At 42.1% G+C, this 288,358-nt stretch overlaps 8 protein-coding genes and 2 long non-coding RNA genes across 14 annotated transcripts in view; 4 read left to right on the top strand and 6 right to left on the bottom strand.

The window, feature by feature from the left end:
• Positions 1 to 14,137, bottom strand: part of LOC135510880 (rho-related GTP-binding protein RhoQ-like) — a 19,110-nt gene extending 4,973 nt beyond the window's left edge. Inside the window, exons 1-3 of the mRNA XM_064932188.1 lie at positions 13,586 to 14,137; positions 13,161 to 13,219; positions 3,965 to 4,129 (exon numbers count right to left, since the gene is read on the bottom strand). Of these exons, the coding sequence (XP_064788260.1) occupies positions 3,965 to 4,129; positions 13,161 to 13,219; positions 13,586 to 13,727 (366 nt within the window). The 5' untranslated portion in view covers positions 13,728 to 14,137. The remainder of the gene's footprint in view (positions 1 to 3,964; positions 4,130 to 13,160; positions 13,220 to 13,585) is intronic.
• Positions 14,138 to 19,034: 4,897 nt separating this feature from the next.
• LOC135510107 (homeobox protein OTX1 B-like) lies at positions 19,035 to 21,394 on the bottom strand. Its single transcript, XM_064930894.1, has 3 exons — positions 21,373 to 21,394; positions 20,601 to 20,785; positions 19,035 to 20,079 (listed from the first exon to the last, which is right to left on the bottom strand). Exons 1-3 carry the CDS (start codon positions 21,392 to 21,394, stop codon positions 19,291 to 19,293), a joined length of 996 nt encoding a protein of 331 aa, XP_064786966.1. The 3' UTR covers positions 19,035 to 19,290.
• Positions 21,395 to 29,318: 7,924 nt separating this feature from the next.
• LOC135509988 (uncharacterized) lies at positions 29,319 to 32,397 on the bottom strand. Its single transcript, XR_010451035.1, has 3 exons — positions 32,285 to 32,397; positions 31,668 to 31,793; positions 29,319 to 31,400 (listed from the first exon to the last, which is right to left on the bottom strand). It is a non-coding gene; the product is annotated as an uncharacterized LOC135509988 (long non-coding RNA).
• An 8,528-nt stretch (positions 32,398 to 40,925) lies between these two features.
• Positions 40,926 to 81,325, top strand: LOC135509986 (uncharacterized). The gene is made up of 3 exons (XR_010451034.1): positions 40,926 to 41,063; positions 46,285 to 46,515; positions 81,271 to 81,325. It is a non-coding gene; the product is annotated as an uncharacterized LOC135509986 (long non-coding RNA).
• LOC135509985 (L-threonine ammonia-lyase-like) lies at positions 59,430 to 77,153 on the bottom strand. The gene is made up of 11 exons (XM_064930801.1): positions 77,053 to 77,153; positions 70,584 to 70,944; positions 70,175 to 70,291; positions 69,585 to 69,826; positions 69,229 to 69,394; positions 69,001 to 69,103; positions 68,783 to 68,858; positions 65,926 to 66,051; positions 65,546 to 65,713; positions 64,969 to 65,026; positions 59,430 to 59,582 (listed from the first exon to the last, which is right to left on the bottom strand). Exons 1-11 carry the CDS (start codon positions 77,151 to 77,153, stop codon positions 59,484 to 59,486), a joined length of 1,617 nt encoding a protein of 538 aa, XP_064786873.1. The 3' UTR covers positions 59,430 to 59,483.
• A 9,814-nt stretch (positions 81,326 to 91,139) lies between the features above and the next one.
• On the top strand, positions 91,140 to 97,533 carry LOC135510879 (placenta-specific protein 9-like). The gene is made up of 4 exons (XM_064932187.1): positions 91,140 to 91,216; positions 91,311 to 91,402; positions 94,969 to 95,060; positions 96,285 to 97,533. The coding sequence occupies exons 2-4, from the start codon at positions 91,339 to 91,341 to the stop codon at positions 96,438 to 96,440; spliced, it is 312 nt and encodes a 103-aa protein (XP_064788259.1). The 5' UTR covers positions 91,140 to 91,216; positions 91,311 to 91,338; the 3' UTR covers positions 96,441 to 97,533.
• A 4,179-nt stretch (positions 97,534 to 101,712) lies between these two features.
• LOC135510878 (serine/threonine-protein kinase 32C-like) lies at positions 101,713 to 242,426 on the bottom strand. Its single transcript, XM_064932186.1, has 12 exons — positions 241,761 to 242,426; positions 187,547 to 187,602; positions 146,501 to 146,652; positions 131,565 to 131,738; positions 119,606 to 119,643; positions 118,636 to 118,725; positions 118,296 to 118,399; positions 117,943 to 118,059; positions 114,866 to 114,991; positions 113,641 to 113,769; positions 112,651 to 112,718; positions 101,713 to 104,881 (listed from the first exon to the last, which is right to left on the bottom strand). The coding sequence occupies exons 1-12, from the start codon at positions 241,840 to 241,842 to the stop codon at positions 104,686 to 104,688; spliced, it is 1,332 nt and encodes a 443-aa protein (XP_064788258.1). The 5' UTR covers positions 241,843 to 242,426; the 3' UTR covers positions 101,713 to 104,685.
• A 365-nt stretch (positions 242,427 to 242,791) lies between these two features.
• On the top strand, positions 242,792 to 250,170 carry LOC135510877 (leucine-rich repeat-containing protein 27-like). Of its 3 annotated transcripts, none has more exons than XM_064932182.1 (12): positions 242,792 to 242,904; positions 243,432 to 243,737; positions 243,837 to 243,967; positions 244,062 to 244,120; positions 244,372 to 244,524; positions 245,259 to 245,487; positions 245,925 to 246,065; positions 246,297 to 246,398; positions 246,547 to 246,652; positions 247,818 to 247,957; positions 248,837 to 248,963; positions 249,100 to 250,170. In XM_064932182.1, the coding sequence occupies exons 2-12, from the start codon at positions 243,531 to 243,533 to the stop codon at positions 249,205 to 249,207; spliced, it is 1,503 nt and encodes a 500-aa protein (XP_064788254.1). In that variant the 5' UTR covers positions 242,792 to 242,904; positions 243,432 to 243,530; the 3' UTR covers positions 249,208 to 250,170. The 3 variants fall into 3 exon arrangements, with proteins under 3 accessions (XP_064788254.1, XP_064788255.1, XP_064788257.1); XM_064932183.1 differs by having other exon boundaries at positions 249,057 to 250,170; XM_064932185.1 differs by lacking the exon at positions 246,297 to 246,398.
• A 2-nt stretch (positions 250,171 to 250,172) lies between these two features.
• LOC135510876 (PWWP domain-containing protein 2B-like) lies at positions 250,173 to 259,314 on the top strand. 2 transcript variants are annotated; one of them, XM_064932180.1, is made up of 3 exons: positions 250,173 to 250,539; positions 252,774 to 254,501; positions 256,621 to 259,314. In XM_064932180.1, the coding sequence occupies exons 1-3, from the start codon at positions 250,400 to 250,402 to the stop codon at positions 256,625 to 256,627; spliced, it is 1,875 nt and encodes a 624-aa protein (XP_064788252.1). In that variant the 5' UTR covers positions 250,173 to 250,399; the 3' UTR covers positions 256,628 to 259,314. The 2 variants fall into 2 exon arrangements, with proteins under 2 accessions (XP_064788252.1, XP_064788253.1); XM_064932181.1 differs by having other exon boundaries at positions 252,774 to 254,505.
• Positions 259,315 to 265,998: 6,684 nt separating this feature from the next.
• Positions 265,999 to 276,229, bottom strand: LOC135510875 (cysteine sulfinic acid decarboxylase-like). Of its 2 annotated transcripts, none has more exons than XM_064932178.1 (14): positions 276,015 to 276,222; positions 275,651 to 275,805; positions 275,230 to 275,356; positions 274,934 to 275,024; positions 274,442 to 274,664; positions 274,277 to 274,356; positions 274,110 to 274,164; positions 273,705 to 273,821; positions 273,396 to 273,460; positions 273,089 to 273,170; positions 268,523 to 268,722; positions 267,577 to 267,628; positions 267,400 to 267,489; positions 265,999 to 267,257 (listed from the first exon to the last, which is right to left on the bottom strand). In XM_064932178.1, exons 1-14 carry the CDS (start codon positions 276,094 to 276,096, stop codon positions 267,084 to 267,086), a joined length of 1,593 nt encoding a protein of 530 aa, XP_064788250.1. In that variant the 5' UTR covers positions 276,097 to 276,222; the 3' UTR covers positions 265,999 to 267,083. The 2 variants fall into 2 exon arrangements, with proteins under 2 accessions (XP_064788250.1, XP_064788251.1); XM_064932179.1 differs by having other exon boundaries at positions 267,134 to 267,257; positions 267,396 to 267,489; positions 276,015 to 276,229.
• Between the last annotated feature and the right edge of the window lie 12,129 nt (positions 276,230 to 288,358).

The following is a 288,358-nucleotide window of genomic DNA, read 5'->3' as shown; positions in this document are numbered from 1 at the left end:
TTCTTTAGGTTGTCATACCACTTTCCACTACATTTTAACCACTTTAAAATGGACATTCATCAACAATTTCAAAGCTCACTATATTAAATTACAGATTTTAAAAAGCCCATTTCATAGAGAATGTTACAAACTGGACTATATTTGGTAACTTACTTTCAAGAGATGATATTTGGTAGTCTGAATTCAGGGTACTTGTCCTTAACTCCCATTTCCCGAAAGTCAGACTTTTCCGACATGCCAACTAATTTCTTAGCTTCAGAAGCATCTGCATTCAGCAACTTGTGTGGTTATCTTTAGATATATTCTCCAGACTTGCCAAGAGATCATTTTTTGTTATGTTGTAAATAATATACTACCGTTCAAAAGTTTTGGGTCACTTAGAAATTTCCTTGCTTGGGAAAGAAAAGCCATTTTTTTGCCCATTTTAAAATATCAAATTGGTCAGAAATAGAGTGTAGACATAGTCATTTACAACATTAACAATCATAGCTGAGAACAGTAGATTTTTGATGGTATATCTACATGGCCGTACAGAGATCCATTATCAGCAACCATCACTCCGGTGTCCCAAAGGCACATTGTTAGCTAATCCAAGTTTATTATTTTAAAAGGCTAATTGATCATTAGAAAACCCTTTTGCAGTTATGTTAACACAGCTGAAAACTGTTGTCCTCATTTAAAGAAGCAATAAAACTGGCCTTCTTTAGACTAGTTGAGTATCTGGAGCATCAGCATTTGTGGGTTTGACTACAGGCTCAAAATGGCCAGAAACAAAGAACTTTCGTCTGAAACCAGTCAGTCTATTCTTGTTCTGAGAAATGAAGGCTATTCCATGCGAGAAATTGCCAAGAAACTGAAGATCTCATACAATGCTGTGTACTACTCCCTTCACAGAACATCGCAAACTGGCTCTCACCAGAATAGAAAGAGTGGGAGCCCCGGTGCACAACTGAGCAAGAGGACAAGTACATCAGAGTGACTCGTTTGAGAAACAGACGCCTCACAAGTCCTCAACTGGCAGCTTCATTAAATAGTAACCGTAAAACACCAGTCTCAACGTCAACAATGTAGTGGCGACTCCAGGATGCTGGCCTTCTAGGCAGAGTTCCCTCTGTCCAGTGTCTGTTCTTTTGCCCATCTTAATCTTTTCTTTTTTATTGGCCAGTCTGAGATATGGCTCTCTTTGCAACTCTGCCTAGAAGGCCAGCATCACGGAGTTGCCTCTTCACTGTAGAAAGAGTGTTTTTTGGCTGTCATGTGCCTTTTACTGAGGAGTGGTTTCCGTCTGGCCACTCTACCATAAAGGCCTGATTGGTGGAGTGCTGCAGAGAGTTGTACTTTTGAAAAGTTCTCCAATCACCACAGAGGAACTCTGGAGCTCTGTCAGAGTGACCAAGTTTTTGATCACCTCCCTGACCAAGGCCCTTCTCCCCCGATTGCTCAGTTTGTCCGGGCGGCCAGCTCTAGGAAGAGTTTTGGGATTCCAAACTTCTTCCATTAAAGAATAATGGAGGCCACTGTGTTCTTGTGGACCTTCAATGCTGCAGGAATTTTTTGGCACACTTCCCCAGATCCATGCCTTGACACAATCCTGCCTCTGAGCTCTACGTACAATTTCTTCGACCTTATGGCTTTATTTTTGGACATGCACTGTCAACTGTGGGACCTTATATAGACAGGTGTGTGCCTTTCCAAATCAAGTCCAATCTGAATTTACCGTAGGTGGACTCCAATCAAATTGTAGAAACATCAAGGATGATCAATGTAAACAGGATGCACCTGAGCTCAAATACGAGTCTCATAGCAAAGGGTCTGAATTCCTATGTAAATAAGGCATCTGTTTCTTATTTTTTATCAATTTGAAAACATTGAAACTAAAAATCTGATTTACCTAGCTCAGTGGAGACCCTACGAACCTTAAGGGTTAACCAATCCTATGAACAGGTAAGGCAACTCCGCTGTCTATACTTAGCACAGTTAGATTTACTTAGCACACTTAGCACAGTTAGATAAGATGGAAGTTTATGAAGTAGGGCCAAATGTAGTGATGTAATGTAGAGATCTACAGGTTTTTAGCAAAGTCCAGCCAACCTTTTGATACAGGATTCAGGGACGTGAATCAAAACTGTCACCTGTAACAAAACAAATGGCACTATGGTAGATGGCATCCAAACTTTTAAGAGTAGCAGCAGCTGCACTTTGATAAATAATCAAGAACATATGAAAAGGTTGACTGAATAATCTGATTCCTACTGCTTAGAGAAAGGCACGATCTGTTTCTGTAGAAAAAGACAACTTTAAATCTTAGCTTCTTAATTAACCAGCTCATCTATATGTTTTTAAAAAGTCAAATCCACATCAATCCAAATGCCTAAGCATTTATTTGCGGGACACGTTTGATTAGAGAACCATCTAATGAGTGAACATGTAGTTCATCTGAAACATTTGTGCGAGAGTTTAAAAACATGTATTTTGTTTTGCTCATATTAAGCACAAGTTTTACAAATCGGAGTTCTGTCACTAAGATAACCGTGAAACCAAGAACAGGCATCATAGCTCAGGCCTCAGACCACTTATTCAAGAAAATAGCATGATCAACAGTATCAAAAGCATTTAATATGAAATGTGCTGCTTTGTTTGATAAGATCATCAACAACTAAAGTGGTATCTGTCTTATTGATTTACAAAAAACACATTTCTCAAATAAAAAGTGCGAAGTTGTACATTTACCAAGGATTCAAGAATCTTAGCTAGATGCGAAAGCCTTAAAATGGGGCGATAATTGTTAAGATCTCTACTTTCTCCACCCTTATGGAGTGGCAGCACAAGAGCGGATTTCCATATTTTTGGAATATTTCCAGATAACAATGTTAAATAAAACTAAAACATTTGGGTTATTGAGCCAACAACGATGGGCAATGCACACTTAAGCAGACCAGGATCCAATTGGCCGGCCCCTGTAGATTTCTTGTCTATTGCTAGCAAAGCATCTAGGGCTTATTTTTCTGTAAATAGCCTAAAATAAAAGCTTGAACTCAAAGTTTCCCCTATCAGTACCCAGCTCAATATCGTTGTGAATCGTCTTAGAATTGCTTTCAAAGAGAGAGCCCGCTGAAATAAAAAATGGTGATTAAAACGCATTTAATGAAATATTGCCTCATTTGCACATTTTAATAAATTATTTCAGAAAAATGGTTATACAAAAGTCTTGTCTAAATTCAACTGGTAAAAGTTAATTGTTATATGATTAAGGGGGGGGGGACACTACTTTACCACACATGCCCAACTGATACGTTGTAACAAACTCTTTATTGAGACAAACATTCATTAACACTTCTGTGGTAGTGTTTGATTTGTGGCTCTGGTCATCTGTGAATGGATTGGGTCCACATCAGTATGTGAATTGATTGGGTCCACATCAGTATGTGAATTGATTGGGCCCACATCAGTATGCAGTGTGAGAAGGTGAGTTACGGTGGGACTGACAAGAGAAGTAAATATCAGCTGAAAGAACGATAAATCACAGGCCCACTCCACTAAACTCACCACCACCAATACGGACATTTTATATTTCTGGTGGCCAGGGAATTGCTGGCGGAGGGACACCCATAAGTGTGGTTTGATCTTTTGGAAAGTATTTGAAAGTTAGTTAAATTTACTCTTACTATTAAGTTCCATCTACTTTTTAATGATTTGGAACTATACACCTATATTTCTTTATGCATGTTCGTGAATGGTCTTAAGAATTAAATAAACCACTGTATAGTACATTTAAGTGGAGGCTCAGTTTTATAACCCACCTCCCCTGTCAATGGGAAGTAGGGCGTGAGAATGAGTAGGGTGGATGAGGATAGCACATGCCAGGTGAATACAATACACTCTGTGAAACTCAGCATGTGAAATGGCCAGAGATTAGAGTATAGAGATAAGAGTATAGAGATAAGCTATGGGTGGGGTGGCTCACCTGAGTGCCTATGAGGAGGTAGGGGACACTTGGGGCATACTCCTGCAGCTCGGTGACCCACTCCTCCCTCACATTCTGGAAACTAGCCGGGTTGACCACAGAAAAGCAGATGAGGAAGACATCGGTCATGGGGTACGACAAAGGCCTCAAGCGGTCATAATCCTCCTGGAGAAATGTAAGGGTGGGTAATGAGAGACACAGGAGAGGGAGAAGTTAGGGGAGGGGAACAAAGACACTGGGGAGAAAGAGAGCAACAGCCTTCCTTACATAATATCCACCAAAAGACTACCACATCCTCAGAGTTAATACTCATTAATTATTCAACCGTATGAAAAATGAGCTCCAAATGCAGCTATCTTTTTACTCCTCCTCGCTGAGGCAGAGGAGAGCAAACTTATTCTGTGCTTATCTACCAGACTTCACCATGCACAACACACTGCCAAGCTGCCAGGCAGTTTTATGAGAACAATGAACACTTTTATATGAAGGGAGTGAAACATTTAGCCGTTAGAATTTAGTTTTGAAATGGAGGGATGTGCCGATTTCTACAGATGACCTTCATCAGATAGCAGCTTTTCTATCCGTCTCTCTCTGACTGTGGCTATTGGGCATTATTTCCCATTAGCAGTACTTTACAGGAAGCAGTGCGGAAGGCATCAGACAAACTTGCCATCTCCGATAGGCCTCAGTTTATTGTGTGGCGGCAATAGCTAATTCACATATACAACATGGTCCGGTCTGTGTAAATGAGATCAAGCATTTCCTCATTGCTCCCTGATACCCAATTCTGAAAGGATGTCCTTCTACATCACCGGCACACTCTGAATGACCCGAGTTTATACATGCAGAGTGCACACATGAAGACTGGTGATGGACAAGGTGGCAAGCTTGGAGGAAGTAAATCATCGTTAATATGACTGTCTGACTAGCTCAACAAACTAACTTAACATTGATCAGGTAAAAAACAGAAAAATCTAAGTGAATTCAATTCTGTGCACTGGATAATTAAGAAGTCTTGGGCGACCTAGTGGCGATGCCATGATAGCATCTGTTACTACCACTTGGGGGCGGTAAGTAACTTAGTGGTTAGAGTAACCGAAAGGTTGCTGGATCGAATCCCCGAGCTGACAAGATAAAATCTGTCGTTCTGCCCCTGAACAAGGCAGTTGGCCTACCATGGAACAGTGGGTTGTGATTGTCAATAAGAATTTGTTCTTAAATGATTTGCCTAGTTAAATAAATAAAATGTTGTGAGAGCAGTGGTTTCAAGAACTGATGGAAATAGAAAAAGCCTTCATGAAGCTTAGCTGATGTCTTACAGAAAATATGCTGATACTTCTGCTTTCTCGTCCATTTCAAACGCATGTAAAAATCAAATTGCATTTGTCACATGCTTCGTAAACAACAGGTGTAGACTAACAGTGAAATGCTTACTTAGAGGCCCCTCCCAACAATGCAGAGAGAAAGAAAAGAGAAAGAAAACTATTAACATGTAATAATAAATACACAATGAGAAATGAAACTCAAAGTATTCAGACCCCTTGACCTTTTCCACATTTTGTTACGTTACAGCCACCCCCCTCAATCTACACACAATGTCCCATAATGACAAAGCAAAAACAGGTTGACATTTTTACACATTTTGAATTGAAAAAAAATTGATATTTACATAAGTGTTCAGGCCCTTTACTCAGTATTTTGTTGAAGCACCTTTGGCAGCGATTACAGCCTCGGGTCTTCTTGGGTATGACGCTACAAGCTTGGCACACCTGTATTTGCGGAGTTTCTCCCATTCTTCTCTGCAGATCCTCAAGCTCTGTCAGGTTGGATGGGGAGCGTCGCTGCACAGCTATTTTCAGGTCTCTCCAGAGATGTTCGATCTGGTTCAAGTCCGGGGTTCTGGTTGGGCCACTCAAGAACATTCAGAGACCTGTCCCGAAGCCACTCCTGCGTTGTTTTGGCTGTGTGCTTAAGGTTGTTATCCTGTTGGAAGGTGAACCTTCACCCCAATCTGAGGTCCGGAGAGCTCTGGAGCATGTTTTCATCAAGGAGCTCTTTGTACTTGCCCCGTTTAGCTTTCCCTCGAATCCTGTATGATGCTGCAATCACCACGCTTCACCGTAGCGATGGTGCCAGGTTTCCTCCAGGCGTGACGCTTAGCATTCAGGTCAAAGAATTCAATCTTGGTTTCATCAGACCAGAGAATCTTGTTTGTTTCTCATGGTCTGAGTGCCCTTTGGGCAACTACCAAGCAGGCTGGCATGTGCCTTACTGAGGAGTGGCTTCCGTCTGGACACTCTACCATAAAGGCCTGATTACTGGAGTGCTGCAGAGATGGTTGTCCTTTTGGAAGGTTCTCACATCTCCACAGAGGAACTCTGGAGCTCAGTCAGAGTGACCATAGGGTTCTTGGTCACCTCCCTGACCAAGGCCCTTCTCCACCGATTGGTCAGTTTGGCCAGGCTGCCAGCACTAGGAAGGGTCTTGGTGGTTCCAAACTTCTTCCACTTCTACGCAGTACCCCATGTATCACCTTGCGGTTGGATGCTAAGCAGTTGCCATACCAAGATATGATGCAGCCAGTCAAGTTGCTCTTAAATGGTGGAGCTGTAGAACTTTGAGGATCCGGAGTCCAGTGCCAAATCGTTTCAGACTCCTGAGAGGGAAAACACTTTGTTGTGCCCTCTTCACAACTGTGTTGGTCTGTGTGGACCATGATAGACCCTCCAATATTTGAGCTGAAGCAAGAGAAAATATTAAAATCACATCTCATATGTTGCCTGACTACAATATTGTATCTTGAAAACGTTAATTACATTCGGTGTACATTTTGGTATGTTTACCTGCATCAATACCCACAGTGTGTAGATTGCAAGCCCTTAGTAAGTCAAATGAGTGAACTGGCTAACTACTACTGTTGGTTAGCCAACCAGCTAGCCGGCCAGCTAGCCACCCAGCTAGCCAGCCAGCTAGCCACCCAGCTAGCCAGCCAGCTAGCAACGAAGAAGTTGGTAGCTAGGTACCCATGAAGAATTGACCATACATGCTTGTCTTCTGAAGGGGGAGCGATCTCTAGTTCCTCCATTCTTTTATCCCCATCGCATTTCATAAATGTTTCCACAATGTACAGTAAATAGTATGAAGGAGGGAGAAGGAAGCATAAAAATACAAAGGGGGCCACCAAAGGGGTAGACAGAAGAGGTTTTCTAGTAAAGAGTCTAAGCTCTGTCTATGCCTGGGGAGGGGGGGGTGTTTTAAGGTGGTTAAACCAATGATTGTTTAGCTATTTGATTTTGAATTAAGACCCTTTAAGGTATAAAATGTAAACAAATTGTTGGATGAAACACAGAATGGCATTACTGCTATTAGCCAATATAAATGTATTGAACAAAATATTCACTACATGGAACAGGGAAATCATAATGACATTTGTTTGAAGTGTCCTATATCTGAGAGACGAAAGAAAGATCATGTATTTATCCCCTTATTTTAGGCACGAAACTATCTCCATTTGATTTTATAAAACTGGTACCAGGGACCTTCAGATGATTCTTGTGAGTATCCTAGAGAAACATGGAGAACATCATGTTTGTGATGGTATCTCGTCTTTCAATTGAGGGGTCACAACAGTTTGTAGGCCAAAACGTTTGGATGCTACAGATGTTTTCTTGAGGAGGCTGATTCTTTGGGATGTCTCATGATCTGATAAGCACAGCTCTTGCTCTGCCACCTTTCACCGCATATGCGGAAGGATGCGGTGGATTGAGATGCAGTTCGGGTTGCAAAGGGTCGGACACTTTCCAGTAAATTTCTGGAATTTTTCAGGAAAGTAAGCCCTGGAATTTGAGAAATTTTTCTTAAATTCATAAAAAATAAAATAAAAAATAAAAACTTAGCTTATAACAGTGAACCTTTTTTTGAGGGATACACATGAAGCAATTCTAGGTCTTGTGGCATATTTTGGTTAAACTATCCCCAATTCAATGGAATTGCAACCCTTTGCATTCACACTGCATTCTTCCATCACATGTACAGCTGATTCTCAAGATCTTGCACACTAATGAGATGCTATTGAGCCCACACTACTACACTGTCTGAGCCAAGGACTGGGGTGAATATATTTTATGACATACATGATTTTTTGTTAATTAGTAAATAGTAGCCTACAGCAAAGTGTGTTTAAATAATTTCTAACTTGTTAACAATTCCTGCAACTTAGTTGTTGATACCATGTGAGTTTTAGCTTGCTTGAGCCTGATAACCGAGGAGTGTTAATTCACCTGTTTCCATACATGTTTCATTTTAAAACATTTCTCTCAAAGGAGTTGTTTAATCTAACTGTTTATCTGTACATGGAATTGTAATAATTTTTAAAACAAATTTTTATTCTAAACTTTACAGGAAATGCCAAGGGCACTATCTGATATGTGGAGACATTTCACTGCAGCTAATGAAGAACGAAAAGCTGTGTACATATATTTGGCAAATATTGTGCCAAATCATAAGTGAAGAATGCAACAAAGATGCAGAATCATCTGGCCAAGTGCATAAAGTTCCCTCAGCACTCACAACAAGCAACCTCTGACAAAAGTAAATCAGACACCTTATGGATAGCAACAGCTCATGGTCCTCCTGGAATCAAAGTTTTTTTTTGACTCAATGGAGGAATGTAGTCAGAGAAATGCTGATGAATGTCTTTGCTCAAGCTGTGTATGCAACTGGTTCACCTCTGATGCACACAGGCAATGTGTATTGGAAGGGATTTCTGAATGTGCTTTGCCCAGCATGCACCCCACCAACCAGACATGCTTTACCTACTCATTTGCTGGGTGCAGAGTTCAACAAAGTTCAAGTGAAGGTCAAGCAAATCATAGAGAAAGTAGACTGTATTGTAGTCATCTCTGATGGGTGGTCGATTGTTTGTGGGCAAGGAATAATTAACTACATCATCTCCACCCCTCAACCAGTATTCTACAAGAGCACAGACACAAGGGACAACAGACACACCGGCCTCTACATTGCAGATGAGCTGAAGGCAGTCATCAATGACCTTGGACCACAGAAGGTATTTGCACCGGTGACAGACAATGCTGAGAACATGAAGGCTACTTGGTCTAAAGTGGAAGAGTCCTACACTCACATCACACCCATTGGCAGTGCTGCTCATGCATTGAATCTGCTCCTCAAGGACATCACATGGCTCTAACAACAATGGATACACTCTACAAGAGAGCCATGGTTAGGTATGTGAAGGGTCATCAAGTTATAGCAGCAATCTACCTCTCCAAGCACAGTGAGAAGAATAGGAGCACCCCATCGAAGCTGCCCAGCCACACCCATTGGGGTGGTGTTATCATGTTTCGCCAAGAAATGGCCATATCACAGTCTGCCGATATGGACAGCCCCATCAAGAGGATCCACCTGGATAACTTATTTTGGGAGAGAGTGGTAAGGAGCCTGAAACCTATAGCAGTAGCCATTGCACAGATTGAGTGAGACAATGCCATCCTGTCTGATGTTCAGACTCTGCTTGCAGATGTAAGAGAATAAATCCGTACTGCCCTGCCCACTTCATTGTTGCTCCAAGCAGAGGAAACTGCAGTTCTGAAATACATCAAAAAGCATGAAGACTTCTGTCTGAAGCCCATACACACCCCACCATACATGTTGGACCCCAAGTATGCTGGCAAGAGCATCCTGTCTGGTGCCGAGATGAACAAGGCCTATGGTGTCATCACTACCGTGTCTCACCACCTTGGCCTGGATGAGGGCAAGGTTCTTGGCAGTCTGGCGAAGTACACTTCCAAGCAAAGGCTTTGGGATAGAGATACAATATGGCAGACGTGCCAACATATCTCATCAGCCACATGGTGCAAGGGACTATGTGGATCTGAGGCACTTTCCCCTGTTGCCTTCAACATACAAGGGTTGAAAAATGGGTGGTCATCTGGGAAATTTGAGGCTTTTTGAGCCTGACAACGAGCCATCCTCAACAAGGTTGGAAAGTGACAGTGAAGATGAGGCCTCAGAGTCTGATGTTCAAGAGGTGGACATTGAGGAGGTCCAGGGAGATTACATGGATGCCTGAGAGGAAGACAACCAAAGCTTTAGTTTCTAGGTTATCATTTTACAGATTTATGTTGAAAATGTTTTTGGGAGATGCGATGGATCATTGGGGATCATTCAATATTCCCTTTTGTTCAGTGAAATCATCCCATGTGAAGAGTCAACTCATTTAATTAAAGTTCAATTCGTAACAAATTATTTTATTATTTTTCTATTGGAAGGATGTAATAATTTGCAATTATGTCTACTTAAAATAAGGAAAAAAGGAAAAGTCTCCATATGATATGATAATATCCCATGCAAAAAAATATTACATTTAAATGGTATTAATATAAATTTGCATATATTTCCGTTAATTCCTATATACCTGTTAATTCCCATATCTGAATATTCCCCAAAATGTGCAACCCTAGACGCAGTCCATGCAAACAAACAGATCTCTAGTTAAAACCAACAGATTTTTCTGGATATTTTTTTATTATGTTAATTCGATTTCCATAGGGGAGCAGAAATTGTAGGCTAAGGGTTAAGAAACTAATAAAGGTACTCATGGCAGGGCATATTCCAACCGCTCTCCCCATACGGGTTCTTACATTTCGATCAGGGCGAGGCTTTCTGTGGCATTTCTACTTGGCTGGGTATGTGATCTCAGCTGTGAGTGTGTCGAGTCACTGACATGACAGTCTATGTTATCAGCGAGTCCCTCCTCCTCGTGTCTGGCGGCTGTGTCAGAGACGCCTGTTCCAACATAGCCACAAGGAGAATAACAAGCGCAGGCACTACGCTTCATGGCCCATCCTCAAAACTGTCTGAACACTGCACTGTAAAAGGGTTACTGTGAATTGTACAGTAACTTACTGGTAGTTGATTGCCAGCTAGTAACTGCATTTCATATTACATATTACAGTACTTCACAGTTCATCCCCAAAACTGTCTGAGCATTTACCAACATGGGGACTAAAGTGATAGTTCAGACTGAGGTATCCCATTCAAGGTGATTACATCACATGCCAAATAAGGGAGCTTTAGACCTATGGTGGTCAATGGTGAAACAGTTTAAAACATCCATCAGCAACCTCCATCTAGCTGTCGTGTTCAAATGTGCTGCCATTGGTGTTCAGCTGAGTGGAGAGGAACAAGGCCCCGTGGCAGCAGCAGAGCAGAGCCCACTTTACTCTACCCCCTGCTGGGATGTCTAGGGGTCACATCTCAGGGAGGGCACAAAACCTAATGAGGCACTATACAAAACAAAAGGGGGGGTGGGGGTGGGGGCATCACAGAACAGTGACAGAGACATGTGCAACTGAGTGTGAGGAGTGCAGGAGGGAGTGAGCAAATGAGAAACTGAGCAGCAGAAAAAGGGAACGAGTGAAGAGTGAGTAGAGAGCCCAGTGTTGCCATGGGTACAACAGCACTTAACATCCACTTCCTGCTTCCCCCTCCTATCCACAGCAGCAATGCTAGCTTTCTATGATTAGTGCATCAGCCAGAGAGAGGATGAATGAACAAATCAATAAAGTATATTCCATTCTGTTCCTGGCCCACATTGTTCAAGAGCTAAGAAATGTGACTGAACATGTTACGTATAGATGTATGAAACACACGGGTGGTGGAAGAAGTGTTACACAGACGAAATGAGAGACTCATTTCTCTTCTCTTTGAGCAAATGGTTAATCATCTTCCCCTATGAAACAGCTGACGATTCCAGGAGCTTCAGCTCTGCCAGGGTCATAAGTATTAAAAGGTCTTTGGAGCCAATAAAACATGTCCGATGCAGAGCAGAAGGTGGGGACTGTAGCAGGAGTGTGTGAATTAGCGGGTGGGTGGCTGGGTTGGATGAGGTTCCTCAACAGAGAGGGGGTATAGTATTTAGCATTGCATTCTTCCACACCCCCGGCCCGAGTCTCCTATAGGGCTGTATTACAGGGTTCCAGAGCAGATTTGCAGTTTTTCGCTCCCCACTCACTCTGTTTTTTCCCCTGTCTCAGCCAGCCCCTCGGTCTCTATTCCCTCCCTCTAGCACTCCCTTCTTTGATCAGATGCTGAAGTTATAAACATTACCAGCTGGCCTTGTGCTCAAAAGCATAAAGAGATCAGCCGAGCTGGAGGAGTGGAGGGGCTGTGTTTGAAGAGAAGTAACTACTCTCTGTGGCCTCTGCGCCCACAGTCGACATCTGGGAAACTTCTCAATTTCACAGACGGTCTGAATTAGAAAACAAAAAAGGCTCCAGATATGGAATTGCAATCAAACACCAAAGAGCAACGAAAAGCTGTGTGAAACACTACTGAAATGTAGTTTTAAGATCATATAGTTTCTCTAAAGAATTAGTTATGGTAGCCAAGGATTCGAGTGGGAATAATTATTTGGGCTGGTCGGAGACAATAGCTAAACTATTCATGTACTTATATTTGATTAATGAACAAACAAATGGGCCTTATAGTATTATTTCTCAACCTCAAAACCTATTTACCAGACAAATAATGTTTCAGTTCAGGACCTATTTGGACTTTACACAGTTCAAAAAAATTGGGTTCGGGGGAAGAGTGTTAGCAATTCGCCGCTGCATGTGACATGCCTTAACTTTCAGACCCAGCTTGGAAAAACAGAGCTAAAGGTCTTAGAGGAGAACGTGAGTGTGTGTTTACACGAGAGCTTGCTGACAGGGAGTGAAAATGTTATGGCTGTGCACATTTGACTGCGTGCTGCTGTGTACAGTGAGAGTTGAGTGATACACTTGCAGATTTGAATGCTACATTGTAAAGAACCAACCCATAAACAAGACAGTGACAACCTCCCTACTGGACATAGGACCCCTGTTCTCTACATAATAGACCTATTGAAATGCTTAACGAGGCCTACAACCACGGTCTATCACACACAAGACTGACTGGAAACTAGAGCAATGTGGAGAAAACCGTCACCTGTTGCAGTTTAGAGTGATCAGAATTTCAAGCTTGTGGGTGTGTCTAGAGCACCATTGGTTAACAGTGTGTGGGGGTGGGGGGGTGCACATCGGGAGAAGGGGGGGTGCACATCGGGAGAAGGGGGGGGGGGTCACATCGGGAGAGGTTGTGTCCTTGGACGTGGCATGCTTGGCAACCAGCCAGAGTAAAAATAAACTCACTGTACCTGACCAGCTGTGTCATACAGTCCCAATAGGTACTGCTTTCCGCCAACATTGACACTCACTGCAAAGCAACGAAAAAGGCTTGTTTAGAAAGAGACAGAGGGATCTCTTATCCCAAGTGGTTTTGCTTATAGAAACATATGTATTCCTATGCAATCTGAGACAAAGAACGTAGAAAAGGTAAGCATTGCACTACATTCAAACACACGCTTCACTTTCCCCTGAACATTGGAATGTAGGGACTATTCAAACAAATTGGCATAGAGATTAAACTCATGCAACAGTAACTAGATTACCAGTGTCAGATTTTATTAGGAAGGATCAGGTAACTGGAAATTATTAAATTCAAGATCTCTCCCTGTCTCTCTCTCACACACACAGCCTAAATGTTCATGTAAGATCATGACATGTTCCAAAATCATTTTACCTGCATAATGGTCAAACACAGTGGGCACATACTCCTCTGGAAAGGCGTCGTTGGCATAGCTCATCAACAGACACGTTTTGCCCACAGCACCGTCTCCAACCACAACGCATTTCAACATAAGAGTACCAGTTCCGTTTGCCATGATGATCCTATCATTACCACCATCCTCCGACGCCCTGTTTTCCTGAGCTGCACGGAGATCCCCACACCACTGGCATTACCAGAGACCAAATGCGCGACTCACCGAAACCAATGGAAACTCCATTTCTCCTTCCTCCTGTCCAGTTCGCAAATGTAGCCTTAAATGATTTTTATTTCCACACTGCATACACAGAAAGCACAGGCACTGTGCAGAGTGGCTATTTTAATGGTTCAGCAAAGTCTAGAAAGTCTCAGCAGTCGAAACGGGTTCGCCCTAGTCCCCAGTCCCCCGCCCTATCGTTGATGTATTTGCGAGACGCGCTTGGAAGCCCGCTGCTTAGCCTGTTCCCCAGTTCGCCCCTTGACTCTCGGTCTCTCGCCTAGTTTGCATTGGCACTATAGAAAAGGTGAGTTCGCTTGTTGTAGAGGCGGGGCTATATCTGAGACCAATGGGTTTTGGTAAAAATCCATAGATTGTGGATAGTTTATTGATATTAGGCTAACTTCTTTGCTATATTGTTGAAGTGTCTCCAAATAGCATTTGTTTCATCGTTATTACACTTGATTTGCATCTTCAAACACAACATTTTAGTCATAGCCTATACCCTAAGTATAATGGTGTTAAATCCAGATACTTTCTCTAGGGTTTTAGTCCTAATGAATCCCAAATGATGGCATAATTGCCCAGAATCATTAGCCAAAACAAAAGTATGACAATAATGTCATGATGACATGAAGAGGGAGTGGAGAGAGTAGCGTGATCATCTTGCAGATGGAGACACCACAGGGAGTAGATGCTGTGCAAATACAGTATACAGGAAGAGAAGACTTGGCCTCTGTGTTGCACTTGGACAGGTGTGGGTTGTCTCTTTGAATTAGCGCACCCAGACCCATTATCTTCAAGGAGGAAGAACAAGCAAACAAACACACTTGCACGCAAGCGCAAATATGCACACACACGCACACATCTGTTTGATAGTGGTGGGAACAGCTGTATTGTTACACATGTTTGTCCCAGAAAACATATGATGTCCTGGACTTCTCTCTCCTACCCTACTTCCATTTGATAGCATATGCCACATGTGCACAAATGCATACATTCTCCCACACAACATCCCTATACGTCATATCCACTTTGTTGATAGTCCCTAGCCAGATTGTACAACTGTACAATCAGCATCAAGGGGCGTGGCTCCCCTGAGCTACGAAGCTGGAGCTTTCAACCTCCGCTGTAGCGCTACCATATCGTTTGACAAGGGGCCTGTTCGTTTTGGATGGCCCGGTGCCCCGGGTGAATGGAGATTTTTATCAAAACCAATGGAATGGTATGTGTAAACTCCGTCCACCCGGGGCACCAGCCTATGCAAAAGGAACCCAGCCAGTTGCTGCAGCTTTCACGTGATCAAACAATTACCTCATACTTGCTGTTCAAAACATGTAGCATAGTAGGTGTTATGAACCAATCAGAGAAGATAAGTAACAATATTTAGTCATATTCCAAATGAGACTATCTGCATTGTTTTTATGTAGTCTAATGAATACACATATAATGCATATATTAATTTGCTATATATGTATATATGTATATAAAACCTTGCTTCATTTTACAGAGCATGACTAGTAGGCCTAAGCTAGGCTACTGGTGTAAGTTTGATGTTGGTATGCTACATGAGTTCATTAGTGAGCTGCTGACCTTATTTCCCAGTGGATGACTTCAATATGAACTGTCTCTTTGTAACCGGACTAGGTTTAAAGGTCAAGGTATCTATAAAAGACAGGGCTGCTGTCCCAGTAGCCCCTCTTTGACAGTCAAAGTTTGATTGTTTCGATTGACCAGTCTTGTTGAAAAAACTGGAATGAAATGAAAAGTCCATGCAAATAAATCTAAACCCAGTGTCTCAGTATCTTCGGTAACAGATAAGTCTGCAGCACTTTCTTGGCGGATTGATCATTGGATTGGTTTGCTCTTCATATTTCTAGATAAGACCTTTTTCATGTGACATGTGCACACAGACACACACATGCTAGCACGCACATACATATGTATGTACACACACTTGCACACACACAAACATACAATGCATTCAGAAAAATATTCAGACCCTTTGACTTTTTCAGCATTTTGCTACATTATAGCCTTATTCTAAAATGTATTAAATTGTTTTTTTCCCCACTCATCGATCTACAAACAATATCCCATAATGACAAAGCAAAAACAGGTTTTGGGCATTTATTTAAAAAATTGAACCGAAATATAGCATTTTACTTAAGTATTCAGACCCTTTACTCAGTACTTTGTTGAAGCTGAGGTTACAGCCATGAGTCTTCTTGTGTATGACATGGAACATCTGTATTCTTCTCTGCAGATCCTCTCAATCTCTGTCAGGTTTGATGGTGAGTGTTGCTGCACAGCTATTTTCAGGTCTCTCCAGAGATGTTTGAACGGGTTCAAATCCGGGCTCTGGCTGGGCATTCAGAGACTTGTCCCGAAGCTACTCCTGCATTGTCTTGGCTGTGTGCTTAGGGTTGTTGTCTCACCATGCTTCACCGTAGGGATGGTGCCAGGTTTCCCCCAGACGTGACGCTTGGCATTCCGGCCAAAGAGTTTAATCTTGGTTTCATCCTACCAGAGAATCTTGTTTCTCATGGTCTGAGAGTTTTTAGGTGCCTTTTGGCAAACTCCAAGCTGGCTGTCATGTGCCTTTTACTAATGAGTGGCTTCCGTCTGGCCACTCTACCATTAAGGCCTGATTGGTGAAGTGCTGCAGAGATGGTTGTCCTTCTGTAAGGTTCTCCTATCTCCACGGAGGAACACTAGAGCTCTGTCAGTGTGACCATTGGGTTCATGGTCACCTCCCTGACCAAGGCCCTTTTCCCCCGATTGCTCAGTTTGGCCGGAAGGCCAGCTACAAGAAGAGTCTTGGTGGTTCCAAACGTCTTCCATTTAAGAATGATGGAGGCCACTGTGTTCTTGGGGTCTCAGAGCTCTACGGACAATTCCTTCAATCTCATGCCTTGTTTTTTCTAGAAACATCTCAAGGATGATCAATGGAAACAGGATGCATCTGAGCTCAATTTCAAATCTCTGAATACTTATGTAAATGTTATATTTCAGTTCACAAACATTTCTGAAAACTTGTTTTTGCTTTGTCATTATGGGGTATTGTTTGTAGATTGATGAGGGAATAAAACAATTTAATAAATTTTAGAACAGGGCTGTAACGTACAACATGTGGAAAAAGTCAAGGGGTTTGAAAACTTCCTGAATGCACTGTATGCAAACATGTACACACACACACACACACACACACACACACACACACACACACACACACACACACACACACACACACACACACACACACACACACACACACACAGAGAGTTCTAGGGTATGAGCCCAGGCTTCACTAAAGAATAATGCTTGTAATTTCACCAAACCCTCAGTGTGGTCCTGCACTACAAGTTCTTATTTACATAAGATCTCATCTCACGGCTTTGGGATATCTCTCCTGTCTTTTTGCACATCTTCACTTCCATTGATTGATGCAGATCGTAAGGGGATAGGAAAACAGTGTGTGCGTGTGTGTGGGCACGCATGTGTCCATACGTACATGCATTTCTGTCTCCTCTTGAGGTCTCTGAGGTATCAAGGCTCATTACCTACACTACTACAAAAGATCACTATACGTGAGTAATCCTTTTGTTATGTTCACCTTTGCACACAAAACATTTTCCTCCATGTTCCTCCATGACCTGTGTAATGAGGGACGTTACTGTGAATGAATGGTGTTGCTGTGTGAGAGAGCGTCTCTCTTTCGATTGTGTCTCACAGCTCATTTTCCCTTGTGGGTTATAGGTGTGACTACAGAGGTAGCAGCCACAGGAAAATGTTGGGTCCTAGCAACAGAAATATGTATCTCCCTACTCTGCTGATCTGGTAGATGCCACTGTATTATGGGAGGTGTAGTGAGATCATGGGTTGACCGGTGGGATCTTCAATGGTGTCTATAGAAATCATACAGTATCTTAAGACATATCCAGGAGCGACAGAACCATGGATGGCATAGACTGTCCTATTTATATATTTTTTTAATTATGATTTTAGCAAAATCATTTCTAATATACATTCTTTCCAAAGTATTCATATTTTATTTTAGTAGGAAGAAAGTCTCTTGAGGGTTGAATTTTTGCAAGCGAGCGACCTGAGAAAATTTCAGCATAGGAAAGCAATAGAAGTGTACATGGTCCAAGAAATAAAATAAATACCAAACAAAATAGAGAAAATACATAATATTGAATCAGAATCAAGTTTCTAAAATCTATAAAATGTACCCTATGATTTATAATCATTTCAATTGGTCATTTATGGTCATCTAGCATGTCCTTGAGCTCATACAGTGATACTTTCCCTGTGTCTCAAGTTGCTAGTTGTAAAATGTACCAAGACCTTAATGTAGTAGACCTATAGATAAAGTAGATCTCTGAATACATCTGGACGAGTTTAGAGGTAACCATGAAATTCAAAATGAACGGTTCTCTAATGACCTCAAGTGGTATAATTGCATAACTGCTGTAAAAATACGGTACGATCAGTATCATTGACCACCAGTGACTCTTTTTAAAAATGTAACTTGGCAAGTCAGTGAAGAACAAATTCTTATTTACAATAACGGCCTACCCCGGCCAAACCCGGACGACGCTGGGCCAATTGTGTGTTGCCCTATGGGACTCCCAATCACAGCCGGATGCAGCCTGGATTCGAACGAGGTACTGGAGTGACACCTCTTGCGCTGAGATGCAGTGACTTAGACCACTGTGCCACTCGGGACACTTGACACAAGAACAATGTGGCACTTCACAAAGTGGCTTGTATGGACAACTTAAGAGTTATGGTCAGAAACAGCATTATAACTGATACAGTAAGCCTACAATGACCAGCTACTCGGATTCACATACTATGAATCTGTGACTCACAACCACCATCTTAGTGGATGTGTTACTTTACGCTGTGCATGAGTGACAACTGATCACATGCATGACAACTGATCACATGCATGACAAATGCAAATGACTGTAAAGAAATGTAAATTCAAGGATTACTCATAACATCTTGAAGCCCTGCTTAGGCTCTTTGACCTGTTTGAAATACCCTTCATTATGGCATAATACTTTATAAATCAGCAATATATTATATTACTTCCTCTGAAATCAAAGGTGTCAGTTCAGTTCTCCACTGATCAAAGCTGTTGTAACGCAATGAGTTCTTCAGAAAAAGTTCTTCAGAATAAAACAAACAAATGTAAACTCTGTTTTAATAAAAATTTATTTAGAATTTAAGTACAGAGAACAAAATATGAATAAATAGATATATAGATAGATAATGTAAAATGAAGTGGGATGAAGTTCATGAGGTAGAATGAATATGATTGTTGTAGAATTCCTAAAGATGATCCCCTCTCTCTCTCTCTGAGAACATTTCTGTCAACATGTAGTCCATAGTTGACATTCCAGCAACACAGGATATACAGTAAAACCCTCTTGTTTTTCCACTAAAAAAGTTTTCAACAGTTAACCAGATTATCCTCATTGGGGTAGCTGTTCAGGCTATTTCCCTCCCAGCACTCTTCGTCCAGCTCCCTCAGGATATCCTGCAGGGACAGGACAGGGAGCTCTGGGTATTCTGGGGTAGACATATCCATGCTCCAGGAGCCATACAACTGGGAACCTTGGCCTTTCATCGTAGGGGTGTTCTCTTGTCCAACCTCCCAGCAGCCGGAATCCGGGGTGACTGGGGCCTGGGTAATGGGGCCTCCATAGGTCTCCTGGGGGTTGCTGTAGAGGGGCTGCTGCTCAGCTGAGCTATGGTAAAGGAAGGCCTGGCTGGAGCCTGCGCTGCATTTCCTTACCTCCAGAGGAAAGGGGCTCCACGTGGACTGCACTGGGGACATCTGATCACCCGCCTGGGGCCAGGCTCCTGGAACCATCTGGTGCCTGGGGCTATTCAGTGGTGGGCTGGCACTGTATCCCAGCACCCTGGCTTGCTTCAGTTCGAACAGGGAGTTGTAGTGGCCAGTCTCCTCCACTCCAGTGTAGGGTGAAGGGCAGCATCCATAGAAAAAGTCATCCAACTCCTCCTTCAACTGGATGGGGTGGGCAGGGGGCAGGCAGGGGGAGGTGGACAGAGGGGCCAGGTCAGGCTGGGTAGCCGCTGTCCCCATGTTGCAGTGCTGGGAAACTGTGTCCTGGACAGGGGTGAACCCACCAGGGGAGTGGAAGCCAGAGTCAGACTGCCACACGGCCTTAGCTCCCTTATACTTCATAGTCCGAGCCCTCCTGTTCTGGAACCACACCTGGAGAGAGATGACAAAACAATTGTGTTATTACATGGCAGTTAGAATGTACATCCGTTGCAAACAGATACTGTGTTGCAGTTAGTTGACTCTAATGACTAAGATTATTATTATCTGCTTTGTGCCCATGCTAATAATTTCCTAAGCCCACCAACAAACACCTGTAGAATATTATGAGAGTGTTGGGGCTTATCTTGCTGTTGTCTGCTCTGTTTACAATAAGTGTAGTACAGTCTATCAGTCAGACCAAACAATACCACAGATAAAAACCGCTTACATCATCTTAGTGATTTAAAAGATAAACAGAAACCCTGATACTAGTATCAGCAGCACCTATGCTGGCCATATTTGAACACAGAAACCCTGTAATGTAAACAACCCCCATTACACTTGTGTGTATGTAAATGCTGCAAAGAGTGCATTCAGGAAGTATCCAAACCCCTTGACGTTCTCAACATTTTGTTACGTTACAGCCTTATTCTACAGCCTTGTGTGTGTGTGTGTGTGTTTTAGCTGCTTACCTGAATGCGGGATTCAGGTAGGCCTGTGTTCTGAGACAGGCTCTCTCTCAGGCTGATGCCAGGGTAAGGGTCTGTCTCAAATGTGACACGGAGAAGTGCCACGTGCTCTTTGGTGAAGCTGGTCCTCTTTCTGCGGTTGGTACTCCGGGACAAGGCTCCGGTGACTGCCACCTGTCTAGGGTCATCTGAGGGGAAAACAGGTCAGATATGAGGGAGACAGGAGCCATGGCAGGACAGAGATGGTAGGGGGGGGGGGGTCTTATCATGTAGTGAGGTTGTCTCCAGCAAAGAGAGCCACATACTGTACACATTATTGCCTATCACTTTGCAGCATTACAAGTGGCAAACAAACCCCATACACTCTAAGTTCTAAAATTGTTCTTTGGCTGTCCCCATAGGAGAACCCTTTTTGGTTCCATGTAGAACCCTCTATAGAAAGGGTTCTATGTGGAACCAAAACCATTCTACCTGGAGGGTTCTTTAAAGGGATTTCCTATGGGACAGCCTCAGAACCCTTTTAGGTTCTAGATACACTTAGAAAAAAAACGTGTTAAGACAAAAATCTGTAAAGTTCCTTAGATTTTTCACCCACAAAAATCCAAAGTTTTACAAAAGCAAATGTTCAGCTTTAAAGACTAAAAATGAAGCCACTTGGTTCCATTTCCCCCCCAAAATGACAACAATTATCATCTATGATTCACCTGGCTTGCTAAAAAAAATACAGATCTGATATCCAACCGATATTCTGTGCCATCCAGTGACCTCTCCTTACCAGTGCTGGTGTTCTTCCACATACTTTTTGGCTGACGCTTTTTGTGTAAGAATCTGTCGTTGTCTGTAAGAGCTCTGTCTCCCAAATGTACTGACCGCCCATTTTATACAGATCACAAGACTCTAGTACCCTCCGCCTCAAATAAAGTGCTGATGATGTAGTGTGATTTTTCTGGTGACAGTTTGAGGTGATGTAAATTTGTGTTGGGGGGGGGGGGGGGATCTTTGATTTGCTGAGGTTAAGATCATCTGAATGGACTTTGGACTAATGGCCCTCTCCCATCCACCCCTAGCGACATCATCCACATCACATGCAAGATCATTGGCACACAAGAATCAGACATAAAATATATTACTGAATGAAATCGGACATTTATGACGAGTTGAACGTTTTGTCTCAAGGTGCCGTATAACTGTAACAGATGCTTACTTGTGTGTAGCAAATGTGTAGTTGATTTACTGCATTTTCAAGGTGCCTTATGAATGTTAGTGTTTGGCATTGTGTCAACAAACTACTATAAATGCTTTATTTTTTTGCAGTGCAAATTCATGGTTTGTTTGCATGCATTAACATTTGTTTTTCCAGCAATTCAATAACTTGTGTTTTGGTATGTGTTTATCAACCAGTGGTTTGTGTGCAAGGAGAAGGGAATTTGTATGAGCTTAGTGCATTTTTTTTGTTGCACTACCACAAATCAATATGTGAACAGGAATAGATAGATGTGCAGGTATATCCATTATTAAGCGTCATATATAACAGAAGGGCTTATAAAAACAAGACAACAATTTTGGATTATTTCAATAATTTACATTATTTCAACAGCGCATCTTGAAAATGATTACGGGGAGTCGCTGAAAGTCCTTTGCTAATGGCTATGTCAACAACCACAATGGAACATTTTAATTACCCAACCATTTACAAAATTAGCATAAAGAAATATTAATTCACATGGCTTCTTTGTGAAATGCACAATGCCATTCATGAATGGCACCTTTTTCACAACTGCTGTTTTCTTTTCAAATACAACACAGATACAAGCTATCAAAATAAGAAAAACATGGGTGTTTAATTGTTTGGTACTTAATAGGACCATTATCAACATGCTGCCTCATCTATCATTGATGTATAGGCCCATTACAGGGAAAGGCCAGGGATTGTACCCACTAATAGTAGGTAACAAGCTCATCACTGAGTTTGACTTGTCCAGACTTGCTGATTTCTTCATAGCCTATGGGAAAGACCGAGCCATAGGACAGTTTCACCTCAATGGCACCCATTGCCCCTGAAAGAAATTTAGGGACACCCCACACAGTAGTTGACACACAAGTAGTAAAAAAAAAAAAAAAGTATTCAGTAAATTGTATTACAATATACTGTAATATATTTTGGCATTTTATCTCTTACCGGTACATATTAATAATAAGTAATTAGATGCAATAAACAACAATTATCTCACTTTTCATATTGGCCAGTGAGATTCAGTGTCTTTTCATTCCTTATCTGGACAATCAGGATCGGCGTCTCCATGTTTTGGGACGGCTCACAAGAGTTCCAATTCTTTCGGCCAATGTACAGTACCTGACAGCAATTCATTCTGGGGGTCATCCTAATCCTATCACATATTATGCATGGCTTTTTTTTCTTCAAGCCCCTTGCAAAATCAGCATTGTCCACCTCAATACATATATAGTCATATATCATTTGCATTTTCACATAACAGAATATCATATGATGTTCAATGCAGAGCACATACATATACATAGTTTCTATTGCATAATAGCCTCATGCATAACGTTTGTTTGTTGTCAGGATTTAAATACTTCTGACACATACCATGCAATGATCAGAGAGTAAATGAGTAATGATAAACAGTTTGACCAAATGGGCCATTTGACTAATGGTGAAATGACCTCATTGTTTCATTATTTTCATTCAGATGGTGAGACATTAACAAGATTGTAAACACTTAATGGTCCCATGACCGACTTACTGTAGCCATTAGCTTAGATCTTGGCTACGTCAATAAACAAGTTGGATAATCTCCCACTTTGACTTAACTTTAATCTTATAACTTTGAATAGAATAGAAAAAACCCCACAAAGCATCAGCAAAATAAATATATGGCCTATATATTATAAATGTAAAAAAATAAATAATAATGCATGCACACATTGAAAGCAATTCCTATCATTCCTTGAATGATATCATATGACTGAAAGAAAGATTTACCCCACAACAGCCTAACCCTATTCAGACAGGGTCCATGCTATACCCCATTGAAGTTAACTATTTAAACTGTTAAGGTTAGGTAAACGGTTATGGTTAGGGTTTAGAATCCCGAATAGCACTGAACATCAAAACAGACAGCAGTCTACTACGTTTTTGTTATTATTTTTTGTTGTTTGTTCTATTTTAAAATGTTCATTTCATTTTTATTAACGACAAATCAATACAAAAAGTACATGGGGAACACAAGAATATACAAAAGGACATTTGGGCTCGGGGGTACAATATCACATTACATAAGGACCTTAAGAGGCATACACACAGTTATAATAAACGAACAGCTTTTTTTTGGCAGAGTATTTGTCTTAAAATATAGTATAATTTAAGGTAATAAAATGTGGTGTTTTGTTTGTAAATGTACATTTGTGAATATGGAATTTGGCCAAAAGAATAATTAAATGAATTACATAGAAATAAGTTGAAACAATTTTATCGTAAATTAAGAATCCAGGCAGCACATCTCCATAATAGTGTACAATCTTCATAAATGTGTTCAATAATAAATCTACTGATGTCTGCCTGATTCCTTACATGAAAACAATGCCAAACATATGCAACACTGTTTCTGGGTGGTCTTTACAAAAAGGTACAATTTTAATTTGTTTTTTAAAAACGTCTTCATATAGTGGTTGGCAGGATAATATTTATGAATATTTTTTTAATAAGAAACTTCCTTAATAATAAGTAAGTATGTGTGGGGCCAGTCTACTACGTTACACAAGCATTTCCACGGTTATTGTTGCAAGTACTGATTTGACATAGGGACAAGTTGAAAGCCACCATGGCCGCGATTACTTCAGGAGAAGCAGTCTTTTTTGGATAACTCGTGAGACTTTCGATGGGACTCTTCACATAAGTGAGTGCCACAAAACGTGAATGGTTTTTAAGAAATACCACAGCATTTATAAAGCAAACTTAAATTCACTCTGTGCCACTGCCACCGTATCGTAGACATAGCCACGGTGTTACCACGAATGGACTCCGGATGGATCTCTAATTCAGACGATTTTCGGTCATTTATTCAGACATTTATTTTTGTTGTTTATTATTCAATTTCCGTGAAGTCCATGGCGTAGTAGCACGCTATTTAGCTTTTGAAGTTAATCTAGATGTTGCGCTTTCAATGAACTTTTATCCAGGTCATCAAACTTGCAAGTTAAATATTAATTATCTGAAAATGTACCTTAATTTGAATATTTAAAAAAAAAAGTAAAACATTTCACATTTTATAAATGGCATTGTAATTACCGACTAATCATATATCTATTATTGCAACCACTAGCTAGGTTTCAATCCAATTGGAATGCGAATATTGTAAAATCATAAATTAATATGTATCCTAATAAACTGCATGTTTACCCGACTCGTAGGACCGACCACACAACACATCACATCATCGCGTGGCTCCAAGTTTACTTCGATATGGTATAGAAATATTTGGGCCTAATACCATTACCACCGGCATTTCTCACGTAATTGATTTTACCGACACAAAAATATCCCACCTTGATTAGAGTATCTTGTTTTGTCGACATTTGGAAAGTTTACCGATAAATGTTCCGTTTCCATCAGGCCGGGCGTGACATTTTTTTTTAACCGACATGTACTTTACTTGCATAAAATGGTTGGACAACTGGAAAACTGTTTAGGCCTACTGAGTGTAGAGTGTATCGAGCTGGTCTCAGAGCATTTCGTATTATTCTATACTTAAATCCGATACACTCCATTTAGTATGGTATGTTACGTTTCATATGGGATGTATTAAATTTGTGGATCTCCCATTTTCTATTTTAGGCAGCAGTTCACCACCCTATATCCCACTGCTAGCTTGCCTCTGCAGCAAAGCAGGGTTGGTCCTTGGATGGGAGACCAGATGCTGCGGGAAGTGGTGGAGGGTCAGCAGTATGGACTCTTTACTCTGGTCTAAAAAAATATAGATACAGTGCATTCGGAAAGTATTCAGATCACTTTACTTTTTCCACATTTTGTTATGTTACAGCCTTATTCTAAAATTCATCAATCTACACACAATACCCCATAATGACAAAGCAGAAGCAGGTTTTTAGAAATGTTTGCAAATGTAAAAAAATAAACCTTATTTACATAAGTATTCAGACCCTTTGCTATGAGACTTGAAATTGAGCTCGGTGCATCCGGTTTCCATTGATCATCCTTGAGATGTTTCTACAACTTGGGAGTCCACCTGTGGTAAATTCAATTGATTGGACATGATTTGGAACGGCACACACCTGTCTATATAAAAGTCCCAGAGTTGACACTGCACTTTAGAGCAAAAACCAAGCCACGATGTCGATGGAATTGTCCATAGAGCTCCGAGACAGGGTTGTGTCGAGGCATAGATCTGGGAAAGGGTACCATTTTTCTCTAGCATTGAAGGTCCCCAATAACACAGTGGCCTCCATCATTCTTAAATGGAAGAGTTTGGAACCATCAAGACTCTTCCTAGAGCTGGCCGCCCAGCCAAACGGAGCAATTGGGGTAGAAGGGCCTTGGTCAGGGAGGTGACCAAGAACCCGATGGTCTGTTTGTCTGTGGAGATGGGAGACCCTTTCAGAAGAACAACCATCTCTGCAGCACTCCACCAATCAGGAATATATGGTAGAGTGGCCAGACAGAAGCCACTCCTCAGTAAGGCACATCACAGCCCGCTTGGAGTTTGCAAAAAGGCACCTAAAGGACTCTTAGTCCATAAGAAACAAGATTCTCTGGTCTGATGAAACCAAGATTGAACTCTTTGGCCTGAATGCCAAGCATCACGTCTGGAGGAACCTGGCACCATCCCTACGGTGAAGCATGGTGGTGGCAGCATCATCCTGTGGGGATGTCTTTCAGTGGCAGGGAATGAGAGATTAGTCAGTATTGAGGGAAAGATGAACGGAGCAAAGTACAGAGAGATCCTTGGTGAAAACCTGCTTCAGAGAGCTCAGGACCTCAGACTGTGACTACGGTTCACCTTCCAACAGGACAACGACCCTAAGCACACATACAAGACAATGCATAAGTTGCTTCAGGACAAGTCTCTGAATATCATTGAGTGGCTCAGCCAGAGCCAGGTCTTGAACCCGATCGAACATCTCTGGAGAGACCTGAAAATAGCTGTGCAGCGACGCTCCCCCATCCAACCTGACAGAGATTGAGAGGATCTGCAGAGATGAATGGGAGAAACTCCCCAAATACAGGTGTTCCAAGCTTGTAGCGTCATACCCAAGAAGATTGGAGGCTGTAATCGCTGCCAACAAAGTACTGAGTAAAGGGTCTGAATACTTATGTAAAGGTGATATTTGCTTTGTCATGATTGGGTATTGTGCTTCGATTGATGAGGGAAAACACAATTTAATACATTTTAGAATAAGGCTGTAACTTAACAAAATGTGGGAAAAGTCAAGGGGTCTGAATACTTTCTGAATTCACTGTACATCCAATGCCCCAGGGCAGTCATTGTGGACATTGCCCGGTGTAGGGTACCGTCTTTTGGATGGGACATTAAAAGCGTGTCCTGACTCTCTGTGGTCACTAAAGATCCTATGGCACTTATCGTAAGAGTAGGAGTGTCAACCTCGGTGTCCTGGCTAAATCCCTAATCTGGTCCTCATACAATTATGGCCACCTAATCATCCCCAGCTTCCAATTGGCTCATTCATCCCCCTGTAACTATTCCCCAGGTTGTTGCTGTAAATGAGTGTGTTCTCAGTCAACGTATCTGGTAAAATAAAGGTAAAATAAATTAATAAAATAAACATTTCGTATGATCTTACGATTTGTATAATATGGTACGAATTTCCAAATGTACAATAGGTTATGAATTTGCTAAATGTATATTACGTTACAAATGATCAAAACGTATTATATGTTATGAATTCTAGCTAGCTTAATAACGTTAGCTAGGCTAGGGGTTAAGTTTAGGAGTTAGGTTTAAAAGGGTTAGGGGAAGGGTTAGCTAACATGCAAAGTAGCAAGTAGTTGAAAAGTTGCTAAAGTTGTCTGTGATGAGATTTGAATTTGCAACCCCCATCCACCCCGACTAACCACCTACTTTCATTTTTGCCTTAATTAACCATCTGTCTTATGTAACCATATCAAATGTAACATACTAAATGGAGGGTCTCGGATTTACTTACAGAATAATACAAAATGCTCTGAGTCCAGGTTGAGTGGGTAACTAGAGTTCTGCTGCATAGTGGAAAGGTAATGATATTCTTGTAGCCATTGACATTTCTCTTACTAGGCCTATTAATCAGCCAAAGATATACTGCATTATCTATAGGGCTCTTGTTCAAAGTCCATTTCAAAAATCTGTGGAACGGGTGACTTGTTTGCAATATGGATGTTGGTAGCCTGGTTATCTAGTGTAGGTTTTATCTTTTAATATCCACACCACATCTACACTGAACAAAAATATAAATGCAACATGCAACAAGTTCAAAGATTTTACTGAGTTGAAGTTCATAAGGAAATCAATCAATTAAAAAATTATAAGTAGGCCCTAATTATGGATTTCACATGACTGGGAATACAGATATGCATCTGTTGGTCACAGATACCTTTTAAAAACAATGTAGAGGGTTGAATTTCAGGAACCCGGTTACCAAGATTTACCACCCAAAACCACTCCCCTTTCCCAGGATAAATAACTGTGAGAAACCGGTACATTATAATAAATTATTTTTATGAACAGCATGATGTGAAATTGAACTGTTAAATTATTTGCGAAGTCTAAATCTGGATTCTCTACGGCCATCTTTCTGGTCACTGCATGATGAAGCATCAACGCCCAGGGTGGGGACCAACAGCCCATCGCAGTATGTAGACCCATCATCTCATCATGGTAACTTTTTTTTATTGTGACAGACCTACATTTGCTGCAACATAGCCTATGCTACAGTAAGAGATTGAATGCATGTCTAATATAGACATCTCCATCAGGCTTTTGGGGATCACCTTGTTTTTTTTTTATTGTAAAGATTTATTTGATTTTATTACAGCTGCAGAGTTTCAAAACACTATTGTTGCTTTAAATCAGTGCACAAGTGACCACTGTCTTCCTCTCCATCAATTCCATTCAAATTGCATCCAATATAGATCATCCTGTTCAAGATTGATATATAGGCCTACAGTGCCTTTGAAAAGTATTCAGACCCATTGACTTTTCACATTTTGTAACATTACAGCCTTATTCTAAAATTGATTTTTTTTTAAGAATCCTCAATCTACACACAATACCACATAATGATAAAGTAAAAACAGGTTTTTAGAAATATTTGCAAATGTATACAACATTTTAAAAACTATTACATTTACATAAGTATTCAGACCCTTTACTCAGTACCTTGTTGATGCACTTTTGGCAGGAATTACAGCCTCAAGTCTAATTGGGTATGATGCTACAAGCTTTACACAACTGTATTTGGGGAGTTTCTCCCATTCTTTTCTGCAGATCCTCTCAAGCTCTGTCAGCTTGGATGGGGTGTGATACTACACAGCTATTTTCAGGTCTCTCCAAAAATGATCAATGGAAACTGAGAATTGCCCCGAAACCACTCCTGCATTGTCTTGACAGTGTGTGTTTAGGGTCGTTGTCCTGTTGGAATGTGAACCTTAGTCCCAGTCTGAGGTCCTGAGCAGGTTTTCATCAAGGATCTCTCTGTACTTTGCTCCTTTCATCTTTCCCTCAATTCTGACTAGTCTTCCAGTCCCTGCCTCTAAAAAACATTCCCACAGCATGATGCTGCCACCACCATGCTTCACCGTAGGGATGGTGCCAGATTGCCTCCAGACAGTGATGCTTGGCATTCAGGTCAAAGAGTTCAATCTTAGTTTCATCAGACCAGAGAATCTTGTTTCTCAAGGTCTGAGAGTCTTTTAGGTGCCTTTTGGCAAACTCCAAATTGTGTTAGTCTTATGTTTATTTATTTTTAATTGTGTATATTCTCAATGGATTTATTAAAATAGATGCCCACCACTACTACCACTCGTCCACGGCATCCCTGCATGTGCACGGGAGGTATAAAAGGTGGATGTAGATGAGAATGTGGTAAAAATGGGTCAGTTTGTAAGGGGGTAATATAAACATTGCCAAAACAAATGTACAGGCTAAATACCGTAACTCCTATGAAAAGGAAAGCAGTAATAGAGATACTGTTGATTTTACCAAATGCAATAGTATTGTGATTCTTCTAGTGCACCACCCCTCATGTTTTGTTTTGTCCAGAAGGGGGCACTGTATAACTGCAAGTCTAGTTACATTTAAGATCTTACAGGCTTCTGTCACCTCTCTTTATATTTGCCAATTTGGACTCAACTCAATAACTTAAAGGCCATTATGCTGTAGTCATTGACACTGAAGACTGAACTGCCTTGTGTGTGTGTCTTCACAGTGACAAAGGGGGTGGACAGCACAAGGACTAGTTTGCCTCTATTTTGTTCAGACAGTGCTGTTTGGCTTTGCCTCTCAGCCTGCTTCCCAAATACAAACCTGACCACAGGCCCACACAACATAGAACAGGAAGACCCTGCTGCAGAACAGAGTCTATAGTCTTCATAGACTACACCACCACTTCCTCAGCAAATAATGAGTGTCCATGGCATGCTGTGAACTTTTATCTGCTAACTGTTTTATATGTTTGGGATCAAGATGGTTATTAGTGATTCCAGCTTGCTTACAGCGCTCAGAGAGGACCATAGACAAAAAAAAAAAACATTCAAGCCGTCAAAACTCTTCATTAAACATAACTATTGTTAAGATTCCCACCACACACCTAACATTCCTCAGAAAATAAATTCTTCTTTGACCCAGAACATATTTTAGGACAAAATGCAATGCACTGTTTAAACAGAGATTATCACAACGTTCAAAATGACAAAATATTTTCTTGTTTTATATCATGATGGAAAAGCATGAAGTTTTCCTACAAAATGTTTTCTAATCATAACGCTAGAGCATTCTCCAATTTTTATTTCAGAACGCCCATTTTAATCACTGTTTACATTACGCTTGTTTTATGAAAAAAGACTAGATGTTTCATACAGATGTTTCTTAACTTGCCTTATATTACATTAGATTAACACATTTGTCTTTAAGCATGGACAAGCTAGGGATTTATCCACAAATCGAGTCTATTAATATAGATAAGGGATAAGATGAGAGTTGAAGAGTGAAGTTCTCGTTTATAACACGTGACAAATAAAAAAGTGATTGATGAACATACTTGGCTCTTTGCAGCTACTTAGTTTTTTCCCCACCTCGGTCTGTTACGCTGTCTTTGCGTGTGCTTGGACAGCTCTGACGAGGACATAACATCATCATGGCCCATGATTGGTGACTCTGCTTTAGCATTATGACTATGTTCAGAATTGTATGTGTTGATCAGACATGTATTTGATCATTTAAAAATAGGCCAACATAGTCAAAATATTGAGAAATAACAGGGAAACATGACATAAAAAATATATATTAGAGCAGTAAGCCTAATATAGGCACCTGGCCCGGCCTACACTGTGCAGGACTCCATTGATTCATACAATTTGTCAAACTAATTTCCCATCCAAATGCAAACATATATATATATAAAAATGGGATATCACATGAATTACTTAAGCTTTAGGAAATGCAACCAGCTACAGAGATTAATGGGGAGGGGAGTGGGAGAGGAGGGGGACCCATAAACCCCGCTTCAATCAAGCAGGCTTCAGTCACCCACTTTTGCTTCAGTCATCCCCATTGCCTGTAATGTTTTTGAAAAGGGAAATGTGTGTTAAATGGGTAGTGAATATCATTTCCTTTTATTTACTGTTCTGAGTTATGATGTTATCAATTTGTTGATGTAGGGATCTACTCATTCTACGCAAAGTTTTCAGCTATTTTTGAAGTACTCAATTTGAAATATGCAATATTTGGTTGTGCACTTTTTTGTGAAAATTGTCATTGTTTGTATTTGGAAGTTGTGTGCCTGAAATGCTCAATTGATTTTAAATGAACAACTACGACTTACAGTATGTTGTGTCTGTCTTCACAGCAAATCCCCCTTTGGTCTGTCTTCACAGGCTTCACAGCATATCCCCAAGGGAAAGCTGATTTTGTATCACAGCATTTCTGCTGCCGGTGGTTGCCTGGGAAACTGTGCAGACAGAGTAGATGTTACATTTTCTAAATTGTCTATCGAAACAGCTTGATGATAGTGGGAAGACAAAATGAATCATCGTGGTTCCCCAAAATCATCATGATTAGCCCCAATGACACAAGCTAAATAAATCAACTGTAAGACAACCCACACAATGGCAGAATATGATTGTCAGGGGTAAATTACAAGTACAATACACACCGCACCTCCTTTTGCGGACGACATTACTTTGTGTCAGCTGTGTGCATGCAGTTCGACATAGGATGCTTCAAGCCAACTTATGGTTGATTCTAAAATGTGGTGGAAGGCTTTGTATGGAGGGTGTGACGCAATTGCGGATCCTCCAGAAGCATGCAAAGGCAGAATTCTGCCGCATCGCTGTGCGCCTCCCAAATGTTGTAACAATGCGGAGGGCTCCGTATAGCTCCGCATTGACATGATTGGTTGACAATAGGTGGGGGTGGGAGGTCCTGTACAAACAAACTCACTTCCTTGACAACTCCTCTGCGCTGCTCCACGAAGAGCAAAAACTATGAATGCCGTGACTTCTGCAGTGTCCATATCAAGATAAATACTGCATGTCAAGCTGACGTCTGCATTGGCCCACGCAGTCCTTTAGGGATGGATGAACAAAAAACATAATGACTATCAGGTGTGTTACAGAAAATATAGTGTTCAGAAGTGAAAACAGCCACAGTGTCAGACTCATCAAACTGATACTTATTATGATCAACGCTTGCAAGATCCACTTTTTTAGTTTAGTTTAATAATTCAACCATTTACAAAACAACAAGCACACAAAACTTGAAAAAGCCATACATGCACATGAATAAAATCATCGAGGATAACACACAATAAAGTCTGGGACTTATTTCCATTGAGACAAGATGGCTAGACAAGATTGAACACAGTATGGCAGTGAAATAATAAAACAAAAACAGAAGAACATCTCTCTCATCATTCCAGTTACATCATAGGGGTTATTCATATGGGTACAGAAGACAAACATATTTTTACTTTATTTTTAAAGCTGCCCAGAGAGGAACATTGTTTTTATGGGCAGAGGCAACTCATTCCATTCTGAGGCTCCAGTATACAAGAAAGTGCCTTTCTCTGCATTACTCCTGAACCTGTATAAGCACACATCAGCAACACCTGATCTTAAATCAAATTTTATTTGTCACATACACATGGATAGCAGATGTTAATGCGAGTGTAGCGAAATGCTTGTGCTTCTAGTTCCGACAATGCAGTAATAACCAACGAGTAATCTAACCTAACAATTCCACAACTACTACCGTATACACACACACACAAGTGTAAAGGGATAAAGAATATGTACATAAAGATATGAATGAGTGATGGTACAGAACGGCATAGGCAAGATGCAGTAGATGGTATCGAGTACAGTATATACATATGAGATGAGTAATGTAGGGTATGTAAATACACTTCTCAAAAAAATAAAGGGAACACAAAACAACACAATGTAATGTAAGTCAATCACACTTCTGTGAAATCAAACTGTCCACTTAGAAAGCAACACTGATTGACAATAAATTTAACATGATTTTGTGCAAATGGAATAGACAACAGGTGGAAATTATAGGCAATTAGCAAGACACCCCCAATAAAGAAGTGGTTCTGCAGGTGGTGACCACAGACCACTTCTCAGTTCCTATGCTTCCTGGCTGATGTTTTGGTCACTTTTGAATGCTGGCGGTGCTTTCACTCTAGTGGTAGCATGAGACAGAGTCTACAACCCACACAAGTGGCTCAGGCAGTGCAGCTCATCCAGGATGATACATCAATGCGAGCTGTGGCAAGAAGGTTTGCTGTGTCTGTCAGTGTAGTGTCCAGAGCATGGAGGCGCTACCAGGAGACAGGCCAGTACATCAGGAGACGTGGAGGACGCCGTAGGAGGGCAACCCAGCAGCAGGACCGCTACCTCCGCCTTTGTGCAAGGAGGAGCAGGAGGAGCACTGCCAGAGCCCTGCAAAATGACATCCAGCAGGCCACAAATGTGCATGTGTCTGCTCAAACGGTCAGAAACAGACTCCATGAGGGTGGTATGAGGGTCCGACGTCCACAGGTGGGGGTTGTGCTTACAGCCCAACACCATGCAGGACGTTTGGCATTTGCCAGAGAACACCAAGATTGGCAAATTCGCCACTGGCGCCCTGTGCTCTTCACAGATGAAAGCAGGTTCACACTGAGCACGTGACAGACGTGACAGAGTCTGGAGACGCCGTGGAGAACGTTCTGCTGCCTGCAACATCCTCCAGCATGACCGGTTTGGCGGTGGGTCAGTCATGGTATGGCATTTCTTTGGGGGGCCACACAGCCCTCCATGTGTCCGCCAGAGGTAGCCTGACTGCCATTAGGTACCGAGATGAGATCCTCAGACCCCTTGTGAGACCATATGCTGGTGCGGTTGGCCCTGGGTTCATCCTAATGCAAGACAATGCTAGACCTCATGTGGCTGGAGTGTGTCAGCAGTTCCTGCAAGAGGAAGGCATTGATGCTATGCACTGGCGCACCCGTTCCCCAGACCTGAATCCAATTGAGCACATCTGGGACATCATGTCTCGCTCCATCCACCAACGCCACGTTGCACCACAGACTGTCCAGGAGTTGGCGGATGCTTTAGTCCAGGTCTGGGAGGAGATTCCTCAGGAGACCATCCGCCACCTCATCAGGAGCATGCCCAGGCATTGTAGGGAGGTCATACAGGCACGTGGAGGCCACACACTACTGAGCCTCATTTTGACTTGTTTTAAGGACATTACATCAAAGTTGGATCAGCCTGTAGTGTGGTTTTCCACTTTAATTTTGAGTGTGACTCCAAATCCAGACCTCCATGGGTTGATAAATTTGATTTCCATTGATAATTTGTGTGATTTTTTTGTCAGCACATTCAACTATGTAATGAAAAAAGTATTTAATAAGAATATTTCATTCATTCAGATCTAGGATGTGTTATTTTAGTGTTCCCTTTATTTTTTTGAGCAGTGTATAAAAGTAGCATAGTTTAAAGTGGCTAAGTGATACATGTATTACATAAAGATTGCAAGATGCAGTAGATGATATAGAGTACAGTATATACATATACATGCGAGATGAGTAATGTAGGGTATGTAAACATTATATTAAGTGGCATTGTTTGATCTGATCTGGTGCAGTGATTGTGTGCATCCCTAACACGGGGATCACTTAGAAATCTGGGCGCAGGACCATAAATACTCCTGTAAACCAAACCTAGTCTAATCTGGGACATCCTAGCCTCAACAGGCAGCCAATTTAGTTCCTGGAAGCAGCTCCTGCCTATACGAGTATATGGACTCACCTTCAATACTACCATGTTCAGCTTATTCTGGGCTATCTGGAGCTTCCCCTTCATACGTTTAGATAAGCCCCCAAACCAGGAAGTACCTAGTATAGTCAAATGGCATTGAATGGGGCAGTAGCTATCACTTTCATGGAGTCCTCATGGAGTCCTTATCAAGCAGCTTGGACTTTCTAGCCAAAAACTTAGTCCTGGTATTAAATTATCTAGGGTAGGTGGCAGCATTGAGAATTTTGGATGAAAAGCGTGCCCAAATTAAACTGCCTGCTACTCTGCTATAAATAGAATAAGCATATAATTAGTAGATTTGGATAGAGAACACTGAAGTTTCTAAAACTGTTTGAATGATGTCTGAGTATAACAGAACTCATAAGGCAGGCAAAAACCTGAGAAAAAATCCAACCAGGAAGTGGGAAATCTGAGGTTTGTCGTTTTTCGACTCTTGCCCTATCGAAAACAGTGTCTATGGGGTCATGTTGCACTTCCTAAGGCTTCCACTAGATGGCTTTAGAACCTTGTTTGTTCACGTGAGAGCGACCTGCATTCCATTGCATTTCTGAAGACAAAGGAATTCTCCGGTTGGAACATTATTGAAGATAATATATCTTATATATTATTATTATTAGATATACATCGTTTGACATGGCTCTGACCTAACAATCGTTCGGTTTGCTTTCGTCATAAAGCCTTTTTGAAATCGGACACTGTGGCTGGATTTACAACAAATGTATCTTTAAAATGGTGTAAAATACATGAGGAATTTTAATTATGGGTTTTCTGTTGTTTTGAATTTGGCGCCCTGCAGTTTCACTGGCTGTTGACAGGTGGGGCGCTACCGTCCCACATACCCTAGAGAGGTTAACCTTCCCTAGCACCTTATTGGCCATGCTCACACCTCCCAAGCTTCCATCAGGGATACATCCCAAGTAGTTAACAGAGGTTTTAGTAGTCACCCCCCCTAACTCCACTTTGATTTCAGACAAACTACACAATTTAGGTCTGGATCCCAAAATAATTGCTTCAGTTTTCTATAAGTGCAGAGACAGCTTATTATCTCCAAGCCATTTGCTAATGGTAGTAAGCTCTGTGCTAAGTATGCTCTCCAAAATAGTTTTACTTTTGTGAGACACCAGAAGTGTAGAGTCTGCCACATAAAGTAAAATATGGCATGAACAAGCATCTTTCATATCATTAATATACAATAAAAACAGCAAAGGCCCAAGCATGCTCCCCCCTGGAACACCACAACTCATTGGTTTTGCCTGAGACAGTGAACCATTACCTCTATTACTTGCTCCCTTCCTGATAAATAGGACTTTACCCACCCTGGAGGGATAATGCTTAACCCCAGTGCCTCCAGTTTGGAGATTAGGAGACAGTGGTTAACTGTATCAAATGCCTGCTGTAGGTCATGCAGTACCATTCCACAGATTTCCATCATCAATCTCTTTCCTGCTGAAGTCAGTCACGTAAAGTAGACAATCAGTGGAGTATGTTTTTCTAAACCCCGACTGAAAATCATACATTAGACCCTGTTTGTTAACATATTCATACATTTGCTCATGTACAACTCTCTCCTGGATCTTTGATGTTACAGAGGATAGATACAGGCCTATAATTCTAAGGGTCAGACTTTATCCCCTACTTATACAGAGGTATAACTTTAGCTTGTTTCATGTCCCTGGGAAAGGTGCCTTGTTCAAGAGAGGATAACGATATACAGTGCCTTGCGAAAATATTCGGCCCCCTTGAACTTTGCGACCTTTTGCCACAATTCAGGCTTCAAACATAAAGATATAAAACTATTTTTTGTGTGAAGAATCAACAACAAGTGGGACACAATCATGAAGTGGAACGACATGTATTGGATATTTCAAACTTTTTTAACAAATCAAAAACTGAACAATTGGGCGTGCAAAATTATTCAGCCCCCTTTAAGTTAATACTTTTTAGCGCCACCTTTTGCTGCGATTACAGCTGTAAGTCGCTTGGGGTATGTCCATCAGTTTTGCACATCAAGAGACTGAAATATTTTCCCATTCCTCCTTGCAAAACAGCTCGAGCTCAGTGAGGTTGGATGGAGAGCATTTGTGAACAGCAGTTTTCAGTTCTTTCCACAGATTTTCGATTGGATTCAGGTCTGGACTTTGACTTGGCCATTCTAGCACCTGGATATGTTTATTTTTGAACCATTCCATTGTAGATTTTGCTTTATGTTTTGGATCATTGTCTTGTTGGAAGACAAATCTCCGTCCCAGTCTCAGGTCTTTTGCAGACTCCATCAGGTTTTCTTCCAGAATGGTCCTGTATTTGGCTCCATCCATCTTCCCATCAATTTTAATCATCTTCCCTGACCCTGCTGAAGAAAAGCAGGCCCAAACCATGATGCTGCCACCACCATGTTTGACAGTGGGTATGTTGTGTTCAGGGTGATGAGCTGTGTTGCTTTTACGCCAAACATAATGTTTTGCATTGTTGCCAAAAAGTTCAATTTTGGTTTAATCTGACTAGAGCACCTTCTTCCACATGTTTGGTGTGTCTCCCAGGTGGCTTGTGGCAAACTTTAAACGACACTTTTTATGGATATCTTTAAGAAATGGCTTTTCATCCAGAGTGATCTGGGCCTCTTGGCCACTCTTCCATAAAGGCCAGATTTGTGCAACATTCCATTTCGACTGATTGTTGTCCTATGGACAGAGTCTGCATTTATACGGAGACTTGATAACACACAGGTGGATTGTATTTATCATCATTAGTCATTTAGGTCAACATTGGATCATTCAGAGATCCTCACTGAACTTCTGGAGAGAGTTTGCTGCACTGAAAGTAAAGGGGCTGAATAATTTTGCACGCCCAATTTTTCAGTTTTTGATTTGTTAAAAAAGTTTGAAATATCCAATAAATGTCGTTCCACTTCATGATTGTGTCCCACTTGTTGTTGATTCTTCACAAAAAAATACAGTTTTATATCTTTATGTTTGAAGCCTGAAATGTGGAAAAAGGTCGCAAAGTTCAAGGGGGCCGAATACTTTCGCAAGGCACTGTACGTAATATGAGTGCCAATTTGCTCAGCAGAATCTATAAGAAACCTTGCAGCAATATTATCCAGGCCTGTGGCTTGGGAGCATTTAAGCTCTGCCAGCATACGGACTATTTTGGCTGTTGCTACCTTTACAAAAGAAAAAGTGTTTGGCTGAACCCTTAACTTTACATAATACTTCTTCACTTGGTTGCTTCCATACAAACCAGAACTTGTGGGCAGCTTGCTAATCAGCTTGCTGGCAACAGAAGTAATTTAAAAAAAATAGAAGAGTTTCATTGGCAACCTCTGCTTTTTCATATACCACCTCCCCCTTGACGTTCAATCCAATGCTGTTTAGTGTGTTCTTGGTAGTACTACTACAGCATAGTTCATTAAATGATTTCCAAAGCTTTTTAGGGTAATTTTTTTGCTGTCAATTATTTTCTCAGCAAAGAAACCACCCTTAGCTTCATCCATCCTGCTCCGTGCTTCATTTCTGTGACGTTTATATAGGACAAAATCATGTTGCTCTTGAGAGTTCTTACATTTTTTAAAGGCCTTATTCCTTGCTTGGATAGATTTTAGAATCTCATGATTAAACCAAGGGCGAGATCTCTGCTTTATCCTGACCCATCTAATAGAAGCCGTCACATTCACCACATCAAGGAATCTACATTTAAAAGACTTCTCAGGCACTGTCTACTGCTACACTATCTAGCACAGGTGACCAGTCAATTTTACCCTCTTCCTCCCTAAACTTTTCAACACAGTATTTGTTGAGTCCTCTGATTCTAACGGGTTTGTGACACTTAAATATATATTTAAAAATCCTTGTGCAAAATGTAATAAAATGATCACTGATTCCATATACTATTACTACAATCTGCGATATTTTAGATTTATCAGACACCAATATTAAGTCAATCGTACTTTGCACTTTTTCACATATCCTGGTGGGAAGTGTTAATGATGGTACTGCAGCCGTCTTCAGGATTAGCTTCCTGGCAAGACCCATCGGATGTTCCCATCGGAATTTCGCTCGAAATGCGCACAGTACTCACATACATAATCCTAATTTTCGGTGTAGCCTGTCCACTCGAAGAGAAAAAACAGCCACTGATGTCGGATGTGTTCATTCTTCTAAAATAGTGTACCGTTAAATTAACACTATGGCATCCAGTCAAAACACAGTGTGCTTTTTCGCGCATGTTGGTAAGTAAATGAGCCTGCTAGCTGAAAGTCACAACACGAATGAAAAGGCTGAAAGATGCTGGTAACTATCATCTTTTTATAACCCCTTCATCCAATTGGTAGTTACAGTCCACAACCGCGCTGCCTCTTCTTGACACGATGCCCACTTAACCCGGAAGCCAGCCGGAGGAGGAAACAGCGTACCCTGGAACGTGTCAGCGTGCACTGCGCCCAATCCGCAACAGGAGTCGCTAGTGCGCGATGGGACAAGGATATCCCTCCCGGCTATGCCCTCCACTAACCCGGACAAAGCTGTGCCAATTGTGCGCCGCTGCGACAGTAAGGACTCGAACCCAAAATCTCTAGTGGCACAGCAATGCAGTGCCTTGCGCCACTCGTGCTATTTTATTGGTTGTTAATAAAACCGTATGACGCGCACATGTGATGATGGTTTTAATGCTTTCCAGAATTATATTAATTACGATTATATGATGCTACCATTGGTTTATAACATTTCCGGCGTTTGAAATGGGGGAGGGGACTAGTAAATTTATGATCAACTTTCTCAATATACCAGCTGCAGTCATTTTTCATACTTGGGTCAACATCGTATTCTATAGTGAGTGGCGCTGCGGTCTAATGCACTGCATCTCAGTGTTAGAGGCGTCACCACAGAACATGGTTATATTCCAGGCTGTATCACAACCGGTCGTGATTGGGAGTCCCATAGGGCGGTGCACAATTGGCCCAGCGGCGTCCGGGTTAGTGTTTGGCCGGGGTAGGCCGTCATTGTAAATAAGAATTTGTTCTTAACTGACTTGCCTAGTTAAATAAATACATATTATGAACTGGTTTCCTCTAAATATCATCCAATTTGATGAAAAACACGATTTTTACTGTAAGCGAAGGTCAATGCATTTAAATTGCATGCCCTATAACAGGTGTCAAACTCAATCAGCGCAAGGGCCAGACATAGCTTATTATGTTTGTTTAAAATAAAAACACGCATACAACTGCAACCCAAACTGGCCATTGTTTTATTATAAAAAAATATGCACTTTATAATGTCCACTTAAAAACATAGGATGCTGTATATAGCATTTTTTACATATTAAAACAAAAGAAGAGAGAAATGATATTTGTCCAGCCTTTGCCGCTGTGCTTGCAGATGTGCATAATAAGCTGTGACCCAAATCAACAAGTATTTAATAACTCCAAATAACAAAAATGTAGCTAGGCTGTTGTAACATTTATCCTACACTTAAAACATTTTTTTTTTTTTGCATTACATAGGTAACCTGTGCGGTTGAATGCAGCTTCGCTGTATAAAATATCTTGTAGGCCTAGGTGAGTAGCCAGCCTAGGCTACTGCTCAATTGTTGCTGTAATAGACCTACATGTTTCTCCTTTGCGTGGTGTTTTGTTTTATGGTTATTCATTGTCAAATTTTAAAAACGAAACCCACATTGCAACATTTTAGTAGCCCAGCTAGAACTGTGGCATGTGTCAACACTTTCCCTCTGGCAGAGTGGACGCATCATTATACCCATAAAACCTAGCGGTCAAACACAGAAATGGTTCCAGTCGTTTTTTCACCATTCATTTTTCACATCGTGAATTTTATAAACACTTCAAACTAAGTATTTGTTTGGTGTTGGCTTACCTAGGCCTGATGTTTTTGACAAACCGTGTAATTCTCTCTGACAAGGTGAGTTTTATCAATATGTACTCAAAAAATGTTTAAATGCTAATTAGCAACAGAGAAGACCTTAGCAAGACTACAAATTCCTGCAGGAAGCTCCTGCACATCATCTCTATCCGACACTTTCAGCTACTGTTCAACAGCGTGATCAAAGACCTGTACCCAATCCATGATGAATCCATATGCTGTATTGAAATTAATTGAATAGTGTTGAACTTCCGTCCCATCTCGGTCTTAGCTAGCCACTGACTACACCTTAGCTAGCTAGTTAGAGCAGTAGATCAACAAATCATTAGCATAGATAATTGTTTGTACAGCATGTCGGCTTTTGTGTCTTTCAGACCTTATGTCATTTTTCAAGGATGAGCATAAGCATTAAAAGGGGGCGAAGACCACTATAAGTCTGGCCATGATGAGTAGTGCAGCAATAGTGAGGGGCAACTTACTGATTTGGTCAGTATAAGGGATAAAGTTTATCCTGTGTCGGTGAGTGGAGCTATTAAGTTAAGTTTGAGCATCTTAGCAATACAATATGTTCTATACGGCTGTCAACATTCTACAAAGAAAGAGCCACTTAATCAATTATATAATCATTAACCAGATTACCCCGGATACCAGACTTAGATGAGTGATAACTCAGTTCTAGAATGTTGTCATTGATGAGAATGAATCTAAAAATCTATTGATCTTAAGAATTGACTTTGTTTAGACACCCAGCCTGTACTGTAGTTTCATGACCAGAGGCGGATCTTCAAAGGCACAGTATTTATTTGGAGTGCTACATGCATTCACACAATTCTGATTTGTAGTATCCTTCTCACTATATGATTGATACTGTCACCACTGGTACATCCACTATAATTGAGAATAACCTGCCCCCCCCCCCCCCTCCTGCCGAAATTGTTGCCACCGAATCTCTTCTCTGTATACATCAATGATGTCGCGCTTGCTGCTGGTGAGTCTCTGATCCACCTCTATGCAGACAACACCATTCTGTATACTTCTTGCCCTTCTTTGGACACTGTGTTAACAACCCTCCAGGCAAGCTTCAATGCCATACAACTGTGGCCTCCAATTGCTCTTAAATACAAGTAAAACTAAATGCATGCTCTTCAACCGATCGCTGCCTGCACCTGCCCGCCTGTCCCAACATCACTATTCTGGACGGCTCTGACATAGAATACATGGACAACTACAAATACCTAGGTGTCTGGTTAGACTGTAAACTCTCCTTCCAGACCCACATCAAACATCTCCAATCCAAAGTTAAATCTAGAATTGGCTTCCTATTTCGCAACAAAGCATCCTTCACTCATGCTGCCAAACATACCCTTGTAAAACTGACCATCCTACCAATCCCCGACTTCGGCAATATCATTTACAAAATAGCCTCCAATACCCTACTCAACAAATTGGATGCAGTCTATCACAGTGCCATCCGTTTTGTCACCAAAGCCCCATATACTAACCACCATTGCGACCTGTACGCTCTCGTTGGCTGGCCCTCGCTTCATACTCGTCGCCAAACCCACTGGCTCCATGTCATCTACAAGACCCTGCTAGGTAAAGTCCCCCCTTATCTCAGCTCGCTGGTCACCATAGCATCACCCACCTGTAGCATGCGCTCCAGCAGGTATATCTCTCTGGTCACCCCCAAAACCAATTATTTCTTTGGCCGCCTCTCCTTCCAGTTCTCTGCTGCCAATGACTGGAACGAACTACAAAAATCTCTGAAACTGGAAACACTTATCTCCCTCACTAGCTTTAAGCACCAGCTGTCAGAGCAGCTCACAGATTACTGCACCTGTACATAGCCCACCTATAATTTATCCCAAACAACTACCTATTTCCCTACTGTATTTATTTTATTTATTTACTTATTTTGCTCCTTTGCACCCCATTATTTGTATTTCTACTTTGCACATTCTTCCACTGCAAATCTACCACTCTAGTGTTTTTTTTCACCTTTATTTAACCAGGTAGGCTAGTTGAGAACAAGTTCTCATTTGCAACTGCGACCTGGCCAAGATAAAGCATAGCAGTGTGAACAGACAACACAGAGTTACACATGGAGTAAACAATAAACAATTCAATAACACAGTAGAGAAAAAAAGAGTCTATATACATTGTGTGCAAAAGGCATGAGGAGGTAGGCAAATAATTACAATTTTGCAGATTAACACTGGAGTGATAACTGATCAGATGGTCATGTACAGGTAGAGAGTTTTACTTGCTATATTGTATTTACTTTGCCACCATGGCCTTTTTTGCCTTTACCTCCCTTATCTCACCTAATTTTCTCACATTGTATATAGACTTATTTATAATAATATATTTATTAGCTGTATGTTTGTTTTACTCCATGTGTAACTGTGTTGTTGTATGTGTCGAACTGCTTTGCTGTATCTTGGCCAGGTCGCAATTGTAAATGAGAACTTGTTCTCAACTTGCCTACCTGGTTAAATAAAGGTGAAATAAAAATAAATAAAATAAAAATGTCAAGTGATAAAATCCCAAGTTATCAAACTTGTCCTCATGTGAAAAGTTTATAAAATATTATATTTTTGTTATATTTTTTTAATCCCAGGCCCAGTCCCCACAAGATGCCCTTTGTTAGGCCCACATTGTAAATAATAATTTGTTCTTAACTGACTTGAATAGTTAAATAAAGATTAAATAAATAAAATAAAAGGGACGTTTGCGTTCAGATCACACTTGCACAGGATGTCCATTTCCATCCACCTTGGACAATGTGACAAGTGGTCGCTCAACTCCCAATCCTCATGGCTCATAATTTGTTCTTGTTTCCCAATCAACAGTCTGGATCTTCTTCTTCTGCCATGGTGGATGAGATAGATAGCTTTTCTTGTAAATACAGGTCAATTTCTCTTTCCCACCGGAAAATGGTAGCTGCAGAGCCGAAAGTTGTCACTGGTTTTCCAGTCTGCCCATCTGAAATAATTTTTTTTTACATTTTACTAGCAAGTTAAATTGATTACTAAAATGGTAAAATGTATATTTAAAATACCATAACCCATAGTTAAATAAAGGTTAAATATGAATTAATATACTTGACTGTATTAATGGTAAAATAGACTGGGCTTTGGTCTATCTACACATCCAAAATCCTACTATGTGGATGGAACATTTTGGCAGGGATGGAGGAATTATCTGGAATGCTCAACTAGATGATTAGGATAGTCTAGGATACTATTTGCAAGAAGAGGATGTATTGCGATTAGCTATACTACTGGACTTCTGATTTTAATTCTCAAGAGGAAAGTTAAAACCCTCAGCCATGAGTTCACTGAGAAGGTCCGACAGTGATAAGGGGGTTAAACAAACCTGTTTTTGCTTTGCCATTATGGGGTATTATGTGTAGATTGATGAGGGGAAAAAACGATTTAATCAATTTTAGAATAAGTTTGTAATGTAACAAAATGGAAAAAGTCTGAATTCTTTCCGAATGCACTTTATAACTGACTTCACAGGTCATCTGATTAGTCATGTACAGATGCACTTGTGGAACAAAACCATTTGTTTTTTCTATGGGAAAACATTGAGCCCACAAGTCCTAAGCTAGCTAGCCAGCTAGTTAATGTTACCTCACTGTTTGTGTAGTCACTTTTCCACGTGGTGACATGCTTGCTAATGTTAGCCCACCAGGGCATGGATATTTAGCTAACGCTTAGCTAGCTAGGTACGTTAGCTCATCATTCGTGTAGTCAGACTTTTACCCAGACACCACGGGATGTGACATGCTAGCTAGGGGATATTTAACATTAGCTAGTTAGTGCTAATCGCTAACAACAGTGTGAGATTCTGTGTTATACACTATAGCCCGTTACCATATCATATGTCATCTTTTGTTCAATAACAGGAGCCAGGTGTGCGATAACTGTATCGAGCATGGGCGCATAGATATTCTACACAACTACAACGACTGACCGCTGAAGCACCTAGGGGGCTGGGACCAGCTCTGGCGCCAACAATCAACGATAGGCTTAGTGAGTTTAAACCACGCCCAGTCTCTACTCTGTGACAGACCGGCTCGGAAGCAGGAACTACTTCTGTCAGAGTATATTATAATACATTTGTCAGGAACAAGTCAGTTCTCTGTTCTACCCTGCGTGGTTTTACAGCGAACCCGTATATACGAAAATTGCATTTACCACTTCTTGCTTAGCTAATGAAAAGTACATAGTATACAATCGGTGACTCAATGTCATATTTATTCTGATACCAGATTCGATTGACGCAACCCTTAACAACAGGCACATTCTCACATTAGGCCTTTCGGGAAAGTCAGACTACACCACGGTGAGATACTATGCAATGTTAGCTAATGTAGCCAACCAATGTGCCTAACTAGCTAGCCCACCAGGCAATATTTAACTAGCTTAATCCCTGCCCTGGTGGGCTAATGTAAGTTAGCATGTCACCATGTGAGAAAGTATGACTACACAAACCGTGAGCTAATGTTAACTAGATGGCTTGTTCACAAAGGGCTTGTCAAAATGAAAAGGTCACAGCAGTCATAATGATAGCCTATGCTGGTTCTTTTTACTGCTGTCAGGCTAGTTTGTCACATTGTCTACTAGCCCAGTCTGAAAAGTACTAGGCTCGGGCTAGCTTAATTTCTATCCCTGCTGACATGTATAACTGACTTCACAAGTAATTTGATTAGTCATGTACAACAGATGCACTGTGCATTGTGTGGGGAAAACATTGAGCCCACAAGTCCTTTGTGAGATGGCTAGCCAACTTGAGCTAATGTAGTTAACTAGCCAACCAAGGTGCTTAACTAGTTAGCCCACCAGGCAGTATTTAGCTAGTTAACAATAGCTCACCGTTCGTGTAGTCAGAATTTGTGTGTGGTAACATGCTATCTAACAACTATCCTTGCCATGGTGCCGGTCTAACGTTAGCTAGCAAGTCTGTGCACAAAAGGTGAGTTAACGTTAACTAGCTAATATTTACAAAATATCCCTTCCCTGGTGGGCCAACACTATCTAGCATGCCACCACGTGAAAAAGTATGACTACACAAACCGGGAGCTAATGTTACCTAGCTGGCTACCTCACTAAAGACTTGTCAATAAAAAGGTCCCAACAGTCATTATGCTGTCCTATGCTGCTTTTCTTTTTACTTGTAAGGAAGGTAATGGGTTGTACTGGAGGCTGAAGAAATTTGGCTTGTCACCAAAAACACTCTCAATCTTTTACAGATGCACAATCGAGAGCATCCTGTATCACTGCCTGGTACGACTACTGACCCGCCCACAATCGTAAGGCTCTCCGGAGGGTAGTGAGGTCTGCACAACGCATCACCGGGGGAAAACTACCTGCCCTCCAGGACACCTACACCACCCGATATCACAGGAAGGCCAAAAAGATCATCAAGGACAACAACCACCCGAGCCACTGCCTCTTCACCCTGCTATCATCCAGAAGTCAAGGTCAGTACAGGTGCATCAAAGCGGGTCAGAGATGTGAAAAACAGCTTCTATCTCAATGGCCATCAGACTGTTAAACAGCCATCACTAACATTGAGTGGCTGCTGCCAACATACTGACTTCAACTGGTAGCCACTTTAATAATGGAAAAATTGATGTAATCAATTTATCACTAGCCACTTTATAAAATGTTTACATACCCTACATTACTCATCTCATATGTATATACTGTACTCTATACCATCTACTGCTCCTGTATGCTGCTTTTCTTTTTACTTGTAAGGAAGGTATCTTGCCATCTTGATGTAATTAAATGTATCACTAGCCACTTTAAACAATGCCACTTTATATAATGTTTTCATACCCTACATTACTCATCTCATATGGATATACTGTACTCTATACCATCAACTGCATCTTGCCTATACCGTTCGGGCATCACTTATTCATATATTTTTTATGTACATATTCATATTCATTCCTTTACACTTGTGTGTGTATAAGGTAGTTGTTGTGAAATTGTTAGGTTATATTACTTGTTAGATATTACTGCATGATCGGAACTAGAGGCACAAGCATTTCGCTACACTCGCATTAACATCTGCTAACCATGTGTATGTGACAAATAAATTTGATTTGATAAGTACCTAGCTACCCACAGATATTTGACCTAACCATAATAGCTTTTTAGCAGCTAGTAAACAGGGCTTACCATATCACACAGCTTCAGCAACACCTCTCGATTACAGAGGTCCCAAAACAATAACATGCACTTGTGTGCTTATCGGAGTAGTGGTTACAATCCGGTACATAGCACAGAACCATCCTTGCTTGTGATCGGAGATACCTAAGGTTAGCTAGTTCGCTACAAAGGCCAGAGGGTAATTAAAACAATTATAGTAATAAAAAAATGCCAAGGTAGCTAGCTAGGTAATTTGAAAAATGCTAAATATGAATACACATGAGAAGTACACTATATAAATTATTTACACGAGAAACTAAAAAGGCTAAAAGGCTATAATATTTTGTTTGTTGCACCTTTCTAGGTAAACCCTGGACACTGTCGTGTGTGAAAAACTGTTTCTTAGTACTGACCAGGCCAAAGTTTCTTAGTACTGACCTGGCCAAAGTAGTACGGTGGGGTCAGAATGTCCTCTGCTAACGAATGTAGGAATTAGCCTGTCTTAATCGTCCCATCTCTCCTCTGACGCTGTCTCCAATCATTAAATAAACGAGATGTCATCTTCTAAACTATGAGGTAACTTTTAATTTCAAGATCTCTCTCGCCATCCTCTCTCTCAACAGGGAGTGAGAGTAAGAGGATCAGGTCTGATTCTATACAAGGAACCGTTGGCCGACTTTCTTTAGTTCCCACAATGATGGGTAGATGGTAAGCAGATGCTCTAACACAGCTATGAATAACGTGTTGTGCAGTTGATCCTATTGGCTGACCTTACCTGATCCTATCTCATCTTTACTGGATATAAAAATTACGAAGACAAATTGTTGAATACATCATTATCATCATCTTTTATTTCCAGAACATATTTGTGATGATTGACACTGACCCTGTTGTTATGTAGATATGTACAACAATTCAAAAACAATGTGTATTGAAAATACTATATACTTAATGTGTTATTATTTCTCTCAATGGAACAGTAGTGGTTTGTAAGGAGAAACCACATTAAAATTCTAGCTCCTAACTAGGGGGTAACCATGAGTAGACTGTAGGACAGTAGCTTATGCACTGGCGTGACCCACTGGAATGTCAATGTTAATCATTATCACACTCAAAGGGCCTGTTTGAGGCACAGATTAAGCCTAGTTCCAGACTAAAAAGTATGCTCAATGGAGAATCTCCATTGAAATAGATTTTTAGTCCAGGACTAGCTGAGCTTAATCTGTGTCTGTGATACTGGCCTAAAAGTACCACATGAGCTCCCTAATAACAGAACTGTTGGGTGAAAGTATTGTTTTCTCATCAGAGCAGAATATGCAGTAAATGCCATGTATTCCCATATTTAATTTTATCTCCTCTATGCAACAAAGATTTCAATGCATGTATTATGTGTCAAAGTTTCTGTTTCAGTGTGGGTGTGACGTGCATGTGCGTACATACAGTACCAGTCAAAAGTTTGGACACACCTATTCATTCAAGGGTTTTTCTTTATTTTTACTATTTTCTACATTGTAGAATAATAGTGAAGACATCAAAACTATGAAATTACACTTATGGAATCATGTTGTAACCAAAAAAGTGTTTGCAAAATCTAAAATGTATTTTGATTTATTTAAGTAAACACCCTTTGCCTTGACAGCTTTGCACACTCTTGGCATTCAACACAACACTTTTTGGTTACTACATGATTCCATGTGTTATTTCATAGTTTTGACGTATTCCCTATTATTCTACAATGTAGAAAATAGTACAAATAAATAAAAACCCTTGAATGAGTAGGTGTGTCAACGTTTGACTGGTACTGTACGTGTGTGTGTGTGTGTGTGTGTGTGTGTGTGTGTGTGTGGATGGTCAGATTGTGAGCCATGACGTGTGTTGATCACCCGTCCAGCCAGTGTAGTGTGGGGTAGCGCTCAGACAGTATCCTGCGGAGCTGAGTGCTCTGTGTCTTATCCCTGGTCTCCACTACACACTCCACCTGTGGGCACACAACACATATTTAATCCTAATAATCTTTCACTGATAGTGCTACATACACAGACTCTCCGTCAACTGTATACAAACAATGGAGTGTCTAAACTAATTATACATTGACCCACTCATACATGTTTAGAAGTACCATTGCTATGTGGTTGTAGCATCTGTCCTGCCAACAGCAGATTGACATAATATGTAGTCAATTTATTTCTAAGGGCAGAAATATCTTATTGGTTTTTAAAAGGTCAATGGGTTAGTGTCACACCCTGATCTGGTTCACCTTTCCTTGTGATTGTTTCTACCCCCTCCAGGTGTCGCTTGTTATATATCCCTGTTTCCTGAACTCTCACGAGTTCGTCTTGTTTGCCAAGTCAACCAGCGTTTTCCTTGCTCCTATTTTTCCCCAGTCTGTTTGTTTCTCGTCCTCCTGGTTTTGACCTTTGCCTGTCCTGACTCTGAACCCACCTGCCTGACCTGGTATATCTCGCCTGTCCCCCACCTGCCTTTGCCTACTCCCTTTGTTATAATAAATATTGAAGCTCTACCATCTGCCTCCTGTGTCTGCATTTGGGTCTCGCCTTGTGCCCGTATAGCGTAGGTTAGAACTCAGAATCTTGAAAATGAAAATTTAATTTACATGTAACATTTTGAAATCATTATTGTATTACAGTAGTCAGACAAATGTGACAATATCTATAAAATGCAACTTGCCTCCTGACTTGAGGCAAATACTAAAATGTAGCAAGATAGCAGCAACATGCTAAACTAATCAGAGCACGCTTGCTAGCTAACCTTTTTAACTACTCATGCTGATTTAAATAGATAGTGCTAGCTAATATATATAGTAAGTCAGCTAACATTTGCTTTATTGAATAAGCTATATAACCTTTAAACAGGGATGGACAGGTATGCTGCCCCGGGGCAGCCGAGTAGATATATCTAAAGCTAAACAGTGCTAGTTGGCTAGCTATCTCTTATTAATGTTGAGTCATATAATATAACTAGCTAGGTCTCAAATATACTAGTTAATCAGATCACACTTTATCAAAATATTTAATTGAATAAGCCATTTAAACTGAAAAATGTGAATGGGCGTTTATGCTTCCCTGGGGGCAGAAACGTAAAATGCTAAGCTATCTCCTACTAATGTTGAATCATAAAATAGAAATAGCTAGCAAGTTACAGTTTATGCTGCCATTGGGGCAGAAATGTTAGTTTGGGTCAAACTACTTATAGGCCATAAGGACAGATTTCAAGCACAAAAGGTAATTTTAAAAAGTCTGAACTGCCCCGAGGGCAGCCATTTGAATGCACTGTTTAAATGCTTACCCAGGGCATTAATGTTAGTTTGGGTCAAGATCACTTGGTGCCCTAAGGGCAGACTTGAAGTGCTAAAGATACTTTTTTAAAATTATTTACTGCCCTCATTGAAGCCATTGGAATGAACTGTTTAAATGCTATCCTAGGGGCAGTAAGGTTAGTTTGGGCTAAGATCACTTTGGTGTCCTAAGGGCAGACTTCAAGCACAAAAAGTAGTATTTACTGCCCTAGAGGCAGCCATGACTTATCTGAATTATATCCTATAGTTATCTTCACCCAAACTAATATTACTGCCCCAGGAGCAGCATTTAAACAGGGTATTCCAATTTCTAATTTATTAGGCTTAATATTACCAATTATTTTTGCTCCATATAATTGTCTAATTTACTGGCATATTTGAGACCCAGCTAGCTAACTCTAACCCGCTAGTTCAGTTTAGCGTAGCATTTTACATTTCTTCCTCCAGGGAAGCATAACAGTTCATTCCAATTTTTAAGTTGATATAATTCACTTACTCAAGTAAATATTTTAAGTGGGAGTTGACTTACTGGTATATTTGAGACCTAGCAATCTAGCTCTATTCTATGACTCAACGTTAGTAAGAGATGGCTATCTGCTAGCCAACAAGTTCCATTTAGCTTAGAATTTTACGTTGCTGCAGCTTCACTGTCCATCCACATTTTTGTTCATATAGCTTCTTCAATGTAAAGATGTCCGATGCAGAAATCACTCCGCGATTTCCTGGTTGCAAAGATATAATTAGTTTGCCTAATTTAGTTCGCCTAAAACAAGCAAGTATGGTGTAGAGAATCATTGTAAACCACTGTGAAATATCTTTTCCATAAATGGAAATAGTATTTTCCCCTGTTTGAAGCTAGGGTACAAAACCAAAAGTAAAAGACGCAAAAACTAAACTTAAGAACAGGAATCATAGGAATAGTGCACATAGAACAGAGCTACCGCTTCTTGGACTTGCTTTCAATGAGAATGACAGATCTATAACTCACATTTCTTTGTGAATTTGGTCGGATTGCCAAAAAAGTTACATATTGCACCTTTAACATTTCAATGAAGCAAATGCTAGCTGACTTTCTTATATATTAGCTCTATTTATTAAGTCAACATGAATAGCTAAGAGGTTTCTAAATGCTTAGCTAGCCAGCTTGCTTTGATTAGCTTAGCATGCTGTTACTAGTTTGCTACATTTTATTGTTTGCTTCAAGTCAGGAGATCAGTTTCTACTTTTAAACTCGGACAAAACAGAGATGCTTGTTCTTGGTCCCAAGAAAAAAGAGATCTTCTGTTGAATCTGACAATTAATCTTAATGGTTGTACAGTCGTCTCAAATAAAACTGTGAAAGACCTCGGCGTTACTCTGGACCCTGATCTCTCTTTTAACGAACATATCAAGACTGTTTCAAGGACAGCTTTTTTCCATCTAAGTAACTTTCTGTCCAAAAATGATGCAGAAAAATTAATCCATGCTTTTGTTACTTCTAGGTTAGACTACTGCAATGCTCTACTTTCCGGCTACCCGGATAAAGCACTAAATAAACTTCAGTTAGTGCTAAATACGGCTGCTAGAATCCTGACTAGGACCCCAAAATTTGATCATATTACTCCAGTGCTAGCCTCCCTACACTGGCTTCCTGTCAAGGCAAGGGCTGATTTCAAGGTTTTACTGCTAACCTACAAAGCATTACATGGGCTTGCTCCTACCTATCTCTCTGATTTGGTCCTGCCGTACATACCTACACGTACGCTACGGTCACAAGACGCAGGCCTCCTAATTGCCTCTAGGATTTCTAAGCAAACAGCTGGAGGCAGGGCTTTCTCCTATAGAGCTCCATTTTTATGGAATGGTCTGCCTACCCATGTGAGAGACGCAAACTCGGTCTCAACCTTTAAGTCTTTACTGAAGACTCATCTCTTCAGTGGGTCATATGATTGAGTGTAGTCTGGCCCAGGAGTGTGAAGGTGAACAGAAAGGCTCTGGAGCAACGAACCGCCCTTGCTGTCTCTGTCTGGCCGGTTCCCCTCTTTCCACTGCGATTCTCTGCCTCTAACCCTATTACAGAGGCTGAGTCACTGGCTTACTGGTGCTCTTTCATGCCGTCCCTAGAAGGGGTGTGTCACTTGTGTGGGTTGAGTCACTGATGTGATCTTCCTGTCTGGGTTGGCGCCCCCCTTGGGTTGTGCCATGGCGGAGATCTTTGTGGGCTATACTCAGCCTTGTCTCAGGATGGTAAGTTGGTGGTTGAAGATATCCCTCTAGTGGTGTGGGGGCTGTGCTTTGGCAAAGTGGGTGGGGTTATATCCTTCCTGTTTGGCCCTGTCCGGGGTTATCATCGGATGGGGCACAGTGTCTCCTGACCACTCCTGTCTCAGCCTCCAGTATTTATGCTGCAGTAGTGTATGTGTCGGGGGGCTAGGGTCAGCTTGTTATATCTGGAGTAGTTCTCCTGTCCTATCTGGTGTCCTGTGAATTTAAGTATGCTCTCTAATTCACTCTTTCTCTCTCGGAGGACCTGAGCCCTAGGACCATGCCTCAGGACTACCTGGCATGATGACTCCTTGCTGTCCCCAGTCCACCTGGCCGTGCTGCTGCTCCAGTTTCAACTTGTCTGCCTATGATTATTATTATTTGACCATGCTGGTCATTTATGAACATTTGAACATCTTGGCCATGTTCTGTTATAAGCTCCACCCGGCACAGCCAGGAGAGGACTGGCCACCCCACATAGCCTGGTTCCTCTCTAGGTTTCTTCCTAGGATTTGGCCTTTCTAGGGAGTTTTTCCTAGCCACCGTGCTTCTACACCTGCATTGCTTGCTGTTTGGGGTTTTAGGCTGGGTTTCTGTACAGCACTTTGAGATATCAGCTGATGTACGAAGGGCTATAAAAATAAATTTGATTTGATTTGTACCGTAGAGATATTGTCACATTTGTCTGACTACTGTAGCACAATAATGATTTCAAAACAATTCAACATGTAAATGAACGTTTTATTTACAAGATTCTGAGTTCTAACCTGCGCCCTGTTTTCAAAAGTTGTGCATCTGTTAAACTCCACCCATATCCTTAGTGTTAGGTCAACCTTTAGAATTTCGAATGTTGTTTTACTTCTAGACATTAGGTTACATAGCATTGTTTAAAAATTCCCCATCAAATGTTATTCTTTCCCCATCAAAGAACCCACCAGCTTGTAGTCCTAAAAAAATGAAATTAGTTACTTCTGGTTCTTTCAACCATTCCTACAGGGAAAATAAATGGGGAAAGAATATTTTTTTGGGGATAAATGCCAAAAATAAGGTCTGAGGTAACAGGTGTAGGAGATCTTATAAATTCTATGAGATAATATCAGTCAGTTAACATGACCTTTATAAATTATGAAGGTTATGCTTTTTTTGATGACATAAATCAAATCAATTTTTATTTGTCACATGCGCCGAATAAAACAGGGGAAGACCTTACCGTGAAATGCTCATTTCCAAGCCCTTAACCAACAATGCAGTTCAAGAAATAGATTTGTGCTGCCCTAAACCTATCAGATTCTTTCTGCCCTAAGAACAAAGTTGACTGGACTTTATGTTAACCTGCAACCCAACACGCTCCCAACACACTCAACACACCTGAAATCCCAATTGACTCCAGTCTGTCTGAATTCTATGACTATCCTTAATTTGCTACATTGTGGTAACATAGTATTCTACCTTTACCTTTACATAAATTATTTTACATATACCAACTTTACAGTCAGTTGACATCACACATCTAGAACTTTAAATTAGGCATGACATTAGTAGGCAACGGCTCAATCAGAAATTCTGAGTCATAAACCACTTCCAAATCAATCACATATTGACACATTGTCTAGCAGCACTGTACCCGGAATCCACCACTTATCTCACACCACCCTGGACTGCCAACACAGCGGCAACGAGCCAGGGTTTCATTTGCAACGGCAGTGTGAGAAGCGCTTCATGTGTACAGTCATTGGAGAAGCAGTTGAGTGGATGTCGGGGGGAAGAGGTGAGGGAGGTGGGATGAAGGCTAATGCTGTCGTACCTGGGCCTTGAAGAGATCGCCTTTGTCACTGTGTCTCCGGTGGCAAATATCCAACAGCCTGAGAGCGAGAGAAAAAGAGAGATAGTGAGATGGAGGATGAAAAGAACAAGAGAAAGAAACAGTGGATGAGAAGGAAGAGAGGAGCAGACTAAATTCACATTGTTCTTTGTGTTAGAGGATTTGTATGTCCAGACTGATCATCCTGCCAGTTAAAGCCTACCCCTGTCCTGTGGCTTATTCTGACGTGATTGGATGTGGGGGAACAGGGTCACATGGACAGATTGGTCACAGGGGCATTACTGTCACTAAGAGAGAGTTGTCTAAATATGTGCACCGTAATCTAACTATACACACTCATCTCCATCCATATGTAGCACAGATATCAGGAATTTGTTGATCAATAAGCTCTGGCAGTACTGGGTTATTGTCAGTCTGTATGACCACACACTGAAATGTGTGACGTGTGTGTGTGTTTCAGATAAATAGAGAGTAATCAACCTCTTATACAATAGGATATTTATATTCAAATGTACAGTATAGGTCATAACTATCTGTTATTTTGTTAGTGTTTAGCTCACTTGATGTCCTCTCTTGCCAGCATGTCCAGTAGCTTGGCCATGTCCCCCGGAAAGTCCCCCAGCTGCACTGTAAACTTGCTGACGCGGTCATCCAGAACCAGGGCGCGGTCAACACACTGTCTGATCAGGTCCAACTCCATGTTAGCACTGCTAACCACCACAGCTACCCTGCAGCGGGCAGACAAGGAGATAGATGCAGAATCAGTTCATCGGAATATCAACAGGTTACATTTTGGACACTATGGTGTGAATTCTAGTTTCCACTTAAGTCTAATTTTCATTAAGTCATGCATTTACAGTATGTCAATGGGAGGCAAAGTCTTAGGATTCACTCCTATGTTTTAGTACAGTAAAAACACCCTGACAGTGTGTAAACCCACCTTTTGCCCTTTAGCTCTGGTAGTTGCCCAGCCAAGATAGCTGCTAGTCCCATGGCTCCCTCTGTGTCCACTGTGGAGCGTTCAAACTCCTGAAACCTCAGCATGGCTACCAGAGAGTCCTCTTCTCTGAGGAGAATAGATAGAGGTCAGGGAGTCTCAGAGAGAGAGAACAACAACAGTGCTAAAGGACAATAATATTGTCAAAAGACTCTACTGCACTCTGGGCTCTAATTTGAGACCATCTTGCTCCCATATGCTCCTAAATATTTAGCTGTATGAGCTGGAAGTGGGTCTGGAAACATATTTACCCAGATAATACATTGAATGGCAAATTATATTTGTGTTGTTAGGCGCAACAAGTTAAGTTAGGCCGTCATTGTAAATAAGAATTTGTTCTTAACTGACTTGCCTAGGTTAAATATATGTATATTTGTGTTTCTTGTCCACTACGCTCTGGCTGTTGTTACATTTGTATCATATTGCAGCGAGCAAAGTCAATAGATTGTTTTATTTCACCTCATCTGTGAGTGAGAGGAAATTCAGCTACTCTTAAGTGCTTGTTTATTACTAGAAGTTTAACCAACATCGGCCCTTATATTTTTTCTAGGTCTTACAGACAAAAATAAAGGAGACTTTTAAATATTTAAAAATGACCGGCTATTGGTTGGATTATTGCAACTAATCACATTTTTGGAGTTTTATTCCCATTGAGATTAGTCCCTGAACCCATTAGAGACCATGTAGAAATATACAAAAGCTTCCTTCTTTTCTATCTGTAAAAGGCTAAGGCAGAGACACATTTTTGCTTTTCAACGCCTCAGTTCAAGCACCTTGATTGTAGAGCGAGGTAGCGGCAGTGTTCACTTCCTTTTGCACCCCACCTGTGAGAACCTTTGCAATGCATAGAACTGCTCGTCTCTGGCCCAAACCGTTCAAAATGTATAACTCATATGACAGGAGCTACATTTTTTCCCTGTCTACTGCAGATTCTCAGGTCACATTTGATAATTTCATAAACCCTGTCAAGCGGGCCGCTAACCCATGTTACCTAGCTGGCTAACAACCTGGTAACTTGCCCAGTAAGATGGCCCTGAAAGAAAGGAAAGGGGATCTTAGATAGCTCCTCCAAGATAGGATTCATATGGGCCTAATCACTTTTCTGGTGTTCCCAAATACTTTGGTGCTTCTAACCTTTTTAAAGTTGGGCGCATTAGTGCTACCAATTTAGAGTCCTGGGAACACTCAGGGCCCTGGGGAACTGAGGGACGTCTATGTCCATATACAGTGCCTTGCGAAAGTATTCGGCCCCCTTGAACTTTGCGACCTTTTGCCACATTTCAGGCTTCAAACATAAAGATATAAAACTATATTTCTTTGTGAAGAATCAACAACAAGTGGGACACAATCATGAAATGGAACGACATTTATTGGATATTTCAAACTTTTTTAACAAATAAAAAACTGAAAAATTGGGCGTGCAAAATTATTCAGCCCCTTTACTTTCAGTGCAGCAAACTCTCTCCAGAAGTACAGTGAGGATCTCTGAATGATCCAATGTTGACCTAAATGACTAATGATGATAAATACAATCCACCTGTGTGTAATCAAGTCTCCGTATAAATGCAACTGCACTGTGGTAGTCTCAGAGGTCTGTTAAAAGCGCAGAGAGCATCATGAAGAACAAGGAACACACCAGGCAGGTCCGAGATACTGTTGTGAAGAAGTTTAAAGCCGGATTTGGATACAAAAAGATTTCCCAAGCTTTAAACATCCCAAGGAGCACTGTGCAAACGATAATATTGAAATGGAAGGAGTATCAGACCACTGCAAATCTACCAAGACCTGGCCGTCCCTCTAAACTTTCAGCTCATACAAGGAGAAGACTGATCAGAGATGCAGCCAAGAGGCCCATGATCACTCTGGATGAACTGCAGAGATCTACAGCTGAGGTGGGAGACTCTGTCCATAGGACAACAATCAGTCGTATATTGCACAAATCTGGCCTTTATGGAAGAGTGGCAAGAAGAACCATGTGTATGTGACAAATAAATTTGATTTGATAAGTACCTAGCTACCCACAGATATTTGACCTAACCATAATAGCTTTTTAGCAGCTAGTAAACAGGGCTTACCATATCACACAGCTTCAGCAACACCTCTCGATTACAGAGGTCGGAAAACAATAACATGCACTTGTGTGCTTATCGGAGTAGTGGTTACAATCCGGTACATAGCACAGAACCATCCTTGCTTGTGATCGGAGATACCTAAGGTTAGCTAGTTCGCTACAAAGGCCAGAGGGTAATTAAAACAATTATAGTAATAAAAAAATGCCAAGGTAGCTAGCTAGGTAATTTGAAAAATGCTAAATAGGAATACACATGAGAAGTACACTATATAAATTATTTACACGAGAAACTAAAAAGGCTAAAAGGCTATAATATTTTGTTTGTTGCACCTTTCTAGGTAAACCCTGGACACTGTCGTGTGTGAAAAACTGTTTCTTAGTACTGACCAGACCAAAGTTTCTTAGTACTGACCAGGCCAAAGTAGTACGGTGGGGTCAGAATGTCCTCTGCTAAAGAATGTAGGAATTAGCCTGTCTTAATCGTCCCATCTCTCCTCTGACGCTGTCTCCAATCATTAAATCAACGAGATGTCATCTTCTAAACTATGAGGTAACTTTTAATTTCAAGATCTCTCTCGCCATCCTCTCTCTCAACAGGGAGTGAGAGTAAGAGGATCAGGTCTGATTCTATACAAGGAACCGTTGGCCGACTTTCTTTAGTTCCCACAATGATGGGTAGATGGTAAGCAGATGCTCTAACACAGCTATGAATAACGTGTTGTGCAGTTGATCCTATTGGCTGACCTTACCTGATCCTATCTCATCTTTACTGGATATAAAAATTACGAAGACAAATTGTTGAATACATCATTATCATCATCTTTTATTTCCAGAACATATTTGTGATGATTGACACTGACCCTGTTGTTATGTAGATATGTACAACAATTCAAAAACAATGTGTATTGAAAATACTATATACTTAATGTGTTATTATTTCTCTCAATGGAACAGTAGTGGTTTGTAAGGAGAAACCACATTAAAACGCTAGGGGGTAACCATGAGTAGACTGTAGGACAGTAGCTTATGCACTGGCGTGACCCACTGGAATGTCAATGTTAATCATTATCACACTCAACGGGCCTGTTTGAGGCACAGAATAAGCCTAGTTCCAGACTAAAAAGTATGCTCAATGGAGAATCTCCATTGAAATAGATTTTTAGTCCAGGACTAGCTGAGCTTAATCTGTGTCTGTGATACTGGCCTAAAAGTACCACATGAGCTCCCTAATAACAGAACTGTTGGGTGAAAGTATTGTTTTCTCATCAGAGCAGAATATGCAGTAAATGCCATGTATTCCCATATTTAATTTTATCTCCTCTATGCAACAAAGATTTCAATGCATGTATTATGTGTCAAAGTTTCTGTTTCAGTGTGGGTGTGACGTGCATGTGCGTACATACAGTACCAGTCAAAAGTTTGGACACACCTATTCATTCAAGGGTTTTTCTTTATTTTTACTATTTTCTACATTGTAGAATAATAGTGAAGACATCAAAACTATGAAATAACACTTATGGAATCATGTTGTAACCAAAAAAGTGTTTGCAAAATCTAAAATGTATTTTGATTTATTTAAGTAAACACCCTTTGCCTTGACAGCTTTGCACACTCTTGGCATTCAACACAACACTTTTTTGGTTACTACATGATTCCATGTGTTATTTCATAGTTTTGACGTATTCCCTATTATTCTACAATGTAGAAAATAGTACAAATAAATAAAAACCCTTGAATGAGTAGGTGTGTCAACGTTTGACTGGTACTGTACGTGTGTGTGTGTGTGTGTGTGTGTGTGTGTGTGTGGATGGTCAGATTGTGAGCCATGACGTGTGTTGATCACCCGTCCAGCCAGTGTAGTGTGGGGTAGCGCTCAGACAGTATCCTGCGGAGCTGAGTGCTCTGTGTCTTATCCCTGGTCTCCACTACACACTCCACCTGTGGGCACACAACACATATTTAATCCTAATAATCTTTCACTGATAGTGCTACATACACAGACTCTCCGTCAACTGTATACAAACAATGGAGTGTCTAAACTAATTATACATTGACCCACTCATACATGTTTAGAAGTACCATTGCTATGTGGTTGTAGCATCTGTCCTGCCAACAGCAGATTGACATAATATGTAGTCAATTTATTTCTAAGGGCAGAAATATCTTATTGGTTTTTAAAAGGTCAATGGGTTAGTGTCACACCCTGATCTGGTTCACCTTTCCTTGTGATTGTTTCTACCCCCTCCAGGTGTCGCTTGTTATATATCCCTGTTTCCTGAACTCTCACGAGTTCGTCTTGTTTGCCAAGTCAACCAGCGTTTTTCCTTGCTCCTATTTTTCCCCAGTCTGTTTGTTTCTCGTCCTCCTGGTTTCGACCTTTGCCTGTCCTGACTCTGAACCCACCTGCCTGACCTGGTATATCTCGCCTGTCCCCCACCTGCCTTTGCCTACTCCCTTTGTTATAATAAATATTGAAGCTCTACCATCTGCCTCCTGTGTCTGCATTTGGGTCTCGCCTTGTGCCCGTATAGCGTAGGTTAGAACTCAGAATCTTGAAAATGAAAATTTAATTTACATGTAACATTTTGAAATCATTATTGTATTACAGTAGTCAGACAAATGTGACAATATCTATAAAATGCAACTTGCCTCCTGACTTGAGGCAAATACTAAAATGTAGCAAGATAGCAGCAACATGCTAAACTAATCAGAGCACGCTTGCTAGCTAACCTTTTTAACTACTCATGCTGATTTAAATAGATAGTGCTAGCTAATATATATAGTAAGTCAGCTAACATTTGCTTTATTGAATAAGCTATATAACCTTTAAACAGGGATGGACAGGTATGCTGCCCCGGGGGCAGCCGAGTAGATATATCTAAAGCTAAACAGTGCTAGTTGGCTAGCTATCTCTTATTAATGTTGAGTCATATAATATAACTAGCTAGGTCTCAAATATACTAGTTAATCAGATCACACTTTATCAAAATATTTAATTGAATAAGCCATTTAAACTGAAAAATGTGAATGGGCGTTTATGCTTCCCTGGGGGCAGAAACGTAAAATGCTAAGCTATCTCCTACTAATGTGTGAATCATAAAATAGAAATAGCTAGCAAGTTACAGTTTATGCTGCCATTGGGGCAGAAATGTTAGTTTGGGTCAAACTACTTATAGGCCATAAGGACAGATTTCAAGCACAAAAGGTAATTTTAAAAAGTCTGAACTGCCCCGAGGGCAGCCATTTGAATGCACTGTTTAAATGCTTACCCAGGGCATTAATGTTAGTTTGGGTCAAGATCACTTGGTGCCCTAAGGGCAGACTTGAAGTGCTAAAGATACTTTTTAAAAATTATTTACTGCCCTCATTGAAGCCATTGGAATGAACTGTTTAAATGCTATCCTAGGGGCAGTAAGGTTAGTTTGGGCTAAGATCACTTTGGTGTCCTAAGGGCAGACTTCAAGCACAAAAAGTAGTATTTACTGCCCTAGAGGCAGCCATGACCTATCTGAATTATATCCTATAGTTATCTTCACCCAAACTAATATTACTGCCCCAGGAGCAGCATTTAAACAGGGTATTCCAATTTCTAATTTATTAGGCTTAATATTACCAATTATTTTTGCTCCATATAATTGTCTAATTTACTGGCATATTTGAGACCCAGCTAGCTAACTCTAACCCGCTAGTTCAGTTTAGCGTAGCATTTTACATTTCTTCCTCCAGGGAAGCATAACAGTTCATTCCAATTTTTAAGTTGATATAATTCACTTACTCAAGTAAATATTTTAAGTGGGAGTTGACTTACTGGTATATTTGAGACCTAGCAATCTAGCTCTATTCTATGACTCAACGTTAGTAAGAGATGGCTATCTGCTAGCCAACAAGTTCCATTTAGCTTAGAATTTTACGTTGCTGCAGCTTCACTGTCCATCCACATTTTTGTTCATATAGCTTCTTCAATGTAAAGATGTCCGATGCAGAAATCACTCCGCGATTTCCTGGTTGCAAAGATATAATTAGTTCGCCTAATTTAGTTCGCCTAAAACAAGCAAGTATGGTGTAGAGAATCATTGTAAACCACTGTGAAATATCTTTTCCATAAATGGAAATAGTATTTTCCCCTGTTTGAAGCTAGGGTACAAAACCAAAAGTAAAAGACGCAAAAACTAAACTTAAGAACAGGAATCATAGGAATAGTGCACATAGAACAGAGCTACCGCTTCTTGGACTTGCTTTCAATGAGTGACAGATCTATAACTCACATTTCTTTGTGAATTTGGTCGGATTGCCAAAAAAGTTACATATTGCACCTTTAACATTTCAATGAAGCAAATGCTAGCTGACTTTCTTATATATTAGCTCTATTTATTAAGTCAACATGAATAGCTAAGAGGTTTCTAAATGCTTAGCTAGCCAGCTTGCTTTGATTAGCTTAGCATGTTGTTACTAGTTTGCTACATTTTATTGTTTGCTTCAAGTCAGGAGATCAGTTTCTACTTTTAAACTCGGACAAAACAGAGATGCTTGTTCTTGGTCCCAAGAAAAAAAGAGATCTTCTGTTGAATCTGACAATTAATCTTAATGGTTGTACAGTCGTCTCAAATAAAACTGTGAAAGACCTCGGCGTTACTCTGGACCCTGATCTCTCTTTTAACGAACATATCAAGACTGTTTCAAGGACAGCTTTTTTCCATCTAAGTAACTTTCTGTCCAAAAATGATGCAGAAAAATTAATCCATGCTTTTGTTACTTCTAGGTTAGACTACTGCAATGCTCTACTTTCCGGCTACCCGGATAAAGCACTAAATAAACTTCAGTTAGTGCTAAATACGGCTGCTAGAATCCTGACTAGGACCCCAAAATTTGATCATATTACTCCAGTGCTAGCCTCCCTACACTGGCTTCCTGTCAAGGCAAGGGCTGATTTCAAGGTTTTACTGCTAACCTACAAAGCATTACATGGGCTTGCTCCTACCTATCTCTCTGATTTGGTCCTGCCGTACATACCTACACGTACGCTACGGTCACAAGACGCAGGCCTCCTAATTGCCTCTAGGATTTCTAAGCAAACAGCTGGAGGCAGGGCTTTCTCCTATAGAGCTCCATTTTTATGGAATGGTCTGCCTACCCATGTGAGAGACGCAAACTCGGTCTCAACCTTTAAGTCTTTACTGAAGACTCATCTCTTCAGTGGGTCATATGATTGAGTGTAGTCTGGCCCAGGAGTGTGAAGGTGAACAGAAAGGCTCTGGAGCAACGAACCGCCCTTGCTGTCTCTGTCTGGCCGGTTCCCCTCTTTCCACTGCGATTCTCTGCCTCTAACCCTATTACAGAGGCTGAGTCACTGGCTTACTGGTGCTCTTTCATGCCGTCCCTAGAAGGGGTGTGTCACTTGTGTGGGTTGAGTCACTGATGTGATCTTCCTGTCTGGGTTGGCGCCCCCCTTGGGTTGTGCCATGGCGGAGATCTTTGTGGGCTATACTCAGCCTTGTCTCAGGATGGTAAGTTGGTGGTTGAAGATATCCCTCTAGTGGTGTGGGGGCTGTGCTTTGGCAAAGTGGGTGGGGTTATATCCTTCCTGTTTGGCCCTGTCCGGGGTTATCATCGGATGGGGCACAGTGTCTCCTGACCACTCCTGTCTCAGCCTCCAGTATTTATGCTGCAGTAGTGTATGTGTCGGGGGGCTAGGGTCAGTTTGTTATATCTGGAGTAGTTCTCCTGTCCTATCTGGTGTCCTGTGTGAATTTAAGTATGCTCTCTAATTCACTCTTTCTCTCTCGGAGGACCTGAGCCCTAGGACCATGCCTCAGGACTACCTGGCATGATGACTCCTTGCTGTCCCCAGTCCACCTGGCCGTGCTGCTGCTCCAGTTTCAACTTGTCTGCCTATGATTATTATTATTTGACCATGCTGGTCATTTATGAACATTTGAACATCTTGGCCATGTTCTGTTATAAGCTCCACCCGGCACAGCCAGGAGAGGACTGGCCACCCCACATAGCCTGGTTCCTCTCTAGGTTTCTTCCTAGGATTTGGCCTTTCTAGGGAGTTTTTCCTAGCCACCGTGCTTCTACACCTGCATTGCTTGCTGTTTGGGGTTTTAGGCTGGGTTTCTGTACAGCACTTTGAGATATCAGCTGATGTACGAAGGGCTATAAAAATAAATTTGATTTGATTTGTACCGTAGAGATATTGTCACATTTGTCTGACTACTGTAGCACAATAATGATTTCAAAACAATTCAACATGTAAATGAACGTTTTATTTACAAGATTCTGAGTTCTAACCTGCGCCCTGTTTTCAAAAGTTGTGCATCTGTTAAACTCCACCCATATCCTTAGTGTTAGGTCAACCTTTAGAATTTCGAATGTTGTTTTACTTCTAGACATTAGGTTACATAGCATTGTTTAAAATTCCCCATCAAATGTTATTCTTTCCCCATCAAAGAACCCACCAGCTTGTAGTCCTAAAAAATGAAATTAGTTACTTCTGGTTCTTTCAACCATTCCTACAGGGAAAATAAATGGGGAAAGAATATTTTTTGGGATAAATGCCAAAAATAAGGTCTGAGGTAACAGGTGTAGGAGATCTTATAAATTCTATGAGATAATATCAGTCAGTTAACATGACCTTTATAAATTATGAAGGTTATGCTTTTTTTGATGACATAAATCAAATCAATTTTTATTTGTCACATGCGCCGAATAAAACAGGGGAAGACCTTACCGTGAAATGCTCATTTCCAAGCCCTTAACCAACAATGCAGTTCAAGAAATAGATTTGTGCTGCCCTAAACCTATCAGATTCTTTCTGCCCTAAGAACAAAGTTGACTGGACTTTATGTTAACCTGCAACCCAACACGCTCCCAACACACTCAACACACCTGAAATCCCAATTGACTCCAGTCTGTCTGAATTCTATGACTATCCTTAATTTGCTACATTGTGGTAACATAGTATTCTACCTTTACCTTTACATAAATTATTTTACATATACCAACTTTACAGTCAGTTGACATCACACATCTAGAACTTTAAATTAGGCATGACATTAGTAGGCAACGGCTCAATCAGAAATTCTGAGTCATAAACCACTTCCAAATCAATCACATATTGACACATTGTCTAGCAGCACTGTACCCGGAATCCACCACTTATCTCACACCACCCTGGACTGCCAACACAGCGGCAACGAGCCAGGGTTTCATTTGCAACGGCAGTGTGAGAAGCGCTTCATGTGTACAGTCATTGGAGAAGCAGTTGAGTGGATGTCGGGGGGAAGAGGTGAGGGAGGTGGGATGAAGGCTAATGCTGTCGTACCTGGGCCTTGAAGAGATCGCCTTTGTCACTGTGTCTCCGGTGGCAAATATCCAACAGCCTGAGAGCGAGAGAAAAGAGAGATAGTGAGATGGAGGATGAAAAGAACAAGAGAAAGAAACAGTGGATGAGAAGGAAGAGAGGAGCAGACTAAATTCACATTGTTCTTTGTGTTAGAGGATTTGTATGTCCAGACTGATCATCCTGCCAGTTAAAGCCTACCCCTGTCCTGTGGCTTATTCTGACGTGATTGGATGTGGGGGAACAGGGTCACATGGACAGATTGGTCACAGGGGCATTACTGTCACTAAGAGAGAGTTGTCTAAATATGTGCACCGTAATCTAACTATACACACTCATCTCCATCCATATGTAGCACAGATATCAGGAATTTGTTGATCAATAAGCTCTGGCAGTACTGGGTTATTGTCAGTCTGTATGACCACACACTGAAATGTGTGACGTGTGTGTGTGTTTCAGATAAATAGAGAGTAATCAACCTCTTATACAATAGGATATTTATATTCAAATGTACAGTGTAGGTCATAACTATCTGTTATTTTGTTAGTGTTTAGCTCACTTGATGTCCTCTCTTGCCAGCATGTCCAGTAGCTTGGCCATGTCCCCCGGAAAGTCCCCCAGCTGCACTGTAAACTTGCTGACGCGGTCATCCAGAACCAGGGCGCGGTCAACACACTGTCTGATCAGGTCCAACTCCATGTTAGCACTGCTAACCACCACAGCTACCCTGCAGCGGGCAGACAAGGAGATAGATGCAGAATCAGTTCATCGGAATATCAACAGTTTACATTTTGGACACTATGGTGTGAATTCTAGTTTCCACTTAAGTCCAATTTTCATTAAGTCATGCATTTACAGTATGTCAATGGGAGACAAAGTCTTAGGATTCACTCCTATGTTTTAGTACAGTAAAAACACCCTGACAGTGTGTAAACCCACCTTTTGCCCTTTAGCTCTGGTAGTTGCCCAGCCAAGATGGCCGCTAGTCCCATGGCTCCCTCTGTGTCCACTGTGGAGCGTTCAAACTCCTGAAACCTCAGCATGGCTACCAGAGAGTCCTCTTCTCTGAGGAGAATAGATAGAGGTCAGGGAGTCTCAGAGAGAGAGAACAACAACAGTGCTAAAGGACAATAATATTGTCAAAAGACTCTACTGCACTCTGGGCTCTAATTTGAGACCATCGTGCTCCCATATGCTCCTAAATATTTAGCTGTATGAGCTGGAAGTGGGTCTGGAAACATATTTACCCAGATAATACATTGAATGGCAAATTATATTTGTGTTGTTAGGCGCAACAAGTTAAGTTAGGCCGTCATTGTAAATAAGAATTTGTTCTTAACTGACTTGCCTAGGTTAAATATATGTATATTTGTGTTTCTTGTCCACTACGCTCTGGCTGTTGTTACATTTGTATCATATTGCAGCGAACAGACAAAAATAAAGTAGACTTTTAAATATTTAAAAATGACCGGCTATTGGTTGGATTATTGCAACTAATCACATTTTTGGAGTTTTATTCCCATTGAGATTAGTCCCTGAACCCATTAGAGACCATGTAGAAATATACAAAAGCTTCCTTCTTTTCTATCTGTAAAAGGCTAAGGCAGAGACACATTTTTGCTTTTCAACGCCTCAGTTCAAGCACCTTGATTGGAGAGCGAGGTAGCGGCAGTGTTCACTTCCTTTTGCACCCCACCTGTGAGAACCTTTGCAACGCATAGAACTGCTCGTCTCTGGCCCAAACCGTTCAAAATGTATAACTCATATGACAGGAGCTACATTTTTTCCCTGTCTACTGCAGATTCTCAGGTCACATTTGATAATTTCATAAACCCTGTCAAGCGGGCCGCTAACCCATGTTACCTAGCTGGCTAACAACCTGGTAACTTGCCCAGTAAGATGGCCCTTAAAGAAAGGAAAGGGGATCTTAGATAGCTCCTCCAAGATAGGATTCATATGGGCCTAATCACTTTTCTGGTGTTCCCAAATACTTTGGTGCTTCTAACCTTTTTAAAGTTGGGCGCATTAGTGCTACCAATTTAGAGTCCTGGAAACACTCAGGGCCCTGGGGAACTGAGGGACGTCTATGTCCATATACAGTGCCTTGCGAAAGTATTCGGCCCCCTTGAACTTTGCGACCTTTTGCCACATTTCAGGCTTCAAACATAAAGATATAAAACTGTATTTCTTTGTGAAGAATCAACAACAAGTGGGACACAATCATGAAGTGGAACGACATTTATTGGATATTTCAAACCTTTCTAACAAATCAAAAACTGAAAAATTGGGCGTGCAAAATTATTCAGCCCCTTTACTTTCAGTGCAGCAAACTCTCTCCAGAAGTTCAGTGAGGATCTCTGAATGATCCAATGTTGACCTAAATGACTAATGATGATAAATACAATCCACCTGTGTGTAATCAAGTCTCCGTATAAATGCACCTGCACTGTGATAGTCTCAGAGGTCCGTTAAAAGCGCAGAGAGCATAATGAAGAACAAGGAACACACCAGGCAAGTCCGAGATACTGTTGTGAAGAAGTTTAAAGCCGGATTTGGATACAAAAAGATTTCCCAAGCTTTAAACATCCCAAGGAGCACTGTGCAAGCGATAATATTGAAATGGAAGGAGTATCAGACCACTGCAAATCTACCAAGACCTGGCCGTCCCTCTAAACTTTCAGCTCATACAAGGAGAAGACTGATCAGAGATGCAGCCAAGAGGCCCATGATCACTCTGGATGAACTGCAGAGATCTACAGCTGAGGTGGGAGACTCTGTCCATAGGACAACAATCAGTCGTGTATTGCACAAATCTGGCCTTTATGGAAGAGTGGCAAGAAGAAAGCCATTTCTTAAAGATATCCATAAAAAGTGTTGTTTAAAGTTTGCCACAAGCCACCTGGGAGACACACCAAACATGTGGAAGAAGGTGCTCTGGTCAGGTGAAACCAAAATGGAACTTTTTGGCAACAATGCAAAACGTTATGTTTGGCGTAAAAGCAACACAGCTCATCACCCTGACCACACCATCCCCACTGTCAAACATGGTGGTGGCAGCATCATGGTTTGGGCCTGCTTTTCTTCAGCAGGGACAGGGAAGATGGTTAAAATTGATGGGAAGATGGATGGAGCCAAATACAGGACCATTCTGGAAGAAAACCTGATAGAGTCTACAAAAGACCTGAGACTGGGACGGAGATTTGTCTTCCAACAAGACAATGATCCAAAACATAAAGCAAAATCTACAATTGAATAGTTCAAAAATAAACATATCCAGGTGTTAGAATGGCCAAGTCAAAGTCCAGACCTGAATCCAAACGAGAATCTGTGGAAAGAACTGAAAACTGCAGTTCACAAATGCTCTCCATCCAACCTCACTGAGCTCGAGCTGTTTTGCAAGGAGGAATGGGAAAAAATTTCAGTCTCTCGATGTGCAAAACTGATAGAGACATACCCCAAGCGACTTACAGCTGTAATCGCAGCAAAAGGTGGCGCTACAAAGTATTAACTTAAGGGGGCTGAATAATTGTGCACGCCCAATTTTTCAGTTTTTGATTTGTTAAAAAGTTTGAAATATCCAATAAATGTCGTTCCACTTCATGATTGTGTCCCACTTGTTGTTGATTCTTCACAAAAAAATACAGTTTTATATCTTTATGTTTGAAGCCTGAAATGTGGCAAAAGGTCGCAAAGTTCAAGGGGGCCGAATACTTTCGCAAGGCACTGTATGTAGAAAACTATGACTATAGCAAATGTGTGGCGAGACATACCCGCCCCTTCCATAGAGATGTAGTACCTGACAGTAACGACTTTGTCCACATATTTCTTAGCCAGCTGGAAGGTGTGGGTCCCCAGTGAGTGCTCAAATAGATCTGGGGATAGAGAGCAGGATATAGGCGTTAGGTTCAGAAAGTTGTGCCATGACAATTGAGATCTATTTAAGAAAAAGAAAGACCATATCACAGGGTGTAGGTTTGGGTTCAGATAGCCTACAGGGGTACAAGGACACAGTACCTCCATAAAGCTTCCTGTTGGGGACGTTGTAAAGTTCACTAGCCACTGGGCTGCCTGTTTTGAGGGACTGTAGTAGCAGCGGGAATCCTTCTGGTTCAACTCCCTGTCAAAGAGAACATGGTCCATGAATCCCAATATTCTTTTGGGAGATTTTGGAGAGCATGGCTACATCTTACCCACTGTAACAATAGTACACTAAACAAATATTGAGAGTAAGGAAACACTTACTATGACAGTGATGCGAGAGTTGAGGTGTTTGATGGCTGCTGCTGTGCTAACCAGTAGACTACACTGCCCACCTGTGGGCACAATGACTGCATCTAGTTTGGGCACCTGCTCATAAATCTCCATGCCTACTGTGCCCAGCCCTGCTAAGTACACAGCACTATCATCCCTGAGAGAGATAGAAGTGGAAGAGAGAAAATAGAAAGACAGAGAGAGATACAATATAACCATGTGTCCATGTACCAGGGCCACATTGTCCCCACTGTACAGTACATGTTTTGAGACAAAGGCGAGCTATGGGACTGACACCCATCTATGTGGGGTAACCACCAAAGCAGTCTATCTCCAAGGTGACGTACTCTTCCAGGCAGAGGTATCCGTTCTCCTTGGCCAGGTGGCGGGCGTGGTTCAGGGAGTCCCTGGCGGTACTACCATAGGAGATGACCATGGCGCCGTAGTCTCGGTACACCCTGAGGTGGGGCTGGGCACAGCTGGCTGGCATGATGACAAACACTGGGATCCTCAACTCCACCGCATGGTGAGCCACGGCCATGGAGAAGCTACAGTCTTTAGCTACGATCACCCCCTTCTTCTGCTGCTCCTGTGGAGAGGGATAGGAGTTAGCTAACTGATCAAGTGATTATTATTTATTTTGCTTGTTAGCTTCTTGTTGGCTTCTTGTTAGCAGGGTTGCAGAATTCCTGGAACCTTAAATAAATTCCCCGGTTTTTCAGAAATTGGAAGTTGGAAAATTCCGGATTTCCTGCTTATTCCCTCCCAATTCTGGGACTCGTCCAACTGGGATTTTGAGAAAAACAGGTAATTTATTGAAAGTTCCAGGAATTTTGCAACCCTATGTGTTAGCTACTTGTTGGCTTGTTGGTTACTTGTTTTGATAAATGAGCTGTTCCCAGCTGGGATGATTTGGGAAATGCATTGGGATTCATACCTGGTTGAGGGAGGTGAGTAGGTATAAAACGCCTCTCTCCTTTACGGAGCCTGTGTAGTGGAGGAGCTCCTTCTTTAGGAAGATCTCCATGCCAAACTGTTTGGACAGTCTGGAGTACTGGAAACACAAAGAAGCAGAATGTGAATAAGCTTCTGCATGAAGCAGGAGCCATCATCTAAAGTATCTACTTTTAGAAAACAAACTACTACCTAGAAATAAAAAGGTTCTTTGACCTTCCCCCCACAAAATAACAATTTTTAGGAACCCTTTGGTAAAAAGGTTTTACCTGGATACAAAATGGTTCTCCTAGATTCCTACAGGCTGGAGACTTCCAAAGAACCCTTTATGGTTATAGGTAGTACCTTATTTCCAAGGGTGTACAGAAGGCTCTGAACTGGAGTTGGCATACCGTACAAGGGGTCTTCTGCATCGCTGGCTGGATTTTGAAGGCTGCAGCACTGATGTCCTCGAAGCGGAGGTACTCAGGCTTGGGTGGTGGGACTGCTTTGCGCTCGCTGCTTCTCTTCTTGTCAGTCTTGGGTGGGTCCATTAGCTGGATCTCAGGGGCGCCCACCACCTTGGTCTCAAACGTTTTGACTTCCCCATTGAGGCACTCCTCCTCCTCAATACCAAAGTCCTTCAGGCGCTCTGGGTGGATGAGGGTGGGCCGACAGCCCGCAACCCCGTTACAGACGGGGGCGTCCTTGTTGCAGGTACTCTTGGAGGAGGTGGAGCAGCCCTGTTTAGTTGGCCCAAGACGCTGCTCCTCGCTGGTGGAGAGAGGGAGAGAAACAGGGCTTGAAGAGTAGTGGTTGGGTTTCTGTAGTGTTGGATAAAGCTCTTACCGTTATACACATGCATTTCAGGTCAACACTCTTAGCAATGGTCTGCAATCTCTCAGAAGAAAAAGGGTTCAAATCAAATCAAATTTATTTGTCACATACACATGGTTAGCAGATGTTAATGCGAGTGTAGCGAAATGCTTGTGCTTCTAGTTCCGACAATGCAGTAATAACCAACAAGTAATCTAACTAACAATTCCTAAACTACTGTCTTATACACAGTGTAAGGGGATAAAGAATATGTACATAAGGATATATGAATGAGTGATGGTACAGAGCAGCATAGGCAAGATACAGTAGATGGTATCGAGTACAGTATATACATATGAGATGAGTATGTAAACAAAGTGGATGCAGTCGATGATATAGAGTACAGTATATACGTATGCATATGAGATGAATAATGTAGGGTAAGTAACATTATATAAGGTAGCATTGTTTAAAGTGGCTAGTGATATATTTACATCATTTCCCATCAATTCCCATTATTAAAGTGGCTGGAGTTGAGTCAGTGTTAGTGTGTTGGCAGCAGCCACTCAATGTTAGTGGTGGCTGTTTAACAGTCTGATGGCCTTGAGATAGAAGCTGTTTTTCAGTCTCTCGGTCCCAGCTTTGATGCACCTGTACTGACCTCGCCTTCTGGATGATAGCGGGGTGAACAGGCAGTGGCTCGGGTGGTTGATGTCCTTGATGATCTTTATGGCCTTCCTGTAACATTGGGTGGTGTAGGTGTCCTGGAGGGCAGGTAGTTTGCCCCCGATGATGCGTTGTGCAGACCTCACTACCCTCTGGAGAGCCTTAAGGGCGGAGCAGTTGCCGTACCAGGCGGTGATACAGCCCGCCAGGATGCTCTCGGTGCATCTGTAGAAGTTTGTGAGTGCTTTTGGTGACAAGCCGAATTTCTTCAGCCTCCTGAGGTTGAAGAGGCGCTGCTGCGCCTTCTTCAGGATGCTGTCTGTGTGAGTGGACCAATTCAGTTTGTCTGTGATGTGTATGCCGAGGAACTTAAAACTTGCTACTCTCTCCACTACTGTTCCATCGATGTGGATAGGGGGTGTTCCCTCTGCTGTTTCCTGAAGTCCACAATCATCTCCTTAGTTTTGTTGACGTTGAGTGTGAGGTTATTTTCCTGACACCACACTCCGAGGGCCCTCACCTCCTCCCTGTAGGCCGTCTCGTCGTTGTTGGTAATCAAGCCTACCACTGTTGTGTCGTCCGCAAACTTGATGATTGAGTTGGAGGCGTGCGTGGCCACGCAGTCGTGGGTGAACAGGGAGTACAGGAGAGGGCTCAGAACGCCTTGTGGGGCCCCAGTGTTGAGGATCAGCGGGGAGGAGATGTTGTTACCTACCCTCAACCTGGGGGCGGCCCGTCAGGAAGTCCAGTACCCAGTTGCACAGGGCGGGGTCGAGACCCAGGGTCTCGGTGGAGCTTGGAGGGTACTATGGTGTTGAATGCCGAGCTGTAGTCGATGAACAGCATTCTCACATAGGTATTCCTCTTGTCCAGATGGGTTAGGGCAGTGTGCAGTGTGGTTTGCATCGTCTGTGGACCGATTTGAGCGGTAAGCAAATTGGAGTGGGTCTAGGGTGTCAGGTAGGGTGGAGGTGATATGGTCCTTGACTAGTCTCTGAAAGCACTTCATGATGACGGAAGTGAGTGCTACGGGGCGGTAGTCGTTTAGCTCAGTTACCTTAGCTTTCTTGGGAACAGGAACGATGGTGGCCCTCTTGAAGCATGTGGGAACAGCAGACTGGTATAGGGATTGATTGAATATGTCCGTAAACACACCAGCCAGCTGGTCTGCGCATGCTCTGAGGGCGCGGCTGGGGATGCCGTCTGGACCTGCAGCCTAGGGTTAACACGTTTAAATGTTTTACTCACCTCGGCTGCAGTGAAGGAGAGACCGCATTTTTCCGTTGCAGGCAGTGTCAGTGGCACTGTATTGTCCTCAAAGCGGGCAAAACATTTATTTAGTCTGCCTGGGAGCAAGACATCCTGGTCCGTGACTGGGCTGGATTTCTTCCTGTAGTCCGTGATTGACTGTAGACCCTGCCACATGCCTCTTGTGTCTGAGCCGTTGAGTTGGGATTCTACTTTGTCTCTGTACTGACGCTTAGCTTGTTTGATAGCCTTACGGAGGGAATAGCTGCATTGTTTGTATTCAGTCATGTTACCAGACACCTTGCCCTGATTGAAAGCAGTGGTTCGCGCTTTCAGTTTCACGCGAATGCTGCCTTCAATCCAAGGTTTCTGGTTAGGAATGTTTTAATCGTTGCTATGGGAACGACATCTTCAACGCACGTTCTAATGAACTACTCAGCGTATTCGTCAATGTTGTTATTTGACGCAATCAGTCCCAGTCCACGTGATGGAAGCAGTCTTGGAGTGTGGAGTCAGCTTGGTCGGACCAGCGTTGGACAGACCTCAGCGTGGGAGCTTTTTTTTAGCTTTTGTCTGTAGGCAGGTATCAGCAAAATGGAGTCGTGGTCAGCTTTTCCGAAAGGGGGCGGGGCAGGGCCTTATATGCGTCGCGGAAGTTAGAGTAACAGTGATCCAAGGTTTTTCCGCCCCTGGTTGCGCAATCGATATGCTGATAAAATTTAGGAGTCTTGTTTTCAGATTAGCCTTGTTAAAATCCCCAACAACGATGAATGCAGCCTCCAGATAAATGGTTTCCAGTTTGCAAAGAGTTAAATAGAGTTCGTTCAGAGCCATCGATGTGTCTACTTGGGGGGGGGGGGGGGGTATATATACGGCTGTGATTATAATCTAAGAGAATTCTCTTGGTAGATAATGCGGTCTACATTTGATTGTGAGGAATTCTAAATCAGGTGAACAGAAGGATTTGAGTTCCTGTATGCTTCTTTCAATCGCACCATGCCTCGTTAGCCATAAGGCATACACCCCCACCCCTCTTCTTACCAGAAAGGTGTTTGTTTCTGTCGGCGCGATGCGTGGAGAAACCCGTGGCTGCACCGCTCGGATAGCGTCTCTCCAGTGAGCCATGTTTCCGTGAAGCACAGAACGTTACAGTCTCTGATGTCCCTCTGGAATGCTACCCTTGCTCGGATTTCTTCAACCTTGTTGTCAAGAGACTGGACATTGGCAAGAAGAATGCTAGGAAGTGGGGCACGATGTGCCCGTCTCCGTAGTCTGACCAGAAGACCGCTACGTTTCCCTCTTTTTCGGAGTCGTTTTTGGGGTCGCTGCATGCGATCCATTCCGTTGTCCTGTTTGTAAGGCAGAACACAGGATCCGCTTCGCGAAAAACATATTCTTGGTCGTACTGATGGTGAGTTGACGCTGATCTTATATACAGTAGTTCTTCTCTGCTGTATGTAATGAAACCTAAGATGACCTGGGGTACTAATGTAAGAAATAACACGTAAAAAACCAAAAAACTGCATAGTTTCCTAGGAACGCGAAGCGAGGCGGCCATCTCTGTCGGCGCCGGAAGTAAATAAAAGTAAATATAAATAAAAGAATCCAAAAGGATTCTTCGGCTATCCCCGTAGGATAACCCTTTTTGGTTCCAGGTATGACAATTTTTAGGGTCCACCTAGAACCCTCTGTGGAAAAGGTCCCAGATGGAAGCCACAAGGGTTCCACCTGGAACCAAAATGGGTTCTTCTACTATGGGGTCAGCCAAAGAACCCTTTTAGGTTCTAGATAGCACCTTTTTTTCTAATAGTGTAGAGTGACGAGAGTGAGCAGGTGGAGAATTCCAAATTGAGCCCTTATCATTTCTGTTTCTGAAAGAATTTAATAGGAAATAATATGGTAATCGGTTCACCTTGCCTTCTGATAGACTGGGTGGAGGTTTTGGGAGTAAGGTTTGTATGTGTGTGTGAGAACACATGGGAATAAGCCACTGCTTTACATTATCTGGGAGGGATGGCAGTGACCTTGTTCTTTGTACACTAGAAGATCATCTACACAGATCCTTCCATGTCCAGGTACACCAGGGTGTCCCTTATGATTACCAGAGTTTTGGCCTATTAACCACACACATTCACACACACACACACACACACACACACACACACACACACACACACACACACACACACACACACACACACACACACACACACACACACACACACACTTTATGACACTGTCAAGATTTCCATCGTAATCATATAAGCCAGATAGGCCAATCACGTACAAAGATGGTGTCTTGTCCTGCTCCTGAAATCTTATCCTGCATTCATTCCAGTCATCATCAACAGAGCATTAGGGTAGGTGCATGTCTGACATTAACGTGTGCACAATTAAAATGTTAATTTAATATGGTCAATAAAATAAAAGAATAAAGATATATATATATATATATATATATATATATATATCACACACACACACATAACAAACATACTGTTGACATGTACTTTAGGCTATGCTGTTTCGGAACGTTTTGCCTTGTAGTCGGTTTTGTAGTCGGTTTTGTGGGTTTTTACACTCTTATGTAGGTGTCATAACCAGCCATAAAATAACTATGGTGGTAGATAGATGTCACAACAGGTCTAAATATATGGGTCATGACAGTGTTATCACCAGGTTATGACAACTAATGTCAGCTGTTGTGACATAATGTTATGGTTATGACCGTGTTGTAACGCTGGGTGTCTTGTAAAGTGTTATCAAAATATAGCATGTGATGAGAAATGTAGAATCAGACAGACGCTTATTGTTGATTTAATTGGACTGTTATTAATACCAATACTTAACATAATAGTAATAAAGTAATGTAATTAATTTTTCTTCATGTCAAAACATTATCGAATTGTTCGGATGGTTGACAATTAGATCGATAATATATTTCAAACTTCACATTTATTGATGAAGCCCTCCTGAAATCAGCACATGTGACAAAGCGCATATACAGAAACCCAGCCTAAACCCCCAAAGAGAACCAATCTAACCATGTTTTTGTGTTTATGACAGATAGTTACAGGATATTATCCGCTATACACTGAGTATACAAAACATCAAGAACACCTGCTCTTTCCATGACATAGACTGACCAGGTGACACCAGGTGAAAGCTATGATGCCTTATTGATGTCACTTTGTTCAATCCACTTCAGTCAGTGTAGATGAAGGGGAAGAGACGGGTTAAAGAAGGATTTTTAAACCTTGAGACAATTGAGACGTATTGTGTATGTGTGCCATTTAGAGGGTGAATGGGCAAGACAAAAGATTTAAGTGCCTTTGAACGGGATGTGGTAGTAGCTGCCAGGTGCACCGGTTTGTGTCAAGAACTGCAATGCTGCTGCGTTTTTTCACACTCATACGTTTCCTGTGTGTTTCAAGAATGATCCACCACCCAAAGGACATCACGCCAACTTGACACAACTGTAGGAATAAGTTTTAACACCTAATGCATGCAGTCATAGAAAATTGACAGTATAATTTACTTTATAATGTTGAGGAGAGACTGACATTAACCATTAGGTAATAGACCACTTTGTATCCCTCAACAGGCTCCTACATTTTGCTCACAATATTCACTGCTGAAATGGATAGACTGCATGGTATGATTCAAACCAGCTGGTAGAATTTAACTACACTTTAAGTTTCCATTGTGGTGCCAGGTACTGTGGACCAGGGGAGAGCAGGAGCAGGGGAGTCTCGATGAGGTGGAGGGGCTGGTTCAGGTAGAGAAGGATGGGGATCAGAGAGGACTTTAGAGGCTTTAGATTTGGGGACAGGAGATGCTGGATGATGAGGCAGTGATTTACTGGTGGATGTAGAGGACTTGGTAGATTTGTTTTGGCACAGGAAGGAGAAGGAAGATGGTGGAGGGTTAAGGTTGTTTGGTTGACCTTGGGTAGAGAGAAGAGGCGGTGCAGGGGAAGAATGAAGGGGAATGAGGCGCTACAGGAGTCACAGCAGGAATCACTACAGGAGTCACTACAGCTGGAGGCTTTGGGGGCTCCTCGGGGTGAGGGGGGGGGGGGTGCTGAGGTAGGGAATTCCCTCTGTGTCTAGTATGGTAAACTGGGTGGGGGATGAATCTGTAGTGTCCCACCTCTGCCAGAAGGGGTCATTCTCACTGTCGTTGAATCCCACTCTCCTGGGCGATCCATCACCGGCGTAGTTGGCGTAGATGAACTGGGCGGCAAAGTTCATCTTGGACCAAAGACTTTTCAGCTATAGTCCAAGGATCCACTCTAGATAAGTTCCGAAAAGTCCTCTCCCTGCTCCTCCTGTGTGTGTGGCACGTCCAGGAGTGTGTTGGACAGTGTGCCAGCTCAGAGTGCTCCCATGGTGTTAACTGTGCTGCCCTAGATCCCTAACCTGGGGCTATTTAAGGCGGATTAGCCTGGAGTACATTCCTGGTGGTACTCAGCCTTCAAATCCAACCTGCCTCCAGCCCTGGCCCCTCCCCCCTATTGGCTCTATTCTAGTCCAAGATCTGAATTAAACCTCCAGGTCTGTGACGTGCTACTAATCAGACACTCTAAGGGGATAGATTTAGACTTACAGTTTATCTAGGGAACAATGATCTGGGGGCTTGGGCAGTCAGTCAATAAAGACACTAGGGGGATCAGAGATGAGACTGGCCGGTCAGGCCTGGATAGAGATGGGAAAATGTGTGTGTGTGTGTTTCAGAGCAAGAGAGCACTGGCTTTCTAAACAGGCAGATCCTAGTTGGCCGGGATAAGAAGGTAGAAGGTTCCTCCACCACTGATTTCTAAACTAGTATGAAGATGTCCCCTACAACGTCCCCCACAGTCAATGGAGGATCAACACATTCTTTGACTTACTTCCGATAGTATAGCTGTATAGCTCACTCATTTGCATATTTCTGTACTATTGTCATAAAAACCTGACTACACCACCTGGTGGAGGTTTGGAGCACCAGGACGCTTAACAGTAGAAGGTTTGAGTTCTTGTGACAAGTTTGGAATCACAGTAACACAAGGAGTCAAGATTTCTTTAGTAAGTAGATTGGAATTGTATCAAAAATGATGTAGGCCACCCATTAAAGGGGTTAGGCTGGAAAAGACTCCACAAAAGGAAAGAAAATGTTTTAAGGGATGGGGGAACTCTGGTAGCTTGCCTGATCCTCTCATCGCCGCTCCTCGTGTTACTCAAGTTCTGTCCGCTCATCTGAATGAGCCTCTTAACAGTAACAGTCCAGTCTTCAAATCAATAGATACAGTAATGTTTAAATCTTCAACTTCAATCGCCAGTACTTTAAAAGCAGTGAGCCCTCAATAGCAGGTACAGCTGAAGTCGGGAAGTTTACATACACTTAGGTTGGAGTCATTAAAACTCATTTTTCAACCACTCCACAAACTGGTCCTGGTCTCCATCCCGAACCATTCTGGCACACATTGCTTCCATGGCCTTTTAACACACACCTCAATCTGGTCAAATGCCAATGGAAATGTACATTGAATTATTGATACCTGCATTCTCATGAGGGGTTGAGAATTTGGCGAAGTGGTGTCCTCCCGTATTCCCTCCATCGTAACACTCCAATGTTGACAGCGATGCTCCTATGAGTAAAACCGTGAAACTCCAAACAAGGGTAAGTGAAATGCTTAAAAATACACTGGTGCAAAAAAGGTGTGAGCAAGCCACCTCATGGCATCTCATGTACAACAATAAGACCTTGTTATCATTTTATCTTCGTCTTTTCATGACACTATTACACCCGGTGTGATTAAGTCGGCAACATACTATCTAGTAAATACTGTAATATTTGACGTTCTCAATATGTGAATCTGGGAATCAGTGGGAAAGGGGGAGGAACAGTGAGGGAAGAGATAAAAAACAGGGTCAAAGATCATCCATTGATTTATGGGCACAGTAGATCTTTGTATCTCTCACAGACAGTATACCCACTCCCATCTACACAAATAAACACACACAAGTTTGATTTACTATCCTTGTGGGGACCTAACAATTGATTCCCAATCAAAATCTTATTTTCCTTAACCTAACCTTAACCTCTAACCCTAACATTAGGTTTATTAACTCTTAACCTAACCAAAACCATAACTTTGACCCCTTACCTTAATTGCTACCCAAAATATAACCCCTAAGCCTAAAATAGCTAAATGTCCCCACTTGTCAGAATTGTCCTTATTTCAATCTCCTTGTGAGTAAACCAAAACACACACACACACAGATTTAACCCAAATCCCTTTGTTAGTGAAAAGGAGGCATGTCTCTGCCAAATAGTTAACCGGTATCCAGAGCTGGCCTAATCTTTTGGCAAGACAATTGGGGTTTTCTAGGGTCTGCAGAGTGCTTTTAACTAGGAGACTGGGCATGAACTAAAACACTGAGCATGGGCAAGCTGTCCCTCTTCCCCCACAGCCAACCACTACCCTGGAGCTTTGTGATTTAGATGGCTGGGAGACTCTGTTCCATTCAGCACAGCTCCCTGTCTATCTGATGATGGCGCTCTTGGCAGGCCAACCACTGTTGTTCCTGGAAAGACTATTGGGGAACCTGGTTGTGCTTCCCACGCAACTCTCCTTCCGAGAGAAACAAAGAGAAAGAGAGAGAGATATGCATCCACCCTCACCCTCTCTTTCTCTCTGTCGATTTTCCTTTCATTTTCCCCCACGTTGGCCAGCCCCCTAGCAATTCGAGGTCAGCCAATGAGCTTCAGTCAGTCGCCATATGAGTGACAGCTGGCAAGATGCAACCACAGCAGAGAGAGAGAGAGAGACCTTTTCTCTTGTGAAAGCTACTTTCAAAACTACTGGCTAAAAAGTATACAAAAGTACCCTAGAAAAGCTTTAAGTCTAAAAAGAAAAGGTATTTATGTTAAATAATTTCACCCTTTAAATCCTTTCGGAATATTGTTTCAAACATTTTCTCAAATGCCATTACATAAAGGATTATTTGTCTTATACTGTTCAAATGTATTATGAAGTTATGAGCAATGTAAAAAAAAACACACAAAAAACCATCATATTCTGTGGTACTAGTTCCATGAATTTCAATGTTGCGTTTGCCCCCACTGTTGGACACGGACAAACAGTACACCAAACGATGCCTATTGACTCTCCTCAGATAGTATAGCTGTGTAAATGCTCATTGGCATATTTGTGTGCTATTACACTCACTTGACTAATACTGTATTTTCTTATTGTGATTTAGATAGTGTATGTTGCTATCTCGTAAAGAATGCAATATTTTATGTTTTATGTTTTCAATATGTGAATTTGGGAATCAGTGGGACTGACTAGACTCTGTCAGCAGGAAGGTGGAGGAACAGTGAGAGGAGAGATAAAACAGAGGCAAAGGTCACCATTGATTTGTGTTTATGAGGACAGTAGACTCCCATCTTCTCGGTACACACGACCTCGCTCGCTCGCACATTACAAATACTTTATTTGAATCCACCAATCAAATGTACATTCAAAAAGATCCAAACATTTCAAAGATCCCTGTATGCATGAACACTGAAGGATACTGGTATTTTAGAAGTTTTGTCGGCAAAGGCCTGCTCCATGTAGCCGTCAAAGTGAGCAGCCCACATTCAAAATGAGAACCTCCCTCTCGCTTCCCTCCACAACAACAACATCTGGCGTATTTGGCACACAGGAAAACACATCATCATCAACATCAAACCGGCTTCCTCTTACACAATAATGTTTATGGATGCGTGCTGTTGGTGAGACGACCTGTCTCACCTCGCTGGCTATCAGATCGACAAGGTGGTAATGTCTTGCAATGTATAAATCCTTGCAGAGTGCTTTTAGCTAGGATCCTCGGTATAAACTAAGTGACTGCTGGCTCTCTTCCCTCACCAAAGGTCCTTGCTGATGGGCTGTGTACCACTCGGCCACCCACTAGCCTGGAGCATTGGGGCTTAGATGGTGGGAGGCTCTGTTCCTCTCAGTATAGCTCCCAGTCTGAAATTATTTAGACATTTACAAATTACATTTTTATTTTGGTTGAGACAAGTATGTTAATAATGTTGTTCTTAGTCTATTAAATTTGACTAGCCACAGATCAGATAAACAGTTAAAACAATTTCACTCATGGTTAGAACTAATCCTCTTACTGTTTCTGTTTGGCCCTGTCTGGGGGTATTATCGGATGGGGCCACAGTGTCTCCTGACCCCTCCTGTCTCAGCCTCCAGTATTTATGCTGCAGTAGTTTATGTGTCAGGGGGCTAGGGTCAGTTTGTTATATCTGGTGTACTTCTCCTGTCTTATCTGGTGTCCTGTGTGAATTTAAGTATGCTCTCTCGAATTCTCTCTTTCTCTCTCTCAGAGGACCTGAGCCCTAGGACCATGCCTCAGGACTACCTGGCATGATGACTCCTTGCTGTCCCCAGTCCACCTGGCCGTGCTGCTGCTCCAGTTTCAACTGTTCTGCCTGTGATTATTATTATTTGACCATGCTGGTCATTTATGAACATTTGAACATCTTGGCCATGTTCTGTTATAATCTCCACCCGGCACAGCCAGAAGAGGACTGGCCACCCCTCATAGCATGGTTCCTCTCTAGGTTTCTTCCTAGGTTTTGTCCTTTCTAGGGCGTTTTTCCTAGCCACCGTCCTTCTACACCTGCATTGCTTGCTGTTTGGGGTTTTCGGCTGTGTTTCTGTACAACACTTTGAGATATCAGCTGATGTACGAAGGGCTATATAAATACATTTGATTTTGATTTGATATTTGATTTGGTTAATGAATCATTCTTCAGCCGCTGAAATAAATGTTTTAGTTGTAAAGGTACACTGGGTAATACACTGGGTAATAATGAGACACATAGCCAACACTGTAGTTTACATTGCGGGTCTTTGCAAACTTAACTCTGTGTGCTCAACCCAGCTAGTTGTTGCAAAGTCATTGTTTTTCAAATTCAACTCAACATTCATTCAACTCAACAATTTCCCAATTTGAAGTCTAGCCAACTTGGATCTAGCCAACTTGAAAATGTAGCATTGGTAGTAGTCATAAACATAATATAGCCCCAACATGTACAAAAAAGTGTAAGTAGGATAACTTAAAACACGAAGTCAGTATTTTCCAAAACAAGAATGTTGGAGATATAAGGAATCGATTGCATTTCATATTTGAGGGTTGGATTTTCATTTCAAGTAATGCCCACTAACACATGGGTGTTTGTCTCGGAATGCACACTGACTGTGGTCAATTTAGTTTGATGATTGATATCTCTATGGGGCCAACGTCTAACTAACTTTGAGGAGATGACAAAGATGAGAGAACACCTCATTCAATTTTATAAAGCCCTTTTTACATCAGAGAGGGAGAGAGAGAGAGAGAGAGAGAGAGAGAGAGACTGGATCAGCAGCACAACAACAGAGGGGACAGTCTGGAGTCCAGCCAAGTAGTCCTGAGGCATGGTCCTATTTTCAAGTTTTGATAAATGGTTCATTACTCTGAGCTTTATTATAGGTTCACAATGCACTTTAGTGGCATCTGCTGGTCGTTTTTTAAATCGTTTTCATCACAACTGTGGCGCAGCGGTTAGCCGTTGGCTTCAGTATCCCACAATCAGCTTGTGATTTTGTCGATTCCTCCGATTCCTCCGAAGCTCCGGTATCAAACTACAGAATGAGATAGCAAAAGCTCAGGTTGCCAAACCTTGCGATACAATCTTCGGCAAAATCATTTGCAAGGAGATTCCTGCAAAAATATTATTTGAAGATAACTTGGCTATATACACGGGTTACCAGTACCGAGTCGATGTGCAGGGGTATGAGGTAATTGAGGTAGATACTGTATGTACATATAACTAGGACTAAAATGACTAGGCAACAAGATAGATAATAAATAGTAGCAGCAAAGTATGTGATGAGTCAAAACAGTTTGTGCTAAAAGGGTCAATGCAGTCCGGCTAGCTATTTGGTTAATTATTTAACTAACAATTTAGCAGTCTTATGGCTTGGTGGTAGAAGCTGTTCAGGGTCTTGTTGGTTCCAGACTTGGTGCATAGGTACCACTTGCTGTGCAGTAGCAGAGAGAACCATCTAGGACTTCGGTGGCTGGAGTCTTTGACAATTTTTAGGGCCTTCCTCTGATGCCGCATGGAATAGAGGTCCTGGATGGCAGGAAGCACAAACTTTTACCCTCACAAACTTTTACAGATGCACAACTGAGAGCATCCTGTCGGGCTGTATCACCGCCTGGTAAGGCAATTGAACTGCCCACAACCGCAGGGCTCTTCAGGGTGGTGCGGTCTGCACAACGCATGACCGGGGGCAAACTACCTGCCCTCCATGAAACCTACAGCACACAATGTCACAGGAAGGCCAACAAGATAATCTAGGAGAACAACCACCTGAGCCACTGTCTGTTCACCCCGCTACCATCCAGAAGGCGAGGTCAGTACAGGTACATCAAAGCTGGGACAAAGAGACTGAAAAACAGCTTCTATCTCAAGGCCATCAGATTGTTAAACAGCCATCACTAGCACATAAAGACTGCTGTCTACAAACAGACAAACAAACAAGTTTCCCACTTAAAAAGATGAGAGAGGCCTGTAATTTTCATCATAGGTACACTTCAACTATGACAGACAAAATGAGAGAAAAAATGGTGGAAAATAAGTATTTGGTCACCTACAAACAAGCAAGATTTCTGGCTCTCACAGACCTGTAACTTCTTCTTTAAGAGGCTCCTCTGTCCTCCACTCGTTACCTGTAGTAATGGCACCTGGCAGTCGTCCTGAAAATTACAGGCCTCTCTCATCTTTTTAAGTGGGAGAACTTGCACAATTGGTGGCTGACTAAATACTTTTTTGCCCCACTGTATATACTGTATTCTATACTATCTATTGCATCTTAGCCTATGCCGCTCTGACATTGCTCATGAATATATTTATATATTCTTATTACATTCCTTTACTTAGATTTGTGTGTATTAGGTATTTGTTGTGGAATTGTTAGATATTACTTGTTAGATATTGCTGCACTGTTGGAACTAGAAGCACAAGTATTTCACCACACTCGCAATAACATCTATGTGTGTGACCAATAAAATGTGATTTGATTTAGATTTAGTATTATATGTCATGTCTGGTATGGTTACATAAGACAGATGGTTACTTAAGGCAAAAACGAATAACGCGAACGTCTAGCAACCCAAAGATCGCGTGTTCGAATCTCATCTCGAACTATTAGCAACTTTGCAACTACTTACTACTTTTTAGGTACTTTGCAACTACTTAGCATGTTAGCTAACCCTTACCCTATCCCTAATTTTAACCATTTAACCTAAACCCTAACCTTAACCTTAACACTAACCTCTTACCTAGTTAATGTTAATCACCCAGCAAGCGTAAGCCACAACAAATTGGAATTCGTAAAATATCATACATTTTGCAAATTCGTAATATATTGTACGAATTGCAATCTGTAATATATCATACAAAATGGATGATGGACATCCACAAGTTACTACCGACTGCCTCGATTTGGTCTTATGTAGCAAATTTGGAAATTGTGTTTTTTACATTGGATAAAAGTAGAGACTCAGAGCTAGAAATAGGTATATCATTCATTGCAGTTGAGGAACAATGGGAAAGTAATTCTGCTTTGAAAGTTGATCAACTTGTAACACCACTTTTGAGAAAATGTCCCTTGAATATTTTGGTACACCTACTGGAGAGCTCTTCTTCGTCTACACCCATTCAGCATTGTTCTCACCCTCTTAAGCCTTAGTCCCAGCCTTCTCTTTAAGGATTCCCATGTGAGGCCATGTGGTAAACACACTATATCAAATCAAATGTAAGTTTATTTGTCACATGCACAGAATACAGAAGGTGTACACGGTACAGGGAAGTGTTTACTTGCATAGTAGCAATATCAAAAACAGAAAGTGTCCAGATAAAAATATTTTATCAATATTTTATCATTATTAGATGCACTTGTCTAAATTGATGGGTCATGTGAAGGAAATGCTATAATGCTAATCTTGTTTCCATTGATCATCCTTGAGATGTTTCTACAACTTTATTGGAGTCCACCTGTGGTCAATTCAATTGATTGGACATGATTTGGAAAGGCGCACACCTGTCTATATAAGGTCTCACAGTTGACAGGCCATGTCAGAGAAAAAAACAAGTCATGAGATCGAAGGAATTGTCCATAGAGCGCCGAGACAGGATTGTGTCGAGGCACAGATCTGGGGGAAGGTTACCAAAAACTTTCTGCAGCATTGAAGGTCCCCAAGAAAACAGTGGCCTCCATCATTCTTAAATGGAAGAAGTTTAGAACCACCAAGACTCTTCCTAGAGCTGGCCGCCCGGCCAAACTGAGTAATTAGGGGAGAAGGGCCTTGGTCAGGGAGGTGACCAAGACCCCAATGTTCACTCTGACAGAGCTCCAGAGTTCCTCTGTCGAGATGGGAGAAACTTCCAGAATGACAACCATCTCTGCAGCACTCCACCTATCAGGCCTTTATGGTAGAGTGGCCAGACGGAAACCACTCCTCAGTAAAAGGCACATGACAGCCCTTTTGAAATTTGCCAAAAGGCACCTAAAGGTCACTCAGACCATGACAAAGAAGATTCTTTAGATTGAATAAACCAATATTGAACTCTTTGGCCTGAATGCAGGCCATCCCTGCGGTGAAGCACGGTGGTGGCAGTATCATGCTGGGGGGGGGTGTGTTTCAGCAGCAGGGACTGGGAGACTAGTAAGGATCGAGGGAAAGATGAATGTAGCAAAGTACAGAGAGATCCTCGATGATTACCTGCTCCAGAGCGCTCAGGACCTCAGATTGGCGCAAAGGTTCACCATCCAACAGAACAGCGACCTAAGCACATAGGCAAAACATAGCAGGAGTGGCTTCGGAACACATCTCTAAATATCCTTGAGTGGCCCAGCCAGAGCCCGGACTTGAACCTTTTCAAACATCTCTGGAGAGATCTGAAAATAGATGTGCAGCGACGCTCCCCATCCAACCTGACAGAGCTTGAGAGGATCTGCAGAGAATAATGGGAGAAACTTCCCAAATACAGGTGTGCCAAGCTTGTAGCGTCATACCCGAGAAAACTCGAGGCTGTAATTGCTGCCAAAGGTGCATCCACAAAGTACTGAGTAAAGGGTCTGAATAATTATGTAAATGTGAAATTTCAGTTATTTAATCTAAAAAAGTGTTTTTGCTTTGTAATTATGGGACATTGTGTGTAGATTGATGAGGATAAAAAACAAACAATTTTAGAATAAGGCTGTAACAAAATGTGGAAAAAGTCAATGGGTCGGAATACTTTCCGAATGCACTGTATAATGACAAAAGAGAAGCTGCATGTATGCAATTATAGACAAGTTGACTAATAGCCGACCAAAATGTTGGTAATTATAAGCAGAAACATATCTAAATTATGCATATCTACATCAGACATCACATATAGTCAACAGTTGTGGACGTGGGGGGATTCTATAAACTAATACATGGAATTTTTTAAAGATATCATGGATTATTTAGATATTTGATTTACTTATATATATATATATATATATATAATACTAGGCTTAATACTAGGATAATACTAATATAATAGTCTGCACAGCGCAATATCAACCCTGAGCATATCGGACTGGTTTTCTCCACTACAACACCGGTTTCCTGCCGTAAGCTCTGGACCATCCGGATCATTGCAGCTAGCTAGCTGCTACTGAGTGGCCCAGCCCGAAGCTAGCCTTGAGCCAGGCCCATCTCCTGGCCTGCTCAGTAAACACAATGATCACTCGGCTACACAGCTGATGGCTCCCGGACTCTTCACTAACACGACTAGAAGCCACTACATCACAGGATTCCTGCCGTAGGCTCTGGACCTTTGCATCGGATCATCGCAGCCAGCTAGCTGCTACCGAGTGGCTATAGTGGCTAACGTCCTTGTCCCGAAGCTAGCACCAGTTAGCCTCGAGCCAGGCGCATCTCCCGGCTAGCAAACAAAATTACTCCAGCTACAATACCTCTTTTACCAATTGGCCTAGACCCTTTGTCGACACGGAGCCTCGCCGACCCCTCACTACTCGTCCGCCGACGTAATTCCGTTCGATGTGCCCTCAACCGGCCTGTGCCGGATGTCGGTGAAGACGCTTCTGCTAGCCCCAGCCTGCTAACTTTATGAACGCTGTGTCTCTCGCTTGCTAGCGTAGTAACTACTACCTAACGGCTTCCCTGTTTCATACATTGCTGTTCACTGGACCCTATGATCACTTGACAACATAGCTGGTGCCTGCTGGACTGTTCATTAATCACGGTACTCCATTTTGTTTATTTGTCGGTCCTAACTTCGCACTCAGGCCCTGTGTGTAGTTAACTGATCCTCTCTGCCCATTCATCGCCATTTTACCTGTTGTTGTCTTAGCTGAATTATCTGTTGTTGTCTTAGCTAGCCCTCCCAATCAACTCTTGTGTTTGCTTTATGCCTCGCTTTATGTCTCTGTCTAAAGTCAATATGCCTTGTATACTGTTGTTTAGGGGAGTTATCATTGTTTTATTTTACTGCGGAGCCCCTAGTCCCACTCAACATGCCTCAGATACCTCTTTTGTCCCACCTCCCACACATGCGGTGACCTCACCTAGCATAACTAGTGCCTCCAGAGATGCAACCTCTCTTATCGTCACTCAATGCCTAGGTTTACCTACACTGTACCCGCACCCTACCATGTCCCTGTCTGTACATTATGCCGTGAATCAATCCTACCACGCCCAGAAATCTCCAACACACTTGACGACCTGTTTTGATAGCTTTTAGCCGTACCCTCATCCTACTGCTACTCTGTTCCTCGGGTGATGTAGAGGCTAACCCAGGCCCTGTGTGCCCCCAGGTGCTCTCATTTGTTGACTTCTGTAACTGTAAAAGCCTTGGTTTCATGCATGTTAACATCAGAAACCTCCTCCCTAAGTTTGTTTTACTCACTGTTTTAGCACACTCCACCAACCCTGATGTCCTTACCGTGTCTGAATCCTGGCTTAGGAAGGCCACCAAAAATTCTGAGATTTCCATCCCCAACTACAACATTTTTCGTCACGATAGAACTGCCAAAAGGGGAGGAGTTGCAATCTACTGCAGAGATTCCTGCAAAGTTCTGTCATACTTTTCAGGTCTATGCCCAAACAGTTCGAGCTTCTCATTTAAAAAATGAATCACTCTAGAAATAAGTCTCTCACTGTTGCCGCCTGTTATAGACCCCCTTCAGCTCCCAGCTGTGCCCTGGACACCATATGTGAATTGATTGCCCCCCATCTATCCTCAGAGTTTGTTCTGTTAGATGACCTAACCTGGGATATGCTTAACACCCCGGCTGTCCTACAATCTAAGATATATGCCCTCAATCTCACATAAATTATCAAGGAACCAATCAGGTACAACCCCAAATCTGTAAACATGGGCACCCTCATAGATATTATCCTGACCAACTTGCCCTTCAAATACTCCTCTGCTCTTTTCAATCAGGATTTCAGCGATCACTGCCTCATTGCCTGCATCCGTTATGGGTCTGCGGTCAAACGACCCCCACTCATCACTGTCAAACGCTCCCTGAAACACTTCTGCGAGCAGGCTTTTCTTATCAACCTGGCCCGGGTATCCTGGAAGGATATTGACCTCATCCCGTCAGTAGGGGATGCCTGATTGTTCTTTAAAAGAAAATTCCTCACCATTTTAAATAAGCATGACCCTTTCAAAAAATGTAGACCTCAGAACAGATATAGCCCTTGGTTCACTCCAGTCCTGACTGCCCTCGACCAGCATAAAAACACCCCTGTGGTATACTGCACTAGCATCAAATAGTCCCCGCGATATGCAACTTTTCAGGGAAGTCAGGAACCAATACACACAGTCAGTTAACTCCCCCAAAAATTGGGACACTGTGAAGTCCATGTAGAAAAAGAGACCACCTGCCAGCTGCCCACTGCACTGAGGCTAGGAAACCCTGCCACCAACAGCTCCGCACCCCCCACAACTACTTGCCCAAGCCTCTCCAGCTTCTCCTTCACCAAAATCCAGATAGCAGATGTTCTGAAAGAGCTGCAAAACCTGGACCCGTACAAATCAGCTGGGCTAGACAATCTGGACCCTCACTTTCTAAAATTATCCGCTGCCATTGTTGCAACCCCTATTAATAGTCTGTTCAACCTCTCTTTCATATTGTCCAAGATTCCTAAATATTGGAAACCTGCCGCGGTCATCCCCTCTTCAAAGGGGGTGACACTCTAGACCCAAACTTTTACAGACCAATATCCATCCTGCCCTGCCTTTCTAAAGTCTTCGAAAGCCAAGTTAACAAACAGATCACTGACCATTTCGAATCCTACCATACCTTCTCTGCTGTGCAATCCGGTTTCCAAGCTGGTCACGGGTGCACCTCAGCCACGCTCAAGGTAGTAAACGATATCATAACCGCCATCGATAAAAAGACAGTACTGCAGCCGTTTTCATCGACCTGGCCAAGGCTTTCGACTCTGTCAATCACCATATTCTTATCGGCAGACTCAACAGCCTTGGTTTCTCAAATAACTGCCTCGCCTGGTTCACCAACTACTTCTCAGATAGAGTTCAGTGTGTCAAATCGGAGGGCCTGTTGTCCGGACCTCTGGCAGTCTGTATGGGGGTGCCTCTGTATACGTATATCAATGATGTTTCTCTTGCTGCCTGTGATTCCTTGATCCACCTCTACGCAGACGGCACCATTCTGTATACATCTGACCCTTCTTTGGACACTGTGTTAACAAACCTCCAAACGAGCTTCAATGCCATACAACACTCCTTCCGTGGCCTCCAACTGCTCTTAACCGCTAGTAAAACTAAATGTATGCTCTTCAACCAATCGCTGCCCGCACCCGCCCGTCCGACTAGCATCACTGCTCTGGACAGTTCTGACTTAGAATATGTGGACAACTACAAATACCTAGGTGTCTGGCTAGACTGTAAACTCTCCTTCCAGACTCATATTAATCATCTCCAATCCAAAATTAAATCTAGTATCGGGTTCCTATTTCTTAACAAAGCAACCTTCACTCATGCTGCCAAACATGCCCTCATAAAACTGACTATCCTACCGATCCTCGGCTTCGGCGATGTAATTTACAAAATAGGCTCCAACACTCTAATCAGTAAACTGGATGCAGTCTATAACAGTGCCATCTGTTTTGTCACCAAAGTCCCATATACCACCCACCACCGCGACCTGTATGCTCTCGTCGGCTGGCCCTCGCTACATATTCGTTGCCAGACCCACTGGCTCCAGGTCATCTATAAGTCTTTGCTAGGTAAAGCTCCGCCTTATCTCAGCTCACTGTTCACCATATCAACACCCAACTGTAGCACGCGCTCCAGCAGGTATATCTCACTGGTCATCCCCAAAGCCAACAGCTCCTTTGGCTGCCTTTCCTGCCAGTTCTCTGCTGCCAATGACTGGAACGAATTGCAAAAATTTCTGAAGTTGGAGACATATCTCCCTCACTAATTTTAAGCATCAGCTATCTGAGCAGCTTACCGATCGTTGCAGCTATACCCAGCCCATCTCTAAATAGCCCATCCAACTACCTACCTCATCCCCATATTGTTTTTATTTACTTTTTTTTGCTCTTTTGTACACCAGTATTTCTACTTGCACATCATCATCTGCATATCTATCACTCCAGTGTTAATTTGCTAAATTGTAATTACTTCGCTACTATGGCCTATTTATTGTCTTACCTCCTTACTCCATTTGCACACATTGTATATAGATTTTTCTATTGTGTTATTGACTGTACGTTTGTTTATCCCATGTGTAACTCTGTGTTGTTCATTGTCGCGCTGCTTTGCTTTATCTTGGCCTGGTCGCAGTCGTAAATGAGAACTTGTTCTCAACTGGCCTACCTGGTTAAATAAAGGTGAAATATATATATATATTTTAAATAGACTCTTAAGGATTATTTTTTTCTGCACTCTGAATTCACCCAGTGTGTCATTACATATCATATTGTTCCACAATGATTACAACCCCACCTTCAAAATGTTATCCTGCTAAATGTTATCCGTGTTGGAGTATGCTTCAGTGCAGGCTCCAGCTAGGCTGAGGAGTTCCACCCTAGAAACAACCCCCCACCCCTCCCCTCCCATAGCCCCCTCCTCAGATAAAGGGCTTTTGTTCTGCATCTAATGTTTTCATTAGGAAACTGGGTGCAGCCGAGGGAAGAGGAGAGACAGAGAGAGAGACTTTCAATACGTTTTTGGGCACTGAATACACTGAGTATTTCTTTCTCTCTTTATACCTCTTTCTTTTCTACTTCCTCCATATTTCTCTCATTGCGTGAGACAGTTAAGACTCTACTTTTACCCTCCAGCTGTACTCCAGGTTTCCTCTCCTACGCCATGACCCGCCCCTACACCATCTCACTTGGACTCCTGCTCCTCCTCATTGGCTACACAGCGGCAGGTAAGAGACATGATTGCGTGTTGCTGGGGTTAGAGGTCATAGGGGAAAGGGCAGGGAGCACAGGAGATGTGTAAACAAACCATCAATAGGTGTGTTGTTTACTCTGTCAGATTCTGTTTTATCTGGAACCAAAAATGATTTTCCTATGGGGACAGCCGAAGAACACTTTTGGTTCCCTGTTTTCTAAGAGTGTAGCACTGCAGAGTACTCACCATGCAATGGAGTTGAAGAGTTATTTGTGCTTAGTGAATCGCTGGAAATCATTTTTTAAATCAATCAATCAAATGTTTTTATAAAGCCCTTCTTACATCAGCCGATGTCACCAAGTGCTGTACAGAAACCCAGCCTAAAACCCCAAACAGGAAGCCATGCAGATGGAGAAGCGTAATGTGATGTTGAAGCTTACATGAATTGGGGATCTTTCCACTGTGAAATGGACCTGCTCTTTAAGGAAAAATTTAAGGAATTTAATGATTCATTAAATGCGCAAATGCGTTGACCATTCTTTAATTTTGGTGCAGCGAGTCAATTTATCTGATTATCAGCTGTTGTCGAACACGTGAGTTGGAAAATAATTGAATTAAAATGCCAAAATGGGTATACAGTTTATGTAGTACGCTAGTCTGGGTATTCAGACATGGCTATAGAAGAGAGAGGCAGAGAGAGAGGCAGAGAGTTGGAAAATAATTGAATTAAAATGCCAAAATGGGTATACAGTTTATGTAGTACGCTAGTCTGGGTATTCAGACATGGCTATAGAAGAGAGAGAGACAGAGGCAGAGACAGAGGCAGAGAGAGAGGCAGAGAGAGAGACACAGACAGAGAGAGAGAGAGAGAGAGAGAGAGAGAGAGAGAGAGAGAGAGAGAGAGAGAGAGAGAGAGAGAGAGAGAGAGAGAGAGAGAGAGAGAGAGAGAGAAAAGGGACTCATGGGGTTAGAGCATCTGTTTCTTATTTTTAAAGCGTCATCGACCATTCTCCATGTAGTACTTCATCAGTACAGTATTTGACTACAAACATCTTCAATCATATCCATATGTCCCGTGTCTGTCTCCAAACCTATCATTCCAACCTTGTTCATTGCTCAAACTGACTTCCAGAGAAAATCACAAACACTTCGGTCACTCCTCCATATCCTACTCAATATAGGCTTGAGTGTGACTTCATACACCAGGAATGGCCAACTGTGGCAACAACACATAGAACCACACATTTCTCGCTCACTCTGCCAACACACTATCGATCCAGGAAATACCCTGGAGATCTGACTAACAACTTGTTAGTCTTATTTTCATTGGCGGGCCTGTATTAGGCAATAGCTGGTTTGTGGGACCACTGGTGTTGTGTACTAACTGATCTAATGCTCTGACTCAGACTGTGTTCTTCATTATTCACTCCACCGCAAACACGCACGCCATCTTCTCGAACCCTGTCTCCCAGGGCAGAGTGTTTTAGATCAGGCTCCTGTGGGCTGCTGTTTTTCCCTTTCCTATAGCCGGTTTCCTCTGAGTGTGTGGGTCAGTATTTCTCAACCTCCTGGTGCAACTATGATAGAATACACAAAGGAGTGTGCACTTCATCATCTGCCTCATTTGCCTTTGTCCAACACACGCTCCCCCCAGACAAGCTTTAGCTGCAGACTTAGGGCCTTTTGGTGTCCCAACATGTTGATAGCCAAACCAGAGAAGCACAGGCTGTTGTAACTACCAGAGCAGGGAATTCTGGCATTCAACAGCAAACCACTATGCTCCGATTACATACGCTGGATAGCTATAGAACCGAGACGGCATCCTGCCTGCATCGGTGTGCCTGTGTGTTTGTTTGTTATCACGTGCTAAACTTCAATTCAAAGACAATGCCCTCCATGCATCTTTCACAGATTGTGATCAATTGACATGTCACACGTCTTCCTCAGGGAAAAAGCCTTGAAGTTTGCCGACCGGCTAATATGTCCAGATGGATTTCACATACGGGAAGTTATGGGACCGTCTGTAGTACTGACGCAGAGACATGTGGTGCGTTTTTCTATTGAGAGAAATCCAAAGAGGAGCTCCATCTCACATTCATCCTTTGGGATTCCTTGGCTTTTCTCCTGGGTCCACTTGGCATGCTCTGTGGTGGTGTAATGGAGCTTATAAAATTGTACCGTGGGATAGCGCCATAAAAACAGCACAACTGGTAATTCATGACTGCTGTTCACAGGGCACTGGAGGACAGTCATGATGTTGGAAAAGTAAATGCTCCTTATGTTGTGTTACTTTTATGACCGGCAGGGAACAGACTACTATACATGTGAGAGAGGCCAAATGCAACCCTCAAAAGACTGCTATATATATATGTTGTATGTAACGGTCTGTGTTTGTAATGCCTTTTAGTGTGCATATCTACATTAAAAAACTTTCCTAAGGTCCTAGGACAATAAACAGTAAGAAAGACATTTCCAGCTTGAATGGTTTATGTTAAAACATTCTGTGATGTCATGGAAACCAGGTGCAACAGGAAGTGTGAATGAAGAGAATAGACAGGGCTCCATGCCATAGATTCTACTGTACATGTTCTATGCGTCATTAAGAAGACAGCTGTCTTCACAGACAAAACGGACCACACATCCCAGCCACATTCCTCACTGCCATAGCCACCAGCGACCAGCGCTTCAGCTCACAGAGAAAAATAAGGGCTCTTAAAAAGGGGTAGGTGGTTAATTGGAACCATAAAATCTGCATGGCAAATGGGAAAAAGTGGTCAAACAATGTATGGATGTTTTTCCATGTTTCTCCACCACACCCAACCCATAAAGGTTCAAGGTTGATTCCAACTGAGAGCACCACACAGTTCACTGCCAGACAAAGTGTTGAGTTGTGTATCAAAGCTAAGCCAAAAGGTGTAGTCTATTTGGCCTAAGGTTATGCAAGTATGCAATGCTGCACTAACTCTGTCCCATACTGCACTGACTCTGGATCATCGGCATCTCTTCTGATTAAACTGGGTCACGGCCTGGTGAAAGTGAGCTTGTACTGATCCTGGTTGAGTTTGCTGGAGCGCCATGTCAGCAGAATGGCATGTGGCTAGGGGTTTGTGGTGAACTGATTGGCTGGGCAGCAGGCTGCCTGCAGAACGGAGATGTAGAGGTAATAGAAAACACGTTGAACGGTCTGTGAACCAGACAGACGGGAGAGGGAGGGAGAACAAGGGAGAGGAGACAAGGAAGACTTGTTTTGGTGACCTTTACAGATTAGTTGGATTCATAATGGAACAGAACTGAGTTTTTTTTCCATTTCTGCTGAGAAGAAATTAAGCTGTGGATAGAGATAGTATAGAAAAAGAAATACACTGGGTTTTCTCAGGGAGGTTTTGAGATTTCTGCTCTGGTGTGTATTGAAGTTTATAAGTATGTCCTCTAGTCTAGCCTGTTTGAAGGATGTACAGTAAGACTAAGCTATTGAAATGATAAAAGAACAGGTGTTGGTTAAGTCAGAAATAAAGTGAGAAAACATGATCTGTTCTTCAAGATAACACATATTTGTCTTGTAATCAAAAATGATCCCCGCTGGCCTGTGTTTTCCATCAGGACCCGAGTCTGCGCTCCAACCCAGAGATGTCCGGTCGAGTGCCTGTCAGGACCACAGTACTCTTCATGACAGACTGGATGTAGTGGAGAAGGTGGAGTAGTAATCAAAGCTTTTCCCGGTCGTTTGGTCACACGTTAAACAAAACACATCTAATAAAGCCTTTATAAACACTTTATAAGACATATGTTTCTACTTCACAAACCACTCATAACCAAACATCATAGCATAATAGAAGGTGATATAACAGGTCCTTACATGTGCTGCTTTAAAAAAAATGTGGTGTGACCTTTATGCCACTCTTTAGTATGACATAGTAATATTCATCTAAGTGATTTATGTAGTAGGACTTAAAGGGTTCAATCAGACACTCGATCTTTGAAGGAATTTGGAAGATTTCCCAGTGGTCTGTAACATTAATACTGTATATCAACTTGTTTTTTGTTTGATCGACGGCCAAACTATCTGCACCATTTCCTTTTAAGGATCCGATTTTTTTTTTAGCTAAAGCGCCCATCCAAACGACTCAGCAGTGCAATTCACTCAGTTACTAACATTTCTTCTTTAAATTCACGCCACCCAGAGAGTATTGATGTTGAGTGAGTATTGAGTGCATTTGAGGAGAACCTATCACGGGTCTGACAGGGAAAATATGTTAGGAAGTAAGCTGATAACTGGAGGGTTGCTGGTATCAAATCCTAGATACTGTTGTGCCCTTGAGCAAGGCACTTAAACCCTCAAAACTGTGGTGGGTATAGGATAGTTAAAAACAATGGTAATAGCTTCAGCTTGTAAATTGATATGCTATATGGAAACTTTGCCATATCTTACTTACTATCCAATTCTTTAAAGAGATTCTCTGGTACTTTTTAGTCATTAGTTCTGAAAGTAGGCTCACAACCCAAAAGTGATCCCCGAAAATTGCTTACTACGTCACATATGTGCAGATATGTCCACCGTGTCATTTCTCTCTCAATCGTTCTGTGTGCATCTTGCTAGCTGTCAAATTGCTTGGAGGCTGGCCCATGTGGGGGAAACTGTAGGGAAAATGGTACTACACAGCTCCAGAAAACAATTGTTTTCATACTAGGGATTTCGTGGGTAATTAAGGTAAAACAGTAAATCTGCTCATAGATTATGTATGTATGAACCACACATGGACACATCCAGCCCAAAGCGGGAGTTTAAAAAGACTTACTAGTCGCTAAAGTTCCCGGAGCAAGTCTTTAAGATCGACACTCAGGTCTAGGTTAAAGGGACAGGGTCTAAGAATCCATGTGAGTTGGGCTGATAGATGGTCCCTGTCTGTCTCCTGCAGCATGTAGAGGACACAGTACAAAAGCTGGAGGCTGAGCTGGCCATGCTGCTGGATGCCATAGAAGCCCCTGAGTGGAGTCCCCTGCTGGAAACTGTTGGAAAACCTGTGGTGGACATCCTGGACGGCCAGGGACTGGGAGAGAATGGCGACTCCTGAGAGAGGAAGAGGAGAAGATCTCTGTTGAGCAGCTACTAATTCTACTTCACTTTAGCTTTAGGAAGTGATGAGGGTGCACCTGGCTAGGTCAAACAATGAAAGACTAATGTACAGTCTCTGCTGTTTTGCTGAAGTTGTATTTTGTAAGTGGACAAACACGGTATAAAACAAGCCTTCTAAAGTGTAAACACAGGCTTAGTATATATTCTGTGGTACAGTCACTAGATCACAACACTAAAGCTTATTTGTCCCCGTAATACACTGCTCTGTTCCTCGGGCACTCATCCTTTCTCTCGTCTTTGGCTGAACTTGAATCCCTACACCCAGGGGTAACTGTGTCCCCAGCCTCTCCGGATGTTTACATCAAAGTCGTAAACCATTGATTGTTTTCTCTGGTAATGTCTTCTGTTTTGGGTGGGATTGACCCTTTTCTGTCCCATGCCTCTCTTCCGCCCCCTGGTGTCAGTCAAGAGTGACACATGCAGCACCGAGTCACAAGGTAGACCTTGCCCTTTATCACAGATCAAGAATCAGGTTACCCTAACCCCCAATCCTATACCAAACCATTAGGGGGCTGTAAATAATACCTGACCCTGTATCTGTGGTTAGGGACCACTAATCGTCTCAATGTGGATGAATGACAAAAACAAAATCATTACAGAGACTACTAGAAGGAATGTATTTATTTATCAAAGCAGTTAAAGCAGTATGTTTCAATACACAGAGCAGTTTGAATAGGTACAGTACAAGGCTTCCACTGAGACCCAGGCGAGTTGCAAGTGTATTTATTTAGTCACCATAAAAATCTTACAGAACATGTTCAAAATCGGATCACAAAAAGGAGTGAGGTCATAGATCATCAAACCAGTTTTTTTTTGTTCTTAAAAATAATGTACACTATTTTACTAAATGTTTCTACAAAGATCAGACATTAATGTTAGATGTGAGAGCGTTGATCCTTATCCAGTTGATGGTAAAGGTGCTGTGGTAGTTGGTCACTCGCTCTGTAACAATGCTGTTTGAAACACACAGGTAAATATACTTACAGCAATGTTATCCGATAAACTAGAATGTAAACACATTGGTAAGAACATAGTTTCATTTTTTTTGCGAGTTAGGCAAGCAACATCCGATCAGGAATGGAGAAGAATTTTAGATACCAAGGGAATGATATAAGGCTACAATATTGTTGAAAAACGCTATCCAGGGTTCTATTAAATTCCATGACTATTCATTGCAAATACTGAACATAATTACATGGCCATTTCTAGCAGTGGAGACTGAGCATCCAATCAACTTTTTAATCTAATCGTCATTAGAGAGGACAATGTAAAAACATGTCGAAGAGCTGTATATATACTGTATATAATAAACCTGTGGTTTGAATTGAAGAAAGCGGTCCAGAAGCGTAGAAGAGGATATCAAGGATCTGGATTCTGTATGGAGGAATGGTCTAAAATCCCTCCCAAGGTTCTCCAATCCATAAAACATTTTTTTATTTTATTTTTTAAATGTCTCAGTACTGTTATCCTCGTGAGGTATTGAAAAGTATTGAAAAAAGGGGGTCAATAATTTTGACTCCTACCTTTTGAAAAAAGTCATAATATCATAGTATATGCCATTTAGCAGACGCTTTTATGCAAATATGAAAGTATTACTTGTTAAACAAAATATCTTTCTCTGAGCAGTTGTATTAGTATAAAATAATATAATTTCCCAAACATTTTTAGCATACAATATAGCTCAGTATTTGAATTATTTATATGGTCATTTTTGCTAATTATTTTCAAGGGTATGATTTATTTCAGACCCCACTGCAATGTGTGTGTACATACATACATACATACACAAATACACACATACATACACACACAGTGCAATCGTACAGTATTCAGACCCATTGACTAAGTTTATGATTCGTTACAGCCTTATTCTAAAATGGATTCAATTGTTTTTTCCACCCATCAATCTACTCACAATACCCCATAATGACAAAGCAAAAACAGGTTTTTAGACATTTACTTAAAAAATGTAAACTGAAATATCACATTTACAAAAGTATTCAGACCCTTTACTCAATACTTTGTTGAAGCACCTTTGAGAGTCCTTTAGTTGCCGAGACTTCTTGTGTATGACGCTACAAGCTTAGAACACATGTATTTAGGGAGTTTCTCCCATTCTTCTCTGCAGATCCTCTCAAGCTCTGTCAGGTTGGATGGGGAGCTTCGCTGCACAGCTATTTTCAGGTCTCTCCAGTGATGTTTGTTTGGGTTCAAGTCCGGTTTCTGGCTGGGCCACTCAAGGACATTCAGAGAAGCCACTCCTGCATTGTCTTGGCTATGTGCTTAGGGCCGTTGTCCTGTTGGAAGGTGAACCTTCGCCCCAGTCTGAGGTCCTGAGCTCTCTGGAGCAGGTTCCTTTCAAGGATCTCTCTTTCCCTCAATCCTGACTAGACTCGCAGACCCTGCCGCTGAAAAACATCATGATGCTGTCACCACCATGCTTCACCATAGGGATGGTGCCAATTTCCTCCATACGTGACACTTGGCATTCAGGCCAAAGAGTTCAATCCTGGTTTCATCAGACCAGAGAATCTTGTTTCTCATGGTCTGAGAGTCCTTTAGGTGCCTTTAAGCAAACTCCAAGCGGACTCTCATGTGCCTTTTACTGAGGAGTGGCTTCCATCTGGCCACTCTACCATAAAGGCCTGATTGGTGGAGTGCTGCAGAGAAAGTTGTTCTTCTGGAAGGGTCTCCCATCTCCACAGAGGAACTCTGGAGCTCTGTCAGTGTGACCATCAGGATCTTGGTCACCTTCCTGACCAAGGCCCTTCTCCACCGATTGTGCAGTTTGGCCAGGCAGACAGCTCTAGGAAGTGTTTTGGTGGTTCCAAACTTCTTCCATTTAAGAATGATAGAGGCCACTGTGTTCTTGGGGACCTTCAATGCTGCAGAAATGTTTTGGTAGCCTTCTCCAGATCTGTGCCTCAACACAATCCTGTCTCTGAGCTCTAAGGACAATTCCTTCGACCTCATGTCTTGGTTTTTCTCTGACATCCACTATCAAATCTTATATAGACAGGTGTGTGGTTTTCCAAATCATGTCCAATCACATTGTAGAAACATCTCAAGGATGATCAATGGAAACAGGATGCACCGGAGCTCAATTTCAAGTCTCATAGCAAATGGTCTGAATACTTATGTAAATAAAGGTATGTTTTTTATTTTTAATACATTTGCAAAAATGTCTAAAAAGCTGTTTTCGCTTTGTCGTCATGGGGTATTGTGTGTCGATTAAATAGTTGTTTTTCCTCATCAATTGATTTTAGAATAAGGCTGTAACTTTACAAAATGTGGAACAAGTCAATGGGTCTGAATACTTTCCAAATACACTGTGTGTGTGTGTGTGTGTGTGTGTGTGTGTGTACACACACTACTGGTCAAAAGTTTTAGAATACCTCCTCAGTCGGGTTTTTCTTTATTTGTACTATTTTCTGCATTGTAGAATAATAGTGAAGACATCAAAACTGCGAAATAACACATATGGAACTGTAGTCACCAAAAAAAGTGTTAAACAAATCAAAATATATTTTATATTTGAGATTATTCAAATAGCCACCCTTTGCCTTGATGATAGCTTGGCACACTCTCTCTTAACCAACTTCATGAGGGTGTCACCTGGAATGCATTTTAATTAAGAGGCGTGCATTCTTCAAAGTTAATTTGTGGAATTTCTTTCCTTCTTAATGAGTTTGAGCCAATCAGTTGTGTTGTGACAACGTATGGGGGTAATATAGAAGATATCCCTATTTGGTAAAAGACCATGTCCATATTATGGCAAGAACAGTTCAAATAAGCAAAGAGAAATGACAGCCTTCATTTTCGATAAGACATGAAGGTCAGTGAATCCGGAAAATGTCGCAAAAACCATCAAACGCTATGATGAAATTGGCTCTCATGAGGACCGCCACAGGAATGTAAGACCCAGAGTTACCTCTGCTGCAGAGGATAGTTTCATTAAAGTTATCAACCTCAGAAGTTGCAGTCCAAATAAATGCTTCACACAGTTCAAGTAACAGACAAATCTCAGCATCAACTGTTCAGAGGGGACTGTGAATCAGGCCTTCATTGTCAAATTGCTGCAAAGAAACGACTACTAAAGGACACCAATAATAAGAAGAGACTTGCTTGGGCTAAGAAACATGAGCAATGGACATTAGACTGATGGACATTTTTCCTTTGGTCTGGAGATATTTTGTTCCAACCGCCATGTCTTTGTGAGACAAGGTGTGAGTGAACGGATGATCTCTGCATATATGGTTCCCACAGTAAAGCATGGTGGAGGAGGTGTGATGGTGTGGGTGTGCTTTGCTGGTGACACTGTGATTTATTCAGATTTCAAGGCACACTTAACCAGCATGGCTACCACAGCATTCTGCAGCGATACGCCATCCCATCTGGTTTGGGCTTAGTCCCACTATCATTTGTTTTCAACAGGACATCTAGTCTTGAAGGAGTTCCCACATATGCTGAGCACTTGCTGCCTGCTTTTCTTCACTCTGTGGTCCAACTGATCCCTAACCATCTCAATTGAGTTCTGGTTGGGTGATTATGGAGGCCAGGTAATCTGATGCAGCACTCCATCACACTCCTTGGTCAAATAGCCCTTACACCACCTGGAGGTGTGTTGGGTCATTGTCCTGTTGAAAAACAAATGATAGTCCCACTAAGCGCAAACCAGATGGGATGGCGTATCGCTGCAGAATGCTGTGGTATCTATGCTGGTTAAGTGTGCTTTGAATTCTAAAATTCTAAACTAGTAAAGCACCCACACACCGTCACACCACCTCCTCCATGCTTCACTGTGGGAACCACACATGCAGAGATCATCTGTTCACCTACTCTGTTTCTCACAAAAACACGCCGGTTGGAACACAAAATCTCAAATTTTAACTCATCAGACCAAAGGACAGATTTCCACTGGTCTAAAGTCCATCGCTCATGTTTCTTGGCCCAAGTAAGTCTGTTCTTATTGTTGGTGTCCTTAAGTAGTGGTTTCTTTGCAGCAATTCAACCAGGCCTGAAGGCCTGATTCACGCAGTCTCCTCTGAACAGTTGATGTTGATGTGTCTGTTGAAGCACTTATTTAGGCTGTAATCTGAGGTGCAGTTAACTCTAATGTTAACTCTAATGAACTTATCCTCTTCAGCAGAGGTAACTCTCGGTCCTCCTTTCCTCTGCGGTCCTCATGACAGCCAGTTTCATCATAGTGCTTGATGGTTTTTCTGACTACACTATCCACTATTATTATTATCACTATTATATTACTTCACTATTATTCTACCATAAAGAAAATAGTAAAATAAGGAAAACCACTGGAATGAGTAGGTATGTCCAAATATTTTGACTGGTACTGTATATGTATGTATGTTATTTAGCAGCAATTTAAGACTTTTCACATAGCCAAGACCATCTAAGGGCATACTTAAACACTGCCCCAAACCTTTGGGCTTATACCTTTTCCATATACACAACTAAGCACATAAAACTCTAACTTACCCACATTGGAGCATAATTACTGACTTATTAAAACATCCATTTAAGGAAGGAAAAGCCTGTGCACTTGAACATATTCTTAAGACAAACTACGGGATGTCAGAAGTTACCGCATACAATCTAAAATATTATACCATCCATATAACACTGGGAATAAATTATTTGTACAGTTGTAGGAGGTTGTAAATCTTGTTTTTAGTAAATCTAGACATCACATCGACAGGCAAACAGGGCAGGGCTACACTGATTGGACGAGGCGAAAGTCAAGGTATGCTACTGCCATAGACTTAGTTAGACGACTCATCTTGGTATCTATCCCATTATAGCGTCTGAGAGCATGGGCATCGCCATTGAAGTGGTCAAATTTCTTCTTCTTTTGTGTTTGAAAAATGCAAACAGCTTATATTGGTGATTTACCACCACCTGCAGTGCAGGAGTTCTGAACAAAATCTTGTGTGTAATGTATTTTTTGTGGCCACTAATGGCATTGACACAGTTTAATTAAAGCCATTTACCAACCAGGTAATCCAATTTGAAGTAGAAGCATATGCTCTGATTATTAACTTATTGCTCCCAAGCATAGGAATCCCCACCCAGTTGACTACTTTAAAATTGAGGAAGCCCTCAATAGCAATGTCCATGAAAAAAACGATTATTGCCAAGTAAAGATCTCTATCCATCTCTATGGCCGAAGCTTGCATGTGCACATACTGTAAGCCATGCAAACCCTAGCATTTGGCTCACCTACAAAATGAGAATAAAACCTTGAATTGAGGTACATGCAGGGTTCGAGACACTATCGTTGTAGTTAATGCGCTTATTTTTATAGGAAAACTGCATTTTTCCCACCTCACCTTTAAGAGGCATCTTGATTTTTTATTATATAATTAAATACTATTTAATTCCTCCCAAAAAATATTCATTTATCTATAATCACAATAAAATGGTTGTATACAAATGATAGTATTTTCACTTGCTGAAGGAACAGTGGTTCTAGTGGTTCTATGCACAACAGAGAGGAAACATACATTCACACAGTTCCTAAGAAATGGCTATGCAAATGGTAGAAAAGCTTTGGCATATGTGCCTACAAGTTGTGCCTGCACACTTGGAAATAAGATCAGTACAACAATGTATGAAGATTTGGCTTCATACAACTCTTAATTTAGTAACATTTACGTTAATTTAGTATGAAGTCCCACATAAAACTGTGGAGAGTTAGGCTAGTCTATTTACACGTGTTACTTTGTTAGGCCTTAGGGTTTTAAGGCGGACTATGCTACATGTTCCCAGATGCCCATGCTGAGAGTAAATGGCACCACCTTAAATGTACCACTCTCTCTACTAGGTTAAAGTTTCAACTACACAACTCAAAACACTGCCCAATGATAACTTTCTATATGAAATGATCAAGACAATCATATGAGACAATTGTCAAATTCCACTAGGTTATAGCTATTGTTGTCTATTAAAGGATAATGTAGCTATTCAAAAGAAGTTGATCATTTCTGATCCATAGAAATAGAATGACTAGAACGACTGATCCCCTGTTAGTGACAAGGTTTGTGTTTAACAGGTAAAAACTAAAGAAGTACGAGCATGTAGCCCACAATGGAACAGTGTGAGAAGAACAGCATCTTGGCAACAGTCACAGAGATCGATGGTGAGGGAAACCTTCCATTTACACCGCAGTTGTACTTAGGGCCTTTGGAAATCGAACACCGTAGGGGAATATGTTTTGGTGGAGGAGCGTAATCGCTGTAGGAAAATCAAACTGGCATGCTGATGCATAATGTAGATATAATTACGTGTGATGAATGGCTATTGATTAACAATCAAGACCATTTAAAGTGGTTTTACAGTATTGAACTAGTGATTTATTTACACTTGCAAAACCTCCTTATACTTAATGGCCCATACAGTATTATATGCTAATAAGGCTCACTCTCTGCGACTGGAAACAGTATTAATTAACCTCTTAAAGTCTCTATCCACTGCACTACCTTAGAAATAGAATCACATAGAACATAGTAATATAATAGTAATCCTATTTCTATGTGCACTACACTGTATATTGGCATTGTGATACAATTATATATTATCATTGAAATGAAAGGCATTTGGGGAAGGTAACCCAACAGTACTATTGTAGTTCCGAATAGGGTGCACAGAGAGAATGAGAGGGATTGAAAGAGCTACACAGGCAAAGAAAACAAAGAGTGCCTAACTCTATTTGAATAATTCAGCATGTGAGCTTGCAGTGGGAGCTACATCTAGTCGAGGTTGAAAGAGCAGGGAGACTCTGCTAAAAAAATATCTTACACTCTTAAACCTGGCTCCTATTGCTCTGTATGTCATCAGGCTCATATACTGTGTCTGCGGCTACTGCTGCTTGTTATCCCCTCTCGTAATGATACCTTACCTTCATGCTATACTGTACGTTGCATAGAAGAGAGTTAGCGCTTACTCTAGGGGCGCGGAGGGCAGGACCGCTCTGGAACCTGCAGTCCCATTCATGCCTTAACGATGGATGCTACAGAAGACGAAATAGGGGAGCCATTTTGTGTCCTGCTGTGCGTCCCTGTTCCCACAGTCATCATGGCTACATAGGAGAGGTTAAAGTATCTATAGGCATGGTTACACACACACACACACACAGGCCTGTGAGACCACCAGGTGGCGGTGCGGTGCTAGGAGCTTCCAGGAGAGGAGCAGACCGAGCCGCACATGCTCAGTTTGGAGGAGGACTCAGGTTCGGGTTCGGGATCCTCATCCTCTGTGCCTCCCTCAGCCTCTTCGGATCCGTCTCCATCACCATCATCACCCCCCTCGGCAGCTCCTTCACACTCCCCTCCCTCTGCACCCTCCTCCTGACTCTTTTTCAACCTGAGAGAGAGATGCAGACACACGCATCAACGCACACACACACACACACACACACACACGGAATAGAGAGAAAAGCCCATTTGTGATTAAAATACATAGTGGGAGTCTAAAGACTATGATATACTCTCTGTTCAGAAATGATGCCCAAGTAGTAAAAATAGAACTCAAGCTCCATTAATTACAGCAATAAAGAAACTCCATTTGCCATGCAGGAAGAATTCCAAATTATGCTGAAATCTCAGACACTGGTAAATAATGAATGGGGTATTAATTTAGATCAGGGCTGAACCAATATTCTCTCCCTCATGATCACAGAGCAGTCCCACATAGGGCTGTGGCGGTTACAAAATTTCATCAGCCGGTGATTGTCAAGCAAATAACTGTCGGTCTCAAGGTAATTGACCATTAATTAACATAAACACATTTAGCATCTCCTGGCTTCCACACATAGCCCACAAGCCATTTTAAAAAGTCTAATAAATCCATGTAACATACAGTACCAGTCAAAAGTTTGGACACACCTACTTATTCCAGGGTTTTCATTTATTTTTACTATTTACATTATAGAATAATAGTGAAGACATCAAAATGGTGAAATAACACATATGGAATCATGTAGTAACCAAAAATGTGTTAAACAAATCAAAATATATTTTGATGACCACTTTGCAGAATACTTGGTGGTTTTTGAGGTCAGTTTGGTTTTGGTTTAATTATTTAAAAAATAATAACTTTATTTTTTTTATTTTTATAATGACACAATGATTTTAGCTTTTATTTATTGATTTATCTTTTGCTTTTGAATGGAAATTAGTTAACATTCAATTGCCAAAACATTGAAAATATTCCATTCTCTGTCAAATCCACATTAAGTAGACATAAATAGGAAATTACTATGAAATAATAATATATTTTAGTTATTTATACTGTACTGCTTGGCATTCCTTAAAGTCATCATCTCATCTCAGCTCAGGCAGTAGAAGGCAGACCATCTAATGTTCTCTGTGCTCCCCATACTGTACTGTCTTTAGTCATCCTATTTAGCTTGGCTAGTCCGACTGAGTATGCTGCAGAGCTTTCTCGCTAAATCCTTTTACTAGTTCTTCAAAATAGATAAGGCATACTTTCACAAATTGTCTCTATCCCTCATCATTGTGTTGTGTACTGTACATTCCTCTCTAATGCGGTCTATGTGGATCTAACCTGAAGTAGCAGGCATAAAAGTGTATCTGTCTGAGACAGAAAGAACAGGTGCAATGGATTATGTTAATTGTAGTCAATTACCACGTTTCTGCGCTGAACTAGGTTGAATATTTGCTTAATGAAAACCAAATTGCTCTTCAGCCCAGCGTCCCACAGTTCTTGACTTGATTTCTCTCATTAATTATTTGATTTCTCTCTAGAGAAAAAAAATAACAATGGAATTGAACCAACGTCGGTGAATTAATTGTTTAGTAAGAAAGTTTAAATAAAAAATGGGTTAATCGCTCAGCACTAATAGAGGAATGTCAGTGTCACTGGAAGCTACATGGTCAGGAAGGATGCAGTATATAAACAGTTATTCATCATAAAACTTAAAAATGGCAGAAACAGAACACTAATATGAGGCTAATTCATTCTACCACGCTTTAACCCTTGATATGATGACGACATATTGCATCACTGTTCTATAAGGAATAGATACCATTGCAAATAATGGTCATAGCTCTATGATAAGATTATATAAGTTAACAATGATTTTAATGTTAATAAGCTTTTCATTAGACCCTGGGGTTCTCTTTCAGTTGTTAGTTTAAATATCTCACAAGTGGGATTCACCAGAATCTCTAAGGAGCTTGAAGAACCAAATGTACACGTCTGTCAGAGATAGACATGTCGAGTGGCGAATGAGGGAGCCGCTCCCCTCATACTAAAGAGCCACTCGCCCGCCCCAATCATTCTCACCTCTCTTATTCTCAGAAGAGTTATATCCATCTCTCCTCAGCACGACTTGACCTGTTTTCCTATTTAACTATTCACATGTGTGCCGTCAAGGTTATGATGCCGAGCGCAGGGTTGTCAGCTCTCGTATTTTGTGTTGGGTAAATTTACTGAAAGGATTTTTACTTAGGGTAAGAATTAGCTTCACTGCTTTTCTTCCCTCATCTCCTGTTGTAGCTAACATCACAAGGCTAGATGCTGAGCCTTAGCTAGCTCACCTGCAAGGCTGAGCTAACCAGGCTTGCTCGCTGTAAGGCTACCTATCCTACCGATTGTTTTTCTACCTGGAAGCTCGCTCTCTCATTTAGTTCAACTCACTCCGATGCCACGTTGACTAAACCAACCGTCCTAGCTTTTCTGCTTATCGGTCAAGAGACATGCTTTTGTTCTTCGTAAGACCAACAAGGTGCTAGCTTCCTTTAGCTAACTTTGTGCTTACTAGTTAGGCTACTAGCCCAAATGGCAAACACTAGGTACATTGACATTGGTAAAATATTAGCTTCTCCTGCTATCACTGTGTTAACTAGCTAGGCTACTTGCCCAAGTGGCCGAACACTAGTTACTTTTCACTTTGTTCTTGGATTAGCTGTTTTTGTAGCCATGGAGCCTGCAAGCTCAGCCCAAGGGGTACCGAGCAAGGCCCCGGCCCCGGCCCCTGCTTCAGCATCGGCACACCCTTGCCTATGTGGAGCAACCATATGCTGGGTAACTATATCCATAGGTCATATATAAGTCTTTGCTAGGTAAAGCCCCACCTTATCTCAGCTCACTGGCCACCATAGCAGCACCCACCCGTAGCACATGCTCCAGCAGGTATATTTCACTGGTCACCCCAAAAGCCAATTCCTCCTTTGGTTGCCTTTCCTTCCAGTTCTCTGCTGCCAATGACTGGAACGAACTGCAAAAATCACTGAAGCTGGAGACTCATATCTCCTTTACTAAACTTTAAGCACCAGCTGTCAGAGCAACTCATAGATCACTGCACCTGTACTAAGCCCATCTGTAAATAGCCCATCCAACTACCTCATCCCCATATTGTAATTTATTTATTTTGCTCCTTTGCACCCCAATATCTCTACCTTCACATTCATCTTCTGCACATCTATCACTCCAGTGTTTAATTGCTATATTGTAATTATTTTGCCACTATGGCCTATTTATTGCCTTACCTCCCTTATCCTACCTCATTTGCACACACTGTATATAGACTTTAGAGAAGTGGTTTGACCAAAAATAGACAATTCCTTACCAATACTCTGTATCCAAGGTTTTATGCTTTCTGCTGGACCTTTTAGACAGAGGGGAAGCTTTTTTTTCACTGTTAAGGTCTACCTAGCCGCTATCCTGGCCTGTCATATAACCTTCAACAAGAACATGGTGGGAAAACACCCCACGGTATGTTGTTTTATGAAGGGGGTGCCTTGCATACGACCAGTTACCAAGCTTTTACTCCTGGCAAGGGAATCTCTTGTGCTTGAGGCTTTCATAGCCTTTTGTGCCGCAGGAAAGTGTATTGTTGAAATTCAGTTGAAGTCAGAAGTTTACATACATTTAAACTCAGTTTTTCACAATTCCTGACATTTAATCCTAGTAAAAATTCCTTGTCTTAGGATCACCACTTTATTTTAAGAATGTGAAATGTCAGAATAATAGTAGAGAGAATGATTTATTTCAGCTTCCATTTCTTTCATCGCATTTCCAGTGGGTCAGAAGTTTACATACACTCAATTAGTATTTGGTAGCATTGCCTTTAAATTGTTTAACTTGGGTCAAACGTTTGGGTGAATTTTGGCCCATTCCTCCTGGCAGAGCTGGTGTAACCGTGTCAGGTTTGTAGGCCTCCTTGCTCGCACACCCTTTTTCAGTTCTGCCCACAAATGTTCGATACGATTGAGGTCAAGGCTTTGTGATGGCCACTCCAATACCTTGACTGTTGTCCTTAAGACATTTTGCCACAACTTTGGAAGTATGCTTGGTGTCATTGTGCTTTTGGAAGACCCATTTGCGACCAAACTTTAACTTCCTGACTGATGTCTTGAGATGTTGCTTTAATATATCCACATAATTTCCTCCCTCAGGATGCCATCTATTTTATGAAGTGCACCAGTCCCTCCTGCAGCAAAGCACCTCCACAACATGATGCTGCCACCCCCGTGCTTCACGGTTGGGATGGTGTTCTTCGACTTGTAAGCCTCCCCCTTTTACCTCTAAACATAACAATGGTCAGTATGGCCAAACAGTTCTATTTTTGTTCCATCAGACCAGAGGACAAAAGTACGATTTTCATCCCCATGTGCAGTTGCAAACCTTATTCTGGCTTTTTTTATGGTGGTAATGGAGCAGTGGCTTCTTCCTTGCTGAGCAGCCTTTCAGGTTATGTTGATATAGGACTCGTTTTACTGTGGATATAGATACTTTTGTACCCGTTTCTTCCAGCATCTTCACAAGGTCCTTTGCTGTTGTTCTGGGATCGATTTGCACTTTTCACACCAAAGTACATTACATTTAACATTACATTTAAGTCATTTAGCAGAGGCTCTTATCCAGAGCGACTTACAAATTGGACATTCATCTCTCGGAGACAGAACGCGTCTCCTTCCTGAGCAGTATGACAGCTGCATGGTCCCATGGTGTTTATATCCTTGCATACTAACTTCAGGAGTTTGGGCATTACTCCCAAGGATGAACCAGACTTGTGGAGATCTGCAATTGTTTTCTGAGGTCTTGGCTGATTTCTTTTGATTTTCCCATGACGTCAAGCAAAGAGACACTGAGTTTGAAGGTAGACCTTGAAATACATCTACAGGTACATCTCCAATTGACTCAAATGATGTCAATTAGCCAATCAGAATCTTCTAAAGCCATGGCATCATTTTCTGGGATTTTCCAATCTGTTTAAAGGCACAGTCAACTTAGTGTCTGTAAACTTCTGACCCACTGGAATTGTGATAGTGAATTTTAAGTGAAATAATCTTTATGTAAACAATTGTAGGAAAAATGACTTGTGTCATGCACAAAGTACATGTCCTAACCGACTTGACTAGTTTGTTAACAAGAAATGTGTGGAGTGGTTGAAAAACGAGTTTTAATGACTCCATCCTAAGTGCATGTAAACTTCCGACTTCAACTGTATGTCTCTTCTTTACGACCCCTTTACTGGTCTCCCTTACATCCGCAAAGTGAGTGGGTGAGCTATACGTGCCTACAGTTTCCCTAGGGCTTTTCCCCCCTAGGTTACCTTGTTGCCCAACCCCGCTAAGGTTAGTGGCAACTACAATTGTCCCCCCTTGGAGCTTGTGGCTTTCCACCCGCCGCCTTTCCCATCAGAAATGCAGTGTAGACATTGTAAATGTTGTAAATTACTTATGTAGCTGGAAACAGCTGATATTTTATGGAATATCTACATAGTCGTACAGAGGCCCATTATCAGCAACCATCACTCCTGTGTTCCAATAGCACGTTGTGTTAGCTGATCCAAGTTTATCATTTTAAAAGGCTAAGGGATCATTAGAAAACCCTTTGGCAATTATGTTAGCACAGCAGAAAACTGTTGTGCTGAATAAAGAAGCAATAAAACTGGCCTTCTTTAGACTAGTTTAGTAGCTGGAGCATCAGCATTTGTGGGTTCGATTACAGGCTCAAAACGACCAGAAACAAAGCACTTTGAAACTTGTCAGTCTATTCTTGTTCTGAGAAATGAAGGCTATTCCATGTGAGAAATTGCCAAGAAAAGGAAGATCTTGTACAACGCTGTGTACTACTCTCTTCACATAACAGTGCAAACTGGCCCTAACCAGAATATAAAGAGGAGTGGGAGGCCTCATATACAGTGCCTTCAGAAAGTATTCATACTTTCTTGATTCATTACAAATTTTGATGTGTTACAGACTGAGTTAAAACATTTATTGCATAGATTTTCTTTCTCACCCATCGACACACATTACCATTCACACCCGAGTCAATACTTTGTAGGAGTCTTTTTGGGTATGTCTAAGAGCTTTGCACACCTGGATTGTACAATATTTCCCCATTATTCTTTATAAAATTCTTCAAGCTGTGTCAAGTTGATTGTTGATCATTGCTATTCAATGTTGTTTTGGTAAGCAACTTCAGTGTAGATTGGACTTTGTGTTTTAAGTTAGTGTCCTACTGAAAGGTGGATTTGTCTCTCAGTTGCTGTTGAAAAGCAGACTGGTTTACCAGGTTTTCCTCTAGGATTATCCTAATAAAAACTCCCTAGTACAGGGCCTCCCGGGTGGCGCAGTGGTTAAGGGCGCTGTACTGCAGTGCCAGCTGTGCAACCAGAGACCCTGGGTTCGCGCACCAGCGACTCCTGTGGCGGGCCGGGCGCAGTGCACGCTAACCAAGGTTGCCAGGTGCACGGAGTTTCCTCCGACACATTGGTGCGGCTGGCTTCCGGGCTGGATGTGCGCTGTGTTAAGAAGAAGCAGTGCGGCTTGGTTGGGTTGTGTATCGGAGGCCGCATGACTTTCAACCTTCGTCTCTCCCGAGCCCGTACGGGAGTTGTAACAATGAGACAAGATAGTAGCTACTAAACAATTGGATATAACGAAATTGGGGAGAAAAAAGGGGTACAAAAATAAAATTAATAAAAATTTAAAAAACTCCCTAGTACTTGCTGATGACAACACGATGCAGCCACCACCATACTTGAAAATATGAAGTGTGGTACTCAGTAACGTGTTGTTGGATTTGCCCCAAACATAACACTTTGTATTCAGGAAAAAAAAGTGCATTTCTTTGCCAATTTATTTTGAAGGATTACTTAAGTACCTTGTTGCAAACAGGCTTCCTTATTTTCACTCTGTCATTTAAGTTAGTATTGCGGAGTAACTACAATGTTGTTGATCCCATCCTCAGTTCTCATATCACAACAATTAAACCCTGTAACTGTTTTAAAATCACCATTGACCTTATAGTGAAGGAGCAGTTTCCTTCCTCTTCGGCACCTGTATCTTTGTAGTGACTGGGTGTAAGCTGAATTAATACTTAACCATGCTCAAATGGATATTCAGCATCTGTTTTTTTTTTTCTTTTTTTTACAAATTTACAAAATCGGTGTCCTTCTTTGAGGCATTGAAATAGCTCCCTGGTCTTTGCAGTTGAATCTGTGCTTGAAATGCAATACTCAATTGAGGGACCTTACAGATAATTGTATGTTAACCACTATAACTGAACCACTATAATTGAACACAGAATGAGTCCATGAAACTTACTATGTGATTTGTTAAGCACATTTTTACTCCTGAACTTAAGGCTTGCCACAAAAAAAAAGAGGTTGAATACTTATTGACATTTCAGCTTCACATTTGTTATTAATTTGAAAAATGTTCTTCAAACAACATTCCACTTCGACATTATGGGGGTATTGCGTGTAGATCAGTGACACAAAATCTACATTTGATCAATTTTATATTAAGGCTGTAACAACAACATGTGGAAAAAGTAAAGCAGTGTGAATCATTTCTGGCACGACAGAGCTAAGAATGATGTAATATTAATATGTTTTGTATTCGTCTCCCAGGTTCAGTAATTGGTTCTGCGTTTATATAATCTTAGTATATTATTATAGAGCTAACAATGCTTGGGTCAGGTGAAACAAACATTTATAAATATCTATTCACGTGTGTGTCAGGTGTGATATAGTCCTTATGTAGGTGGTATCTCAGCCTCATGCATACCACTTTTTAAAAAAAGCATTCCACAAAGGTTTAACATTAATATGTTTTGATTTGTCTCCAGGCGAAGGGTTTGGTTTGTGGTCTTACTTCTCGCGGTTGAAGATCATGAACTCTGACTGCACGACTTCAAGGCACTCCTGTAGGTAGTCGTTCTCCTGAGGGCAGTGACGGGAAAGAGAATAGCCATTATCATCATCACCCACACAGGTCGACAATGATGAAGTACGAGATCAACCTCACCTCAATCAATCACCAGTGAGACCTGAAAGATTACAAACACCCCCTTCTTCCCTCCTTTAAATCACACCCAGTGATATGTTTGTGTGCTTTCCCTCAAATTGGTTGTTTGGCACAGGACAAAAATAGAAGCTCATATTTCCGAAAGCACTTGGAGGCATGACATCACCACTGATGGCTTCATAATTTAATCATCTAGGTAATAACTGAGCCCCCTCGCACACAAGAAGACTGCTCAGGCCCGGAGTAAGATGGGGGCCTATTGTTAGAAGATACAAGCTTCACTGCTTTTACAGCGCCCAGAGATCACTCTTGATAACACCGAACGTCGACTTTAATAACGTGGTGCTCGTAATGAGGGGCTTGGCCAATGAAAACCTGGCACAGCTCATACATATGGATTGTCTAAAATCCATGTTAAATAATGGCCGCAATCACAGATAAGGTGGATTTCTTATAATACTGTAATCATGTAAAAAATAACCGGCCTTGATATGATATTCATGAAATGAAGGGAGAAAATTAACAACTGGGGAAGAGGAGGCTACAGACTGCCCTCCCTGCCCTCTGTGTAAACCAGATCTGCCACACTGTCCTAGCACTATTTAACATTTTTTGGGGCAACATAGAACATTTCTAATTGGACAAATTCAGGTAGTCTCACCATGTTTCCTTCCATTTGGTTGACTTGTCTGTATTCTGTTTGTACATTGTCTATTGCTGGCAGCACCTATTCCCTAAGTCAAATTCTGGGTATGTGTTAAATGTACTTGGCGAATAAAGTGATTCTGATTAACATGACCCAGGTAGTCAGTAGTGACTGGTTGATGTGACACTCACAGATTGGGAATCCTTGCTGGCTTCCCGTGACCTGTTTTTGGCCAGCCTCTTCTTCTTCTTGTGGAGGGGACGAGATTCTAGTATCATCTCCTCCAGCTCAAAGGTGGGGTCGCAATGCAGACGGCCCTTCTGTGGAACCAAGACACACACAGTACACTAATGAATAACTATATACCTAAATCCAGACACACACACAAACATATTACAGACTCCACAGCATGAATAAAATGGACTAGCATAGTTTATTGGCTACAATAGACTTATTATAGTTATTTATTTCAGTACAGTGAAATGCTTAACTTGCAAGCCCTAGCCAACAGTGCAGTATTCAATATAAAAAAGTAACAGTAATAAGAGCGGAAGCTATTTATGGGTTGCACAACTGTCCTTCGGTCGTGTCGGTTGCCTTTGTTATCAACGTTCTACAGACACCACAGCAGTATTGATGCTCAAAAGTAGAACCAGGGCTAATGACTGTTTAGTCTAAATTACACTATAGGGGCTTGGGAATACGATGCCATTGCTAAAGTAGACACATATTTAGTAGGAAACAACTTTGCCATCATCATCATGTTGTCAATATACTTTAGATGGCTGGCAATGTTGTCATTAGCGAGCAAAGTTAATAAAAAATAGCTAGCAATGCTAATGTTAACGAGCTAAAATCTGGAGGTCTACCCTCAATCTTAGCTAGCTAGCTAACGTTATAATGCATCTAAAGTCCATCTAAAGTCCACCATTTAAATGATGACAAAAGGTTGTCCTACTAATTATTTGCCTTCTTTTGAAATGTAATGTGTTTTCAAGCCACAGTAATGCACTTTAGACCAAATCTTCATCAGTGCCCAATGAGGATGCATTGAGTAGAATGCTCAGTTGAACATCCGTCCTAAACTGAACGTTCAAAACAATATTGTGACGCAAATTGCAACCCATGAATATCCGAGGTCAGTGCCAGTACCACATGTATAATGTGCAGGGATACTGGAAATAATAACAGCGAAGCAAATACTGGACATTTCACAGAATGTAACAAGTGTGAGAGACTGGGTTATGTATAAGACTACATGTGTACGTTTAGGTGTCTGAATAAATGAAAGAGATGAGAATGTAGTTAATCTTATATACTGTATGTGGGAATCAGTGTTTACAGTCCATAAAAAGGTAAAAACACAGCACACTGCATTCTATGCTCCCATGTGATAGATTTACGGTCCATACTTACGTTAGGGACAAAGCCAGCCTCTATCTTCTTCTCGTACACAGCGTCCCAGTTGATGTCAGAGAGGTAGGGAGCCGTCTGCATGTGAGACAGGCTGGAGAAACGATGCTCTGGGTTCACCGTCAGCAGCTGGAAGACACACACACACAGATTATACTATACATCATTTAGTTCCATTAAAGTCTCAAACACTATCACCTCTACAGTATCCACTACATTGCGTTCTAATTTCTCCGCAGGGATTAATGAAGTCGTATTGAATTGAAAAACCTTATGGCTTGTGACTAAACAGGTTGAATGTTAAAATCAGATCCAATAATCTAGGTAGTATCGACCTTAGGGGGCACTCTTAAATCAGCCACAGTCTTACAGTACAGGGATCAGGTGCCTTATCAATCCAAAATAAAGACGCCACCCCGATTAGCATACATTTAATTAGATAAGGATTGAGATCATTGTCAGGGATACAATACTATTGATATAAGTTTATTGTATCTACAATGAAGGAAAATCTAGGGTATTTACGAAACTTAAATTTGTGCCTTTTTCCAATGCTGAATTGAATGTCATTGAGAAAACAGAAAGGTGTCATAATGTATCTTGAATCTAAAAGTATCCCAGAAATAATCATCTAGTTTTTCAAAAGTATATGTAATCTGAATACAATATTTTTGCCTGTAACATAACTGATTACAAGAAAACGGTACCTGTAATCAGTTACTCTTCAACCCCCACTGCAAACCCTTGCTATTATAAGGCAATACAATAGAGACTGAAGTTGTTTGTGGTGACGTCAAAATGAGCGGTGTTGTACAAAACAAAGTAATCAGCGATTTAGTCATCTCTAACCAATCAGAGTAATAAAGCCAATGACGAATTTTCAGTCATCTTCTTCCATGATAATAGGCTAACGTTTGGCCGGTGAGATGGGTTAAAAGGGAAGTCATGTCGCATACCGCTTTTTCCTGTGTTGGGGCTGCTTCCACACACTTGCTGAACGTTTGTGGAGCTAGTGCTAGCCCGAAGGGGACAGCGAGGTATTCGCAGGCTGTGTCTTGAAAGGCAAACCTGAGAAACGTCCCGTGAGCGTGCAGAATACTTATGTGAAAATAAGCATTGAGTAACATCGCCTCCACGAATAGAGCGAGACAGCACTTTGAGCGTAAGAATACGAAACGTGTACTTTCTCAGATAGCTGTTGAAGTAGGTCCAGAATGGGGTGAATGATCATGTCTTTTTGCCTCAGGTGTTTGTGAATGCGCTGAGGGAGAGCTGTGGCACGGTGGACACTTGGGGACAGGCCAGAACATGTAGTGACCTGTTTGCTGCCCCTCTCTACTGCTGGGAACGCACCCCTAGGTCAGGTGACCCTTCTTCCCAGGGGAATCAGGTGGATGGGACCTGGATGCGGTAGCAGCGAAAGACCACATCCCCCACTGTCGGCCTCTGTAGGGAGAACTAAATGGTGGGTTCGCAGCCTGCTGTGTCGGCTGGGGGTTTTGCATTGCGAAAAAACCCTGGTGCCAGTGTGATGCCCTCTACCTGCCACGAAAAAACCCTGGTGCCAGTGTGATGCCCTCTACCTGCCACAAAAAAAACCTGGTGCCAGTGTGATGTCCTCTACCTGCCACGAAAAAAACCCTGGTGCCAGTGTGATGCCCTCTACCTGCCACGAAAAAAACCCTGGTGCCAGTGTGTTGCCCTCTACCTGCCACGAAAAAACACTGGTGCCAGTGTATTGCCCTCTACCTGCCACGAAAAAACCCTGGTGCCAGTGTGATGCCCTCTACCTGCCATGAAAAAACGCTGGTGCCAGTGTGATGACCTTTACTTGCCACTCTGGTGCCAGTGTGATGCCCTCTCCCTGCCACGAAAAAACTCTGGTGCCAGTGTGATGCCCTCTCCCTGCCACGAAAAAACCCTGGTGCCAGTGTGTTGCCCTCGCTACATCCATCAATGGCTCCTCTAATGAATGTGCAGCAGACACGCAAAACATCTGGAAATGCGCTCTGTCTTCCCAGGAGGAGAAATGTCGGTCTGTGACGCAGCACCGGGCTTGAGGTCGTTGACCAGTGACGGCTCAACTACCTGGGGCTTGCTTGTGACGCTAGCTACCACCGGAGACTGAGGAGTAGAAAACTATTTATACTCTAAGCAAAACTTTCCTCTCGGTCAGTACTCAACACTATCGACAGGAGCTGAGGTCCTATGTTCTGCAGCTTTAACCTCACGGTTTCGCCTGAGCACAGTTCAGTAGGAGACAGTGATCTAGTCGCACTGAGGAGAGCTTCTCCAACAGCCGCTGTGATTGGTTCTTCAGTTAGTGAATCTTCTGGAGTGAATCCCCATTTGGGAGACATTGAAAGAATTATTTGAAATAGAACAGCTGTTAAGTTTCGCCGTGGGATAGCTTAACATAAACCTAGGAGAAATGATTTTGGGATGGAGTTCGGTTGCCATGTCAACCATCTCTCTCCAAACTCTCCCACTCTGAAAATTCAGACGAGTCATTACTCCCAGAGGGCTGGTTAGGTCCGTCTAGGTGGGGTTCAGACATGGTAATCGATCCGCAGCCAAGCGGAAGATACAGATGCCATCGCCCTGGAGCCTCGTTGACTCTGACTGGAGCAGACACGCACAGATTAGAGAGTAGTCCCTCACTACTCTGACTCCCTGCCACTACATTTGTCTTTCCTCGTCCTTATATCTCTAAATCTCTCCCTCTGGTCCCCTCGGCCTCAGGAAACTCTCCCCCCATTCACTTTCACCTCAACTACTTTTGTGAGCCCCCCCCCAATGTCTTCTGACCACTGACTCGACTCTCCAGTCCACTGTAGACTTTCCACTGTAGACTTTCCCATGACAACTCTCCCCTCTACAGCAGCCCATCTATCCACTCCTGCCCCTCATCTCCTCTCCTCACTTTTACTCTCCTTTCCTCTGCTCGCCGCTCTTCTTGGACTCCAGTAAGACTAGCTGTTGCTATTGGCATCGACTAATGGGGATTGTAATAAATCGAAAGTCGAAATCCCCTCCGCTCATCTTTCTCCTTCCCCTTTCCACTTCCCCTTCCCACTTACCTTCCTCATGAGATGGACCAGATCCTTGGGCCAGGTGGAGTTGTACTGCACACTGACTGTACTGAAGAGCTGCATTAAAGACTCCACTGAGTTACTGGCATGGATCTCATAGGGCCTCTGACAGAGGGAGAGAGCGAGAGAGAGAGCGAGGGAAGGGGGAGAGAGAAAGAGAGAGTAAGAAAGAGAGGAAGAGAGAGTAAGAGAGGTGGGGGGAGAGAGAGAGAGATGGGGAGAGAGAGAGGGAAGAAAGCATAGACAGACTGAGAAATGGAAAGATAGTATTAACCACATACAGTAAGCTTCAGTTTTCGTTACTCAAGAACAGCTCCACTTCCCATAATGCCTTTCCTTACCCATCCACGCAGCACCTCAAAAACCGTGACGCCGAGTGACCACCAATCCACCTCAAAGGCATAACCCACCCCCCCGCTCACAAAGGACTGGAAGATCTCTGGGGCTGGAGGAGATACAACACAGACAGAGTCAGTCAGCTAGGCTACACCTACACGAGACCATCAAACATGAATGGATATTTACACAGTATGTTAGTGATACGGTTCCAGATCGGTCTCGTCATAGTCGTGACTAGGACCATAGGAGTTGGCAAGACAGTACAAACAGATCTGGGTCCAGGCTAGTGACAAAGGTTTCCAAGGGCTGAAGGAATAACAGGTATAAAAAAAAAAGTCTTACCCATGTAGGGCTTGGTTCCAGCTAAGGCCGTGGCCCTCTCTCCATCCTTGATTATTGTAGCAACGTTGAAGTCTGTCAGGTGGGCGTGGCCTGGGAAGACAGCGCTCCTTAGAACCAAACTCAAATATACTGTAACACCACATCCATAAAACTCCCAAAAACATGTTTCTTTCCTTAAGCAAAATGATCCAAAAGAAACTTAAAGCTACGGTCTCTATTTTTGTCTGAACTTGAGTAGGCTTTCTATCTTTATTGCCTGATGTAACCGAAACCAAATTTGTTGTCTCTGACTAACTAACTGACAAACAAAAACAAAACACAAATAGCTTAGTAAAAACATGATTCAGTGTGTCAACGAGACATTTGTTTGCCGGAGTCTGGTCTACCCGCTGGCGACAGGGTTATGAATCCTGCCTCGGCCCCTACTCCCAGTCTCCCTCTGTATCTGTCTCCGTCTCTACCTTCTGCCTGTCACTGTCCTTAAAACAATAAAACACATTACAAATATATTTAAAAAAGACTTGAAGCAGAGTCTGCCTGAGCATTTTACTGTAAGAGCTGATGTCTATAGACCGCAGTAGTGAAGAGGACTAGTGTGTCCTTGTGCTTCTTTCTGCATGTCTTCAAAGCATGGTGGGGTGTGAGACACACATTCTGGCTATTCTGCATGAGTGCTGACCCCATTACTGTGGTGATACCTACAGTAACATCCTGCAGAGTCATGACTGTGTGTCCTACCTGTCACCTTGGACAATTTTCCTTCTCAGAAGCTCGCTTTACTGTACATAGGGACATTTTTCTCTCTCACTCTCTCCCCTTCTCTACCACACATAGTGTACACATGCACATGGTCACTCATATGGCCTACACGTGCCTTCATAAAGCATGTGACAAAGGTAAAACACACACACACGTCGTAAACATTTAATGAGTACAGGATAAAGTCATCTCTAAGAAGAGGCATTCTCACCTTGCTCATCTAACAAGATGTTGTCTGGTTTGATATCCCTGTGAGATAGAAACAGAGAAAAACACAGAAATCATTGTCTAAGAATATGGAACTGCATGTGTGTGGAACAGAATGGGTTGCTGTAAGTGTTACAAGTGTGTGGAACAGAATGGGTAGCTGTAAGTGTTACACGTGTGTGGAACAGAATGGGTAGCTGTAAGTGTTACACATGTGTGGAACAGAATGGGTAGCTGTAAGTGTTACACGTGTGTGGAACAGAATGGGTAGCTTTAAGTGTTACACGTGTGTGGAACAGAATGGGTAGCTGTAAGTGTTACACGTGTGTGGAACAGAATGGGTAGCTTTAAGTGTTACACGTGTGTGGAACAGAATGGGTAGCTGTAAGTGTTACATGTGTGTGCAAGTGTATCTGTACATTGAGGCTTGTAAGTATTGCCTCGGTCGTTCAACAAAGAGAGACCCTTTTGGGGGCGTGTAATGCTGTTCAGAAAAAAGAGCATGTTCCACTTAATATTTAAAAAAAAACATTTTCACCCATAAAAAAAGAGGTGAAATGAAGAAAAATGTTACAAGGTTTACCATTAATTTCATTTTAAATCAGCCATAGCTCCCCATGTGACAGGGGGAAAAACATTTTTTTTTAAAGGAATTGTTTCACCATATTCAAATTATAGTTCAGTCCATGTGACAGGGTTGACCTTAAAATGAGGGACAAATAACTATCTTCAGTAATGACTTTGTCAAAGCAACAAAATAACTTGGGCTTTACAATGATGGTGAAAACGTTAAATGGGGTTAAATGTTCCTAGAAAAAGTGACGTGGGACATTTCCTTATTCATAAAAAAAATCATATTCATTACATTTTCCATGTTGTTTATCTTAAAGCTAGGGCACTGCATTTAATATAACAAGCTTTTAAATTAAACATTGGAATGACCAACCTGTGTGTGTATTACGTATGTGACAGTGTGCCGATGTGTGGAAGTATGCCCATGTACAGATCCCTACACCACTATATTCGACATGGATGAATGGGAACATTGGGAACATGGCAATTTCCAATCCCAACGCCAGGGAGGCACTCCCAGGTTTTCTCCACGCATGCTTTTTATGCAGGGCACCAATGCAGTGGAGACCAACATAAACAACAACACCTTGGTGTTAACCCACATGCACAGCCCCCTCCAAGCCCACAGCCAATTAACAGAGCCAACCCTGCTTATTTAATTATGCAGCCTGTCACGAAAGTGTGAATAATACATTTAGTCCACATAGAGAGTCTCATCCGCTACACTAACATGATATCAGGCTACAGTAAGTCTTTTTTAACTGGTGTTTTCCTTAAGAGCTTTAATGGAAATGTGATCCCAAACCCAAGCCATTTAGTCCACAGAGTCTGCGTCTCAAACACTACACTGACATAAAAAGTAATGTATGCACAAAGGCTATGCTATACCAAGAAGTAAGTCTCTATGTTAACTGGTGTATTTCTCAAGAGATTTCAATGGAAATGTAAGGGAGGAACTCAAATATGAAAGTCTCTACACCGCCACAGTGGTTATTTGATCAGCTCATACACTTCACTAAAGTAACATTCCTGTTAGCACTGACCCACTGGGAACACACTGGTAGAATCCATGTTGCTTCCAGGTCATTTCAATGAAAAAAAAAATGAAATTACGTTGAACCAACGTGGAATAAACGTTGACCTGACGTCTTTGCCCAATGGGGAGGCTATACTGTACCATAAAAGTACATCTCTATGTTAACTGGTGTATTTCTCAAGAGGTTTAAGGGAAATATATTCAATTCACGTGCTCTATGGCCATGGGAGAAATTCCAATATGAAACCCTCTGCCATCCCGCCACCATGGTTATTTGACGTAAAACCATGCAGAGCATCGCTCATTTAACACACTTCTTCTTTGCCGTGACTATCAATGCAGTCAAACGGGTTTCCTAAGTATGGAATGGAAACTCCAGCAGCAGACGACTAACACGTTGGAAGTCGAATTCCAACTCTAAGGCCTTCACTATAGAAGAGGGAAGAGAAATCAATGTTCACTTTTTAGTTTTTCTTCAGTGCAGAAGAAGTAAAGAGAGGGGGGCCATTCTTGTGTTCTTTGGGGACTTTTTTTGTTTCTTAGACTAATTCCACCTTCCTCAGGCATCATGGCAGCAGCAGACTGTTGCTAGGAGACACTTCTTCCCCCATTTAGTGCAACAAAATAATAGTATTCTCCTGTCGCAAACCCACAGCGTGGAACCAAATTGCAGAGCAGGAGATACAGATAACCAGGGATTGGATTAGGCCTCCTACAGCAGAAACAAATGTGTCAGAGTCGGAAGTGTTGATGCCAGGATGAGAAAAAGAACACAGAGACTTGGGCAAACTCCCTGAATCTTCTACCAATTAACTTAATTGGTGTTTAAATAACTGCAAAGCACATTTATCAAGTTGACAGGGTGAATTACTGTTTTAACTTGAGTTGAGAACAAGTGTGTGTTCATTCTAGTTGGAACTACAGTGCCATCAGAAAGTGTTCCCACCCTTTTACACATTTTGTTGTGTCACAAAGTAGGATTAAATAGGATTAATTGTTTTTTTGTTGTCAACGATCTACACAAAATACTCTAATGTCAAAGTGGAAGAAAAATGTGAACATTTGTTTTAAAAAATGTGAACAATAAAGCACTAATATATCTTCATTAGATACGTATTCAACCCCCTGAGATATTACATGTCACCCCTGGCAGTGATTACAGCTGTGAGTCTTTCTGGGTAAGTCTCTAAGAGCTTTGCACACCTGGAATGTTGAATATTTGCACATTATTATTTTAAAAATTCTTCAAGCTCTGTCAAGTTGGTTGTTGATCATTGCTAGACAGCCATTTTCAAGTCTTGCCATAGGTTTTCAAGGCAAATGAGTCAAAACTGGAACTGGGCCACTTTCAATGTCGTCATGATGTATATTTGGCCTTATGTTTTAGGTTATTGTTCTGCTGAAAGGTGAAATTGTCTCCCAGTGTCTGTTGGAAATCAGACTGAGCCAGATTTTCCCCTAGGATTTTGCCTGTGCTTAGCTAAATTCCATTTATTTTTATAATTTAAAAAACTCCCTAGTCCTTGCCAATGACAAGTGTAACCTGTGTGAAATGGCTAGCGGGGTGTGTGCTAATAGCATTTCAAATCGGTGATGTCACTCACTCTGAGACCTTGAAGTAGTTGTTCCCCTTGCTCTGCAAGGGCCGCGGCTTTTGTGGAGCGATAGGTAACGATGCTTTGTGGGTGTCAGTTGTTGATGTGTGCAGAGGATCCCTGGTTCAAGCCCAGGTAGGAGCGAGGAAAGGGATGGAAGCAATCCTGTTACACTGACGCTGTTTACCCGGTTGCTGGTTGCTGCGGATAGGTGGTGGTCAAAAGGGGGAGGAGTGTAACCGGTGTGAAATGGCTAGCTAGTTAGCGGGGTGCGCACTAATAGTGCTTCAAATTGGTGACGGCACTTGCTCTGAGACCTTGAAGTAGTTGTTCCCCTTGCTCTGCAAGGGCCGCGGCTTTTGTGGAGCGATAGGTAACGATGCTTTGTGGGTGTCAATTGTTGATGTGTGCAGCGGGTCCCTGGTTCGAGCCCAGGTCGCGGCAGGAGAGGGCCGGAAGCAATACTATTACACAAGCATACCCATAACATGATGCAACCACCATCATGCTTGAAAATATGAAGCATCCCTCTCCTGCCCCTACCCAGTGATGTGCTGGACTTGCCCCAAACATGAACACAAAGCATTAAGACATTAAGTTAATTTATTTTCCACATTCAGTTTTACTTTTTGCAGTTTTACTTTATTGCATTATCACAAACAGGATGCATGTTTTGGAATATTTGTATTATGTACAGGCTTCCTTCTTTTCACTCTGTCAATAAGGTTAGTATTGTGGAGTAACCAGGACAGCGGAGTCAATCACCACCTTCCGGAGACACCTGAAACCCCACCTCTTCAAGGAATACCTAGGATAGGATAAGTAATCCTTCTCACCCCCCCCCCCCCTTAAATGATTTAGATGCACTATTGTAAAGTGGCTGTTCCACTGGATGTCAGAAGGTGAATTCACCAATTTGTAAGTCGCTCTGGATAAGAGCGTCTGCTAAATTACTTAAATGTAAATGTAATGTAAATGTTGATCCATCCTCACTGTTCCACTATCACAGCCATTAAACTCTTACTGTTTTAAAGTCACCATTGGCCTCATGGGGAAATCCCTGAGCGGTTTCCTTACTCTCTGGCAACTGAGTTAGGAAGGACGCCTGTATCTTTGCAGTAACTGGGTGTATTGATACACCATTCAAAGTGTTATTAATAACTTCACCATCCTCAAAGTGATAGTCAATGTCTGCTTGATGAGGTAGTCGTTCAAAAATGATGTTAAACACTATTATTAGTGAGTACATGCAACTTCAATTAGGTAACGTCATAAGCACATGTTTATTTTGCCATGACAAAGGGGTTGAAGATGAATTACTTATTCACTCAGTTTGTAAACATTTAAAAAAACATAATTCCACTTTAACATTATGGGGTATTGTGTGTAGGCCAGTGATAGAAAAAAATAAATGGAATCCATTTTAAATTCAGGCTGTAACACAACAAAAAGTGGAAAAAGTCAAGGGGTGTGAATAGTTTCTGAAGGCACTGTACATGATTGCTCAACGGCACAAATGCACAAACACACTCACCAGTACGCACGCACCCAGATATTTATTTTGCACTTTAGAGGAGCAATTTGCTAAAACGAGCTTTGGAGTAAAGTTTAAAACGTCGAGGCCAAATGGTTAAAATATTTTGAGTGGAGTTTGTGGTCTACAGGGACTGAAACACTTTCATTTACAGCACCAACACTTTGACCTGTGCTCAGCACTTTCAACAAATGCTCACAACTGCAAGTCATACCATGCTGAAGAAGATTGATTGTAACAATTGCAGCAATATAGAAAAGCCTTCATTAAAAAGGGAATGCCCAGGTCCTTATAGAAAGAATACTATTCAGCAAACAACAGACTGTTGGACAAACAAATAGGCTACTAATGCCATTTTAGTTTCATAATCCGATGGATAAAAACTCAGATTCTTAACAAGCACACAAACAACTACACCACTGCCCAGTGATATACTAGTGAATTCAAAAGGTGTGGCTTTTCTTCCAACGAGCACCACATATTGGAGCCTACATCATTAGACCCAGAGCACAGGTTTTCCAATACTGCAGTGCAGTGAATATCTCCTGTAGCAGTCAAGGCCACACATTAGGTGTCAGAGCTGGAAGAGTGAAAAGGACGATGCAGGACTGCCCGTTCTGCCCGGGGACACTCAAGACAGATGAGAAAAGGATGATGATGAATCATTACACCCCTTAACACAGGGGATTCATCTCCTTTCGGGCATGGAGGTGAGGAGATGTCGGTGTCTGAAACAGGGAGTAGAAGAGGGAGGGCCAGGAGTCCCAGACGTGGCACCTAGGATAGGAGTAATCAGGGAGGTACGTACAACTAAAAGCAGACAAGCAGTGATCCCCTGCTGGGTGTCAGCGAATGATGGCTGTTTACACCGTTTCAGAAAATGATCAGAAAATTCTGGTCAGAGCGACCGGAATGTCGCTCTCTGCTTTTAACACAAGAAGCACAGAGGCAGTATTTTGACTGCATATTCATTTAAAATGTAAATATCTCTGCAATTGTTTAAGTCATGCCACCCCCCCTCTATCTTTGACTTTCGCTAAATATGTCTATTTAACATACTATGTTGTAAGAATTTTTATATCAGAAACATACTGTGTTAAAGCTGTTTTAAGAGGACATGTCATTTTCACCCAATGCCAAAAAGTGACTTTTTCATAATCCTCCTACAGTCTCATTCAGGTAAGACGAGCAGACAGAGCCGATTCGGAGGTTTCCAACTATCACTTTTTCCAAGAATAATCGCTGTTCCTTTGCGGTCCATACATGAGCACGCGCCAGCAATTTTCAAGTTTTATTGTCACGTGCACAAGTACAGTGAAATGCCTTTCTTGCAAACTCTTTCCCAACAATGCAGTTATCAATATCAGTAGTACTATAAATAAAGTAAAGTAGAACAAAAACCGTGCGAGAAATAGAAATAAGAAGAACACGAGAAAGTAAGTAAACTAAGTGGTCAGTTCCAGGGTCAGTGGCAATACAATATTTACAAAGTGCAGGGATACTGGAGTGGTAGAGGTAGATATGTAAAAGGGGGACAGTTGACTAGACATCAGGAGCATATATGATGATCGTATGTGAGTGTGCGTGTGTTTAGTCACTATTCTTTATTTAATTTAAAACCTTTAACTAGGCAAGTCAGTTAAGAACACATTTTTATTTACAATGACGGCCTACCCCGGCCAACGCTGAGCCAATTGTGCGCTGCCCTATGGGACTCCCAAACACGGCCAGATGTGATACAGCCTGGATTCGAACCAGAGACTGTAGTGACGCATCTTGCACTGAGATGCAGTGCCTGGGACCACTGCGCCACTCAGGAGCCCGGGGAGTATGAATGTGTGTGCATGTTGTGTGTGTGAGCAAATTAGGTGAGTATGTGTGAGTGTGCTGGAGTGTCAGTGTGTGCAAGTCCTGTGAGTTCATAGAGTAAGTGTGAAAATAAAGTGAAACTGTCAATGCAGATAGTCCATGTAGCCATTCTGTTAGCTATTTAGCAGTCTTATGGCTTGGGGATAGAAGCTGTTCAGGCGCCTGTTGGTGTCAGACTTGCTGCTCCCGTACCGCTTGTCATGCGGAAGCAGAGAGTACAGTTTATGGGCTTGGGTGGATGGAGTCTAACAATTTTCCAGGCCTTCCTTTCACACCGCCTGATATAGAGGTCCTGGATCGCAAGGAGCTCGGCCCCGTGATGTACTGGTCTAGCCGCACCACCCTCTCTAGTGCTATGCATTCGAGGGCGGTGCAGTTGCCATACTAAGCAGTGATGCAGCCAGTCAAGATGCTCTCAATGGTGCAGTCACCTCCCCGTTTCCTGTAGTCATCATCGCCAGTGATCAGGCCTACCACCGTTGCGTCGTCAGCAAACTTGATGATGGTGTTGGAGTTGTGCGTGGCTACGCAGTCGTGGGTAAACACAAGAGTACAAGAGTGGACTAAGTCCCCCGTGTTGAGGATCAGCGTGGCGGAGGTGATGCTGCCTACCCTCAATACCTGGGGTCAGCCCATCAGGAAGTCCAGGATGGTGACGAGCTTGGAGGGGACTATGGTGTTGAACGCTGAACTGTAGTCAATGAACAGCATTCTCACAAAGGTATTCCTCTAATCTAGGTGGTTGAGGGCAGTGTGGAGTGCAATTGAGATTGCATCATCTATGGCTCTGTTGTGGAAGTATGCTTTGAGTGCGTCTAGGATGTCTGGGATGACGGAGTTGATGTGTACCACAACCAGCCTTTCAAAGCGCTTCATTATTACAGATGTGAGTGCCTCAGGGCGGTAGTCTTTCTGGCAGGTAGCCTTAGAGTTCTTGGGAACAGGAACGGTGGTTGTCAGCTTGAGACGTGGGGATTATAGAGAGAGGTTGAAAATAACCATGAATATTCTTGCCAGCTGTTCTGCACAAACATTGAGAATACACCCTGGAATAGTTTGGCCCCGTGGCCTTGTGAGCGTCGGCAGGGGCCCTCATGCACAGCTTGGTGTTGTTTTTTGCCGAAGTGAGATTGTTTAGTAGAAAGGCACTGTTGGGCATATCACGGCTGGGTCTTCCTTTGTAATCCATCATGCCACATGCGGTGGGTGTCAGAGCCTGTATAATAGGATTCCACCTTATTCCTTCTGTCCTTTTGCTAGTTTGAAACCTCTGCAGCGGTCGTAACAGGAGTTGATTGTGTCCTCAGCCGTAGGCTCGGGGGTTGGCAGTGATAGCCCTCTGTACGGTAAGCCTGGTCTTTATCATCTTAGTGCCAACCTCTGTGTTAATCCAGGGCTTTTGATTGGGGAAGCAGCAAAACTTCACTATGGGGACAACGTCAGAGGTGCATTTCCTAATGAAGCCGGTGACGGAGGTGGTTAGCTCGTCGATGTTATCAGAGGAGTTCCAGGGCATATTCCAGTCAGCTCTAACAAAGCAGTCCTGTAGTATAGCCTCTGATTCGGTGGACCATTTCTCTGTGGAGCGAGTAACGGATAGTTCCTGTTTGAGCTTCTGCTTGAAGACAGGAAGCAGGAGTATAGAATAATGATTGGCCGAAGGGGCGAATCATTGCCTTTTATGCTGCTTGTGGGTAGAGTAACAGTGGTCTAGGACTTTATCACCACTAGTGGTGAAGGAGATGTATTGATGGAAGTTGGGCATCACGTAAAAAGAAGCAGCCTCCGTCCGGGTGCATGGTTTTCCTGCTTGTTTATAGCCTCAACTACATATCACCTTTAGTAGCATAAATGCTATTGTGTTCTTGGAAATGCATTGTTTCTCATATTCTAATGTTATCAAGACTTTCATAAACGCAACCAAAGGATTATTTTTCCGATAGCATACAGTATATGACTTTTATTTATTAGACTGTTAGCATGTTGCAGTCAAAAGGGCTGCTTATTGACATAGTAAGGGGCATAGCGAGGACTGGCAGTTCTAGTGTTAACAGTTTGCAATCGCAGTGTGTTTGAGCTCGAAAGGAGGGCCAGGAGACGCAGACAGAATTTTGGTTAGCAATGGCTAAAATTAGCTGAAGTTAGTAGTGGCTGTTTATAGAAATCCGAACAGTGGATTACTGTCCTGGCCCATAGATTACTGTCAGGGTAAGAACCATATAACTGAAATCCTTTTAGCCTGACATTTGAATTTAACACTATTAAGAAGGCAAGGACACAGTGTCATACACTCAATTAGTATTTGGTAGCATTGCCTTTAAAATGCTTAACCTGGGTCAAACATTTCAAGTAGCCTTCCACAAGCTTCCCACAATAAGTTGGGTGAATTTTGGCCCATTCCTCCTGACAGAGTTGGTGTAACCGTGTCAGGTTTGTAGGCCTCCTTGCTCGCACACGCTTTTTCAGTTCTGCACATAAATTCCCTATAGGATTGAGGTCAGGGGTTTGTGATGGCCACTCCAATACCTTGACTTTGTTGTCCTTAAGCCATTTTGACACGACTTTGGAAGTGTGCTTGGGGTCAATGTCCATTTGGAAGACCCATTTGCAACCAAGCTTTAACTTCCTGACTGATGTCTTGAGATGTTGCTTCAATATATCCATATAATGTTCCTCCCTCATGATGCAATCTATTTTCTGAAGTGCACCAGTCCCTCTTGCAGCAAAGCACCCCCACAACATAATGCTTCCACCCCCATGCTTCAAGGTTGGGATGGTGTTCTTCAGCTTGCAAGCCTCCCCCTTTCTCCTCAAAACATAACGATGGATATTATGGCCAAACAGTTCTATTTTTGCGTCATCAGACCAGAGGACATTTCTCCAAAAAGTACGATCTTTGTCCCCATGTGCAGTTGCAAACCTTTGTCTGGCTTTTTATGGAGGTAATGGAGCAGTGGCTTCTTCCTTGCTGAGTGGCCTTTCAGGATATGTAAATATAGGACTTGTTTTACTGTGGATATTGATACTTTGTACCGGTTTCCTCTAGCATCTTCACAAGGTCCTTTGCTGTTCTGGGATTGATTTGCACTTTCCGCACCAAAGTACTTCATCTCTAGGACAGAGAACGCGTCTCCTTCCTGAGCGGTATGATGGCTGCGTGGTCCCATGGTGTTTATACTTAAGTACTATTGTTTGTACAGATGAATGTGGTACCTTCAGGCGTTTGGAAATTTCTCCCAAGGATGAACCAGACTTGTGGAGGTCTACACATTTTTTTTCCTGAGGTCTTGGCTGATTTCTTTTGATTTTCCCATGATGTCAAGCAAAGAGGCACATAGTTTGAAGGTAGGCCTTGAAATACATCTACAGGTACACCTCCAATTGACTCAAATTATGTCAATTAACCTATCAGAAGCTTCTAAAGCCATGACATAATTTTCGGGAATTTTCCAAGCTGTTTAAAGACACAGTCAACTTAGTGTATGTAAACTTCTAACCCACTGCAATTGTGATATGTAAACAATTGTTGGAAAAATGACTTGTGTCATGCACAAAGTAGATGTCCTAACCAACTTGCCAAAACTATAGTTTATTAACAAGAAATTTGTGGAGTCGTTGAAAAACGAGTTTTAATGACACCATCCTAATTGTATGTAAACTTCCAACTTCAACACTTCAAGGAAAGTGTTGTCGTGAACTAGTGAATTGTGTGTCTGTATTGAGTCTAAAAAAAAAAATGTGTACACTGCAAATTGAATACAACTAAACCCAAAAGGAGATTTGAATTGACAATAACAATAATTTCTTACCTTGATTACACGGAGAAAACACAGTTTTAGCTGAATTCCTGGGGAATTCCCTCCACAAAATATATAAACTTAGCAAAAAAAGAAACGTCCTCTCACTGTCAACTGCGTTTATTTTCAGCAAACTTAACATGTGTAAATATTTGTATGAATATAAGACTCAACAACTGAGACATAAACTCAACAAGTTCCACAGACATGTGACTAACAGCGATGGAATAATGTGTCCCTGAACAAGGGGGATCAAAATCAAAAGTAACAGTCAGTATCTGGTGTGGCCAGATCTCCTCATCATGGACTGCACCAGATTTGCCAGTTCTTGCTGTGAGACGTTACCCCTCTCTTCCACCAAGGCACCTGCAAGTTCCCGGACATTTGTGTGGGGAATGGCCCTAGCCCTCACCCTCCGATCCAACAGGTCCCAGACGTGCTCAATGTGATTGAGATCCGGGCTCTTCACTGGCCATCGCAGAACACTGACATTCCTGTCTTGCAGGAAATCATGCACAGAACGGCAATATGGCTGATGGCATTGTCATGCTGGTGGGTCATGTCAGAATGAGCCTGCAAGAAGGGTACCACATGATGGAGGAGGATGTCTTCCCTGTAACGCACAGCGTTGAGATTGCCTGCATTGACAACAAGCTCAGTCCGATGATGCTGTGACACACCGCCCCAGACCATGACGGACCCTCCACCTCCAAATCGATCCCGGTCCAGAGTACAGGCCTCGGTGAAACGCTCATTCCTTTGACGATAAACGCGAATCCGACCATCACTCCTGGTGAGACAAAAGCGTGACTCGTCAGCGAAGAGCACTTTTTGCCAGTCCTGTCTGGTCCAGCGACGGTGGTGATGTTGTTGCCTGTGATGTCTGGTGAGGACCTCCCTTACAACTGGCCTACAAGCTCTCTGTCCAGCGTCTCTCAGCCTACTTCGGACAGTCTGAGCACTGATGCAGGGATTGTGCATTCCTGGTCTGCCACTGCGAGGACTATTATCTGCTGTCTGTCCTGTAGCGCTGTCTTAGGCATCTCACAGTACAGACATTGCAATTTATTGCCCTGGCCACATATGCAGTCCTCATGCCTCCTTGCAGGATGCCTAAGGCACATTCATGCAGATGAGCAAGGACCCTGGGCATCTTTCTTTTGGTGTTTTTCCAGAGTCAGTAGAAAGGCCTCTTTAGTGTCCTAAGTTTTCATAACTGTGACCTTAATTGCATAACGTCTGTAAGCTGTTGGTATCTTAACGACCGTTCCACAGGTGCATGTTCATTAATTGTTTATGTTCATTGAACAAGCATGGGAAACAGTGTTTAAACCCTTTACAATGAAGATCTGTGAAGTTACTTGGATTTTTACAAATTATCTTTGAAAGACAGGGTCCTGAAAAAGGGACGATTCTTTTTTTGCTGACTTTAAATATATCTATATTTGTTTCTAAAAACTTTGGGGGGACAAAATAAAACACTTTTGCCACCTGTTGCCAACCCCTGTTGTATCTCATACCAGTGCAGTGGATTCTGTGTCTATGGATAATGTCCATACCTGTGGATGATGTGCTGGCTCTGCAGGTAGTCCAGTGCCAGGGTCATCTCACACAGGTAGAGTTTGACAGCGTCCTCATTGAAATGGACGTTCTGTTGGAGGTGGTAGCGCAGGTCCCCTCCCAGCAGCAGATCCACCACCATGAACATGTCCTCCTCGTCCTGGAACGAGTACCTGGGACACAAGGCAGGGGTCAAAGGTCAAGAGGGCTCAGTCAACATCCTGCTAGTGCCAGGACACCGACAAACAGTCAGACACAGACTCATACACACAGACACTCAGGATTGAGAAACACACACACACACACACACAAGGCACAGAAACACACAGAGAGACACACACAGACACACAGGAACAAAACTCAGAAACACACAGGTGCAAGACAACATGCTGACCACATGCATCCTGCCCAGATAAATAATAAATAAAACACAGTAGCAATAAAACATGGTAGCATATCTTACTCAAGAAACTCACTATGTATGTATGTGTGGAACTAAGTGTGTGTGCACAACTGTGCATAGATCAGGGCTCTCAACCCGTTCCTGGAGAGCTACCGTCCTGGAGATTTTCACTTATCTAGTGCACATTATTTTAATAATTAGCTGGTTGAAAAGCTGAGTCAGATTAGTTACAACTGGGGTTGCACAGAAACCTACATTAGGGTAGCTCTGCAGGAACAGGGTTGGAGAACGCCGGCGTAGATGAATAGCCGATAACGTGTTAATGTGGATTCACTTGTAAGCTCAAAACAAGCACAGTGGGAGCCATTACTTTGGGATTGATCAGCATCTTAATGAGCTGCCATTTGTTGGAGTGAATGCAGGAGAGTGACTGTCAAATTAAGGCAAGAACAGTGCCAGACTTTAACTGATGTCTCTTAACTGAAAATGGCTGGTGGACGGCTTAAGATCATAATGATCTGGGTGGGGTTTGTGACAATCTACTACACCATCTCGCCACAGGCATCTACTAAACATCAAGCTCTACTGGCACACTACAGCAAGCCTTGTACAATAGAAATCCAAACCACACAGTACATAAACAAAACGTCAGAAACCCACAATCACCTTTCTGTAATCATGAAAAGGGAGAGATCGAGAGAGCAAGAATAAGAAAGTGAGAGAGAGAGCGCGCGAGAGAGGCTTTCCGGAGGTTCTCAATCCGTAAAAGGTAAAACAACTATCAAACCCAGGTTCCAATCCTGGTCACTATTGCAACATTATAATTTATTTTTCATCTTGGCAGATTTCCTATATAGCTCCATTTCTCCGAGCTTATCCCCACACACTCAGGGGGCATTTTGATTGGCCCTCTCCAGGCGCAATTTCCTGCTATCTATATCTGACAAATGGAGCGCCATGCTCAGAGCGAGCAAAAATAATTCCATCTCACTGGGACATCAGTTCTGCAAAGCCAAACACCGTTCACAACAGTACACTATACAGGTCAAACGTTTGGACACACCAACTTATTCCAGGGTTTTTCTTTATTTTGAATATTGTCTACATTGTAGAATAATAGTGAAGACATCAAAACTATGAAATGGAACACATGGAATCACGTAGTAACCAAAAAGTGTTAAATACAAACATGTTATATTTGAGATTCTTCAAAAAGTATCCACCCTTTGCCTTGATTATAGCTTTGCACAACCTTGGCATTCTCTCAACCAGCTTCATGAGGTATGCATTTCAATTATCAGGTGTACCTTGTTAAAAGTTAAGTTGTGGAATTCCTTTCCTTCTTAATTCGTTTGAGCCAATCAGTTGTGTTGTGACAAGGTAGGGGTGGTATACAGAAGATAGCCCTATTTGGCAAAAGACCAAGTCCATATTATGTCAAGAACAGCCCAAATAAGCAAAGAGAAATGACAGTCCATCATTAATTTAAGACATGAAGGTCAGTCAACATTTCAAGAACTTTTAAAAGTTTCTTCAATTGCAGTCACAAAAAAAACATCAAGCGCTATGATGAAAATGGCTCATGAGGACTGCCACAGGAAAGGAAGACCCAGAGTTACCTCTGCTGCAGAGGATAAGTTCATTAGAGTTACCAGCCTCAGATTGCAGCCCAAATAAATGCTTCTCTTCTTCTTATTCAAGTAACAGACACATCAACATAAACTGTTCAGAGGAGACTGCGGGAATCAGGCCTTCATGGTAGAATTGTTGCAAAGAAATCACCACTAAAGGACACTAATCAGAAGAAGAGACTTGTTTGGGCCAAGACACAAGAGAATGGACATTAGAGAGGTGGAAATCTGTCCTTCATCCTGGTCTGATGAGTCCAACCACCGTGTCTTTGTGAGATGCAGAGTAGGTGATCGGATGATCTCCGCATGTGGTTCCCACCGTGAAGCATGGAGGAGGAGGTGTGATGGTGTGGGGTGCTTTGCTGGTGACACTGATTTATTTAGAATTCAAGGCACACTTAACCAGCATGACTACTACAGCAGCGATACGCCATCCCATCTGGTTTGCCCTTCATGGGACTATCATTTGTTTTTCCACAGGACAATGACCCAACACACCTCCAGGCGGTGTAAGGGCTATTTGACCAAGGAGGAGAGTGATGGAGTGCTGCATCAGATTACCTGGCCTCTACAATCACCCAACCTCAACCTAATTGAGATGGTTTGGGATGTGTTGGACATACAGCCAACAAGTGCCCATTATACTGTATGTGGGAACTCGTTCAAGACTGTTGGAAAAACATTCCAGGTGAAACTGGTTGAGAGTTGGCCAAGAGTGTGCAAAGCTGTCAACAACGCAAAGGGTGACAACTTTGAAGAATCTCAAATATATTTAATTTGCTTAACCCTTTTTGGTTACCTCATGATTCCATGTGTTATTTCATAGTTTTGATTTCTTCACTATTATTCTACAAATGTAGAAAATAGGAAAAATAAAGGAAAAACCTTGAATGAGTAGAAGTGTCCAAACTTTTGACTGGTACTTTATATACAAAAATATGTGGACACCCCTTCAAATTAGTGGATTCGGCAATTTCAGCCACACCCGTTGTTGACAGGTGTATAAAATAAAATATTGGCAGTAGAATGGCCTTACTGAAGAGCTCAGTGACTTTCAACATGGTACCGTCAAAGTATGCCACCTTTCCAACAAGTCAGTTCGTAAAAAATGTGCCTTGCTCGAGCTGCCCCGGTCAACTGTATGTGCTGTTATTGTGAAGTGGAAATGTCTAGAAGCAAGAGGCTGAATCGCAAATGGTAGGCCACCCATCTCACCGAACATTTACATTTACATTTAAGTCATTTAGCAGACGCTCTTATCCAGAGCGACTTACAAATTGGACGGTACCGCCGAGTGCTGAAGCGCGTCAAAATGATCTGTCCTCGGCTGCAACACTCACTAACGAATTCCAAACTGCCTCTGGAAGCAAGATCAGCACAATAAATATTTGTCAGGAGCTTCATGGAATGGGTTTCCAGGGGCGAGCAGTCGCACACAAGCCTATGATCACCATGCACAATGCCAAGCGTCGGCTGGAGTGGTGTAAAGCTCACCGCCATTAGACTCTGGAGCAGTGGAAACACATTCTCTGGAGTGATGAATTACACTTTACCATCTGGCAGTCCGACGGACCAATCTGTGAGGGCGCTACCTGCCCCAATGCATAGTGCCAACTGTAAAGTTTGGTGGAGGAGGAATAATAGTCTGGGGCTGTTTTTCATGGTTTGGGCTAGACCCTTTAGTTCCAGGGAAGGGAAATATTAACGTTACAGCATACAATGACATTCTAGACAGTTCTGTGCTTCCAACTTTGTGGCAACAATTTGGGGAAAGCCCTTTTCTGTTTCAGCATGACAATACCGCCATGCACAAAGCGAGGTCCATACAGAAATGGTTTGTCGAGATCAGTGTGGAAGAACTTGACTAGCCTGCAGAGCCCTGACCTCAACCCCATCAAACACCTTTGGGATGAATTGGAACGCCGACTGCAGTCCAGGCCTAATCGCCCAACACCAGAGGACAACCTCACTAATGCTCATGGCTGAATGGAAGCAAGTACCCACAGCAATGTTCCAACATCTATTGGAAAGCCTTTCTAGAATAGTGGAGGCTGTTATAGTAGCAAAGGGTGGACCAACTCTATATTAATGGCCATGATTTTGAAATGAGATGTGACGAGCAGGTGTCCACATACTTTTAGTCATGTAGTGTATCTGCCTGACATCAAAAGGAAAACACAGATCAATTGATAAAATGGTTAGATAAAAAAAAGATCTTAATTAATATTCTCAATAATATTTCTGTTTAACATTTCTGTCTAAAGCATTGGTTCAGAAGAAGTTCTTATGGACAACTGGTAGGGATTGGCAGAGATCCTTGCTAAACAAAATATTTGACTTGCTGTGAACCGCATTGTATAAGGTTATAGTAAGTCAGTGATATCATCTATAGCCTAGTTGTAAAGTACAGCCTCTTGAAGCCGAAAACAGCATGACATTGGAGGATTTCCACCAGACCTTCCCTCTCTTTCAGACCAATAGCAATCCCATGCAGAATCCATCCGTCGACAGCCTGGTGACGTGTCCAATAGCAATTCATCCGACCAAGCTAACAAACCTAACCTGTGCAAGATGACGGGTCCCCCACTCCAAACACATACAGCTTCAACAGATGGCCAGTCTGAGATTGGTTGAGATGGTGTTTGCTGTCCACAGGTCCAGATTATTATCACCCTATTATCACCTCCTTGTCATCCCCTGATCCCGAGAAGCATCCAGCTGATGGTGAAGGCCCTCTGTGGCAGCCAGTGTGATGCCAGTGGTATTTGAGCCCATTTTCTGAGTCTCCTTGGCTGAGATTAGTGTAGTTTCCACATTTCCTTCACTCAGTGACAGGTAAACTGTCAGACATGGTGCTGACATCTGAGCCATATGAAAGCATTGAGAGTGATAGCGGTGTCACCTTCAGATGTAACACCAAGGACAGAGAGAACAAGAGAGAAAGAAGTGAGAGAAATGAAGAGTGATCATTGCAGATGAATGAATTTCCAAATACAGCATGTGTCTCACTCGATATGTTTGGGGAATTCAAAATCAGAGCCCACACACAATGTCTGTAAAAATTGTTCAAAGAGAGTCCAAGAATGCAGGTAAGACAAATGGATGAGACTAACACAAGTTAGTGAAAGATTAACATTATAATCTGTGAGACCAGACACAGATGGAGTTTTTTTAAATGTCTCCTTTTGTCTTTTCTCCCATGTAAAAATATAATACAGAAGTTCAAGTTCAGACCAGAAACTTTAAAGAGAAAGTTATAAGAGGAAGCGGTTTGAGAAAGGACTTGTCATGGGTCAAATATGCCCAAAACAGATGATTGGGGACCTGGCTAAGGCCTGAGCCCTGAGAGTGCTGTGACAGAGCCAAGGATATGGGCCATGTGGAACAGCCAGGCCAAACTGACTGGGACATCAGAGCACAATCAGGCCATGATGAAAAATGAGCTGAGGGAAGCAGAGGGAGAGGGCGAAAGAGAGAGAGAAAGAGAGATGAGAGAGAGAGGGATGCAAGGGAGAGAGGGTGAAAGAGAGATGGGGGTGATATGGGGAGAGACCGAAGTAGAGCGAAAGAGGAAGAGAGAATGGATGAGAGACACTGGGCTCTGAATGTGGACTGCTTTGTGACTGTGGCCTAGATAGTCTTGTGATAGAGAGACAACTTGGCTGAGGCTGGTCAAGGGGCTGGATCACAAGACACACCTGGCTCCTCTGAGGGTCCATCTAACAATGCAGTGAATGTGTGAGCGCTGCCTCTCGCCCTGCGGTCCCCTGCCTAGTCCCCCCTGTTACCCCCCTCTGGTCCCGTCAGCACATCTCTCTCTCCACCCCCACTGGCCTGATTTCACAAGGTGCACTTCTGACGGACGTCCTACAAGAACTTAAAATGGTAAGGTGGCACTGGAAAGTTCCAGTCGCAGAGAGAACAGAACACCACTAATGGTGAGGTGGCTTTGGAAAGTTACAGAGTCCTTTGACTGTGACGTTAACGCCTGTGACGTTCTGTCTACTGCAGAATAAATGCGTGTGTAACAGCAGAAGACGAAAGTGAAAAGAACTAAGCCCTCTGAGGAAATATCCTTCAGTTAGGGGGCGGCAGGGTAGCCTAGTGGTTAGAGCGTTGGACTAGTAACCGGAAGATTGCGAGTTCAAACCCCCGAGCTGACAAGGTACAAATCTGTCATTCTGCCCCTGAACAGGCAGTTAACCCACTGTTCCCAGGCCGCCATTGAAAATAAGAATTTGTTCTTAACTGACTTGCCTGGTTAAAGAAAGGTAAAAAAAATAAAAAAAATAGTTTTATGGATGACAAAAGAACCAAAGCTGCCACTAGTGGCGGCTCGCCAGCTTGGGCGTTAGGGACGGCACCCTACTTGTGATTGGTCCAACCCCAAAAATATTTACCCAACAAATATATATTATATAATTCATGAATCATGTTTTTAAATGCTTATAAAAGTGTGGTAAATGTGTACATTTTCCTGCTTCTAATATTGTTCAAAACAAGCTGTTTAGTTACTTACTACTCTGCCCCTCTGTGGGCAGCTCCACCTCCATTGGGCGCACAGGCCGTGCAAACATTTACATTTAAGTCATTTAGCAGACGCTCTTATCCAGAGCGACTTACAAATTGGTGAATTCACCTTCTGACATCCAGTGGAACAGCCACTTTACAATAGTAAACATTGCTTGAATTGTTTTGCCAGCAATTTGCTATGAGGGGAAACTGCCCCAATGATAGGATTTCATAGCATAAATTATAACAGCACAAAGTAAATGGACTGTCCTGGGGTGCTCAAATTTGTGTTCAGTCAGAACTTCTGGGCCTGCTCTAGTCTCCGCCTCCCAATGAGTCTCTTGAACCAGACGGCTGTGAAGGACTAGATGCTCGATCAGGTACAGAAGGTGCTAAAGCCAAAAGCTAATTGTAATGAACTTGTAAAATAAATAATCGTAACAGTCATAGGAGCCTGGGGCCTGACAGACCGGACAAGATTCAAAGGACAGGGATACACTAGCTAGACCCTTCTCGTCGCTGATCTGGTGGGACAAAAAAATGTATGGCCAATTTTATTGTTTCCCCCTGATGTTGTTTATCAGGTTCTACTCTTCTGATCAGGTTCATCAAGGTGACATGTGGACTAAAACAGCATAAAACCTGGTGTATCAGAAAGCATTATCAAATTAGCCAGCGAGAGTAATTTTGTGAAACATTGATAATTTTTTTTGTAAAATTCACCAGTTATTTGCCTTTGATAAGCAGCTGGCAAGCTATTGCTAGCTGGTAGCGCCCACGTCAATTTCAAGCCGTTATAAACTCATATCTGACTAACTCGGAAATATGAAACACGCTTTGTGACATTATGTTAGCTAGCTATCCCCAGTTTGATAATGTGTTTTCACTTACTGCATCTGCATGCTTGTTGGGTTAACAACCATATTGGTTAAATCAGATGTGGTCAGAGAGAGAGAAGAAGCATTTATAAAAGGAGGCTTCCCCTGTAGATCATGTACCTCTTGTAGCACCATAAGGAAGTGTTATAACTTTGTATGCCCTCAGACTTCTAGGACCTATGAGATAAAGTCAAGTATTTATATGTTACGGTGTTCTTGTCATAAGAATTTTATTGGAAAAACATCCCACGCCTTGGAGAACCTAAATCCACGATTAGACCTGAAGATATCACCTTTCCAGTTGCGAGACACTATACAGCAAAAAAAACATTCTATTAATGAATTGCGTTGCGTAAGAATCAAAAAAGTTAATCCACCATGTAGATGAGGTGATTACAACAACAAATTACTCCAAAGAGAAGCCATGTGGATATATAAGAGTTTAATTTATCTCCACACGGTCTAAATTAAGAATTTGATTTCACCTCCTTCTTATAAGCCAAATTTACTGTTATACAAGAACACCGTCCATATCAGATTTAGCATATCGTTTAACAGTTGGCCCCACATATTTATGAATGGCTGTGCCTGTTGTCCTCTGTGGTGTGCTATCTCATGAATTTATATGATGTATTCAGGTGAGCGGACACCTGGGGCAGTTGATTCGTGAGTTGCCCTTCGTGCCCACTCCCATACCCTATAATTCTGTATTTCTTTGTGCCTAATTTGTAAACATGTAGACCAGAAAAGCCACATCCAGATGAGTGACAACCATGATTAGAAGTGCCTGCTGCTAATCGGTTGTTCTCTATAAATGCTGTTTTGAATAAAACACATTTTTTTTAACCTACACACTGAGGAAGGCTGTGAAGCCAAAACGTCTGTGTACGCTATCCCTGATGCAGTGAAAAATAAATAAATAATGTAATAATGAAGTAAGCTTTGAGTGCGAACCCACAACACCTTTTTGAATTCATGGGTTTTATGCACCAGCCAAGCTTCTCTGGGAGCGCGATGGTTCTCTTTTGATGCTTCTTGGGTTATCCCCTGGTGCACTCGTTTGTTCGTGAGCTGGCTGCTCATTCTAAATAGTATAAATCTGTTCAAAACAGTAGCAGCATGTGCAGCAGTGGTCATATATGTATATATACGGTGCATTCGGAAATCATTCAGACCCCTTGACTTTTGCCACATTTTGTTACGATACAGCCTTATTAAAAAATGTATTACATTTTTTTCTCATCAATCTACACACAATGACAAAGCAAAAACAGGTTTAGACATTTTTGCAAATGTATAAAAAAAATTATCACATTTGCATAAGTATTCAGACCCTTTACTCAGTACTTTATTGAAGCACTTTTGCAAGCGATTACAGACTCAAGTCTTCTTGGGTATACGGCTACAAGCTTGGAACACCTGTATTTGTGGAGTTTCTCCCATTCTTCTCCGCAGATCCTCTCAAGCTCAGTCAGGTTGGATGGGAGCGTCACTGCACAGCTATTTTCAGGTCTCTCCAGAGATGATCGATCGGGTTCAAGTCTGGGCTCTGGCTGGGCCCCTCAAGGGCATTATGAGACTTGTCCTAATATTATGAGTACTTGTCCAAAACCACTCCTGCATTGTCTTGGCTGTGTCCTTATGGTTGTTGTCCTGTTGGAAGGAAAACCTTTGCCACAGTCTGAGGTCCTGAGCGCTTTAGGAAGTCTTGGTGGTTCCAAACTTCTTCCATTTAATAATGATGGAGGCCACTGTGTTCTTAGAGCTCTACTTTGCTCCATTCAACTATCCTACAATCCAGACGAGTCTCCGAGTCCCTGCTGCTGAAAAACAACCCCACAGCATGACGCTGCCACCACCATGCTTCACCTTATGGATGGTTCCAGGATTCCTCAAGACGTGACGCTTGTAATTCAGGCCAAAGAATTCAATCTTGGTTTCATCAGACCAGATAATCTTGTTTCTCATGATCTGATAATTATTTAGGTGCCTTTTGGCAAACTACAAGCGGGCTGTGGTTCCTTTTACTGTGGCGTGGTTTCTGTCTGGCCCACTCTACAATAAAGGCCTGATTGGTGGAGTGCTGCAGAGATGGGAGACCCTTCCAGAAGGATAACCATCTCCACAGCGGAACTGTCAGAGTGACCATCGGATTCTTGTTCACCTCCCTGACCAAGGCCGTTCTTCCCCGATTCCTCAGTTTGGCCAGGCGGCCAGCTCTAGGAAGAGTCTTGGTTGTTCCAAACTTCTTCCACTTAAGAATGATGGAGGCCACTGTGTTCCTGGGAACCTTCAATGCTGCTGTCATTTTGTTACCCTTCCCCAGATCTGTGCCTGGATACAATCCTGTCTTGGAGCTCTACGGACAATTCACCCAATGGTTTGGTTTTTGCTCTGACATGCACTGTCATCTATGGGACCTTATAAAGACAGGTGTGTGACTTTCCAAACCATGTCAAATCAATTTAATTTACCACAATCAAGTTATAGAAACATTTCAAGGATGATCAATTGAGTCTCATAGCAAAGGGCCTGAATACTTTTGTAAGTAAGGTATCTGTTATTTTTAAATTTTTAATAAATTTGCAAACATTTCTAAAAACCTTTTTTCACTTTGTCATTATGGGGTATTGTGAGTAGATTAATGAGGAAAAATAATTCAAGCAATTTTAGCTTAAGGCTGTAATGTAACAAAATGTGGAAAAAGTCAAGGGGTCTGAATATTGTCCGAATGCACTGTATCATCTCAAAGAAACTACTGGTTGTTTTAAAACATATCATTATATTTCTGTCATGCTGCTTTGTTGACAACTCCAACCATCTTGCATCCCAGGTATTCAGCCAATCAGCGGCTGCCGCTGGCTGCCACCCAGAGCTTGTTATGACTATTGTGTTTGGGGTAAAGCCTAATTAGTCTCAACGTCTCCCAGAGCTTTGTTCTGTTCAGCCGGGAATCAATATTCTAGATGGACATCGAGGAGGACAGGGTGTGCATCTATTCTCACCACAGTGACTGCTCTCTTGCTCTCTCTGCGAATCAGAGGATCCCACTGATGACCTTACAACCCTCTTAAAAAGGGTCTCCAAAGCCATAGCACATAGACGACAAAAATCACAGTGGTCAGCGCCGACACATTCACTCCCTCTTGCTTCCCTTCTTCCTCACTTTCCCACATGGCTGCTGGGCGTTCAGCTTTCAGAGCCTCTATCCAGATCGCTGGGGAATCTGGCCAATGGTGTTTGAGAGTAATTTGTTGCAATGTAATGCTTAAGGCAAAACCTTGCTCTGGTGATGATTAACACTGGAAAGTGCAAGGGATCAATTTCACCGCGTACACTTACGACATGTAATACTGTCCGTCTGGGTAGGGGAATATGACCTCCAATTTAGAAATACAAATTGATCAGGGGGGGGGGGGGAGCATCGACACCTATCTATGCTGTGATGGCTTATGGGATTTGGGTGGATTTTTCTCACGCTGCAGATAGATAATACTTTCAAGGTGGCTAATCCATTTAAATATATCCCACTCCTACACATCATACGGTATCTATCATCAGCAAGTGAATGGTCATGGCAATTACTGCATGCAGCAAACTTGACAGTCCTCCAGGCTTAAGCAGTCTCGTTCTAGTTTTGTGGATTCAGTGCCTAGCATTACAGATTCCCTCTGATTTTCTCTGAAGCAATGGATGGAGCTTCAAAGAAACCCTGCAGCATTCAGGACATAATGAAAGCAAACATAGGATTCAAAACAGTGTGAGATCGAGAGAAGAAAGCAAACCATTAGACGTTGAAACTCTGTTTGGACAAAGTAATCAATGGTCAAATCCCTTCTTCACACTGCCTTTACCACCCCCCCCCCACACACACACACCCCCGCCTCTCAGCTTTCCTCTCTCTCCCTTGCCTTCGCTCTGATTTCAGGAATCATTACTTTCCATGATGGCCGTTTCTCTCACGCTCCCGCTCTCCCCCTCTCTGGCATTGTACCAATAAAACAACTCCTACTAAATCTTAATCAAAACTGGCGTTCTCGTGAGTTGCATCCTCTGATATTTACTTTGGGGAATATAGGAACTGCAGTTCCTGGAATTCATTGGTTGGCCCATCTTCAGTCCATCAATAATGGAACATGTCATTGCCCAAACTCAAGCCCATAGATACTGCAAATGATCTGCAAGTCAGCAGGGATTTATGATGTGCAGAAGCATACCCACACACCGTACCAATTCAACTCCTGGTCATTACACTGTGCAAATTGTAGTAGAGTAGACCATCACCAAATATAGCTCAACACCATTCTTATGACAGCAAGTCAAAGTTTATGAAAGGGAGTTTCCTATTTAAACAGGAAGATATGTTATTATACACCAAAAAATGGAGTAATAGTCACTGTGAATGGGGAAAGCATTTATGTAGACCTACAATAGCAGTCAAAACTTTAGGCACAACTACTCATTCAAGGGATTTTCTTTATTTTTACTATTTTCTACATTGTAGTGAAGACATCAAAACGATATAATAAAACATATGGAATCATGTAGTAACCAAAAGTGTTAAACAAATCAAAATATATTTTTGATTTTAGATTCTTCAAAGTAGTAAATTATATATTTTGATTTGTTTAACACTTTCTTGGTTACTCCATGATTCCATATGTGTTTTTCATAGTTTTGATGTCTTCACTAGTATTCTACAATGTAGAAAATAAATGACGAAAAACCCTGGAATGAGAAGGTGTGTCCAAACTTTTGATTGGTACTGTATATACAAAAACAACCATTCCCAAAGCAAAATAAACAATGAATCACTTTGTCTCTGTGCTGAGCTCTCTTTCTCTGGTTTCAGGAGATAAGTCTGAACTCTCTCAAGAGATTTTTCACAGAGCAAGCAAGTTAGTCTCAGCAGGACATCAGATGTCACCTTCAGACATGCCTAGTAAACGCCAATTTATGCTTGATCCGACCATGTGGTCCGGAGGCTCCATACATAGGGTGTGACAATTGCAATGTCTTCGGAGGCCGTATCAAGCTCCGTACCGCATCGCCGTGCGCCTCCCAAATGGTGTAACAATGCAGAGGGCTCCGTATAGCGCCGCATTGACATTTTTGGTTGACAGTAGTTGGGGGCGGTACATCCCGTATAAACTCAAACTCACTTCCTTGACAACAAAACATCATCTTTATGATACCTCGTGTAGGGATTTCAAAGACATGGAAATGAGTTTGAACTCTCGGAAAGAGATAGTGGAGGTAATGGGGATAGATGCCGGTAAAGAGGTCAATGGAATGCAGACTGTGGGGGAAAGATGGATCCCGGATTGGCGCAATTTTCAACAAATCTGATCTAACAAAGTGGATATTTGTAAAAATCCTTCATGATTGCTGTATTTATTGTAGCAGGCCCACAATGTGGTTACTAAAATCAGATTTGGATATATTTGGCAGTTTTTGCTGCATAACATTTTAAATTAGTCCCTTAAGGTCTAGAAAAAGTGACTAGTAAATGCTAACTCCCATTCGTATAAGCAGGTAGCATAGCTAGCATACAGAAATCGGTGGTGGTAGTCTAAGTTGTTTTTAACTGTAATGCAGTTGATTGGTGAAGATGACAGAAACATGCATTGGGGTTGACATCCATAGGGCATTATACTCTGACTTTTACCTCAACATAGTGTGAAATACACATATATACAATAGACTAAATGTAGGCTAATTTTGCTGAGCGGCAATGGGGAGACTCGGGATGGAGATGCAGGTGGGAAAACGGTGCTGTCTTTTTACTTCATGCTCTCTTGGCAGAGCTCCTATGTCAAGCACTGGGAAACGGACTCCAACATCTCAGAAGAGGTACGGTCTTGTCTTTTTGTTTATCCAGTTGCTTTTAATTAGCAGGATGGCTATAGAGATTAGCTCTGAATCACTAAGAGTGGTGCAGCGCAGACCAATTCATTGGATGCACGACAGCTCCCTGAAGCACAAGAAGTATGAATGCTCTCACTACTGCCATGGCCGCATCGCAGTAAATGCTGTACGGCCACCACAGACGTCGAATTGACCATGCAGAGCCTTTAAGAGTCCAACACAGCCACAGTGGGGGCCAAAGCAACTGAAAAAAAGAGTCTGGCCAGTGAGAGCCTGCCTCTGTAGGAAAGATCCACAATGAGGCTAGCGTGATTGATACAGTCTGTAAAGTTATTTTCAAAACTCCTTGAGCGGAATAGGTGGAACTTTAACAACTACATCAAACACATGGTTTCCAGGTGTTTGATGCGATTCCATTTTTTCAGTTCCGGCCATTATTATGAGCCGTTCTCCCCTCAGCAGCCTCATGTGCTGTGGCCTGACAGGCAGGCCATCGCCATGTGGGCTTTGGCAGATTTCTCCCATTTGTTAATCAAATCTGGTCAGTTTGATGGTGACGGCAGGCAGCCGCTTGCGAACGTGCCTCTATCACCTCCCCAAGATATTCACCAGCAAACGCAAATGTTCAATGAACCATCCAAAGCGTATACTGGATGAGAGTGATGTAACCAATTCCACAGCACACAGGAGTGTCTTGGGTATTGTTCAGGAGGCTGTACGAGACTATGAGTAATTGTTGTTTTGTTCCAGTGTAATTTGAGATGGGCTGACCACTTTCACAATTTTTCCCTCTGAAGTAGACTTGAATTGCAGGAAGATGAGGTGCGATCTAAGGAGCCCGATAATTTCCGCCTATCCATAACGCTGCTATCTGCTGTCGCTAATGGGGCTTTGATGTGCCATAGATGTATAAATACAGTGCCAAGAAGAGCAAAGCAGGGAAACTAGAACAAGGATGAGGCTGGCAGATGTACACTACTTGAGGGAATTATAATATAAAAAAAGACACTGGCCCTACTACCACCTCATTAAAAAACCCTCTGCTTATTTTAGTTGGGAGGACGCTTCTCATTGAGACCCCCCCCCCCCAGTGTTATTAAAACTTTGCCAACTTTGGAGGAAAAAAACATGCATACAAGACATACAGTAGTGTGTGGGTGTGGGTGCACAGTGGGTGTGGGTGCACTTTTGTCTTGGTGTATGTATCCGCTCAAATTCTTTATGTACTAAAGGATGTGTATGAAATGATTGATGCTCCCTATATCAATTACTCAGAGCGTAGATAACCACCGAGAGCAATATCATTCTACCAATTACACAGGAGTAAAGTGCTTTGGTGTAATTTGCTGTGAACATTGTGCCACCTGCCCAATTATATTTAGAATATGTGCTGCAGAGACACTGGAGATTGTTAAATAATGAAACGGGTTCCCTACTTCACCCAGATATCATACTCCTGGGAGGGAAATATGGGGTCATCTGACTTTACAGTGCAACAAGTAAGAAATGTGTGGTGCAATGGGCCAGCATTCCCACATGCCCGAACACACACGCACACACACACACAAACACACACGGTACCAGCAGTGGCATGCAGAATGTACAAACAGTATATAAAATGAAAAAAAAAACAGGATAATCACCAGAGGTTTACTAAAAAAACATGTTCAATTTCCTGTAGGATCTCTAGCTCTCTAAAGACGTTTCGGACCTCGTCTCTCTCTATGCACTGTTGTTTGTTCATGTACTTCATGGCGTACATCTTCTCTGTGTCCCTCTTCTGCACGATGCACACCTTCAGGGGAAATAAGGACAGAAGAACAGAGAGTAGGTTACCCACTTATGCAAGTCTGGTTCCAGTCCTAAGGCAAGTAAAGACAGATGCACACAGACACCTTAGTATACAATGATATACAGTATACCAGAGCATGTGACAGGATTGGCTTTTCATAATGACTGATATTACTGCCCTCCATTAGAATATTTACAATGGGTCTTGGAAAACATTTACAAAAACACACAAACAGTCTCCGACCTCATCATGTGCTCATTAAAAGTTGATGTTTCGTAGGGTGGAGAAATGTCAATGTGAAATGTCAAGAACAGGACAGGGGGTATGGGAGGGCAAGCCTCATTACTGTAACATTCAGTCATTAGGAAGCTATGACCTCAGCTACTGTTACGCAAACAGTCGCTGCGGAAAATAAACAATGGTTTGGAAAGAAAACTCACTTCTATAAAGAAGTACTAATCTCCAATGAAGAACGCCAAATTCTGGCATTATTATAGAAAAATCAACAGTACAGAGTAAAATATTGAAGTGATCAAATATTATATTAACACACTGTTGATACCTATCCCACACCCAAGTGGAGTAATACAACAATTCATGTTTTGGAACAATTTCACAACTTTTATATATACTTATATATACTTTTTATTGAAGAACATAAAAACACAAAACAGGAAGGCAGGTAGAGCACACATCATACGTACATCAGATTAGTTACAAGTAACATCATCTTTGAATTAGACTTCCAAGTATGGGTCCCAAAATTATATTTTAGGTTTGGTAAGGCCATACTCCTACTGTGTTTTGGTAGTTGTAAATGATGTACATTTAAATTCTTGGTACATTTAAATTCTTGGTCTCTTACTGTTCCAGATAAACCTTGATATCCGTTTATCCCATTCCCAAACTGTTTAGGTGGGATTTCTATAAGCATCTAGACTGTCCTCCATTCTTTTTGCTATTATTGATGCATACAGTTTATAATCCACATTAAGAATTGCAATAGGTCTTTTGAAATTGCATTCCTTCTTATCTTTACCCTCCTTTGGAATGACAGATATTATGGCTTCTCTCCACGATGGTGGTAGATCCCCCCCCCCCCATTTCTGTATGGACCTCACTTTGTACATGGGGGCACTGTCATGCTGAAACAGGAAAGGGCCTCCCCCAAACGGTTGCCACAAAGTTGGAAGAACAGAATCGTCTAGAATGTCATTGTATGCTGTAGCGTTACGATGTCCCTTCACTGGTTAAGGGGCCTAGCCTAAACAATGAAAAACAGACAATTATTCCTCATCCACCAAACTTTACAGTTGACACTATGCATTGGGGCAGGTAGCGTTCAGATAGCCCTCAAGAACATGCCACCGCCTACTGATCAAGAGGGTGCACAAAGGTTCTTAGGTATGGTTAACTATGTGGGCAAATTTGTACCTAATCTGGCAATTCACAGTCTACTGTGTAAAAATACAGAGTGATGTTGGAACAGTATAAACAGTTTGAGGAGCTCAAGGCATGAATCATGCATGCTCCAGTACTGAGGTTCTATGATGAAAAGCACAAAACCAAAATCTCAGCAGATGCCTCTATAGCAGGTTTCCAATGCCTTGCAAATGTAATCGCCCCCCTTGGCGTTTTTCCTATTTTTTTGCATTACCTGTCATTTAAATGGATTTTTATTTGGATTTCATGTAACGGACATTCACAAAATAGTTCAAATTGGTGAAGTGAAATTATTTTTATTTTTTTTACAAATGGAAAAGTGGTGTGTGCATACTGTATGTATTCACCCCCTTTGTTATGAAGTCCCTAAATAAGATCTGTTTCAACCAATTACCTTCAGAAATCACATAATGAATTAAATAAGTGTGGTGAAAACAGTAGAAACCAGATCATATGATGAAATGACACCGGAGGGAGTTACATACAGGATAAAAATAGGAGACAATAAGATACAACACACTACAAATAGAAAAGGTTGCCGACCCCTGGTGTAGCCTATTAGGAGCATAACAGCAGAAGTGTAACAGCAGAATCTGCGAAGGCCCGCAGCAGCGGGAGGATGAAGGTCAAGAACAGGGTTTTTTCCTTCTTCTCGTTAAGCTATCTTGATCTCTGGCTCCCTTGAGTCATTTGTGTCTTAGTTATTTAATCACAGTGTGTTTGAAGCATCAGACAAGCTCAATAGCCTTCATATAGTGGACTTCATTAAAACGTGTCTATATAGGGCAAAATATGTTTAAACATTTTGACCAATCGATTAGTCGGAAGAACAGACTACTCTAGGTCGACCAAGATTTGTTGTAGTTGGGGACAGCCCTCATTTTAATTAATTTGATTATTTAACTAGGCAAGTCAGTTAAGAACAAATTCTTATTTACAATGACGGCCTACCAAAAGGCAAAAGGCCTCCTACGGGGGCTGGGATTAAAAATAAAACAAAATATAAATATAGGACAGAAACACAGATCACGACAAGAGAGACAACACTACACTACATAAAGAGACCTAAGACAACAACATAGCAAGGCAGCAACACATGAAAACACAGTATGGTAGCAACACCACATGACAACAACATAGCAAGTCAGCAACACAACATGGTAGCAGCACAAAATATGGTACAAACATTATTGGGCACAGACAACAGCACAAAGGGCAAGAAGGTAGAGACAACAATACATCACGCAAAGCAGCCACAAGTAACTCTGCAAGATCACGGTCGAACCAGGGCCTGAACCTGTTGTTAATTCTCATTTTCTTTATGGGGGTGTGTTTGTGAACAATAACACTGAAAATATCAAAAAAGATGGTCCAAGCATCTTCTACAGAGGGGATCAAGCTGATTCTATCACTTCATGAAGGAAGGCTTGCTCATTAAAGTTTTATAGCAAGTGTCTATGACAAATCAGGACAGCTCGTGTCACTGAGCAGCCAATACAAACACAGGCTGTAAAACAGTGATCACTAAGGTCATTACAGAAAACACCAGACTGATACCTATCAGGATTATTTGTGGGGATAACATCAAGAAGAGTAGCCTTTTCTGGGTGTTTGGAGTCAAACCTTGTGGGATTGGTAAGTCCCATTGCTTTAGGACTTGGTCAGGTGGTTTCAGTATGTCCCAATTTAGGTCACCTAGAAGAACAAATTCAGACTTAGTGTAAGGAGCCAGGAGAGAGATTAGGGCAGGTAGGGTACAGGCCGGTGCTGATGGAGGACGGTGGCACCCAGCAACAGTCAACAAAGAGCTATTTGAAAGTTTAATACTTAAAACCAGCAAATCAAATTGTTTGGCGACAGACTTGGTAGAGACAACTGAGCACTGAAGGTGATCCTTGGTAAAGATTGCCACTCCCCCGACTTTGGAAGATCTGTCTTGCTGAAAAAGGCTATAACCAAAAGGTTAACATCAGTTAACAACAAACACTCTTCCTTATCCACGTCTTAGTAATGACCAACACATCTCCACTGGAATTCTCTGCCTCTAACCCTATTACAGGGGCTGAGTCACTGGCTTACTGGGGCTCTCTCATGCCGTCCCTGGAAGGGGTGTGTCACCTGAGTGGGTTAATTCACTGATGTGGTAATCCTGTCTGGGTTGGCACCCCCCCTTGGGTTGTGCCATGGCGGAGATCTTTGCGGGCTATACTCAGCTTTGTCTCAGGATAGTAAGTTGGTGGTTGAAGATATCCCTCTAGTGGTGTGGGGGCTGTGCTTTGGCAAAGTGGGTGGGGTTATATCCTTCCTGTTTGGCCCTGTCCGGGGGTGTCCTCGGGTGGGGCCACAGTGTCTCCTGACCCCTCCTGTCTCAGCCTCCAGTATTTATGCTGCAGTAGTTTATGTGTCGGGGGGCTGGGGTCAGTTTGTTATATCTGGAGTACTTCTCCTGTCCAATTCGGTGTCCTATGTGAATCTAAGTGTGCGTTCTCTAATTCTCTCCTTCTCTCTCTCTCGGAGGACCTGAGCCCTAGGACCATGCCCCAGGACTACCTGACATGACGACTCCTTGCTGTCCCCAGTCCACCTGGCCGTGCTGCTGCTCCAGTTTCAACTGTTCTGCCGTATTATTATTCAACCATGCTGGTCATTTATGAACATCTGAACATCTTGGCCATGTTCTGTTATAATCTCTACCCGGCACAGCCAGAAGAGGACTGGCCACCCCACATAGCCTGGTTCCTCTCTAGGTTTCTTCCTAGGTTTTGGCCTTTCTAGGGAGTTTTTCCTACCGTGCTTCTACACCTGCATTGCATGCTGTTTGGGGTTTTAGGCTGGGTTTCTGTACAGCACTTTGAGATATCAGCTGATGTACAAAGGGCTATATAAATACATTTGATTTGATTTGATCTGGATTGGAGCTGTGAACCCACACTTTCAATTGATCAATTTTAGGTAATAAGCTTCTAGTGTTAACATACAGAAAACCCAGGCTTTTATGAGAGCAGAAATCAGTGAAGCAGATATTAGAGCACATGTCAGAATTGGGGCTAGCAACTGTAGATGGGCCAGAGTGTACATGCATATTTCCAGATATCATCAACAGTAATACAATCAAGGCACGGCAGAGGACAGGGAGAGCTCAGCAGTGCTGATTTATGACATCTGAATGTGCATAATATTTTACAGCAATTTCATCAGGTAACATGAATACAAAGCTGGCGTAGAGGTGGTTAGAATGGGATGGGAGGCCAAAAATGAGTGTAACCAATAGAGAGTACGAGTTATATATATATATATATATAACGACTTGGGGCTAGCCACTATGTTAAAAGTCACTCGCTCCAGCAGTGAGTGTGTGCTGGAGGCGAGCGAAAGTTCGGGAGAGGGGGAGGGGTCAGAGGACTGTCTCCTGCCTATGGAGTTTGAGGGGGATGAGTCTGGGGGATGGGCCCCTCGGCCAAGTATGAAAATGCATGCCGCAGTTGCAACCAAAACGTATTGGTCAACTAGACACATCGCTTGAGTCAAAGAGAAAGGTGTATTGGTATTGTGTGCTAAGGAGGTGAGTATATAGCCTATAATAACCTACTATGTGTTAATATAAGCCATCAACCATATGCAATTCATTCATTGAATCCTCTTCATGTTATAGCCTTCCATGACATTGTCAGTGTCATTCATCATTAGCTAATACATCTGTTAATAATGTGACCATACCTAAGGTGTCAGTAGAGGCCACATACTTTAGGCTACTCACCCTTATAAAGCAGTGGGGGGAAAGCTGTTTTATCTCTTGCAAAGTCAACCATAACGGCCCAATATGTCTAACAGCTGGCTGTAATTTAAGTCCGTTAATCTTGATACTACCCATCCCGGATCCGGGATCATGAATACAGCCTCAGGCTCATTAGCATAACGCAACGTTAACGATTTCTGAAAATCGCAAATGAAATGAAAATAATATGCCTGGTCTCAAGCTTAGCCTTTTCTTAACAACACTGTCATCTCAGATTTTCAAAATATGCTTTTGAACCATAGCAAATCAAGCATTTGTGTAAGAGTATTGCAAGCTAGATTAGCATTTTGCGTAGCATTTAGCACGCAACATTTTCACAAAAACCAGATAACCAAATAAATAAAATCATTTACCTTTGAAGAGCTTCGGATGTTTTCAATGAGGAGACTCTCAGTTACATAGCAAATGTTCAGTTTTTCCTGAAAGAATCTTTGTGTAGGAGAAATCGCTCCGTTTTGTACATCACATTTGGCTACCGAAACTAACCGAAAATTCAGTCACCAAAACGTCAAACTTTTTCTGAATTAACTCCATAATATCGACCGAAACATGGCAAACGTTGTTTAGAATCAATCCTCAAGGTGTTTTTTCACATATCTCTTCATTGATATGCCGTTCGTGGAAGCCTGCTTTCCCCTCAGAATCCCATGGAAAAATACCAGCAGCTGAAAATGACGCACCAATTTCGACGGAGGACACCGGGCGGACACCTGGAAAATGTAGTCTCTTATGGTCAATCTTCCAATGATATGCCTACAAATACGTCACAATGCTGCAGACACCTTGGGGAAACGATAGATAAGGGCAGGCTCATTCCTGTCGCATTCACAACAATATAAGGAGACAATGGAAAACAGAGCCTCAAAAATCCTGCTCATTTCCTGGTTGCCGTTTCATCTTGGTTTTGCCTGTAGCTCCTGTTCTAGGGCACCCACAGACAATATCTTTGCAGTTCTGGAAAATTCAGTGTTTTCTTTCCAAAGCTATCAATTATATGCATAGTCGAGCATCTTTTTGTGACAAAATATCTTGTTTAAAACGGGAACGTTTTTCATCCAAAAATGAAATTGCGCCCCCAGAGTTTCAAGAGGTTAAATCCTATTTAGTAACATCTATCTTCGCATTGGAAATTTCTGAGTCAAATGCGAATGACCTCTCGCCGAGGAAACCTCCCTCTTTCTCCACGACTCTGCTCGCACACCACGGGTCATGGGGGGAGCTGCTCGAGTATTTCCAATGGTAAAGTCACCGGTCTTCTGGCGGTATACTCCACTGGGATGCCCTTCGACTTCAGGTCCTCAGACGCCTCATCCACATGCTCGTAAGAAGCCTGCTCGTATAGTGCCTTCTTGATAGCTGTGTATTCCTTCCTTCTCAGAATCTTTCCCACGTAGTCACGATCAAATAACACCCGTTGACCTTGGAAACATGCAACTATGGATCTTGGTGGGGCAACGCTGAGGGGGTGTGAGGCCAGAGCTCTGTGTGTTCTCTTGATTCCCAAGTCAGTGTCATCTTCTAGAATGGCCTTGATTATAAACTGGATGGTTCAAGCCCTAAATGCTGATTGACTGACAGCCGTGGTATATCAGACTGTATACGGGTATGCTCTAAGGCCAATATACCACGTCTATGTGCTGTGTCCAGGCACTCTGCAATGCTTTGTGCATAAGAACAGCCCTTAGCTGTGGTATATTGGCCATATACCATACCCCCGTGCCTTATTGCTTAAATAGACCCTCCACGAAATTGGGCAGTCTTTTTCTGTGCCCTCGGCCACAGAATAAAGTCTAATGTTATTATGACTTTAAAAAAAACAAGTTCTACCACTTTGCTTGTAGTGCGTGTTGGCCTTTGAAAGACTGCACAAATGTGTCCTTGACCGCAGTGTTCCACGTAACCGTTTCCCCAATGCGCTGTTCTGCATCCCCCAATTGTTGTAGATATAGGGTGAAGTTCCTCTTTTTTCCTTTTAATTTCTGGTTAATGACCCTCTTGAACTCATTCAGTTATTTTCGTACATCTTCTCGAAGTTCCTCTTGAAAGCCAGCGAGCGCCTCATACAATTCCTTCTTTATCACATCACGGAATGAGGGTTCTTTTGCCGCTAGCTGTTTTGTGTTAGCATTAGCAATCTCTGCTTCGTAGACAATTTTAGCTTCTCCTACTAGAGGACTATCGTTGTAGCTCCACTACCTTTTCCTGCTTTCCCCTTTTACATTTTATAATAAGTTACTAAAATACTGACTTAAATACTTGAATTTATGAGGAAAATACCCAACCAAGTCTATGGCGGTTTTGTTAATTTAGCAATACACTCTTATTTCCCGAGCCCTAATTACAGTCAACACACTATTTTATAGCAAAGAACATGATGTAACAACAGAATAAAAAAAATAAAACAATTTTTCTCAATGAAAACATTTGCCATTTCGTGCTTCTGGAACAGTTTCAATGAGTGATCATTTGAAACGGGCTTAGTTTGGCACATTGAAATAAAATAACAAAATTCAAGGTTACAAACCAAAATCTGTATTTTCGAAAAAAGGCCTACAGGCGCGCGGTGTAGTTTATTCTGCCTGTTCTTTGGAATTTTCAGTTCCACATTGTACACTGCATGGTGATGAATTACAGCCACTACATCTGTTGGCTGAGTATGTTCTAATGAAAATACACTCTTTGTCTATGTTTAGGGGGTTTATAGCCTAGGCTAACCATTTCTAAATGGCCCTAGCAGTTCGCAAAGTAGCCTATGCGAAAATAGATTGGACACAATTATTCTAAAACTTCAGCTCGTTGTTGGAACACATATATTTCCCTATTTTAATCCAGTCCATTTTGAATTTGTGATAACTGTCATCATTTGGCAAGGAATGTAGCTTGAGAAACCCATCAGTTAAAATTTCATTTTTTCACACGATAAGCCACAAAGGTACATTCCACCAAATAGTTTTACAGTATTTGAAATTTGGGTCTCTGAATTAAGATTGAGAGTGTTAAGAGTGTTGACGTCTGTTTGAGTACTAGATTACTCATGGCCATCCCTAGTACCAGGATGATACAGCCCACCCCAGCTGTCACGTCTCAGGTATTATCAAGTTACTGCGGCGCCAGAGGCAGAATGTGTTTGAGCTGCTCCAGCTATCCAGCACCATACAGCAGAAGGGTCTAACTGAATTGAATTGTCCACAAAGGCCCATGTCTCCTCATTACAGCTCGGCAGATGGCTGGTTTACAGCATTAGAGGAAGAAATGTCAGGAGGAAATCTATTACCCTACAAAACACAATCTAATTGCCCGCCTCCCTTCGAGCAGGAGCACAAATAAGAGCTGCTCTCCATCTTGCTCTCTTTCCCTCTCTTCTTTCATACACAGGTTTTTCCTCCCTCTGTCTTTGTCATAGGCTCATTACAGTCTAGTATAAACTAATACCATTTCCCTCCTCCTTAAGGATCAATGTGAGTAAGGAGAGAGGGTGTGGGAAGAGACACATCAGGTAGATGACAGAGGACAGGTTTGTGGTGGAAGAGGAGAAGCTTTGCGGAGTAAAAGCAGGCTCTGGTTTCGCCATCATGGAAGTCGATTGGTAAAATGGACAATTCAGGGGATGAAAGAAGTTTTTAAAAACCTATTTTGCCCTCTCATGGTGACACTGCGGTTCATGGCCCATTTCTATTTCCTCCTTCCTCCCTTGTTGCCCTTCACACAGACCCACTTTCTCCAGCCAGTCATCTGCCCTTTGCGAGGGGATGGACGATAAAGGGAAATAAATGAAACACTGCAATTGCTAACCAAACGTCTAAAGCTTTTCCCTCTCATCCAGCTCAGGCTGTTAGCTTCCCTTATGATTACACTTGTTGCTGTAAAGCATAGTGAGCTGGCCTTTGCTTGTGATTTCCTGTGGTCCCCAGAGCAAAGCAGTCTTTCACACTCTTGACAGTTAAACTAAACTATCTACTGCACCGAGGAGCCGACGACCTATCAGACCTGCATCAGATCATCAGTCAAATACCCCATCTCTGGCCCCTCATTTGAGTTCAGATATGTTTCTTGACCGACCATCAGCCAGAATTATGATTTGTTAAGAGTTTATTCTATGTCTTGTGAATACATGCCCACTAAGAACATTGAGGACTGATCAACATTTTTTTTATTGTAGATGTTTATGTAGTGTATCAAGAGCATAAATAATGTATGGAGTCAATATAAGACAAAGATATGTTCAATACCACACGTGGTGGATAATACTGAAAATATGTTATTTATTTTTGTTTTACTTTTATTTAACTAGGCAAGTCAATTAAGAACAAAATCTTATATTCAATGACTGCCTACAAATAGTTCTGCCTTGTTCAGGGGCAGAACGACATATTTTTACCTTGTCAGCTCGGGGATTCGATCTTGCAACCTTTTGGTTACTAGTCCAATGCTCTAACCCCTAGGCTACCTGAATACATGAACGTGTGTGACATGGAGTGTCAATGGGATTGTGCACCCAGCCCAAAATAATTACAGGGCCCAGAAGTGCTCAATGGGATTGAGATCCGGGCTCTTCGCTGGCCATGGCAGAACACTGACATTCCTGTCTTGCAGGAAATCGTGCACAAAACAAGCAGTATGGCTGGTGGCATTGTCATGCTGGAGGGTCATGTCAGGATGAGCCTGCAGGAAGGGTACCACATGAGGGAGGAGGATGTCTACCCTGTAACACACGGCGTTGAGATTGCCTGCAATGACAAAACGCTCAGTCCGATGATGCTGTGACACACTGCCCCAGACCATGACGGACCCTCCACCTCCAAATCGATCCCGCTCCAGAGTACAGGCCTCGGTATAACGCTCATTCCTTCGAAGTTGAAACACAAATCCGACCATCACCCCTGGAAAGACAAAACCACCACTCGTCTGTGAAGAGCACTTTTTGCCAGTCCTGTCTGGTCCAGCGACGGTGGGTTTGTGCCCATAGGCGACATTGTTGCTGGTGATGTCTGGTGAGGACCTGCCTTACAAAAGGCCAACAAGCCCTCAGTCCAGCCTCGCTCAGCCTATTGTGGACAGTCTGAGAACTGATAGAGGGATTGTGCGTTCCTGGTGTATCTCGGGCAGTTGTTGTTGCCATCATGTACCTGTCCTGCAGTGTGATGTTTGGATGTACCGATCCTGCGCAGGTGTTACACGTGGTCTGCCACTGCGAGGACGATCATCTGTCCGTCCTGTCTCCCTGTAGCGCTGTCTTAGGCGTCTCACAGTACAGACATTGCAATTTATTGCCATGGCCACATAAACAGTCCTCATGCTTCCTTGCAGCATACCCAAGGCACGTTCACGCAGATGAGCAGGGACCCTGGGCATTTCTTTTGGTGTTTTTCAGAGTCAGTAGAAAGGCCTCTTTAGTGTTCTAAATGGGATATATTATTATATTATATTATGTTCTAAGTATTCATAACTGTGACCTTAATTGCCCATTGTCTGTAAGCTGTTAGTGTCTCAACGACCATTCCACAGGTGCATGTTCATTAATTGTTTGTTTATGGTTCATTGAACAAGCATGGGAGATAGTGTTTAAACCCTTTACAATGAAAGATCTGTGTAGCTATTAATATTTTTACGAATTATCTTTGAAAGACGGGGTCCTGAAAAAGGGATGTTTCTTTTTTGGCTGAGTTTATATGAGGTTGTATCATGTCTTAGTCTTTACGTTAGAAAAATAAGACCAATAAAGAATTAGAAATACTAGAACAGAAATTAAACAGCTTAGATATAAATGTTGACACCCTTCAACAGTTGAACACTTCTTAACTGAAATATAATAAATAAACACCCGGATGTTAGCATAGTAATGGATTTTTCCAGAATGAACTGTCTTTGATACAGTTTTTCATAAAATGTTTTAATCCGAAAACAAGCAGGCCCATATTAACGTGAACAGGGCTGTAGTGGAGCCGGTCGAAAGTTTCAAGTTCTTAGGTGTCCACATCATCAATGAACTATCGTGGTCCAAACACACCAAGACAGTCGTGAAGAGGGTACGACAACATCTTTTCCCCTCAGGAGACTGAAAAGATTTGGCATGGATCCCCAGATCCTCAAAAAGTTATACAGCTGGACCATCGAGAGCATCCTGACCGGTTGCATCACCACCTGGTATGGCAACTGCTTGGCATCTGACCATAAGGCGCTACAGAGGGTAGTGAGTTCAGCCCAGTACATCACTGGGGCCAAGCTTCCTGCCATCCAGGACCTATATACTAGGCGGTGTCAGAGGAAAGCCCAAAAAAATTGTAAACACTCCAGTCACCCAAGTCATAGACTGTTCTCTCTGCTACCATGCGGTACTGGAGCGCCAAGTCCAGGACCAAAAGGCTCCTTAACAGCTTCTACCTCCAAGCCATAACGCTACTGAACAATTAATCAAATGGCTACCTGGACTAATTTACATTGACACCCCCCAAATTAGTTTTTTTACACTGCTGCTACTCGCTGTTTATTATCTATGCATAGTCACTTCACCCCTACCTACGTGTACAAATTACCTAAACTAACCTGTCCCCTGCACATTGACTCAGTACCGGTAACCATGTATTTAGCCTCGTTACTGTTATTTTATTGTGTTACTTTAATGTTTTACTTTCGTTTATTTGGTAAATATTTTCTTAACTCTTTCTTGAACTGCACAGTTGGTTAAGGGCTTGTAAGTAAGCATTTCATGGTAAGGTCTACACCTGTTGTATTTGGCGCATGTGACAAATAAAGTTTAATTTGAAACTGACACCATTTTGGGATAATGCCTGTACTATCATATCATTGTATCTAGGAATTTATATCCATCCATCTCGATTATGTCTGTTGGGAAATGTACATTTTGGTGAACAATATCAAAGAAGTTTTGTAACTTTGGTGTATTTGCTGATTTTTTTTTATAGCTATTCATCGGAAAGCATCATACTCACTGCCAATAACAAACTCGAGGGCTGAACTGTGTATTGAAAGGGGAGGCTACTGTGTTTTTGTACGTTCATGGACAGGTGTGGGCATGTTGTGGTGTGTATCGGGTGTGGTGGTTATGTTGTTTTTGTGTTCTGTTGGTTTGAGTTTATGAAAAAACACCACCCCACAACATTAATTTATTCATATATTTATAGAGAATATTTGCAATTCAATAGCTCAGAGAACCAAGGTATGGAAAATTTGAATATATTTTTTTTAGCTGGTCTGTATCTGACATTTCCCATAAAAATTACCTCATGAATATAGAGTACAGTAAAGACCTTTCAACTGTCAAAACAATAACACGTTCTATATGCACGCACAACCAAGAGGTTCCCCAGTGAACATCCGTTGTTGCCGCGCACCATAATTGCTAACAAGCACAGCAAATAACCACAGGTCTAGCTTAATGAAGGTAGAAAATGTTCACCTTACCTTCATTTCTGTGAAGACAGCCAACACTATAACTAAACTATAACTGTAACTAGCATACGAGTCCAATGTTTGACGGCCACACATTGTTTACATCAAAGTTAGCGAGCAGCAGTAATTACCTTGCTATTAACCTCGCTCCCCCCTCACTAATCTCTCTCCTTGCTCTTTGTCTGCGTCCTCCAAAATGCAACTGTATTTTACTCAGGTGTATCACCCACTTAGTTTCAATTAAGAAACATACTGTAGTTTTAATGAACCGATAGCTTGTGCTAGGGCATGTATTATCGACCTCCCCTTAGGACTTCTAGCTAAGCTAGGCTATAATACAAATGTTAGCGACGACACGTTGTGGTGATAATTTTTAACTGCATATAATTACACCAGGATGATACATAACATGAAGCTCACAAATTGCAACTTTATTTCAAGCAACATGTATTTTGAAATTAAATCAAATTCATTTTTAAATATTCCTTTCTGCACACCCTCTTGATCGTAAAATTTGCTGATAATGCTTCTCTCCTGAGCATGTAATCCGTAAGGCCTACCTTCATTTCAAGGGTAGGGCTTGCACTAATCAATCAATTTAATGAAGGCATGTGCAGTAGCTGTAGAAGTTAAATGTGGTATCCTTCAACATGGTAATCCTCATTAATTGTCTAATGAAAAAGAAAAACCCACACACTGATTTTAACAGTATAAGCATTTTCTTTGATTTCAAGTTATTAACAAATGATTAACACACAAGTTCTCAGATGTGAGTGCTTTTCCTATTTCTTGTAGTATCATTTCAAAATGGAGAAAACATCTCAGCAAAACGTTTTAAAAAAATGTGAGGATTTGTGATTCCTGTTTCAGTATAGAAATGACAAGCCACATGTACAAGTGCATTGGACATGCCCACGAGGCCAATACTAATCCCATCATGTCTGCATTCGCAATGCATGCCATAAATAATATCTAATCCACTGTAACCAAAAAGGGTAGAGCATGGATAGTGGAGGCAAGAGAAAAATACCCTGGAGAGTGACCACAGTGAAGGGTCACTTTTACATGGGCTGCAAATTAGCTATGTAATATATGAGTTCCATCCCTGTATGGCTGACCTGGCCCCTAATCCCTAATCAAATTACATTTGTAGCTAGCATGCCAACCACTGAAGGAGGACAGTGAGTGTAGCAGAATGAAGTAAATCGGAGCATAATTGCAGGAGGGGATCCTCCCGTAGCCGAGACGCTTACAGTATTAAAATATAGATCCATTCATGATTGACAGGTGTAGACACTACTTCCAAGTCTCAGCGGGGAATGACATCTCATCACAATGGCTACTAGAACTCAACTACAGCTCACGTCTGCTACAGTCACACCCCTTTCACCTCCTCCTATGCCACCGACAGTATAACTCAGTTCACACAGTCTGCTCTGCTGGCTGCTGAGGTTGATGAGGACAAGGAGGTCAGTGAGTGTAACAGAGGGGTGAGTGTGTGGCACATGTGAGCTAGTTGACAGGTGAGTGCTAGGCTCTCTCTCAATTCATTCTTCCTCGATTCCTCATCTCCTTCTAAAAACCCAGTGGAGAAGTCAGAGGGGAGGGACCTATTACCTTCTCCAATACAGTTGCTGCTTTGTGGATACAGGTGAGGAGATGGGATGCGAGTAATCAAGGAAAGACAAAGTGAGAAAGCCCTAGTAGCCATCATGTGGTGATGTCACCCGCCCTGAGATCTAAAGTACTGTTATCCTAGCCCAACTAAGATCAAGGTTTTGGTATGATAATGGATGCTGCTTTGTGGATATGTAGTGCTATTGAGGACAGTTAGGGGTGTTGCGGTGACCATAATACCGTCACACCAGCAGTCATGAGTCATGGCCGCAGTAAAATTCCACATGACCGTTGAGTCGCGGAATCTCCTCTTATATACTCTTGGACATGCTAGGGTAGTATCCAACTAGCTAATGGCCTGGCACTCAGGGCTCTGTTGTCCTTCTAACCACTCGGACATCAATGCAATCAAAAATTAAAAAAGAAAATCACAAAACAGTATCGTGCTTTTAACTCACCTCACTGTGATTGATCTTCTTTCTTTAAATTGATCAACAACAGGCTGAAACTGAGTGGAAACAAGGTCATTGTGGATGTTGTTTCAAAGCCAAACAACGAAATGGACAGCGCTTTCTAAAGGTGATGATTCATTCAAAACACATTAGAGCTTATACATACTCATAGGCCTACATATGAGCCCAAGCCTGAAATGTATTTTTATAAAAATATAGATTGTGCCGTTCCTCATACAATACATATCCTACCGCATATTATGCACTGCTGAAACACATTTAAAAAACGGATTTAAGAGGTCTTTAATTAAACTAGCCTATAATCCAAAATTATACAAATTCTAGTAAATCGGCTTTGAGGGTGGACCTGTGTTGTTATGCATACTGGATGGACGGGTTACCTTATGCTACGCTCCAAAGTTTCCATTCATGCATCTGGGAGAGAACGTATAGGCCTAGACGATGCGGTTGGATCATTGATTGTGCAGGGCGGCTTACAGAGTTAGCCTACAATAGTGAATTTGATTTTGAATAGCCTAGTAATAGTGAATTTTTATAATTAATAAGATGACACATGATCCTACCCTTAGCTACAGAATTTCTCACCACTGTGAGCTTCCATCTCCTCCCCTTTCTCCATCATTACTTTCCCAAGCACGCAGAAGGTTTAATTAAATAGGTTGTGTTGTGAAAATGTGTTACTTTCAATGTTCCCAAACAGATTTCACATGGTTTCCCAAAATAAGCACTTGTTAGCTGCCAGAACAGGGTTGGGGAGCCCATGGCATAGAGTTTGGATGGAGTTTCACCAGTCACACAGCGTGAGGCTGCTTGCTCCTCAAACAGTGGTTGATGTGGGAGTGAAATAACTAGAGTTATTATTTTACTTGCTTCCCCATTCCCTATTTGATTGTATAACCGGATGATGTCATTTTCCCCTCTGTCCCTGTTCCTGCCCATTTGATAACAGGCCATTCTAAATCAAAACAAATTAGCCGCGTCCTTCAGAGCATGCGCAGACCAGCTGGCTGGAGTGTTTACGGACATATTCATATCTCTTCATATCCCAATCTTCTGTCTCTACTTGCTTCAAGATGTCCACAATTGTTCCTGTAACCAATAAAGACAACTAAATGACTATCGCCCTGTAGCACTCGCTCCTGTCATCATGAAGTGCTTTGAGAGGCTAGTTAAGGATCATATCACATCCACCTTACCTGACATCCTAGACCCACTTCAATTTGCAAACCGCCCTAATAGATCCACAGACAATGCAATCGCCATCGCACTGCACACTGCCCTATCCCATCTGGACAAGAGGAGTACCTTTGTAAGAATGGTGTTCATTGACTACAGCTCAGCCTTCAACACGATAGTACCCTCCAACTCATCATTAAGCTTGGGTCCGTGGGTCTGAACCTCGCCCTGTGCAACTGGGTCCTGGAATTCCTGACGGGACACCCCAGGCGGTGAAGGTAGGAAACAACACCTCCACTACGCTGATCCTCAACACAGGGGCCACAAAGGTGTGTTCTCATTCCCCTCCTGTACTCCCTGTTCACCCATAACTGCGTGGCCTTGCACACCTCCAACTCAATCATCAAGTTTGCAGACACAGTGGTAGGCCGGATTACCAACAATGATGAGACAGCCTAAAAGGGAGGAGGTGAGGGCCCTGGTGGAATGGTGCTAGGAAAATAACCTCTCCCTCAACATCAACAAATAAAAAGGAGCTGTTCGTGGACTTCAGGAGACAGCAGAGGGAGCACGCCCCCATCCACATCAACGGGATCGCAGTGGAGAAGGTGAAAGGCTTCAAGTTCCTCGGCGTACACATCACTGACAATCTGAAATGGTGGACCCACACAGTGTGGTGAAGAAAGCGCAATGGTGCCTCTTCAACCTCAGGAGGCTGAAGAAATTCAGCTTGGCCCCTAACATGCTGACCACACCACTCACGTCACGGTGCATTGCAAAATAAATGTACACATACGTATTATTCAAATCATTGCACCCGCACTGCTCGCACGCATCAACGAGCGTCTACATAGCCAGCCACTAAAATAGAACTTGATTCTATTTATGACACTTGACACGCTGCAGGTTCCGCATCTCCGATCTCCTCATTGGTTTTTAGGAGCATATACACACATGGACATATTCAACTCAACTCATGCTCAGATCATCATTGCTTTTTTAGGAGCATATACCCACGTGGGTGATTGAAAGATGAACTGAGGTCCACACTCCAGTCCAGTTGGTGGCGGTAATGCACCTTAAAGTTGGTTGCCAAACGCCATATCAAGTCTGGAAGTCCTGCCTCCCATCAATTAATTTGTTCTCACAATGAACATACGTCCCGTACTTCCTGTAAACAAAAGCCAATGTGGGTGCTTTATTGTCCATCCAGGATGGATATTTTTCTTTGGCATCACCTTCCATTAAAAGGATCACATACATTCTCACATCAGACATTTAAACCAGTCAGTCCATCATGTTGCATACATAGAGGACATGAATACATTCACTCACAAACGACCACTGACCCAACTGCACTGGATAGATAAGTACATGTACTGATGCTATTTCCATTGCATTTAGTAGTCCAACAGCACAGGGAACTAATTCATGTTTGAACACGCTCTTCTTGGCCATGAGCATTCTGAAGCGCCTGCCAGAGGGAAGCCTCTTGAACTGAGGGTGTAGAGGGTGGGTGTCATCAACGGCAGCCAGTGCCTTCATTTTGGTTTAGTTGTGGAACAGTCAACCAATTACTTTCCTGGCTGTGTTTACTGTTCTGGTCAGTTTGCCTTTACTCCCCATGCTCAGATTACCACACCAGACTGTCACACTGAACGTGAGGATGCTCTCCACCAAGCTGCTGTATATCCTCTCCAGAACATCCTGGCTGACCTCAAACCCCTTTAATTTCCTGATTAAGAACAGGCGCTGGCTTGCTTTAAAAAAAAAGAAAATACAGTCTGCATTCTCTGCAGAACTCAGTTTATCAACTGGTTGGTCGTTCAGAGATGGTGGTTGGGACATTGGTATGTTGCTGCCATTGATGATTATCTCCTTTGTCTTTCCCACATTGAGGCGGAGGCCACTTGACCGGCACCATTGTTGAAGGTTGATGGCCTGTTTAAAATAGCTGTACATATCTGACGTAGCATCTTTAAAAAAACTATCCCACCAGAGCCATGTCATCCGCATACTTAAAAACATTGTTTCCTTGGATGTTCATCTCGTTAGTGTAGATGGAGAACAACAGCAGTGAAGCCTGTGTTCAGGGTCAGTTCATCAAAGTGGGCCCCATTCGGTGGGCAGTTAGTTTTAAAATCCTTGATCCAACCTGCAAGGCCTCCTTTGACATTCAGGTCCAGTAGTCGTTTCAGCAGTGTGTGTATTTGCATTGTATTGAAAGCTGAACTAAAATCAATAAATAAAACAGTTGCATATGATTTTACATGTTAAAGGTGACTAGCCACCATGCTCAGCAAGGTCAGGGTATCATCCTCAGTCCCCCTCTGTGCTTTATAGGCAAACTATAACGGATCCAGTTGATCTGCTATGGAAAGGGTAAGGTGTTTACTAACAACCCTTTCCATGCATTTGGCCAAAAGGAGGGCCACAGGTCAAAAGTCATTTGGTGATTTTGCCCCCGACTTCCAAGATTTTGGCACTGTACAGGTGCTCAGCAGGAGTTGAAACAGTCGTGTGAGAACTCCCTTGAGCTGGTCAGCGCAGACCTTCAGTACTTTACCCCGTTGTCTGTCTGGGCCCGGTGTTTTGTGTGGCTTAATATTTAACAAGCACAAGGCCACATCATTCTCTGTTATCTGGACAGGAGAACATTTAGGGATACTCTCACCTAAGTTTACATTCGTCTTTAAAATCAATAGTATCAAATCATCCATAAAAAAAAAAGTTCAGGTCGTTTACAAAGGATGAACAGTCTGCCATATTACTGCTCTCTTTTTTCATTTCTCTTCCCATCATTGCATTAAGCCCTTCCTATGCTTGTCTTGGATTGCCTGTACAGATTCTCTGTTCCACTTTATCCTTTGTTGGGTTCTGAGAATATGAAATATACTTATTCATGTCACTGAGGGAGAGAGGGTAATGTATAACCTTTACATTATATCAGGGATTCTATTGACATATTGAGTGCTTAGGGTTAGAGGATCTACACCAGAAGATAATGGTCATCTGTAGGAGGAGGGTATATAGTGTGTACAATTAAGCTTGTAAGGTGCTGACTGCAGGGAAAGCGATCAGGTGGCAGGCATTGATAAGGGGAGAGCGCCATGGATTAGTGATGAAGGGGGTTGAGGTCAGGTCACGTTAAGGGAGAAAGAAAAGTGTATGGACCGTATCACTTAGTGTCCTGCTGAGCAGTAAAGATACAATGTTTTTACAGATGTGTAGGAGGAGACTCAGCCTAGTTGGAAGGGTTAAATATCAGTGCTTGTGTGAAAATATCTTTGTCTAAATGCAGCTGTACTAACCCTCTGAAGAATAAACTTGGTTAAGTTTTCATAGTGTCCGCAGAGTTTTTTAAATCTGAGAATTAGAACCAAACACCTTGAAGTCCTTTTTTTCTTTTATATTTCTGACCTGAATTAATTTTCTTTCTCCTTTACAGCATCGGTATATCCTTTCAGGAATGTAATCTTCCTTTTATTGAGGCACATTTTCAGGTCCTTAGACACCCAGGGCTTGTTGGGAAATACTCTGGACAGTTTTTGTGTTAATGACAGTATCCTCGGACGTCTTCAAAATACTACAAGGATCCAACTAAAACAATACGTGGTCTGGAGAGAGATAGCAAAGACCATGTGCATTTCAGGTAAAGTATAGCAACCCAATGTTCATCCTCCAGTATAAAACAAACCAGCTAGCTGAATGTGAATGGCATGTGTGCTGTATGCTTTTGTTAATACAGAAATCCTCTGAAGCCAACAGTCATGTGAGAAATTAGGTGGAAAATTACTAGTATTTCCTTTTTTCAAATGTTCATGTCTTTTTGTTCATTGTTGAAATAATGGTGGAATTGTACAATAGTTGCAAAGTGTAGAATGAATACACAAAACAAATGAAGATGTCAAAATTGAACTTACTGTCCCATGTTGATAAATCAGGTAGAAGGATTTTTTAACCACACACTGCTTCGAAGTCGGCCTAGATACAACCATTCTTTCCTGGAAGTAAATTCTGCCTGCCACAGAGGTGAAATACTTTGTAAACTTTTGCCTGACAGAAACTGCTTCCTGACCTGCTCTGTTGGTCTGGATGGCTATGCCTCTCATGCCTTACCTCATCCCTGCCCCACCCTGCAGTTATCATACCGCCATATCACAAGGCTTTGTGAGGATGTTATGGGGGATGCACGTTGCAATCACTAGGGTATCAACCTTGCATGGCAGTAGGTTGATTTTCTTGTACAGGATCCTCCATCTGGCCGCAAGGATCCCGAATGCCTTCTCCACTGTCATTCTAGCTCGACAGAGAAGATCGATAAAGATGTATTTCTCATAGCTGATGTTGTGCCCGACATATGGCCTAATCAGGGAGGGCTTTAGTGGGAAGGCAGTGTCCCCCAGCATTGTGTATGGTATCTTTCCCAAATATTCACCCCCAGGCAGAAAGGCATCTTGGGGCACCTGCAGGGTTTTTGACACCATTGCCCTTCCAAATGGGGAGTTGGCATAGACTCCGTGTCGCCGTTTCTCCCAAAATCCCTCACCTGAATAACTGTGAAGCCGTATTTGTCATCCACAAGGGCGAGTAGCACCACGGAGAAGGTTCCTTTATAATAAAACATCTCCCTGAATTTGGTGATCATAATATGTTTTCCATCAACCAATCCCAACAATTGGGGAAGTCCCATGTTTCATTAAACTCTTGAGAAGTTTGTCTCTACGTTTCCTCAGTGGGTCGCCAGCATTCTTCTCTCTATGGCCTCACAGGTCTCCATAATGCACTGCAACACTGTCTCGAATCCAAGACAAGAGGTGAAGGCCAGGCTGCAAATAGAGTCTCCAGATGCAAAGTGACAAAATAAATGTTCTGTTTTTGGTTAACAATCAATTCTTTTTTACTCTTCACAGAAGTTGAATTGTGCTAAACCAGATGGAAGTCCCTCCGTGACACTTTTGTAAGGCACATAACAGAAGGCCCAGCCCAGTGGTACTGGGGGAACCAATCAGAAAGAATGGAAATACATTAAAATATTATCATTGTTGATACCTTAAGTCCAGCCAAGAAGGTAAGTTATAATATACATTTGAATTGATTGCACTGAATTCTGAATCTCAAGGTCTTGCAGTGACCCTAGTCATAGACTGTTCTCTCTGCTACCTCACAGCAAGTGGTAACGGAGCGCCAAGTCTGGGACCAAAAGGTTCCTTAACAACTTTTACCTCCAAGCCATAAGACTGCTGAACAATTAATCAAATGCCACCCAGACTATTTACATTCACTATGCATAGTCCCTTTATAAATTACCACTAACCCCTGTATATAGCCTTGTTATTGTTATGTAATTTTCTTGTGTTACTTTAAAAAAAAGTTTATTTTGTAAATATTTTCTTAACTTATTTGTTGAACTGCATTGTTGGTTAAGGGCTTGTATGTGACAAATACAATTTTATTTGATTTATTATATTTCTGAATTAGTGACTACATAGATTACAAATCAGTCTCTTATTACAGAGGAATGATAAAACCATCAGTGTTAGACTTTGTGGCCTAGATTTGAGAAAGATTCATTGAGCCTGAGCTGAGGATTTTAAAGTTTAAGTAAACACATTTGACTTCACATTTATATATGTTGACCTATTTTCAGCTCAAGAGGCAACCTCTGCCTTGAAAACACTGATTCGTCTCAGCTACAACCTGTGGAGCCCGATGACAGAGGACATGGTGTCCCCGAGCCATGACCCTGTGCTTCAGATGCCTGAACAACAGTCAAGACCAACCACTAAAAGACACAGTTCAAGACTAGCAGCCAAGAACTAGAAAACAGGAGGTCAACCATAAAATGTGGATGAAGAGCTGCATGCATTTGTCAGGAAGTCAAACCCTTCTGCTACTACCTTGGAGGATGAGTCATTTGTGCTCAGCCTTGTGCCAGAGCTGAAGAAAATAGGAAGAACCAAGGAACGTCTGAAAGTGCAACTACTATCATTGATTGTAAACTGGGATGACCAGCATGCAACACCTCTGCTACCACCACAATGGCTCTTTGATGCTCCGCATGGAAAAGTTGGACTGCGGCCTATGATGTACGGCCAGCCGAGGCATCAATACTCCTACTCACCAGGATCTAGGTCTCCAACACATAACTGGCATAACCAGCAGGTAACACCACTGCCACCACCACCGCCTGCAAGTACTCTGCACAGAAGAGGTGGACTGCAGCCAATAATGTACAATGAGGCGAGGGATCAATACTCACCAGAACCTAGGTCTCCAACATATAGCTGGGATGACAGTACATTCAGTACATTCTCAAGAGACCTGTTACAGAGACTCCCAGTCACATCAATAATCACCTCCGAAAGGCAGAACCCAACCCTGCGCATACTTAGGCCTATGTTCTGTTTTAGAGTTTCAAAAAGGGAAATGTTTTTGTTTACATTATTTGCACTTCTTTGTTGTTGCAGTTATATTTGCATTGCATCTTGTATTTAACTTTCTTTTAAATTGGAATACTGTCTTCCTTACCTTGAGTATAATGAAAATACACTATAGCACCTGGTGATCTTGCTGCTCCCTTAATGTAATGAAACAGACCTACATCTGTGGAGCATCATGATCACAAGTTTGCTGGAGTTTCTTTCTATCCATGCTCCAGCTTACACAATACAACCTTTTCCAATAACTAACCATAGAGTGACTGCTAATCTTTGCTGAGGCTCTATTGGGGTCCCGTAGTTGGTCATCTGCTTGGTGAGGTCTGGGCCAACAAAAGACTGTCTCCATCTCTTCTGCACTCATCCGGAAGTACGGTGATGTCGGGCAGGGTCCAAAAGCAACTCCTGGACAACTTGGTAGTATTGCCCATGCTCCTTTCTCAGCACATGTATGGGATGCACCCATAACCACCTCCTCCTTCCCTGTCTGAGCCTCAATAATTAATACAAGTGCGACCAACTTGTCTTAACCGGTGGCGTCTGTTAATCCAGGCTCTTTAAAAAAGCATACAAAGTATTGCTTCTTTTTTTACTTCTTTGGGTGAGTATAATATTAGTTTATATCTCATACCAGAGTGGTTTGGTTGTAAGGTGAAAGAGACTGGCTAATTATAGTACTCAGCCTGTCATCATGTATACTATAGGAGCATGGGAGTCAGTGACAGGAAAGTGCCTAGATGTGCAAAACTATAATTTGCATTTATTAAAATATACTCCTGTCTTGGCAATAATATCACTATTTTACAATATGCAATCATGTACTTACCCATGTTACCACTCCTCAATCGCAGTGAAATCAGAAGAATCAGAATACATTTCAACGGGGTAACTGAGAAATGCAGGCAAGAAAAGGCTCTATCAACATCGCCCCGCCCCCAAAGTAATATCAATGGTTCAGAGTTTGTTTTGATAATTCAAACTGCGTGTCCTGATCGTAGGCCGTCATTGTAAATAAGAATTTGTTCTTAACTGACTTGCCTAGTTAAATAAAGGTTAAAAATCAACATGCGCACGATCGCCAGCATGTAAGACCCACAAACTTTTACAGATGCACCATTGAGCGCATCCTGTCGGGCTGTCTCGCCACTTAGTACAGTAACTGCACTCCCCATAACCGCAGGGCTCTGCAAAGGGTGGTGCGGTCTGCCCAATACATCACCGGGGGAAACTACCTGCCCTCCAGGACACCTACAGCACCCGATGTCACAGGATGGCCAAAAAGATCAAAGACAACAACCACTCAAGCCATGGCCTGTTCACCCCCCTTATCATCCAAAAGGTGAGGTCAGTACAGGGGCATCAAAGCTGGGACCGGGAGACTGAAAAACAGCTTCCATCTCAAAGCCATTAGACTGTTAAATAGCCATCACTACCACCTGGCCACTCAACCCTGTACCTTATAGGCTGCAACCCCATGTACAAAGACATGGAATCACTGGTCACTTTGATGTTTACATACTGTTCTACTCATTTCATCTGTATATACTGTAATCCAGTCAATGCCACTCGGACATTGCTCATCCTAATATTTATATACATCTCTTAATTCCATTTTTTTTTTACTTTTAGATTGCAGTAGTATTGAACAATATACACATTGTTGGAGCTAGGAACACAAGCATTTCGCTACACCCGCAATAACATCTGCTAAATAAATGTATGTAGTACTCATTCAAGGGTTTTTCTTTATTTTTACTATTTCCTACATTGTAGAATGATAGTGAAGACAAACTATGAAATAACACATATGGAATCATGTAGTAAACAAAAGTGTTAAACAAACCAAAACATTTTATATTTGAGATTCTTCAAAGTAGCCACCCTTTGCCTTGACAGCTTTACACACATTCTCTCAACCATCTTCACCTGGAATGCTTTTCCAACAGTTTTCCCACATATGGGAAGCATCCCACATATGCTGAGCACTTGCTAGCTGATTTTCCTTCACTCCGCGGTCCAACTCATCCCAAACCATCTCAATTGGGTTGAGGTCGGGTAATTGTGGAGGCCAGGTCATCTGATGCAGCACTCCATCAATCTCCTTCTTGGTAAAATAGTCCTTACACAGCCTGGAGGTGTGTTGAGTCATTGTCCTGTTGAAAAACAAATGATAGTGGGACTAAGTGCAAACCAGATGGGATGGTGTATAGCTGCAGAATGCTTGTGGTAGCCTTGCTGGTTAAGTGTGCCTTGAATTCTAAATCACAGTGTCACCAGCAAAGCACCCCACACCACCACCACCACCTACATGCTTCACGGTGAGAACCACACATGCGGAGACAATCTGCTCACCTACTCGGAGTCTCACAAAGGCAGTTGGAAACAAATCTCAAATGCGGATTCATCAGACAGATTTCCACCAGTCTAATGTCCATTGCTTGTGTTTCTTTGCCCAAGCAAGTATCAAACGCATTAAAAAAGGAAAGAATTTCCACAAATTAACAAGGCGCATTCCAAGTGATTACCTCATGAAGCTGGTTGAGAGAATGACAAGTGTGCAAAGCTGCCATCAAAGCAAAGGGTTTAGAATCTCATATTTTGATTTGTTTCACACTTTTTTGGTTACTACATGATTCCATATGTGTTATTTCATAGTTTTGATGTCTTCAAATATTATTATACAATGTAGAAAATAGTAAAAATAAAGAAAAACCGTCGGTTTTGTGTCCAATCTTTTGACTGGTACTGTGTATATATAAAGTAATTATGTCGCCCCCCCCCCCCACTTCTAAAACCACATTTGTGCTCCTACATATTACTCCAAAACAAAAGATGATTGAATAGTTAAATTAATAGTGTAAGTAATAAGCAGAATGTCAGGGCTGGGCTAGAACAGAAACTTGCACAACCATTAGCTAGATCTCTAGGAGCAAGGTTCCTCATGCATGTTCTAGTTCCATCCATTGTTACTTTTAGCAGACTTGGTTGTAGGACTACACAAATTAACAGTAAACCAGTAGCATAAACAGTGCCTTTGGAAAGTATTCAGACCCCTCCATTTTTCCACATTTTGTTGCAGCCATATTCTAAAACTGATAAAATGTTTTTTTCCCCCTCAACAATCTACACAGAATACACCAATAATTTTACTAATTTATATAAAATAAAAAATAAATATCACATTTACATAAGTATTCAGACCCTTTGCTCAGTACTTTTTTGAAGCACTTTTGGGAGCAATTACAGGATCGATTCTTCTTGGGTATGACACTCCAAACTTGGCACACCTGTATTTGGGGAGTTTCTCCCATTCTTCTCTGCAGATCCTCTCAAGCTTTGCCACGTTGGATTGGGAGCGTTGCTGCACAGCAATGTTCAGGTCTCTCAAGAGACGTTCGATCGGGTTCAAGTCCAGGTTCTGGCTGGGCCACTCGGAGGACATTCTTACGGTCGTTGTCCTGTTGGAATGTGATCCTTTTCCCCAATCTGAGGTCCTGAGCAAGTTATCAAAGAACTCTGTACTTTGCTCCATTCATCTTTTCCTCGATCCTGACTAGTCTCCCAATCCGTGCCTCTAAAAACATCCCAACATCACAATGATGCGGCCACCCCCATGCCTCACCGTGGGGATGGTGTGTGTCAGTTTTCCTCTAGACGTGGCGCTTGCTATTTAGGCTAAAGAGTTCAATCTCGGTTTCATCAGTGCAGACAATCTTGTTTCTCATGGTCAGAGTTTTTAGGTGCCTTTTGGCAAACTCAAAATGGGCTGTCATGTGCTTTTTACTGAGTGGAGGCTTCCGTCTGGCCACTACCATAAAGGTCTGATTGGTGGAGTGCTGCAGAAGAACTCTAGAGCTCTGTCAGAATGACCATCAGGTTCTTGGTCACCTCCCTGACCAAGGCCCTTCTCCCCCAATTGCTCAGTTTGTCTGGGCGGCCAGCTCTAGGAAGAGTCTTGGTGGTTCCAAACATCTTCCATTTAAGAAAGTCAAGGGGTCTGAATACTTTCCGAAGCCACTGTATAACCCATTGGCCATATACTCTTCAGTCTTTCCAGGACTTGGGACTTTTTTGGGACCTTCATCCACAAACAGGGTTTAGCAGAGTTCAGCGTTTAGCATGTCTCTCTGAGATTAGGAAACAAAGAAATTATACCAGAACTTGCTTCCTTATTATCAAGTGATATAACATTTGATATTTCCTTGTAATTGCGTTTTTGTATTTTAATAGTTCTCTCTTTGGGACTGGAAGTCTGTTCATTAGCTAGTTAGATGAGCTTCTGGTTAGATGGCTAGCTTGTCATTTTTAGCAGATCAAGCTAATGTTTGTAAAAAAAAAAAACTAATATTGGATGGCTGCCAAGCTTGTTAATATGTAGCTAGCTAGCTACCTGACATCACCTAGAATAGATGGTAAACTTGATAAACAACTTACCCATGTGCTTTCACATCATCCTGGAACCACCACCTCCTGCTGCTAATGTTACTACACATGCAGGCAATGCCGCCCGCTGCGATGCTGCTTTGGGAAATCTAGCTAAAAAAGTTCAGGACGTAAGGACCATCCCACCCGCGTATACTATGGTTGAAAATGAAGCAACTAGACTATGTTAGCTTAGCTAGCAGCTGTTTGTTTACTATCGCACTGGGAATTCTTTGGGATTCCAGGGTTCACCTCCACTCCTCCTAAAAAAAGTTGTTAAAAAGGTCTATACACTATACTTTCTAAGATTCAAATCATTGGAGATGGGCAAGGGCAGATAGATTAGCATGGTGGTGGTCTTAGGACTGTAGCACAGACAGTCAGGGCGATAGCTTCTTGGTATGAGCCTTCCTCACTGTAATAGACACCAAAGTGAGCAAAAGGGCCATCTCTAAAATGCTAATGGTTGGTGTAGTCCAAAGAATGATGGTCCCGCTGGCTATACTTCATTGTTAAATATTAATTATGAACACCTGCTATTTAGACTAATTTCAGAGTAAAAAAATCTGCAGAGTAAAAGGTCAACCCTTTTGGAAACTGGGGCCCAAACCAGATGATGAACTGGCATAATCACAGGAACAGACTGTTGCCTGCTTCCAGATTCCACAGTTTCGGTGGCAGGAGAGGCACCGTGGCCAGCATTGCCAAATTGGTTTACGTCCCTGTTTGTGAGCATTTCTCCTTTGCCAAGATAATCAAACCACCTGACAGGTGTGGCACATCATTAATTGATTAAACAGCATGATCAATTCAAAGGTGCACCTTAAGTTTTGAGGGAGGGTGCAATTGGCATGCTGGCTGCAGGAATGTCCACCAGAACTTTTGCCAGAGAATTGAATGTTAATTTCCCAAACATAAGCCATGTTCTTGGGGACCTTCAATGCTGCAGAAATGCTTAGGTAGCCTTCCCCAGATCTGTGCCTTGACACAATCCTGTCTTGGATCTCCACGGACAATTTCTTCGACCTCATGACCCACGTTTTTAAAAATCTTTGCAAATGTATTGAAAATGAAACACATATAATTTACATAAGTTTCACACCCCTAAATCAATCCATGTTAGAATCATCTTTGGCATTGATCAAAGCTGTAAGTCTTTCTGGGTCAAACGGGACTTGCCATAGATTTTCAAGCAGACTTAAGTCAAAACTGTAACTCGGTCACTCAGGAACAATTACTGTCTTCTTGGTAAGCAACTAGTGTAGATTTGGCCTTGTGTTTTAGGTGATTGTCCTACTGAAAGGTGAATTAATCTCCCAGTGTCTAGCGGAAAGCAAACTGAACCAGGTTTTCCTCTAGGATTTTGGCTGTGCTTAGCTCCATTTAGTTTGTGTTTTATTGTGAAAAACTCCCCAATCCATAATGATTACAACCATACTCATAACATGATGCAGCCACCACTATGCTTGAAAATAATGGAGAGTAGTACTTAATGTGTTGTATTGGATTTTCCCCAAACATAACACTTTGTATTCAGGACAAAAAGTTATGCAGTTATACTTTAGTGCCTTGTAGCAAACAGAATGCATGTTTTGGAATATTTTATTCTGTACAGGGTTCCTTCATTTCACTCTGTCAATGAGGTTAGTATTGCAGAGTAACTGCAATGTTGTTGATCCATCTTCACTTTTCTCATATCACAGCCATTAAACTCTGTTTTAAAGTCACCATTGGCCTCATGGTGAAATCCCTGAGCTATTTCCATCCTCTCTGGCAACTGAGTTAGCAATAAAGTATCTTTGTAGTGATTGGGTGTATTGATACACCATCCAAAGTGTAATTAATAACTGCACCATGTTCAAACGGATATTCAATGTCTGCTTTTTACTTTTTTTACCCATCTACCAATAGATGCCCTTTTTGTGAGGCATTGGGAAACTTCCCTGGTTTTGTGGTTGAATCTGTGTTTGAACTTCACTGCTCGACAGAGGAACCTTACAGATAATTGTACAGTTGAAGTCGGAGGTTTACATACACCTTAGCCAAATACATTTAAACTCAGTTTGTCACAATTCCTGACATTTAATCCTAGTCAAATTCCCTGTCTTAGGTCAGTTAGGATCACCACTTTACTTTAAGAATGTGAAATGTCAGAATAATAGTAGAGAGAATGATTTATTTCAGCTTTTATTTTCTTTCATCACATTCCCAGTGGGTCAGAAGTTTACATACACTCAATTAGTATTTGCCACAACTTTGGAAGTATGCTTGTGGTCAGTGGCCATTTGGAAGACCCATTCGTGAACAAGCTTTAACATCCTTATGTCTTGAGATGTTGCTTCAATATATCCACATAGTTTTCCTCCCTCATGATGCAATTATTTTGTGAAGTGCACCAGTCCCTTCTGCAGCAAAGCACCCCCACAACATGAAATCTAAACTGTGTAGAAATGATAATGGACCTACATTCATACAGTTTCTTGACTGTGTCCAGCTCATTAATAAATCACTGAAATGAAAGCTAGACTGTTGGGGAGCATCAACAATTCCCAAAAGTATGGATAGAGGACAATTTTTGGCTAATTTTGACAGTGAGGAAATGCACTGCTCAAAACAATAAAGGGAACATTAAAATAACACATCTTAGATCTGAATGAATGAAATATTCTTATTAAATACTTTTTTCTTTACATAGTTGAATGTGCTGACAACAGAATCACACAAAAATGATCAATGGAAATCAAATGTATCAACCCATGGAGGTCTGGATTTGGAGTCACACTCAAAATTAAAGTGGAAAAACCACAGTGCAGGCTGATCCAACTTTGATATAATGTCCTTAAAACAAGTCAAAATGAGGCTCAGTAGTGTGTGTGGCCTCCACGTGCCTGTATGACCTCCCTACAATGCCTGGGCATGCTCCTGATGAGGTGGCTGATGGTCTCCTGAGGAATCTCCTCCCAGACCTGGACTAAAGCATCCGCCAACTCCTGGACAGTCTGTGGTGCAACGTGGCGTTGGTGGATGGAGCGAGACATGATGTCCCAGATGTGCTCAATTGGATTCAGGTCTGGGGAACGGGCGGGCCAGTCCATAGCATCAATGCCTTCCTCTTGCAGGAACTGCTGACACACTCCAGCCACATGAGGTCTAGCATTGTCTTGCATTAGGAGGAACCCAGGGCCAACCGCACCAGCATATGGTCTCACAAGGGGTCTGAGGATCTCATCTCGGTACCTAATGGCAGTCAGGCTTCCTCTGGTGAGCTCATGGAGGGCTGTGCGGTCCCCCAAAGAAATGCATCCCACACCATGACTGACCCACTGTCAAACCGGTCATGCTGGAGGATGTTGCAGACAGCAGAACTTTCTCCACGGCGTCTCCAGACGGTCACGTGTGCTCAATGTGAACCTGCTTTCATCTGAAGAGCACAGGGCGCCAGTGGTGAATTTGCCAATCTTGGTGTTCTCTTGCAAATGCCAAACGTCCTGCACGGTGTTGGGCTGTAAGCACAACCCCCACCTGTGGACTTTGCGCCCTCATACCACCCTCATGGAGTCTGTTTCTGACTGTTTCAGCAGACACATGCACATTTGTGGCCTGCTGGAGATCATTTTGCAGGGCTCTGGCAGTGCTCCTCCTGCTCCTCCTTGCACGGACGTAGCAGTCCTGCTGCTGGGTTGTTGCCCTCCTACGGCCTCCTCCACGTCTCTTGATGTACTGGCCTGTCTCCTGGTGGCGCCTCCACGTCTCCTGACACTACGCTGACAGACACAGCAAACCTTCTTGCCACAGCTGGCATTGATGTGCCATCCTGGATGAGCTGCACTACCTGAGCCACTTGTGTGGGTTGTAGACTCCGTCTCATGCTACCACTAGAGGGAAAGCACCGCCAGCATTCAAGTGACCAAAACATCAGCCAGGAAGCATAGGAACTGAGAAGTGGTCTGCGGTCACCACCTGCAGAACCACTTCTTTATTGGGGGTGTATTGCTAATTGCCTATAATTTCCACCTGTTGTCTATTCCATTTGCACAACAGCATGTGAAATGTATTGTCAATCAGTGTTGCTTCCTAAGTAGACAGTTTGATTTCACAGAAGTGTGATTGACTTGGAGTTACATTGTGTTGTTTAAGTGTTCCCTTTATTTTTTTGAGCAGAGTATATAAAATGTTCAATGTGGCTCTCCAGACCACTTTGCAGACCGAATGTGCCCCCTGGGGCAAAATGATTTTGGCACCCTTGCCTTAGAGCTTTGAGTAGGCCTATGCTTAATGAGGAGATTCTCACCAGCAAATACAAAATAACGATTGTCGGCTTGTCAGGATTGTGATTGGGAGCATCCACTTATGTAATCTCAAAGCATTCGCTAGTTGTTGCTAGCGTAATAGTCTCCTCCATTATCTACCCCAATCCCACACTCCATCCCTCTGACTCACTCTCTCCCTGTCAGGGTATTTGGAATCTCTCTGCAATTCTAATGGAGTATAAATTCTTAATTGGACCTGAAAAGGTGACGGATACAGCATTTGACTGACAATTCAAAGGGAACCTGCTGCAGACGGGAGACGGTGCCAAGCGTACGCCGCAAAATTAATCAGAGGTTTATCCGACAACGAAGTAGAGCCTGTCACTGAAAAAGGCAGGCAAAGATTTGATACAGCCTATTGGCATGAATAACTACATAATACAAACGCAAAATGATTAATCATGCCCAAACCAGGCATTTAAAGAAAATAACTAGTTTTTCAGAAAAGTAGGCCTATCCTGTACTGTGTATCAAACGAATACATCAGAAACCCACATAAATCATAGGTGTCAGTTTACCCCTCTCTGCATTACTAAATTACTGTAGACAGATTTTCTTCTTTGATTTTGACATTAAGAACTACTGGAGCCCACAACCCCAAAAAATAAAGGATTCCAATCTGTTGAAGCACACTGCGCCTCAGTTTTTACAATCTACAACATTTTAAGATGACCAGCTCTTGAAATACCTGTTTTACGGACCAATGAATAGTTTATATCCAATAGCAGAGCTTTGTACTGACACATTTATGGAGGTCGCTCAAAGAAGAAGAGAGGAAAAGATGATGGCTTATCCATTTGGAACGATCTATCCAAACTGGTCAACATGAGAAACGAGGCAGAAACCACGTCGGCCCTTATCTAACAAAACACCTTACCACCACACATATAATCTGATATGAAATCATAACAATCCTTTAAATAACATTAATGTACCTGGGTCTTGGATGCCATGCAATACGTTACCTGAAAAGCAGCCATTTTCTGCTGCTAAAGGGCTTAGGCAGTAATCTTTGTTGTTCTAAAATGTTATTTTATATAATTTGACTTGACTGATATGGCGTGTACCCTGCTACCAATCCCATTCCTCAGCCTCCTGAATTCATTTCTCCCAGCCCCCTCTGGCTCATTACCATGTTAGCAGCTACCAGCACATGCACTTACTAAATGCTTATTAGCTGAAGTACTACTTTTAAAAAAAAAAGCTCTTTCATGCCGTGCTTGGCTTCAAAGTGTGGTAATGAAAAATGGATATCCAAGGCTGGCTCGGGATGTTTACCTTTTAAAGAACCCTTATCCCCTTGGTTCTGCTATAGTTAGAAGCCCTATCAATTGTTGTCACGGCCCAGATCTCCAGGGAGCCTTCGGCGCGGTGAAGGAAAAAGGGTTGGCTATTCAATTCAGTGTAGGATTTATTTTTCTAGGTCAGCTAAGTGCCAAGTGACTTTTGTTTAGGACACATGGGGAAACATGAACAGCATCAGGCACCTGTCTTAAGAGATTACAAAGAAGAATGTCCTCATAGCAACCAAACTATGTGTTCCTTTTTCTGGGGGAATGTGCTCATATCTATCAACATCTCAGATTGGGGTTTCAGGCTAGGTGTTACGTGAGAGGTTTGGTTGTGTCAGTATAATAGACTAGTGCTTGACATACTGTATGCAAACAGACTACAATGATTGAAACAGTGAGTGGTGCAAGCATAGAATAATGTGCATCAAGACCCACACACACACAACAAAAAAAAACAAAAAAATCTGACAAAGTGGGCTATAGCTGTCTGTTTTGTCGAGAGGCAGCGATGAGCAAGGCAAATATGTTTTCAGGCTCTGATGGACTTGTCAGCCACAGAGAGAAGACATAATCCCCTTTATTTAATTCATTCCCCTCGCCGCCGTCTTCCCTTATATCATTAGTGACAGGCAGGAGGAAATTCAAGTGTTTACCAAGCTTGGGCAGCCATTTTCAGAGCTACACGACGCGCTATTAAGGCTGCCATTGTCATTAATAACAACAGAGAGAGAGACTGGCCTCCATTTGACTGTTTGAGCGTGGCCTCAAAGTGAGATCGTAGAGCTATACAGGAACTGTTGCCCTCCTAGTGCTGGGGAAGGATGAAAGAGCTTTGTCATCCAACTAGTTTCTTCACACTGGCCTGTGGTTGCATGGAGGTCCCCACAACCTCCTGCATGCATAAATGATACATTTCGTCTCACACAGCTGATGAACGCTTTAGTTGGGATATTTGGAATTAGTTGAAAAAAGATCATATGACTTATTTCTATTTAGTTATTCAAACAGTTTCTCACAATACTGGAGTAGGATATTTCTAACAGTGATAGGAAAAGCACAGGTGAGAACAGGGAAATGGGCAGTAGTCGACTAAAGAGCTGCAAGCTAGGATGGTGGCACCTTAATTGGGGAGGACGGGCTCGTGGTAATGACTGGAGTGGAATCAGTGGAATGGTATCAAATACAGCAAAAACATGGTTTCCAGGTGTTTGATGCCATTCCATCTACTCCTTTCCAGACATTATTATGTTGGAAACTGATCTGCACTGAGATGGTCTTTGACTGTGAGGAAACAAAGGACAAATGCTGGACGCAGGATACCGAATATAGAAAAATGCACTCAAAGCAAAATGCTGAAACCTGTGTGCTTTGATTGCCTATGTGCAGCTGTACTTTGTACTTGAGGTGAGCCAGAAATGTAGCAGAGAAGGAGTATTTTGGAGCTAATAGGTTGCCTAAGGCCAAACTGTTACTGTGCCCATCTTTCCACAGCTCCACACTGCAATCCCAGGCGATCTGCAATCCCAGGCAATGTACAGCAAGAAAATAATCTTGCACAAACAGGAAATGTAAATTATGTGGATTATAATTAATTGACCTTTTTTATACATTTTTCATAAGGGAAAAATCCAGTCTGAAATTTCAAAGTGGAAATTAAAATCTTCAGAAGCATTTATAAACCCCCAAATACACCACGAGTTTTAAATGTCATTCATTGCAGGAAAGTTCTCCTGCAAACAGGGTAATCAAATTAAGATCCTACATCTGTATGAGGCAAGCCTTCATAATCAACCAGTGAAAGCCTTTCCAGTCAGTCTCTATAAGCAGGATCATGCATGTATCAGACTGCATCTGAAATGGGTCACATTAACCTATATAGTGCACTAGTTTTGACCAGTTTTGATCAAAAATAGTCCACTCAAAAGTAGTCCTCTGTACAGGGAATACGGTGCCATTTTGGATGAAGCCATATCATGCTGTTCTGCCTGACTATAGATCCGCTCACCAAGATCTGTCAGTGATCACCAGTGGTGGGATCAAGTCACTGTTATTCGAGTCACAAGCAAGTCTCAAGTACCAAGGTCTGAGTCTCAAGTCAAGTCCCAAGTAGAATGGGTCGAGTCTCGAGTCAAGCCCAAGTCATGCAATCTAAGAGCAAGTTGAGTCACAAGTAAAAAATATATTTTTTTTAAACTATACATGTACAGAAAATCAACAATCTGTTCGCTAGCTCACCCGACCTGTGTTGATTGACAGATTGCTGGTTCAGAGAGCTGAGTGTGCATTTATATAGCCAATCTGTTGCATGTTTTTTTGTATGTGCGATTCTGTGGTGTCTGTCTCTGGCTGAATGTAGAGTAAACCGCGGAGACTCTGTGCCACAAAATGTAACAAAGTCATCAGTCTCAATTGAAAGTCGAGTCCCGAGTCTCCAACTCCATGTCAAGTCTCAAGTTATTTTATATTAAACAGAGGGAGAGGCAATTCATCCGTGGCCTGTATGTGGGCTATTCCCCCTTACCCAAGGAGGAGGATGTCAGTCTCCATCGTGACCGGGGTAAATAAACACACACTGCGTGTGCGTGTGGAGAAGACAGCCGGAGTGGACATGCACAAGAACCTGTATCAGCACCTGAGGTCTTTTAGAAAGCCGGAGGTGGTGTCAGCAGGGGTCCACAGCTCCAAACAGCTCTCCCACTGAGAGCCTCTTAAATTTCCAGCAGGCAAGCTCCCGCTCCCAGCACCGCCCGACACCCCCCCCCCCCGGCACCGCCCGACCCCCCCCCCCAAATAGGAAAAGAAGGCTCCCCACGCATGCCTGGCTAACACAAACACATAAAAACACCAGGGACATTTTTGTATTAACACAGAGGCGATGACCTATGTACGCTGCTAAACGCAAAACACCTCGTGAAGCACAAACACACAGAAACAAACGGTCAGCACAGACTCCCGTGTGACAGTCCCCTATTGGTAGGAAGACCATGCTGCCCTTTAACAGCATGCATACCAAGTGCAGCTACATCACACAGCTTCATATAGACAAGATGACCTCCTTAAAACTATCTGTAGGTCTGAGTCAGTGAGCTATATCTGTCAGTAGACCTCATGATAAACCTGCAGGTGTGTTGCTATCTATCATCTCCACCCTCCCTCTGGCACAACCAACACATACCTACTTAGACCTTGAGCTACAAGGAAGTGTTTACAATTTAGCCTGCATTCCAAGCAATGAGAATACAGAGAATACCGAGCACACACACAGAGACATAGATACACAGACACACACGCTCAAAATATGGCATAAGCAGAGACATGGAGCTGTCAGGTGAAAGAGGATCAATGACAAATGGCAGGCAAACACAACAGGTACAGGAATGATGGTTTATGGGTAAACTACTAAACAGCCAAGTTAACTACAGAGCAGACCTGGGTTCAAATACAGTCAGGTCCATAATTATTGACACCATTGATAAAGATGAGCAAAAAAAAAAAAGGACTTTATAAAATAAATAATACAAATACTGAGCTATATTGTATGCTAAAAATGAATCAGGAAATAATATTATTTTATACTAATACAATTGCTTGGGAAACAATATTTTGTTTAACAAGAAATAAAGGCAATGTAAAAAGATCTGGGTCAAAATGACTGGCATCCCTGTTTTCAGAACTCTAGTACCATCCCCTTGCGAGGAAAACGACACTAAGCCTTTTTCTCAAATATTTTATGGATTGGAGAACCTTGGGATGGATCTTAGACCATTCCGCCATACAGAATCTTTCCAGATCCTTGATATCATTGTCTGCTCTAATGGACTGCCCTCTTCAATTCAAACCACATGTTTTCAACGGGGTTCAAGTCCGGAGACTGATGACCACAAAATCAACATTTTGCAATTGCCAATAAAGCATTTGTTTATATTTTATTAGTGATTGTGAATATTGTCACAAGTGTCAGCCTCCTGGCAGTAGGCAACCAGGTTTTTGAAGGCTAGGCCAATTTACCAGACACGGTATGGAGTTTACAAGCCTGACATGCAAGGTTACCCGAAGGCCAATTTCTTGGTCACATCTACAGTGCCTTTGGAAAATACTCAGACCCTTTACTCAGTACTTTCTTGAAGCACCTTTGGAAGCGATTACTGCCTCGAGTCTTATTGGGTATGACGCTAAAAGCTTGGCACACCTGAATTTGCATTCTTCTCTGCAGATCCTCTCAAGCTCTGCCAGGTTGAATGTGGAGCGTTGCTGCACAGCTATTTTCAGGTCTCTCCAGAGATGTTCGATGGGGTTCAAGTCTGGACTCTGGCTGGGACATTCAGAGACTTGTTCTGAAGCCACTCCTGCTTGGTCTTGGCTGTGTGCTTAGGTTCGTTGTCCTATTGGAAGGTGAACCTTCACCCCAGTCGGAGGTCCTGATCATGTTTTCGTCAAGGATCTCTCTGTACTTTGCTCCGTTCAGCTTTGCCTCGATCCTGACTAGTCTCCCAGTCTCTGCCTCTGAACAACATCCCCACAGCATGATGCTGCCACCACGCTTCACTGTAGGGAGGGTGCCAAGTTTCCTCCAGACGTGACTCTTGGCATTCAGGCCAAAGAGTTAAATCTTGGTGTCATCAGTCCAGAGAATCTTGTTTATCATGGTCTGAGAGTCTTAAGGTGCCTTTTAGAAAACTCCAAGTGGGCTGTCATGTGCCTTTTACTGAAGAGTGGCTTCCGTCTGGTCACTCTACCATAAAGGTCTGATTGGTGGAGTGCTACAGAGATGGTTGTCCTTCTGGAAGGTTCTCCCATCTCCACAGAGGAGCTCTGTCAGAGTGACCATCGGGGTCTTAGTCACCTCGCTGACCAAGACCCTTCTTCCCCGATTGCTCAGTTTGGCCGGGAGGCCAGCTCTAGGAAGAGTCTTGGTGGTTCCAAACATCTTCCATTTAAGAATGAAGGAGGCCAGTGTCCTTGGGGACCTTCAATGCTGCAGACAGTTTTTGTTACCCTTACCCAGATCTGTGCCTCGACACAATCCTGTCTCGAAGCTCTACGGACCATTCCTTCAACCTCATGGCTTGGTTTTTGATCTGACGTGCACTGTCAACTGTGGGACCTTATATAGACAGGTGTGTGCCTGTCCAATCAATTGAATTTACCACTGAAGTTGTAGAAACACCTCAAGGATGATCAATGGAAACAGGATGCACCTGTGCTCAATTTTGAGTCTCATAGCAAAGGGTCTGAATATTTATGTAAAGATGGCATCACTTTATTTTTAATACATTTGGAGAAGAAAGAAAAATAATCTAAAAACCTGTTTTTGCTTTGTCATTATGGAGTATTGTATGTAGACTGCTAATGATTTTTTAAGCCATTTTAGAATAAGGCTGTAACGTAACAAAATGTGGGAAAGGTCAAGGGGTCTGAATACTTTCCGAAGCCACTGTATGTGTTAAATGCTTGTAAAAGTGTGTGTTTTACATGCATGCCTGTGTGCCTGCATGTGCGTGAGAGAACCATCAGGGCTGCCCCCCCTTTCGCTCTGGGTTTTCATATCCAGTGAACGTCTGCGTCTCTTTCTGTAATACCTTTTTGGACACTCGTCTAAGGCCAGATGTGTCGAATGGCTCAGCCTTTAAACCCCTGGCTGGATGCTGTGGATTTCATGCCTTACTGCAGATACTCTCTCTAACATGTTAAGGGAAGTGACAGCAGCTTGAGGGAAAGAAGCAATAAGTCAAATTAACATAAATTCAGATGGTAATGTATTCTGCAGCTGGGGCTGACTTGCTGTGTAAAAGAGACACTTATTTTGCCAAAGGATTCCATTTTGAAAAGAGGAAAGATGGCAAAAAGGTTTGCTAAGACTGCAAGTATAATGAACATATATTAGTCAGGATATTTCAAAGGATTTAAAGAGTTAAGTTTCAATACCCGCACAAACGCACGTGCACACACAATTTCCCTACTGGCATTTCATTACACAAGATAAGCATTAAGCAAAATGACAATCTGAGCTATTTTGCCTTATCTGTAATTAAATTTAAGACAGAGGGTCAAATCTACTTACATCCCAACTGACAAGATTACATTTAAAGAAACAAAATGCAGCTACAGTTAAATTAATTAACCGCTACGTTTAAGATTAATCAGAGTTAAAATGTAATTACTTCAGACCCAATTCACCAGACCTTCTCTGCTTCATTGTTGAGAAAAATTTGTGAGGGGTAATTGGTGCCACAGAATTACCCAGAGTCATTTGAATTCCCTAATTTTGTATTTGTATTGGGATATTGAATTTGAATATATTTATTTACATTTGCAATGCACCAATTGAATCATTGAATTCAGAAATTGATTTTGCATTGAATGAATACTGCAATCAGTTTTAAAATTAAATTTCAATTGAATCTACACATTAAATATTTCCATATCCAGTTTCAATATAGTAGATATAGCATTCATTGTCCGTGTATCAACTATAATTTCCCGTTTATTAAAGTTTCAGATATTCAACATCTCAGATGCATTCAGAATCAACTTTAAAATGCATTTCTTTAAATTCAGATTCAAATCCAGAGACAACATCCTGGTACTTTGCCAGCTAGGAAAAGTAGAGGAGAACAGATAGAATCAAAAGCTCTCTGTGGTAAACAGTATCTTCTGGCGGTTTCTGGAGCCAGGTAGGCAGGTTTCCATTGATCCAGGTTTGTTTGACAAAAGCAATCGTGCCCCAAAAAAATTGAGACATGTGTAATGGAAATAGAGATATTGAAGAAATTATATAAAGATTGACAACATTTGGATCCATTCGTCAGGGGTGTATAACTTTCTTTATTGGGACAAATGATGATGGAAACTGTGCTTTTGAAATAAATGATGATTGTCAAATTATTAAGCCACCTAGAAGTTCCACTCAGAATTAATTCTAAATGCCTCTGTCTTGCAAAATCCATTTCTTCCCCAACTATAAAATGTTTCTTTGCAGGACAAGGATTGTCCTGACTTTCAAGAATGCCTGAATTGCTTCGACTTGCTTTTCTGGTTGGCTGGAAAGTTTCACTATCCAAGTTCCACCATGGCACGGGCCGTGGAGATACGTTGGCACATGAGATTAATTAGAATATGGCAAATATTAGTCAATTATTGCATTCTATCCATCCTGGCTTCCGTGTGCTACCTGAGATGTGAAACAGATAAGCGTTAGCCTGTTTGCCCTCCCACCTATTTATTAATGCGCAATTTGCCTAAATGGGCAACGGAAACACTTCAATCACTACAAATATATTCGACACTAGTTAAAATCATTACGTCCAGCTGTTTTCATCGACACAAGAGATTTAAATGGAAACACACCCTAGCAGGCAACTGTCGCATCTATTTTTTATGCAAAACTTTGTAAATATTGACAAATAAATAAATAAAAATCCCTGGACAAGTTCATGGAAACATAGCTACTGTGGCATGCTGAATCCATTTTCTTCCTATGAATTTGACTCTAGTGTTTGAATCGTTTTGGCTATAACCTTTTATGACCCCATTCCTGAAAGCTAAGATGCTCTGGAACATGGTTGTGCCTTCTGTTCCCCCTTATAATTATCACAGGCTACGCAGGACACGTTAGAAGGGAGTGTCACAGAAATTGTAATTTGGCCTCCATAAGAATATAGTTGAATAGTCCTCTCATTGCCCTTCTAAGGCTAGGCTAGCCGTCACACTCCCTATTTAATCTTGCTCTTGTGACCGACTGAGTTCGAACCAGGTTTCCTGCACGTCACAAGATTGTGTTTGCCCACTTATGCCTGTGGGGAAGAGTTCAGGAAGTTTATATAAAAAAGGACAACACTTTGTTCCCCCAGGGGAACAGAAGGCACGTCCATGTTTCAGATCGTCTTAGCTTTCAGGAATGAGGTCATAATAGTTTATAGCCGAAACAGTTCAAATGCTAGGGCCAAATTCAACAGGAGAAAATAAATTCAACATGCCACACTGGTTTCAGAAACTGCCTGACGCTACTGTTTACCACAGAGAGTGTTTGATTTGATCTGTCCTCCTTCACCTTTCCTGGCTAGAAAAGTACCAGGATGGTGTCTGGTTTTGAATCTGAATTTAGAGAACTGCATTTAAAAACTGAATCTGAGAAGTTGAGTATGTGAAACTTTGATACACTTGAAATAATAGTTTGTCAACTTGATACACAGACAATTATGACCCCATCTACCATATTGAAACTGAATATATAAATATTTAATTTGATTTGAATATTCAATTACTGAAATAGAATTTTAAAACTGAATGCAATATTCATTCATTTCAGTTTCAAATCGTGAAATACAAGTTCAATTCATTAATAAAATGATTACATTAGTGCATTACAAATGAAAAAAATATTGAATTCAAATTCAATATCCTAATACAAATTCAAAATTATGAAATTCAAATACAATATTTTGTGTGGCGCTGAAAGCACATACGCACACACAGAGTAGCTAGAGAGCAGAGGGAGTCGGAGCGCCGACTGCATTACCTTTCCGAAGCTTCCCTTCCCAATGGCCCGGAGAATCTGGAAGTGGTCAAAGGTTACTGGGAAAACAAAGAAAACAAATCTGTCAGTGACACAGATCGGACAGGCAAGTTGCTTTGTTGGTGTCATACAGTAGTAGCATCAAACATTTTGAAAGCAGTTTAAGGAAAAACTTTGGACAGCAGTAACAGGGATAAGGTTATTACAGGTTATTACAGAAATGTCTACAGACAATAAGCTCCATTTCTAAAGACTGGCTTGAGCCTTTTAGGATCTCATAGTATGCTATTATACAGTAGATACAGTAGAACATAATCCATTTCTGTGAAATAATTAGCTTTTTGTAACACTGGTAATTTAAATGTGTCATGTGGATAATTTGCAAAGCTCACAAGCGATTAGAGGGTATCATCTCGATTGCAGATCATCAGTAATAAAACGATCATGCCGCTGCGTCGTTGACTAAAAAGAAACAGTGTAGCTGAAAACCACTAATTTGCAATTGGTGCATCTGATTGGAATGTCATGAGCAGCGGGTTAGCGTTTTTCGGCATGAATCTTGTTCTGGAAGCAGCTATGCAGTGGTCACTATCTAGCACACCCACAAAGTAATCAAATCTGAATTTAAACCTAACCCCAATGCCTAAACTTAACCTTAAATTAACACATTTTTGTTTTCATGAATTTTTTCAATATTGCCAATTTTTAATTTGCAGCTGGCCTCTCTAAGGGAAAATCTCTCAGTTCTGCCTCCAGGATACGACTCGTGACATTAATAGTCAACCTGCATGTCATGGTGGGTAAGGACCATGCAGAAGGGAGCCTCTGCTGCCCTGTCGGAGTGCGTGTCGTGTGGGTGTCATGAGGGCTTCCGCTTGCCTCACCCTGTGGCGTGTGTGTGTGTGTGTGAGTGTGCGCCAGGCTGGAGCTTCCATGGGCAGACAGCTTCTTACTAACTTACTCCACGCTATGCCATCCACCAGACCAGACCTTGGCACACAGGCCGTGACTGAGAGGCCACTGCAGAGGCGCCACACAAAAGGCATCAGGCCTGGTTTGCATGTTTTGCTCTGGAAGACGAGCTAATCCTCCCTGGATTTTAAATATGGCAGGGCTTTGATGGAACCACAGCAGATGAACGCGGGAACAGTGGAGAAGATGGGGGAAACACTGACTGTACCTGTAATGTAACTAGATTACTTAAATGGCGAGGTGCACAGAAACGTCAACAGATAGGACCAAATCCATGTTGTTGTTATACAGGGATCAACCTACATTGCAGTATTTATACAGCATATACATCTTTCTATCCCGGGTCAAATAATGTTGCAGAGTAGTTTGGGGCTCTGTGAAGTGGGTTCGGGAGCAATATTTGTGTAAACAAATACGCAACATAAACAGGAAACACTATGGCAGATATGATTCAATCCCGTTCCAGTCTCAGATAGCCTACAGGGAAAAACATCATATCCACACCTGTGAGTTGGATTGCTATAGCAGAACATTCTCTAGGCTACAATAAGTCTCTGTGTGTATTGAGATTGTCTGTCATACACCGAATGCTGTGTATGATGGAGGGTCGAAAGGGGAAAATATACAGCATATTGCATTATGCCACCTCAACCTTTCCATCCATCTCATCAATCTGGATCTTCCTTAGAAAGAGTGAATCATTGTAAGATGGGAAACATACAAAACGGCCCCTGCCTCTGCCTAAGCGTCAGCCGGTAGTAGGCCTGTGAAAATCAGGCCATTCTTTTGAATTAGTGTCAAGTAGAAAAGGCCTGGGGCCTCATGTATAAACGTTGCGTACAGACAAAAAAATACCCTAAAACATGCGTGCACCAGTTTTCACAGAAAAGTTGGCATTTAGAAACTTAACTTGACATGAGAATGTACTTTGCTTCCCATAAACCTTAGGCCATGCGTGTGCAGTTTCTAATAGTTGAAGTCTTGCATTGCAAGCAGGAAAGTAACTGAAGCTTTTTCTGCAAATGGAGGATATGATGACATCCTTATGAGAAAAAAAACAGGTAAATATACTTAAAAATGTCACTCCAGCTGCAGAAGGTGCCTAAACTCTGAAAGCATGTTACTGTTGTTCTTGTGGCAAAATGCAAATCCCCCAAGGTGCTAAAATGACTTTAGGCCAGTGGCACTGACATCATTGGTGATGAAATCATTTGAGAAGCTAATCAAGATGGATATACTGTGTCAGATTGAGAATTCCCTGGACCACCTGCAGTTTGCTTACAGGGCAAAGCAGGGGGTGGAGGACGCCACTCTAACCCTTCCTCTACAAGCACCAGGAACGCCCACAAACCCATGCGAGGCTTCTGTTCATCGACTTATCGCCGGCCTTCAATACTATTCCAGCCTCACATGCTAGCAGAGAAGCTTCTCTCCCACTTAAAGCTGGACGTGAGCATTGTGGGGTGGGTAGTGGACTTCCTTACCGACCGGTCTCAACAAGTGAGAGTAAATGGCGTCATGTCAAAGCAGCTCTGCTCCTCCACTGGATCCCCACGAGGCTGTGTGCCCTCTACTTCTGTACACACTATACACTCATGACTGTCACAGCGAATAGAAAAACAGGCACATCAAGTTTGCTGATGACTCCGTCATCGTCGGTCCACTACAGGATGGAGAGTCTGAGCACGGACCTGTGGTAGATGACTGTGTCATGGTGTGACAACTGATTCCGCCAACTGAATGTCTCAAACTGAAGATATTGCCATTGACTTTAGAAGGCAGCCACTGAACCCCACATCCACTGTGGTCATGGGAAATGACTGGTGAGTACTGACAAGTACATGGGAAATGTGCTGGACAACAAGCAGACGTTTGAGGAGAACACAGATGCCATCTGTAAAAGACAGCAGCAGCTATTTTGTTTTTTTGAAAGCTGAACACTGATTTACAGGACTTATATTGAATCCCTATTGATGTTCTCGATGGTGGACTGGTCTGGCAATCTTAATGTTTGCAACAAAAATAGGTTGGACAGGGTGGTTAAGGTGGTCAGCAAGGTCATCGGGGTGCAACAGGCACAGGTCTTAGTGACATTCAGAAAACACGTTGTGAGTGGAGCGAACAGTATCCTAGACTGGCCTGACCAACCCCTCTGACGATTGTGCGCTTTTCCCCCTCAGGTTTGTCGTTTTAAAACTTCCCAAACTAAGATACAAGACCTCTTTTATCCCACAGGCCATACACTTTGAAGCTGCACATGAAAGGAAATGTATATTTATTGCGCCACTTTTGCACAATGATACTCCTTTTAACTGTTTTTAATGTTTTTTTAGTAGTTGAACCCTGACTGCACAACCAATTTTACTTGGCTCATCGCGCTCTAGCGACTCTGTGGCGGGCCGGACGCCTGCAGGCTGACTTCGATCGTCAGTTGAACAATGTTTCCTCCAACATATTGGTGCAGCTGGCTTCCAGGTTAAGCGAGTGGGTGTTAAGAAGTGCGGCTTGACCTTCGCCTGTCCCGAGCCCAATGGGGAGTTGCAGCGATGAGACAAGATCACAAAAGGGGGGTAAAATTATGCTTTGGAGACAAAACATTGAATAAAATCGAATTATAATTACCATGTATGCATGGTGTTGAAATATCATTCATGATATTGAATGATAAAGACGAAATTACGATTGTAACAATGGATTAACCGGTGCCCCCACACCGGTACCCCCTGTACCTCACTATTGTTATTTTTTCACTATTGTATTTTTTTAACTGCATTGTTGGTTAGGGCTTGAAGTAAGCATTTCACTGTAAGTTCTACACCTGTTGTATTCAGCACATGTGGCAAATACAATTATTTGATTTGTATATGGAAATTGCCTTTTACATTGTAGAACCGTTTATTGGTTGTAACTGCCAATTGGATAATTGTATGGTCCTCGGGGAGTCCAAGTGGTCCAAGCGCTTAATAAATGTAGGCCTACCAGTTTGAGCTCCTGTGAGACAGATTTGATTTGGCTTTCTCAAGGAGTCTGTACAGTCTTGCCCTCTACCGATGTCCATTCAAATAGGACAGGTTCGGGCTGATAAAGGCTTTTTCTTTTGGGATATGGCCCATGCATATTTGGATACATCTACTTGTATATTTTGTATGATATGGCGCTTTCACCATTGGATCACCAAGACCTGTAAATAAATGTACACTGAGCCAGTCAACCTGCCTTGCCTTCTGCTCATTTCATGCCCTTATGGTCCTATTTTACAATTACATAGGCTGTCTGGTAGCCTCAATAAATAGACAAAGATTTGTAGCATGTATAGATTTATCTTTTATTTGACTTGAAAACGTGCGACTCGACCATTTGGCTCTTAGAATGCACGACTTGGACTCGAGTCTTGACCCGTTCTACTTGAGACTCGGACCTTGTGACTTGAGAATTGCGACTCGAATAATAGTGACTTGGTCCCACCTGTGGTATCTGGTGTGACCACCATTTGCCTCATGCAGCACGACACATCTCCTTCGCATATAGTTGATCAGGCTGTTGATTATGGCCTGCGGAATGTTGTGCCACTCCTCTTCAATGGCTGTGAGAACTTACTGGATATAGGGTGGGAGCTGGAATAAGCTGTCATACACGTCAATCCAGATCATCCCAAACATGCTCAAGGGGTAACATGTCTGGTGAGTATGCAGGCCATGGAAGAACTGGGCCATTTTAAGCTTCCAGGAATTGTGTACAGATCCTTGCGACATGGGGCCATGCATTATTATGCTGAAACATGAGGTGATGGCGCCGGATGAATGCCATGACAGTGGACCTCAGGATCTTGTCAAGGTATCTCTGTGCATTCAAAATTGCCATCGGCAAAATGCAATTGTGTTCGTTGTCCGTAGTTTATGCCTGCCCATACCATAACCCCACCGCCACCATGGGGCACTCTATTCACAATGATGACATCAGCAAACTGCTCTCCCACACATGCCATCTGCCTGGTACAGTTGAAAACCGGGATTCATCCATGAAGAGCACACTTCTCCAGTGTGCCAGCGGAATTAAAGGTGAGAATATGCCAACTAAAGTCGGTTACGATGCCAATCTGCAGTCAGATCAAGACTCTGGTGAGGAAAACGAGCACACAGATAAGCTTCTTTGATTGTGCAAACCCACAGTTTCATCAGCTGTCTGGATGGCTGGTCTCAGACAATCCCACAGGTGAAGAAGCCAGATGTGGAGGTCCTGGGCTGGTGTCGTTACATGTGGTCTGCGGTTGTGAGGCCGGTTGGACGTACTGCCAAATTCCCTGAAACGATGTTGTATGCAGAGAAATTATCATTACAGTCTCTGGCAACAGCTCTGGTGGACATTCCTGCAGTCAGAATGCCAATTGGATGCTCCCTCAAAACTTGATACATCTGTGGGATTGTGTTGTGTGACAAGACTGCACATTTTAAATTTAGTGGCTTTTTTTGTCCCCAGCACAACGTACACCTGTGTAATGATCATGCTGTTTAATCAGCTTCTTGATATGCCACACCTGTCAGGTGGATGGATTATCTTGACAAAGGATAAATGTTCACGTACAGGGATGTAAACACATTCTTGAACAGTATGTTAACAAATTGAAATATTAAATCTTTCTGGGATCTCTCATTTCAGCTCATGGAACACTTTATATGATGTGTTTATATTTTTGTTCAGTGTAACAATTAGACATACTAGGACAATGTTTAAAAACTCGCAGGCAGTGCAGCATATTTACGTTCAGAGAAAAAGTTCATGCAAAACATTGAATTCAAACGATCTGTTTACAGGTTTACAACAATTTGCAATTGTTTTTTTCTTTCAGAAACTGTCAGATACTGCAAATGTCACTGAAAAAGTTAAAAAAAAACATTCTGCCAACAAGTCCAGAGACATTTGATCAAGTTCGACATTGCTATTTCCTTTTTTTTTTAAACTGCCTTGAACGAAATCCAATACTTCCAAAGTATACAGCAAATAAGGGCATTATTGTCAACTTTAAAAGGTGAATAATGGGTATTTTTCAGGCAGAGTTTTAATGCTCATTCACATCTGCAGTTTCAGGATGGGTGTTGTATTATAACTGGAAACATGCTTATGTATGGCATGCACAAGTTTATAAAACTAAATATTCATCCCAAAGATTGGAAAGCAGCTGCGGTCATGCGGGACACTCTTGACCCAAACTGCTACAGACCTATATCTATCCTACCCTGCCTTTCTAAGGACTTCGAAAGCAAAGTCAACAAACCAACCATTTCAAATCCCACCATACCTTCTCCGCTATGCAATCTGGTTTTTGAGCTGGTCATGGGTGCACCTTAGCCACACTCAAGGTCCTAAACGATATCTTAACCACCATCGATAAGAAACAATACTGTGCAGCCGTATTCATTGACCTGACCAAGGCTTTTGACTCTGTCAATCACCACATCCTCATTGGCAGACTCGACAGCCTTGGTTTCTCAAATGATTGCCTCGCCTGGTTCACCAACTACTTCTCTGATTCAGTGTGTCAAATCGAAGGGTCTGTTGCCCGGGCCTCTGGCAGTCTCTATGGGGGTGCCACAGGGTTCAATTCTCAGGCCGACTCTTCCCTGAAAACATCAATGATGTCGCTCTTGCTGGTGGTGAGTCTCTGAACCACCTCCATGCAGACGACACCATTCTGTATACTTCTGGCCCTTCTTTGGACACTAACAACCCTCCAGAGGAGCTTCAATGCCATACAACTCTCCTTCCGTGGCCTCCAACTGCTCTGAAATACAAATAAAACCAATTGCTGCCTGCACCTGCCCGCCCGTCCAGCATCACTACTCTGGATGGTTCTGACTTAGAATATGTGGACAACTACAAATACATAGGTGTCTGGTTAGACTGAACCCTCATTCCAGACCCACATCAAACATCTTCAATCCAAAGTTCAATCTAGAATTGGTTTCCTATTTCGCAACAAACCATCCTTCACTCATGCTTCCAAACATACCCTTGTAAAACTGACCATCCTACCAATCCTCGACTTCGGCGATGTCATTTAAAAAAATAGCCTCCAATACCCTACTCAATAAATTGGATGCAGTCTATCACAGTGCCAGCCGTTGTCACCAAAGCCCCATATACTACCCACCACTGCGACCTGTACGCGCTCGTTGGCTGGCCCTCGCTTCATACTCGTCGCCAAACCCACTGGCTCCAGGTCATCTACAAGTCCCTCCAGGTCATCTACAAGACCCCCCCATCTCAGCTCGCTGGTCACCATAGCAGCCCCCACCTGTAGCACACACTCCAGCAGAGATAGATAGATGGTCACCCCCAAAACCAATTCTTTCTTTGGCCGCCTCTCCTTCCAGTTCTCTGCTGCCAATGACTGGAACGAACTACAAAAATCTCTGAAACTGGAAACACTTATCTCCCTCACTAGCTTTAAGCACCAACTGTCAGAGCAGCTCACAGATGACTGCACCTGTACATAGCCCATGAATAATTTAGCCCAAACAACTTCCTCTTTCCCTACAGTATTTATTTATTTTGCTCCTTTGCACCTCATTATTTCTCTCTCTCTACTTTGCACATTCTTCCATTGCAAATCAACCATTCCACAGCCGGCTCCGGAGGCTCCTGTGCCTCCGCCGAAGCTACCGGGGATGTCTCAGCAGGCTACCCACGCCTCAGCTGGCTCGGCAGGATCCCACGCCTTAGCCGAAGCAACTGGGGACGCCTCGGCCGGTTCCCCGCACCTCGTCAAAAGAACCGGGGACGCCTCGGCTGGCTCCCCTCGTCTCTACAGGTTCCAGCGCCTCAGCAGAGGTGACCGGCCCTCTCCTGGTCCTCGGGACCGTCCCTCTGGTCGACATTGTCCGGCAGCTGGAGCTGCGCATCAGGGAGGGAGTACAGTCATGTTTACTCCCGTTCACCCTCTGCAGCGGCCAGTTGTCTTATTATTACGCACACCTCCCACCATCGTTACGTGCATCTGCGCATAGTGAGATTCACCTGGACTCCATCACCTTCCTGATTACCTCCCCTATATCTGTCACTCCCTTTGGTCCTTTCCCCAGGCATTATTGATTCTGTTCCTGTGTTTGTCTGTACGCTGCTCGTTTTTCTTGTTTTTGTTCCATGTTAGTTTATTTATTAAATTATTCACTCCCTGTACTTGCTTCCCGATTATTAGCGTACGGGTTAAAGTTCCTATTAAACTCAACGACTGCACCTGCTTCCTGACTCCCTGCATCTCCGTTACAGTAACAACTTAGACATAGAAACACCATATTTTTAAAGATTTTGGTCACAGACATACATTTCAATTACAGACACATACATGTGTCATGATTAAATAAAAATATATGTACCACCACATCATGACCTAATGACAATCACATTCCTCAGTAACATGTGAGTCAACTAAACTTTTCAACTCCTCCAAGGAAACAAGATGCTGGAGTTTCAAGCTGGTCTGGAGAGAATTCCAAGACCACCGAGCTGAGTTACTAAAACACTTTTTGCTATGACCCATTCTGATTTTAGGAACCGTTAAAAAGTAAGCAGGAGTGTAACTGTAACTGGCATTTATTTTCTGACCTTAAAGATCATAGTATACCAATGTTTAAGTCCACAAAGACCAGCCAACAGCACTATAGAGATCACAGTAGTGTGTCAGATGCTTTTGTTTGGTATGATACATGGAATCAAGTGCCTTCAGGGTAATGCTTGAGGTCTGCATATAAACAGGAATGTACACCATAGCAGCTCTTTTCTGGACTCCAAAGAAAAACAAGCCTTATGCCAGTAATAAAAACCTATTCTCAACTTGATCTTCTTTACCAGGTTCTCAAAATCACTAGACAAGCTCAGCTTCTCACCAACCAAACTCGGAGATATTTGTTAGTCTTGACTTGCTCTATTGAATTTGCTTCCAAGGTAGTAATAATATAAATGAAGTCCCTGGCCTTGTTTCATGCCGTGGGCAATTAGAAAGGACACGCTACTTCCTGTAGCCATCCATTCACTGTCAGAGGCCCTAGTCTCTCCACATGCCTTGCTAGCTCACAGTCATGCTGAGAGCTTGATTATGGGGAAGGCAGTGCCGTGCTTTCATGTTGCAGACCTCCCGGGCATGGATTAAGCCTGCTTCATAACGCAAATACTCTTTAGCTGAGGGTAACTCCTGACTAACACATCTCTCCCGCTGGGATTCGGTAAGTGTAGTTCAGTCCAGTTAAACACATTTCACGTTATTTTTACACAAAGCATTTTACTGCAGTGTGGGACACAGATCCTGCCTCGTCTGTAGTCGTTTTTCTACTGTCAACTCTTCCTAACCTTGGCATTATGCCACCATTTCAATAAAGTGTTTGCTTCCATTTGCCTTCTTTTCACAATGAGTGTCCTTCCTGCAAATCAGATACACAGGAATCAGTTTTTGAGCGTTATTCTGTATCTAAAGTGAGAGATAGTGGTTGCCTATTTTAGGGTTAATTCACACTAAACGAAGGGACACTTAACGTAATTTATTGCAATCCATCTTCTGAATCAGCTCCTGTTAACTTTATGGGGTATTACCTACAGTCCGAGGAGAAATGTTGATATTCAAACAAAAGAGTAAAAACTTCATGTAATGTGGGTTATTTCTGGGTTAAGTGGTGTTCAACAGAAGCTGGTAGCATCTGCAATCACGACATTGACTCTCCTCCCCTTTCTTGCCTCAGGTTTCTGTGAGTGCTGCATTAGGGCTGTGGGTTTTGGCCTTCATGCAGAGACAGAGTGGCGTGCACGGTGTGGGGGATTTTGAACTTCTAAAGTTGGAAATCTGCAAGCATGGTGACGAGGATTGCACACTCTGGGGAATATTCATAGGTGGAAACTTTCCGTGAGAATAAACGGAAATATGCTCATTAAAATGAATACCTTTTTATTTCTTTTTTTTGCATTGGATATATTTACCATATCATAAGGAGACAGAAACAAACCTTTAACCTTATCATAAGAAGACAATTGAAAATGATTAAATCCTTCCAATAGAAAACATTTTTTTTAGTTACGAATTAAACTTTAATTAAATGATTTGACTCTTCACATGGGATTTCACTGAACAACAAAATAAAGGGAATATTGAATGATCCCCAATGATCCATCGCATCTCCCAAAAACATTTTAAAGGTCTCAAAATATCCGCTAGTACATATCAAATGTCTAAACAATAAGCGCACGACATACATCTGTAAAATTATAGTCCAGAAACTAAAGCTTTGTTTGTCCTCCTCTCAGGCTTCCATGTATCCTCCCTGGACCTCCTCAATGTCCACCTCTTGAACATCAGACTGAGGCCTCATCTTCACTGTCACTTTCCAACCTTGTTGAGGGTGTCTCGTTGTCAGGCTCAAAAAGCCTCAAATTTTCCCGGATGGCCACCACTCTTTCAACTCTTGTATTGGTCAGTCTGTTACATGTTTTGGTGTGTGTGTTCCCAAACAAGGATCAGAAGCGCTCTGAGGTGGCTGATGTTGGGGGATTTGGAGGATGGTGGAGGCAACCGGCAAGAGCCTCAGCTCCACAAAGTCCCTTCCACCAGGTGGCTGATGAAATATGTTGGCACGACTGCCATATTGCTTCTCCATCCAGAAACCCTTGATTGGAAGTGTACTTCGCCAGACTGCCAAGAAACTTGCCCTCATCCAGGCCAAGGTGGTGCGACACGGTAGTGATGACACCACAAGCCTGGTTGATCTCTGCACCAGACAAGATGCTCTTGTCAGTATACTTGGGGTCTAACATGTCACGCTGAGGTGTGTATGGGCATCAGACAGAGGTCTTCACGCTTTTTGATGCATTTCAGAACTGCAGTTTCCTCTGCTTGGCGCAACAGTGAAGTGGGCAGGGCAGGACAGATCTCTTCTCTTACATCTGCAAGCAGAGTCTGAACATCAGACAGGATACCATCATCTCCATTAATCCATGCAATGGCTACTGCTATATGTTTCGCGATGCTGACCACTCTCTCAAAATACATAATCCAGGAGGATCCTCTTGATGGGGCTGTCCATATATGCAGACTGTGATATGGCCATTTCTTGGAGAGATTCCTTCCCCTCCAGGAGACTGTGTAACATAATGACAACACCACCCCAATGGGTGTTTCTGGGCAGCTTCAATGAGGTGCTCTTATTCTTCTCACTTTGCTTGGTGAGGTAGATTGCTATTATAACTTGATGACTCTTCAAATGCCTAACCATTTGCTTGGCTCTCTTGTAGAGTGTATCCATTGTTTTCAGTGCCATGATGTCCTTGAGCAGCAGATTCAATGCATGAGTAGCACAACCAAAGGGTGGGGTGTGATGTGAGGGTAGGACTCCTCCACTTTAGAGCAAGCAACCTTCAAGTTCACAGCATTGTCTGTCACCAGTGCAAATACATTTCAAGTTGTAAGTTTACTTACACTTTAGCCAAATACATTTAAACTCATTTTCACATTTCCTGACATTTAATCGGAGTAAAAATTCCCTGTCAAAGGTAATTTAGGATCACCACCTTATTTTAATTATGTGAAATGTCAGAATAATAGGAGAGAGAATTATTTTTCAGTTTTTATTTCTTTAATCACATTCCCAGTGGGTAAGAAGTTTGCATACACTCAATTAGTATTTGGTAGATTTTCCTTTAAATTCTTTAACTTGGGTCAAATGTTTTGGGTAGCCTTCCACAAGCTTCCCACAATAAGTTGGGTGAATTTTGGCCCATTCCTCCTGATAGAGCTGGTAAGGTTTGTAGGCCTCCTTGCTCGCACACACTTTTTCAGTTCTTCCCACAAAATCTTCTATGGGATTGAGGTCAGGGCTTTCTGGATGGCCACTCCAATACCTTGACTTTGCTGGCCTTAAGCCATTTTGCCACAAATTTGGAAGTATTCTTGGGGTCATTGTCCATTTGGAAGACCCATTTGCGACCAAGCTTTAACTTCCTGACTGATGTCTTGAGATGTTGCTTCAATATATCCGTATAATTTTCCTTCCTCATGATGCCAGATAGTGTTAAGTGCACCAGTCCCTCCTGCAGCAAGTCACCCCCACAACATGATGCTGCCACCCCCGTGCTTCACGAATGGGATGGTATTCTTCAGCTTGCAAGCCTCCCCCATTTTCGTCCAAACATAACAATGGTCATTATGGCCAAAAGGTTATATTTTTGTTTCATCAGACCAGAGGACATTTCTCCAAAAAGTACGATCTTTGTAACCCATGCGCAGTTGCAAACCATAGTCTGGCTTTTTTATGTCGGTTTTGGAGCAGTGGCTTCTTCCTTGCTGAGCGGCCTTCCAGGTTATGCTGATATAGGACTCGTTTTACTGTCGATATAGATACTTTTTTGTCCCCGTTTCCTCCAGCATCTTCACAGGGTCCTTTGCTGCTGTTCTGGGATTCATTTGCACTTTTTGTATCAAAGTACGTTCATCTCTAGGAGACAGAACACGTCTCCTTCCTGAGCGATATGATGGCTACGTGGTCCCATGGTGTTTCTACTTGTGTACTATTGTTTGTACAGATGAACGTGGTACCGTTTTGGCGTTTGGAAATTGCTTCCAAGGATAAACCAGACTTGGAGGTCTACAATGTTCTTCTGGGATCTTGGCAAATTTCTTTTGATTTTCCAATGATGTCAAGCAAAGAGGCACTGAGTTTGAAGGTATGCCTTGAAATACATCCTGCGGCTTATTTATGTACAAAATACATATTTTTTAATAATTCAGTGGGTGCTGCTTATATTCAGGTGCGCTTAATAGTCCAGCAATTACAGTAACTAAAATATGCCACAAGACCTAGAATTGCCATGTGTATCCCACAAAAAAAGGTTCACTGTTATAAGCACACTTTTTTTGATGAATTTAAGCAAAATTCCCCAAATTCCCGGACTTAACTTCCCATGGAAAATGTCCGGAAAAATTCCGAAAATTTACCGGAAAGTTTCCGACCCTTTGCAACTCTAATGGTGACATCCTCAATAAGAGTCTGATTGCTGACCCACCGGGAGGAAGTACTGAGCAGGCTTCACTGTGTGATGTGATTGGTTGGCTCCTGGGAGGTGTGTTGATGTTGGCCCAGAGCCCACAGAGTAGGTTCCAGAAAGTGTGGGTGCGTGCGTAACGTGCGTGATTACACTTGGGTTAGCCTCCATGACATACTGCAGCCCGATTGTAAGATTTGACATGACACACTACGACTGCAAAGAAGGCATTTAACTTCAGACACCAGATAAGCCAGATTGTGAATATCATGATAAATCTTTTCATCAGCCTTTCTGATACTGCATTCCACTCACTGTACATGGCACTACATCGGTTTGACAAATGGCTAGATTTGATGGGTGCTATGCAGAGGCAGCTTAGTGTAAAAAAAGATGATGCTTTGAGAGACAGCTCTACTGCAGGCCTCACAGGGGATATAAATGGTGGGTTGAGGGAAGGGGGCAGATCTCACCCTCCTTCTGGCTTGTTCTGACAAAGGACAGTAGCTGTTCTGGGACTGGGAGCACAACACCCTGAGCAACTCTGGCTCCAGTGATAAAACAGGAAGTACCGAGAGAGAGACAGACAGAGAGACAGAGAGAGAGAGAGAGAGAACCATACTGTAGCTCGCAGGTCTACGATCCTATAACCCTATCAAAACCCCCATTTCAACCATCTGGAGCTGCAGAAATGACGCTGATATTGAGCAATGACCACAACACGGTAGCAACCCTTGCTTAGGAAGGCTCATTACAATCTTCTCTAAGTAGGTTAACAATATTGGAGTAGTGGTTAGCAAATTTACCTACGGGTTGGGAGACATGGTAACCATGCTGAGTTGAGTGAGAGACGTACAAGACTCTGCAAGGTGGGCAGGATCATTACCGAGACTCATTCTACCCAAGACAATACTTACAGGTACAGTTTGAGTTCTGGAAACACATCCCTTCCAACCTTTCATATAAAAACAAGGTTTTTTACACAGCAAGTTACAACAAATGGAGAAATGGAATGAGGAAACAGCAATGAAAACAATACAGTGGGAATCGTACTTCGATATTCTGTGCTTTAATAAAACAACAAAATGGTCAATATATGAAAAACTAGAGACCGAAATACGGTGGGGTGTGAGACCGACTTTGTAAGGCTTTAAAAAAAAAGTGTAATAGATGTATCACAAATTTATGAAAATTTCTGAAAGTGTCATGTATCAAAATGACAAATTTTCTTCCAGGCGCCGAGCTTCTTTAGTCATATTTTGGCAGTAATTGTGTATCCAGAGATGTAATTTTCATGAAACGTTCTTTATTAATCACCATCACAGTCACCACTCCCGGCACAAAGAGTTGGGTGAGGGGTGGGGGGTGTCATCAGGAACGCAGATGCTGTTGAATTGTGAGATCAGTTCTATACGTTAATGTGGACCTGCAGTTCGGATAGTACAGAGATTATTAGCTAAAACATATGTTCAAAGCCAGGATGTTCAGGGTTAATGCAGGTTTTTAACCTTTTAATGTAACCTTTAATTAACAAAGCATAATGCAGGGTCATGTTGGTGTGTGAAAATTGGAGGGGTAGGAAACAAAAATATTGTCAGAAGCCTTAAATAAACATAAGGACATATCTATAAATTCTTAATGTTAATACTCATACATATTTTGATTGAATTATCACGTCACAATTCAATATCAAGTTCAAATAAACCTAATATCATTGGAAGAAGACGTCACCTGCCGCCACGACAGTTCCTTCGGACAGGGCTTAAGGGCCCTCAATTGGCTTGAAAAGAAAACCACAAAGAGACTTGGTGACTAGCCAGCCATTAAATCATTTTCTTTGTAAATCATAGGCCACCAAAGACACGACATGCTACGTACGGTATGTGGCATGACTGGCCTCTTAGATCTTACTTTTGTGGAACCCTGGGTAATTTAAGTGGGTGAGTGTCTCATCATAATCAATAAACTAGGCGGTCTGATACTGTCCTCCCTTTATCTGAAATGGAGGTACTATAGACCATATGTGGGACGTTTTCAAGGACTAGAGAGAAACAGGAGTGCTTGCCTAGGGACAGGGCAACTCGATACCCTCGCTGTCTGTGGAGCTACAACTGAACCCACAGAGAGAGAAACGCTATAGCCTAAGCCTACTGTATCGAGCTATACTTTAGGTCCAGCATCTAAGGAAATACTTTGAGAGCAGAGTAATGCCACTAAAATGTATATTGTACCTTGTGACAAGCAAATGAGTACAGACGCTACTACTTTTACAGTTATTTGTGTCTTATGTAAAGACTAGACATGCCATTTTTTCAACTAGGTCAAATCCATATTCCACCATTTCCTTTTTTACAAGTCGGCAATTCAGTTCTCCACTCTTCCTTTAATTTTATTACGTTCACCTTTGACGTTGCTGTGGATACGGTCTGGAAAAATGAATAAATGTTAATTTGAGTAAGCGTTTGAGCCTTCCAGGGGGTGACCCTTGGCAGTTGGAAGGTGAATTGAAACTATTAAGAGGTCCAATATTCACTGCTGGTAACCAGCCCAACAATTAAATGCTTGCAAATTAAATAAAAAACACTTCTTGAGTATGGATGAAAGGAGAAATTAAAGGCCTAATAGCCTTTGAAAATCCAACTGAATATCCAACTCCAGGCTCTGACATTCACAGAATACACACTGAACAAAAATATAAATGCAACATGTAAAGTGTTGGTCCCATGTTTCATGAGCTGAAATAAAAGATCCCAGAAATGTTCCATGAGGACAAAAAGCTTATTTCTCTCAAAATCTTTGCACAAATGTTTACATCCCTGTGTGAGCATTTATCCTTTGCCAAGATAATCATCCATACCTGTCAGGCGGATGGATTAACAGCATAATCAGTACAGAGGTGCACCTTGTGCTGGGGACAATAAAAGGCCACCCTAAAATGTGCAGTCTTGTCACAGAACACAATCCCACAGATGTCTCAAGTTGAGGGAGCATCCAATTTGCATGCTGACTGCAGGAATGTCCACCAGAGCTGTTGTCAAAGATTTTAATGTTAATTTCTCTACCATAAGCCGCCTACAACATCATTTTAGAGAATTTGACAGTACGTTCAACCGGCCTCACAACCGCAGACCACATGTAGGCCGTAGTATGGCTGAGCGGTTTGCTGCTGTCAACGTTGTGAACAGAGTGCACCATGGTGGCGGTGGGGTCATGGTATGGGCAGGCGTAAGCTATGGAAAATGAACATAAATGCATTTTATCAATGGAAATTTGAATGCACAAAATGTACTGAGACAAGATCCTGAGGCCCTTTGTCATGCCATTCATCCACCGCCATCACCTCATGTTTCAGCATGATAATGCATAGCCCCATGTCGAAATGATCCTGTACAGAATTCCTGGAAGCTGAAAATGTCCCAGTTCTTCCATGACCTGCATTACTCACCTGACACGCCACCCATTGAGCAAGTTTGGGATGTTCTGGACCCACGTGTATGACAGCGTGTTCCAGTACCCGCCAAAATCCAGCAACTTCACACAGCCATTGAAGAGGAGTGGGACAAGATTCCACAGGCCACAATCAACAGCATGATCAACTCTAAGCGAAGGAGATGTGTCACGCTGCACGAGGAAAATGGTTGTCACATTAGATACTGACTGGTTTCTGATCCACTCCCCTACCTTTTTTTAAGGCATCTGTGACCAGATGCTTATCTGTATTACCAGTCAAGTAAAATCCATAGATTAGAGCCTAATGAATGTTTTCAATTGACTACTTTCCTTATACAGTGGCTTACAAAATTATTCACCCCCTTGGCATTTTTCCTCTTGTTGTTTACAACCTGGAATTAAAATTGATTTTTGTATCATTTGATTTACACAACATGCCTACTTTGAAGATGCAAAATATTTTTCTTGTGAAACAAACAAGAAAAAGACACAGAAAAACGGAAAACTTGACCGTGCATAACTATTCACCCCCGGAAAGTCAATACTTTGTAGAGACACCTTTAGCAGTAATTACAGCTGCAAGCCTCATGGGGTATGGCTCCATGAGCTTGGCACATCTAGCCACTGGGATCTTTGCCCATTCTCCAAGGCAAAACTGTTCCGGCTCCTTCAAGTTGGATGGGTTCCTCTGGTGTAGAGCAATCTTTAAGCCATACCACAGATTCTCAATTGGATTGAGGTCTGGGCTTTGACTAAGCCATTCCAAGACATTTAAATGTTTCCCCTTACACCACTCGAGTGTTGCTTTAGCAGTATGCTTAGGGTTATTGTCCTAATCAAATCTCTGGAAGACTGAAACAGGTTTTCCTCAAGAATGTCCCTGTATTTAGCGCCATCCACCCTTCCTTCAATTCTGACCTGTTTCCCAGTCCCTGTCAAAGAAAAACATCCTCTCAGCATGATGCTGTCACCGACATGCTTCACTATGGGGATGGTGTTCTCAGGGTGATGAGGTGTTGGATTTGAGCCAGACATAGCGTTTTCCTTGATGGCCAAAAAGCTCAATTTCTGTCTCATCTGACCAGAGTACCTTCCTCCATATTCTTTAACTTCTTATGGCTGCAGGGGCAGTATTTAGTAGCTTGGATGAAAAGGTGCCCAGAGTGAAGTGCCTCCTCCTCAGAAAACACTGAAGTTTCTAAAACTGTTTGAATGATGTCTGAGTATAACAGAACTCATATGGCAGGCAAAAACCTGAGAAGAAATCCAAACAGGAAGTGGGAAATCTGAGGTTGGTCGATTTTCAACCCAGCCCCTATTGAATACACAGTGGGACATTGGTTATGTTGAACTTCCTAAGGCTTCCACTAAATGTCAACTGTCTTTAGAAACTTGTTTGAGAATTCTACTATGAAGTGGGACCGAATGAGAGAGGAATGAGTCAGTCAGAGGTCTGCCAGCTGGTCACGCGCATTTCACATGAGGTAGCTGTGTTCCTTTGCTTTTCTGAAGACAAATGAATTCTCTGGTTGGAATATTATTGAAGTTTTATGTTAAAAACTTCCTAAAGATTAATTCCATACATCGTTTGACATGTTTCTACGGACAGTAACGGAACTTTGACATTTCATCTGGAACTAGGGAACGCGCTTCATGACTTTGGATTTGATTACCAAACGTGCTAACAAAAGTAGCTCTTTGGACATAAATTAACATTGTCAAACAAATAAAACATTAAATGTGGAACTGGGATTCCTGGGAGTGCATTCTGAGGAAGATCATCAAAAGGGAAGTGAATATTTATAATTTTATTTCTGATTTCTGTTGGACATGGCGGATATCTCAATTTGATTTCTGCGCGCCGTTCTCAGATTATTGCATAGATTGCTTTTTCCGTCAAGCTTTTTTGAAATCTGACACAGCGGTTGCATTATGGAGAAGTGTATCTATATTTCCATGTCTAACAATTGTATTTTCATTGACATTTATAATGAGTATTTCTGTAAAATTATGTGGCTCTGCAATGTCACCGGATGTTTTTGAAACTACATTTACATTACATTTAAGTCATTTAGCAGACGCTCTTATCCAGAGCGACTTACAAATTGGGCTAGTGAACATAATGCGCCAATGTATACTGAGATCGTTTGATATAAATATGAACTTTATCGAACAAAACATACATGTATTGTGTAACATGAGGTCCTATGAGTGTCATCTGATGAAGATCAAAGGTTAGTGATTCATTGTATCTCTATTTGTGCTTTTTGTGACTGTTGTTCTGCGGCTTGGCTGGGACCTAAAAATTGTTTGTGGTGCTTTCACTGTAAAGCCCATTTGAAAAATCTGACACTTTGTGGGATTTACAACAGGATTACCTTTAAAAGGGTATAAGATGCATGTATGTTTGAGGAATTTTAATTATGAGATGTGTTTGAATTTGGCGCTCTGCACTTTCACTGGCTGTTGTCATATCAATCCCGTTAACGGGATTGCAGCCCTAAGATGTTTAAGGCAAACAAACGTGTTTGCCTATTTTTTTCTTTATGCAATGCCTTTTTTCTGGCCACTCTTCCGTAAAGACCAGCTCTGTGGAGTGTACGGCTTAAAGTGGTCCTATGGACAGATATTCCAATCTCTGCTGTGGAGCTTTGCAGTTCCTTCAAGGTTATCCTTGGTCTCTTTTTTGCCTCTCTGATTAATGCCCTCCTTGCCTGGTCTGTGATTTGACAGGTATGTTGTGGTGCCATATTCTTTCCATTTTTTAATAATGGATTTAATGGTGATCCATTGGGATGTTAAGTTTTGGATATTTTTTTATAACCAAACCCTGATCTGTACTTTGACCCTGACCTATTTGGAGAGCTCCTTGGTCTTCATAGTGCCGCTTGCTTGGTGGTGCCCCTTGCTTAGTGGGGTTGCAGACTCTGGGGCCTTTCTGAACAGGTATATATATATACACACACACCGAGATCATGTGACAGATCATGTCACACTTAAAGTCCACCTGTGTGCAATCTAACTAATTATGGTGACTTCTGAAGGTAATTGGTTGCACCAAATCTTATTTGGGGGCTTCGTAGTAAAGGGGGTGAACACATATGCACGCACCAATTTTCCATTTTTTTTAACAAGTTTTCATTTCACTTCACCAATTTGGACTATTTTGTGTATGTCCATTACATGAAATCCAATGAAAAATCCCATTTAAATTACAGGTTGTAATGCAACAAAATAGGAAAAAACACCAAGGGGGATGAATACTTTTGCAAGGCACTGTATGAACTCTTAACACAGTAAAATCTTAAAATTGTTGCATGTTGTGTGTATATCATTGTTCAGTATATTCTCTAAAGTGAAAGAGTAAATCGGATCTCGTAGTGAGTGAAAACTCCCGTGTGCACTACTGAACCGAGCTGGCACAGACTGATTGGAGCTGGATAACAAAAATCTCCCATCAGTCACCCTGTGTTTCTCTCAGAATATGCATGAACACATGAGAACCCACAACACCGCAGTGATCATAGTATCATATCGCTTGTCAAGGCTGACCTATAAGAACTCTGGTTAAGAGACCATGACTCTTTCGCACAGGATTACTGAATATTTCATTGTTGGATAACACACACACACTGCTACGGCTTTAGTAGAAGAACTACTCCTAACACAGGGACAGTCTTTGATGACGATCACCTGAACAAGGCCATCAAAAGCAGGATGCGGGAGACAAGTATGTTCAGCCGTGATCTGTGACAGCTTTGCTGGTGGTGTTCTTCATTTTTCATGAGAGCTCAATGTTGGAGCGCAACTTGTAAAACCGAACTCATCTTGTGGCAGGCCTTGGCTTGGCTTGGATCTTTTTTTATCCACCTCTTATTGGGAGCAAGAAGAGAGAAGACTCACATGTTCTTTTGAACTCTTGTCTATGGCAGCATGAGGGCCAGCAATTCCCAATTTCTGTACCCGACACGTGCATTGGTCTACCCTCTCTACATGGTGAATTAGCTATAGCATCTTGTGTTCAAGAATGATAGTGAGTCATTGCCTATTCTCCTGAAATTGCATTACCATATAGGTTGAAGAACAATCATAAGACATGGCAGAACTACATAATTGATGGCCTTTAAATGGATTTGCCAATTTGCGAAGTGACAAACAAAAAAGACTGCAAAACAAGTGACAGCAAACACTTAATATAAAAGTTAGTCAACATGCATTAAAAACAGGGAACAATGCAACACGAAAAACTACATCTGTTTACTTCAATTCCTGTCATCATTAAGCAGTCATCATCATTTTACCCTTTTACACTGCAGCCCTAATACAGTGTAATTGCTGGCTCTCCAAACAGACACTCTAATGCATACTTATGAGCACAAGCAGTAGCAGGTCCAATGTCTCTGCATGCTGGAGAATCTCAACTAGGCATTTCCACTGATCTATGGACAATAATGATGTTGAGATTAACAGAGAACATTGCAACTTGATGGGCATAAAGTCAGGAGGCCTATACTTGGTCCACTTTGGTTGACTTGCATGTGAATAAGCTTTCTTTTGAGTCTCTGGCTTCTGTATTAATTGTCCATTGGACTCCTCCCCCCTTTTTTAAATATCATCCTCAAATGCAGTGCAATACCCCACATCCCATGTCAGACTGCTTTCATGATAACACAAAATAAATAGACTTACAGGGAAATGAAAGCGGCCACTGAAGCTTGGATCAGACTGTTGTGCTATTCTGTGTGTGTGCATTGTATGTAGAGGTCGACCGATTATGATTTTCCAACGCCGATACTGATTATTGAAGGACCAAAAAAGCCAATACTAATTATAAATCGGCCAATTTATTTATTTATTTGTAATAATGACAATTACAACAATACTGAATGAACACTCGAATAAAATCTATTTAGCCTCAAGTAAATAATGAAACATGTTCAATTTGGTTTAAATAATGCAAAAACAAAGTGTTGGAGAAGAAAGTAAAAGTGCAATATGTGCTATGTAAGAAAGCTAACGTTTTAGTTCCTTGCTCAGAACATGAGAACATATGAAGGCTGGTGGTTCCTTTTAACATGAGTCTTCAACATTCCCAGGTAAGAAGTTTTAGGTTGTAGTTATTAAAGGAATTATAGGACTATTTCTCTCTATACCATTTGTATTTCATTAACCTTTGAATATTAGATGTTCTTATAGGCACTTTAGTATTGCCAGTGTAACAGTATAGCTTCCGCCCCTCTCTTCACTCCTCCCTGGGCTTGAACCACCAACACAACGACAACAGACACAATCGAAGCAGGGTTACCCATGCAGAGCAAGGGGAACAACTACTAGAAGGCTCAGAGCGAGTGACGTTTGAAAGGCTATTAGCGCGCGCTAACTAGCTAGCCATTTCACTTCAGCTACACCAGCCTCATCTCGGTAGTTGATAGGCTTGAAGTCAAACAGCGCAATGCTTGACGCACAACGAACAGCTGCTGGCAAAACGCACGAAAGTGCTATTTGAATGAATGTTTACGCACCTGCTTCTGCCTACCACTGCTCAGTCAGATACTTGTATGCTCAGTCAGATTATATGCAACGCAGGACACGCTAGATAATATCTAGTAATATCATCAACTATGTGTAGTTAACTAATGATTATGATTGATTGTTCTTATAAGTTAAATGTGAGCAAGCAACTTATCTTGGCTTACTGCATTTGTGTAACAGGCAGTCTCCTTGTAGAAGGTAACGAGAGAGAGCCAGGTGGTTATAGCGTTGGACAAGGTTGCAAGATTGGATCCCCGAGCTGACAAGGTGAAAATCTGTCGTTCTGCCCCTGAACGAGACAGTTAAACCACCGTTCCTAGGCAGTCATTGGCTGTGTTATTAACTGACTTGCCTAGTTAAATAAAAGGTATCTAAAAAATATACACTGCTCAAAAAAATAAAGGGAACACTTAAACAACACAATGTAACTCCAAGTCAATCACACTTCTGTGAAATCAAACTGTCCACTTAGGAAGCAACACTGATTGACAATAAATTTCACATGCTGTTGTGCAAATGGAATAGACAACAGGTGGAAATTGTAGGCAATTAGCAAGACACCCCCAATAAAGGAGTGATTCTGCAGGTGGTGACCACAGACCACTTCTCAGTTCCTATGCTTCCTGGCTGATGTTTTGGTCACTTTTGAATGCTGGCGGTGCTTTCACTCTAGTGGTAGCATGAGACGGAGTCTACAACCCACACAAGTGGCTCAGGTAGTGCAGCTCATCCAGGATGGCACATCAATGCGAGTTGTGGCAAGGTGGTTTGCGGTGTCTGTCAGCGTAGTGTCCAGAGCATGGAGGCACTACCAGGAGACAGGCCAGTACATCAGGAGACGTGGAGGAGGCCGTAGGAGGAGCACTGCCAGAGCCCTTAAAATGACCTCCAGCAGGCCACAAATGTGCATGTGTCTGCTGAAACAGTCAGAAACAGACTCCATGAGGGTGGTATGAGGGCCATTCACAGGTGGGGGTTGTGCTTACAGTCCAACACCGTGCAGGACGTTTGGCATTTGCCAGAGAACACCAAGATTGGCAAATTCACCACTGGCGCCCTGTGCTCTTCACAGATGAAAGCAGGTTCACAATGAGCACGTGACAGACGTGGCAGATTATGGAGAAGCCGTGGAGAACATTCTGCTGCCTGCAACATCATCCAGCATGACCGGTTTGGCGGTGGGTCAGTAATGGTGTGGGGTGGCATTTCTTTGGGGAGCCGCACAGCCCTCCATGTGCTCGCCAGAGGAAGCCTTCCTGCCATTAGGTACCGAGATGAGATCCTCAGACCCCTTGTGAGACCATATGCTGGTGCGGTTGGCCCTGGGTTCCTCCTAATGCAAGACAATGCTGGACCTCATGTGGCTGGAGTGTGTCAGCAGTTCCTGCAAGAGGAAGGCATTGACACTATGGACTGGCCTGCCCGTTCCCCAGACCTGAATCCAATTGAGCACATCATGTCTCGCTCCATCCACCAACGCCACATTGTACCACAGACTGTCCAGGAGTTGGCGTATGCTTTAGTCCAGGTCTGTGTGGTCATACAGGCACGTGGAGGCCACACACACTACGGAGCCTCATTTGGACTTGTTTTAAGGACATTTCATCAAAGTTGGATCAGCCTGTAGTGTAGTTTTCCACTTTAATTTTGAGTGGGACTCCAAATCCAGACCTCCATGGGTTGATAAATTTGATTTCCATTGATCATTTTTGTGTGATTTTGTTGTCAGCACATTCAACTATGTAAAAAAAAGTATTTAATGAGAATGTTTCATTCATTCAGATCTAGGATGTTATTTTAGTGTTCCCTTTATTTTTTTGAGCAGTGTATATATACAGTGGGGCAAAAAAGTATTTAATCAGCCACCAATTGTGCAAGTTCTCCCACTTAAAAATATGAGAGGCCTGTAATTTTCATCATAGGTACACTTCAACTATGACTGACAAAATGTGATTTTCACATTGTAGGATTTTTAATGAATTTATTTGCTAATTATGGTGGAAAATAAGTATTTGGTCACCTACAAACAAGATTTCTGGCTCTCACAGACCTGTAACTTCTTCTGTAAGAGGCTCCTCTGTCCTCCACTCGTTACCGGTATTAATGGCACCTGTTTGAACTTGTTATCAGTAAAAAAGACACCTGTCCACAACCTCAAACAGTCACACTCCAAACTGCACTATGGTTAAGACCAAAGAGCTGTCAAAGGACACCAGAAACAACATTGTAGACCTACACCAGGCTGGGAAGACAATCTGCAATAGGTAAGCAGCATGGTTTGAAGAAATCAACTGTGGGAGCAATTATTAGGAAATGGAAGACATACAAGACCACTGATAATCTCCCTCGATCTGGGGCTCCACGCAAGATCTCACCCCGTGGGGTCAAAATGATCACAAGAACGGTGAGCAAAAGTCCCAGAACCACACGGTGGGACCTAGTGAATGACCTGCAGAGAGCTGGGACTAAAGTAACAAAGCCTACCATCAGTAACACACTACGCCGCCAGGAACTCAAATCCTGCAGTGCCCCCCTGCTTAAGGCAGTACATGTCCAGGCCCATCTGAAGTTTGCTGGAGAGCATTTGGATGATCCAGAAGAAGATTGGGAGAATGTCATATGGTCAGATGAAACCAAAATGTAACTTTTTGGTAAAAACTCAACTCGTCGTGTTTGGAGGACAAAGAATGCTGAGTTGCATCCAAAGAACACCATACCTACTGTGAAGCATGGGGGTGGAAACATCATGCTTTGGGGCTGTTTTTCTGCAAAGGGACCAGGGTGACTGATCCGTGTAAAGGAAAGAATGAATGGGGCCATGTATCGTGAGATTGTGAGTGAAAACCTCCTTCCATCAGCAAGGGCATTGAAGATGAAACGTGGCTGGGTCTTTCAGCATGACAATGATCTCAAAGACCCCGCCCGGGCAACGAAGGAGTGGCTTCGTAAGAATCATTTCAAGGTCCTGGAGTGACCTAGCCAGTCTCCAGATCTCAACCCCATAGAAAATCTTCGGAGGGAGTTGAAAGTCCGTGTTGCCCAGCAACAGCCCCAAAACATCACTGCTCTAGAGGAGATCTGCATGGAGGAATGGGCCAAAATACGAGCAACAGTGTGTGAAAACCTTGTGAAGACTTACAGAAAACATTTGCCAACAAAGGGTATATAGAGGTCAATGACAAAGTATTGAGAAACTTTTGTTATTGACCAAATACTTATTTTTCACCATAATTTGCAAATAAATGCATTGAAAATCCTACAATGTGATTTTCTGAGAAAGAAAAAAAATCACATTGTGTCTGTCATAGTTGAAGTGTACCTATGATGAAAATTACAGGCCTCATCTTTTTAAGTGGGAGAACTTGCACAATTGGTGGCTGACAAAATACTTTTTTGCCCCACTGTATGTAATCGGCGCCCCAAAAAATAAATATTCGATTGTTATGAAAACTTAAAATTGTCCCTAATTAAATCAGCCATTCTGTCAACCTCTAATTGTATATTCTTTCTTCCACGAATGTTGCCCACTTACTAAACTGATTAACTAATGCAATGCACATCTCTTCTAAAACATACAGTGAGGCATATGAAATCCATCCTTTTCCCCCCCAAACCTGTCTAAACTTGCTGATCGCTTTAGAATGAACTCGAAATGTGTGAATCTCAGTCGGATCAATAGAGGGCACAGATCACAGGCTTTCGCATCAACACTCTCCACATTATTGGGTGGCTCAGCAGCAGCAAATGGAAGTAATTGATTTTCCCCCTGTGTGGTCCTGCCTGTTAATTTAAGGATCCACATCCTCAATGATTGTGTTCCACAGACGCAGACAGAAGGGGGAAATAGGCTCAGTAAACAGGTTTCACAAGTCTACCACTACAGTCCTCTCCAAATTGTCAAAATCTTACCCACAATCTCTTTTCAATTTCACCTCTTTATTGCTTTCAATAACACTCTTTAGCTTGCCTAGGTCTTTGTTCTTCTAGATATTGCCTGTGAACATACCAAATATTTGGTCTACTCTTTATACTTTATCTTACCATTCTTTGTAGGCCTATTAAATATAATAAGAGACGTCTTATCCCTGAACGAGGTTCACATGATGAGCCAACCTCATGCTGCCTGTCTCTCTTAGGTACCCTGTCATTACAGTCTCTTGCTTACAATAAGCAGTGGCAGGCTCCCTCCCCACACCGCTGTTAGACTGATGTGCCTCGTTGGATGTTTGTACACACAATGCAAACGCACAAACATACACATACTCCGAAAGCACTGCTGCTCTACACATCTCACAAAGTGGCTTGTTTACAGCAAATTCTCCACACTCAACAGAAAGAGATCCAATTGGCTGTGTGTGTGAGACTCATTTGTAAAGTTGGAGGTACAACAAAGCCACACAAACAGGGATTCATGCGGGTGAATGTCAAATTTGACTTTGCACACAGCATTCACAAAAGGACACTCACTATACAGTGATTCTAAGGGGAAAGGCTGTCAAAATAGAGAGGGAGAAAGAGTACAGAGAGCTTCCTCTACCCTTCAGTTGATCGCTCTGTGCCGACGCATAGGGACTCATGCAATGCGCACAAAGCAACACGACCAAAATCCCAAGAAAACATCTGAGGTTACCATAGTAACGATATGACACATCGTCATAGAACACCATCATCCTCTGTTTGCTGGCTGCATTCTCTCTGCTGAAATGACATTAAGTAATTCACTGTGATTCCATGATTTTACTATTATTCTCCTATTGGTCAGATGAGTCCTCATAAAAGACACTCCGGGATCGTATTAATTAAGCACCACACAGAATGGACTGAAACAAAGAGGGACGACCGGAACTTGTCCAATATGAAATAGGGATGCACGATATATCATCAGCCAGATGTCTAGTTTAACGCCGATGTCCAAAAACCGATGTCAAAGCTGACCTGCATACCTATATAAAATGTAGGTAGACGACGTAATGACGCCACGAAAAACAGCACTACACTTGCAACACAGCATTCCTAACCAAGCCCACAATGTCTGCTGTGTGGAACTATTTGGACGTTTCAGAGGAAGATAACAAAAAGGCCATATGCAACGTTTGTGCTGCTATTATTTCCCGAGGGGAGAAAGTGAAATCCTTCAATACCACAAACCTAATTACTCATTTGAAAGTGCATCACCCCCAGACATTCAGCGACTACTACTGATCATAGCATTTGTGTTCAAGACTGTCTGATCTGAAATCCCGTAGTTGTGGCCTTGGACTGAGTCATGTAAATGTATCTTATTGTAACCAACGTGGATATTTTGTTCAATTACTTGGTTAAAAGTCTGTGCCAGACTCTGATGTGTCTCTAAATGGATAGAAGTTTGTAGATCTGACAGAGGTGTGGGTATTGCCATATTCCTAAAAACGACTTTGAATGTCGCTGTGTGTATTACCACCTCTGTCCCCAGGCAATTTGATGTCTTGTCCTACATGTGCGACTGGGTAATAATGCCCAACTAACGTCAGTGGGAGTTTATCACCCTCCGTCGGCCCTCCCTATTGCTCTTAGCAAGTTGTGGGACATGCTGTCTAACTATGCTAAATCTGAATTATTAATATTGGGTGATCTTAACCTGGATTGGTTGATGCTAGTTTTGACTTGAAATATATTTGTATTGAGCTAAATTGAACTAAACCAACCTGCCCCACCATAAAACACCCAGATAAATCTACTCTTTTGGATATCATTCTTACAAACACCACTCATATGTATACAGCCAATGGAATCTGATTTTAGATCTGGACATAGCACCGTCTCAGCAGCTATGCTAGTCTTAAATGAGGTGTTAAATTGCTTAGATCATAGGAATCACTGTGCTGCCATATTTATAGACCTAGCCAGGGCCTTTGATACTGTCGACCATCCCCCCCCATGATTGGAATAATTTACAATCCTCATTACATCTTGAATCTGTGGCACCAATAGGGCAAATTAAAATGCTGATGAGGAATGAATTCACTGAGGTTTGCAAGTGTCTTGGTTGATTGTATATTTGTGCTGATGAAATGTAGTGTATCTTGTAGTTTTTTTGTGTGTGAATTGTTTGTTCTCAGGGCACCACTGAGAATGAGACCCTGATCTCAACTGTGCTCCCCTGAAGAAATAAAAGTTACATGAAAAAATAAACACCAACAAAAATGTGCTACATTGTGCCCTTATGAATACAACTCAGGCAAGGGCTCCACCCAGACCAATATTAAAGCCATTTGTCCTGAGTGCATCCTGAAATACCCTCTCTTAAGGTCATACTGCATCTCCACACTCAAGAGTCGGCAGAGCTGCAGCACTCAGAAAACAGATCAGCATTAACGGTCTCCATTCAGACCACAGAAAGCAGTCAGGTCACGGGCTAAGAGAGTATGATTACCACCATCACCATCTTCTTATTCATCATCATAGCACTGCATGGCGACATTGAGAGAGCTCGGAGTCTGTCTGCTGTTTTGTTTGTTTGTAATATGATCAAGCTATTGAATTGATCATAAACATCGTTATCAATCTGTCCTCTAACGTCTTCCTTCGCTCCCACTGAATCAACTAACCATTTGGCGGGAAGAAGTCCTGGTATAGTATTGGCCCATACTGCAGGGTTAAAATGCCATGTTATCCTCTTCACAGAACACTAAGGCTGTCACCGACTAAAAATCGATTGGTTGAAATGTAAAAAAGAATAATGAAAATGTGTGTTTTTTTCATATATAGACCCACCTTGTTAGAATAGAATGAACGACACTGCTCAAAAAAATAAAGGGAACACTAAAATAACATCCTAGATCTGAATTAAATATTCTTAATAAACACTTCTTTTTTTTTTACATAGTTGAATGTGCTGACAACAAAATCACGTAAAAATGATCAATGGAAATCAAATTTATCAACCCATGGAGGTCTGGATTTGGAGTCACACTCAAAATTCAAGTGGAAAACCACACAACAGGCTGATCCAACTTTGATGTAATGTCCTTAAAACAAGTCAAAATGAGGCTCAGTAGTGTGTGTGGCCTCCACGTGCCTGTATGACCTCCCTACAACGCCTGGGCATGCTCCTGATGAGGTGGCGGATGGTCTCCTGATGGATCTCCTCCCAGACCTGGACTAAAGCATCCACCAACTCCTGGACAGTATGTGGTGCAATGTGGCGTTGGTGGATGGAGCGAGACATGATGTCCCAGATGTGCTCAATTGGATTCAGGTCTGGGAAAACGGGCTGGCCAGTCCATAGCATCAATGCCTTCCTCTTGCAGGAACTGCTGACACACCCCAACCACATGAGGTCTAGCATTGTCTTGCATTAGGAGGAACCCAGGGAGAACCGCACCAGCATATGCTCTCACAAGGGGTCTGAGGATCTCATCTCTGTACCTAATGGCAGTCAGGCTTCCTCTGGCGAGCACATGGAGGGCTGTGCGGCCCCTCAAAGAAATGTCACCCCACACCATGACTGAACCACCGCCAAACCGGTCATGCTGGAGGATGTTGCAGGCAGCATAACGTTCTCCACGGCGTCTCCAGACTCTGTCACATGTGCTCAGTGTGAACCTGCTTTCATCTGTGAAGAGCACAGGGCACCAGTGGCGAATTTGCCAATCTTGGTGTTCTCTGGCAAATGCCAAACGTCCTGCACAGTGTTGGGCTGTAAGCACAACCCCCACCTGTGGACGTCGGGCCATCATACCACCCTCATGGAGTCTGTTTGACCGTTTGAGCAGACACATGCTCATTTGTAGCCTGCTGGAGGTCATTTTGCAGGGCCCTGGCAGTGCTCCTCCTGCTCCTCCTTGCACAAAGGCGGTGGTAGCGGTCCTGCTGCTGGATTGTTGCCCTTCTACGGCCTCCTCCACGTCTCCTGATGTACTGGTCTGTCTCCTGGTAGAGCCTCCATGCTCTGGACACTACGCTGACAGACACAGCAAACCTTCTTGCCACAACTCACATTGATGTGCCATCCTGGATGAGCTGCACTACCTGAGCCACTTGTGTGGGTTGTAGACTCCGTCTCATGCTACCACTAGAGTGAAAGCACCGCCAGCATTCAAAAGTGACCAAAACATCAGCCAGGAAGCATAGGAACTGAGAAGTGGTCTGTGGTCCCCACCTGCAGAACCACTCCTTTATTGTGGGTGTCTTGCTAATTGCCTACAATTTCCACCTGTTGTCTATTCCATTTGCACAACAGCATGTGAAATTTATTGTCAGTGTTGCTTCCTAAGTGGACAGTTTGATTTCACAGAAGTGTGATTGACTTGGAGTCAGGTGCTTCTACACCTGCATTGCTTGCTGTTTGGGGTTTTAGGCTGGGTTTCTGTACAGCACTTTGAGATATCAGCTGATGTACGAAGGGCTATATAAATAAATTTGATTTGATTTGATTTGATTTGAGTTACATTGTGTTGTTTTAGTATTCCCTTTATTTTTTTGAGCAGTGTATATTTTTTTCGATACCTTTTATTTAATTAGGCAAGTCAGTTAAGAACACATTCTTATTTTCAATGATGGCCGAGGAACGGTGGGTTAACTGCCTCGTTCAGGGGCAGAACGACAGATTTTCACCTTGTCAGCTCCGGAGATTCAGTCTTGCAACCTTACAGTTAACTAGTCCAACGCTATAACCACCTGCCTCTCTCGTAGCCTTCTACAAGGAGACTGCCTGTTACGCAAATGCAGTAAGCCAAGATAATTTTAATGCTAGCTAGCAACTCATCTTATAAAAAACAATGAATCATAATCACTAGTTAACTACACATGGTTGATGATATTACTAAATATTATCTAGCGTGTCCTGCGTTGCATATAATCTGACTGAGCATACAAGTATCTATGTATCTGACTGAGCGGTGGTAGGCAGAAGCAGGTGCATAAACATTAATTCAAACAGCACTTTCGTGCATTTTGCCAGCAGCTCTTCGTTGTGCGTCAAGCATTGCGCTGTTTATGATTTCAAGCCTATCAACTCCCGAGATGAGGCTGGTGTAGCCGAAGTGAAATGGCTAGCTAGCGAGTTACATTGTGTTGTTTAAGTGTTCCCTTTATTTTTTTTAGCAGTGTATATCTAAGCTACTGAGCATGTCTGATGCTTTGCGCACTGTGACAGAAGACAAAATGAAGACACAAATTACTAAAAAAGGAGCAAGAGATCAAAATAGCATAACCGGCAGAAAAATAAACTGTTCCAGACCCCCCTCCCGTTGCAGCTGGTCTTGGCAGATTCTGCCATTACGCTCCTCAAGTTGCCAGTAATAGGCTACACCAATGGCCGGCAACCTTTTCAATTTGGAGTGCCAAGTTATCGTACCATTTATACTGATCTGCATGCCAGTTATGGTTTTCATGTGCACATTTTTTGTGGAACAGCTAAATATCTCAAAATCAATGCCATGTGGTTAATCAAAATTATATCCAAATGAAAACTATACAAATCTAAAAAGTAACTTGTAATGCGAATATGTAAAAATGTACTACATAAACCAACAAACAAATTACATTGCAGCCTACAGATAGAAAATATCCTGATTAAAAAAAAAATATCCTACATATATCACATTGGCTATGCATGGCCTATCTGCAAGGAACTTGAAACATTGTATCAACTATTAATTTGGTCCATCCCAAACATGTTAGTAAACTTGCAACATTGTATAACATATTCTGGGCCTTAAGTTTCCTGTACCTGTGAGCTCCTGACAAACAGACACAGCTGTAGACTATTTGCCAAAGGATTAGAAGTAATCAGGTAGGCCTATTTCATGACATTTCTTTTCCCATTTCATGCTGAGTGGTTATCGAAAGGGAGAGAGCTGAAATTTTTCTTCAAATAGGCGACGTTGAGGAACTATTGTCATTCTCAATGGATGTAAAAACAGATGTTTCCAGCGCTGCAGGAGCTGTGTTTACTTTGCTTTGTTCCAGAACAATGTGGACTGTGCTGACTTTCAATGTAACAACTGCTTGCTTGCAAAGGACTAAAGGGGCTACTCTTAGCAAGCAGGTAGCAAACCTACACAAGCTACTGGGGAACGCCCACGCCCACCTAATTCTTATTTTTCTTCCACCCCAGTAGCCGGATGCCGCTCTGGTGGAAGTGTCGCCACCGTGTCGTTTCTCCACAACGTCACTCGTCGTGGAAGTCGAAGAAAGTGTCCTCTGGCAACGGGGGTATCCTTGAAGATGTTAAGCCCGGACCTGACACAGACCAGAAATTACTTTGCCGGACTGTATCCAGAGGTTCCGGCGCCTTCTTCATTAGGGGCTTCCCATTCGAGATCGGATCCGGAGGTACCGGCGTCTTCATCCTCTGTTCTGTCTCCCTCTCTGGTGGCTTCTCCCACAGGTTCAGATTCTCGGAGCTCCCACCCTCAGACTGCGAAACTGCCTGCAAGACCGGCCCATTCAACCTCACCAGCTGTCATTATTAGCATCTCTATGATGAGAAACAACATGTTCCCGTTGCAAAAACCCTGTGCTATCCAGGAGCACGAGTGCAGGACATCATAAGACTGCTTCCAACCATTCTACAACAGATGCTGGGAGCTGACACTGTCGTAGTCCATGTGGGGTCAAATGATATCAGGAAAATAACTGATTTTAGCATTAAAAGACTACAAAAAAACTGCCAATAATTTAAGGTACAGTACCATAGTTGGGCCACCGGTGTGAAAGATTCAGCAGGTTACTGCATTACACATGTGGCTAAAAGATTACTGTAGCTCTGCTGGAATAACTTTGATAGATAACTTTGACACCTTCTGGAAAAGAAGATACTCTACAGGAATGACGGAGTCCATCCAAATCATCTTGGCTCCTGGAATAATGTCCACGCATTTCAATGCTGCATTGAAACACTGACTTGAAACAAGACCATCTCAGCTAATCCCTACCATTGTGACAGAGTCTTAATGATGCTGCATCGAATGTATATTATCCTAGGGGCGTTGGCAGACAATGCAAGTAACTTAGCTTATGTCCCCCTAATTGCCTTGAATACCTCTGTGATCCAAGTTATTGCATGCAGTAATCATGAGCCTATGAACCAGAGTTACTGTTAGCAATAAGGTGGTGTGCCCTAATAGGAAGTCCACCGTGTGCAGCTCACCCTGCACTATCAGCTCCAATAGAAATAACATAAGCAAGTCTACTTACGATAACCGTCCCAGTAAAGCATTAAAAACAAACAATCAAGCAAACCAGAAAAATGCTACAAAATAGCCCATATTAACATATGCAGCCTGAGGAACAAGGTCTATGAGGTCAAAAACTTGCTTGTAACAGATGACATTCATATCTCTGAAATACACTTTGTATCATCAAAGGTATTATCTGAGGTAGCAAAACATGGTTTTAACATCTACCGAAAAGACAAATGCCAAATGTGGCGGTGTTGTGGTCTATATTCAAAACCACATTTTAGTAAAGCTTAGAGACAATCTCATGTTAAATACTATTGAAGTAATATGGCTTCAGGTTCATCTTACTCACCTAAAGCCCATTCTGGTGAGAAGCTGCTATAGACCAAGTGCTAACAATCAGTATCTGGATAACATGTGTGAAAGGCTTGATAATGTATGTGATATCAACAGAGAAGTATATTTCCAGGGTAATTTAAATATTGACTGGCTTTCATCAAGCTGCCCACTTAAAGAAAAAACTTCAAACTGTAACCAGTGCCTGCAACCTGGTTCAGGTTATCAATCAAACTACCAGGGTCGTTACAAACAGAACAGGAATTAAATCAACATGTATTGATCACATCTTTACTAATGCTGAAGAAATTTGCTTTAAAGAAGTATCCAAATCCATAGGATGTAGTGGTGATCACAATATAGTAGCCATAGGAAAACCAAAGTTGCAAAGGCAGGGCCTAATATAGGGTATGAGAGGTCATTCAACACATTTTGTAGTGATTCATATGTTGATGATATAAATAATATTTGCTGGTCTGTGGTGTGTAATGAGGAGCAACCAGACGCTGCACTTGACACATTTCTGAAATTGCTTATTCCAGTTGTGTTTTGTAAATAAGATTTTATTCTGAACTGACTTGCCTAGTTAAATAAAGGTTGCACACAATTACTAATAAGCACTCACCCATTGATAAAATGACTGTAAAAACTGTTACATCCCCTTGGATTGATGAGGAATTGAAAAATGGTATGGTTGAGAGGGATGAGGCAAAAGGTATGGCAAATAAGTCTGGCAGCCCAACTGATTGGCAAACTTAAGAAATCATGTGACTAAACTAAATAAAAAGAAACTACACTATGAAACAAAAACTAATGATATAATGAATGACGGTAAAAAGCTTTGGAGCACCTAAAATTACATTTTGGGAAAAAGCCAAACTCGGCTCCATCATTCATTGAATCAGATGGCTCATTCATCACAAAACCCACTGATATTGACAAATACTTGACTGACTTTTTCATTGTCAAGATAAGCAAACTTCGGTATGACATGCCAGCGACAAACGCTGACACTACACATCCAACTATATCTGACCAAATTATGAAAGACAAGAATTGCACTTTTGAATTCCGTAAAGTAAAGTGTGGAAAAGGTTAAACAAATTGTTGTCTATCAACAATGACAAGCCACCGGGGTCTGACAATCTGGATGGAAATTACTGAGGATAATAGCAGACGATACTGCCACATCTTCAATTTAAGCCTACTAGAAAATGTGTGCCCTCAGACCTGGAGGGAAGCTAAAGTCATTCTGCCACCCAAGAATAGTAAAGCCCCCTTTACTGGCTCATTTAGCCAACCAATCAGCCTGTTACCAACCCTTAGTAAACTCCTGAAAAAAATGGTGTTTGACCAGATACAATGCTATTTCACAGTAAACAAATCGACAACAGACTTTCAGCACGCTTATAGAGGACACTCAACAAGCACAGCACTTACAAAGATGACTGATGATTGGCTGAGAGAAAGTGATGACAAAATGATTGTGGGGGCTGTCTTGTTAGACTTCAGTGGAGCTTTTGACATGATCAATCATAGTCTGCTGCTGGAAAAATGTTTGTGTTATGGCTTTACACCACCTGTTATAATGTGGATAAAGAGTTACTTGTCTAACAGAAAACAGAGGGTGTTCTTTAATGGAAACCTCTCCAACATAATCCAGGTAGAATCAGGAATTCCCCAGGGTAGCTGTTTAGGCTTGGAGTAAAGCCAGTCAGTCTATGTATGCTGATGACTCCACACTTCAGCTACTACAGCAACTGAAATGACTGCAACACTTAACAAAGAGCTGCAGTTAGTTTCAGAATGGGTAGCAAGGAATAAGTCAAGTCAGAAATATTTCCAAAACTAAAAGCATTGAAATTTGGGACAAATCATTCACTAAACCCTAAACCTCAACTATATCTCGTAATGAACAATGTGGAAATTGAGCAAGTTGAGGTGACTGTCATGTTCAAAACATATTGATACAACCGTAGCTAAGATGGGGAGAAGTCTGTTCCATAATAAAGCTTTACTCTGCCTTCTTAACAACACTATCAAAAAGGCAGGTCCTACATGCCCTAGTTTTGTCACACCTAGACTACTGTTCTGTCGGGTGGTCAGGTGCTACAAAGAGGGACTTGAACAGGGTAGCAAGGCAAGCCCTTAAAAAGTACACAGAGAAATAACATGCATGTCAATCTCTCATGGCTCAAAGTGGAAGAGAAATTGACTTCATCACTACTTGTTTTTGTTAGAGGTGTTGACAAGCTGAATGTACCGAGCTGTCTATTTAAAATACTTGCACACAGTTCAGACACCCATGCATACCCCACAAGACATGCAAGAGGTTTCGTCACAGTCCAGAAGAGACTATGGGAGGTGCACAGTACTACATATGCCTCCATGGAACTCTATTCCACATCAGGTAACTGATGCAAGCAGTAGAGAATATATTTTTTTTTTAAGAAGTCATTTTTAAGGTAAAAATACACCTTATGAAACAGGGGGACTGAAGAGAGACACACAAATGTACAGACACATGCATACTTTGGGATATTGTTGTGTGGTGGTATTAAACATTTCGTATTTTAGATATGTAGTGGTGTAATAATGTTATGATGTACTGTTTTATCTTTTGTTTTATATATGTAATATAAGTGCTTTAATATGTAATGTAATTAGCTGCTGTGATTTAATTAGCTGCTGCCGAGGCAGCGGCTAATGGGGATCCCTAATTAACACAAAAATACAAACCAAACAATCGACCAGTCGACTACATGGGGTCAGTCCTACCGAGCACACAGGAAAACACTTGAGATCTATTTAGAGACCACAGGGAGAGAGGGATGGAGGGGAGGAAATGGAACAGAGAAACAAGACGGGGGCGAGAGGAGTATAGTATATTCATAGAGTATGTGTAGCAGCATTCAGTCTTCAGATTGGAGGAGGTTGCAGGGGGCTATGGGTTGGATGTGAGGATAGGGCATTACACCATAGTTGCATTTTGTTACTCTCCCCGAAGTGAAAAGAAGGCAGAGGGCTGAATCATGCATCCTTACACAAGCTGTCCACACACACAAACATAATTATGGAGTAAATTAAAAGTATGGTGCAAAGAAACGGGAAGAATGAAAACCCTAAAAATTAAACTTTCTGGCATATTTGGATTACGAGAAGTGATGATGGCAGATACAAACTTCAGATGTGGGGGTTCAGAGAGGAAATGGAGGCTGGCCTAGTTCTCTGTCCAGTTCTTGGTTGGGGCTGCGGCAGGACACGTTGAGTTCTGGCCCAGATACACCTAACTTCTGTGAGCCTTCATAGATATCTAGGACACAGTGCTCCATCCACTATACTGTTCATGCATTCACACAAAGACACACACAAACATATAATGCACATTCATGCATACTAATGCCACACACACACGCTGCAGCTACTGTCCATTATCTATCCTATTGCCACTTTACCCCTACCTATATGTAAATACTGTAGCTACCTCAATTACCTCGTACCCCTGCACATCAACTCGGTACTGGTACTCCCTGTACATAGCCTGTTATTTTTACTCATTCCACAGTGTATTTATTCCTTCTTTTTGATGGCGTCACATTTCAGGGCCAATTCATGGGTTCAGTGAGCAGTATTCATCAATGAACCAAGCGTGCTGCCACTGTGAGAGTGACACCACTCCCTCTGGCATCATGAGTGAGGCCCACAGCTCTACAGAGGTGTGGTGAAGTGAAGGGAGCTCTTATCATATCAAGGGGAATGTCCTAAGCCCAACAGGCTGCATGTCCGCTAACTCCAACACATTGGTTGGTTGTTTTAATATTATCACATCTCAAAATGTCTGGAACCATATTAAAGGGATAGTGCGAGATTTTGCCAATTCAACTCTTTTTCTACTTACCCAGAGTCAAATGAACTCATGGATACCAGCATGCTAGCTGTTCCAGTAGACTTCCAATCATTGTGCTAACACTAGTTACCCATGGCTCTTCAAATTCCTTCAAACTCCACACAGAGACATAGAAATGGTATCCATTGGTTCATCTGATGCTGGGTAAGTAGAAAAGGGCTTAATTGACAAAACCTTGCCCTATGCCTTTAATGATATGCCAATCAAAATGACATTAATTCAATAGAGCAATCAATATGCAAAGTGAGGTAAACAGGCAACTAGCCTGAGAATAAAGCACTAGAGTAACCTCCCCTGGCCTCATTCTCTTACTGTTATGGTTGTGCTGCTGGACACAAAATGCAATCTCTGCCTGTCCCTGACCTCCAAAGAGTCACATGAATAAATTAACACTCTAAACCTCTCCAAGGCATCTTTTTCCTGTTATATAACACTAGTCAAGTCCAGTCACATGTTGTAGAACTTCCCTAGCACAATCTGAGGCTTGTTTAAGATGATCTGTAAGTGGAGCCTAATTGGTTTCAAGGGGCATCTCTGTGGAATGTCTAAAGCAGAGTTGCCCCCCCCCCCCAAAACAAATGCAGGAATCTGGGCTGCTTTCAGCGCACTCCCCAGGGTCTTGAGAAGAAGCTCCAGTACTCTGTGCTGAACAAGCAACGCACGCACACGCATTAATGAAAACAACTGGTCTGAAAAACAGAGCCTGGATTTACACATACTGTAAAGTAAACAAAATGACATGATTTTGTCAAACATCTTCATTAATTTTGTGGTTTAAAATCTACATTTTTATCTTTCTCTTCTATTTAAAACTGTATAGTTCTCATTTGCTTTCTCATGGACATGTGAATATGCACTTTGAGTTTCAGACAGGCTACTAGGCTTGGGTGGTATACCGTATATACCAGGGTATTTTGAAATACCCACGGTAACATTTTCAATACCGTCATTCGAATATTTGTCATATACCTGCAGTTAACTCGTGGACTTGGTTAATAGATCAATTCTTCATTTCACCTTTTGTATAATTTTTTTATGGATATAATCCCCAAAGCAGCTGATTGTAAACAAACATACCATGTGACTGGCTCAAAGAGCATATGTCGGAAACGGAAGCTTGGCAAAGTGACGATCCACTGTTGTGCAGCGCAAACGAGATGAAATTCACTACAATGTTTGCCAGCTAAATATCATAACTAGAAAAGTTTAACTACCTAAAATGTGGCAAATAAATGCTCTCCAGCTCAGGGATCCAGCTATGAATTTGGTTTGCTAACTTGCTAGCTAAGTAGCTATCTTGCAAGCTTCAGTTACAACAGAGAATAAATCAAGTCTCCTCCTGGATTAAGAGCCATGCTGTATAATATTTGTTTTGTGTGTGCAGCAAACTGTGTGGCTTTTTTAGATATTTGTGTCACTTTCTGAGATGGGTTGTCTGTCCTTGCAATCAGGTTGTGTTTATGTGCACTTCACTGGTAATCATTAAACTAGCATCCACTATAGGAATTCACTTGTACTTTGTTAGCATTCATTATTTAATTAGAAAGAAATAGCACCCCGTGTGTGCACTACTGGTAATACTGTATGCCCTGGTATGGTACAGCAAAGGTATGAAAATCAGAATACTGCCCAAACCTACAGGCTACCATTGGGAATAGTCAAGAGCTGTGTTCCTTTCTCTCACACTCAGATATAATGTGGGGTCTGAAATTATTGACACCCTTGATAGGGTTGTAGAGTCACAAGCTTGATGTACTCATTGCGAGCTAGGAATATGGGACCAAATGCTAAACTTTGGACTACTTTATTTATAAAGTATCTTTAGGGGTGTCAATCATTTTGACCCCTAAATTTAAAAAAAATATTACTTGTTAAACAAAATCTATAAGAAATTTTTGGGAGCATAGAATATAACTCTGTATTTGATCTATTTTATGCAGTAATTATTACTCATCTTTATCAAGTTTATCAATAATTTCCTATCCTACTGTATATTGTTGACTGTAAACAAAGGGGGCTATAAGCTATGTTATATAATATGTTTTGGAGGTACGTCCAACCGGCCTCACAACCACAGACCACGTACAACCCAGGACCTCATCTGGCTTCTTCACCTGCAGGATTGTCTGAGACCAACCACCCAGACAGATAATGAAACTGAGGAGTATTTGTCTGTAATAAAGCCCTCTGTGGGGAAAAACAAAATTCTGATTGGCTGAGCTTTACTCCCCACCCATGGCTGCGCCCCAGCCCAATTATGTGAAATCCATAGACTAGGACCCAATGAATTTATTTCAATTGACTGATTTTCTTATTTGAACTGTAACTCAGTAAAATGTTGAAATTGTTGCATTACATACAGTGGGGAGAACAAGTATGTGATACACTGAGTGAAGGAGGTTGTTGGCCAAGATCTCACGATACATGGCCCCATCCATCCTCCCCTTAATACGGTGCAGTCGTCCTGTCCCCTTTGCAGAAAAGCATCCCAAAAGAATGATGTTTCCACCTCCATGCTTCAGGGTTGGGATGGTGTTCTTGGAGTTGTACTTATCCTTCTTCTTCCTCCAAACACGGCAAGTGGAGTTTAGACCAAAACGCTCTATTTTTGTCTCATCAGACCACATGACCTTCTCCCATTCCTCCTCTGGATCATCCAGATGGCCAATGGCAAACTTCAGACGGGCCTGGACATGCGCTGGCTTGAGCAGGGGGACCTCGCGTGCGCTGCAGGATTTTAATCCATGACGGCGTAGTTTGTTACTAATGGTTTTCTTTGAGACTGTGGTCCCAGCTCTCTTCAGGTCATTGACCAGGTCCTGCCGTGTAGTTCTGGGCTGATCCCTCACCTTCCTCATGATCATTGATGCCCCACGAGGTGAGATCTTGCATGGAGCCCCAGATCGAGGGTGATTGACCATCATCTTGAACTTCTTCCATTTTCTAATAATTGCGCCAACAGTTGTTGCCTTCTCACCAAGCTGCTTGCCTATTGTCCTGTAGCCCATCCCAGCCTTGTGCAGGTCTACAATTTTATCCCTGATGTCCTTAAACCCTCTCTGGTCTTGGCCATTGTGGAGAGGTTGGAGTCTGCTTGATTGTGTGTGTGGAAAGGTGTCTTTTATATAGGCAACGAGTTCAAACAGGTGCAGTTAATACAGGTAATTTCAGTCAGTTTCCTCTTGATTGCTAACAATCCCATTTATGACGTTTTAAACAGGGTTATATGACAAAGGTATTGATGTGAGTTCATATGCCTCTGCTTCCCCACACTGTTTTCACCATATCAATTGCAGCCAGTAATATCAAAGTCTCGTAGCAGGCCTAGCTATTCACAGTGGGTATGATTGAAGTGCAAAGGTCAAGTGTGGCCATTTTCCCATGCTCTCAGGGAGCTCTCTGGTTGAATTTTATCTTTTAGATTTGAATAATTTTCATTTAGATTGAGATACAAAGGCAATATTATATTGCATGTATGCATGTACAGTGGGGAGAACAAGTATTTGATACACTGCCAATTTTGCAGGTTTTCCTGAACGACACAAACTCTCCAGCTTCTGCTCTCCAAATGGACTTTAGCTGTGAGGGCCGAGATGCCCATGCACTGACTTGTGTTCTCTATACATGTCTGCGATGGTATTTACGAAGACATTCTTCCATCTCACGATTTCCGAGCATGAAATGGCATAGGGATGTTCAGTGGGCTGCTATATTGGCGAAAAACAGATTCCATGGGATCAAATGGTGGGCTTTTGCACAGATGGCGCTCCATCTATGGTGGGACGGCGGGCATGCCTCTGCATTTTAGTTATGAATGTGTATCCCTCTGCAATATATACCCATTGAATGATACGCCGAGAGCAACAGGTGACAAGAGCGGAGCACTTTGGAACAGTGGTGTGTATTCATGGATGCCAAGGGAAGCCAGGCTTCCTCATAAAATTAACAAAGAAAAATTATTTAAACTCATTATTTATCTTTCGTCTCGTTGAGTTTCATACATTTCCTTCGATTCGCAGGAGGCTGAATGTATCTCACTGGAGAAAGCATCTGAGCAAATGAAACAGCGCCCCTCTGTCTCAGTATGTGTAGCGTATCCATCTGATGCTGTTTGGTCAAAAAGAGTATGGCATTGTTGCTGCCCGTAGCGTTGAAAGCATTGGAAGCCAGCGAGCATTTGGCATCCCTTGATAAAAAAAATTATAGCCAATCAGCGAGTGAGCTCAGCTATGAAATGGTCCTGCAGCACCCAAAAAACAAACATTTAAGGGAAGCCAGTTTGGATTTAGCTTCAGACCAACCACATCAGATGCCAAACATCATTGAAAAAAAAAAAAATACTTCAATTGTTGCATCTCATTTTGATAAAATGCTTGCTAGCCTAGGACTAGAGGTCGACCGATTATGATTTTTCAACGTAGATACCGATACTGATTATTGGAGGACAAACAAAGCTGATAAAAAAATGTCTTTGTAATAATGACAATTACAACAATACTGAATGAACACATTAACTTAAATTTAATACATCAATAAAATCAATTTAGCCTCAAATAAATGAAACGTGTTCAATTTGGTTTAAATAATGAAAAAATAAAGTGTTGGAGAAGAAAGTAAAAGTGGAATGTGTGACGTGTAAGAAAGCTAACGTTTAAAGTTCCTTGCTCAGAACATATGAAAGCTGGTGGTTCCTTTTAACATGAGTCTTCAATATTCCCAGGTAATAAGTTTTAGGTTGTAGTTATTATAGGAATTATGGACTATTTCTCTCTATACCATTTGTATTTCATATACCTTTGACTATTGGATGTTCTCATAGGCACTTTAGTATTGCCAGTGTAACAGTATAGCTTCCGTCCCTCTCCTCGCCCCTACCTGGGTTCAAACCAGGAACACATCAACAACAGCCATCCTCGATGCAGCGTTAGCCATGCAGAGCAAGGGAACAACCACTCCAAGTCGCGAGTGACGTTGGAAACGCTATTAGCGTGCACCCCGCTAACTTTGTTACACGCAATATGTTTTGTGGACATCACAGGACAGATGTTGCTGTGTTATTTTTAATGAAACAAATGTGTGGTTGAATTTATTCTGCCACCGTGTCTCCTTATTGTCTCGGCAGTAGGCCTACAGTGGCTTGCGAAAGTATCAACCCTCCTGGATTTTTTCCTATTTTGTTGCCTTACAACTTGGATTTAAAATAGATTTTTTTTGCGGGGGGGGGGGGGCTGGGGGTTGTATCATTTGATTTACACAACATGCTTTGAAGATGCAAAATATGTTTTCTTGTGAAACATACAAAAAACAAGGCAAAAAAAACAGAACTTGAGCATGCATAACTATTCACCCCCCCCAAAGTCAATACTTTAAAGAGCCACCTTTTTCAGCAATTACAGCTGCAAGTCTCTTGGGGTATGTCTCTATAAACTAGGCAAATCTTGCCACTGGGATTTTAACCCATTCTTCAAGGCAAAACTGCTCCAGCTCCTTCAAGTTGGACAGGGTTTGCTGGTGTAGAGCAATCTTTAAGTCATACCACAGACTCTCAATTGGATTGAGGTCTGGGCTTTGACTAGGCCATTACAAGACATTTAAATGTATCCCCTTACACCACTCAAGTGTTGCTTTAGCAGTATGCTTAGGGTTATCGTCCTGCTGGACGGTGAACCTCTGTCTTCCAGAGATTTTAGACTGGAACAAACAGGTTTCCTCAAGAATTTCCCTGTATTTAGCACCATCCATCATTCCTTCAATTCTGACCAGTTTCTCAGTCCCTGCCAATGAAAACATCCCCACAACATGATGCTGCCACCACCATGCTTCACTGTGGGATGGTGTTCTTGGGGTGATGGGGTGTTGGGTTTGCACCAGACATAGCATTTCCATTGTTGGCCAAAAAGCTCAATTGTCATCTCATCTGACCAGAGTACCTTCTTCAATATTTTTGGGGAGTCTCCCACATGCCTTTGGGGAACACCAAACATTTGTTTATTATTTTCGTTCAAGCAAGGGCTTTTTTCCCCTAAAGCCCAGATCTGTGGAGTGTACGGCTTAAAGTGGTCCTATGGACAGATACTCCAATCTCCGCTGTGGAGCTTTGCAGCTCCTTCAGGGTTATCCTTGGTCACTTTGTTGTTTCTGATTAATGCCCTACTTGCCTGGTCCGTGAGTTTTGGTGGGCGGCCCTCTCTTGGCAGGTTTGTTGTGGTGCCATATTTTTTCCATTTTTAATAATGGATTTAAATGGTGCTCCGTGGGATGTTCAAAGTTTCGTATATTTTTTATAACCCAAACCTGATCTGAACATCACAACTTTGACCCTGACCTGTTTGGAGAGCTCCTTGGTCTTCATGATGCTGCTTGCTTGGTGGTGCCCTTTGCTTAGTGGTGTTGTAGACTCTGGGGCCTTTCAGAACACACACACACACACACACACACCGAGATCATGTGACTTAGATTGCACACAGGTGGACTTTATTTAACTAATTATGTGACTTCTGAAGGTAATTTGTTGCACCAGATCTTATTTAGGGGCTTCACAACAAAGGGGGTGAATACATATGCACGCACCAATTCTGTTTTTTTTTTAAATTGATTTTTAAGAAACAAGTTGTTTTTATCTTTTCACTTGACCAAATTTTGACTATTTTGTGTATGTCCATTACACGAAATACAAATAAAAATCAATTTAAATTAGTTTGTAATGCAACAAAATAAAATTTTAAAAAACACCAAGGGAAATGAATACTTTTGCAAGGCATTTCAATTAACGGGTAATAGAGAAAACACAATTATCAGAACACATAAGTTGTAATATGGCTTACTTTCCTGTCCTGGCTTCCCCGGTCATTTGACCCAAGCACAGCTACTGATTTGTGACCCAATCCGTTTGACTGTGATCCTGGCTCAGTGAAATCGAACAGCTATATCGAGCGGTCATGTGACCGGAGGCTGCAGTAAATGCATTCACGGGTCACTAAGGAGGTGTCTTGGTTCCTGACTTAAAGGGAATACCCTACAGTCTGCATTAAAACCAAATATCGACACAGGTTGGATGTGACAGCAGAGATTAGGTGCGTAATGTCGACCACTACCCCTGACTTTGAGAAAATCCGACAAGACATGCGTCAAGCACACTTATCTCATTAGTGCTGCTGAGATAAGAGACATTATGATAGACAGATTTGCAATTGACCGTCATAGCTCCACATGAAACATATGTGATGGTGAGTTGAGAAGACAATCAGAAATACCGTTAGAATGTTTTTCAATTAACTGCCATAGCTCCAAATAAAAAAAGTTAACATTGGCTGTTTTTTTTAAATCACAATTGGTGTTGCTGTGATGGGCCAAAATAGCCTAATACAGGGGTTCCCAAACTATGTGTGAGGTTATAGACCTAAAGTCAGTGTCAAGATTTCAGTTAGACTATTCGATTTAACCCACCTGAAGAGTTGCCTTCAGTTCCTTGATGTGCCATTTTGAAGTTTCCTGTCTTATGACCTTCGTATTTGTATATGTGCCTCACAATCAAACATAACATAGCCGTGCAAAAAATCCCCCCCCGCCAGAATTCACCCCCGCGTGAACGCACTCGATTATTCATTGCTGTGACTTGCTTGCAAGTTGATGTTTCTGATCACGTTCGGCTTCGTTTAATTAAATGTTTTTTATGGGTTTGATCGAGGGGGAATAATGTCTGCAGTTTTCGGTTTGGCTATTTGTTTCAAGTATATTAGTCCATAAAAAAATCTCTTTGCCAAAATTCGGCATCTCTCCCATGTCATAGTTGACAAGTAGTTGTTCTGAAATGTTTATTGCTTGGCTACATTTTACTCCCTCTGTTTTAATATAGCACACATACATTAATTATTAACTTCAGTTGCCTATCCTGACATGAAGTTTGTTCTATAGAAAGTATGACTCTAGCCACAAAATTAAGGAAATTAGAAGGGGGGGGGAGATTTCGACAAGGCCCTCAATCAAATAAAAACATGCATTGGTCACATACACATGGTTAGCAGATGTTAATGCGAGTGTAGCAAAACACTTGTGGTTCAAGTTCCGACCATGCAGTAATATCTAACAAGCAATCCAGCAATTTCACAACAACTACCTTACACAAGTTTAAAGGAATGAATAAGAATATGTACATATAAATATATGGATGAGCGACGGCCGAACGACATAGAAAAGATGCAGTAGATAGTACAGTATATACATATGAGTAGAGTAATGTAGGGTATGTAAACATTATATAAAGTGGCATTGTTTAAAGTGACACGTGATACATTTTTTTACATCAATTTTTAATTATTAAAGTGGCTAGAGATTTGAGTCAGTATGTTGGCAGCAGGCACTCAATGTTAGTGATGGCTGTTTAACAGTCTGATGGCCTTCAGATTGAAAAACAGCTTCTGTCTCTGTCCCAGCTTTGATGCACCTCCACTGACCTTGCCTTCTGGATGATAGCGGGGTGAACAGGCAGTGGCTCGGGTGGTTGTTGTCTTTCATGATCTTTATGGCCTTCCTGTGACATTGGGTGGTGTAGGTATCCTGGAGGGCAGGTAGTTTGCCTCCAGTGATGCGTTGTGCAGACCTCACTACCCTCTGGAGAGCCAGCGGTTGTGGCCGTACCAGGCGGTGACACAGCCCGACAGGATGCTCTCGATTGTGCATCTGTAAAAGTTTGAGAGTGTTTTTGGTGACAAGCCAAATTTCTTCAACCTCCTGAGGTCGAAGAGGAGCTGTTGCGCCTTCTTCACCACGCTGTCTGTGTGGGTGGACCATTTCAGTTTGTCCGTGATGTGTACACCGAAGAACTTAATTCTTACTACCCTCTCCACTACTGTCCCGTCGATGTGGATAGGGGGGTATTGTTTCCTGAAGTCCACAATCATCTCCTTAGTTTTGTTGACGTTGAGTGTGAGGTTCTTTTCCTGACACCACACTCCGAGGGCACTCACCCCCTCCCTGTAGTGCCATCTCGTCGTTGTTGGTAATGAAGCCTACCAATGTAGTGTCGTCGGAAAACTTGTTAATTGAGTTGGAGGCGTGCATGGCCACGCAGTCATGGGTGAACAGGGAGTACAGGAGAGGGCTGAGAACACACCCTTGTGGGGCCCCAGTGTTGAGGATCAGCGGGGTGGAGATGTTTTTCCTACCCTCACCACCTGGGGGGCCTGTCAAAAAGTCCAGGACCCAGTTGCACAGGACGGGGTCGAGACCCAGGGTCTCGAGCTTAATGACGAGTTTGAAGGGTACTATGGTGTTAAATGCTGAGCTGTAATCAATGAACAGCATTCTTACATAGGTATTCCTCTTGTCCAGATGGGTTCGGGCAGTGTGTAGTGTGATTGCGTCATCTGTGGACCTATTGGGGCGGTAAGAAAAATTAAGTGGCTCTAGGGTATCAGTTAGGGTGGAGGTGATATGATACTTGACTAGTCTCTCAAAGAACTTCATCATGACGGATGTGAGTGCTACGGGGCGATCGTCATTTAGCTCAGTTAGCTTTCTTGGGAACTTGAACAATGGCGGCCCTCTTGAAGCATGAGGGAACAGCAGACTGGGATAGGGATTGATTAAATATGTCCGTAAACATACCAGCCAGCTTGCTCTGAGGATGCGGCTAGGGACGCAGCCTTGCGAGGGTAAACACGTTTAAAATGTTTTACTCACGTTGGCCGCAGGTTTTGTTAGAGGGCCGTGTCGGTGGCACTATTGTCCTCAAAGCGAGCAAAGAAGTTGTTTAGTTTGTCTGTGAGCAAGACGTCGGGGTCCGCGACGGGGCTTGTTCTCTTTTTGTAGTCCGTGTTTGACTGTAGACCCTGCCACATACCTCTCATTTCTGAGCCGTTGAATTGCAACTCCACTTTGTCTCTATACTGACGCTTAGTTTGTTTGATTGACTTGAAGGGAATAGCTACACGGTTTGTATTTGGCCATGTTTCCGGTCGCCTTGCCCTGATCAAAAGTAGTGGTTTACACTTTCAGTTTTGCACGAATCCTGCCATCAATCCACGGTTTCCGGTTGTCGCCTTGGGTACATCATCGCCGATGCACTTGGTAATAAACTCGCTCACCGAACCATCCCATCGTGCTTTTCCATCTTACTGCTTTTCCTAAAAAAAAAGATTTTAAAAAATGCACACTTTTTCTGGTTTAAATTATATAGGTACAGTAGTAATAATAAAATAAAAATTGAACTCTGGGCGAAAAATAAAGTCCATAATCACAGTAAATTGTTGTAATAGAAAAAATGTATAATAAACAAAACTATGGCCGAATGTGCCTACATGAAGAATCTCCTCCCCAATAGGTCCCTTCACCCTCAATAGAGCACCCCCAGTACCTCCACCAACCCCATCAACTTCCCCCCACCCATCAACCACAATAATGATTATGGGGGGGGGGTTCAGCAAGGCTATTTTCTTGCCTGCCAAAACATCCCACCCCACATTCTATTTTAGGACTGCAAGGCCTGGCACACTTCATAATCATTTTGGTAGCTCATGTTGAGCAATAGTGTGTGCCACAGAAAGCATTTGACTCTGGCCATAAAATTAAGAAAATTAGAAGGGGGGGAAATTTTGCCTGGCAAAAGAAATAGACTTTCCGTACCGCCCCCTACAAATGTCCTTCATTTTGTGGTTAGAGTCAAATACTTTCTGTGGCACACACGACTGGTCAACATGAGCTACCAACATTATTCAGAAGTGTGCCAGGCATTCTATAAAACAAACTTCACATCAGGATAGGTAACCAAAATGAATGATTAATGTATGCGTGTTATATTAAACAGAGGGGGAGTCAAATGTAGGCAAGCAATAAACATTTCAGAACAACTACTAGTTGAATAAAACATGAGCGAGATGACGAATTTTGGCAAAGATATTTATTTATGGACTAATACACTTGAAACAAATAGCCAAACCGAAAACTGCAGACATTAGTGCCTCCCCACAATCAAACCGACATAAAATAAATAAATCAATGAAACGCAGCCTAACGTGATCAGAAATATCACCAAGCAAGTAAGTCGCAGCCATGAAGAATTAAGTGCATGCGCATTCACGCAAAGGGGGGATTCTGGCAGGGGAGAGCTTTTGGCACAACACCGGCACTGCAATCATCCTTCTACAACTTCACCAAATCTTTCCCAAACATTAAACTACTGCTCTGGCCCGTCTATTTATTTTCAACTCTCCACTTTTATTCAATAACTCCAACATGGTCCTTTTTGCCTCAGTGAATCGACGTTAACTTTCTGTTCACAAAAGCATCTGGCAATTGGTGTGTTTAGGGAATTGTTTTTAGCACGCTACTGTTATGCCCTAATATTTAGGTTTAGGCTACGCACTAACGCCATGCAAAAATAATTAAAGAAACCCTTAATATAGCCTATAAATATGAATTGTTCAATAATGATACATTTATGGAATGTTAATGCATTGATTTATCTTTATTCAATCCTTTCTCCTGCCACCCACCCACACAATGTCATGACCCTAAAATCAGCACATCCCGCAGATATAACCACAGGGACTGCAGGTTATGAGTCAACCGTGCATCACTAACTCACATGCACCATAATCCCCCCCCTCACACACACACACACACACAGAGCGACCTTTCTCCTTTCTGTTTTTATCTCAGCACCCAGCTGAGCTGATCTCTTTGAAGACACCTTTAGTCTGAAACTATAGTTTTGTTATGAACACTGTCTCCTGTTTATCACCAGAAGCGAGTACAAGGTTAGGGAATTGTAAATATTGAATACCTTTAGAAAGTGGCATCTTCTGTAAGTACAGAGATATATAATTTTAACATAATTTCTACAAAAAAAAGGGTTCTTCAGTTGTCCCCATAGAATAACATTACTTCACCCAGGTAAAAACCCTTTTTGGTTCCAAGTATAACCGTTTTGGGTTCCGTGTAGAACCCTTAAAAAGGGGACACTTGGAACCAAAAGGGTTTTGCCTGGAACCAAAATGGTTTATTCAAAGGGTTCTTCTGAGGACAGCTGAAGAACCCTTTTAGGTTGTACATTTACATTTAAGTCATTTAATCCGTCATTTTTGTTAAGAGTGTAGCCTACTTATCCTGTGTGGCTCAGTCGGTAGAGCATATGTTTTGGGGCCACCCATATGTAAAAGTAGTGGCCCCAGCCGAGTGTACAAAAGCCTAAATGGGATATATTATTATATTATTACTACTACACAAAAGGGTATAGTTCTAATCAGTCACCCAAAGTCCAACGGTTGTTTGGGATGTTATTGCCATCCTATTACAGAACAGTATGTCCAACTTGTGAAGTATTCCTTTCCCACCACGAATCAGATACTACAGTATGAACACCATATATCAGCCAGGGGAAATTAGTCAGTACTAGTCAGTACTAGTAAGAGGCTAAAAGCTGCAAGCACAGGGCTACCGCTCTGTTTAATAGATGTAGAGAAAGAGTGTAAGAAATTGAGAGTAATGCTGAAGATGAAAGAAAACTGGGACTCCATATTCCATGCAATCTTTCTCCATGTCTGCCCCGCTGTTTTGTTCTTCAAAGCCTCATGCTCATGGAACGCACATACCTGAGTCACAAACTTGCACACACACTACTACATAGAGCTCATTACACACACAGTGCATTACTGCAGTGGTAAGGTGAGGCTTTGTCAAAGCAAAGTGCTTCTTTCTCTTGGGACTTAACTTTGCTCATGCTTCAACACTTTCATCCAGCTACTGTTTGCATGACCTTTTTGTAAAGAAAGGCTTGAGTGTTGCAGTGGGATCCAGCCATATGATGGTCTGTTTATACGACACTAGTTTATACGACACTAGCTCCAAGTAGTTCAGAGAAATAATGCAATGCATAACAGCCATGCAAGGAGTGCCCCATTCAACCCTATAGGCTCACTCTTATTTCCTTGCTATGAATAAAAAAAATCTACTAAAATAGCCCTCCGGCAGCTTCTCTTGGACATCAATCTGAATACTTGATTATGGTCGAGACCTTCGTTGGCAAGGAACACTCCAATATTACTGCCTGATGTAGGCCATATGCAGTTTTCCAGTTTTCCAATAAGCCAAGAGATACTGTTTCTTAGAGACCCTGGTAGAAAACATATACAACACTTCGTGGATGCTCTTGACATGAAACCAACTCCGCAACTTCCATACAATCGACTGAATGGCATGTCATCACTAGCGTTTTAATGTGTAGAGATCAGATACGTCGATGGATAACGCATTTAAACTCCTACAGCCCCACTGTGACGCTGGCACGTTTTGGACTTCTAACACACTTTTTAACATTGAGTGTTTGAGCTACAGACTGCTGGGTTGTGGACCCATTGGATTAGTCCATTTCATCTGCACCATTAGTCTGTGTGATTGATGCGGGCAGCGCTAGAGCGACACAAGTGTCGTTAGAAGGTAAGATATTCTACATAGAAGATCATGGGAAATCCCAGGACAGAGTGTCTATTAATGCTGTAATAAGCTCACAAAGTTGCTGTCACAAATTCCACAGAGTTGTCACTGACTAGTAGGATATTCATGTCCCACTGAGCTAACAATTTCTGTACTTACAGCATTCTTATTATCAGGTTTTTGCTTGGTGGACATTTGTCAATACAACTCAGGAATGCAGCTGTATACGTCAAATCATTTTGTGTTGTAACACTGGATGTCCTGAAAATAAAATGGAAAAACACTTCCAAGTGAGGCTAAACTGGGACTGACTAAGTCTCTCTCGCTCTCTCTCTCTCTGCAAACACAGTCTTGAATTAATGCCCTCAAATGTTCACGATGTGAAAGGAATTCTATCAACCGCCCCCTTGCACCACGGCATAATATTCACTTAATGTATGTGCATCTACGCATAATGATAATGGGGAAGGTGATGAACATACACAGCATGCTCATTCTGGGTGAGGTGGAGTGGAGGCGGGGTTGTAACTGAAGTAATTAGGTATTCATGTAACTTGTGATTCAGAAATAAACAGTACGTTATAGAATGCGAAGCAATCACCCCGGCCCATAGAAATATTATCAATTTTCAAGTCTTATATTATATGTTGTTTCCTCCCCATTTTTTCCATGCCAGCCTTGAGCCTCAAGGCTCCTCCATTAATCAAAAGAGAAGGGGGGGGGGGGGAACAACTTATAACTGCCTCACTCTTTCCTCTGGAAACAGAGCCTCCTCTATAACTTTGAATTTGACAAACTGTACATAGCTCCATATGAAAAAGAACACTGACAAAAACAACACAGATTGCACGGTTCATTGCTTCCCATTACTTTTACATAACTTTCACTGACGTATGTTGATTCATTAAAAAGTACCATTTTAATGTTATGGACAAATGTAGCTTCTAAATGGGTAACCCTTGTAGCTAAAGGGCATTTCCATGTAAAGGACCCATGAGCAGCAACGTGTTCATGGGAGCAAATTGGGTGTCAAATGAAAGCTAAGAGTCCATATTTTGGAGAAGAAAAGGCATAGGCATAAGTAATGGCATTGATTTCTGGTCAAACAGATGCAAATTGATCTTGGAAAACATCTAGCAGAAAAAGTCTTAAAAAGGTATTAGAAATACTTCAAAACACAATAATGTTGAAGTAAAGACCCATGCAAAATAATATAAACACGTATATTCCGTTTGAGAAATTACTTGAATTAAATTAAAGTTAAAGAAATATTTCCTTGTGCCGTAAACTTCTGTTACCAACAACCCATATATCCCTCATGAGGAGGGAGGATAATAAAAGTTCACAGAAGTAAAAAGTAAAAGGTAAACCAACCAATTAGTTAAGTTTTTACTGATATACATTTTTGTTTGTAACTTAAGTGATCAAACTCCTAATTCTGTTACCAAATCAGTAACAGAATTACCGAAAAAATCTGTAATGGGATTACTGCAATTGAATTGGCTACAATGGGAAATCATGGGAAGACATCTTTCTGTCATCTGGTGGTCAAAATGAGTTTGAAAACAGTCTGGACATCCTCTCTCTCTCTCTCTCCAGTTAATGTTACCTCTCCTCTCTTTCCATTTACTGTAACTAGCATCCACACCCACTGAGCACCGACCTGCACCAAACGTCCATGGACATTGAGAAGAAGTTGAAATTTGGTCAGTCCACTGTGTCCTTGATTTCAACGTCCACAGACATGTTTTTTTTATTGCAACATCTATACACACACACACACACACACACACACACACACACACACATTGATTTTTACTCCGGGTGGGACCAGCCTTGATTTGGCCCAAACGTACTGTAGACGTCTATGATTGGTGACCAGATCACATCTGAATTAATCATAGACATCTATGTTGTTTTTTTTACAAGTTTGGACAGCACAGTGAAGAATAGTAGAGTTCAGTACTCTAGTTTGATGTGCTCTTCACCTACCAGACACTCTTATCCAAAACAACTTACAGGAGCAATTAAGTGCTTTGCTTTAAGGCACATCAACATATTACCTTTAGGTTACTGTCCCAACGCTCTTAACTGCTATACTACCGGCGACCTGTCACCTCTACTGTGATGTCCAAACTTGTGAAACAGACATCTATGGGTTGTTCAGATTTTTGTGAAATGTTCTGTGTAAATTGTTCAAAGTAGTCCTTGTGCATATGGTTTTCTAGTTTATTTAACTTTGAAATCAATGGTTTCTATTTGGCATACATTTTAAAGTGAAAAATCTGAGTCTCAGCATGATTCTGTTACCGTAGAATTGCCCCCCCCCTTATCATATGACCGCAACTCTATAGTGAACGGACCTCATTTAGTAGGCTCTTTTGTCATTTTAGAAAACTCGTTGGCAACATTAGTATTTTAGCTCATTAAGGGGTATTGATGATTCAAAGCAAGGTATATTTGGTTAAGCTCCAATGGGCTTACTCTCCTTTACACTGACAGCCATGAATTAGCCATACTTTCATGCGTGCCACTGTTCTTGTCTTAATTCTTCAATTATTGTTATTATTCAGTCCTATGTAGTTCAGTTGGTATAGCATGGCATGTGCAATGCCAGGGTTGTGGGTTCAATTCCCATGAGGGATCAGTATTAAAAAAAGTATGAAAACTGCACTCACTGTAAGTCACTCTGGATAAGAGTGTCTGCTAAATTACTAAAAATAACTTCACATGCTTATATTTCTTTGCATTCAGCCATCATCTATCTTATTTTTTTTACAGAGAATGATAGGGAAAATGTTCCTTCTGGAAAGGCTGAAGAATAACAAGAAAACAATGAGAATTCTGCATTGTATGTAATCCCCATAAGTAATGATAATGGCTTTAGACACTAACAACTTGATTGATCCACAGAATAAATAGATTGCAACCAATATTTCAGTGTCATCTTTCTGGAACAGTTGTTTTCTTGTCATAAAGAACAACAAACATTACATTGGCATAGTTTGGCAAAAACAGGTGTGAAATATGATGTTAGTTGCTAGACTATGTATGCCCTACATTTTACATTTTGTTTCAGTGTCCAATCTAAAGTTAAACACCACACCCCCGACCTCTCCTTTCATATCTAGGCTGCAAGCAAGACCTTGCTTGAGGAGGATATCATTTGAGAAATATTTCCTCTAAAATTCTCGAGGTGGAACGAGTTTAGCCTAGAATGCCCATCGTCACCTATTGTACAAGCAGTAGGCAACACATGGATGGAATTGCTTGATCCAATGAATGTAGCCTTCAGAAGGCTACACTGTAACTTTGACTCACGTGCAATTTGAGTGGCGCTACAACGTTGCACTGCAGTTCACCATGAACTCAAACGAATAGCAAGCAATGCTTTGTGTTTTCTTACCATCTTCCTTTTCATCGTAGACCGGTCTCTTAGAAGAACTATTCGCGCCCATCCTCTTCTTCCACTTGCCCCAGTGAAACATTGATGCGCGAGCTCAGATAGCATTCCTCGCTCGTTAAAAAAAAAAAAAAAAAAAAAACTACAGCTGTGTGTTGGACACGTTGAACAAATGCATCGCTCGCTCCTCTGTTATTGTTTCTAAAAAAAATGTTTTTTATTTTTTATCTCATTTACGCACTGCGACTTTGCCTCACTAAAACAACAAAGACGATAGATTAGATCGGATAGTGAGCCTCAATACTGTTTTAAAAAGAAAAACAATCGGCTTTCCTATTTTTCTCTTCCCGTCCTCAACTGACTTATGTTCGCGGAGCCGTGTGTGACAGTTCTCTAGTCGACGTTTGAGTCTCACTGTCATGCATGTGAAGAACCCAGCCTCTCTGCAGCTCTCGTTCTAGCGGCTAGACCTTAAGAACATTTTTCAATATTATATGAAGTGCTGCTGTATATTCTCTAACTGGATACGGTCATTGCGAAAATGCGAATCTAATTAGGAAAAGGGTGGCGCCAGATCATTGAAAATGGGGTTAACGCTTTACTTCCCTGACCTTAGAATAGGCTACATCATTAACAGATGTGAGATTCCACTTCATGCTTCTTCATGCCATACAGTGTGAATGGGATATGTCTAGATTTCTGTAAAAAAAAAAATGCTGAAAATGATTTTGCAAAAAAAGTAGGCAACAAACAGGCATTGCATGCAGATAACATATTCACAAGATATCATATCAGGTCAGACAACATTACAAGACATAACATATCTACGCAGTAAATGGTTGAGTTATGGTTAATTTAGGAAACTGATGCTAGTTTAGGCATGGCGTGGATGATACTTAAAGGGACATTATAATAATACTATAAATACTTAGATTTTCGTTTCTTTCCTCATTTAAAAACAAGTGTTTTTTTTATTTTTTCCTTTGGTTTGTCAGTCAAGAGTCAAGAGACTTGTTAATTTCGTCACATGCCAATTGTACTCAGTGTTTGATTATTGACACGCCCTGTATTTGATGTTGTCCTGCCACCACGGTTACCATGGTAATAGCTGATCACACGACAGGTTGGCTAACTACTAGCTAGCTAGGTAAATAAACTACGTAGCTAATGCCTCTACAAAAGTTGAATGTATTTACTTCAGCTTGTTGATAATCCTATAATTCATACGTTCTTATACATTTGAGTGATTGCTTGGTTTAGGATGATGAATGACGCGTTGTACAATATCTTCACCAACTGTTTTGGGTTTGCATATCTAACGCGTTAGCAAGCTAACAGTTATGGTAACGCTAAACGCGTAAGCTCACTAACGTTAGTCTACGTTTAAAATGTTGCATGTCAGAAATATTCCATGTGGACAAAGTAGCTAACATAGCTATAGCTAACAGTTGTTCACATTTCAGTATCATGAGTTCAATTTTAGTTGTATCCAGCAATGGGGTGTCTCACGGATGTGATCTATGCTTGTTAACGTTACATCAATATCTAGTCGAGAGTTTTTACACGCTTAATGATTAATTTCTCCCAAAGGGCCAGGACATTAATTTGACTGTCACTGTATTTAACTGGAAGATGAGTTTCATGTCTGACATATTTTCTGGTTTCTCCCTCTAGCCATCATGGGCGTTGACAATTTCAAGATGGCACTTTGATGATGGGCTGAAGGATACAACTGCTTACAAACTGACCAAATGAGATAACAGCACAGCAGCAATGTCTTCCTTAGAAAAGGAAATTACTGACCTTCATTTAAGCCTTGATTGTGGTGATAATGCTGTGAAAACACATACCCCGCACATTCTACCAGAGTGTGTTGGACCTATACAGATCACTGAGTATGTCACATCTGACACCCAATATTTCAGCAGAAGAAACTTCAAATATGTTGTGGATTGCATTTTGAAGAACACTACTTTAAAGGTAGGCCAAGCAGATTATTCCGATGCTAGTATTTTCAAGAATATGCTTTGTTATTCAGAACTAACTGTATCCTCTCTAACTGTATCTTCCTGTTTTAAGAATTTGTATCTTGAAGGTAATGAAATATCCAGGCTTCCGGATACGCTGTTCACCAGTTTGTCAAACTTGGTGTGGTTAGATCTCAGAAATAACCAAATCACAGCCCTTCCTGCGAAAATTGGTCTACACAGGTATTTTAGGCTAGTTTGTATGGGCTTTTCAACCAAAATATTTGTAGATGTGCTGTGGATTTTAACGGATTCATGTATTAATTGGTTGATGCAGATGTCTGAAAACGTTGCTGCTAGAAGGGAATCCTATCACAGAGCTTCCACTGGAATTGGGTGAGTTGAATTCTGTCACCTTGTTTCCTTTATCCTTTACACAAGAACATCATTGCATTTTATCAACAGTATTCAGTGACTTTGACAGTATTTTGGGATAGGCTGCATGTCCTTCAGGATGCTGGGACTTAATTTCCTTTACTGGAAGAGTGGGTGGGACATGTTGTTTTTTCCCCAGCTTATTCTTCAGTGACCCAACTCCAGCTGTGAACAGCATTACTTTTTCTGACATATGTGTTTGTACTTCTCAGGTAACGTGATTACTCTCAAGGCCCTGAGTTTGAGGCATTGCCCCATCACGTTTCCACCTCAAGAGGTTGTGGGGCAGGGCCTCCAATGCATCCTACAGTACCTACGGAGTGCCATGGCCGAACGACCGGTTAGTGTGCGGAACTCTCTTCCAGGTGAATGATAACTGTAATGTCACCTGATGAAGTTGAACAATGTGACGGCAAGGTGTTTGTATGGTGTCCTCCCTAATGAACACGCCCACCGCCATCTGTTCGATTGTATAAGAAAGAAAGGCTGGCCACCAAAATAGCTCCTTGCCCTTGTTCCACTTCAGTGGTGTGACTTCTGTTCCCTTGGAGACGGTGCATGCAGCAGGCAGACTTTTTGTGCAGCTCTAGCCAGTAATATTTTTAGCCCGATTAAAATGATCGATAACCAGTGGGCTTCTAACAGAGGCGCTTTGTCATCAACCACTGTCTAGTAGTGCTTATTGGTAACCAGCCAAGGCACCAAGGCACCCCTCAGCAGAAAGCTTACACCTAGAACAAAGGTGCCCTGTTATAGCTTTATATATTTATGTTATTAAAAAAGAGGATCAAGGCTCACTGTCTCTCTGGAAAGGTAATTTCATCTTGATGGATATTATGTTGTCACTGCAAGGGCAATATGCCGGCATTCAGATCATGTCACACCAGATTTCATCATGTTATTTCGTGAATAAGGGGACATGCTTACTTTGGGCTCATTACAGCTTCAACTTTACATCTAGTATTCACTAAAACTTTTATTTCAGCATCGATGCAAAAGATCCAGAAGAGGACAATTGTTTATATAGGAAGTGACAGATGTATTATTTTGCTACCGTAATCATTTTCATGGAAAGTTCTTGTTGATGTTTTGGTTGCAGACATGCCCCAAGTGGAGAAGCTACAGTTGACAGAGCTTGTAAAGTCCAGTTTGGACCTTTGTGAAGAGGTGGTGGATGAAGATGAACTGCAGAGGTTCAGAGAGCTGAGGCAGAAGATGAGCCAAATGGACAGAGCTGAGTTGGGCTATGCCCTCCCTATTTCACGCCTCCCTAGAGCAGCAGAGGGTGATAGAGGCCACAAGACATACCCTCTGCCCGTCATTAAAAGGTCAAGTCAAAAAGGTTCAACCTCTGGTAAAGTTTTGGGAGAAATGACAGGCATCTGGTAACTGCAGATCTAGGGGAAACTCAGTAGTCTATGGTGTTCTCTCCTTATTTGAGCTGCCAAACTCTTAAACCAGACGTGCCACTATACTCAGGACAGTGGACAGTATGGTTTACGAAGCTAGCAATGATAGGTGAAAGCAATATGGTGGATGCTTTCTCTGAGGAATTAAATGCTGTGAAGGAAAGGTGAAAAGAGAGGGAGCCACTGTAGACGAATAGGCTATTGAGATGGAAAATACTGCATGGACAGTTTAAGAATATTTTTACGACAGTCTCTGAGGAGGAGGCCTAGCGATAAAATCTCCCTGGCTCTGTAGGGACACGGTCCTTCTGAGAGCAATAAAAAAATAAAACATTTTATTTCGATTTCTTTGTCAGAAAGAAAGAGATTACCAGGGGAAATATATTTCCCGAGCTCCCTCCCTTTGACATGCAGTACTGGAAGAGGTCAGAGGAGAGAAGACTGGCTGCAATGAAAGAGCTTAAAGAAAAACAAGCCATTCTTGAACAAAGGAGGAAGTAAGTAAGTTAATAATGTTGGATTTTTATAGAAGCCAACAGATTATCTCACATCAGTTAGCTATACCTCTGACTCCCTACTTAAGAGACTCAAGCCCTTGAGAGATCAACAATTGATGAATGCTACAGTAAGCAATGTCATGGCCTTTTGAATCACATGAAGTACATACAGTATTTAGTTGCTAACTATGTTATACCAGGGGTGAGAGAGAATTGTCTCTCTACTTGCAGTTTCAGAAAGCAGGGGTGTATTGTGTCAAATTGGCATTTGATGAAGTCCCAGAAAGGGAGGGATCAATATTATGTGTCTGCAAAGGCCAATGCAAATAAGGGGTAGGTAAAGAAATCCAGCAAGGTCTAAGATGAGCTTATCCCACCCCAATCCTAACCTAAACAAAATAAAACCAAACTTAGATCAGTGTTTATAGGGTAATGAATTCCTCACAGTGCTTTATATGGTCCTGCCTTTCTTTTCCCTTAGAGACCAAGAGCTCCTCAAGGAATGGCGTACTCATGCTAGGGTCATGCAGGAGAGGAAAATCTTAGAACACAAGCAGGAAAGGCGTGAGAGACATAGAAGAGAAGAGGTATGTCTGTTCTGTATGTCTGCTTTCACTCCCATTCTATTTTTGGAATACACTATTTGTTCACTCACAGAACTGAAAGCATTTTTCTGATTCAAATGTTCTCCCTTTCCAATGACCAGAGGAGGGCAGCATAACACCAGCCCGAGGAAAGGCTTTCACAGTCATTGGAAAGGGAGAACATTTGAATTATAAAAATGTTTTCAGTTCTGTTGTTGTTATAAGGAAACTGTCTGAGAGAAGTTAGAGTAGAAAGAGAGAGACTGACTGACTGGAGTCCTTGTTTTCATTCTGGGTGAGCAGATGTTGAAAAAGATAGCGTCAGGCTGCGCAGACACTCAGTTGAGGCTGTCCAGGTCAGGGGCAGCGACAGGCCTAGCTAACGATGGATCACTGTGCCTCCAGTGTGCCGAGTCAGTCATCCTGCAGTCAGATGTCCCCAGCGAGGCTGCACCACAGCTGGTAAACATAACCCTTCCACAGAATGCTAGCTCACGCGCACACAGTCCGATACAAAGCAGCAGACAAGACTGCGTGGCCGCACACAACTCCAACGCCATCATTAAGTTTGCAGACGACACGACGGTGGTAGGGCTGATCACCGACAACGATGAGACGACCTATAGGGAGGAGGTCAGAGACCTGGCAGTGTGGTGCCAGGACAACAACCTCTCCCTCAACGTCACAGACAAAGGAACTGATCATGGACTACAGGAAACAGAGAGCTGAGCACGCCCCCATCCACATCGACGAGGCTGTAGTGGAGCAGGTCTAGAGCTTCAAGTTCCTTGGTGACCATATCACTAAGGAATTGTCAAGCCATCATTGTAATATAAGATTTTTTTCTTAACTGACTTGCCTAGTTAAATAAAGGTTAAATTAAAAAATCATGGTCCACACATACCACCATAGTCGTGAAGCGGACATGACAACGCCTCTTCCAGATTTGGCATGGACCCTCAGATCCTCAAAAAAAAAGAAAAAAAAAAGCAACCCATAGCTGTATATCTAATATCTGACCTCTTCAGCAATGTGCCAGGATAGTAGTAGTCAAACGGTGTCACTGATAGACCTATCATCCATCCTTAACTTACTGTAAGTTCACAGTTTCGGTTGTATGAAGAAAAGACCAGCTTTCTATAGAAATGAATGTATTTTTTTGGTACAGGTACCGATAAATGCTCCATATGCCACAGAGTCTCTGTGTAGTGTTGTTGAAAGTGGTGAGGTCAAGACCCACAACCCCCCACCAAAGAGGATCCAGAGACAGAGATCGTTCCTGTCCCAGAAGGAACACGAGGAAGCCAGGTATGATGTAGCTAATCTACTGACAGTAGCCACCAAAGAAAGCAATGGCAGATGAATCAAAGCTGTTCAGAGACATTTAGTGGAAAGAGGGTTTTTGTACAGACATCTCTTTCGTTCAAAGCATATATTTTGTCCCCTGAGTCAAATACTTTGGTTCAGCTGATTGATTTAATTAATGACTTTTTTTCTGTTCTCCAGTAACTGTACCTAGTCTAACCGGCGCCCCTGCACATTGACTCTATTGGTACCCCCTGTATATAGCCTCACTATTGTTATTTTACTTTATTTTATTTGTTAGTTTGATTTTTGATTTTTTTTACTAATCTATTTTTTTTTACTTAACATTTTTTTTTCTTAACTGCATTGTTGGTTAAGGGCTTGTAAGTAAGCATTTCACTGCAAGTTCTACACCTATTGTATTGAATGTGACAAATACAATTTGATTTGATTTTGACAACGATAGACCAGTACCTGTCTTTTGAATATATACTGTTCATGTAAACTATTGATTCAAAAGAGTACACCTCAGTATAAGGTTTAGTTTATTGTCAAGGTGTACAAGAGCTGGATTGCAGCGTACAGTCCATCGGAATAAATAAACAAATAATTAAATGAATCAATCACGTGAAATCGTGTGATAAATGTATATCTGGAGGGAGGGAGCATTGGTCAGTCACAGCCAGGTTAAAGTATCAGGAGTCTTGATTAGGAACAGGGTCAGACAGGTCCGGACTCCGAGCATCTGGTCTCTGTAGTCTGTAGCTAGCCAGCTAATCCTCCACCACCAACAACATGCAGCACCCACGCCGGTATGTAACTAAGAGAATCTTTAGTTTGTGGAATGGTGGTTCATTTTACCCTTGACCTGTGTGACCCCAGGGCAGCCCGCGACCGGGAGTTAGAGCAGCGGATCAGGAGCCATGTTCAGATGATCCAGGAGAGGCGCAGGAGGCCCAGTGGCACTGCTCAAGAGGAGACAGAAGCTGCAAGGCAGGACATGGAGGAAGTATGTTACTATTCTACTGTATATCAAGTAACCAGTCAAGTCATTTTCAGTGCGCTCAATGTCAGCAGCCCCAAGAATTAAATTAATGTCTAGGTGTTTCTTTCTTTGTGGTTTTCTTCCATTGCTTCTGTTTCAGGCCAAGAGATTGCAGTCAGAACTTGCTGAGAGGAAACAGGAGAGCGACATCGAGTATCGATTCATCGCATTTACTGGGGAGAACTCACCAAGATGCTATGACAAGTGAAAGTATTTGTGTGTAGACCTACTGCCATTTAGAATTGTTGCCGTATTAAATGAATTGACATTGTATGCAAAGAAGTCATACAGGACAGGGTAGTATGGAATTATAGCACTCTACAAACAGTTTACAATGGCATCCGATACCCATTCATCAATAAACATTTCAGCCTGTTACACACACATCATTAGTTAAGTGTAAAGTGCTTGTGTTCCAAGATAAACACACCCTCATTCATCAAGTCAATCAGTGCTAAATAGCAGCCTAATAGGTCACTGTATTTCAGGTCCTTGCAACTGTACAGCAGCTATACAGGGATTGATCATGTATACTTATTTGACTGTATGTGTGCCTATAGCCTAAATTCAGTGCTTGACTTTGACTTCAATAGGTTCCGGTACTCCTTTTGGGTGCTGGAACTGTTTATACTGTTTATATTAAGGTGCAGAAGCTCTATAAGAGTATTCTATAAGAGGAACAGGAGCTCAAGCAGTAGAGCTCCTGCCCAAATTACTTATTGATGCAGTTGGCTTGGATACAGACAGTAAATATGGGGGTGATTCATGTAAACCAGGGCAGTTTGAAGGTAGGAATATATGTAATTTGGAATGGCACGATAAAAAAATGGCCTGACGATAACATTAAAATGGAAGGGGGAAATGTATCGGGGGGCGGCTGGTAGCTTAGTGGTTAGAGTGCTGGGCCATTTGCCGGTGTTTGCTCGATCGAATCCCTGAGCTGAGAAGGTAAACATCTTTCGGTCTGTGCCTGAACAAGGCAGGTAACCCACTGTTCCTAGGATGTCAGTGTAAATAAAATAAAAATTGTTCTTAACTGACTTGCCTAGTTAAATTACATTTTAAAAATGTATTAGCTAGATAATAACTAATAGTGATGAAATAGCTATTGTTCTGAAATGGTGGCTACATGAGCCAACAATAAACGGAAAGCCAAACGGTATAATTTTAAGCAAGACAGAGGGGCAACCTCAAAATATTTTTATCCTCTGTCTTTGTGTGATGTCACCAGTGGTAGAACTGTTGTAATTGACTTGGTGGGGGGTGATGGCGTCATTTCGTGCCCTGGTGTACCCTCCCGTGCTCGAAAGTAGAAGGGAGAAGCATCTTTAGCAGAGGCGATCGTGGCTCCCAGGGCCGGGCTCGAGTACCGCCAAGCCGGACACCTCACGCCGGAAAATATGGAGGCTGTGGCCGAGGAGCTGCGGGCCGGCTCTCGGATTCCTGTCACTGTTGATCAAATAGTTAACGATACACTAGTAGTGACGCTTACTTATCAAGAAAGGTGCTACATGGGGATATTACTCGATTGCAACAAAAAGTGAGTCTTATTTATTCGAATAATTGTATACTTGTGTCACAAAATAATTAGCTAGTTAGCCTGCTAATGTATGCTGGCTAATTTAGCATGCTAACTAGCTAGCTACATGGGCCATCATACAATAGACTCCAAGGGGTTGTAGCTAGCTTGCTAGTTAACGTTAGCCAGCTAACTCTGATTTGCTGGTATGCTGGCATATTAATAACATATAAACACGTGTATCATTACTAGGAAGTTTGGATAAAGCCAACCACCCCGTGAAAGTAATGTGATGGGCATTTCAACAAAAGTTATGCTTACGTGGGTAACGTTACCTCATTGTTAGCTTAACTATCAAGCTAGTTCAATGTTGGCTAGATTTAGACTGCCAACAATGTAACCCAGCTATGGCTGGCCTTACTGAAACACCCTTTCTCATATTAGACTTTTGTACATACATTCTTATAGCTACCTATCTAGTAATTATTACATCAAGGTTACATGTTTTAATACTAGATATGCAAAGTGATGGGCATCACATCATTATAAATTTGCCTTCTCCTGTTCTTGTGCTTTCAATAATGTAGGCCTATGTTAAACTCAGTCATCCAATGTTACCCTTAGCTAATGATACAACCAGTGTAGGCCTAATTATAAATGATTGACTTGAACCTCTAAATAAGAGATTATACAGCTGTGTTTTGCTGTTAAAGATGGCACTAATTGTCGCGTTTCCAAGGAAATTAGACACCAGAAAAACTAGGCTATAGGCCCACTTTGTACTTGACAAAGGGTGAACTACACAATGTTGGCAAGAAATCCCATTTATGCCTATGTATAGGGTGTTAACAATAGATGTAAGGTATAAAATGTTATTTGAATGATTGGCATTCATATGGGGCATGTTATCTGGCTCGCAGTGTGTGTCACATGTACTGGCCTTGTGTTGCACTAGTACATGCTAGTACAGTGCAGTGGGTGCACCTTTTTTAAATGCCACAGGGTTTATTTATTTATAGACTCAGCATCAGAATCTTACCAGCTTTTCATATCGGTAGGCCTTCACTAAGACATGTAGGCCTACACATTCACATGATGGATCACTCCAAATGCCTTGAGATTGACCTTCCCCAGTGGAAAAGATCTAAGCTTAAACAAAGAACAGTGGTTTGGCATACGGGCATATTTTGCTTTGGTAAAGTCAAAATGTGAGTTCTTCTTTTAGGTTTATAGGAATGCATTTCCCTTAATTGTGCGTCTCCAGTTTCCATGTCATGTATCCTTTGTGCAGCATCTCTTTATTTGGTTGTAGTGTATGTACAGCATTCTATGTTAAATGGAAACAGGATTTGTCATGGCCTGTTAACCACTATGTCCAGCCTGTGTCAATCATTGTGATGGCTGAGATTGTGTTGCTCTAGAAGGGCCTTTAAAGGTCTCCTCTAAAGCACAGGAAACAGGCCTCGCTGGGCCTCTTTATTTAAATGTGACAATAGCCGCTCATGGGGAAACGCCTTTCGGGCTGCCTAAATGTGCTTTAATTAATCATCTCATTACACACAAGCACCCAGCAGACACTGATGTGAAAACAAGCGAATCTCCTGGCTCTCTCTGGGTCCCGAGTGATTCACAGGGTTGTTATTTTTTTTAGTCAGATGGAGTGGAGGGGGCTCCTGGGTATCCTGTAGTCTCTTTGTCTGCTGTCTCTGACAGCAGAGTGGAGCACAGCCATGTTGCTGCTGCTGCCTTGGCTGCTCTCAACTCCCTTTTCAAATGGCTCCTTAGAGAAGCCCGGCTTGGACACGTCACGCCTGTAGGCCACTGGCATGAAAAGGAACATGTGAATTTACAGAGAAAACACGCACTTCAGCTTTTTCAGTTTGAAGCGCAAGGCTGTAGGTGTGGGCTAGAGGTGAACTAGACAACGACCTGCTTGCTTGCTGTCTCCCAACCCCCACTCCAGTAGAAAACCCAACACAGGTGATAAATGTGCTGTCTTTTACACAAACTAAAGTGTTGCAACCATAAGAGGTTTGGTTGCAACAAGGTCAGAGGAGTGCATTTGTTGTGCTTAGATTTAGTCGAGTTAATGTTCTTGACCCGAACAGGAACTTAAACTAAAGAATTTAAATTCTTGCTTTATCCACAATGATAAAGTTGAGTGCAAACAATTTGACTTCATCATGATTGGATCTAATAACCCAGAAGCTACAAAGCATACTAAAGTTTAAAAAAAATCTCACTTTTTTTCTTAGGACTGGGCTTTTCTGCCTACCGGATATCACAACAAAGCCAGTGGAATGCCCTGCATTGAAACCTGGTTGTGAAATCCCTGAAGTCCTGAGAGAGGAACCTGTTACTAAACCTCCCAGCCAGGCTTCACATCATAGACCAAAGGATGAAAACACGCTCCCTGAAAATGACCCACTAGGTGCCCGACTCCCAGCCCCTCTGCCCACAACAGTGCCTGCCGGGCACGGTCCATACCCTCCATATTTTGAAGGAGCTCCCTTCCCTCAGCCCATTTGGGTGCGCCACAGCTATGGTCAATGGGTACCTCAGCCACCTCCGCGGACCATTAAAAGGAAGAAGAGGCGGACCCGAGAGCCCGGGCAGATGACCATGAGCACCATCAGACTCCGCCCCCGGCAGGTGTTGTGCGAGAAGTGTAAGAACACACTGAACAGTGACGAGGACAGTAAGGACGGGATGCCCACAACCAAGGCTTCCAGGAAAGAGAATGCTCCACAGAGCGATGAAGACTCCAAAGACGGGTCTGTGAAGTTGACCAGGAAAGAGGATGCAGATGCCACCAAGGATAACAGCAAGAGGCGGGAGAATGGCCCCACCGGCTATGACAGCAAGCGGCTCCGGAAGGACAAGAGGGATGAGGAACCAAAGTTCCCTGCAGTGGACATCATTCCCCACAGCCCGGTCATCAAGATCTCCTACAGCACTCCGCAAGGCAAGGGCGAGGTGATGAAGATCCCAGCTCGGGTCCACGGCTCTGTCAAGCCCTTCTGCCCTAAGCAGCTGATGCAAAACGGCCTAAAAGGCCAGCTGGGCAAGGTGCCCGAGCCCACCACCCTAACCCAGACCCAGGAGCAGCGCCACATCCTGGACGCCACCAGGACGGGCCTGACCGTGTCCATTCCCAAACTCAAGCTCCCCAGACCGCCAACGGCCGGCCTGGACTTCCCCTCCCCCAAGATTCGAGTGAGGACCCTGGGGGACGGAGAGGACAGCCTGACGGTCTACGATGCAGAGCTGGTAGAGAGGCAGAGCAGAAAGGGCCTCGGGGTCCCGGTCCCTCGTCCCCTGCCCCACTCGGAGGACTCTGGGGAGAAAACCCCCATGGAGCTGTGGTCGGGGAGCTCTGGAGAGGAGGCAGACCGAGGCCAAAGTGACCTTGCGCTGCTCATCAACCTTCGCAAGAGGAAAGCGGACTCCTCCAGCCTGTCCGTGTGCAGCACAGACAGTCTAGACGAATCCAAATCCTTCAGCTCAGATGGCACGTCCCCAGAGCTGTGCGACCTAGCGCCCGGCGAGCACATCTCCTCCATGTCCTCCTCGATCTCACAAGACGACAGCAAGACTGTGCCGCCACTCACCGTGCGCCTGCACACACGTAGCATGACCAAGTGCGTGACGGAGGAGGGCCACGCGGTGGCCGTGGGAGACGTCGTGTGGGGGAAGATCCATGGGTTCCCCTGGTGGCCGGCGAGGGTGCTCAGCATCAGCGGCAGCCGCAAAGAGGAATCTAACTGCGAGGTCCAGTGGCCAGAGGCCAAGGTGGCCTGGTTCGGCTCGCCCACTACCTCCCAGCTGTCCGTTGCCAAACTCTCCCCCTTCCGGGAGTTCTTCAGGTCGAGATTCAACCGCAAGAAGAAAGGGATGTACCGGCGAGCCATCGTGGAAGCTGCCAAGGCCGTGGGCCACATGAGCCCCGAGATCACCTCTCTACTCACCTCTCACTGCGAAACGTAGGTGAGTCCACAACACTCAGACTATTTGTGAGTTTGTTCACTAAATACACTATTCCGGTACCTTTGATTAAGGATACATGTTGGGCAATGTTCAGGCGAAATACCCACCCTCTCTTTGAATGTCTGAACTATATTTTTGCTTATCTCATACATACAGGCATGGAAATGTTGTAAAGTAAAATATTCTTAATTACATTTTTTGGGGTTGCATTTTCTTAAAGAATGTTTGGCATTTTTACAACTAACTAAGCAGGGCCCGGTTTCCCGATAGGGATGGAACTGAAGCTTACAAGTGCGACGATGTCCCATGCATTTCCCGGAACGCCTCGTAGAGAGAATGCTCACCAAGTGCGTCCGTCGTCATCGGAGCATCTGTCAATACTGATAGGATCAAAAGGAAGGCAGCGCTGCTCTCGGATCATAAACATTAGAATTCTTCCACAATACTGACAACGGATAACTCTTAGTTGAGATATTATCACTTGGCCTATATGGCTGCTAATATTGAGTTGGCTTATTCTTATGTTTAGACTACCCTATAATAATGCAGTAATTCACAGATCTGGCACATCATTGCGCACACGCTGTTACACATCATGAAATAGTATATTGAGGCAACAGTTACAGACAGTAGCTTAGCCTACAATTAGCACAAAAAAAACTAATTTATTGAACATGGAATTGGTTTCAATATGATTTAAATATACATCACTATGTAGTGTATTTATCTTTTAATGGAGTCATCTGTTTTCATTTGAAGCATATTTTTGTCCTTACTTTGTTTGTAACAATTTCGAAGACATTGGCAACTTTGTAGTGGTAGTCAACTTTGTTATGATGTTATCTGTGGTCACAGAGACAGTGAAACATCTTTCTGTTTTTTTTGTTTGTTTTACATTTGCCGAAAATATCTAAACTTATTGTGTGTAGATGGGTGGGGGGGAAACAAATATTTAATCCATTTTTAATTCAGGCTTAACACAACAAAATGTGTGATAAGTCGAGGGTTATGAATACTGTCTGAGTGCACTGTAGAATCATGAGAATTGCAATACATATCGTATCAACACTTAAGTATTGTGATAGTATCGTGAGGTGGCAATTCCCAGCCCTATAAATAATGAGCATTTTTTTTCAAGTGGAACTTTAGTTACAATGGTTTTGGGGAAACTGCTCAGATTTAACGAAGCGCCTAAAGGTTCTAACGATTAACTAAGCCTGTAAAAAAATATATGCACTCCGGATTGTAAGTCTTTTTGGGAAAAGCTTCTGCTAAATGGCATATATTATATTACTTTAAACAGCCACTAAGAACGTAAGCATATTTTAGCTATGGCTAGCTAATAAATCAATGTGAGTTAAACCAAATCACCTTTTCAAGTCATTGAGTTGATTTGGTCATGAAATTTTAGAAAAGTGCACGTTTGCACCCATCATTCCGGTAGATTTTTAGCTAGTTTCATGATTTTGGTTGACTGAACTCAGGGACTTATGATTTGGTCTCAGCCTGCCTATCCCCCTAGTTGTCATAGAACATTGTAAGGCCTGATTAATCAAAAGCACAAGCCCATGTTCCCCTGGTATCCGTTTGTTGATTGTGTGGAATCAGACCCCATGTAGCCAAGCACTAGGCCCTTCACACACACACCTAGGTTAAATATTGTCTCAGGGTGATATGATCCAGCCAGACAGCTCCCAGGACCACTGTTTGCTCTGGCAACGCCTCAGTAGCTGTGTGAAGGTACCTGTACTGAGCTCTGTTCATAATGCTCACCAGAAGCTGTTGAGAATGCCACTCTTTTGAATCACTCATGATGGCAATAGTTTTTGCCATGTCAGCTGTCCAGAGATTGTCCAAGCGTGACTTCTGAAAGTTAAGACAGTGTCTTGGACTCACGTAGAAATGTTCTGTCTTGAATGGCAAAGTAAGAATCCATCTATTCTACATGCACATCTCTCCCAGTGCAAAGTCTAAGCCTGCAGTTAGAATGTCCCTCCATGGGGAAACTGCCATTATTTGCTCAAACTCATTACTCTGTTTGTTCTTTCTTTTCCTTCTCTCGTCTCTCTCTCTCTCTCTCTCTCTCTCTCTCTCTCTCTCTCTCACTCTGTGTAGAGGCTGAAGGCGGAAGAATGGTCTTCTGTCAGAGGTTGCAGATCTCTGACTCTTTGAGTCATCTATCCCCAGGAGAGAGAGGGAGCGTGTGCAGTTTCCACGGTCACTATTTATACAGCATTTTCCCAACCCCACATGGCTGGAGGAAAATGGCTGCTCAGGTGGAATGTTGTTGACTGGATAAGGGAGCAAGAAAGGGCAATTTTGAGGCATCTCATGGACGACACGGAACAATTCCTCAATTTTGTATTTTTTATTTTATTTTTTAGATGTAACCACATTTCAATAGAACTGAATAGCAACATACTACAAATCAGAATGTATTTATTATCTGTAACCATTTATTATCCATAACGATTTAAGTTGACCGTTCTACAATCCCATGAGATCTCTATACTGCTGCTTTTGTGAACGGTCCTCTCGACCGATTGGTCGCGAAGCGGTTCAACGACAGCCAGTCAGAGGACCTTGTCAGGTCCATTCAGTCCCAGTGCCATCCTCATCGGAAGCCCAGCAACTCTTCTTGAATAGACCAGGAAGCATATCCACAACATTTCTGGTGAAAAGTCTTACTCTTAAAGTTCATTACTTTCCAAATATGAAACTGTGAAACTGTTCCATCCAGAGATAGTACTGTAGTTTATTCTATCATACAGTGTTTCATCTTTGTAGCCTTCTTCAGCGTTGCTAGTTGGATACGTCGATGTAACGTTATTTATACGTTGTTTTGTTGTTTTTTCAAACGTTTCTCTCTTCCATTTCAGTTTGGTTTGAATACTTCAGAAGTGTGGTATCTATGGGTTATTTGTGAGCGATCCCAGAGTTAATTTTGACTCACTTTTAATTATTTGTGTCATGTAAAGAAAAGCACTTTATCTGTACCTTTTGTGGCCTGCTGTAAGTTCATTGTCCGAACACTAACTGGAGTTACAGCACTGACAGGCAGCGAGAGTTCAAAAGTCCCACGTTGACTATCCATGGCCTTGGAGATGTACTTTTTTTAAAGTTTTGGGATGCCAGAGATTGATCCTTTCAGGGGTGGTTGTGTACACTGTATTCTTGCATTTTTGTCTCCGGTGTGTCTTTGTACATTCTCTCAACCCACCCCAGTTCTATCCCCGTCAAATGTTTCCACTGGAGAGAGTGGACAAAAGTGTCAAACACTATGCATCAATTAAAGCTTTATGGTCACTCAGAAATGCTGTAAGAATACTGTGAATTCAACTCTTTTGAGTGTGCGTGTGAAGGTGTGGGGAGATGGGTGGCTGCTCACTACTGGCTACATGTCTGGAGATGGAGAAGACTGCAGGATCGACCTTTATTGATCTTAGTTGAAAGCAGCACTTTTGGAATGTAGGGGGGAAGGAAGGGGAGTCGGGACATATACTACATGGCCAAAAGTATAGGGACATTCTTGGAATTGGTGTATTCTGCTATTTCAGCCACAGCCGTTGCTGACAGGTGTATACAATTGAGCACACTGCCATGCAATCTCCATAGACAGACATTGTCAGTTGAATTGCCTTACTGAAGAGCTCAGTGACTTTCAACGTGGCACCGTCAAAGGATAATACCTTTACAACAAGTCAGTTTGTCAAATTTCTGTCTTGCTTTAGCTGCCCCGGTCAACTGCAAGCGGTGTTATTGTGAAGTGGAAACATCTAGACGCAACAATGGGTTTCCACGGCCGAAGAGCCACGCACCAGCCTAAGATCATAATGCGCAATCGCAAGAGTCTGCTGGAGTGATGTAAAGCTTGATGACGTTGGACTCTGGAGCAGTGGAAATGCTTTCTCTGAAGGGACGAATCACGCTTCACCATTTGACAGTCCGGTGGACGAATCTGGGTTTGGCGGATGCCAGCAGAACGCTACCTGCCCCGGTGCATAGCGCCAACAAGTTTGGTAGAGGAGGAATGAAGGTCTGGGGCTGTTTTTCATGGTTAGCCCCGCAACAGTTTGGGGAAGGCCCTTTTCTGTTTCAGCAGGACAATGCCCCTGTGCACGAAGCGAGGTAAATACAGAAATGGTTTGTCAAGATCGGTGTGGAAGAACTTGCCTGGCCTACACACCCAGACATCAACCCCTTCGAACACCTTTGGGATGAATTGGAACGCCAACTGCGAGTCAGGCCTAATCGCACGACATCCGTGCCCAACCTCACTAAAGCTCTTATGGCTGAATGGAAGCATGTTCCAATATCTAGCGGAAAGCCTTCCCAGTATAGCAGCAAAGGGGGGACCAACTCTATATTAATGCCCATGGTTTTTGGAATTAGATGTTCGACAAGCAGGTGTCCACATACTTCTGGCCAGTGTCGGTAGTTCAGTAGGCCCCAAACGGAATAAAAAAGCAAGGACTACCTGTACTTGTCCTATAAGAAATTGCTTATTTTAATTTTCTGTTGCAAAATGTTTTCCGTTGCAAGCCCCAATGAACACAACCAAGAGCTCCTGATGCGTTTTTTTTCCATTTTGAATCCCTTTGGTTTTTGTTGACTCTTTAGGAGTGGGAAAGGAGAGAGTGCTGAGCTCCTTTCACCTGTTTTATGATTAAGATGGAAGCGGATGTCAGGAAATTTTGTGTTTTGATGAGCAACATGGCTGTCTGCTGTTGCCCTCGTTGGTCAATGGTATTGGCCATTTTCAGTTTTTTTGTATATGTACTGTACGTAAAATAAAATATACAGGCAATACTTGGCATCTGCTGGTTTGTGTATTTCAACGTACTCCTATCAGTTATGACTACTTTTTTTTATGTAGTTTAATTCTCATGTCAGCAGCACTACTGTGCTCTAATTCCAGGCTTGCCAGGCTTAACTTTATGCAAGCATTCTCCACCTCTTTACTCACTTGAGGCAGTAGCCATGTCTGAAATCTCTTGCCTATTACTTACTAAACTACATACTGTGTACAAATTATACTACATACTATTTAGAATGTACTATTTAGTCAAACTAATGCGATAAGCAACAAGTATCGGCAAACTAGGCACATCCATCCTGAGAATGTGTCATCTAATGCCATTCGTTCATTTGGGTACAGCGTGTCCTCATCTATTTTATTTGGGGCGGCAGGGTAGCCTAGTGGTTAGAGCGTTGGACTAGTAACCGGAAGGTTGTTATCTTATTGTCCCACGCTCAAGTTGCACCTGTGTAATGATCATGCTGTTTAATCAGCTTCTTGATATGCCACACCTGTCAGGTGGGTGGATGGATTCTCTTGGCAAAGGAGAAATGCTCACTAAACAGGGATGTAAACAAATTTGTGCACAGAATTGGAGAGAAAAAAAGCCTTTTGTGCGTATGAAACATTTCTAGGATGTTTTATTTCAGCTCATGAAACATTGGACCAACGCTACATGTTGCGTTCATAATTTTGTTCAGTGTATTTAGAATTCAAGTATGGCTATTCAGACAGGCACAGTATAGTGGTACATAGTGTAAATCAACTACTCATCCTCCACTCGCCCCATTGGTGATATGATAGTCATCCTCCCCTTATTATCACAGTGATTTACTACCCGCGTTGAACTATTTTCATGATTTTAAGTAAAGAACGAACTGCTAATCGAATTGAAATCTAAACTCTCATCTATCCATCCTGTCGTCCATACCTCTCCGCCTTGTCGTCCCCAATTTGAACCCTTGCTTGCATTATACTGAGATGATACCAACGGGCTGCTTTGTTGCTTTACTCTTGCCAGCATCCTGGATGCCTCTCATTCATTTGAAGTCATGTCAGTGTTGATTTATATAACCCCCCCCTGACTGCTGGGTCAGATATAGGACTGTATCTATGTCATTACTGCATAACCAGGGGATAGCAGCACACCGGCCAATCCAGGATTAGGTGTTGTCCCCCCCCATCTCCCAATCAGATCATCTTACCAGCAACCTCAGAAGCTCAGCCTCGTGCTCCCACCCCAGACTCCTCTCATACCACTGACCTGCTCTTCTCCCTGCTGCCAGAGATTTCATAGCTCTCATTCCAAGCTGTTTCCTTTGACCCTAAACTTGTCCAAATATGATGAATAGAGACTGGATACTGCAGATAGCTCGAGGCGCACCCCGCTAAAATGTCAGTCAGCCATTTTATTCCGTAACAGGCATACAGCAAATTGTGCTTTTGATAATTGAGTGTGATTTTTCCTCCATGGTTATTGTTGTTGTTTTGTCGGTTTTACGTGTTTTCATGGCTCGACAAGTACCGTCTTTGCCTGGGGGCATATTGCTGACCATCATGCTCAGAGCTGCACTTTGCTCAGTAATTGTTGCCAAGCATCCATTCCACCCCCATAACCACATACTATGCTGGTGAAGTAAGGGGAAGGAATGCAGGCTTGTTTTTCGAAACCCTGTGGTGAATATGGTTGTGTTGGTTGGTTCCAAGGATACCTATCTTTATTCTAGTTTGTGCTCAGAGGGGCACACAACACACATATACACACCTCACCTCCAACAAAGAGACTCTTAGGAGACCTTCAAAATGATGGTAGCGACCAATGGGGAAAGGAGAAAGATCTGCTATACAGATTGTGATATCCAGTGTGGCCTACATTAAGTGATACAATCGCACTAGCAGCCTACATTCTAGCTTCAATTCACTGGAGTGCAGTGGTTATTTTGTAACGAGCACAGCATTCAGTTCACAACCATTTATGTTCCCATAACCATATTTCAGTAGAGAAGAATAGGATACTGAATGCCTATCTCAGCCAAAGGGTCTCTCCTGCACTCTGTCTCTCTGCAGGTGCCCTGCCTGGTGGGACACCGCAGTGGGCTGCATCTCTGCTGAGTGGGCCCCAGCCATCTGTCTGCTCATGTAGAAAGGAGAAGGGGAAACAGGCTAATTGCATCTGGGTCTTTAAATCTACAGCTCCTTTTTGTCCTGCATGTCCCAACCAGTCCCCTGGAGCAGTGAAATGAGCGACATCAAGGTTAACCGCTCCACTGTTTATATAAAAACACACATGCTCACACAACAAACACACTCTGCCTCTTTTTAATCCCCAAACTTCCTGACATTGAGCTAAGGGTCGTTCACAAATGCTCTCCACAACCACAAGTGCATAGAGCCCGCATTGATGCATGCTCACATCCCACGTATCTCACGTGTACTACCACTGAATTGGAGCATATACGAAAGCAAGCACACATACCAAATATACTGAACAAAAATATTAACGCAACATGCAACAATATCAAAGATTTAGTGAGGTATAGTTCATATAAAGAAATCGGTCAATTGAAATAAATTAATTACTGCCCAATCTGTGGATTTCACATGATTAGGCAAGTGTGCAGCCATGGGTGGTCCCGGGAACATATTAAATATGTTCACGTCACCAAATACCTAATTAAAACTAACTGTTTTGCAGTACAGCTCTACAAAAGCACTCTAAGATAGTGCCATGATGTAGCCGGAGCACCCCTATTCCCCGTCCTCCTCTGGCTACATTGACTTCAATAGAAAATTGAGGCGGCTTGTAGGCCTTACCCCCTTCCTTAGACCTAGAAGGTAATTATGACCACTTCCGGAGGACGTCCTCCAACCAATCAAAGCTTTTGTATTATGAACTGACAGGTTGTCCATCCAATCATAGGATTAGGATCAGAGAACGAACCTTGGCTGGTATGCTGTTGTTTTGCCGGTATTAATTTAGTAAAGGCGATAACATATCATTCTGGACAGACACAAGCAAAAACTCTTTAAATAAATATTCTTGTGTAGGCACACTCAAACATTAAAGATCTGACATGCTGTATGGGATGAAAACAAGATGATTTTTCAGTCTGATCAACTGTAGTGTATACTGCCTCTGCATACAGCCTATGAGCCCTGTCTATCTGGCTGGTGTAAACAAATTGTTAACATTATGTAGTTATAGTCCATTTATAGTCCAGAAAATGTGAACGTGATCAGATTTGGTTTATATACAAAATTATTAACTGGAATTAATCAGTCAACATAATAGTGATGACACACTGTGTACATTTTTTTATTAGGTTTACAGTTGCATAGGCCTAACATGCATAAAGCAAGCTCAGCCCTGTGAGTTGTATTATCCATCAGTTGTTGTCTCTGTGTTTGGGTTGAGGAAACCCTCCTGTTAGTCTCGTATAAATATAATTTGCTGTAGTTTGACAGGGTTTTCACCCCCCCATGGCCAGGATTTGATTCTAGGAGTTTTTTCAAAACCATGTAACCTAATTAAAAAAACAGGTCCCATCATAGCCTGTATAAAACCCTTTTTTTTACAACTGATTAATCACTGTTATTATACCTTAAACCCTATAGGGTTCAAAGGTTTCCTGGTTAGGTTACCCGAAAAGGAAAACTCTGGGCCCCAGGGGAAAGAAATTGTCCCACCACTCTGGGACCTACAGTAGGGTGCCACCACTCTGGGACCTACAGTATGGTGCCACCACTCTGAGACCTACAGTATGATGCCACCACTCTGGGACCTACAGTATGATGCCACCACTCTGGGACCTACAGTATGGTGCCACCACTCTGGGACCTACAGTATGGTGCCACCACTCTGGGACCTACAGTATGGTGCCACCACTCTGAGACCTACAGTATGGTGCCACCACTAAGGGACCTACAGTATGATGCCACCACTCTGGGACCTACAGTATGGTGCCACCACTCTGGGACCTACAGTATGGTGCCACCACTCTGGGACCTACAGTATGGTGCCACCACTAAGGGACCTACAGTATGGTGCCATCACTCTGGGACCTACAGTATGGTGCCACCACTAAGGGACCTACAGTATGGTGCCACCACTCTGGGACCTACAGTATGGTGCCACCACTCTGGGACCTACAGAATGGTGCCACCAGTCTGCTTGTAGTTGTCAGTTGTGGATGATCAGGGCTTTATCCAGGAACATTTCTTGGGCTATTTTTGATGTGTCAATTGGGAGAGATGCGCAGTCTGTGTTGGACTTCTGAGATGTCTGAGTTTAACTTCATGGAGAAACTTGTTGACCCAAACTATGGTGTTGCTGCTGTAATGGAAGTATGTGCTATGTGTATGTTTCATCTCCAAGCACTGTGAGTAGACCTGTCAATTTTCTATGTAGAGTCAATCACGTACACAAAGACAATCACATTATTACACATCAATGATTTTACTCCTTGCTTGTACTAACTCATTCTTATCTCTTTTGTTTATCTGTGTAGTGTGTTGTTTTTTTTTCTTCCCAGTCAAATCCTGTCCTGCCCTCAGTGGATGAGTTGAGCTCTTCTCCATCCCCATCCATCCATGATGAGCCTGTCCTACACTGAAGCCTATGAGCACCTCAACCCCTGTCCTGCACTGAAGTCAAGCCTCTGAAAACCTCAACTCATGCCTCATACCCTCATTGAATCACTGCTGTGATCCCTTCCCAGCACTGTGGAAGTAGCCCTCTTATTCCCATTCCCCATAATATTGCACCATAAATGTCTCTATGAAATTATTTAAGTTAAAATAATTAGTCTTTCACAATGTTTTAAACACGCGTTGTCGTGTCCGTGCGTTCCTCGCTTATACCGTGGGTCTCCCATCCTCCTCAATTTTGCAAGTCACCAGCCTCCACACCAGTGGGGGTAATACGATGCTTTCGTGGATCACTGATAGAGAAGTCTGTGGTGAAAAGGGAGGCACATGGCAGTAGAATTCTGTGTGCAATTACTGCTAATGATATGGCCCCATGCAAGCTGTGGCCAGAATTAATTTAGGATGAGGCCTGGGATGGGTGAGCTCTGTGGAAAAGAACAAAAAGCACCTAGGGCTGCACTTACTCCAATGCTGGGAACCAAACATACCATGAATACATTCAAATCTCATATTTGAAACTGATAATAGTGATTACTGGCTTATTTGGTGTCAGGAGGGTACCTCGGTATGGAGCATTCAGATAGAAAGTGTCAAATTCAGGAGGGTACCTCGGTATGGAGTGTTCAGATAGAAAGTGTCAAATTCAGGAGGGTACCTCGGTATGGAGTGTTCAGATAAAGTGTCAAATTCAGGAGAATAGTCCATGATTGGATTTCAGATAGAAAGGTAGACATGTAGAATAGTCATGATTCGATTTCATGAAGAATAGGGTGACATGTCAACGACTTCTAACCTTTCTAAATATCACTATCGTATTGCCCCATAGGCCTGTGTTCCCATAAGGACATTTTACTCCAGTCCATACTGGGGTTATAGTGCAAGATTATCAAGTCACCTGTGGGATTTAAAGGACTGGGTATCTTTTCTCTTTGGCAGCACCTGTAATAATAGGAATCTGATCTCGGTCTGGTGACTGTACATTTGAAATATCCCACCCGCTCCTAGTATAGAGTTGCTAGACAAATGGTAAATGGCCCTGATATACAGACCAGAGGAGGCTGGTGGGAGGAGCATTAAGGGGGCGGGCTCATTGAAATGGCTGAAATGTAATTAATGGAACGGTATCAAACATATGGATACCACATGTTTGACTCCGTTCCATTAATTTAATTCCAGCCATTACAATGAGCCCGTCCTCCTATAGCTCCTCCCACCTGCCTCCTCTGATACAACCAGAGATCTTGGCACATTTCCAGACCCTGATATACAGAGTTCTGTCTTCTGTCCTTGATACCTTGGTTTAATTGTACCGTTCTCGTGTTTTTTCTTGTTTGGTTGATCTTTTTATCAGATCGGTTTAATTAATTCAGGCTCAGTAATCATTTGGAGTTTTTTGCTGAGAAAATTCCTCATGTTGAAATTCTGTGAAACCCTACTGATCAGTTCTGCTTCTACTGTTGTACTGTAGCTAACTACTGCATTGACTACATTTTACTTGGCTCGTTAAGGCCAACTGATCAAGCTTCATTGGAGAATTGCTTAAAATTAGAAAGTCATTACTAAGAATTGTTTTAAAACCAGCTGTCTATTTGCAAACTCACTAGGGCTTGCCTAACTTTCTGCATTCCCCAAATTGATTCATGTTACCACAGGAAGCCAAACTGTGTCCCTTTGAGAGTTTTAGGCGTGGCCCATCTCTTTGGCCCCAAATGCAAACATGGCCCTCAGGGTGCAGTGACCTCAGTCACCATGTATGGTGGGTTTGAAGGCAGGAAGTCTGGGCCGGCCTTGGGCATAAGCAACATAAGCTGAAGCCCCCCGATCGTTAGGTTTAACTGAAGTTATACTGTTAGAATAGTAGAATACACCAGGTGCAATTTCAAAATGTTGTTGTGCATCAGCAGTTTTCCGTCTTCAGCAGTCACTCAATTGACCCATGTCAGCTAACATGTTTTAGATTTATAAATTAGTCAAGCCAGCTATCTAAATTTACGGAGCCCCCATTGATTTTGTTAGTCACTCTTACACATAAGTCATGGCAAAATGTGTACAATTTCAGGAAATTAGCTTTAAAAAGGTAAAACATTAGCTCCACCGCATGGCAAAATTATTAAATGACTAAAACAATTCTCAGCCACTTTGCAAAATGTGTAGAATTGTAGGAAATTTACTTTAAAAATGTAATTTTTTTGCTCTCCACCATCAAAGTGGGGGGCCCCCCAACCAAACTTTGCTGAGGGACCTGAAAAGGCTAAGGCCGGCCCTGCAGGAACTGGCCTCAGAGAAAGCTTCTTCATGGACTTGTGACCCCAGCAGAGTGTTTTTATGCATCACACCCATGTCAGCTGCAAAGCCTTAGCTCCACCCCACCACCCCTCCCCACCGTACACACTCACACAACTGCTTAAACATTAACATAAGCAGACACATTGAGTACGCATCCACCCTTCTCAGACAAGGCCATCTTTAATCCAGGCACGTTGGGTCACTCAAGTTCACTGTTTATGCAGGGGCCACTTCGTCCATGCAACCGTGTCCAGGATGTTGACATGGTTCCGCTGCAGCCCACAGCCCATGGGCTCCTCTGTCTGTCTCAATGCTTCATGGCATTGATCAGGCTTCCCTTGGCATCTGTCATGGGTATTTTTCAGAAGAACCTCCTGCATGTTTTACAACCAAGTAATACATAAAGGCCATACAATATATGCACAACTGAGCAAGTGGTGGTGCACAACTGAGCAAGAGGACAAGTACATTAGAGTGTCTAGTTTAATGAAACAGACGCCTCACAAGTCCTCAACTGTCAGCTTCATTAAATAGTACCCACAAAACACCAATGTTTTAAAACCCTTGAATGACTTGTTTGACTGGTACTGTACTTTATCACAAAGTAGTTTGTATGTAGTGAGCTACTTTTTCAATGTAACTTTAGTTAAGTAAATTGTTTTTCTTAAGGATATCTTAACTTCTTCCATTGTGAAGTAATTAGTAGCTTAGTAAACTATTTTTTCAAAGTAGCTTCCCCCAAAACTGTAGAAAACAAGTAATATTATTGTTAGAAAACTTTCTGATTCTGGGAGCCAGAGGAGTCAGTGACATAAATGGAGATGCAAGGCGATAACTTGAATGACTATCATAGATTATTCCCTAGCCTCTCAATCTCATCCAGAAAGAAGGTCATGTCTTGGTAGGAGAGCTGCGGAGAGATGACTATCATGCGAAAGAAGTTGACTCGTCCACCCAGAGGCTGGTAGCCCACCATCATAGTACCCTGCTTAATCATACGCTCCTTTATCACTGGAGCCACCTGGTGATGAAGATACAAGATCACAGCATTGTGTCAGCCAGACCAACAGAAACTAACTGGTTTAAATGTAGAATATGTCATAGAAATTGAGTTGAAAAAATATATAACTGGCATCATAGTAAACAACTTGACACACACCAACCTTTGACAATCTGTCCTGGTAGTCTGGACTGTTCTCCTTTCCCCTCAGACTGGGTGGTATGAACCAGAAACACACGTTCACAAACTCAGGCTGTTTAACAAGACAAAACCAGAAGACAGGTGAGATGAAAATGGGAGAAGAAAATGTTAGTATACATTTGATAAAACAATGACTTACCTTTCCTATAAGTTGAAAGCCCTCTCTTTTCATCATCTTCTCCACCAGATATCTACGTATGGGACAGTCAACACACAGATCATTGTTCCATATTGACATAGATTCGATTAACTGCTTTAAATGAGAGCTCTGAGCTGTTTTAAGTGAGGAGCTTGACTAGTCAGAATTACAACTGTAGGTTTTGTAAATGTCCCAGCTAGCACATAACGTTCTGAGAACCATATGTTTCTTAGAGCTTGGTGAGTGTGGTTATCCTATGGCCCTCAAGCTCACTTTTGGACCTAGAAGCCAGTTCCACTGCAGTTTCTCATTGTTCCCCTCTAATCAGGGACTGATTTATACCTGGAACACCAGGTTTGTGAATTTAGTGCAACAGAAACACAGCAGGCTCCGGACCTTTTAAGGTAAGAGTTGAATAACCCTGTCCTATGATTATTTTTCATACAACCTTCCCATAATGTTCTAGGAATGGTGCAGGATAGTTGCTTGGTCTTAGAACATTCTCAGCACATTTACGATATTTCACAAAAAAATAATAATTCCATGGCTAGAGAACAGAATATAAAATGTGTTTGCACGATTAATACCTAATCCAAATGAATTTCCATGTGTCCTAATTTCCACACAGTTAATCTAAGACGGCCGTGTTAAATCATATTGAAACATGTTCTCAGAATGTTATTTAACTACTTTAAAATAATTTTAGTTCTAAGAACATTAATAAAACTTCCAAGGAAAACTTTCTCAGAACCTTCCTGCAAACAAAACATTTACATTACCAGAACAGACGGCATTTTCACTTCCTTTCTCAGGACATTTAAAAAAAGTTTCCTTTTACCAATCAGGAAACATATGGCTTTGTTCCCAGAAACAATGGGAAAACAAAAATATACATTCCCACAACTTCCAAGGAACCAAATGTGCTAGCTGGGGTTTATGTTTGTACCTTGTATGGGCGAAAGCCCTGTCCACACGCTCTTCCAAGCCTTGTGACCCCACAGCTTTCCACATCAACCACAGCTTCAGGCAGTCAACCTTACGGCCGCACTGTATCGACTTGTCCCCTGTGTCCAGACTCATGTCATAGAACTTGTCCTGCTGGAAGAGGTATGTTGCATCTGCACTGTGGCAACGTTTCAACAGGTCCTGGGGAAGAGATCAAGAATAGGGGAGAATTTGCTCAATAATAATGGTAAGGAAGACAACAAAATGAATCATTAAAATGTGTACAGTGCCTTCGGAAAGTATACTTTTTCTACATTTTGCTACGTTACAGACAAATTCTATATAAGGTATCATTTTGTATTTTCACAAAATACATTTCCACAAGATATAGTCCTGACTCAAATTTAGGGTTACTACCCAAGCCGGCTGGTCGTTCGATCGGTTTGGTTGCCGGAGACGCGACCCAGTCGTAAAGTCTTTCGAGCCCTGAATGCTGATTGGCTGACAGTCGTGGTATATCAGACCATATACCACGGGTATTTTTACTTCGCTAATTATGTTGGTAAACAGTTTATAATAGCAATATTATCACATCAGTCACCGGCTTCATTAATAATTGCATCGACGACATCGTCCCACAGTGACCGTATGTACATATCCCAACCAGAAGCCATGGATAACAGTCAACAATCCTCACAGAGCTAAAGACTCCAGCTGCCGCTTTCAAGAAGCGGGACACTAATCCGGACTCTTATAAGAAATCCCACTACAACCTCCGACGAGCCATCAAACAGGCAAAGCATCAATACAGGACTCTGATCGAATCCTACCACCCCGGCTCTGATGCTCATTGGGTGTGGCAGGGGCTTGCAAACTATCCCGGATTACAAAGGGAAACCCAGCTGCAAGATGTACAGTGACGCGAGCCTACCAGACGAGCTACAGAGCATTTGGAAAGTATTCAGACCCCTTCCTCCACACTTTGTTACATTACGGCCTTATTCTAAAATGTATTAAATCAATGTTTCTCCTCAATCTACAAACAATACCACATAATGACAAAGCAAATACAGGTTTTTAGAAATGTTTTCAAAAAACAGAAATACCTTACTTACATAAGTATTCAGACCCTTTGCTATGAGACTCAAAATTGAGCTCAGGTGCATACTTTATCCATTGATCATCCTTGATTTTTCTACAACTTGATTGGAACCCACCTGTGATAAATTCAATTGGAAAAACAAAGCCATGATGTCGAGGGAATTGTCTGTATAACTCCGAGACAGGATTGTGTCGAGGAACAGATCTGGGGAAGGATACCAAAAAAAGTCTGCAATATTGAAGGGCCAAGAACACAGTGGCCTCGATGATTCTTAAATGGAAGAAGTTTGGAACCACCAAGACACTTCCTAGAGCTGGCCACTCAGCCAAATTGAGCAATCGTGGGAGAAGGGCCTTGGTCAGGAAGGTGGCCAAGAACCTGATGGTCACTCTGACAGAGCTCGAGAGTTCCTCTGTGGAGATGGAGAACCTTCCAGAAGGACAACCATCTCTGCAGAAGTCCATCAATCAGGCCTTTATGGTAGAGTGGCCAGACGGAAGCCACTCCTCAGTAAAAGGAAAGATTCTATGGTCTGATGAAACCAAGATTGAACTCTTTGGCCTGAATGCCAAGTGTCACGTCTGGCGGAAACCTGGCACCCTCCCTACTGTGAAGCATGTTGGTGGTAGCATCATGCTGTGGTTTGTTTTTCAGCGGCAGGAACTGGGAGACTAGTCGGGATTGAGAGGGAAGATGAACAGAGCAAAGTACAGAGAGATCCTTGATGAAAACATGCTCCAGATTGCTCTGGACCTCAGACTGGGACGAAGGTTCACCTTCCAACAGGACAACGACCCTAAGCACACACGCAGGACAATGCAGGAGTGGCTTTGGAACAAGTCTCTGAATGTCCTTGAGTGTCCCAGCCAGAGCCCGGACTTGAACATCTCTGGAGAGAACTGAAAATAGGTGTTGAGTGATGCTCCCCATCCAACCTGACCGCGTTTGAGAGGATCTGCAGAGAAAAATGGGAGAAACTCCCCAAATACAGGTGTGCCAAGCTTGTAGTGTCATACCCAAGAAGACTCAAGGCTGTAATCGCAGCCAAAGGTGCTTCAACAAAGTACTGAGTACCGTTAACGCCTTCTATACTCGTTTCGAGGCAATTACCACTGAACCATGCATGAGCACCAGCTATTCCGGATGACTGTGTGATCACGCTCTCCGTAGCCGATGTTAGTAAGACCTTCAAATAGATTAACGTTCACAAGGCCACAGGGTCAGATGGATTACCAGGATGCGCACTCAGAGCATGCGCTGACCAGCTGACTGACCCAAAAGTATTGGGACAAATTCACATGTGTATTAAAGTTGTCAAAAGTCTAGTATTTGGTCCCATATTCCTAGTACGCAATGATGACATCAAGCTTGTGACAAACTTGTTGGTTGCATTTGTTGTTTGTTTCAGATCATTTTGTGCACAATAGGAATTAATGGTAAATAAGGTATTGTGTCATTTTGGAGTCACTTTTATTGTAAATAAGAATAGAATGTTTCTGAAAACTTCTACATTAATGTGAATGAATCTTGAATAAGGATAAGTGAGAAAGTTACATAAGCACAAATATCATATATCCCCCCCAAAAAATGCTAACCTCTCCTTTTATTGTAATGTTGAGAGGTTAGCATGTCTTGGGGGTATGATATTTGTGTGTCTGTAACTTACAAACTAACGTAACATTCAACCTTAAAATGAATAACACATCCATGGTCACATTAATGTTACTGTAACTATACAGTACATTCCTTCTAATGTAATCATATAAAGCGTGCATGTTCAAGATGGAAAGTCGTCTCAGGTCTGTGGAGATCTTCAATTGCTCTAATGCAGAATCTCGAATGGCATTGATCACTTGCACCATGTACTGTACTTTTAAAGATGTGCTATGCAGAAAAAATGCTCCACTGTTTCCTGGTTGTTAAACTAATAGTTTGCCTAATTTCAATGTATATGACAAAATAAGCTAGTATAGTGTAGATAATCATTGTACCATCCAAACCACTGAAATGTTTTCCATAAGCAAAAATATTGTTGTTTCTGCTGTTTGAAGCTGGTGTACAAAACCGAAAGTAAAATTGTATGGTAAGCATAGAAATTGCACACATATAAGATATCTACCTCTTCTTATGCTTGCTTTCAAGTAGAATGATAGATCTACAACTTGCATTTCTATGTGAATTTGTCAGGTTGACAAAAAAATTACATATTGCCACTAATGTAATCTCAACCTCAATCCAGGACATTTGGTTCTTTTATTAGATGATGCACATTGATAACACTATTCTGTTGTATAAATAAATGAATACATATGACATTGTATTCTCATTTGAACTTGCTTTCCTTTTACATGGTTGAAAGTGCAGTGACTGACATCCAACTAAGCCAGAAATCAGACATTGTTTTTCCTTTGTAATTTAGTTAGGCTATAAAATGGTTGAAAGCATAGGGATAACACATTCGAAAGTCAACTAACTTCGGCTGTCTTTTTTGAGTGGGTGAATATAGGCTGTAATCTCATTGATCAACGTCTTAACCAAATATTACCCAATTATCCACGTTGAAATGATGTGCCCAGTGGGTACCTTCAACTTCCTTCAAACTGCACGTAGAGACATAAAATGGTATTGAGAAGATTCTAACTTGAATAATTAGAACAAATGGCTTATTGACAAAATGTCTAACTATCCCTTTAAACAATGCAGGAACATAACGTTTTGGATTATAAAGGACTTGCATTATGTTTGGTCATTGACAAACAGTTCAATTTAAACATGTATGAGGTGTAACTATTTGTAATTTTACAGTGTTTTCCATAATTGCAAAGGCGAGAGTGCAAATGCCACAGCAATTCAACAACAACTCTTTGGGTGATGAATCTGATGAAGCAACCTCGACTCAGGGGTAGACGTAATAAACGTAAATATGGGACACTCCAAATAGTATGATATGTTACATTTCGTATGATATGTATTAATTTATGGATGTCCGTCATCTATTTCGTATGATATGTTACGAATTACAATTTGTTAGAAATGTTAAATTACAATTTGTACAATATGTTACGAATTCTAATATGTCCTGGCTAATGTTAGCTAGGTGGATAACGCTAATATTAGCTATGTGGCTAGTGTTAGCTAGGCTAGGGGTTAAAGTTATGGTTAGGCGTTAGCTAACCTTAACACTTTAACCTAACATGAAGTCTTTTAAAAAGTAGTAAGTAGTTGGAAAGTTGCTATTTACCTAAAGTTGTCAGTGATGAGATTCAAACATGCAACCTTTGGATTGCTAGATACTCATGTTATACACCTACCCATCCACTCAATGTGTTTTTGCCTTAAATAACCTTCAGTCTTATGTAACCATACCAAACATAACCTACTAATTTGAGTTTCTCAGATTTACATTACAATGCTATGTCTAGTCTATGAGACCAGGCTGGGTGAAGGGATGCTGTGTTGTCTTACCGTGGTGTCCTTGAGCAGAATGGCTGAACACTGCAAGCCAGTCAGCATCATCTTGTGTGGATTCCAAGTTACTGAATCGGCTCTGATCACAAACATATTCACATAATTACACTCGGGAGTCAAAGTCATATGTTGAGCCAATACGGAAGACTAGCCCAGCCATGCGAGACATCAAGACACCTAACCTATACTTTGGTACACTTTATCTCACACAGGCTGAATTACATTTAGGTTTTTTGCAGCACATTTATATAGTGCAAAATTGCATTCAAGCAACTGTATTCCTGAGCATGCACCTGACTCCCACCTCTCAACTCCTCTCATGAGATGTCTGTGTTCCTTTGAGAAGAGAACACTCCCTCCCCAGGCTGCCTGTGCCAAACCACAAGACAACACCAATCAGTGTTCTTCAGCTCGAAATCACATGGGAAAGATGGTCACTGTTGCAAAGGATTTAATTTGACGGTGGCCATCTTGGACATTATTTTGGGTTCTGAAGTTTGATCTACATAACAGATGCTGTTGGGTATCATTTTGACAGAAGACTACTTTTGTGGTCTGAAAACGTTGGACAAAGTTTGATTTTAAATGAAAGATCACTTTAAGAAGGACTCACATCAACATGCATCCATAACCCCTGTCTGTCACAGATGTCAGCGATGGGCTCCAGGGGGTCGAAGGCACCTTGTACAGTCGTTCCTGACGTGGCATGGACAAGGAATGGTACTGCCCCCTGGTAGGTGAGGAGGGGTAATGAATGATATTCTTACATCTCTACTTGGTGCTTTGCAGTGTGATATGTGCTTTGCCAATAGACTACTAGGAATTGCAGATGAAATACTTTGAATGCTGACGGAGTACTAGGAATTGGCCAGATCCTTGTGTAATATACCACTGATTGTCTATCAGAAATTCCCATTAGTCTAGTGGCAATTCCAACTGTTATCTGTGTAATTACTGTATCACAGCAGATATAATAAAATTGACACAGTAAAATACAAGGTAACCACAGTAAACTTGCTTGAGATTTCGCCAGCTCAATTTTGTCACTAAGGTCATCTGTAATCATGCAACCCCTGTAGGATAACAGAGAGCATGAGTTAAAATCTGTAAATCATGCATGCCTAGGAATCATAGATGTTAATGAGATGACTTACAAGAGTCAAAGGAAGGTTCTTATCACTTTACCTATCATCCACGTTGACCTTAAACACGTTCTCTGTCCCAATACCCTGAAAGGCAGCTGCTTTCATCACAGAGTAATGGCTCTGGAGGAAAGTTTGTGTAGAACGAATTAATATGTGAATGTGAAGTTAAATAGTGCATTATTTCTACCATACTGTTTTCCCCCACCTCTTGAGATGTAAAGACAGCCAGTCGAGGGAGGGCCCACTGCCCCTTAATTTTAACTTCTGGGAAGGCCCGATAGCGTGCTAGGTTCATGGCATACATGTTAGACATGGTACCGCCTGGGCAGAAGATGCCATCTCCCTGTGCCCACCCAACTAGAGAACGTAGCTTGGAGAGTACCTCGTCTTCCATCAGGACGAACACTGGCGCTACTTCATAGGTATACCTGTCAAATAAACGATACAACTGTCCATCACAAGCCCCTTCATAACATACTTTATGGAATGTATATATGCATATACTGTATATCAGTGGAGGCTGGTGGGAGGAGCCATAGGATGATCGGCTCATTGTAATGGCTGGAATGGCACAATATCAAACACAAAGATATGGAAACCACATTTTTTACTCCGTTCCATTCCAGCCGTTACAATGAGCGCATCCACCTATAACTCCTCCCTCCAGCCTCCACTGATATATATTGCTCCCTCCTACTGGCTAGTGTTAAGAGCCTCCGTAAGGAATCGTCCTGTCAAGGCATGGTAGTCCACCCCTGCAAAGAGCTGATTGAAGAACCGCGGATGATCTGTATAGAGAGATGCGCTTTACTTTAGTGCATGCATTCTGGACAGTCCCAAGCCATTGCATTTACCAAGAATCAGCTGTAACCAGAACCACACTCATCTCACTCTAAGGTTTCCCTGTGGGGTTGGGTGGCTCCTGGTCTTGGTGAGGCCAGCAGCAAACCACCCTAACACCCAGGACCAGAGCTAGGCCTGGGGTGGACTTACTGGTCTTGACGCTGTACTTGGCCACGTCCCGTACTCTCTGCAGCAGCTGGTGCTGTTGCTCCCCATACTCTCTCAGCTCCAGATCTAGCAGAGTAGCCAACTCCTCTGGCTCGTGCCACTCACACACCTATAACCAGGGGTATAACAAGCACAAGAAACCCCTGAAAATACAGTACTGAGTGTGTACCTCTATGGTTAGATTGTGATGCACAGTCAGGTGTGAAGATGATATCAGTTAACATAATGGTACTAGCCCAGTGGTTCCTAAAAATGTTTGCTACATGACCCACCAGGACTGCTATCTGTCATTCAAGACTTACCAAAAGGCTTGTGCAGCAAAACATCTAACAATATGACACAGTGCAGAGAACAGTCATGTTAGGCTAGAGACAGTGAACAATTTTATTTAGGGATGTGAGACCTTCTCGTTGACGTCTATGCCCTTACATAGCACCTCCTCAAGGATGACTTTAAAAGCCTCGGTCAGGAAGAGCTGACCCTCTCTGTGGTCCAGAAGAGGTTCATTCAGGTGCTGCTGACCATAGGGTTGAGAAGGTCCTGTAGTTGTCACATAGTCTAATGAGGGTAAAGCAGAGAGGGTTGAATAGAGTCATGGTAATCTGATCCTAAAGTCAATGATTGCAATCACCAACAAGTTCTTTGCATGGTTTCGATATTTATACAATACCAATTCATGGCATTGTAGATAATATCTATTCACAGGTTGAGAACTCTGTAAAGCACACTCTCCTCCCATCAGATAACACAAACACATTTAAAATCACCTTGCTCTGAAGCACTCTGACTACTCCACCAGTCAATGAAGGAAGACCATCCCAGGTTCCAGAATCTAGGTAGTTGACTCATGACTTAAAACCACACTGCAAATAAGATCAAACAATTGAGCAAATGCATCCCTTAACAATTTCACATTTCTAAAGGGGTAATTTACACTACGTACATTTACAAGAGAGTTTAATACCTGTGTGTACACATATTACTGTAGTATACATTTTTGATATCTCGTATGTCACCTTCGTAGGTAGTGTGCGAGACTGCTGAGTTTAGAATTGTCTCAAGCCAAATGCTCGTACAATAAAAAATCTTAATAGCAGAGAAATATTTTTTTAAACAGCTGAATTGTATAGACATTTTCCATATATTTGAATCTTGTTTTATTGAGTTTACCTGAAATTGCAGTAATAGCCTGTTTAATGTTTTAATTGTCGCAGTAGCTTTAAAAAATAAAAATACCTCAAAAGAATGGTCATTTCAAATGGAAAGTCATCAGCAAGCAGGTTCATCTCCCCAGTGAATGAAACAATTTCAGTCCCAATTCATTTTCATCTCATGTAATGATTTACATGATGTTAATCAAATTAAGCCTGTTTTGTTCTAAGCTCACTTTTATATGGTAAAGTTGAAATGTATAAGCTGTTTAGCTATGGTTCAGCTGGTAGCGAAAATTAGCATTCAGCTAATGATCGATATTGATTAAGTGGGTACTATGTGATACATACATAGCTCGCATGCAACCCGTCATGTCGCTGAGTCTACCTTTAACAAAGTCTATCAAAATGTATATCTGACTCCATGAAGATATATCAATGTGCAAGAAAGTATTGTTGAGTTACAGGAACAGACTGCCAAGAAAGGTCTGAGAATTGCAGTCTGGGTACCAGTCTGTTTTGCTATCATTCCATTTCATAGACAATTTTATCAAAGGCAAACATTTAAATACATTGTAAAATGTATAAATTCACATACAAGGCAATCTGTGCAAATCTCAGAAACTAAAATCACGATGAACACACAGTAACATAGCTAGCATCACTCTCACGATATGAAGTCCACAGTACTGTGGTGTAACTGCAAAAAAAGCGAGCAAGAAATGACATCACCAAATCATGAACTAATCGCTCTCACCTGTGCCTGTTTGTGAACTGTGCCAGAACCCTGGAGAGACTTTTATAAGGCAAAGCCGAGAGCACAAGCAGGTGATTGGGGGGGGGGGGGATGGTGCTTTGATGAGCATTGGGCAATGTTGCCCTTGCTTATATCTTTATTGCACTCACTCAAATGGTGGGAGAGTGTCGTTTGCCGCTGTGTAGGGCCGCCGCCAACGAAGACAGGGAGGGAATGAGATAAGATAAGGTTATTATAGTTGTGTTTTTCCATTCATCTTTTTTTTTCAACTTTAGTTTCAGTTAGTTTCCAGACCTATTTTGTTATTTTTTTTAAATTTTGTTTAGTGTTATTTAAAACGTATTTCGTTTTTCTAATTATTTAGTTTAGTAGTATTTGTGTTAGAGACAGAAAGTAGGAAAACATACAGATTGTAGCTTTAGAGGTAGCCTACAATCTAAATGTTTTATTAGGCTACCCATTGATTCTCAAAGAATAGGCTACCCAGTTTTATTAGGCTACCCATTGATTATTGATGAATAGCATCAAAACTTATAAATGACTTATAAGCTTTAGCACAATTGTCTTTCGTGTTCACAACCCCAACCAAATTGAACTGAACATATTTTGTTGGTTTTTATTTTAGTTTGTTTTGCAGCTAAATATAGTTTCAGTATTTCTACTTTCTCAAACATATCTGTTAATGATTTTATTTCAGTTCACTAAATAATTTCTTCATGGCTAGATTTAGTCTGCGTTTTAGTTTACTATAGTAACCTTGGTTTCTAGGAGTGCTTGCCCTCTCCCCTGTGTTTCTGTGAGTAGAGCATGCTGAAAATTGTAGCTTGTTTCTCTATTCTAAGTAATTAGCCAAATCCCAGCACAGCTGTTGCTCTTGTCCAGTCTCTTAGCCTAATTAAGCCTTGTTCACAATGTCAGTGACTCAAATCACATTTTTTGGAATATCTGTCATTTTTCCTGAAGTCTGAACTGCCAAAAAGCACATGGAATCGGAAACTTCGTAGGTGGTTTGAAATCAGATAGAAATCTGATTTCTGGCAATGCGATTTGAGTCTGAATGGTAAAATATGATTTATTTGCCATCAAGTGGTTTTTAGACTTATTTGGCATATCTTGCTGCTTGCTAGCTATTCTGTTGACAGTTGACAAGAACATGTGGTGGTAACGTTAGCTCACTACCTTGTTAATTGTTTACAAACAAATTAGTCAATGTGCTAGAAAGCTAAACAGCTAGCTAGCTTGTTGACAGCTGTGGCTAGCCAAAAACGACTCATTTTGAAAGTTGGATCATCTTATACTTTGAAGCTTTAATTGTTCTGACACTATGATTTTGAACATTCAAAGCAACTGGGAAACGTCCATGGCAACTTGCAACATAAATTTTTAGTGATAGGAAGCACGAGCACCACCAATCAGTCTACACCAATGCGCACACACCTGTCATTACTATGACAACTAGCGTAGCCATGTCAGCAAATGACTGTGGTCTGAACACACACATCTGATTTGGTCACTTTTAATTTGCCATTTAGACAGTCAGTATTCCATTATGGATTTGAAAAACAAAACTGATTTGAGCATTAAGGCCTGCAGTGTGAACAAGGCACTGTCGGTGCTTGCTTACTATCGGCTTTGCATCTGCTATGCAGTCGGTTCAGAAAGGTGCACACCCACTGCTGTGCGGCGTCAGTTCAACGTTTAGTTCATTTACATTTGTTTGAGTTGTCAACCATTGTGAAATCAACATGACATTTAAAAAAAATGTCAGCATGTCAATAGATTTAGGTTAAAAATGATTAAATGGCCTTACATTGATGACTTTGGAAATCCAATGAGTTTTCCACATTAATATAATGTCATCACATGGATTTTCTTTGGTTGAAATATCGTGGAAACAACATTGATTCAACCTGTTTTTGCCCAGTGTGCATCCTCAGACCCCCACTGGAGTGTCTCATTGGCTGGGCAAGTGTTTTTAAATGCAACATTTAAACGTTTAGTGTAATGTCTGTGTCTTATTGTTTTGGCCTACTCTTGTTTAATGTGTCCAGCTGTTATGTTTAGCTTTTTCAAATACAATGTGGGTCAAGGGGGATGACAGTGCCTCTATGGCGGCCTCCTGTATTCAAGTGGGCTGAGGGGGTCTAAATAACACTCTCCTGTTTGATATCGGCTTGTCCTCTGGCCCAATTTGGGCGAGGTCCACTGTTAAGAGTGCCAGGTTTCTCCTTACATTTGTCCAATTAAGAATTAAAGTGGTATCACCAAGGTTGGTTGAAATATGTATATCCCATCCCATAACCATCCATCCAAAACACAGGGCTTTGTCTTGAGCTATACTTGCTCCACCTCTTAGGTGGTCTCAAGGTTTAATGTAAGCGCTAATGTAATTGTTTTAAAGGGTTTCCATCATCCAGGGTGACTCTGAGGACTTGGGGCATACAGGGAGGAGTAAACTATTGAAAGTCCCAGCGGCCTCCCATTGGCCCCCTTGTCAGAGCAGGGCCACCGAGGTCATGGCCGAATTAGTCTTTGGCGCCGGTAACGATGTGCAGTTTGAACAAATCATTATTTTTGAATGACTCTTTTTCGATTCAATTCAATTCGTAGGGCTTTATTGGCATGAGAAACAGTTTTACATTGCCGAAGCACGTGGAATAGATAATAAACAAAAGTTAAATAAAAAATTCAGAAATTAACGGTAAACATGAATCAAAAGTTTCAAAAGAATAGCAGACATTTCAAATGTTATATTATGGCTGTGTACAGTGTTGTAACAATGTGCAAATGGTTGAGGTATGAAAGGGAAAATAAATAGATAAACAGTTTGTATTTACAATGGTGTTCGTGCATTACTGGTTGTTCTTTTCTTGTGGGAATGGGTAACAAATATTGCAGCTGTGATGGCACACTGGTATTTCACCTAATATACACAACAAAAATATAAACGCCACATGCAACGATTTCAAACATTTTACTGGGTTTTACAGTTCATATCAGGAAATTATTGTCCCCAGCACAAGATGCACCTGTGTGTACAGGCACCCAGGAAGACGTCTTAGCATTCCATGCTTATCTAAACTCTTTATCTAAACTCTTTGAATGAACACCTTCACTTCACCATTAACTATGACCTATCACAAATCAGTTTTTTGATGTGATGGTTATTAAGGACAAAACCTCCCTCTCTACAGATCTCTATAGGAAACCTACAGACAGGAATAACCTCCTTAGACGTGACAGCTTTCATCCACGTCCACTTACTAAAAGTCTCCCTATGAGTCAATTCAGACGTATCAGAAGAATATGCAGCTCTGATTATTCTTATCTGAAACAGACATTGAAACTCAAACAAAGGTTTAAGGAAAGGGGGTACAAATACAATTGTGTTAAACAAGCCAATGATCGTTTTGAAGGACTAACACAGTTGGAAAGCCTTCAACCAAAAGTAAAAATAAACTGGGATATAAATGGTCAAGATGTCACGCAGGGGAGGGGACATTGAGAGGAAACTTCTTCAAAAGAAATCTTTCTGGATCCACAGGCTGAACACACTGTCTCCTCTTGGCCTTAACGAGGAGTTTGACTGGAAACTGTTTTTTTATAGTTTCAATATGTCTGAATTGTGTTTTTTTTAATCCTAATTGAATATTGTATGTGTAATGTGAAACTACATTTTTATACCTCCTGTTTCAGGAAGTGATGTCACTGAGTACTGCCCTTATATATAGGACCTTCCGCCCCCACCTGGGATATGGATGACTGATGAAGACCTAAGGGTCGAACCGTTGTAAATAAATATCACCTGGGAGCATGAGCGGCAGTGTGCAGCTTTTTCCTTTCTGTTTTCCACGAGTTTGCCTAAAATTCTAACATCTGTGGAAAGTACTTGGATGTGCGTACGTTCTTCAGTTTTTGCACCTGTGTAATGATCACACTGTTTAATCAGCTTCTTGATATGCCACACCTGTCAGGTGGATGGATAATCTTGGCAAAGGAGAAACACGAACAGGGATGTAAACATATTTGTGCACACAATTTGAAAGAAATAAGAATTTTGTGCGTATTGAACATTTCTGGGATTTATTTTAGCTCATGAAACACAGGACCAACACTTTACATGTTGAGTTTAGATTTGTTAAGTGCCTTCGGAAAGTATTCAGACCCCTTGACTCTGTCCACATTTTGTTACGTTACAGCCTTATTCTAAAATGTATTAAATAAAACAATTTCCTCATCAATCTACACACAATACACATAATGACGAAGCGAGAACAAGTTTTTAGACATTTTTGCAAGTGTATTAAAAACATAACACAGATACGTTATTTCTATAAGTATTTAGACTCTTTTCTATGAGACTCAAAATCGTGCTCAATTGCATCCTGTTTCCATTGATCATCCTTGAGATGTTTCTACAACTTGATTGGAGTCCACCTGTGGTAAACATGCTTTGGAAAGGCACACAAATGTCTATGTAAGGACCCACAGTTGACAGTGCATTTCAGAGCAAAAACCAAGCCATGAGGTTGAAAGAAGAGCTCCGAAACAGGATTGTGTCGAGGCACAGATCTGGGGAAGGGTACAAAAACATATCTGCAGCATTGAAGGTCCCCAAGAATACAGTGGCCTCCATCATTCTTAAATGGAAGATGTTTAGAATCACCAAGACTCTTCCTAGAGCCTGAATGCCTACGGATTGGGAGACTAGTCAGGATCGAGGCAAAGATGAACAGAGCAAAGAGATCCTTGATGAAAACATGTTCCAGAGCGCTCAGGACCTCAGTCTGGGGTGACGGTTCACCTTCCAACATGACAACAATCCTAAGCACACAGGCAGACAATGTAGTTGTGGCTTCGGGACAAGTCTCTGAATGTCCTTGAGTGGCCCAGCCAGAGCCCGGACTTGAACTGGATCCAACATCTCTGGAGAAACCTGAAAATAGCTGTACGGCAACGCTCGTCATCCAACCTGACAGAGTTTGAGAGGATCTACAGAGAAGAATGGGAGAAACTCCCCAAATACAAGTGTGCCAAGCATGTGGTGTCATAACAAAGAAGACTCAATGCTGCAATCGCAGCCAAGGGTGCTTCAACAAAGTGCGGAGTAAAATGTCTGAGTACTTATGTAAATGTATATGTGGAAAAAGTCAAGGGGTCTAAATACTTTCCAAAGGCACTGTAGATGTGGGAGTTTATCAAAATTAGATTGTTGTTGTTGTTGTGTCTGTATAATCTGAGGGAAATATGCGTCTCTAATATGGTCACACATTTGGCAGGAGGTTAGAAAGCGCAGCTCAGTTTTCACATTTTTAATGACTCGAGTCTTTGAGTGGATTTTAGTCATTTGTTTGTCACTGGAGACATGCACCGACAACCAACTTTCTTCCACGTGTTTGTGCAGGAAAATGGATCATGCTGCAAGCATTATAGAACAGAAATACATGTTTAGATTAGAACTGATAATTGATTGCATTGTGCAAGAATGAATGCAATTAATTGATTATTGAATGCTAGATGGGTTTGTAGAACCAAAAGACATGTTAGCTTCCAAACTACGAATTAACATATTGACATGCCGTGGTTCATCACTCGGAGACGGGTTGTGGAGGTGGAAACACAACACCCAGCAAGCACAATATTCTAAGAACATGTTCCTTCGAACTTGGTGAGAGTGGTTATTTTGCATACAACTTTCTGGGAATGGTGCAGGATAGTTGCTTGGCTTTGGAACATTCTCAGCACATTTCAACAAAACTTAATTTGATTTCATTACTTTAACAGAGCGTTTCCTAAAGGTTAAAACATTACATTTTAATTTTGATACCTTGGAACTTTTTCCAACTGGTGTGACATTGGGAATGTTCTCATAGTTCAGAGAATGACAGACTATTTTTCTTTGGGAATTACAGTATTTATTTATTTTGTTTTTTGCCCATTTTTCTCCCCAATTTTGTGGTACCCGATTGTTTTAGTAGCTACTATCTTGTCTCATTGCTACAACTCCTGTACGAGCTCGGGAGAGCCTCCTCCGATACACAACCCAACCAAGCCGCACTGCTTCTTAATACAGCGCGCATCCAACCCGGAAGCCAGCCGCACCAATGTGTCAGAGGAAGCACTGTGCACCTGGCAACATTGGTTAGCGTGCACTGCGCCCGGCCCGCCACAGGAGTCGCAGGTGCGCGATGAGACAAGGATCTACCGGCCAAGCCCTCCCTAACCCGGACGGACGACACTAGGCCAATTGTGCGTAGCCCCACGGACATCCCGGTCGCGGCCGGTTACAACAGAGCCTGGGCGCAAACCCAGGGTCTCTGGTGGCACAACTGGCACTGCAGTACAGTGCCCTTAACCACTGCTCCACCCTGGAGGCTGGGAATTGCAGTATTTCAAGAATAACATTTCCTAAAGGTTTACTCGTGGTTGTTTGTTCTCAAATTGTTCTGGGAACATTAAGAACTTAAACCACAAATTAACGTTCTAAGAATAATTTAAAAACATTCTGACAATACTAATTGAGTGTATGTAAACTTCTGACCCACTGTGAATGTGATGAAAGAAATAAAAGCTGAAATAAATCCTTTTTTCTACTATTTTTCTGACATTTCACATTCTTAAAGTAAAGTGGTGATCCTAACTGACCTAAGACCTATTTTTTACTAGGATTAAATGTCAGGAATTGTGATTCAAATACATTTAAACTCAGTTTATGTAAACTTCCGACTTCAACTGTACATACCATTCTCAGCATCAACAAAACTCTATCTTGTTAAGTGTTTTCCGGTGTTGGCTGAGCCCACTAATTGGCCAGACACCTTAATGGGGTCTGTTTGACTAAAATGAACAGCTTTGTATGTGTAAAAAAAACACGGCATGCTAGCGCCATCCTGGTGGTGCATGGACAATAAATCACAAATTAAAATCCTACTGATGCCGCATCACAATAAATCTGTTGCATGATTAAATGAAATTAATTTCCATGTGTCTTATCTGTGCTTGGAGTTTAAAAGTCTTATTGAAACATTCAGTGAATGTTTTAATGAATTTATTCAATAACCTATAGTTTCTGTTTTCAGACCGTTAATAAAACCCCCAGGAAAACGTTCAAGGAACCAGAGTAAAATGTTCTCAGAACCTCCCTGAAACATAAAAAAAATGTTCCCAGAACAGGCAAAATGATCATTTCTGTTCTCAGAATGTTGAACATTTGTTTAATTTTACTAGTTAGGAAATGTATGGCTTTGTTCCCGCAACCAATGTGAAACCAAAAACATACATTCCCACAACTTCCAAGGAACCAAATGTGAGAGCTGGGAAGTCTGAGGCTTTTAGGCAAAGCAGTGGAAAATCCCCAGTGGAAAATTTCCGGTGTAAAATCTCTAGTACAAAGTCTATATTCTTATCATGAGATGACAATGCAGTGTTGTGTTGAGCTTGACCATTTCATTACTAGGCTTGTGGTTGAAGAGTGACAGAAGATAAAATGACCCCACTGGGCAAACCACATAATTTCAATGTGGACCATTGGGTAATATTTGGTTGAGATGTTGATCAATGAGATTACAACCTATTTTCACCCACTCAAAAAGATATCCTGAGGTTGGTTGAATTCGCATTGTGTTATCACTTTGATTTCAACCATCTAAAAGCACAACCAGATGTTTTTGGGAGTCTTTAAAATCAGAACCAAGTACAAATGAGAATATTTTGTTTATTTATACAACAATTTAACTTAGATTTTTCGTTGAGATGTAGAAGTGAATCTAACATTAATTATTAACTTGTAGATTAAATTGAAATCAACCAAAGCTTGAAATGCTAGGCCTATATTTATGCACCAATTGACCCTAGGTTACATCATTGATGATGTGTCCAATGTCTCATCATCATTGCACACACCTGGCTCCAATCCCCACTCTATCAATGTATATATACAGGGGTGGCAGGTAGCCAAGTGGTTAGAGTGTTGGGCCAGTAACCTAACGTTTGCTAGATCAAATCCCCGAGCTGACAAGGTAAAAATCTGCCGTTCTGCCCCTGAACAAAGTAGTTAAATCACTGTTCCTAGGCCGTCATTGTAAATAAGAATTTGTTCTTAACTGACTTGCCTGTTTAAAAAAATATTCTCTGTCGGTCATTTAAAATTTTGCGTGTTCTCCTGATATAACAAGTGCGTGGAAGAGTCGGGAAGCAAGTTCAGGGAGTGAGTGTTTTAGTAAATAAATTAAACACAAACAACACACTGACATGAAAACAGAGTCATTAACACCTGAGGAAAGAACCAAGGGCAGTGACAGATTTAGGGAAGATAATCAAGGAGGTGATGGAGTCCAGGTGCTTGTTATGAGGCGCAGGTGTGCAAGACGATGGTGACAGGTGTGCGGGATAATCAGCAGCCTGTTGACCTAGAGGCCAGAAAGGGAGTATACGTGACACCTGAGAGGAATCTCTCCTACTATTTCCTGAGCACATTATTATTTTGCACTTTGGGTTTCGTCCCACTTTTATATATGGTTCTTGAATAAATTCACTAGTTCTAAATGTTTTTTATGGAACGTTTTCTTTATGTTCTGAGAACATAGCTTTAAATAGAACCATGTGGAAAGCTACAGAAAACATTATGCTGAAGTACGGAAATTCCCACAAGAATGTTGTTTCTCTGAATTCTCTTATTCTCTGAACATTGTGAGAACATGACAACCGACTATGAGCATAGCAAGTGTTTGTGGAAAGGTCTGCGAGAACAGCCGAGGCCTAAAGGTTCATCAGTCCCAGATGAAATATTTGGAGGCAGGGACACAACACTCAGATAGCAAACCTGGTGAGACGCAGGAGGAGCCAGGCCCAAGGAGGCCAGTGAGGAGCAAAGACCTCTGTTGGCAATGCTACAGAGCATCCTTAGAAAGAAGCTGTTGACTTCGTATGGCTGACTGGCAAAGGAGATGCCGGAAAGAAAGAGCCAAGGATAACCTTCATAGCCATCCCCTTCAGCTTGGCAAAACAGCTGCTGACGCAGAAGAGCAGGGGGCACTTGGCGTGCTCCAAGGAGGAGATCGAGCAGCACATCCAGAGCTCAAATAGCGACCCCGGCAGGGAACAGGAGCTGGGTCAGTGAGTGCTTGATAGATCCACCAGCACCATTCACAGATTTTGACACGAGCACTGCCCTCTGTTCCTCAAGCGGCTCTGGGAGATCCTAAAGGTCATCTGGAGGAGAGGATAGGTTGCTTAGCAACAGAGATTCGCCGAAGGAGTCTGGATCACAAAGGAAGAACATTCCAAGAGAATCGACCAATTCAGGATCATCTCCTTACTGTGTCAACGGACGATTTTATTCAGCATTGTAGCTTGGCGGCTCGCAGAATTCCTCTCCAACAATAGCTACATCGACAATTCAGTGCAAAAAGGAGCATCTTAAAAGTACCTGGGTGTCTGGAGCACACAGGAGTGTTGCCCCAGCTCATCAGCTGTCACACCCTGACCTTAGAGAGCCGAGAGCAGATTTTGCTGCGAAGAGACAGAGTCATTAGATCACTTATTGTGGTATTGCCCCTATGTAGCTTGTTTCTGGTCACCGGTTCAGGAATGGCTAAAGAATCACATTTACCTAAAAGTAACCCTACAAATAGCACTGTTGGAAGATTTGGAAAGCCATAGTCAATCAACAATATAATAATACTTTTAGTAAAAACATTCATCTTTAACTTACAATCTGTATATACTATGCGATTAGGAAGGTTCAGAAGTCATGTGAAACATCACAGCACAGTTGAAAAATATATTGCACATGGAAATCATAAGAGGGCGGTTTATGGAGATAGGTGGCATGGACTGAGAGTAGTTGGGGGGTCGGTTTAAAAGCTCATGTTTAAAAGCTCATGTTCTATACTAGTTATGACTAAAAACATGATTTATAATGTATACCGTATGTGTTTGGCTACTGTCTATCCAGCTGTGCTCTATATCAAGTAACTATATTCTTGCTATGTAACTACCGTGAAGAAAATAAAGTGCCATGTATGTTAAATGTGTGTAGAATGTACATGTAACAACAACCTGAAAAAGCTGTAAAGTCATATGGGCAAAACATATATAATAATAAAATAAAAACATCATGTCCCAGGCAAAGTCAAATCAAATTGTATTTTTATTTGTCACAAGTGCCGGATACAGCAGGTGTAGACCTTACAGCGAAATGTGACAGACCTCATTCTGGACTACCACAAACAGTTAAGCATGAGAGTCTCATCATGGTCAGTAACAACAGTATGACACAAACTTGAGGTGGGAATCAAATAGGCTGCACCATCTCCATGATGCTATTTGAACATGATTGTGAAGTCTGCTGAAGCTGAGTACCAGGGCCCCAAAACCAAATACATACGATGTATACGATGCAACAACCACAAATCAGGTCCATCATGGACGACCTGACAGTCACCACAGAGTCAGTGCTAGGAAGCAGGTGGATTCTGCAAGGGCTGGAGAAGCTGACCGGATGGGTGAGAATGAGCTTAAAGCCAATAAAATCGAGGTCTCTGGTGTTGAAGAAGCGCAAGGTTGTGGACAGATTCTGCTTCAACATTGGAGGAATACTGATCTCATTTCAGAAAAGCCAAGAGCCTTGGCAAGGTATTGAACAGGCTGTCTGCGTGTGCGCCATCGTGCATAAATGCATTTTGTCCCCCCCACACCAAATGCGATCATGACACGCAGGTTTAAACTATTTTAGCCCGTGGCAACGCAGACACTCGTTTGAGCGAGCTTGCAGTGTGTGTGCAATAATTGAATAACATAGATTTCGAAATGCATTTTGCAACGCTCGTGCATGCGACACGAGTGGTGTGGTCAGCCTGTAACACGGAACCCAAACCGGCTGCTCGCCATCGTGCAGAAATGTATTTTGTCCCCCACACCAAACGCGATCACGACACGCAGGTTAAAATATCAAAACAAACTCTGAACCAATTACATTCATTTGGGGACAAGTCGAAAAGCGTTAAAAATTTAAGGCAATTTAGCTAGCTAGCTTGCACTTGCTAGCTAATTTGTCTTATTTAGCTAGCTTGCTGTTGCTAGCTAATTTGTCCTGGGATATAAACATTGAGTTGTTATTTCACCTGAAATGCACAAGGTCCTCTACTCCGACAATTAATCCACACAGAAAAGGGTCAACCAAATCGTTCCTAGTCATCTCTCC

Source organism: Oncorhynchus masou, chromosome 23, assembly GCF_036934945.1.
Source record: "Oncorhynchus masou masou isolate Uvic2021 chromosome 23, UVic_Omas_1.1, whole genome shotgun sequence".
Taxonomy (NCBI): Eukaryota; Metazoa; Chordata; class Actinopteri; order Salmoniformes; family Salmonidae; genus Oncorhynchus; species Oncorhynchus masou.
Note: the sequence above shows the minus strand (reverse complement) of the source record. Positions and strands in the feature narration are given on the sequence as shown.

Coding starts and splice junctions, on each gene's coding strand:
- LOC135510107 (XM_064930894.1), bottom strand. CDS start 21,394: ATGTGGAAGAACACCAGCACTG. Junction 20,786..21,372: donor GTGGAAGAACACCAGCACTG/GTAAGGAGAGGT, acceptor TTTTCCCCTCAG/ATGACCCTAGACAGGTGGCA. Junction 20,080..20,600: donor TACCTGAATCCCGCATTCAG/GTAAGCAGCTAA, acceptor ATCTCTCTCCAG/GTGTGGTTCCAGAACAGGAG.
- LOC135509985 (XM_064930801.1), bottom strand. CDS start 77,153: ATGAACTTTGCCGCCCAGTTCATCTACGCCAACTACGCCGGTGATGGA. Junction 68,859..69,000: donor CAACAGGAAGCTTTATGGAG/GTACTGTGTCCT, acceptor CTCTATCCCCAG/ATCTATTTGAGCACTCACTG. Junction 59,583..64,968: donor GCGATCTCTTCAAGGCCCAG/GTACGACAGCAT, acceptor GTGTGCCCACAG/GTGGAGTGTGTAGTGGAGAC.
- LOC135510879 (XM_064932187.1), top strand. CDS start 91,339: ATGACCCGCCCCTACACCATCTCACTTGGACTCCTGCTCCTCCTCATT. Junction 91,403..94,968: donor CATTGGCTACACAGCGGCAG/GTAAGAGACATG, acceptor GTTTTCCATCAG/GACCCGAGTCTGCGCTCCAA. Junction 95,061..96,284: donor GACTGGATGTAGTGGAGAAG/GTGGAGTAGTAA, acceptor TGTCTCCTGCAG/CATGTAGAGGACACAGTACA.
- LOC135510878 (XM_064932186.1), bottom strand. CDS start 241,842: ATGTTTCACTGGGGCAAGTGGAAGAAGAGGATGGGCGCGAATAGTTCT. Junction 119,644..131,564: donor AGCCAGCACATCATCCACAG/GTATGGACATTA, acceptor TCTATCTCACAG/GGATATCAAACCAGACAACA. Junction 114,992..117,942: donor TGGTCCATCTCATGAGGAAG/GTAAGTGGGAAG, acceptor TGTGTCTTCCAG/CTGCTGACGGTGAACCCAGA.
- LOC135510877 (XM_064932182.1), top strand. CDS start 243,531: ATGTCTTCCTTAGAAAAGGAAATTACTGACCTTCATTTAAGCCTTGAT. Junction 244,525..245,258: donor TGTGCGGAACTCTCTTCCAG/GTGAATGATAAC, acceptor TTTTGGTTGCAG/ACATGCCCCAAGTGGAGAAG. Junction 247,958..248,836: donor AAGGAACACGAGGAAGCCAG/GTATGATGTAGC, acceptor GTGTGACCCCAG/GGCAGCCCGCGACCGGGAGT.
- LOC135510876 (XM_064932180.1), top strand. CDS start 250,400: ATGGAGGCTGTGGCCGAGGAGCTGCGGGCCGGCTCTCGGATTCCTGTC. Junction 250,540..252,773: donor TTACTCGATTGCAACAAAAA/GTGAGTCTTATT, acceptor TTTTTTTCTTAG/GACTGGGCTTTTCTGCCTAC.
- LOC135510875 (XM_064932178.1), bottom strand. CDS start 276,096: ATGAGTCAACTACCTAGATTCTGGAACCTGGGATGGTCTTCCTTCATT. Junction 275,357..275,650: donor GCATAGACGTCAACGAGAAG/GTCTCACATCCC, acceptor CCCTGGTTATAG/GTGTGTGAGTGGCACGAGCC. Junction 267,629..268,522: donor AGGGCTTTCGCCCATACAAG/GTACAAACATAA, acceptor TCCCATACGTAG/ATATCTGGTGGAGAAGATGA.